The sequence below is a fragment of the Pantherophis guttatus genome, chromosome 7 (assembly GCF_059756535.1).
Source record: "Pantherophis guttatus breed Tessera chromosome 7, ASM5975653v1, whole genome shotgun sequence".
In the NCBI taxonomy this organism is placed as follows: domain Eukaryota; kingdom Metazoa; phylum Chordata; class Lepidosauria; order Squamata; family Colubridae; genus Pantherophis; species Pantherophis guttatus.
Window position 1 is genome coordinate 69,497,755 of NC_142069.1, and position 288,358 is coordinate 69,786,112.

At 38.3% G+C, this 288,358-nt stretch overlaps 6 protein-coding genes and 1 long non-coding RNA gene across 10 annotated transcripts; 3 read left to right on the plus strand and 4 right to left on the minus strand.

The window, feature by feature from the left end:
• Nucleotides 1-5,790: 5,790 nt before the first annotated feature.
• Nucleotides 5,791-50,801, minus strand: SLC13A1 (solute carrier family 13 member 1). The gene is made up of 15 exons (XM_060687134.2): nt 50,683-50,801; nt 46,124-46,252; nt 44,668-44,804; nt 32,186-32,373; nt 32,037-32,088; nt 31,897-31,945; nt 29,840-30,000; nt 22,225-22,344; nt 21,390-21,488; nt 21,168-21,269; nt 14,932-15,035; nt 13,359-13,468; nt 11,150-11,311; nt 9,763-9,900; nt 5,791-7,380 (listed from the first exon to the last, which is right to left on the minus strand). Exons 1-15 carry the CDS (start codon nt 50,779-50,781, stop codon nt 7,237-7,239), a joined length of 1,794 nt encoding a protein of 597 aa, XP_060543117.1. The 5' UTR covers nt 50,782-50,801; the 3' UTR covers nt 5,791-7,236.
• Nucleotides 50,802-101,094: 50,293 nt separating this feature from the next.
• On the minus strand, nt 101,095-165,155 carry LOC117673621 (V-type proton ATPase subunit S1-like). 2 transcript variants are annotated; one of them, XM_034431097.3, is made up of 10 exons: nt 164,962-165,155; nt 145,908-146,037; nt 145,748-145,813; nt 135,629-135,822; nt 130,029-130,069; nt 127,842-127,927; nt 113,738-113,982; nt 110,692-110,754; nt 106,871-107,120; nt 101,095-101,582 (listed from the first exon to the last, which is right to left on the minus strand). In XM_034431097.3, the coding sequence occupies exons 1-10, from the start codon at nt 165,072-165,074 to the stop codon at nt 101,373-101,375; spliced, it is 1,398 nt and encodes a 465-aa protein (XP_034286988.2). In that variant the 5' UTR covers nt 165,075-165,155; the 3' UTR covers nt 101,095-101,372. The 2 variants fall into 2 exon arrangements, with proteins under 2 accessions (XP_034286988.2, XP_034286989.2); XM_034431098.3 differs by lacking the exon at nt 164,962-165,155 and adding an exon at nt 146,137-146,373.
• LOC132710557 (uncharacterized) lies at nt 160,822-181,276 on the plus strand. Its single transcript, XR_009621266.2, has 3 exons — nt 160,822-160,906; nt 177,719-177,853; nt 177,972-181,276. It is a non-coding gene; the product is annotated as an uncharacterized LOC132710557 (long non-coding RNA).
• Nucleotides 172,108-228,468, minus strand: IQUB (IQ motif and ubiquitin domain containing). 2 transcript variants are annotated; one of them, XM_034431101.3, is made up of 13 exons: nt 228,376-228,468; nt 224,397-225,076; nt 222,942-223,076; nt 221,508-221,675; nt 221,250-221,425; nt 220,678-220,833; nt 208,938-209,148; nt 190,809-190,984; nt 184,197-184,367; nt 182,468-182,644; nt 177,672-177,920; nt 175,170-175,355; nt 172,108-172,676 (listed from the first exon to the last, which is right to left on the minus strand). In XM_034431101.3, the coding sequence occupies exons 2-13, from the start codon at nt 225,070-225,072 to the stop codon at nt 172,509-172,511; spliced, it is 2,649 nt and encodes an 882-aa protein (XP_034286992.2). In that variant the 5' UTR covers nt 225,073-225,076; nt 228,376-228,468; the 3' UTR covers nt 172,108-172,508. The 2 variants fall into 2 exon arrangements, with proteins under 2 accessions (XP_034286992.2, XP_087730326.1); XM_087874200.1 differs by lacking the exon at nt 228,376-228,468 and adding an exon at nt 228,019-228,149.
• A 2,095-nt stretch (nt 228,469-230,563) lies between these two features.
• Nucleotides 230,564-237,295, minus strand: NDUFA5 (NADH:ubiquinone oxidoreductase subunit A5). The gene is made up of 5 exons (XM_034431102.3): nt 236,995-237,295; nt 233,904-233,948; nt 232,766-232,882; nt 231,149-231,214; nt 230,564-230,727 (listed from the first exon to the last, which is right to left on the minus strand). Exons 1-5 carry the CDS (start codon nt 237,013-237,015, stop codon nt 230,626-230,628), a joined length of 351 nt encoding a protein of 116 aa, XP_034286993.1. The 5' UTR covers nt 237,016-237,295; the 3' UTR covers nt 230,564-230,625.
• A 4,502-nt stretch (nt 237,296-241,797) lies between these two features.
• ASB15 (ankyrin repeat and SOCS box containing 15) lies at nt 241,798-264,661 on the plus strand. 2 transcript variants are annotated; one of them, XM_087874202.1, is made up of 10 exons: nt 241,798-242,290; nt 246,559-246,699; nt 247,563-247,615; nt 247,943-248,074; nt 248,455-248,613; nt 249,978-250,223; nt 251,357-251,528; nt 260,497-261,067; nt 261,993-262,146; nt 263,345-264,661. In XM_087874202.1, the coding sequence occupies exons 2-10, from the start codon at nt 246,581-246,583 to the stop codon at nt 263,515-263,517; spliced, it is 1,779 nt and encodes a 592-aa protein (XP_087730328.1). In that variant the 5' UTR covers nt 241,798-242,290; nt 246,559-246,580; the 3' UTR covers nt 263,518-264,661. The 2 variants fall into 2 exon arrangements, with proteins under 2 accessions (XP_087730328.1, XP_087730327.1); XM_087874201.1 differs by having other exon boundaries at nt 242,203-242,290; nt 246,532-246,699.
• A 10,561-nt stretch (nt 264,662-275,222) lies between these two features.
• On the plus strand, nt 275,223-285,404 carry LMOD2 (leiomodin 2). Its single transcript, XM_034431105.3, has 3 exons — nt 275,223-275,652; nt 280,693-282,231; nt 285,003-285,404. Exons 1-3 carry the CDS (start codon nt 275,380-275,382, stop codon nt 285,027-285,029), a joined length of 1,839 nt encoding a protein of 612 aa, XP_034286996.2. The 5' UTR covers nt 275,223-275,379; the 3' UTR covers nt 285,030-285,404.
• The last annotated feature ends 2,954 nt before the right edge of the window (nt 285,405-288,358 follow it).

Sequence of the window (288,358 nt, forward strand, 5' to 3'; positions counted from 1 at the left end):
GCCAAATTTGACTGTTTCAGAAATTATTCAATGCATGTTTAATTTGTTTCACAGTGACAGTGTAGCCACCACCACAAGGATATCTAAAGACTTCTTTTCATCTAGGATAAAACCAGGGGTTTCCATAAGTGAACATTTAATATCTTTGAACAAAATAAGAGCTGAACTGCATTTAAGGGGGGAAGTGATTTCAGACCAAACAATGAAAAGTGTCATTATCAACTCACTTGACCCATCATGGGACAATTTCATGTCACATTTAGACACAATCAATCTAGGGTATTTATCCATAGAAAGTCTATCTAACAAATTGATAACAGAAGATAATTCTAGAAGGAATCGTTCTAACTATCACACAGAACATAAACCATATAGGAAAGTAGCTTTTCAAGAAAAATATAGTGGAACATTTAAATGTCATAATTGTGGATCCAGGGAACACAATAGAAGAGATTGCCCAAAAGTCTTAAAAGAAAGATATAGATCAGAATACAGAAACAAACACGATTATAGACAGCCTTCCATAGAAAGGCATAGATATAGGAGCCCACCAAATCACAGAGAGAATAGAGGGGGCAGAGACAATTCAAAGGATAGAAAGTCTGGTTCACTGAATGGATTAAATAAACAAGACAACACTAACACACAACAAAGTGAGAACAATAATTGGCTTATTGATTCTGGAGCAACTAATCACACCACTAATAACAAAAGTATATTGTCTTCATTTGCAGAAGATAAATTTGTAATTAAGGTTGCTAACCAAGAAAAGGTTCAAGTATTAGGTAGAGGAAATGTAACCTTGCCTGGTTTAGGAAAAATAGAGGGGGTATTACTAATACCTGAAATACCTCATAACATATTAAGTGCCATAAAACTAAGCAGAGATTCTGACATTAACATTGTTTTTTCAAAAGGAAAGGCAACTTTGGAAAAGAATAAAATAAATGTAGGCACTGTGGTGACTAAAGGAGGACTACCTTACCTAATAACAAAAGAAAAATGGTTACATAACATTGATTCAAATATGGAAGATTGTATTGAAATAGATGATGAGAATGTTAGCAACAGTGACAATGATGAATGTAAAATATCTCATGATCACACAGATGCACACAACGATAAGAAACCAAAGATAGGTAAACCAATTCATGATGAGTGTGCTCACATATTGCATAGAAAGTTAGGACATGCCAGTTTTCCTGTAGTGCAAAAAATGACTGAACACGCAGAAGGTGTTAAAATAAAGAATTGTGAAAATTATCTGGAATGCTCAGTATGTAAATCTACAAAACTAAAAACTAGTCCCAGGCCAAGAAAATCTACCAGATCAACTAACAAAATTTTTGATTTAGTACACATGGACTTAGTTGGTCCATTAACTCCATCAATCACTTATAGGAAACGTTACTTCCTGACAATAGTGGACGATTATAGCCGCTATGGATTTGTTTACACACTAAAACACAAAGATGAAACATTTCAAAAATTTAAAGAATTTTACAAACGCATAGAAACACAACACAACATCAAAATAAAACAAATTATGACAGACAGAGGATGTGAATTCATGTCTAAAGAATTCTCACAATGGTTAAAAGACAAAGGAATGTTACATTACACATCTAGTCCATTTTCTCCGTTCCAAAACGGGATTGCAGAGAGAAAAAATTCCACATTACAAACCATGATTAGATGCACATTGGAAGATGCTGGCTTAAGCAAACAGTTCTGGTCAGAAGCCTTACATTATTCAAATTACACACAAAATAGAACATGGTCCAGCATTATAAATAAGACACCATATGAAGTGATGTATAATAGAAAACCAAAACTAGCGCACATGCATATATTTGGAGTCACAGCAGACGTACACATACCTAAACAATTAAGAAGAAAGGGAGAAAATGTGTCCAGGAGACTCAGATTTATGGGATATGAGACTGGCACTAAAGGATACAGATTCATTGATAGTAACAACAAATTTATAGTCTCCAGAACAGCTGTGTTCCATGAACAAGCTAACTGGTCTAAATTACATCTTAATGAGATATTCCCAAATAAACATGAAGATACAAAATCTTATGAGAAAGGGACTATAGAAAAACAAAATACCAACAAATATAAAAACAAAACCAAAACTTGGACAAATAGCCAACTCAAAATAAAGACAGATACACTAACAAAAAAGGAAGCAAGATATTTGCATGATAACGATAGTAAACCAGAGAAAATCATTAGAAACACCAGAAATCAAATGCCAAATAAATACAAGGATTATGTAATGCACATGAATGGTGAACCAACAACACCCAATACATACGAGGAAGTGTTAAAACTTCCTCACGAAGAAAAAGAAAAATGGGAATTAGCAATGAAGAAAGAGATGGAAAGTTTACAAGGACTAAATGTATTTACACCTGCATCTGCACCTAAAGATAAGACAATTATTGGTACCAGATGGATATACAAAATTAAGAATTTAGAGGGAGGAAATACTCTATACAAAGCTAGATTGGTTGCACAGGGTTATGCACAGAAATATCCAGAGGACTATACTGACACGTATTCCCCCACTGTAAGAACAGAGAGTGTCAAAACAGCTCTAGTGGTAGCTTCAGCACTCAATCTAGATGTATTCCAATATGACATACAGACTGCGTACCTACACGCAAAATTAGATAAAGAAATATACGTGAGAGCACCTCATAGTCCATACACAAACAAAAATGAGACTTGGTTGTTAAACAAGAGTTTATACGGGCTAAAACAATCTGGTAAACGATGGTATGATTGTTTAGTAAAAGTACTTAAGACCATGGACTTCAACGCTACCACTGCTGATAATTGTTTCTTTGTCAAGAGGGGTGATGATTACGTTGAATTTGTATTGATTTATGTGGATGACATTTTATACATAGGAAAACATAAGGAAAGAAGAGAAACTTTTGTAACTAAACTAAATGAACATTTCTCATTGAAATCTTTAGGCAAGGTAAACAAATACCTTGGTGTCCAAATTAATAAGACAAAAGGGGGATTCAAACTTACCCAGAGAGATAAGATCATAGATCTTTTAAATAAATGCAACTTAAACAATGCCAAACCTTGTGATACCCCTATGCAAACTGACTTTCTAAGGAATTCTGATGAATCTTCTCCCGAGTTCAAGGATAATACATTCTATAGATCAATCATAGGTTCACTCCTTTACATATCTAATTGGACTAGACCGGACATCACTTTACCACTCAATTTATTATCTAGGCATGTCAGCAAACCAACAATGTACCACTGGGAAGCTGTTAAAAGAATTTTAAGATATTTAAAAGGTACACTAGACTTTTGTTTAATGTTAGAACCTAATGATATTAAAGAACCAAAGCTTACGTGTTATGCAGATGCAGATTGGGCTGGAGACACCTCATGCAGAAAAAGCACATCTGGTTATGTATTTTTCTTAAATGACTGTCCAGTCTACTGGTACACTGGTAAACAAGAACTAGTGGCTACTTCAACAACAGAAGCGGAATATGTTTGTTTATCCAAGGCCGCAAATAATCTTGTATGGTTTAATGATTTAATTTCAGATGTTTGGAAAAAACCTGCTCTGCCTTTTGTTATGCATGAAGACAATAAAGCAGCCATTGAAATATCTAGATCTGATGCCATTGGACAAAGGTCCAGACATATAGATATAAAATTTAAACATGTGAGACAATTATCTCAGGATGGATTTATTAAAGCGGTGCATTGTGACACTTCAGAACAATTAGCTGATATATTAACGAAGCCTTTACCTTCTAAACAACATAGATACTTAACCTCTAAGTTGTATGTTTTGTATTGTCCTGAATCTGAATGTAACTGGTGTTGTATAACGAATCGGCATTTAGAGGGGGATTTGTCAGATATAAATGCCTTATTCTCCAATGTGTAAATAGTGTACAGACAGGGTATCAGGGGTTAATTTATTCTTCACTTCTTAATGTATTCATAATTCACCACTCCCACATATAGCTCCACCCATTGTATATATAAGGAGCTACCTACACCATTTCCCTTGCTTCTATCTGTGAATATTCAGTGAATATAGAATGCCTAATGTAAATAAAAGAATATACAGTTAAATCTTTAACTCTCGTTGATCTTATTGAGTCTGATCCTGAAAATATTGCAACATGTTTTATAATAATGTTTTTTAACTCCTACATTTCATTTGTTTACATGCCTTACATTTGCCTTGAGGTCACTAGTAAGCATAGCTTATGTAGCAGTAACTATAGTATTCAAATTCCTGCTTCTGAAGTAATGTTAATGTGTACATAATGATGGACATTTTTCCTTGGTGTAGAAATTCTGTGGTTTTTATTTTTTAAAAAAGTTTTGAGCCTCCAAGACATACATTGAGTACGATGATAAATAATAAAAATCACTGAAGAAAGCTTGGTCAAAAATATCCTTCAGCCTTTGCTCCTTTTATTAAAGAAAATGTGTATTAACTCCTCTGGCATGTCACAGTGTTTTTGAATTATGTATAAAAAGTGAAATATACTCATCTAACTAATGAATGTGGATTATGCAATAACAAAACAGAATAACAGAGATGGAAGGGACCTTGGAGATCTTCTAGTCCAACACCCTGCTCAGGCAGGAATCCCTATATGATTTCAGAGAAATGTTTGTCTAATTTCTTCTTTCTTTCTTTCTTTCTTTATTAATTGAATTTCTTAAAATTTCTTAAAAACTTCCAGTGTTGGGAGCATTCATAACTTCTGGAGGCAAGTTATTTCACTGATTAATTCATCTGACAGGAAATTTCTCCTTAGTTCTAGGTTGCTTCTCTCCTTGATTAGTTTCTATCCATTGCTTCTCGTCCTGCCTCAGTGCTTTGGAGAATAGCTTGATTCCCTCTTCTTTGTGGTAACCCCTGAGATATTGAAACATTGCTATCATGTCACCCCTAGTCCTTCTTTTCATAAGACTAGACATATCCAGTTCCAGCACTGTTCTTTATATTTTTAGCCTCCAGTCCCCTAATCATCTTTGATACTCTTTTCTGTACTCTATCTAGAGTCTCCACATCTTTTTTACATTGTGGTGACCAAAACTGGATGCAGTATTTCAAGTGTGGCCTTACCAAGGCATTATAAAGTGGCATTAACACTTCATGTGATCATGGTTCTATCCGTCTTGATGCAGCCTAGAACTGTGTTGGCTTTTTTGGCAGCTGCAGCACACTGCCGGCTCATATTTAAGTGATTGTCCACTAGGACTCCAAGATCCCTCTCCCAGTTACTACTATTGAGATAGGTATCACTTATACTATACCTGTGCATTTTGTTTTTCTTGCCTAAAGGTAGAGCCTTATTTTTTTCACCATTGAATTTCATTTTGTTAGATAGTCTGATAAAATTTGGAGTTATGGCTGGGCTACACGGGAGGTATTTGGCTGAACAGGGAAAACAGGAAAATGAGAAAAACATTCACAAAATAGCCGGGAATGTTTTCATTGAAGAAATTTCCTGAAGTTAACTGGTAAGCTCATGAGTTGGTACAGCCACCTGAATCCTAAACTGGTCAGAACTAGTTCCCTATCTGCAAATAATTTCAGGCTGGAACATTTCAACGTTGAAACCTTTGCATATTCCTAATCATGTTTCTTTTGGCAACGAGTGGTGACAAGCTGCCAAGGTTGAGAACTGTTGTTCTACACTAATAAGTTTATATTTTAAAAGTAGTGACACTATTTATGTTTGCAGCACAAATTTGTATTATATGATGCTCTTGTGAAGTAATTGCACAGAATATTTTATTTACAGCGTTTAACGTTGGTGATACATAAATATTCAACAACATATTTAGTTTAAAAGAAAGATATATTTTAGTACAAAAGCACAAAATAAATATATTAAAAAATGTTATTCCATTTTCTTTTAACAGAATATTTAGCAGGCACTCAGACTAAGAAATGTTATAAAGATACTATTTGACATTATCATGTTTCTATAAAGTTTTTAAAAAACTACCATAAATTTTAGTAGCAGTCATACATAACCAGATTTTTAACCAAAATTTCAATCAGAGGGCAAGAAATTATTATAATTCTTCCAAGATTATTTGCTTTCATTAAAATGGACCTACACAGTACAGTTGGAATATAAGGCAATAAGAATAATTGGGACTGGCTACTAATTGGGTGGAAAATTCACCAGAGACTCCAGAGCTCTAGGCTGATAAAAACAACAACCCAAAAACCCGTTTCTGGAAGAAACACTTATAATGGCAAACACTTTTTGTGCTATTGCCAAGACAACTGCATGGACATGTCCATGTAATCATGAGAATTCATGATTGACTGAGGATGAGTTTTATTAATGAAAAAGGTGCTTAAATTTTTAGTTCAAAAAATAAAGCACTAAGAATTGGCTGAGATGTATTTTTCATAAGCAATTGGTTATATCAAATCCATATGATCAAGTAAACTTTTCTAATCTTAATTAAAGGATGGAGTTTCATCCTCAGAATAAAGGGTTTTTTGATATCAAATAATGAAAATAATGTGGAATAGTATGAATCTCTTAATATAAATTATCCTACTGTATCTGTCATGTTACATCCATAGCATGATAGGTTGAATTTCTAAAGCTTTCATTACTTGTTTGGAATTTTTTCCCTTTAGCCAATAAATGTCATCATTGGGAAAGTGGGAGTGTTAGTTGATAGTATCAAATGTATCATATGAATACATTAAGGGTCAGCATCTTGGAAGAAGATGGGACTAGGGGATTTATTGACTAATAAATTAAAAACATTGGGTTCCTAGTATCTAAAGTCTCTGTTTCTCATACATTAATTAATCTGTCTATCTGTCTGTCCATATATAGTTCTTCCATCATTATTCTAACAATCATACTATTTTATTTTGTGACCCAAAAACAGGGACAAATTATCATTCATAATGAATGTGCATAATGTACAAATGCCATTTTCTAACTCTGGCGAATACAGTCTTAACAGGAAGAACTGACTGATCCTTTGTACAGACTTACTTTCTGTTGCATTATTCAGGTTGTAACATTCTTGTTTTGTGGATTTCCAGCCAGCTGTACCAGTACTTAGGACAAGGAACAATGAAGCACAACTTATCGTAGATCATAGCTGTACTGTGCCATACAGATCTATCAACTAGCACCATCGTTGGGAGAAAGAAGGAAAGCACCTGCTCTTCTTCCTTTAATGTACACTGATATTAGAAGCAGAAGGAAAGGGTGCCCAAGCTGGATATGTATGGAGGTTGAACATTGGCTGTGCCCATGTCATAATGGCGAGCATCACAACAGCAACTCCAATGATGTTTATACCCAGTCCAGCTTTTACCTAAAGAAGGAATATATGTATATATATTTATATTAAGCAAATGGAAAGTTAACAGAAAGACCAACTTTTCTAGAACAAATTTGCGAAAATTAAGAGAAGTGAAATAATAATGATTAAAAACTATTATGCATGAATGGATAGCACTAAATTTTGAATCAGAATAGTCAATTGAACAGTGCTCATTATTTCCTCAGTCTAATTTCTAAACACTTGTTTTCTCATTTTTAGATTTCATTGCTGGAAGGTATGATGTGGATCACCAGATGAAACTGATGTGGTATATTTTAATACTAAAGTAGATAGACTCTTCTGCCCAGGTACCTTGTTGGTACCTTGATAATACTGCATTTCAGAGCTTTGAATGAGTACCACTGGGCTTCCTGTAGAGGCAGGATATGGGGAGAAAGAATGGAGCACTATGGATTTCACAATGTATACTGTGTATAGAAATAAAATGATTGTAACAAACAGTCACAAGGTTCCAACCCACTGAACCTCTCCAGAAAAAAATCCCTTGGTTTGTCTTTTCAAATATTGTTGAAAAATTCCTTTTTAATCCACATAGTCTGATTGAAAGTATCAGTTTAAACCAGGGGTCAGCAACCCATAGCTCAGGAGCTGCATGCAGCTCTTTCATCCCTCTGCTGCAGCTCCTTGTTGCTGGTCGGCTCCACAATTGATAGGGCTTTCAGTTAGGACAAGTAGAGGAAAAAGGACGCCGCACTAGGAGGAGACTATGATGGGAAAACCTGACTTCCGGTCAGCTCCAGAATTGAATGGGGGCTTCCGGTTAGAACCTTTGTGGCTCTTTGAATGTTTAAGGTTGCCGACCCCTGGTCTAAACAACCAAAATTATTTCAGTTTTTTCTCTAAACCACACTAAATAGTTCTAGAAGATTAGATTTCCCCCAAATAACATCTATAGATGGTTGTCCATCCTTAGAAAGGAATATTTCTAACTGGGTAGAAATTATCTAAAAGCTCTGGCTTAAGGGAGAGTCTTTTCAAGAAAGGTCACAGCACAATCTCTTTCAAAGTCTGTTTCTAAACATCATACATGAAGACTTTTCTTCATGTAAGTCCCACCTGCTAGATACAGCTTACCAGACATCATGAGTAGTGGTTTAGAGAAGAAGTGAATTACCTGACTCCTATAAATGTTTTGTCTACTTCTTCAGATTTTCAAAGCTAAATCACAGACTATGACAAGTTCTGCACAGCCTATGGCATCTAATTTAGAGCAGACGGAAAGAACTTCATATTCAAACTTTGTCATAAACTGTTATAATGTGCTACTAAAGAGAAGCTGAGTCTGTTCCCTGAACTAAGTTTAAGCAATCTGCCTGTCATTATAAAAGTCCTGTTACATGCTTCATGGCACCTATCACCATCTAAGGATGGTGATAATGATGATTTGTTGCACTCCCAAAAAACTGGGCAGATTGCAACATCAAATATAAAATTTAAAATAAATAAAAACATATCACACAGCATAACAGCCTGGGGAAAAAAAGAACCACGGCAATAAACACAGTTGACAGAGTCTCCACTAGCACATTAAGCTCAGGTCTAGGACCAAAACCAGGTCTAAAGAGCCCTTGGACCCCTAAGACAATGGATGCCATATGTACCTCTGGAGATTGGTGTTCCAGAAGGTAGTGGCAACAAAACAGAAGACACACTTCTTTGGTCCCTTAAGATGACAGCATTTAATTGAGGGGACTGGAGAATAACCACTCTTGCCTGAATGTACTGGGCAGGCAGAAATTATCAGAGTAGGTGGTCCCACAGATAATATATGAATGGCTTTCTAGGTGACAACTTGAATTGCAGCTGGAAGCCAACTGATAACTAGTTCAGTTCACTTACTAGTGATATCACACAGGAGTAATAAGAACTGTCTGTTATGGCACAGACCACTTCATTTTGGTCCAGCTATAGCTTCTGGATGGTCTTCAAGAGCAGCTCACCTAGCAGTACACTACAGTAATTCACCACAGTCAACTGCATCAAAAGCTGCTAACAGATGACACAGTACAAGGATGATGCACCATTACATCCAATTTCTGTCAAATCATTGATAAATGAAAATTTGACCGAAACTGTCCAGATAATCTATGTCTTCCAAGATCTTCTGTAGCTGCCATCTAGCCACCTTCTCCACAACTTTCCCCACAATATTGGAATATTGGAAACTGGATTATAATTGTGAAGGATGGTGGGGTGGACAGCGATAGCCTCTTGAGAATTTAAGCTTCTTTGATACCACCACCATCAACACATATAATAGATGTCATTATACTTTCTCATATATTCTCAATATTATTAACAACAACATTTGAATAAAGTTCGCAAATTATTCTTTTCTTACTGTTAACTTACCATATCGATAACTTTCAGGTGACCATAAGAAAATACAATGGCATTGGGTGGGTTTGCTACTGGTAGCAAAAATGCAAATGATGTACAGAGGGTTGATGGTATCAAGATATAAAGCGGGTTAACATGGATGGCTTCAGCCTATTAGACAGGAGAAATTCAGGATTATTATTTTACATTAAGTGAACAAATTAATATTTGCTCACTTGAAGGACAAATTTAATTTGAAATTAGGATCTTTAACTGAATTGAACTACAATTCCTATCATCTCCAAAATGAGCCTGCTAACGAGGATGATGGAAATTATAATCCAGCACATCTGGGAAGCACAAATTTGCATGAAGCTGCAAGAAAGATTAAAATCCAAGGAATAATATTACTACCGGTACTGTAATTGTTAAATGAAAATTTAAATGATACATACCACTTAAAATAGAACATTTACCAAACCTTTATAATCATTATTGCTTATATTGTTCATATTAATCTTCCATATGGAGGATTGTGACTTGGAATGTAAAATCTATAAATGCTCTCATAACTTCTTACTTTTTTCTGTACTTTGTAGAATATTGCTCAACCTAAAAGGGAGTCTTATGGGTTTCTAGCTATGAAGATTGGTAATTCTTTACTGTTCCAGCTGAAGACTCCTTAATCAAAACATCGATGATAGGCCTATAATTTTGTGATATGTATCAGCTATTTGCATAATATAGAATGCTTACTTATTCTTATATAAGTTCATTCTTTATTACAAATGTGAAGTAATTTAACCATAACTATAAGGAGAATGCATTTACAGTAAACTCTTAGTTGACCTGAAAAGCTAAGCACAGTCAGAGCTACTTAATAATTGGATGGATAACAACACGAAAATGTCAAGGCTATTGACTGTCACAGGAATTAGAGAACTTTATATATTATGACAAAACTATATAACAATACTAAGGACAGAAGTATCTCTATATGTAGAATATTGTATACCACTCAGAGTCACTGTGAGTGAGTTGAGCAGCCATATAAATTTGTTTAATAAATATAATGAATAATGCAAAAACTCTTTCAAGATGTGATCTTAATGAATCTCGGTAAATACCATAGAAGCAAAAACTTTAAGCTTCAGTTATGCCTTTGCTTAAGAGTCAAATAAACATTGATTACTTTTCTTTTGAACTTGTTATAGCTCACAAAACTAACAAAAAAAAATCCTATTATGAATTATTCACAATATTTTACTCTTGTAGTCTTGAATTAAATAATCTTATATAACTAACCATTCTCTGCCATTAATTCATATTGTAAAACTCCTGTTTTAAATCCAACCTTTTAGTGATCCTTAACTGTTATGAGTGTAGATCAGCTGTTTCAAACCTAAATCAGATTACTTACCAAAGGGGCTAAGATAGGCAAAAATATAGTGATTGTAGCAGGATTGCTGGCCACTTCAGTTATTGTGGTCACAATCAAAGATGAAATGAGAATTATTAGCCATATGGGTAGTGATCCTAACGGAGTTAATTTGCTTCCAATCCAGGCTGAGAGTTTTGAGTCCTGGGAAAAACAGTAATTGCTTAGTTATCCATAAATTTAATTAAACAATTCGTGTAAATGTAATATTAACCAAATGGCTTCTTAATCCAAAAGATCAATACGGAAATGGAAAGAGACAAGAGACCCATCCCTATGATATGATTTACTTTTCCTTCTAGCAAAATATATTCATAGCACATAGAATGCTCAGCCTGAGTGAGTGGATATATTTTAGCCACATAAGTAGTGTGTAACATTTTGTATAAATAACCACAGCTGCTTAGATGCCAGATCTGATAAATTGCATCCATATCTGCTTTCTTTCAGAGATTCTTGATGTGTGTGGATGACCCTTAAATATGTTGATGAGTGTGATTGCTAAGTGAATATTTGCCTGAGTCCCATTTTACAAATAGTAAAATAATAATTGGAGGATTATAGAATATATCCTAATAATATGTATATCAATGGGAAAATGTTCAATATAAGTATGTTTTGGATCATTTCTTAGATTTAAGCAGCTTTGGTTTAAGTCCTCTATTTTTTAACCTCAGTCATGTATAGTGCTAATGAGTCCACATGAAGAACAAAATTATCTCTATGTTCCAGCATTAATACATACTTAGAATAGATCTAGTTTAACAAATAGTTCTCCAACAATTGCATATAGCTTAAACCTCTATCTAAATGTTAAGGCATTTCTTTTTTGTTGCGTTAGTGTGAGCCAACATTTCCCTTGAGATTTGAATGGGCCCTATTTTGATTTTTAAATGAAGAAATAATGTAAATAGAACATAATCAGGCATTGTATTGATAAGGAATTATTTTAATTTATCAATAGTATCAGAACCTACTTATCATTGGATTTGGATATAGTTCCAACACAGCCTGCTGAGATCACAGTTTTGGTGTATCAGAATAGATGTTAACTTCCAATGATAACAGCATCATGATGAAACTATACCATGAGCTGTGGTGTGTTTTATTTTTGTATTTATGTTGGCACCTAAACCATGGTCTACGAATTCAAGATACCACACCACAATCAAATTTGTCTTAATGTGATTTCTATTCAAAACTATTATCATGTAACTTTCCATTAGAAAGCTAATGCATAACAGACACCGACACCATTTCTAAAATGGTGAAGCTGAGCAAATGAAGAAGCTTTTCTGCCCATATAAATGCAGTATTTAATAAAAACAATGGTTTGGTGTATTTTTCAAATGTTGTCAGTATATTATATAGACATATTTTTGACTCTTTCACAGCAGCAGAAAAACTTGGGATAGATCTGTTACATTAAAGAACAGTGACTTTCGGGCTATATTAGAATATAGGTATATAATATACAGTTAGTATACTATATTAGTGACTGTCTGATTTAGTGGCCATTTGCAGTTATAATAGTGATGAAAGTGTAAGTTTGTGACCAATCCTCGCAATTACAAACTTTGCATGACTGCAGAGCAAAGGAAAGCTGAAGTAAGATGGTAAGTACAGTTACAGTTTTATTTAGCAACTCCTTTGCTTAATGATCAAGTTGCCTATCACAGTTGTGGTCACTAAATGAGGTCTAGCCTCTATATGAGGAAAATTATGCTCACTTGAAGTACCTCACTGAAGGTTTTACCTACACTGATTGCAAAAACACATCAAGCAACGAAATAAATCCCAGCTTTGTATTTTATGAATCTGAGTGGCTGCACAACATATCCAGACTTTCAATGACTGGAATTGGAAAATTCTGCAATATATGGCCAATAGGATATTCTTATGGGAAACTGGGGGTCAAAGCAGAGGTCACAAGATATATATTAAGTATGAGGAACAGGTAGCCTTTTTGAGGAAACAGTTTGTGCATATTTTTCTTTAGACAACAGGTGCTTCTTGCTGATTTCAATAAATTTAGTGTGCCTAAATGCAAATAATTTCAGGGACACCATTTTGCCATTAGATAAGTGACATCAATAAACAAAATCATCAAAAGATCACTACCATTCTTTGCACTTCTCTTGTAATTACCTTATACCTTATAAACTGATGAAATGGTGAAAACCTGCATTACCTCACAGCCATCAGCCAGTGCAAACCCACCGCCAACAAGTATGGCAATTTCCCAGGGCATGCATGCTTGAAATTCCTTCCAAGATATCAGTGGACTGTAGTCAAAAACAACTGAAAAGACAGAAAGGTTTTTTTATATATATTAAAAACTCACTACAGATATCCTTTTATTAATCTTCCATTTGATTTTAAATCAAATTTTCACCCAGATACATCTTGAAGGGGTTGGTAGGGAGGTGATATATTTTTAAATATATTTTCACCCAGATACATCTTGAAGGGGTTGGTAGGGAGGTGATGAAAAAAAAGTCAAGGTGATGGCTCCAGTGGAGTGTTTTCAACCACCATTTTGATTTTTTTAAACATACCCTCATGTCCTTCTCCCATCGGTGATTATAGTAACACATCCAGTGGTGTGTTGCTACCATGGATCGGGCGAACCGGTAGCAGTAGGGAAGGCTCTGCCCACCTGCTCAGACGTCTCTGCTCATGCACAGAAGCGTTGCACATGCACGCAAGCGCACGCACACCCATGAGCAAACTGGTAGTGGCTGAAATTGAAACCCACTACTGAACACATCATGTTCATTTGATAATTATATTGCCCATGGCAAACTTCTACAATTTACATCTCCACGCAGGCTCTTGGCTCAGTTAGAACAAGAAAATCTGTTGAGTAAACTTCAAATCCTGCATTTGCACCCCAAAATGATACACAATTGTCTACAAAGCCCAATTAGTGGATACATACATTTTACTAAGTATAAATTTAAAAAGTCACTTTAGGGTAGAGGTTAATGTATAAATGACACACAAGGATCCTACTACAATAGATAGATGATTTATGTCATAGAAACTTGGGTAGTGAGTTTTTTTATTTGAGAGATGGGTTTTCTTCTGATCCGCTGAATTTTCACTCTCTTGGAAGGGGAGATCTTGTTAGAAATAAATCTCACAATTGATTTGCCGTATGCATATTCAAACAGCTGTATTAAACATTGTAGGTCAGATGAATTTCAGAAGAATCCAATATGTATCTATGTATGTATGTATGTATGTATGTATGTATGTATGTATGTATAGAATTCTTTATTGGCCAAGTGTGATTGGACACCCAAGGAATTTGTCTTAGGTATATATGCTCTCAGTGTACATAAGGAGAATAAAATACATTCATCAAGAATATAAAGATATATCACTTGGTGATAGTCAAGATTACTAATAAGCTATCAAATCGTACTAGGAAACAAATAAAAACAATATAAATTGAAAGATACAAGTGACATGGTTATAGTAATAAGTGGGAAGAGACAGATACTAGTAAGGAAGAGAAGAATAATAGTAATACAGTCTTAGTAAATTATTTGACAGTGTTGTGGGAATTAATTGTTAAGCAGAGTGATGGCATTCGGGAAAAAACTGTCCTTGTGTCTAGTTGTTCTGGTGTGCAGTGCTCTATAGCGTCTATGCATCCATCCATCCATCCATCATCCATCCGTCTATGCATGCATAGGGTTGCATAATTTTCTAAATTAAGCAATTGCAGCAAAAATGGGCAAGGAAATATACTCAACTGTTTTCTCCATTTGAAGTTCTAGACAATCTTTTCGCAGGAATAATGAAGAAGAGGAGCCCAATTAGTAAAGCCACTGTTGAATCTGTAGCAAAGCCTGGATATCTAAGGAAAGAGATATTTACTTAGAAAATAAATATTAGAAGTTTAGGAAAAGAATTTGGTGAATTTCTTTCAGCAATAATATGCATCAACCCAATTAGGCTTATTTATACTTCATTATACTTTCCGAAAGTATTTATTTGAAAGTATTGGGAATTATATTGAGTTAGTAATCAGATTTACTATCTGGATTATTTTATCTCCCAAGCAACACTGCAGCAGCCTAAAGAAAATCAGATGTAATTTTATATATTTCAATCTTTTAAATAAAACATTTGTACAGTTCATCTTTTGACCCGCCTGAAAATATATATGCCATTTCCACCTACTAGAAATGCCAACAAATTCTGTTAATATTTGTTAAGAGAAATTACAGATCTGAATATATGTCGAAAGATATTGTGCTAGGAAGAAAAACAGATTTTTTTCACAAAATATCTTGTTAAATATCTGAAGTGTGCACAAATATCTCTGCCACTTTTTAAAAATGGGCAAATTTTCTTGTAGCTGCTTACTTTAACTCAGAAGTTTAGTTTACCTTATTCTAACTTTTCCCCCAAGAAAGTTTTTGCTAAAATGTGATAAATATTTCAGCATATGTATCAAAATTCATTCTTAGTTCTTTCAAATGTTTCTAGCACTCAGTGTTTGCAAACAAAGTTTTCTTAAATACCATATCTTCCCAAATATGATTTTAAATTTATCTTTTTTTCTTTAAACCTCAGATGAAAAACATTGTAAACAGATGGTTAAAAATTATGTTTAGTTTATAGTGAAAAGTAAAAAGTGGTAATTTTACTTAAAGTTGACATATTTGCTAAAAGTAACCCAAAGTAAAAAATGTCTTTATTTACAGCATATTTCTTTTGTGGGAAGGACAGACTCCTGGATTTTCTTGAACTATAGTTATCATATGATGCTAAGGGCTTAAATCAACTTTATCACTGGGCATGTATTTTGACTTCAATTTGTTTATCAAATGCTGTGAATCTGTGACAGACTCCTGGGCCCAGAAAATGATGTTACTTAAATAGTGAGACCTGTAGCATCCTCACTCAGCCCGGCCAAACCAGATGGGTTTGTACCAGAGGTGAAATCTAATTTTTTTTGCTACCGGTTCTGTGGGCGTGGCTTAATTAGTGGGCGTGGCTTGGTGATAAGGTGACTGGGGGTGTGTGGCCAAGTCAATGTCACTTCTTTGCCCTTTTTTAACCTACAAACACAACACAACACAACTGACTCACCCACAATGTAAACGCAGCTGTACTAGATCCAAAATGGCCCCTGCAACAAGCAGGAACCTCACGCAGCCACAAAAAGCCCCAAAAAACAACTTTCACACTTTACACACACACAACACAACACAACACAACTGGCCCACCCACAATGTAAAAGCAGCTGTGCTAGACCCAAAATGGCCCCTTCAACAAGCAGGAACCTCACACAGCCACAAAAAGCCCAAAAAACAACTTTCACACTTTACACACACACAACACAACACAACACAACTGGCCCACCCACAATGTAAAAGCAGCTGTGCTAGACCCCAAATGGCCCCTTCAACAAGCAGGAACCTCACACAGCCACAAAAAGCCCAAAAAACCAACTTTCACACTTTACACACACAAAATTCCACATACAGCTTTGTGAGATTTTGTGTGTTTGTGTAGGTAGAGTGAAACACTACAGAAACACACTAAATCTCAGAAAGCTGCACAAATATTATTTTAATTTATTTTTATTTTTATATAAAAGCAGCTAAATTTAAAACTTCCTAAACTTTAAATAGCTAGGTCTAAAAAAAGAACAACAAACCCCCCCCCCTTAACTATTTTTTTTAAAGCTCCCAAAGGGGGAAAAAACTTACCCAATAGAATAGGGGTCTCCAACCTTGGCAACTTTAAGACTTGTGGACTTCAACTCCCAGAATTCCTCAGCCAGCTTTGCTGGGAGTTGAAGTCCACAAGTCTTAAAGTTGCCAAGATTGGAGATTCCTGCAAGGCAGGCAGGAAGGCAGATAGAGCTGCTCACCGATGAGCTTGATTGCAGGCAGGGAGATTCAGTTGCTTGCTGATGCAATGGATTGCAAGTATTACAGCAAGCGAAGCAAGGCAGGCGTTGCGACCAGCAGCTAAGGTAAGCAAGCTGGAGGCTGGTGGGGGGGGGGAGGGATTTTTGCTACCGGTTAGCAGGCAACTCAGCTGGGATTGTCAGAGCTTGAATCGTCAGAGCCATTTAAAAGAAAAAAAAGGCTCTGATGATCGCGCGGCTCAGTTGGGTTTGGGGGGCAGGGGCAGGGACTTTTGCTACCAGTTCTCTGAACTGTCTGCCACCATCGCTACCTACTCGCCCGAGCTGGTCCGAACCGGGAGCATTTCACCCCTGGTTTGTACAGTAGAATCCTTCAAATTTCTAGGTTCTACCATATCTCAAGACCTAAAATGGAGACCTAACATCAAAAACATCATCAAAAAAGCACAATAAAGAATGTTCTTTCTGCGCCAACTCAGAAAGCTCAAACTGCCCAAGGAGCTGCTGATACAGTTCTACAGAGGAATTTTTGAGTCTGTCATCTGCACCTCTATAACTGTCTGGTTTGGTTCTGCAACCCAACAAGACAGACACAGACTTTAGAGGATAATTAGAACTGCAGAAAAAACAATTACTACCAACCTGCCTTCCATTGAGGACCTGTATACTGCTCAAGTCAAAAAGAGGGCTGTGAAAATATTTACAGACCCTTGGCATCCTGGACATAAACTGTTTCAATTCCTACCCTCAAAACGACTCTATAGAGCACTGCACACCAGAACAACCATCACTCTGCTAAACAAATAATTCCCTCAACACTGTCAAACTAGTTACTAAGTCTGCATTATTATTAATCTTCTCATCGTTCCTATCACCCATTTCCTCCCACTTATGACTGTATGACTGTAACCTTGTTGCTGGTATCCTTACGATTTATATTGCCTGTTTCCTAATATGATTTGATTGCTTATTTGTTCCCTATGACTATCATTAAATGTAGCACCTTATGATTCTTGACGAATGTATCTTTTCTTTTATGTACACTGAGAGCATATGCACCAAAGACAAATTCCTTGTGTGTCCAATCGCACTTGGCCAATAAAGAATTCTATTCTATTCTATGGGTAGAAACAAATGGAGACAGGCAGTCCCTCAAATAAACAGGCCCTATGCCAGGAAGACTTTTACAAGTGATAAATTTTATTCTATTTTTTAAATTTTGTATTGTATGTGTTTTTATTGTTTGGCTGTGCACCGCCCTGAGTCCTTCGGGAGTAGGGCGGTATAGAAATCTAATAAATAATAATAATAATAATAATAATAATAAATAACATTTGTATTGCAGAAGAGAACTGGTAACCAAACTACTTAATGGAAAAGTGGGGCTACATATCTAATCCATAGCAGATAAAGCTGTTGTTGCTGCAGTCTTGGACAATTAATAGCAATAGCAATAGGACTTAGACTTATATACTGCTTTACAGTGCTTTACAGCCTTCTCTAAGCGGTTTATAGCATCAGCATATTGCCCCCCAAAATTTGGGTCCTCATTTTATCCATTTTGGAACTATGAAAGGCTGAGTCAACCTTGAGCCTGGTGAGCCTGCAACGGCCAAATTGCAGGAAGCAGGCATGCAGCAGAAGTAGCCTGCAGTACTGCATTCTAACTACTGCGACACCTCGGCTCTTACTTTAGGTCCATGATGGCGAACCTATGGCACGTGTGCCACAGGTGGCACACAGTGCCTTCTCTGTGGGCACGTGAGCCATTGCCCCAGTTCAGCTCTGCCGCGCATGCGTGCACGCCTCCCACCGGCCAGCTGGTTGTCGGGTCTCTGCCACACATGCGTGGGGGCAAGGCGCATATGGGGGTGGGGCACATGCAGGGGGCCGCACGTGCATGCATGGGAGCCGTGCACGCATTGCATTTTGGGGGTTCGAGTGTGCGTGCACGCATTCGGGCACACACGTGCACTTTGGGGTCACAGTCTGGAAAAGGTTAGCCATCATTGCTTTAGATCAACTTATTACTAATCAAGCTTTCAAGCTACAGTACTTGTATCACTGCAGGTTGAATTTTGATTGTCTAAAATAAAAAAGGGTTCTAAAATATTTCTTGATAGACCTGGATATGTTAGCAACATCTAAAACTACTGTATTATTGCTATATTATATAGATAATTTAGATAATTTCAAACTCACCACATTTTTAAATGTTTTATATTAATTTCTGCAAATAATTATTTTATAGAGAGAGTTGAGGCACCTTATATTTGTGAATCAATGTCAAAGGTACTTAAAATTGTAAGCATATTTCCTATGATCTTAAAGTAAAATTAATTCAACAAAATCTTCTTGTTCTTTGTTACTGGACTCCCCTGAGAACACTAAAAAGGCTAGCCTAATTTCATTAATTTAGAAGTACAAGGACACGCTCAAATGATATGTGTTTGTTTTATTAATGCTCTGTTTGGGGTTGTAATCCATATGATTGTTAATATGGGGACACCAGAGAATTTTGAGGAAGTGAATCTATTTTTTAATTGTAAATAAAAAATATAGGTCTATCAATATATGAAATATAGATTTCTTAAGGTTAGAGAGTAGTGAAGAATCTTTCTGCTCAATAGAAAAAGATAAAGCTAGCAAAGATGTATAATTTGTTTTCTTTAAGTGGGTGTTTTTCATAATAAAAAAATGGAGAAATATTTCATGTGATTTATTTACAAAATTATCTGAATGTTATGTAATAGATTATGGTTTGCTTTATTCCTTCCTTCTATATTTGTTTTTTTTTTCCCAATTATCTTTCTGTCATATTTTTTAATTAGAAAAGCAGTGGTTTTTTTTTTAAAAAAAAACTTCCAGCATTATATCTTCATCTGTCATAAACTGTTAAAACTCATGTAAAAGAAGCATTGTTATTTAGTAAAGCTTTTTAAAAAGGTATTGTAAAAAAAAGGTATTGTCAGTAACTATAAAAAGGCTTGATAGCTTCTGGCACTCATCCCAGAAAAATCATCCCTGGCAAAAGAAAATCTGTAGGATTATATGGGTCTGGTTTGAGCTGACTCTAAATGCATCATCTGGATTGAAAAACTCTGCAGTTTTTTTTCTGTTTTCTTTTCCCAAGATCTAGCTACAAAGGGATTCTTCACAACTAAACAATCAGAGGCAGGGGAAGAAAATGCAAATTCTTGTCAACAAGAAACTAAACGACCAAACTCATATCAGGCACTGAAGATTAAGAAAGTAACTAAATAGTTTGAGATGTAGCAGCAACAGATTACAGATTAACAGAGTTGGAAGAGACTTTGAAGGTCATCTAGTCCAACCCCCCACCCAAGCAGGAGACCCTACATCATTTCTGATAAATGGCAGTCGAATCTCTTCTTGAAAGCCTCCAGAGATGAAGCTCCCACAACAATGCCTCTACTTCACTGAATTCTTCTGAATTCTCTGTCATATTTGACAAGGATAAAAAAAATCTCAGGGAACATGTAGAAGCTTTTAAAATGATAGCTGTAACATTCTCCAGACCTTGACAACTCTCTTAGTAGCCCTATTTTAACCTCACCAGAGCTCTTTAGGAGTAAAAGCTGCCCAGCTTTCCTTTAGGTATTATTGCATAAAATATGTAAAACATATTCATGGATAATGAGGTATTCAGCAGTGTCTATAAAGAAAAACTAATGGTAAACCTTACATGAACTATTCTGTATGGGGTTCTTATAATTGTACGTGTTGCCATGGAAATTTCCTGGAACTAAATGTAAATAATATTTGAAAATAAAATCTGCAAAGAAGATTTTATATACACACACAGATACACAACTTCATGTTTAGTAGCATATATAAACCAGCCAAACACCTGAATGGATTCCAAGTATTCACATGACATTCCATGCCAGAAGCAGAATATAATGGATATTCAAAACAGTTAAAAAGAAATCATAATTGTGGTGAAAATTTAACAGAGAAAAATAAAACCATAAGAAGGCATGATTATATTCCAGGTAAAGAAATGACTCTTACATAATGTTTATTTAACACCTCCAGCTTTAAAAAAAAAACAAAATTGTGCCAGACAGTTTATTGACTTACTTTGGAAATAAAGACGACCAGCCAGGGATGAATCCAGGATCTCTAGTAAACCATAAAAGGGCCATCAGAATGAACAGGACAAGGGTGACAATTTCAGGGTAGCTGCAACAAAAACACCATGTGTTGACCATTACCCTTTGAACTGATTTGCTTTGATAGTATGGTAATATTTCTTTGAGAGCATTTGTAATATTTATTCTGTAGATTAGTCAAATGCATTACCTTATTGGTCCAAGTTTCCTGTATTCTTCTTTGATCACTTGTGCTGAAGCTTGTTCTCTAGATGTCTTTTCCTTGCCGCACCGGAACATTTCTTTCAAGCTGAAATGAAAAATGAATTGATATAACTTGTTATAGTGCCTGTTCAGCAGAAGATAGGTTCCACTTCTAATGACTAATCCAAAGAACTTCTTGAAGACTCGGTTGGCTTTCTTCCTTTGAAAGATCTCATGGGCAATCCAACATACTGTATTGTGTGAGATCCAGAGCAAGAGAATGCCACAATTTCATGTACAAAAACTGACCTCCCTGGGAGAGCAATCTTACTTTAACATGAATAATGGACTGATGCCCTCTATCCTAGCTAAGCAACAAGGCAGCTATTAGATCCCTGGCAGGATGGTTTCCATTTATAATACTTAGCTCCAACACTTTACAATACAAAATTCCTTGTTTGATGTAGCATACTGCCTGAATCAACTGTCACACTCTTTCTAATGGTAGGGCTAGTGCTGATTTCTCCACTCTGTTTTGTATTATAATTTTCCATTTGCATATCAAGATCCACATTATTATTTTTTCTTGAACCCTCAAGCTATTTGCCTTCACTGAAGCATACTATATCCACTACATTCAGAATTGTGGCTGAGCAAATAAGAAACATACATATTTTCCCTAACTTTTCTATGCCTTCATTTTTCTTCTTCCTCTATTGTTTTTTTTATATTTATTTTGTACACATGCTCCTTGGGGGTAAGGATTTATTATTTTTACTTATTGTAAACACATCCTTACACAAGATGATTATACTTTGGACTTCTCCCATAAGAGTACTTACTTGAAACCCAGAAAAAGCCACAGAAGCCAGATCCAGGAGAGTATCAAAATAATAACCGTGATTGGGATGCAAAGAATAAACCAGGATCCAAAATTAATGCATTGGCAACCAGGATATCGTCTGAAAAAGTAAAAATGAAATTTGAGTTGGCTTTGAATATGAATAGAAAGATGTTTCTTAAATCAAGATCCACAATGGCTACACAGATGATAAACCTTAAGAGAAAATCTATCCAGTTTTTATCTTAATAGATAAAACTCCAGGAAGTAAAAATGGAATATTCATTATCAGCAATTTAGAGTCTTGCACCAATTGGCCCATCCATGGTAGAAGTATTTTAGAATGCCCCAGTCACTGAAGAAGAGATGACTTCTTTATAAATGGTCTTCTATCAGTTAATTAAAATTCTTCTAGATAACATTTTATATGAAGATGGTATTTTATCTATTATCAACATGCTTTTAGTGGATATGGTACTCTATTAAATTTCTTTTTACAGTGATCATTGTTAGTTGTGTTGATTAATGTATATGAGAGGAAAAATAGAAGAAAAGACCTTTCAATAGAAATCCATCATCTTCAGGCCTGGTAGTTACAAATCAGTGGTGGGTTGCCCCCGGTTCGCACCGGTTCTATAGAGCCAGTAGTAAAACCGGCGGGATGCTCCGCCCACTAACCCTGATGTCATCAAAATACACAGAAGCGCATGTGGCACCATTACAAACCGGTAGTAAAGGTAAAGGTAAGTAGAACCCACCCCTGTTCCAAATATTTGGATCTTTGGTGAATAAGAATCGGGCCTGGTGGCTCAGCAGACTGATAGCATTGTGAGTTACACCAGCTGTCTGCAATTACTGTAAGTTCGAATCTCACCAGGCTCAAGGTTGACTCAGCCTTCCATCCTTTCTAAGGTAGGTAAATTGAGGACCCAGTTTGTGGGGGCAATAAGCTGACTTTGTATAAATATACAAAAGTATGAAGGCTATTGCTTAATGCATTGTAAGCCGCCCTGAGTCTCCGGAGAAGGGCAGCATATAAATCAATTTTTTTTTTAAAAAAGCATAATTGTAGCCAGAGCTTTAATATCTTATTCATGGTTAAGTATCATATGATCTTCTCAACACAGTAATTAATATCTCCTGAACTCCAACAACCAGTAGCTTAACAAATGCAGATATATATTTGTTTCATCATCAGAAAAGTTTTGGATGATTTTTATTCTGGGAACAAAAGATTCAGCCCAGATTTGACAGCTATAAATTAAGAAAGTTAATACCTTTTTATTGTATTAGCTGTTCTATTGAAATTTTACAGGTAGGCTTTGACTTACAACAGTTCATTTAATGACTATTCCAAGTTACAATGACACTGAAAATATTGACTTATGACAGTTTTCACACAACTGTAGCAGCACTCCCATGGTCACATGATCAACATTCAGATGCTTGGTTGCTGACTCATATTTATGATAGTTGCAGTGTCCCAGAGTCATATAATCATCTTTTGTGACCTTCTGACAAGCAAAGCCAATGGGAAAGACAGATCCACTTAACTATATTTCTAACTTAGTAAGTGCCGTTATTCACTTAATAATTGTGACAAGAAAACTCATAAAATGGGGCAAAATTCACTTAATAAATGTTTAACTTAGAAACAGAAATATTGGGCTCAATTGTGGTCATAGGTTGAGGACTAGTTGTATGTTGTTTCTTTGAAACTGTTAAACCAATTAATTTTATCTGTTATGGCAAAACACTCTGGCCAGCCAAGGTGAACTCAATGGAGTATCCTCTCAGGAAATGAGGTGATAAATTCAGTTGAAATAGAAAAGATCAAGTGCATACTGGATGAGAACCAGAGTGATAGAGTGATTAAAGGTGCTAGATTTGAAGTGGGGAGCCTGAGTTTATCTTCCCTTGGGCTTAAAGCCAGCTTGATGACATTGACCCAATAAATCTCCCTCAACCTTAAATTAGAAAGTTGAAAAATCTTCCAGAAGGAGATTGATTTTCTTGAAGTATTTTGTCAAAAATCTTCCTGAAGATTTTGACAAAATACTTCAAGAAAATTGCATGGTCCTATCCATTTTGTCACACTGGCCATATCAACTAATATATATATATATATATATATACGTCAACTTTTGATTCTAATTACGGGGGAGGAGGGGACTCTGAACATCTCTCATTAACTTAGACTGATCTGATGACATCACACTTTATCAGGACATTTTCATGCCTTCAGAAGCCTTGGATGCTTTGTGGGAATTGGAGTATGGCTTTTGTACAATGGGTCTCAACAAATATCTATCACTAGACTGGGACAGAACTGAATAATGTTTAGTGATTCTGATAGGAGGGATTTCAGGAAGGATTGTATGGCAGCAGGCTTAAAGCCAAAAAATTAAAAACAAAACAAAATAATTTGGCTGCCTTTCCTAGAGTTCTAGAAGCAATTTCTGAAAAAAAAAATAAGCATAGTTTACACATTATGCAGTAAAACATTAGTGTTTTAGAGTTTAAAAATGCTTTTTTTTACTGCTATACTTTAAACCACTGTGTCTGAGGTATTATGTAATAACCATATAATCATCCTGATTGGAAGTTAAAAGTTTTCAGCATAGAACAATGCTTTCTTTTTTCTGCCTGATATTTTTTAATCTATGGAGAAACGGAGAAAAATTTTATAACAATGCATCAAACAAAATTGTTCCAAAGTTCCAGAAGCAAACTATTTATCTATTCATTGCTTCAGACCAAGCCACCTTCATTTTCCAAGTTTATCTGATGAAAATCCAGTTCTTACTAGAAATAAATAGTTTTACTTTTCTTTCCTCAGTTGATAACAACCAATCATTTATGGTCTTCAAGAAGGATCATCTGGATAGGTTTTTAGTATATACTATCTATGGTTAGACAAAAAGTGAAGCTTATTTTCTGAAATGGTAAAGGTACTCTGAAAGACTTCCAGATAGCATTTGACATATGTTCTGAAATGTGTCTTCATGTCACAGTCATAATTTACAGAAACTTCTAAAGTCCTGCAAGCTGCAACCATTGCTGTGTCAATTTAACAATATTGCAGACAGGATTTCTATTCCCTCAAAGGTGGCCGAATGGTGCTAGAAGATGCTAAAATGACTAATGAGAAAATAGCTCAGAGACTAGAGAAATTTCATGTCCACAAATTGTTGCAAAAGCATAAAGTTCTCAAGACATTGTTTAAAAAACCCCACTCTTCTGTGAGTGAATAATTGAGAAAAAATGACATTATTAGATTAGCTAAAGTTATGTATCACTGTGAGCAAGGAATTATGGTCTGTTCAACTGGACTATGAATAATCAGCATGGAAGCAGTCCATTCATTCTTATTTGATTCCTGGCTTCACAAGAATTAGTAAATAAAGAAGATTTTCTTTGGAAACATGGCATTGTGATTAAATCCACCCACACAAAATAATATTTGTGAAGGCAATAACGTACTCTAGTTTAAGCCTGGCTTGTTATTCTGGATCAGGGGTCTGCAACACCTATTGGGGTTTGAAAAGCTCAATAAATTGCGTGCCAGTGGGTGTCGCACATTGGCGGTTGTGATGCATATTTTGAGTAACAGGGAGCCTCAGCAGAGGTGTGAAAGCCACATGCGGCTCCAGAGCCACAGGTTGCTGACCCCTGTCCTGGATTATGGGGAGCATTTCGCAATGATGATGATTTAACAAGTAATTTAACAACCGGTTCTTTGCCCTAACGATTTCTTCCAACAACCGGTTTGCCAAACTGCTCAGAAAGTTAACAACCGGTTCTCCCGAAGTGGTGCAAACTGGCTGAATCCCACCACTGAATATAACCACTAAGAGTCATCTGATTGTGGTAGGATAAAAAATTAATTAAACCAACAAAACAATAAATACATACTTAACAGAATACTTAACAGAATAACATAGTTGGAACAAGCTTGGAGGTCTTCTTAGCCCAACTCCCTATTGAAGCAGGAGACCCTATACCATTCCAGAGAACTGGTTGTCCAGTTTCTTCTTAAAAGCCTCTAGTGATGGAGCACCCACAATTTCTGAAGGCAAGCCATTCCAAACTTCCTCTTTTGTCTCACCTGATGGAAAGGGCTATATGCACATATAGTTTATTATGCCAGGATTGTAGCATGGAATTATATGGAAATTTGGCTAGTTTGAAGTGAATATGCATCTCAAAATATATATTCTTAAAATATAAAAGACAGGCCTAAATAGAAAAGGACTAAGCTCAGCTGCCCAACCAAAGCAAAGCCTTCCAATGGATTACATAACCATTATTACCTTGAACAAACTACTTGCTCAGCCAATTTTCACTAATAAATTCCCAGGCTAAAAAGAGCCTATCTTTGCCCTTAGGGACTTGGACTATTACAGACAGTGATATGAAAGAGAGTTGGAGTCTTGTCTTTGAACAACTCCCTCCCTTCTTGATTTTCTTTCATGGCTATTGTCATGCACTGTCATTTTCATTAAGGAATAGCTACTGATGTATAACTGCAATGACAAAATTGCTCTATCAGGACTAGCCTAGATATAAGACGATCTCTCTGCAACTGGGCTTTTATTATCTTAACAATGTTCTTAGGAGTTTAGGTTATTTAAGTTTCAAGAGAAGGACATCCTTCTCCCTCCCTCTCCGCAACCCCCCTCCAATAAGAACAGCAAAACTATATCATACCTAAGTAGAACTCAGAAGACCAGCTGTATCATGGAGAGCTATAAAGCCTGAGGATATTAATGCAGTTTAGTAATGATATTTCTTTATCCTGGGCATTCATTTTCCCTCTGCTGTGCAGCTGCTCAATTCATTACCTTTCTACATGCCTTCTTTGCTCACCTACTTCCAATTCCACAGCTCTCCATCTCCTGCCTTTGCCCTGAATTAATTTTCCTTAGAACTACCTGTTTACTCAAGCTATTTATTAGAGCCTGCTCTATAAGTTGTGTGCTTGGTCGCAACCCCAAGAATGTGCAGGCATCTTAAATTATGAGTTGAGAAAGCAGTAGCTGTTTCCATTCATTTTTCTGCCCTTCCCTGCCTCCAATAAGGCAAATCTGGATTCTTAATTATTACAGACTCAAAGAGAAAAGAACGGGCAAAAGGAAGGGATGAAAAGGAAGGGATTTATTCATTAGTTCCTTGTATCCCTCCCCGTTTTTTTGAACTTTCTTTTTAAAGCAAGAGTTAGAACCAAGACATATGGGAAAACCAGGCCAAAAAAAGAACCCAGTTATTTAATAGCTTTTATGAACCAATTAATATGATCAAGCATATGTTTCCAATTGGAAACATCTAATGGAACTTTGCTTTTATATATGATAATGGCAGTGAGAACTTTATATGCACTAAGGGGGAAGACTTACAAAAGCCTACAAGAAAGGATGGATGGTGATGTTGGTGATTGATGGAGATGGTGAAATTGACAGCCTTGATGAAAGAAAAATGTAATGCCAAATGTAATCTCTGTTTGGAAACCATTACTGGACTTTTTGTAAGAAGCTGAAAGAAGTGGAAAGCTGATTTTGAAATTTGATGATGGTTATTATATGGGCTTATCAAAATAATGTAGACAAATGTTAACAGAGTAAATTTGATGTATTCTTATATCTATACCAAAGAAAGTCAGAAGTCCTTCTTTTTCTTATCCCACCCCCACCCTTTTCTGTACTTTTATTCTTTTCTGAGATGAATGTCTATGGAGATTCTCAATCATCCAGGTCGTGGTTGTCCGAAAGGTGCTTTTTCAAAAGGCAACTGGACTGTTTTTCAATGAGGAAGACATTTCACTTCTCATCCAAGAAGCTTCATCAGTTCTAGCAGGATGGTGGGGACAATGGATGGATTAGCACCCTTTCTAATTATCAGACAACTGCAGGGAATATAAATCCTTCCATTCCCCAGCATTCAGTCAGAGCTGAAGATGCTTCTTGGATGAGAAACGAAACATCTTCAAGAAGAAAAAATGAAGAAAGTCCCATTGCCTTTTGAAAAAGCACCTTTGGGACAATCTTTTCTATTTTTGTTTATCTTTTAACATTGCATTTTTTGAAAATTTGTCTGTCTATCTGTCTGTCTCCAATGAAAACAGTAGCATTGTAAATTGCTATAACAATTATCCTAGAACCCCCACAAAACCAATGTCATAATGCTATATCATATATTAATAAATTTTTGCAGCCATTCCTGGTTAGCATATGCAACCCAAATTCTATTTTTGTTGGAAATTAATATGAATGGAATATGTACATTCCATTCGCAGTGATCAAGACAAACTCACACAAGGAATTAGAGGGGATATGGATTTTGCTATGGTCCCTTGCTTTGTATTCAACAAGATTTTAAAATGTTTGTGTCTTGGCTTATTTGATCATATGTAAGCTTTTCTTTTATTGCTTTGAAGTTCATATATTCTTCTGTGTAAAATTCAGTTTGCAGTGATGCAACTTTGAATGAATTACAAGTGGCAGATGGACAATATTCCTGGCAATTGGAAATTATTTTAGCAGATTAGAAATCCTTGGGATTTAGAGTGAAAGTGACAGAATGTTCGTGATTGTTATCCATATCAAGGAAAAATATTGCAGTTTATGTACTGTGTCTGTATTCAAATTATTCACCACAAAGCTTCACCTATAAATAACATTTCTTGAGGCCAAAGTCATTTAGGAAATATTTTTGAAACAGCTCCAGCATTTTCAAATGTATTAATAAAAAATAGGGAGGAGGAGGAGGGAAGGAATAGTAGCCAATTTGACAAACAATTATTTCAACCAAGATTACAGATTTATTTTTCTGTCATTCTGAACTGTGTCTTTATATCTATTACACTGTGTTTTTATGAATGTCATAAAATCTTCTATGGGTGCTAGTCCTGCCGGTAATATTTCATCTCCTATTTATATAAAGTGTAATCTAAGCAGTTAAATATTTAAAGAACTGGGAGAAAATTATAAAGGTGTGCTCTTAATATGAAATGAAGTTGAGCATTCCTTCCCACAGATATCATAAGGAGTACAGAAATTATGCCTTGAGTTCTTAGAAACACATAAATAATTACTGTGGTTCATACAACAGTAATTAATTTTACAATAATTGGATTAAAAAAAAAGGTGATGTGATACAGACATGTAATCTACAAGAGCAGGGTGAAGCAAATTAGTTAAATGGATAATTATTCTACTGGGGATGTATATGATCTGACATGCAGATCTTTTAAGTTAGCTAACTATACTGTGGTAAGCGCTTGGTATAACCAGGGATGCAAAGAACGAGAAGGGTTAAGAAAGGGCATTTTCCAATAAAAACAGCTTTGGACAAGTGAAGAGATCCAAATTTGAATATAGGGCTCAAGCCTTCTGTCTGGTTAGTAGGGATACATCAGTGAAGAAAACACTTCTGCTGACTTCTTCCCTATAAAACAGGAGTTTTATGATGTAGGATTTCTCATTAGCATTGATATCCAAATGGAGAAATGTTAAATTATTGGAAAGCACTGCACTGACACAAATTAACTTAAATGGATAGAAGAACAGAATTTAAATTATTTAGTTTTAGGAACAAAACATTTTAATTAATTTTCTTACGTATTGAATTGTTCTGCGAATATTAAATTGGTGGATGTCCCAGTGATAGTAGTCAGTCCTCCAATAGTGGATGAATAGGCAACACACAAACACATGATTTTACATATCATATGGTCTTTTTTGTTCCGGTACCGTCTTTCAGGTTGGCTCAATTCTGAATTCTGATTAAGTAGAAATCAAACAAATACAATCAACAATTTTCATATTAGCCTATTAAAACCAGCCTTCCCTAGGTAAATGATTAATCTTTTAAAATTGTTAAGAACAGTAGTTCAATGTGTTGTTTGTGGAGGGCAACATGTTGCACTGGCTGCTAGTCTGTCTCTGGCTCCAATACAAGATGTTGGTCGTTACCTTTAAAGCCCTCTATGACATGGGTCCAGAGTAGCTGAGGAGCTCTCTTTCTCCAATGGGATTGGCCCACCCCACTCATGTTGGCACAAGAGGCCCAATACAGACTCCATCAGCCAAGGAATTGCATCTGGAGGAGTTCAGAAGAGGAGCCTTTTGTGCCATGGCCCCTGCCCTTTGGAACATCATGCTACAGCAGGTCAGAGCTGCCCCCACTCTTCTGGCCTTCAGGATATGTCTTAAAACGTTGGCTATGCCAATAGGCATTTGGTCCTGGAAGAGAAGCTGTTGGCTGGAGTGGCTGGTGCAGTAACAGAGAAGGCACTACCACTTTTCTGCTCCAAACCCATAGTTTTTTTTAGCTTGCCATAATCTTTTGTAATTTTAATCTTTTTATATTTGTAATTGTTTTAATATTTATAGGTTTTATGTTGTAAGACACCCAGAATCATCTGAAACTGTGAGATGAGCAACCTATACATTATGAGCAGTATACATTATAAACAGTAATAATGTTGGGAATACTGATATATAGAATGGCAATAATTTAATTTGGAATAAATAAAACATCTCAACTGTCTGAGGAAGCTGAAATTTTAAACATGACTTTGAGATGTTCTCCTTTGATTATTTTTTTTTTTTAAAATCAGGATAGGTTCCTTCAATTTTATTTTATTTTTCAATTTTTATTTATAAGTACAAACTAAACAGAACAATGAAACGTACAAAACATAAAAACATATAAACATCCATTTCAATACATGTCCAGTTTGTCGCAACTGTAACATACATTTCTCTTTGTATTTTGACTCTTCCTTATTTGGTCATTCCCTTTTGTCTATCTACTATTGATCTTTGTTGACCTATGTCTGTTCTTTGTTTCCATCATATTATATTTGGTCATTTTGTTTACTTCCTATTGCTTCATCTCTTTCCTATCTTTCAACCAACTATATCACTTTTCCCATACTAAGTAAAAGTCATGTTCTTCCCTATTTTGTAATTCCTTTGTGAGTCTATCTAATTCCGCATATTCCATAATTTTATTGATTACTTTATCTGGTGTTGGTATATCACTACTCTTCCAGTGTTGCGCATATAGTATTCATGCTGCTGTTATCATATGTATAATTAAATATGTTGTTTCTTTTTCGTAGTATCCATTCACTATGCCTAGTAAGAAGCTTTCTGGTCTTAGTTCTATCTTTTGGTGTGTTATTTCCTCTATTTGTATTTTGATCCTTTGCCAATATTGTTTTGCCATTGGGCAGGTCCACCACATATGGTAATAGGTGCCTTTGTGGTGGTTGCATTTCCAATATGTTGATGGCGTGCTGGGGAACATTCTTGCCAATCTGGCTGGTGGCAAGTGCCACCTATAAAACATTTTATAGAGATTTTCTTTATAGGGTACAGACATTGTCAATTTATAATTTATTTTCCATAGTTTTTCCCATTTGTCTAATTGAATACTATAACCGAAATTTGTCTTAATATGCAAATTACTTTGGGATTGGAACACCAAGCCACCTGCATGTTTTAACTTACCTGGAAAATCAGGGAAATATTGTAGATGTCATATTGCTTCATATTAATAATTATATAATATTATTCAATTGACTTAATAACTGAAACCATAACATGTTAATCTGACTGTAATAGCTATGCTAATCTTTAAAACAAGTGGGACAAATTATTTTAAGTACCTTTTCATTTTCAATGTCACACACAGCTTGAGCAGCTCCATTGCTGTATCTGGAAAGAAATATTTGCAGTAGTAATTATTTTAGTGCTAATAAAAAAGGTAAATCATATAAATATCTTGCTCTTTCTTGTTATATATTACCCTTCAACTTTAGTGGATTTCCAGTCAGGTGTTTCACACTCACTAATATTTTCTATGAAAACAAAAACAAAAAGTTCAAATGAAGGGGTTGTTTTTTGCTCAGGTGATTTTTATCCAAGTGAGGTTAAAAATGGGTTGAAATTACTTACCTTCAAGTTCCAGGGCAGGATTAGCGGTTCCATTTGCATATGTCATATCCATTGCATCTACTTCAGCTTCTGCACTAATGATTTGCTGAGCCACCGCCTCTACAATTGGCATCACCATAGCAGCAGTAGAAGTGTTGCTAAGCCACATCGATAGAAATGCACAGCTGATCATAAAACCAAGGGTGAGCCTGAAATAATAGTGAAAAGTCCATCTATGTCTGCTATTAACACTCAACAATATAAAGTAATTATAATAAGACCTTCTACTAAAGTTTCTAATTCCTTTCTTTATGTAGCTGTAGTATAAACCAATTAACTTAGCACTTTGGCCATTCAAGCAGAATTGGACTCTAAGAAGATAAAGTAGAATGTCATCTCTAACTCATCTATCTCACTTTTGTTTACACTGACTGCCAGTGGTTCTCTAATGGTTGAAGCAAGGATTTTCCCAAGTATGGCTGGATTTTCAGCAGACCAAACCATGGACTTGCATGCAATGTGTTGACACAAGCTGCAGCTCTTCCTTTATCCATACAGCAGTGGTGAAATCCAATTTTTTTTACTACCGTTCTGTGGGCATGGCTTGGTGGGTATGGTGTGGCTTGGTGGGCGTGGCTTGGTGGGCGTGGCAGGGGAAGGATACTGCAAAATCTCCATTCCCACTCCACTCCAGGGGAAGGATACTGCAAAATTCCCATTCCCTCCTCACTCCTGGGAGAAGGATATTGCAAAATTTCCATTCCCACCCCACTCTGGGCCCAACCAGAGGTGGTATTTGCCAGTTCTCCGAACTACTTAAAATTTCCACTACCGGTTCTCCAGAACCTGTCAGAACCTGCTGGATTTCACCCCTGCCATACAGTTTAGCATATGGACCTCCAGATGATGTACAGAAGTGTCCATAAGACTGTGGGTATGTCTCAGAGCAGCCCTGTTACAATGCAATCATCCCATCTCCTTTTATATATGCATCATTGAAAGGGGCAGAATATTGCCATGATGTAACAATGCTCCTTTCTTCATTTTGATGAAAATATCAGATCCTATGTATCCCTTTAACAATGAATAAGAGAACATGTACAAATTGAATTGTCAACGTATTTAGTTTTCAAACTTTGAAGTTTTTTTCTCAAGTCTTCTACACACAAATTTTTCACATAATAATGGAATTATTATTCTTTTTATATCATGCATATATAATATGTGTATTTCAATCTACTATACTTTCAAAGATATCAACATTAAAATAACCTAGAATCAATTTGTATCTGTAACAGAACTTGTTGATCTCAGTGAAATCATTTAACCAAGGGAGAAAAGGCAAGCAACCATCACTTTCTGGGGAAAAAGAAGAGAAGATGAAAAAAGTACTACAAAAATACTGCCCAATAAATTCAAGTCATGTGACTTTTTCAAGTTATGTGAGTTTTCTCAGAGAAAGATAACCAAAGCAACTTTGAATAATATTTGCCAAATTTGAATGAACATTCAATGCATTTAATGCATTGAACTGAATCAAGTTGAATCTGAATCCATTTGAAGAGTCACTTGGTTTTTCCACACTGAATAGCTGAATAGATTTGATTCAGCTGACAGTTCAGGATGTACAATGTTCTAAATTTATACTATAATGTAAAAGCTACCACTAGTCTACATTCTGGTAAAGCCAAGATTTACAAATAATAGATTCACTAAGTGGGATTCTAACTTTAAATATTTTTATTATAAAAATGTATTTGAAACCTGAAAGGTACACAACTGACTTCAGTAATGATTTTTAACACACTAGAGTTGCATCACCATGCATTTATGGTGTTTGAAATGCACAAATGGGTGAAGAAGTGTTAATGAAATACCCTAAATTACTGCAATTTTCCATATTAATTCATATTGACTTTCAAGGTCCCTACATTTTCCATATTAGGCCATTTCTTAATTTTTTTTTTTCCTGATGCATCAAAACAGATAGACTTGTATAAAGGTCTCACTTTTCTATTTGGAAACAAGGCAGGAGTAAAAATCAAATCTTGGTCTTGGCAACAGAAGGAAACAACAGCCAATCACCAGCCATCAACATACCAATCAACCAATAGGAAGGCACCACATGAATGTGATGCATAGAATAGCACAAAGCACACATTCTAAGTAGAGAGAGATTCCCTGATGATGGGCTCCAGAATGAGTCCGAAAACTCTGAAGACTAAATCTCTGGTCCCGGTGACTGACCAAGATTGGATCCTGCAACATTATCCTGGGACATGTATATTTGCCTTCATTTGTGAAAAATCAAATCATTCCACATGTACAATTGGGAATTGCTTCATCATAATGTGATGATTGTGCTGTATGTTTCAACTAATTTTTTTTTTGTTTTTGGAATCTTGCTTTGTATTTTATCTGATTTCAAGAATGTGTATGAGGGATGTGTATGAGGGACAAAAACGTTGAATGATCGCTTCAACCACATGATCAAAGCCCTGTGTATGTAAAAAGGGAGTAGGACTTTGATAGTGCGTTTATAACATGAATCCTTGACTTTTTTAAAAAACACACACGGAGAGACATGCAGGAGATGACCCCATTCATTTTTGTGGAGTTTCCTTGGTACCTAATGGCTATGGTTTCTGCCTTAGTTTCTTGCATCCCAGTCCAACTAATTCTTTTCTGTAAAGATTCTCCAAGAATGATATGTAATCTTCTAGTTAGATTGCCACGGTCTTCCAATAAGCTTTTACTGCCAAGTCCTGAAGTTTCTTTTCCAACTGAGAAATTACATCCTTGGAACACCTGCTCAGTTACTCACACAGCACAGTTGCTGACAGTACTGTATTTTCGTTTGATATAGGAAACAGTCTAGCATAAGAATTTTCAGCAATGTGCCAAAATGGAAATGCATCAAACCACACTCTACATAGAACAGCAGCCACTGACTTGCCTTTTCATTGGGATAACCTTGAACAATTTTGTACAATTGCTCCCATGATACAATGCAAATGAAAGGCAATTATGGGACAAATTCAGTTTGTGATATTGCCCCATTTTTAACACAATTAATGATTACCATGTATGAATACACCATGTTTTAATTTACACCAAGCAGCACTAGCCTAAGTAATTGTTAAAGACTATAAAGATCTTTGAAATCTGTGAGTCTGAAAATTACTTCAATCATTGTAATAAGTAGACTTATTTAAACTTATGAAAAATTGTTTTAACAGTTTTTCCTAATGTATTTGTAACATGTTAGGAAAATGCTTGCACGACTCCATGTTATTAAAAAAAAAAAAAGAAATCCTAATACTGTTATCAGTCAGGATGTAATCTAAGGCTTCCTATAGTAAGATAAAACAAATTTCTCCTCAAATCTTATTCTAACAATGCAACAACTTTTTTTTTTGTTTCTGTTGTTTTCTTTTCTTTTTGCACAGCTATCTGAAATGATCTCAAATCATGCAGTAAGAACAGCCAGATCATCCTAGACAATTAATTTCACAAAGTTGAATCGGCTCAAGCTGTAAGTATTGTGAAGTCAACTGAACCAGTGCCATTTTACCAAAATACTTCTGACATCTATTGATCCTCTTCCCCAACCTCTCTACAACTGGTGGTTACACTGGGGTATTCTCTTAATAAGGGAAACCTAATGAAAGCCTTTGTACCATAGGTTTTGCAACCCCATGACAGGGGTTGGTTATATACTCCTTGGAGTATATAACTTTTTGAACCTGTCATGGGGTGTAAGAGGATAAAGATCACTATCACCATGTGTTATTAAAAGTAACTAAAGCTAATAGGCTTATTTTCTTCCCTTTATTCCAGCCCACTGGGTAAAAGACTTGGGTAGTGTACATCGTCAATAACCCACAATAATTCTAACTACAGAATAAAACACATTGTATCAGCATAAATAAAAAGAGATTGGATTACTATATTAAATTAATAATAACGTTTAAAGCAAGGAGAAAAGCAACCAAAAATGACCTAGTGGTGAGAACAATTAAATAGTGGAATGGCTTGCCTTCAGAAGTTGTGGGTGCCCCATCTCTGGAGGCTTTTAAGGAAAGACTGGACAGCCACTTGTCTGAAATGGTAAAGGGTCTCCTGCTCAAGCCTCTAAGGTCCCTTCCAACTCTGTTATTCTATTTATTATTATTAAAATATTTTGTCCCAGTCCCTTTTACATCACAGCCCCTGGAATACTGTTCAAAGGTGTGTTTGGATCTCATACCTACAAAGATTGGGCACTCCTTACTGTGTGAGTTTGGCACACAGAAGGTTTTACAGTTTGAGATTAACATATACACTTCTGTAATATGTTAATATATTAACATAAACCTGGCCAATTTTTATTTTAAGCATGCAAAACAAAAATAATCCCAAACAAGTAGGGTAAAATAATTCTTGGGTTATCTCATAAATAATTATTTATAAATTATAAAACATATAAATTATATTAAAAACAGCCTTCAGGGTTCCCCCCCCTATTTTTGACCACATATCTATATTTTATATTTTAAACTACTAATCACTAGTTAAGGAGCTTTCAATTAAAACAAATCGCTGTTGATATACTGTTTTTTTTTAAAGGATAAAGTATAAAATATGTCAATTATATTATAATATATGTTTTAAACAACTTTAAATAGTGGTGTGTGGGTTTTTTTGCTGTATGAAACAACATAGCTATGTCACACATTTTAAACCACCAATTGGTTGAGTAGAGGTTCTCAGTTACTGTTAAATTACTGTTAACACTTTGTTAGGTGATTAAGTGTCTTTTCAGCATCTCTGTGACAACCACCAAATATTTCCTAGAGACTTTGCAGGAAGCCTATAACTAGTATCAACTGCTATTCACTGACTTCATGCCAAAGCTCAGCATTTTATGATTTTGTGAAAATTCCAATAGTAAAAGCGTATTTGCTTCCTGAGAGCTGCAGCTGGCTTTCTGATTGATACAGGTGCCATTCCTCTGCTGGCTGATAAAATAATAGATCTTTTTGTTCTTCCACTGTGTGGGCACCAACAGTTATTAGGCCATGCTTAAATTCTAGATAATATCAGCTTATTATGCTTGCTATTTAAAAAATTGGGTTATAACTACTTTTGAAAAAGATTGTGGATGAGGATGAATTATGCATGTAATTATAAAAATGCAAATGAATGATTCTGTCTTCTCCCAATCCTTGCTTTTGATCTCTCCTTGATCTAGATCCAGTTAAATCAATATAATTAATCTTATTTTAATTATTCTATTCAATTTTGATGCTGCCCAACTCCAACTGTCGCTGAGTGGCTCACTATAATAAAATAACAACAAAGCCAGAAAATGAACCATAAGGGAGTATAAAAATCGCTACAAGATAATCAGAAGATGGCAATCCAACAATGAAGCAAACAACTCAAAGGAATCTAATCCACTCTAATCCAAGGGCAGGGTAAATATTACATCAAAAGTGGAAATGTACGGATCTCCTGGGGGATCTCATTCCAGAAGGTGGGTGCCACTACTGAGATAGTGTGCTTCCTAAATTGCAAAAATTAATCCCACTCTGCTGGATTGTACTGGATGGGCAGAAACCATAGAAGGTTTGATATACAGATACTGTATATAAATATATTAAATACATCATTACTCTGTATTATATGTACCTGGTGGCGCAGCAGACTAAAGATAAGAGCCCTGGTGCAGCAGCAGACTAAAGCACTGTTATTAACATCAGCTGCCTGCAATTACTGCAAATTCAAATCTCACCAGGCTCAAGGTTGACTCAGCCTTCCATCCTTTCTAAGGTAGGTAAAATGAGGACCCGGATTGTGGGGGCAATAAGCTGACTTTGTATAAAATATACAAAAGTATGAAGGCTATTGCTTAATGCATTGTAAGCCGCCCTGAGTCTCCGGAGAAGGGCAGCATATAAATCAAATTTAAAAAAAAACAACCCTGCAAATTGTTTTGTTAGACAAAAGGCCAATAACTTTTTTTGGAGGGTGGGAATGGACAATGTGGCATCTTCCTTCTATCACAAATGTGAAATGCAGTTTCCTGATACAATTTTGACATATTCTTTTTCTCCTTCTGTCCTCCAGAGTTCTCCTGTCCATTTTTATTTATTGCCTATTTCAGACAGGCAGGAAAAGTGAATCAAGAATTTGCTTTACCAGTAGTGCTATAACCAAACAAAGGTATATACCAGTAGTGCTATAACCAAACAAAGGTATATAACAAAGGTTATATACTGTAGTTTACCTTATAAATACTGGTAGTAGCTTGTTAGGGGACATGATAGCTCACTGGTTAAAGACACTGAGCTTGTCACCTGGAACACTGACAGCCTGGGTTCAAGACCCGAATGCCACACAAAGGGATAAGCTTCCATTACTTGCCCCAGCTCTGCCCAGTTTGAAAGCATGCAAATACAAGTAGATAAATAAGAAAGCACTTCAGTGGGAAGGTAAAAGCATACTGTGCCATGACTTGGCATATAGTCATGCTGGCCACATGTCCACGGAACTGTCTTCTGACAATGCTGGCTCCCTTGGCTAAGAAACAGAGTTGACTGGACAGGGGAAACCTTTACTTTTATCTTTAGTAAGTTGTTCGATTGAAATCTGGTAAAAATGTATAATATGTGTGTGTTTTTTAATTAGTATTTCTTTTTCCTGGCAGATCCTACTTTTCACCTGGGCTTTTCCACTGGAAAAGAGAGAAGAAAAGTTGTGGAAGGACAGTCAGCATAGATAACTACTGTATGGATTAGAACAACAAGTAGTCCTTGATTTACAACAGTTTGTTTAGTGACCGTTCAAAGTTACAATAGCACTGAAAAAAGTGACTTATGACCATTTTCCACACTTATGACTGTTGCAGTATCCACATGGTCAGGTGATCAAAATTCAGACACTTGGCAACTGATTCATATTTGTGACGGATGCAGTGTCCCCAGTGGTGGGTTTCAAAATTTTTTACTATAGGTTCTGTGGGAGTGGCTTGGTGGACGTGGCATGGCTTGGTGGGTGTGGCTTGGTGGGTACGGCAGGGGAAGGATACTGTAAAATCTCCATTCCCACCCCACTCCAGGGGAAGGATACTGCAAAATCCCCATTTCTTCCCGATCAGTTGGGACTTGGGAGGCAGAGAATAGATGGGGGCGGGGCCAGTCAGAATTTTTACTACCAGTTCTCCGAACTACTCAAAATTTCCACTACCAGTTCTTCAGAACTGGTCAGAACCTGCTGAAACCCACCTCTGCAGTGTTCCTTGTTCATGTGATCACCTTTTGCAACCTCCCGACAAGCAAAGTCAATGGGGAAGCCAGATTTCACTTAACAACCATGTTACCAATTTAAGAACTACAGTGATTCACTTAACAAATGTGGCAAGAAACGACATAAAATGAGGAAAAATTCACTTAACAACTGTCTCACTTAGCAACAGACATTTGGGGTTCAATTGTGGTTGGAAGTCAAGGACTACCTGTATTTCACTGAGCTTTTTAATGAGCCCGTATAGCAAGGATGAAGAAACCAACCCCTAACGCCTTCAAGAGCCCCTCCAAGACGACTGAAAAGTGACGGTATATAGTTTTTCTTTTGATTTTGAAATAGGAAATAAATGAGATTTTCAATTTTGCTCATGACAAGCAAGTCACAATTTTAAAATAGAAGCACCCCCGATGTCCTCCAAACCCACATGCTTCTATATCCTCACCGACTCTGTGACTCTCTCATTAGTCTGTTAACTCCAAAGTGTGCAAATTCCTTGACACACCCGCCCCCCAAAGGTCACTGGTTTCTGCTATACAACAAGTAATTCTCTAATCATAAATCCTAACAAGCTGCTGGCTTTCTTTGCTAACATCTCAGTTCACCAAGTATCTAAATCATTTTTTGTTATCAATCTATGCACAGATACACATGAGCACATACATCAGTTCACAAACACACTTCACTGAATATCTGACTGATTACTGGCACAACAAAGAGCAATAGAACACAATTTCTTGAAAACAGTACATGTTGCTAGTTTTTTCCTCTAAATCATAAAGTCTGCGTAAGAAGGCCGGCCACCAGGGAACAAACCACACGCATGATCTCCCTTTACAAATCTGTAGAGGCACTGAATTGGAGAGAATCTGGGGTAGCTGGATAGTTTTGACAATTAGATGGGCCAGGAGCTGAGAGAGGGAAAAAGTGTTAGAAACATAATTTCAAATGTTTTAGTATTCCTTATGAAATGAAAAGATTTGTAGGCAGCAATATTTTTGTATTTGTGAAACTGTATCTCCAGGTAAATATATATTTTATTTATTTATTTATTTGTTTGTTTGTTTGTTTATTTATTTATTTTATTATTCATATTTCTATGCCGCCCACTCTCCAAGGACTCAGGCCGGCTTACACCAAAGACAGTATACTAAATAGCACATTGCCCCCAACAATCTAGGTCCTCATTTTACCCACCTCGGAAGGATGGAAGGCTGAGTCAACCTTGAGCCGGTGAGATTTGATCCGCTGAACTAGCAGTCAGTTGAAGTAGCTGCAGTACTGCACCCTAACCACTGCGCCACCTCAGCTCTGTAGGCATACTGAGGCATATGTATACTGTAGGCATATGTATACTGCAATTGCTTTTGACAGTTTCAACATCGTTCAAGATGAATGCGTCTGACACTCCTACATACTATTTAGAATACCTGGCTCTTCCAAATATGAAAAACTGACATTTTTGCTATTAAAATCACATTTAAACAATTCAGGTTTCTACTTATACATATTTGGGTCCCTAGTAGTGTACAACATTGGTGGTATCCATAGGTTTTATGTTATGAATGTTTCTACAAATACTCTTTGCTTATAACAAGTGCTATCCAGCAGCTTTAAATAAACTGTTTAAATGCTTTATTGCATGTTCAAATTACCCTAATCAGTGATGTCCATTACATTTTAAAATCCAATTCTTCCATAAATACTTTCTGCCACTTTCTTCATTTCTACTATATACGAACATTGATTCTGTCATTCACAAACTATATTGAACAGAGTATGTTTCTAGTGTCTAAGCTATATGCATTTATTAATAAATTTCTAAAGTAAAAATTTCTTTTAAAACTTTTGTTAAAGTTGATAATAGCTTATTCAGTAATATTAAAGAATACTACTAAACACAAATATACTCCATTAAAAAACCCACTGTGAAAATGCAACAGCAATTTGCTGCCAAAAGTTTTGAGTTCATTGACAAATTTACAACTGATGACAATACTACTGTGTAATAAAAAAACTCTGCCCAACCTAGCAAACTAATTTGATTTAATTCAGTTAAATTAAATACTATCTGAAGGCAAATCTATATTCTATTTCTCTTACAGAAAAGTGTATAAAATATTATTTGATCAAAATGCTGACTTGATAAAATATAATGCATGCAAGCATGAAGATATCAAGACTGATGGTTGCAGGACTGAACAATTCAAAGGCATAAGTCAATTATGATGAATATGTCATCTCCAGTGGAAGGAATTTCAAATATGTTTAATTCCAAAAACCATATTATAAGCATAAGAAAGATCAATTTATTTAGCTTCCCTCTGGGAAAAGTCATTATAGATGATAAGGAAAGATGCATGGGGCAGCTGTAGCTTATTAACTTTGTAATGTTTCCTTGGTATAACTTCCCAGACCAAACTAAATCAAAAAGTATAATAAATTAAAACTTTGTGACCTGTTCACTCACTTGTATGATTGGAGAAGAAGTGTGAAGCTTTACATGCAACATTAAATCATCATTACTTTTGGGTTTTATTCTGTATATATATTTAATAGTATGAAGACAACCAGGTTATAAAGGAAATTCTAGATAAATGTATTGTTTATTTTTCTATTGTCTATCTGAACTTTTTACTAATTTGAAATCACAAAATCATGAGGTTTAGGCTGTAATTCTAGACATTGGAGCAACCAAGCAAGTCTATATGTGTGTAATAAAAAATATTAGGTAAAGGTAAAGGTTCCCCTCGCACATATGTGCTAGTCGTTCCCGACTCTAGGGGCGGTGCTCATCTCCGTTTCAAAGCCGAAGAGCCAGTGCTGTCCGAAGACATCTCCATGGTCATGTGGCTGGCATGACTAAACGCCAAAGGCGCACGGAACGCTGTTACCTTCCCACCAAAGGTGGTCCCTATTTTTCTACATGTATTTTTTATGTGCTTTCGAACTGCTAGGTTGGTAGAAGGTGGAACAAGTAACGGGAGCTCACCCCATTACTCAGGACTAGGGATTCGAACCGCTGAACTGCCAACCTTTCGATTGACAAACTCAGCGTCTTAGCCACTGAACCACTATGTCTCACAATAAAAAAATATTGCTTACTGTCAATTATTCTTGTTTGAAATATACTTTGCATATTTCATGTTATATACTCGCATTACTGCAAAGAGAAATAAAGGGTCATTGTACATGTGACATGACACTTAAAATACTTGGGTCTAGGGAAACTGATTACAGTATTATAGTCTAAATGTGTAATTTACATAACTAAGTACTGAGACATATATCCATAGAACTGTAGCTTAGTATAAGCTTAGCTTATACTTCTCTGAGAAGATAAGTATAAAAAATGTACTTTTAGTCTATTTCAATGTTTCTCAACCTTAGCCACTTTAAGATGGATGGACATAAACTCCAGCTTTACCACCATCTGTATCAAGTACTTGGGAGATGAAGGCTTGGCAGCATAAGGAAACTTAATAGGTAGCCATCATCAAGCTAATCAACTACTAAAAATCCACACACCAGGCACCATATAACTACAACAAACAGAATAGTCCCATGATGACAAACCTATGGCATGTGTGCCACAGGTGGCACACAGCGCCCTCTCTGTGGGTATGTGAGCCGTCGTCCCAGTTCAGCTCTCTGTGCATGTGTGCACCTCCACACCAACCACCTGTTATCAGGTCTCTGTCGCGCATGCACAGGGGGTGGAGTGCATGTGGGAAGCATGTGCATGCATGGGGGCGGGCGCATGCGGGGCCATGTGCACGTGCAGGGCCAGGACACATGCATGGGTCTGCATGTGCATTGCATTTGGGGGGTTTGGGCGTGCATGCATGCATTCGCGCACACACATGTGCGCTTTGGGTACTCGGTCCAGAAAAGGTTAGCCATCACTGGAATAGTCCAAAGCACACACACTGCTAGGGAGAAATTCCCTGAGAATGGGCTCCAACACAAGTCTGAAAGCTCAGGGGATTAAACCTCTGGTCCTTGTGACTGACCCAGATTGTATCTTGCAACATTATCCTGGGATATGTATATCCGCCTTTATTCCCGAATTTCCCCGCCACCCAATTTAACATGACTAAGGTTGAGAAACACTAGTCTATTCTATATTGGCATAAAGTTTCCTAGTGACCTCTCATACAAATATTTTCAAGGCTAACCCTACTTAGCTTTCTAGATCACCCCAAATGGCTAGATATGGTTACTTTTGGATCCATCCCATGGTATCCAGCAGAATGTCTACAGGTGCAAAGTATCAATATGGCTGCTGTGCAATTGAAGGACCACCTCTTTTTTTGCTAGTATTGTATGTTTGCTGGTAGGAATGCATCAGCACATCTACCAGCTCTTACCGTGGCTTCCTGTTCACCCACATCGAACATCAGGAGGGGAAACGCTCCTGCTTTAGCTAACATTGCTAATTTGCAATCAAAGAGGTAAGTGACAGCTTATTGCTTCCCCATCACAGCAGCCACTGGCAATTCAGACTCAGGGAGCCTGCTGTGCTTACAAACTCCTTTTTGACTTGCTGATGGGATTGACAAGAGACAGTAGGGGCCATCTGACTCCCTGAGAGCAATAAAAAAGAGCACAGCATGGGTTTAATTTCTTCTTTGTAAGAACAGTCGGCAAATTGGGAAAAAGGCAGAATATTCCTCCGAGTCTGAAATTGCTGCTGGAACTACCTAAACTATAAATTGAATAATAGTGATGCAGTGTATGAAAGATCTCGTGGGTTGCCTAATCTCAGCCATTAAGGAGGATGAGTCAGAGTTGTTCACTAGTTCGTCTGCTATTTCGTTCCAAGCCATCCACCATTATCGTCAATAACAGAAGCTTTTCATGTGCAACTTGTCTTCTCGCCCCAATGATACATATAATTAAATTTCAGCAAAAGGCTGATCGTAGCAAATCTCTTTAGCAGCCAAATAGAGCAGTAATCCTGGTATGTAAACAGGCAATGCCTTACAGCTCAACTTGCCCCGTTGTTTCTTATCCTCTTTGTAACAGTGAAACTGTACTAAAGCAGCACTTGTTGAATTTCTTTCCAGTGTGTGGTTGCTAATGGACAACAAAATATCAAGAAAAGAGGAAGCAACTGTGCTGCAAAGCAGAGTCATTTCTGAGCCAAATGGAATTTCAATGGCATCTTCATACATTCAGACAAACAAACACACACACACGTGTGTGCTACATACCATGCAGGGTTAACACCCACCAGCATCACCATTTTCAGGGCAATTCTCTTGTGCAAATTCCATTTTTCAATTGACGTTGCCAGACAAATTATGCCAGTCAAGAGCAGATGAAAATCTTTAAAATAAGCAGATGCTACCTAAAAATCAAAATGTGTCTTATTAGCTAAGTGCATGCTTTTAAACTTTTGCATTCAAAACACAAAAATCATCTGGAACTAAAAAAGAGTTTTTAAAACAAAAAATATATATGAAGCAGTTTTGGAGAAAGATGCAGGTTAGTGGCTGCAGTGCCCATCATCTGAGAGAAATACGAGATAAATAAAATAAATGGAGCTAATAAGAATTAGGGAACTGTAGGATAAATTTAGATTGTGAATGTAGGAAGTCATTTTCATTCACTTCTTAGTATTTTAGTTGTCTAAGTGATATCAGTGTCATTCTATGGCTCAGTTCATGAAAAGTGATTTTGTTTTTAGTATCATAAGCAAGCGTCATCATAATGTAGCCTGCTCAGTCATCCTTCTGTGTTCCTGCAGTTTTCTGGGCAATTTTTTTGGAATTGGTTTATCACTACCTTGAGAGAGAGTAAGTGGCTCACGGTCACCCAGCAGCTTCATGCCTAAACTGGAATTAGAACTCACAGTTTCCTGGGTTTTAGCCTTGTTTTATTAACCTTGTACCAGACTAGCTCTGTTTTTAAATTTCTGCCTCACAATCATCTCTAATGTAAAAATAAATGCAAGCCAGGATAGTTTCAAGATGTGTTCTAACTGAACTCAGGGCTTTTTAGTAGGATTATTTAATTGGTTCCACAAATAGAAGAGCCTGTAGTACAGTGGACTAAAGCACTGTTATTAACATCTGCTGCTTGCAATTACTGCAAGTTCAAATCTCACCAGGCTCAAGGTTGACTCAGCCTTCCATCCTTTCTAAGGTAAGTGAAATGAGGACCCAGATTGTGGGGGCAATAAACTGACTTTGTATAAATATACAAAAGTATGAAGGCTATTGCTTAACACATTGTAAGCCGCCCTGAGTCTCCGGAGAAGGGCGGCATATATATTAAAGGAAAAAAAAAATAGCAGCTAGATGGAAGCAAAGAATCGGAATTGTGTTATCTTTTTTAGCCTAGTGGTGCTCTGGATTTTTGCAGTTTAGATCTCATAGCCCTCCTTTTAGCATTTGGCACCTTATAAACCAGGGGTGGGCAACTGTGGCTCTTTTACAACCTGTAGTCTTCAACTCCCAGAATTCCTGAGACAGCTCAGGAATTGGCTGTCTCAGGAATTCTGGGAGTTGAAATCCACAGGCTGGAAAAGGGCCACAGTTGCCCACCCCTGTTATAAACCAACATCTGATCAAAGAGAGTACGTGCACTTTAATCTTTGAAATATAAATTGACTGACTGGTGGAGTAACAGTAGAGAAAAAGAAACAAACAAATAGAAGAGATATACCTTTTTTGAAGGCAATATTCCAAACAGTGGAAACATTAAAGCAGGAATTAATGCAGAAACAGCCAGAGGCAAAGCTTCTGTAAGCCAGAAGACACCAACCACAAACAACGTGTATGCACATTCCGCTTCCTAGAAAAAATAATTTAAAACAAATTAGTTTTACCTTAGACCAGTGTTTCTCAACCTTGGAAGCTTGAAGATGGGTGGACTTCAACTCCCAGAATCCCCCAGCCAGCGCTGCTGGCTGGGGGATTCTGGGAGTTGAAGTCCACCCATCTTCAAGCTACCAAGGTTGAGAAACACTGCCTTAGACAATAATTGTAGTCAAATGGCAATATCCAAAGAACGGAAGAGAAAATACAATTCCAAATATATAGTTGTACACCAAAGTTTAGACATTTCGTCAAACTGCAGGTTTCAATGAATCCTTCAGTAAACAGAAGCTAACCCAACCTCTACTTACAAAAGTTAACCACCACAATCTTCTGCCAATTTGAATCTATACTAAAGTTTCGCATTATCTTACTGTAAGGGAATGACATTTATTTGGACTAAAATAAAGTGATTTCATGGCGACACTCTATTCTGCTAACTGAAATGCACTTATCTGGGCAATTAGTTTGATAATTATATAGAAGCGATTTTAAAAAAAATATTGTGCTAATGGCAGTTTTCGGTCTGTAGGCCAACTATCCTCATTTTGGTTTCAGTTACAGTATATAAAATAACTGAGGATGTGCCTCTATGGAGTTCTTTCGCTTTGTCCTCAAAACAAACAAACAAAAATGAATGCCCTAGGACACAAGCCTATTTGAATTCATTTTCCTATACTTCCCATCTGCTAAAGCCTGCATGTTTGGGCTGAGATCTACTGTATAAGATTGGTGATCTGGATATGAATAAAACAGTCTCCTAAATGGGATTGAGAATATGTTTCTTCGTGTTTGTTCAATTTGCCCTTCTAAAAGCTTCGGGGGGGGGGGATGGGATACGTAGGATAGTCTCCATGGAGCTATGTGATATATGTGTCACGGGGAGCCTAAGATCCATTCTTAATGATGGAACATTTTTGTCTGCCTTTCCACATCCTTAGCACTCTGTAACAGATTGTGTCCCAGAGTGGTAATTAAAAACAGGAAACCACTACTTGTTACCAGCTTTCAGTAAAATTGTAAAGAAATATTCAAGAAACCAAAGCAAAGACAAAATCTATACATATTAAAACTTCTGCGGCCAGTTTTTTTCTCTCTCCGTCACATGAAGGATCTCTTAAACTATCCTTGTGCACATACGCTAGAGAAGAAAGATTAGCCGGAAAGATTAGTCATTTAAATGACAGATTGAGCATGGTTTCTTCTCTCTGCCTGAAACTAAATTATCCATCTCTTAGGCACAGCTACATTTCAGTAAGATGGTAAACAAGAGAAATTTATTTTATTGCATGCAATTTGTTGAAAAACGCAGTAGTAAAATCTCATTTTTATAATACTTTTCCATTCTTACAGAATTATATTCTAAAAAGAAAATACAACAATAAATATAATCACTATGGACCTAGAATGTGCAGTAGGAGGTTACCTGTCTTTTGTGGCTAGTCATACATATTTAGCACATATTTCCCAAACAATGATTAATTTCTTAAGATACCATCCAAAATTTTACTGCATAAGTACTGATGATTGAGAATTACTAAGAATCAGAGTTTTGGTATCAAACATTAATATACTTAAATGATGCAAAGGATTGCTTTTTAGGAAATTATAGAAAGACCAGTATCAAACCACACTGTATATGTATATGGATAAGGAAACTCTCAACTGAGATGGGGATATATATATATAAAAATTGAACTTTTTCAAATGTAAATATAGGGCTACTAGATTTGGGATGGAAAAATCTGGATGGTCCCAAGATATTAGAAATTAAAATTTCTTTTTCCTGCCAGGAATTTTTCAGCTCACATCTGGCAAATTTATGAACATTTATTTAACTTTGAATGTTTTAATTAATACATAAACATAGCTATTTTTGAATTTTGCATGGCATAAGCATTTAGAATGTTAAACTCACTGACATTTGCTCACAAAAACATAAATTTGTAAAAATAATGTAAAAATTCTCATATTGGTCAAATGTATTTGTAAATATTATGTTAGACACACAATACATACAAAAACATGGATGCTTAACGAAATAGGCATAAAAATACATGAGTATTTTTTACTGCAAACTTTAAAAAAAATCAAGTCAAGCTGAAAAACTAAGAAAAATTAAGACTGATAGCTCCTAGGTCACAGCTCAATATGTTGTAAGATTCTTTACTGCTATCTGTACCATTCATAGTACTATATCATATTTTCCATGTTTCCTAACTTAAAATATACAAAGTGTGTCCTTCCAACTATATTATGGCTATATAAATGATACCAGTTTCCATAAATATACAATGAGACTCTGCTTCACAACATTGGTTCCATATGTCAACATAGGTTTCTCTGACAGATATGTTGCTCTATATATCCATCATATCCATCTATATGGGTATTCCTTGACTTATAACAGTTTATTTAGTGATTGTTTGAAGTTACAACAGCACTGAAGAAAGTGATTTATGACCATATTTTACACTTACAACCATTGCAGCATCCCCATAGTCATGTGGTCAAAATTTGGGTGCTTGGCAACTGATTCATATTTATGACGGTTCCTGCTATCATGTGATAACCCTTTGCAACCCACTTAACAACTGTCTCACTTAGCAACAGAAATTTTGGGCTCAGTTGTGGTTGTAAGTCAAGGACTACCTGTATATCCAAACAGACATCTATATTCCTAAACGATTGTGTATTGGATGGTATATGTTGATGCATGGCAAACTCATAATATAAAAGATACTAGAGAAGAGAAAAAATCATTGCATGAATGTGATAGATTTACCTTTCAATCTTCGGAGTCTATTTTTATTTGTTCTCAAAATAACTTCTCTGAAAATGCTGTTATGACTAATTATGATGGGGAGAAAATCTGCATTAGGGGAGATTTATATTCCTCCTTTAGAACTTAAAGGAACTGTGCAGTACTGTGAAAATATATAGACATAAAAAGTTGGGGGAAAGTGTATAGCTAATCAAACTGCCATAGTCATTGACCAGGATGACAGTCGGCAACTTCTCAAAAATCAAGTTTTGTTGTAGAATTTCATGGAGTCCAAAATTTACTCATTAACATTATTAACATCTGACAAGTGCCTTGATTATATTGCCAGATAAAAAGCCACACTTGTCCAGTTAACAAGCTGCTGATATCTACTTAGTTTAATCTTCTGTCATCAAAAGATGTTAAATAGAAAATGTTGCGTTCATATGCAATCTCTGTACTGTTACTGAAGGTATTGATCAATTAATATTGAAAGCATCTAATGCATTAAAAAAATCAATACCTGCTGAATTCCATCTTTCAGCAACCTTCATACAATGGCCCATAGATGTAGCACTTTGTTTTGAAATCAAAATAAGTGGAAGGCACTTTAAGAGGGAAAGGCTGATGAGAAAACTCTCTAGAGAACAAGTATGTAGGAGAAGCATGAAGAAAATGCAGCTGTTTCAAAGGAAAATAAAACATGGTCCAAGAAAGAACGCTTGAAGCTTGCATATATCCCAAAGGAATATGCTATATTCCTTTTTTGTGAATACAAATATTACAAATTAGAATTTATTCAGATTCATGAAAATATCTTCTTTGGGCGAAGAAGGGTTCGTATGATGTTCCTCTGTCATATTTTAAAAATTCTGCCCTATCTGAATGTGGAAACTAGGAATCAGGCTAGGGGATATCCCTTGGAATATATGATAGCAATTGTAAAAATGATTTTCATCTTTTTATCTATTTTGTTCTATTAAGACAGGATTACTGACATTCCTACTGAATTTTATACTTTCAAAATGAAGGATCTCCTCTGTAAGGTTTTTTTTTTCAGTCTTGTTGCCTTAGTTGTAATTTGAAACTTCCATAGTTTTTAGTAATTTTCTATCCACAACTAAACATACTTTAGGTTTGTGATAAGGCTCACACAGTATGTCAAGGTTTACTTTAACCATACTTTACTAATTAAACCATAATTGAATGGGTTTCTACAAAAACCTGTCATAAGCCATGATTTACAAATCATATTGGCTTCAAATGCCCACATACTAAAACATAAAGATACATGTAATTCATAGCCTCTAGGATTTTTGTGAGGAGCTGTGATTTCAAAAGATATGAAATATTTTGATTGATGACTTCTCAGTTTATCCATTAAAATCACATTAAGAAAAATCAGAAAAAGAGCCTTGATCATTTTCCAGTCACATACATTATAATGTTGTACGGAATTTCATTCTGAGATCAATAGGGCATAAAATACCAGAAGTCAGTGATATAGCCAGGTAAAATAATTCAACGTCAATATACAGCCCAGTTTTTCCCAATCGATGCATCTCGCTATGCTGGCCAGGTCAGGTGCAGTCAAGCATATCTAAACAGCCGCAAGCTGAAAAGGCTCTGCCGTTCTCACTTACTTTGGTTCTGATGATGAGAGGCAGTGGAAGCAGTAGAAGAGGAGTAAAAACAGTAAGAAAGAACCGGCGGTAAACCAAGAGTTCTCTGATTATCTTCATTGTCCTGGGTTGGCAATTTAGCTTTTCTGCAGAAAAATAATAAAAAAGAAAATTGATTCAGCTTTAAATAGATGTATCTGATTAATATTTCTCTAAACTGTCACCTTTAGTCATTGCAACAGAGCTTTGGCCAAGCCAAGTTAAAAATAAATCTTGTTCTTTATTGTTACCTTGTTTACATTAACATGTGAGATAAGAAGGGCATTCTCCAGTGAAGACACTGCACTTGTTCTTTCTCTTTTAAGACAAAACAGTTCCTAGCTGTACTATGCTGTTTTAACCAGGATTTTCTCTACATTAGAAAGGCTTTGAGAAGCTTTTTCATTCAAAACTTTAACCAACTTTGAAGAGGGATCGTTCTGGAGCAGAGGTTTTACTTGCAGCCCTTTAAACCTACAGTACTTTGGTTAGCCTCATAAACTGAGATTAAAACGGTGACAAACATAACAAGAAATACTTAGAACAATTGTTTCATATTTATGGATTGGTGGTGCTGGATATCTATCCATACTACATAAACTGAGAAACAATTTAAGTATATGGTTTTTGGATGAGTTCCATAGCAATTTATGGAATTTGTAAGGGGAGGGGGGAAAGGTTTAGAAGAAGAGTGTAGCCAAATTACCTAAAGCCAACTTTCTAAATGCTTTGCAAGGCCAGTGGGCCAGAGGTCACTTGTGAATTATGTATTGTAGAGCAAATGTAGAGACGTTAGTCTCCATAGATCTCTGAGGCATATAATCAGCTGCAACGAAACAAATTATGATGATTTATAGGATCTAAGTGATTGTTCACTGAACCACATTCGTACTTAGTAAATCTCAATTGCCTGATTCACCAAAGCAATAAAGTGGGGGAGGAATGCCATTTCTGTTTCTGCAGTTGATAGCTGCACTTTAAAAATATAGCAGGATTTTTTTTGGTTAACCATGACAAAGTGACATCACTATAGTTAATTGAGCCAGAATTTTAGCCTTTACATTTTTTCTTGGGGAAGGGGGGCTTGGTGGTAAATGTGTAGTAAAATTAAACCTAATAGAGGCTTGATACACTTATTTTACAATTTTAATTTTTAAAAAGTTTTTAAAAATCCAGATGACTTTTAAACGTAGGTTATGTTTTCTGTATCTTTGCTACAATCATGTACTTATCTGAACTTTTATATGCCAGATCTAATGGTCCTATCCTTTACAAAATAGCAAAAAACCTGTCCTACAGGAAATTTATGTATTTGTTTTATTTCTAAACTACTCTTCCAGGGGAATTCAGAACAATTTACAGAAAAATATTTTTTAAAAGCTTTAAGGAAAATCATCACAATAAAAATATTTTTTTTAAAGCAATACATGCAGAAAGTATGTCAAAGTAATTTGTTAAAAAATAGGAACACAAAATACTGTAATAGGCTCCCTGAAATGTTGATGTGAATAGAATAGAACAGAACAGAACAGAACAGAACAGAACAAAACAGAAAAGAATGACAGAGTTGGAAGGGACCTTGGAGGTCTTCCAGTCCAGTCCTGCTCAAGCAAAAGACCTATATCATTTCAGATAAATGTCTGTCCAATCTCTTCTTAAAAACCTCCAGTGATGGAGGCAAGCCGTTCCACTGATGGATTGTTCTGTCAGGAAATATATCCTTATTTTTAGGTTGTTTCTCTCCTTGATTTGTTTTCATCCATTTCTTCTTGTCCTATATTCAGGTGCTTTGGAGAATAGGTTAATACCCTCTTCTTTGTGGCAGCCCCTCAAATATTGGAACACTGATATCATGAACTACAGGGTAGCATATGGACCTACCAAAGCCAAAAATAAACAGCATTATAGATCAGTCCCTGTGCGCATTTACTACAGCGCTGTCACTCACCTTTTGGATGAATCTTTCAGGTTCATGTTAGTTCATTAACCCATTGCTGTCATAAAATATTCAATAGACAATATAGAATGATGGATGGTAGATAAGTGATCCCAAAGGTGCTTTTTTCAAGAGGCAACTGGACTTCTGGTTTTTCTTTGAAGGTGTTTTGCTTCTCATCCAAGAAGTTTCTTTAGGTCTGAAGAAAAACCAGAAAGTCCAGTTGCTTCTTGAAAAAAGCACCTTTGGGACAACCATGACCTGGATGTCTGAGAATCTCCATAGACATGCAGATAAGTGATGTTACTTAATTATGAAACCTCTGTATAGGAAAGTAAGAAAATGTCTTGTAGGCTTTTGTATAATGCTTAATGAAAGAACAGATTGGGGACACTCCAGTGGTGGGTTTCTACCGGTTTGCCCCGGTTTGGATGAACCAGTAGTGGTGGTGGCGGGAGGCTCCGCCCACCCACCCAGACGTCATCACAGATGCTCTGCGCATGCGCAGACGCGCTGCGCGCAAGCAAAGTGATCACACGCGCACGCTTACAGTTCCGAACTGGTAGCGAAGGTAAGTGAAAACCACTATTGGGTCACTCCCCATTGTGCAAGGTTAATATTGATTGTTACATAGGAACGAGGAATGTAAGATGTATTGTCAGGTTTCACATACTAAGAAATATATTATTTCTTCTATCTAGAGCATATTAAATAAACCATCATGTCTGTTTCACACCTGGAGCTAAGCCTAAATTATGTTTTATGTACCCAAATCGCATGTGCTTGCTTGTTTGTTATACTTGTATTGCTCTGAAATTAAAATTACTTTCACAATCAAAACAACTCAGTGCAATATGTAAAGGAGCAGATAAGAGCATATAAAATTCTTTCTGTTCAAAGATATTCAGTAGCCACCAAGTTGAATTAAAAATGTAATACATACAGCCAATCTCTTTTTATGCCTGAAGAATGTGGCAAACTTTGAAATATTTCCATAGCTCCACTTGTAAATGATCAAGTTGTTAGTTACAGAACAAGATATATGCTAGGGCTATTAAATTCAAATTAAATCTGAATAGCAAATAGAAAGCAAGCACTATTTTGCTAGGATAGATTGGATGTGATAGCAGACAGTTGGTTTAACTTTTATGAGTACTAATTTCCAGGATTACAAAAATATGACAGCTGTAAGTATAATTATAAAAGTTATTTTATAGTTATAATTGTCCTCTTTCTATAATCTATCCTGTCTACTCATCAAAATATTAAAAAAATCTTAATGCCAAATCTTTCCTTCTTTGTGCGTATATAATAATTTTGCTAAAAAGAAACACATATTGTGTGTTTGTGTTTTGTATGTTGTGTTGTGTTGTTGTTGTAAAATTAATTTAAAAAAATTAAAAATAATTTTGCTGTAGTTATCATGTACAAAGTTCCATCATTCTTTTCCAACTTTGCCATTGAATTCCAAAACAAAAAGAATAAACCTTGTATATTAATCTTTGAAATCCCTAAATCAATACAAGTATTTGAACCCAAAATTTTCTAGCTTTTTAACACATTCAGCAAACACGATAAAAAGTCCCTTCTTGTTTTTCACATTTCAAACATAAATTTGAAGTGCCTTAATACATGCTAGACAATTTCTTTGATGACATATATAATGATACATCATTTTATAAAAAATCTCTTTAATATGATAGCATAATGTGAATTTTAATATTTTCAGCTATATATTTTCTATTTCCTGTGTATATTATAACAACAACAAAAAAAATTACCCCCCTTGTTCCTCTGTTTCAAATTTCAATAAGAGTTTATACACAGTATTGTCTGAAATGAAAATTCTAGGTAAGATATTCATTTTTACCACAAAAATGCTCCTCCCCAATGACAACTATAATCCCCCCCCATCTTAATATAGAATAGAATAGAATAGAATTATTTATTGGCCAAGTGTGATTGGACACACAAGGAATTTGACTTGGTGCATACGCTCTCAGTGTACATAAAAGAAAAGATGCATTCGTCAAGAATCATAAGGTACAACACTTCCAACACTTAATGATAGTCATAGGGAACAAATAATCAATCAAATCAAATCAAATATATCTTTTTATATTTCATTCCATGTCTCAATATTGAGCCCCCCCCAGAGCTGGCCTATTGGAGACATTGGCAGCATATAAATTTGATTAATAAAATAATAAAATAAAATAAAAAATTCTGAAATAACATGCAGTACAATTCATATGTATTATAGTGATATCCAGATATTTCACTTTTTTCAATTTTAAAACCAATTGTATCCATCAATTCTGTTTGATCTGTTATTTTCATATTTTTCTCAACATCTTCCTTTTCAGTTTACTCATCCTGAAACCTGCTAATACACCAAATTCTTTTAATTGTCTCATTAATATTTTAATTCCCTTTTAAAAAATTTCTAGACCCAATACCAAGCCATCTGCAAAAGCCCTTAACTAATAAGGTTCTTCTTTTACTCTTTACACTTACAATCATCTCATCTTGACTTATATCTCTTGTACTTCAAGAACCAAAATAAATGAGAGAAGAGTGTAGTCATCTCTGTTTTTTCCTTTTTGTATTACAAGGTTTTGTTAAATCTCCATTAACAATCTATGAAGTGTAAATCAATTTTACCGATTTTATATACAAGTAGTCCTCAGCTGACAACAGTCCATTTAGTGATGGTTCAAAGTTACAATGGCACTGAAAAAAATGACTTATGACCATTTTTCACACTTACCACCATTGCAGCGTGCTCATGTTCATGTGATAAAAATTTAGATGGTTGGCAACAGACTCATATTTATGACAATTTCCATATCCCAGTCCTTCTGACAAGCAAAGTCAACAGGGAAGCCAGATTCACTTAACAACTGTGTTACTAACTTAACAACTGTGGCAAGACAGGTCGTAAAATGGGGCAAAACTCACTTAACAACTGTTTCACTTAGCAGCGGAAATTTTGGGTTCAACTGTGATTGTAAGTCAAGTATTACCCGTAGTTCTCTCCAAAATTTGTATCTTTCAAATGAGCAAAGAAGCTCAATTCAAATTACCAAAGGCCTTTTCTGCATCTAAGAAGATCAAGAAGATCAATGTAGCTTGTTTTTCATTATGTTTTTCCAAATATTCAAAAATATTTCTAACATTGTCCTTTATCATTTAGGTAAAAACCCATGCTCATCCTCATGAATAAATTCTTGCAAAATTATATGCAGTCTATCAGCTAAATTGATTGGGAAAATATCTGGTCCCGGTGGCTGACCCAAATTCAATTTTGCATCAATATTCTGGCACATGTATGTTTGCCTTTATTCATGAATGAGAACAACTCAATGGTCACTAATCAATAATGATGTTGGCCTATAGTTTCTTCTTTAAGTGAAATCTTGTCCCTTTTTGGGTACAAATGCTATATTGGTATCTTTCCAACTCTCTGGCATTATTGTGCGTCATATCTGTGCTAATGAAATCTGAATAATGATTATTCAGATTATGCAATTTAGCGTAAGTTGTCAGCATTTCTTGGTGGAACTCTTTATCAGTTAAGTTCTAAAACACCAACAGTATGGTGTTAAACTTTGCTACCAGGTCAATAAAACCATCTGATTGTTCAAAATAACGATAATTTTCAACATATGTAATTTTCCCCAATCTGGTACCCTCCAGAGTTATTGAACTTCAGTTGGTAATCTCTAATCAGTTGAAATAGTATGAGAACAGTAATGATGTTGTGGAGGTAAGGCTTGGGGCTATGAAAATTGGGCTCTCATCCTATTTGTTTTTTTTTAACTTTTTTGAGCCCTCATGGGGATGTTCTTGCCTTCATTGCAAATTATTACTCATCCATGCCTCAAAAAGATAGTTCTATTTGGGAGGCTAAGAGAATTCTAGGTAAAATACAAAGATTTTTAAAAAATAAGAAATAATTCAGTGTTGGTCCATTCATTTAAAGTTTATTTACTTTTGGTCTTAATTCAGGCTAGTTCAGCAGTGTGCACAATTCAATGTCAGTTTATTCAGATGGTTTCCTCAGCTTTTCAGGCTACTTTCCTCTTATGAGTCATATGTACTTCACCTGGCAATCGTACCTTGCAGAATCAGCTTTGTTTCAGACATCAAACTTTGGATCATCCTGCCAGTAAATCTAATTGTTTTAATTGTGCTGTAAATGTGCAACCTCGCTGACCCTGGTGCCATTTGCTCTTTGCCAACCATGTCATCTCTCATATTGATGAATTTATCAGGTTCTCCATACTTGGGGAAGAAAAAGTACATACAAATTGGAAGGGGGGGGGAGTTAATTAATCCTATTAATTGCTATTTCAACCAGGATAACTATTTGCTTGCACTGCAGTCCTTTGTAATGTCCCAGACAGTCAAAGGTTGATAAAATTAATAGCTTAATCCAGTTAACTATTAAGGACAAATCTCAATATTGCATAATATAAATAACTATCCACTTGGACATCACTGAATCTTCATGTGAAGCTATATTTTATTTTTCTGAGTATCTTTTTGTTTGGAGGCACATTTTTATAGATCAGCAGTCTCTGAACGCTCATGAATCCTTTATAAAATCAGCTTCTTTCAGAGATGAGATTAAAAGCTTATCCTTTTGGGATCTGTCTGAATTTGGCAATTTAAGGCTCCCAATCAAAGTATTTGGCTCATTTTGTAGATTCTAATGACATTATCATATATAATACAGCCTTCTTGGCAATAGCTTCTCAACTGTGGGATTTCTATCCAGCTAATAATATCCTGGTAAAATAAATTGTTAATGGAACTCTCAGAAATAGGCAATACACCCATTGTTGGAAGGGCTGCACAGATGTACTGCTATCACAATGCAGTTGGCTGCAAGAAAGCCCAATCAGGTGTCATGACTCTTCATTTTAAGAATTGTCCAATTGTTCTGTTGGCTCATCATTCTTTTCTTGGCACTCATCCTCAAGGGTTCAGTGGGTTCCTTGTTTTGTTATGTTGTGTTGTTGTCTTCTAATTAATGCATGAGTTGCTTCAGGCTTTCAAATCAAGACCTTATTATGGCCTTTGGGCCAGAGGGCATTGTGTTACTACAGTGGAACTTTCCTATAATTTCATTCAGGATTCTGGATTCTGACGTAAAGAGAAAACTTGGTTTGTTATTATGAGTATGACTCATGCTAAGTTTTGAAAACCTGGACATTCCTTTCCTTTTCTTTCCTTCTTCCATTCAGGGATATGGGATGAAACTTATCCTCTTGGGGATCTTTCTGAATTTGGCAGTTTAGGCATCCCAAACAGTTAAGCTGTGGCTCAGAATTCAGATGTACTATAAAGGCAGTCTGGGCCAATGGTCTAAACAGAGCTGAACTTCAAAGTAGTTTGTAGAAATCATCACAATTTTTTTTGTTACTAGAAATAACAGATAAACATTTATATTAAATAAGCCCATGGCTCATAAGATTATGGGTTGGTTACTAAAATTAGATTCCTGTTACACTGATGATATGAAAAATCTAATACACTGCCTCTATCAATTTAAGTTATTGTCAAAATAAATTGGCAATGAAAGGATCTTCCATATATCTTTTGAGGCCTGAGATAAAGATGTCCAGGTTTTTCTCCTCCCTTCTCAATTGAGTTGTTTTAGTACTGTCCAAGTGAATGAACTCAACAATTTATTTCATAACAAGTCTCTCCACCTAATTTGGATTTAACAGTATTCATTTGGGCTGTCAAAATGTAAAGGAAAATGAATGGATTCCTTTTCATTATGTCTTTCTTCTCGGAGACGCAGAGAGGATTCTTCATTATAAGATTATAATTTGTGATCATAGAATATAAAAACACAGCATATGGTGGGGAAATGTTAAGCATGAACATTTTTAGCAATTGTTTCTTAAAATAAATATAGTAGAATTCTTTTATGATTAATTTCTAATCAACAATATATTGAGCATCGACTGGACAATCCTAGTAATTCCCCTGTCCACTTATAGATATTATATTTATGTACCACTTATTTTTATTCTCCTTTTGCTTGCTATTTGCTCTTTTTTTCTAGAAAAAAGAATAATAAATAATTTTTAAAAATCAAAGAAAAAAATATTCTGTCATCATGGAAAAGGTGACATGCCTTAGGGAAAACTAGAAGTAAGTACAGAAAGGAACCATTTTTCTATGCAAATAAAAGTGCCTGTTTATATATAATAAGGATATCTGGAGTTTGCTTGATGCAGTATAATAATTATATAGCTTGCATATAGACAATTCTCTGCCAACAAAGTAGATTAACACATCCTGTTCCAGAATTGTTTACAAAATGATGTAATTGAAAAACTGTCTATTAAATATTTTTTCTGCCAATTAACATCATCTATGTTTGACATCTCTCTTGATGGATTACTGTCTTGTCATGGCGAAGGGGCTTGTGTAGCTCAATGAAGCTATGAGCTATGCCGTGCAGGGCCACTCAAGACAGATAGGTCATAGCAGAGAGCTCTGACAAAACGTGATTTACTAGAGAAGGAAATGGCAACCCACTCCAGTATCTTTGCCATGAAAACCCCATGGATAGTACCAAAAGGAAAAAAAGATATGACACCGGAAGATGAGCCCCTCAGGTTGGAAGGTGTCCAATATGCTACTGGGGAAGAGCAGAGGACTAGTATTACTAGCGCCAGAAAGAGTGAAGTGACTGGGCCAAAGCCGAAAGGATGCTCAGCTGTGGATGCATCTGGTGGTGAAAGGAAAGTCCGATGCTGTAAAGATCTATTCTCCATAGAAACCTGGAATGTAAGATCCATGAATCAAGGCAAGCTGGATGTGGTCAAACAAGAGATGACAAGACTGAACATTGACATCTTAGGAGTCTTATATTTTTGGGGTTCCAAAATAAGCACCAGGGCTTATTTTTGGGGATGTCTTGTTTTTTTTCCATGTATGGGAGGTCCACTTCTTCTGCTTGCTCGCGGCTACAACAGGGCAACCGGCTGCGTGGCATACCAGTGCCGCTACCGCGAGGTGGGGGATACAACTCTTCCACATGCCCTGTACCGGCTTACCGCAGGGCCCCCTCAACCAGGCCATTCACACCCCAACACCTGCCTCACTTCACCTCATGTTGGCGGCACTACAAGCAATCAGACAGAATGGACGGGCAGCCAGCTGTGCAGGTTCTTAAGTAAGGCTTATTTTGGGGATAGGGCTTATATTAGGTGCATATGTAAAATCATGCTAGGGCTTCTTTTTGGGATAGGTCTTATTTTCGGGAAAACATGGTAGTAGCATTATTATTTCACACCTACCAAACCAGGCTTTGCTCTTCAAAAGTGCTTGATTTTGCCCACAAACTATATACTACATTTTCTCATGGTGAAATGTTACAGATTTGCTTGATAAATTCAGCACCTTCAGCATAGGAGATGCTGTTTCAACATACTTGCTCATAATGTTCACTCATATAGAGTCTTTAATCATGAAAAAAAACAGAGTTACCCTGTGATAAGATGGGTGGCCAATAAATTTAATAAACAAGCAAACAATTAATTAATTAATTAATTGAATATATTTCAACAAGTCAATACATCGCTTAATGTAGAGCCTGTGCTGCTCTCTGAGCTTGATTGTTTTCTTGTAGATGTTTTATTACCCGGCTAGGTAACATCATTAGTGCTAGAAGGGGGTGAGATTTGCTGTCTGTTTATATATGGTAGCTTGCTCTTTCAGTGTTGGTGGGAATGTTCCTGGTAGTTAATTAAGTCATTGTTAACCATTTAATTGTTTGAGTTGGTGGTCTCTTGATAGGGGTGTTAATCTTGCTGTTAATCTCTGCTCATTTGGGTGTTGGTTGCTGGCAAGGAGGTGTTGTTTTTTAGATTTTAGATTTTCTCTTTTGAATGATATGTAGATGATGTTTATCTATATGTGTCTGTTGATAGCTGATTTGTCTTGAATGCTAGGCTGTACTTGGTTAAATATGGTTAAGTCTATCCATGTGTTGTGAAATTAAAAAAAAATCATCATATATTCTGACTGCTAGTTGGTATTCATGGATGTGCTCTGCTAGTCTTCTGCTTGTTTGTCCTACATAGTGGCTGTTACAGTCCTTACATTGTATGTTTATAGTTTTTATGTTTTCTTCTGGGGTAACTGGACCACAACACCTCCTTGCCAACAATAACATCCAGATAAAATGAGAGAAATCTCCTATTTCTCTGAAGAAATTTCTCAACATTTTGATGACATCATTTTGCCAAATTCAAACACATAATTCTACCTTGCAAAGAGAAAACCATTTTTTTTACATAAATTCCAATGGGTGGCTTTTGAAATCATATCATGGCATTGTTTATAGTCCTGCCTTACGTATGAATTCCAGGTGGGTAACTTTGAGTCAATAACTCTCTCTCAGCTCAACCAGTGGTGGGATTCAGCAACTTCGCACCACTTCAGGAGAACCAGTTGTTAACTTTCTGAGCAGTTTGGTGAACTGGTTGTTGGAAGAAATCATTAGGGCAGAGAACCGGTTGTTAATTTATTTGAATCCCATCACTGAGCCCAACCTACTTCACAGGGTTGTTGTGGGGAAATCAAAAGGAAAAAAAGTATTAGATATGTTCTCTGCCCTGATTTATTTATAAAAATAAAGATGGGATTTAAAAAAAAGCAAACAAGCAAAGATTGATTTATGCTTATTTTGACAATTTTACTGTGGCCATTAATGAGATAATTTATTCAAAAATTGATACTTAGCATATTTAGAAATATGTTGAATTTTAACTACGATAGTATTGGTTTTCAGAGCTTGTTTTTGAGCTGCCTTTGTTGTTTTCTCCATTTCTTTTTAAAATGTTCCAGGTTTCAGTCCCAACCATGTGAGATTTTTATCTGCTTTTCCTTCACTATCAAGCATACAGTATGCTGACTGTGGATTGATCTGCTTTTCCACCAAACCTTGAATTTTAATTATGTCTTTCTTGAATTCTGATTAGTTTTTGCTTTCTTCAGGAGGCTTTTTTAAAATATAAATTTCCATAAGTACAGCTTGCATACATTCAGACTGTTCAGATGAGTTTTATTTTCAATAGTCCTCTATATATAATATGTGATGGATGTGATGTATGTCATTAGTTTCCTTGCTTTCTAATCAAGTTTTCCAGTTCAGCCTGGATCCATACAATACAATCATCTTGTAGTAGATCTAATTACAGCGACTGCCCAAGTATTTATTGATTTAACAATATTTCCAGCATTTAGTTTAGATTTTAATTTTTAGGACTGCTCCATATACATTTATCTAGTAGCCATTATAACTTGGTTGATTAATAATCAGAAACTTCTATTAATCTAAGCATTTGTATCATACTTCAGGTGCCAGGTGTCTCACAGCATTTCCATTCATTAGGGGCAGGCCATCTTCTTTTATAATCATGCCTCTTTTAAATGCCAAACTAGCACATTTATCCAGTCTGAATTTCATTCCTATGTCTTCACTAAGTACATGGAGAATGAATGTCCAACAGAGATTCACTGCCAGCTTTTGATTTCCTGTGTAGTTTGAGGTAATCCATATAAAGAAATGGTTCATTTTGGAACTCTCTTTTGTGCCTTGGTATCCACAATCATTGCCCATATAATGAGTTTCTTTGAGATATGCATTGTTTTAGTTTTATTAAGTCTCCCTCCTTTACCATAATGTTTATTTCCTATAAAGCCATTAAGATTTCCAGGAATCTTCTAATATTTCAATTTATTCTAAAAATTTCCAGACATTTTCAAAGCCTAGGAACTAGAGGCATATGGAGTGAGTCAACACCTTTTTATAGGCTATGCGGGCTATAAAAAGGGCTGTTTTTCTTTCTTTTTAAGGATAATTTTGTGAATCAGTAACTAGCTTTCCATGCCACACGAATCTTTGCAAATCTCTTTTTGTTCCACTAAGAAAATTGTATTGTCATTCAAAGAAGCAGACCATAGATTTGCTGTGATTCTAGTAAACAGTTTGAATGTTATAGCCAGGAAAGTTATAAACCTATAGTTTTTAGGTGTCAGTTCCTCTCCCATAGTTTTCTGTACTACAAGAGTTCTACGAAATGCCATTGACTGTTCTTTGTTGTTTGCAAGGGATCATTCAAGTACCGTATTTTTCAGAGTATAAGACGCACCTTAGTTTTTGGAGAGGAAAATAAGAAAAAGAACCCTGCCTCTGCCTACTAGCATCCATCGGTATTCATCTGGCTAGCATCCTGTCAGTGTGTAAGACAGTTGAGGGCTGTTTGGAAACTGAAACAGTATTTGCTGTGTGAGCAACAAGGAGACAGTTTGGAGCCTGGGCGTGGCTTAGCTCTGCAACTCTGAGTCTGTGCTGAGCTATAAACTAGTCTGCCGGTCAAAACTGAAACTGAAACTCCGCTCCTCTGTTTGTGTTTTGCTTGTATTCACTACCACGTTGGAAAACCTGCTTTTGGTATTGTATATTTACTTCATGTGTTATATTATATATAAAGAGAAGTTATTGAATCCTGCTGAATCAGTTGTGTGTGCTTTCTGGTTGTGATTGCTGCTGCAAACTCTGACATGTCCTTGCAGCAAATAGCGAACAGCCAGGTCAGCTTCGGCACATTATTGCAGCCTGATTCAGCATGAGCAGCTGATTGGCAGGTGAATCAGCCTCCCAGAATACCCTCAATCAACTGTTCCAGGCTGCAGAGATTGCCACAGACAGTCGCCACCGTGACTTGCGTTTTTGGCTACATTCGGTGTATAAGATGCATCCAAATTTTCACCCTCTTTTAGGGGGAAAAAAGAGTGTCTTATACGCTGAAAAATATGGGTATGTTGTTAGTCTGCAGTGTAGGGTTCTTAGATGTTTAACCCACAAGCCATGTAGATCATATTTTTTTCTGAGTTATTTCTCAGTCTTTCTGACCTGCATTTCTGTGTTTATCACATCTTCCATTTTCTTTCATTATCTCCCCTCCCCTTGATGAACGATTGTGCTTTTTTCTTGTGTTTTCTATCATTTTCCTTTGAAATGTTCTAATATTCATCTTTTTTTTCCTTTATCAGGATTTGAAGGTACTTTGAATATTTTATGATCATCTCCTAAATATTTATGGGACAAATGTTGTTTACTTCCATGGTATTTTACTTGATTTTATTTCATATCATTAACTTTTCTGTGCTATTATTAACTCACTTATTCTGAGATTTCTACAATGGACTTTGTAGCATAGATGGTATAAGTAGCAGTAGTGGGTTTCAATTTTGGCCGCTACCGGTTAACTCGTGGGCGCGTGTGTGCTCGCTTGCGCAACACTTCTGCACATGCGCAGAAGCTTCCCACCACTGCCGCTACCAACTCACCCAATCCGGGGTGAACCAGTAGCAACCGACCACTGATAGGTAGCATATCATTTTATAAGGTTAAACTCATGTTTTTCATTTTTGACAGAGGCTTGCTTTATACTCTTAGATTGCTCAAATCTGCCATTTTTTAAAACCTTCTGTTCCAAATTAATTTTCCTCTCTGACTTTCCGTTAATAAATGCCTTTGGCATCCTTATTTTCCTTATTCTGTTGTTTCATGAGCAGTGGTGTATATTGTTTTTTTTTTTTAATTTGATTTATATGCGGCCCTTCTCCGGAGACTCAGGGCGGCTTACAGTGCGTTAAGCAATAGCCTTCATACTTTTGTATATTTATACAAAGTCAGCTTATTGCCTCCACAAACTGGGTCCTCATTTCACCTACCTTAGAAAGGATGGAAGGCTGAGTCAACCTTGAGCCTTGGAGAGATTCGAACCAGCAGTAAATTGCAGGCAGCTGTGTTAATAACAGGGTGCTTAAACCACTGTACTATCAAGGCTCTTGTTCTGTTTCTTTAATAGATTCTGTTGGAGTTGCTTGGCGTGCCGTGTTGATATGCAGAAGTCAACTCAAGTCTTTTGTTTCTATGTATTTGAGTTGTAGTAATTGTATTCTTTCTGCTTCTTTCATTTTATTTTTTTTATTTTCTCAGTCAGTTCTATTTGCTGATTAATTAGCTGTAAAGCTTCTATTTCCCAGCCTGTCTGCTGTTCTTGTAAATCTGAATTACATATTTCTATATTTTTGTAATTCCATTTATTCTTAATTGCCCAAAATTAAAATTATTTATAATTTTATCTTGTTCAAAGAGCAAAAATTATTGATTGCTTTCTGCTCAATTACTTCCAACTGAGTGTCAAAGAAAATCTTCCTTTCCATAATCTATTATGAATGCTGATTCATTAACTGTTATATAGTAAAGGTTAAATCTGAGAATTTATTTCCAAATTTGTAACATTTACTTTTGAAATCCCCTGTTTTAGTGGTCAATATTGGTAACAGTTTATGATTTTTTTTCCAATTTTGTTATTTTTTTCCTTGTCTGTTTATCTTCCAGTTGCTTTGCAATTTGTTGTTCAGCATAGAAACAATGCAAGGACACAAATATTCCCTCTTGGCACTACTACACATAAACTTGCAGCATGAATTTTATTTCCCTTTTGTTTTAGTCATGGCATATTTGTTACATGTGAGATCATTTACAAAAACCTACACTGGTAATTTAAAAGAATCCATTAGTTTCTATATCAGCAGTTCTTTTATAGCCTGATCCAGGGTTCTCCAAAGTAGTGAATATTAACCTACAAGGATCAATGGGACTATCCTTTATTATTCTAAGTTGTTATTCATAGTACCGGTACTATTAGTTAAAGTGGTATTTATGATTTCTATTTTAAAAGGGAATTGATTACCAATCTGAAACATCATGAAGCGATCAGTGAGCTTAAAAGTTTGGTCTAATTTAAGTTTATATCAGGCTCCAAAAACCAAAAGGACATTATATGATTCATCCAGCATGTTTCTTTATTGTTACACACCTATATAGACAGAATCTTGCCAAACTGAAGCAGATTATTTCCTACATTAAACATATATACTGGAAACCATTAGGGAGGGGCTGCCTTCACCCTCTTTCTGTCACACAAACTATGTCAGGGGTGTCAAACTCGATTTCATTGAGGACTGCATCAGGATTGTGTCTGACCTTGGGGGTGGGGGTGGTGTTGGCATGGTGGTGGAGGGGCATGGGGGTTTGACATCACTCATGTTGGGGGCACCTGTGGTGGCCAAGTGCTAAGGCAGGATTTTTCTCAGATCCTCCCTTCCTCTCATTATAATCTCCTTCCTTCCTCCCTTCCTCCCTCCCTCCCTTCCTTCCTCCCTTCCTCCCTCCCTCCCTTCCTTCCTCCCTTCCTTTTCTTCTTCTTCCCCTCCTTCCCCCTTCCTTCTCCTTTCTTCTTCCTTCCCCTCTTTCCTTCTTTTTCCTTCCTTACTCTCTCTCCAACTCGCCTTCATTTTCTTTGCCTTTCCTCTTTCCCTTTCTCTTCCTGTCCCTTCTTACTCTTACTTACTTACCTTCTTACTTACTCTTCCAGTAAACAACTCCTTCCTGGGAATAAAGACTACATTCCATCACATATTACTTTTGCACAGTGCTTGCAGAGTGAAAGATTTCTCACCCATTTTCATCAGCATTCCACTCTTTCTCTCACCATTTGTGATCAAACAAATTTAAAAGGACAAACAGCTCACATATTGGTCGATTCAGATGTAGAATGGGGCAAAAGAGGAGACAGACAGGAAAGAATGCAGTATATCCTTAATCAGTACCAGTTCAGAAAATTGTACTTGTTTCAACATGTATGTTTGATAGAATAGTTTCCAGTCCTTCATTTAATTGGTTTCACTCAGATACCAAACAACATTCTCTTCAAGTAATAGTTAGTTGGCAAGGTAGCAGCCAACTTGGAATAAGACCAATGATCTCCAGAGCCCAGTATTTTGTCCACTGACAGTGATCAGGCAAATGTTAGTGAGAAATGAACATGCAGGTCATGATAGTGATATATAATCAGTAATTGGAATTATAAATGTATTAATCTATTATCTTCAACATTACAGATTGCATGACTGGTTGCTTTGGCTAGATGCCCATGCTGACTATTCCCTTTATGTATTTTTGTAATCTTTCTTCAAAGAAGTTAATTATTGAAGTTAATTATTATCACATTATTCACTAGCAGATAGATTAATTATATGTTTTAGAGAGCTAGAGTTTCTCCTGGGAGTAAGAGTAGCCATTCCAAAAGCAGATCTTATGGATGGAGAAACATGACTATCCATGCTTCAAATCCCCTTTATTATTTAAATAAAAGCTCGGTGCACATTCCTCTAAATCAGGCCTTCCATTTCTGGTTTGCTGAGTTGCAAAACAAAAACAAAAACAAAAACAAAACAGATGGTCAATAACAGCAACAAAGAAATAGTTTTATCTACCTCTTACTGCTATCTAATGGTTATTTGGATTTTTGCAGCCTATGCCTGTAGCCCTAATCTGAATACACAAAGGCTCTTCTCCTGGTTGCAAAATGTGTAGGAGGACTACCTTACCACTTAGTGGAAGACACATTCATTCAGCATATACACACTCAGGATTGTGCTAAACTAACAGGGAATATTTCTAAACAACTATAGTGATTTGAATAGAAGACTGGTTTTAATCCCCTTAATTTACCTTTATAGTGGAAAGGTTTGATTTTCACTGGAAGTTTTCAAGAAGAAACTGGACAGCTATTCGTCTGATATGGTATAGGGCAGCGCTGTCAAAAATGCGGCCCGTGGGCCAGATGCGTCACACGCTGGCCACGCCACCCTTGGTTTAGCAAAGGGGGAAAAAGTTGCAATGCGTCACATGACAACGTGATGCCACAAGTTCAACACCCCTGGTATAGGGTCTCCTACCACAGGCAAGGGGTTGGAGCAGAAGACCTTCAAGGTCCCTTTTACTGTCTTTGTTCTTTTGGGGAGTTGTATTAAATTCAAACTTAAAGCCAATGGTATTTTTTTTGGGGGGGGGTTGTATTTTAGGATGAAGCAACAACATTGGTGCTTCACAGATGTGTTGCAAGTCAAGTCCATTTTTGGAAGATCAGTGGATGTAAATGGTTTGCTTGCTTCAGCGCTCTTTCAAGTTCAGATCTATAGCCTAATGCCAGTCCCTAAATATAAACTTCTTAGATTTTTTCCCAGGGTTAGATAACAATTAAATCATATCAAAGCTGAGAGGGAGCTGCATAATCTCACTGTACAAATCATCTTCATGAAAAAGAAAGATATATAGTTTATAAAACATTAGATTTGCACCCTTTTTTAAAATATTGGTGCAACATTAAATATCTTACTACCTATGATATGAAAAAGTGGTTACAACCTCACTTTATTTACTGATCCAAAAAGTAGGAACTTAATATCTTTATAAATAAATTTATATCTTTAAGGGCAAACTAACTTTATATTTTAACAAACCCAACAGTATAAGTAGGATAGATAACACCTTTGATACTCAATTTGCCACGGGCATTTTGAGAACATGATATAACTTTGTTTGCTAAAAAGAAACTGGAAACCGGATTGGCATAAATCAGATACCTAGTTTAGAAGAACAAATCTATATTTACAGAACTACTTAAAATAAACATTTCTGTGTTAAGCATAGGGCTTGTTCTCATATAAGTGAATAAACAACTGTAAAAGTTTTTCCTTAGATTCATTTCCACATTAGTGGATTGGATCTCCGGACTTTTCGTCAGGCCCTTAAAACTCACTTATTTCATCTAGCCGGGCTGGCTTGATCCCATCTTTCGGTTTTAATTTGTAATTGATTTTATTGGGTGTTTTTAAATTGTGGGCCGAAACTATTTAATATCTTTTTAAATTGTTTTAAATTTTGTATGCTATGTTTTTACCTTGGCTGTTCCCCGCCCTGAGTCCTGCTGGAGAAGGGCGGTATAAAAATCAAATCTAATCAAATAAATAAATAAATAAATTAGTGAATACTGAGGCTTGAAATGCCTGGTTAAACCTAGATAAAAGTGGCAGAAGCTGGATAAAATTCCATTCTCCTGCTTTTATAGATGTTATGTCATGAGTTTGCCTAATAAATTGCAACCTACCTGTCTTTAGGCCTGACAATTTGGTCATCATGCTTTTTTCCCCAAAAATTGGAGACATCAGATTATTAACAGATGACAAATATTACTGAAGCAAAATCAATAAGTAATTTGAAAGAAAGAATGACAAAGTGACTAAATAGTTGAAAGCAACTGTGATATAGAAGTTTCTATCAAGCCTCAAGCAAAAAATCATTGACTAAATCTAGGAAGGTTAACAGGTAGTCCTTACTTTGTTTAGTGACCATTTGAAGTTACGATGACACTGAGAAAGTAACGTTACAATCTATCCTTGCACTTACAACTGTCTCAGCATCCCCCCCACCTTAGATTCCAGCACTTTGTAACCAGCAGAAATTTACGACTGTCACAGTGTCCTGCAGTCATGCATTCACCATTTCTGTGTTTCACAGCCAGATTATAACAAGCAGAGTCAATGGAGAAGCCAGCAATAAAATTTCAAGTCGCTGTCACATGATGTCTCACTTAACAACCATGGCAGAAGCTGTAAGCTTGTCGAAGTCATTTGATGTCTTGCTTAATTATCACGTTGCTTAGCAATGGATTTGCCCATCCTAATTGTAGCTGTTAGGTGAGGACTAACTACATTATGTGTTTTTCAGTCAAGGGACCAGATTTAATATTAAATGTTCTGTTCTGGAGATCCTTTTCCAAATCAGGTGCCTTCTGCTTGAGATAGGTTTCACCTATCCTAATTCCCAGCCCAATTGCAAATTGCCAATGGCCATGCTAGCCTGTCAGGTACCCTATGTCAATAGAACAAGCCTGCTTCATCTCCAAATTCCGCCATTCTTTGTCAATCAAATTGGAGGAAAAAATAATTATTGCAGTTAGAAAAGCTTAGTATTTCTTCTGAGACTTTTTTATAGGAAAGATATTATTCCAGAAAGCTGTTTGATTTAAAACAGACATGAACAGTGACAAAGAAATAAATTATATAAATCACTCGGGATTTATAAAAGCAGATACTTTTAGCAAGTAAATGTAAAATGTAATAAGACAGAAGGAAAGACTTAGGAGAATAATACAATTTAAAGAAATCATAATTAAGCAGTTAACAATCCTGTATGAAATCTCTTCAACAACCATTCATTTTAGATTCAAAACAAAAAGATCAGCCCAAGTTTAAATGGATGCAACTATTTATTTTATTTATTTATTTGCTACCCATGTTACCTCAAAGTAACTTTTTACCTTGAGCAGTATTTTTTTTAATAATCTTACTGTTATTGCTGTAGTATTTTTAACCAATATTTCACTTTACTTATCTGCATCTACCAGGGGTGGGTTCTATTTACCTTTACTACCGGTTTGCAATAGGGCCGCATGCGCAGAAACATTTTGATGATATCAGGTCAATGGGCGGAGCCTCCCGCCGGTTTTACTACCAGTTCTATAGAACTGGTGTGAATCGGGGGTAACCCACCACTGGAATCTACTCAACAAAGCTAGTTTCAGCTTCTCATAAATTAAAAAAAGAAGCTGTTTCTATTAGCAATTAGTTTCCTTAAGGCTTAAAGAAAAGGGCAAGTCAGATCATGTTTAAACATGTATTGGACCACTTAACAGCAAGTATGTCATTATGGTAATCATTTTTTAGATTTTTGCTAAGATTACAGTCTGCCAAACTATTCCCCAATAGATATAGAAACTAGGGTGGAGATTTTTACTTATCTGGATCTCATATGAAGCTTAACTCATGGTTTGTTTAATTGAATAGATCAGAATTGAGCAGCCAACCTTTCAAAAGTCAAAACCTGAACATATTAGGTTGAAGAGTAAGGGTTGAAAGCTGGATTAGATAACTGTGCAGTGTGAATGTATAGGGCCATTTTAGACATGTGGATGGGGTTAGGATTTTCTGTGGATTCCTTTTCTTGGGTTTAAGGGGATATTTTTGGTGTTTTTGTCTGACTTTACAAACTACTTTGTAAATTTTATAGGTTTATAAAATACACCTATTAAAATAAAACCACACAAAACCCCAGGAAAACCCCACAAAACCCCACACCTATTAAAATGAAATCACACAAAACCCTAGGAACAATTTGTACAAACTATTAGGTCATTCTATGAAGATTTGGGAATTGTGAAGCTGTTATTGTAAATGTTGTAAGCATAAAACCATTCAGGCAAATGATTGTCCTGTTCACTCCATCCCAGTTAACTGAACATTTCAAATAGGGAAACAAAAATCTGACTCTGCAGTGTGGCAACTGCACAACTATTCTAAATAATAGTATTCAGAAAACGAAGATCTGCACATAAGAATAAATTAGTTTAAACTAATAACAGTTAAATACCATAAAGAAATATTAATGAAAGACATCTGGAATAAATATATCCAGATTCATAGGAAAGTATGCAGAACTTTCAAGGGAGAGGATCACTACACTAAGACTTCATCATAGGTGTTTATCATCATTCTTTTTTTGTTTGTTGTTTTAAAAAACATATCATTGTGTGAACAGTGTGGTACTGGAGTGTCTTACATTTTAGTACAAATAGAACAATATTCTTCATATTTAAATTTAATACAATTGACAATCTTATAAAATTTTAGTAATAGTACATATATTTGTTGAATTGTAATTTTTCATTCTTCGATTTTTCAATATATCAATATATCAATCTACAAATTCTAACTGTCACTCCTTTTACTATTAAATATTGATAATTATATTTGTTGTGTTTAACAAACTCGTATAGTTCTGAAAGTATACACAGATTTATATTAAATTATAATCTTCCATTGTTTATCCCCTTTCTAATTTTTAATTATGCCACTGTTATGTTTAAAAAATATTCCCTTTCTAATCACATTTTAATACAAATAAAATAATATTCATCATATTTACGTTTGACAAGTTATATAAGTCTAATGATAATACACATGTTTTTGTTAAATTATAATCATTCATTGTTATCTTGTTCAATATTTCAATATATTGTTTTTATATCAGTCAAATTCCATGTATCATTCCTTTTACTACAAATAGAATGTTGGTAATCATCTTTGTTATATTTAACAAACTTACATAGTTCTACTAATAATACACATATTTATGTTAAGTTCTAATCAAAGATCAAAGATCTTTGACTGTTTAATTATTCAATATTTCAATATATTATTTTTATAACCATAACTATATTGTTCAAATATATTCAAAATTACCATCATTAACATTCTAGGTATCATTATTCTTATAAATCTTGGGTATATTTCACAAGTACTTTGGAAGGCTAAGTGAGGTTGTGTAGAAACAGGGCTGGGTGGTTTTTTTTTTACATAAATTATTTTTTGATCAAAATTATATTTTGATCTAAATCATTGAAACTCTCCTAATTTGGGTGTTTTCAAGATGTAGGAACTAAAAATCTCAAAATTCTCAGCATTGTTTGTTCTGACTGGTGAATTCTAGGAAATGCAATGTAAGTAGCTTTTAATTTACAACCACAATTAGGACTAGAATCTCAGTCTTTGAGTGAAGCGGTTGTTAAGTGAGGAATCCACATGACTGGTTTGTTCAACAATCATAATCCCAGCATTTTGGGCTGCAGCATTTCCCAGGTCATTAAGCAGCTAGACTGAAAGAATTGCCTGCTGAATTCAGCTCCCTTCTAAGGGATTTCCTACAAAGGACTTCAGGAATTGACCTCAGATCTTCAGGAGTCAACCTCCATTTCTGCAGCCTGCCAGAGGCGGTCCCCTCCCTTTGGCAGGCAGTCTGTTTGCTCTCAAAGAACTGCCTCGGAGTGGGGTAATTCAAGAGCTGAGATTGCCTCCCAGCACCATCCTCCAGGAGGGTATCATAGCTCTGTGGCAATGGGGGCAGTTTGCAACTTTCCCTGACAGCTTCTCCACTGACTATCTGGAAAAGCCAGCAAAGATTACAAATGGCAATCACATGATTGCAGGGAGCTTGAAAATCAGTCATAAGTGTGAACAGGTTGTACCTAGATCATTATCACATAACATGAAGGTGGTAGTGCAACATTTTCCAACAACTGGAAGTTCTTTAGAGGCCATAAAGCACCCATTCCGTGGCCATCAAATTCCAGACCATCATTAAACATATGCTAGTAAATCAAGGACTACCTACAGGACTACTACAAGGATTACCTACCATGAGTGGGATCCTACTGGTTGAACAACCAGTTCGCTGAGTGCGCACTTTGTTGCATGTGTGTGCGCAGTTTCCATAAAATTGAACTTCCATGTTGCAAACAAGAAAAGGAGCAAGGAAAACAGCTGAGGAGGGCTAATTCAATCTGCCGCCCCTGATCAGCTGGGCTTCAGAAGCAGAAATAAAGGTCAGTATAACCTGGGGATCGGCAGCTGGGCCCACTTTCACAGCAACAGAGAACCGTTTCACTCTCGGCAAAAAGTGGGAACTACCGATTCAACTGAACCGGTCCGAACTGGTAGAATCCCACCACTGCTACCTACTATACCTCTGAAGGAGCTTCACGTTTGGGAAATGTGGGTTAAATTTATTAGGAATGAAAGTGAATTGGCAATCAACAATAATGACACAAAATCCTATGTTCTTATTGACACAGAACAGATGTCAAACATTCCTAATAGATATGGTGAAGTAAATAAATATTGGTCTGATCTTCCTCAGGCAACCAAGTGGGTGCATTTTATACTAGAGAAACTTTTTGAACCATCTTTAGAGGATCTCAAGCATAGCTTATTACAATAATGTTGCCTGGATGTAAGAAAGACATTTAAAACTCCTTATTAAAAGGAAGCCATCTATCACTAGCAATTTATAGCATCTTCTAGAATTATCCAACCATCATTTGCTCAATTAACTAATGAGGACAGGTTGCAGCAATAGCTGTGTAATACTATGCTATGAAGACAAGTCCCTTCATGGGGAAATGATGTATATATAAACTTGGTAGGCTTTTTGCTAAGAAATTAAGATTATGACTGGGTTAATCTTTTAAAAAAAATAGCTTGGTGTATTTGTAACCCTGTTCTAAATTTTTCAGATTTTTAAGTAATATTTAATTTTTTAAAAAAATCAGAAATCTTTTGTTGAAACTTGATTCCTCGATTTTGTCCAGAAAATAGAATTCTATTCAGGGCCTTTTCTTTTGACAGTTTTCACAGATTTGCTGTTCAATTGCAGTCCTATTCAGTGGAGTTATTACTTTGTGTGTTTAGTCAGCACTTTACACAATCTCTTACATATTTACCACTTTTTCACTCCACTTGGAAAGTATAACTGGATTTATTTGTATAACTTAGAACACTTTAAACTACAGGTGATGAAATAATGTTCTCCAGGTATATTCATTTCATATTTACAGAAACCACGGTTAGTATGGTCACTGGTGTGGGAACCTGTGAGTTAGGAAGTATGGGACTTGTCCTTCTACAGTCCTTTGGAAGATCCCAGTTTTAATGCAAAAGAAATTTTGAGATGAAAATACAAGGAACCATTAACTATCCTCCATGCTTTTACAGAATGAAATAATTCAAAGAGATTAAGTATGTAGTATCTAGAGATATCAAATGTTAAGGATATTGCTACTTTCTGCTGGGAACTTTAGGAGAAAGATTTCTTCTAAAGAGTTTCCTTTATAAATTATATGTTGATTCCTGAGTCTTGCATTTCATCAATTGTCCTCAGGCTATCTGTCATTAAGTTCTCACAGTAATAGATTCAAGTTATTGATGATGACAAAGGAGCAAGCAAATGTATCAGAAGAATTATTATCTATCTTGGAGGCATTTTTAAGGGATAAGGTTTTAAGATTTAAACAAACTTTGTTTTCATTGTTTAAAAAAACATCTAAAATCAACAAAATCAGACTGCATAAGACTGCCATTAAATACATAATTAGTACAGACAAATGGAGTTTGAATCCACATAATTTCTTGGATGTCAAGCAGCAAAAAAAGACTAGATGGCTTTCATTTTCTTGATCTAATTATTAGTCCTGGCATTTCTTTATAGTCTAAACTCTAGCCATCACTGATCCTAATCTACCTTTTTTGAGGTCAGCTTCCCTGCACTGGGTGCTACAAGCCGATTGTGCTCTATTTAATTATCTAGAAATGGCTAGTGAACTCAATTATAATTCACTTTTGAATAAACTACACAGGATCAAATGTCTTTTGTAGATTTTACCCATTTCATAGTTCTGAATTTCTATTCCAAATTTCATCATTTAAAAAGTAGTGCATTTTATATGTAATAAACTTTTTGTTATAATATTTGCCATTTTTTGACTCCTGGCAACTGCCTGAACAAGTCTCTATACTTTTCTTGGCAAGATTCCAGAAATAGTTTACCATTGCTTGCTTCCTTGGGCTGTGGGAAAATGACTGTCTCAAAGTCAGCCAACTGACTTCATGCCTAAGGTATATCTGGAACTCAGCATCTTCCGTTTCTAGCCAGATGTCTTACGCACTACATCAAACTACATTATACAGATTAACCCATATAAAATGCTAAATCCTAAAGTAATTTTTAGCTTCACATTGTATGAATCTGATATCTCGTTATATACATCATGGTTCATGGTTTAGCGCTAATTTATGAACAAACTACAGCTTGTTCAATAAAAGCAGGATTAAAGCATAATTTAACCATTGGCACAATGTATTAATCCAACCAAAGGCATATCCATATTTCATCTTTAAGCTGATTCTGCCCTTGCTTGATTCTGTAACAGGTTCCATATTGGATAGTTCCCTTAGCACCTGCCGATCATTTTCCTTCCTGTGGTAGGTCTTCCTGCACACCTAAAGTTGTGTATACACATTTACAAGTGCACAAACATACATATTCTAAATTGAATTTATATATAGCAAGTTTAAGCATCAAAATGCAGATAAGGTACATGAAGGCACAACATACGAACTTTAAAATAAAAATTCCTTCCTTACTAACCTGTTGATCGCTACTCTTTTTTTCAGAGCTATTTTATTTTACCATGAATACACTAATATAATAATAGCTATGGAATTTGCTTTATAAATAAAAGATTAGTGATTCAAAACCTGGCAGAGACTTTTTCAAATACGTTATTCTTTCTCTTTTTTAAAAAGGCCAGCAATATAACATTTCATCTTTTTCTCAGTCACTTGAGGAAGAAGTGACTCAGCTCCTAGATAGCTAGCATATTATCTTGCTTCAGCATAAGCACTGTTCCAGAGACTTCCTGAGAGTAATTCTATCCATACGTTCACTGCTGATAAAGTTAAATTTTAATTTTCCCTACCCTTCACCTCATTATGATATGTCTTCCATTGTGATTGGGGACATGAAGAGTTTAACTAACTATAGATGGATAGTCTTTGGCTGATTAGTTTATGTCCCCTCTCATTTGATAAGAAAATATTGGGAGGCAGTAAAACAAGGGTGTCCAACCTTAGCAACTTTAAGACTCGTGGACTTCAATTCCCAGAATTCCCCAGCCAGCCATGATTGTGAATAGGCCAGGATTGTGATCTTTTCTTTTCTAATGCTTTGTCTACCCATGAATAGGAGGGGCTTTGTTTGCTTGTTTTTAGAAGTTAGGTCTTCTAAAAATCTTAACATTGTTTTTTCCCAATATTGGCCAGATTTGGATGACAGATTGCTTCAGTCATTGATAGAATCCTTTACAAAATAAGAGAGCTGGAAGAGACCTTGGAGGTCTTTTAGTCCAACTCTCTGCTCAGGCAGGAGACCCTATACCATTTCAGACAAATGACTGTCCAGTCTTTGTTTTTAAAGCTTCCAGTGATTGAGCACCCACAACTTTTGAAGACAAGCCATTGCACTGTTTTATTGTTCTCACTAAATCCTTATTTTGGTTATCTGAAAAATACAAATTTATTTCAGATGAGGTTTCCTGTATAGTCTCCTACAGTACATTCTAGACTCTGCTAGGGGCTTCCTTGTTTCCTGTTTTGTTTTGCAATTGGCGGCTTTTCACTAAACTTTTAAACAAAAAGTGATCATTTGTCCTTCATACTCAGCCTGTTTATCTGATTGTTGCTGTCTCCTAACCCTCAGAATCTTCCTATTTATAGATATAATAAAGTACAGCAGTCTGAAGCTATGCAGACCAAACATATTGTTTGTTTCTCCCCAGATTCTAATTCTCAAAGCAGCAGCAAAAGAAGCTAACAATATTAGATCTGCTTTACGTGGATATGCCAATGCATATTTCATAGCTGTATTGCAGGATGCTTGGAATGCAGATGGAAGAATTTACTTAAAAAAACAAATCTTCTCAAACCTGGCTTGATTAAAGACTCCACTAGGCCAAAAGTAGTACAGACTGGTTTATAATCACTGCAGGCATAATCTAGCCTAGCTCACCAGTATTGATATCAAAATAAAATATTTAAATCTGTAATGGTTAGAGGTGGAAGGAAGAGGGTTGTCTTGCAGGACCAACAGAGATATTTGATTTCCTCCTCTTTGAGCAGTGTTATCAAGTCATCTGAGGTTCAATGGATTTCCCTCTATTCTCTAATACAGCACTTCTCAACCTTGGCAAATTTTAAATGTGTGGAATTCAGTTCCTAGAATTCCCCAGATAGCATATTGGTTGGGAAAATCTGGGAATTGAAGTCCACATATCTTAAAGTGGTCAAGAAACATTGCTCTAATGGAAAATCTGTTTCACTGAAAAATTGAACAGGCTATTGCTATCTACAGGGCTCTTGATTTTAAACATATATAACTTTACAGCCTGAGCTCCAATATCTCATTCTGAGATAAGAATTTAGTCCATTTTGCTGAATCCTAAGAAAGCTCTTGGGCCCTGATTATATAATTCTGCAGAAACTAAAAGCATATGGGTTGCTATATATAAATGTTTATTCTGGCAGCCTCAAATTAATATACAAATTAATAGAACAACCTATTTACCTAAGACTAAGTTTCAAACTGTACCTATACCTATAACTAAGGTGAGGAAATCAGCTCCGCCAATTATAGGTCTATTAGCTTGCTTTCAATAATTGCCAGCTATTTGAGTAGGAAACTATAATTTGGAAAAGTGTTTACCAGGTGCTAGATTATAGGTAACCTTCAGGAAGGATAGAGCCACATTAGAATACTGTACTGAGTCACCAGTTGAGCAATATGCTAGCATCTGGTAAAGGCCTATATGTAGCCTTTCTGGATTTGAAATCTGCCTTTGATTCTGTTCCCAGAAAAAGTTTGTGGGAGAAGTTGAACAATGTTCTATGGATAAGATTATTACTGATTATATTTATTACAGAGGTAATTTGACCAATCCTTTATTTCCAAATCCATCCTTGCTCCAAGTTTATTTCAACTTTATCTTAATGACTATAGCGTGGAAGTTTTGATTTTTGAACTATCTGGTATTGCTTAAATGAATCCTTGAACATTTTAAAAAAAGTTTGGTAGTTTAGAAACTAAGCAATGTCTTCTACTCTTCCTTTTCTTGGCGACCAGAGGATTTGTGTAGGGTAGATTTCATTTAAAAGGAAAAGAATAATCCCCTTTTGTATAAATAGAACGGACAGTTTAACATTAATATATGCAATCTTTTGGGTATTCAAAGTTGAAGTTTGTGGTAACTTCTCAGTTTTGTAGGGCTTCAGAGTTTTAGATCTCCATTGGAAAGACTTATTTTTTCCCAACACTCCATATTTAGAATACAAAATTGTGTATCATCAATTGTTTTACATTTCAGTTTATTTTGCAATTTTGTAGAATGCAGAGCAATACCTTTTCCTTTTAATTACTAGGTAAAGTAGTCTACAACAGTTTGGTTTCTAGCTTTATATACTGTATTTGTCAGGATTATTGTTGACTCAGCCTTCCATCCTTCCGAGGTAGGTAAAATGAGGACCCGGATTATGGGGGCAATAAATTGACTTTGTATAAAAAAAAAGAACACTGCTTGTGGGGGGGGGGAAGCCCTATTAAGCAGGTATATATAAAAGTATGAAGGCTATTGCTTAACGCATTGTAAGCCGCCCTGAGTCTCCGGAGAAGGGCGGCATATAAATAGAACTAATAAATGAATAAATAAATAAATTATTTCATTAGCTCTTGATATAGTTTTAGTGAACAAACAACAACAATTAGTTAAAAACTCGTGCCTTTTGGGCAGACAGGAAAATAGTCAAATAAAAAGCACTGAATATTCACATTGAGTATAGTGATACTCAATGTTCAGTTACCCTAGCATTCCAGGATCTCTTAGACTGTCATTAACTACAGGTAAGGGTATTCTAAAAACACAGGTTTTATTATTCTCAAACTTTTGTAAAGCTAGAATCAGTGCCTTTGTATTGATCTAACTAGGTAGACGCTTCATTTAAATATTCCTTAAAATAAGTATTTTCACATATGCAGAGAAGATGCTGCTGAATATTTGATTTGTGAATGCCATTTTGGGATTATGTTTGATTTTTACCTTGGGCCTTGGTTATTTGTTCTATCTTGTTCAATTTTCCTGTCTTGATTAACTTGGGTCTGTGAACTCAAGTCACAGATCCTCTTATGTTAGAATCATTCAGTCAGAATGCAAAAATATCAGTTATACAGATATTCTCAGACCCTCGTTTACATGCCTATCAGCATGGCAGCATCAGAGGGAATGTCTTACTCCATTTCATCATTTTGTTTGCTTGCATATTTATTTTTGCCTCACTCCAGTACACGTTCTATCTCAAGCCCAACAAAGAGAAATCCAATCGAACATGACAATATAACTAAACCCAAAGTAAGTGTAGGAGAAGTCTTTTCCTATCTGGACAATCTTGCCAAATAGGTTCCTCTCAAATATTACATCATTGTGTCTAAGCTTAATGGGTGTTACAAGGAAATTGTCAAAGGTGTTTTAAAGGAAATTTTACAAGGAAATTGTCAAAGGTGTACATGTGTTTTCTTTTCCAGTTTGTTATTTGTTATTTGCTAAGTACTCAAAAATATTTTATGTATGTTTGAATGAAGCTGAACAGTTTCTACTCACGTTTAAGAGGGTTTTTTTTGAAGAAGACTGTCAAACTTTGTGGAAGACATATGTCTCTGTAGGTTCTTAAATGAACACTATTTCTTTAAAAAACCATTCACTACAGCAAACACTCTCTTAATAAATTGCACAATTTAAAACTGATTGTTGCAAAAGGTCTTCATATTTAGCATGGTGAAGTATTCACTTCATCAAGTAAAGTATTTAAGCACTTGTCCATTAAGTCTTATCAAATATTTGCTTTACAGGTATATCAAATCTTTTTATGTCTTCCCAGGCAGCTGAAGAGTATTCAGAGTGAACACCGCTCTTATTTCCTTCTCAATTTATATTTAGTTCATGTCTCATATTTAAGAGATAGTTATAAACATACAACCAGAATATCAAAGAAATGAAGATTTTACAACCCTAGCACCGCTCACTGTATGATCCAGCCTGGCTTTGGGTTCCAGATACCTGAGTCTGAGATAAAATAAGAAATGTCACTTGCTTTTCTTCTAATTAGATACTCAGTTCCCCTTCTCTAGTTTATTTTTTTTTTCACTCCGTTGGCCTTTGTGATCATTTTTTTTCCTGGACATTTTCTACATTTGATGCGCTAATATTCCAATCTAAATTAAATTGTGAAGTTGGTGATTCCTTTGTCACATGATAGCTATATAAATTCTCTGTCCTTTGTAGAAAATAAGGCATTGTTTTAGTTTGCAAGTATGTTTTGACTAGTATAAGAGTTTGAAAATAGATTTTTAATAGAACATAGAATAATGGAGTTGGAAGGGACCTTGGTGGTTTGCTAAGTCAAACCCCTGCTCAAACAGGAGACTTTATACTATTTCAGATAAGTGTCCAGGTCTTTTTGAAAGTCTTCAGTGATGGACCACCCACAACCTCTGAAGGCAAGCTGTTCCATTGATTAATTGTTCTCACTGTTAGGAAATTTGTTCTTAATTCTAGATTTCTTCTCTCCTTGGTTAGTTTTCATCCATTATTTCTCATCTTGCTTTTTGGTGCTTTGGAAAATAATTTGATTCTCTAAGAAAATTTGTGGAACCACAAGTAAGTTTGAAAAATAGAATCATTCTTCTACAATCATCTCCTATAGACTAGTCTACTTGTGTCTTGTGGACATTGCTTCTGTGCATTCTCAATAGCAATAGCACACATAGACTTTTATACAGCTTTACAGTGCTTTACAGCCCTCTCTAAGCAGTTTACAGAGTCAGCATATTGCCCCCAACAATCTGGGTCCTCATTTTACCCACCTCAGAAGGATGGAAGGCGGAGTCAACCCTGAGCCTCGTGAGATTCCAACTGCCAATTGCAGGCAGCCTGCAGTACTGCACCACTGCGGCTCATAAACTGATCATACTCCTATCCCTGTCTTTTCTCTTCTCTGAGGAATCCATCTAACTTGTTTCTGGTACCAGCATGAGAAAAAAAATAGTGATGTCATAATTTGGGAGATCTGAATCAAGATTGGGCCTTTGTTAATTAAATGATAGGGAAAAAAACTATTGGAGAAGTCTTGTGTTTCTATCAAAGGAAGATATGATGGTGGCAATAAAGAATCATCTCTCCCCATTATCTTGTCACCAGATATTCTGCTGTGAAGAGACTTTTGGATTCAAATTTCCATAATTTGCATTTATCATGACTGCTGTACTGGATGGGGCTAATAAAAGCTATAATCTATACATAGATTATAAATATTGCTAAAGGCTGAGAAAATCATCTTACCTTTTGAAATAATTTGCTTTGCATTGTACCTCTCTTTAGTCTTCTGGGATAGAAATTCTCATTTAAGAAAAGTTTATGCCATTAGATAGATATTATGATTTGATGTGTCCCTTAATACAATATTTTCTGACATGTTCTTTAAGGAAAATAATTATATTCAATTTAGAGCAAGATTCCTCTGCCTGAAATAATAATACAGCTTTAACTGATATGACTTTTCACATTATAGATTTGCTCTGATGGATTATTTCAAACTCCTTTGATGATATTTGTTGCTGAATATGACAGATCAACATCATCTCCAGTTCTGCAATCTACTTATAGTAATAGTCTTCATGTAGCTGAAAACCAAATTATTTTTCTGAATCATCTATCATCGTAGGATGTTGCCAGACATCACCTTTTGATTATAACTCACTTGGATTTTGACAGATAACCTGAACTTCAAGAAAATAGAACTAAGCACTCTTGTGGCCTTTTGATATTTTCTGATTGAGATTTTAATGAATACTTTCCATAATTTGACCCTTTCCTCACTTTTTAAAGGAGCATGGCAATTATTTACAAAGTATCTCTGAAATCCTAAGAGGAGAATAAAGAAAATGCATAATACTTTTTAACAACAGACAGCTTGATCATTTTTTATTTCATAGCAATGTAAATTAAAAGGTTAATTTTTGTAGGGGTTAGTTAGAAGAACAGCATTAATTTTAATGCGTTCAAGTGGCAGCATCTTTTCAGGCTTGCATTGAAGCCTAAAAAAATTAAGCTGCTTTAATTAACAGAGGATCCACATTCATGTAAGATCTGAAGCACATCATACAGGTCATTTCCACAACATACACTAGATGAGGAGGAAATACTCTGCTCATTCTCTTTAGCAGAAAAAACACACCTTCCTATGCCGAAGTCAAGTGGGCTTGTTTATCAGTGATTATTGATATTAACGAAGAGCTGACTTTTCTGTAATCTGGTTTAAAGGATCACAGTAGCTTTTGAACCTCCTTGCCATTTGCTGTCTTGAGTTATCCAAAAGAAAAATATAGTGTAATTTAAGAAAAAAATAAGTAAATGAACAAGTGTCTATGCTATACCATGAGCGATCTTCTACAAATATGCCTTTTCTGATTTAGAGCAATAAAAACTAGCCCGAGTATGTCCTAGTTCAATAAGAAAACTGTAAGAAACTTAGTGGGAGAGAAGTGGTGCCATTTCATATTTCACCTTGGAGAATAATTTTGGTGGGCTCGCTAGCAATCTTCTCCCAATTATTGTTTTATATGCCGCATGCTAGATGTCAGATAGGGACAGTTTTACAAAGTTAACTGTCTGGCATAGAGCAAAGGAACAATACTATTATGGTGAAGATGGCTTAGACAGGGATAGAACAGCCACAACATGAGAAACTTTGGATACTTATTTATTTATTTATTTTATTATTTAAATTTCTATACCGCCCTTCTCCTTTCGGACTCAGGGCGGTGAACAGCCAAAATAAAAACATCTATACATAACATTACAGTTAAAAATAGAGTTAAAATAATTTATAAATTTGGCCCATAATTTAAAACTTGTCAATTTAAAACCAATATTAAAATTTTAAAACTAACCCTAAAATCAAGACAGACCGGCTAACTGAAAAAAATAAGTTTTTAGGGCCCGACGAAAAGTCCGGAGGTCGGAGATCACTCGTATCTCTGGGGGTAGATTGTTCCATAGGGTAGGTGCCACCACAGAGAAGGCTCTTCTCCTGGGGGTCGCCAGCCGGCATTGTCTGGCCGATGGCACCCTGAGGAGGCCCTCTCTGTGGGAGCAAACCGACCGGTGGGAGGCTATTGGTGGCAGAAGGCGGTCCCGTAAGTACCCTGGCCCTAAGCCATGGAGCGCTTTAAAGGTGATCACCAACACCTTTATAGATACTCCTCTATATAGTAAATGTTGATGTCATATAATATCAACAAAACTTTAACCAACAGGCCAACAGAAAAGTACTGTTGACTTCATTGACTCCTATATCTGTATATACTGTATCTTCCTTTATATCATATCTCATATGTATCTTTTAAAGGAAAGGTGTTCCTGTATCTGCTGTTTCCATTAGATCCCAGATCAACACATCCTCCTGAAACATTGTTTAGCACCAGTGTCTTTTTCTCTTAAAAAAAGAAGTGGTTGTTAAAAAACAGATTTATTGAGGAATGGCTGTGCTCCCTTGAGCAGTTCAGTCTTCTAAAGTAAGTTGGAGTATAACTGGAGGTCATCAGAATGTTGCAGCAGAGAATGTAATTTTATGGTTTGCCAACACAACTGTTCCCCAGAAATTAGATTATTCCAAAGTAAACTGTGCCATGATAATTTCATCAAATAGAGTTTTAGAATCGCATGAGGTAAAATATAAATTGGGACGCCTCCATTTGAACTAACTTTGAATTTAGCTTAAAGAGACTGTAGGTTGGTCTCTTCACTTGTCTATCACATGCCATGGTACTTCTTTGATTCACGATTGAGAATATTCTGTGGGATTTCATAAGCAATGCCAATGAAGAAAATGCCCTTTATAAATAGTATCCACCCAGCTTTCTAAATTAGAAATACCAAACATGAAATGCAGCTATTTCCACTTTAGGAGGCATTAAGGGTATAAGACAAAATTTCACAATCACTCAAAAACCTACTTTGCTCTTACTCCACCCAGGTTACTTTTGTCCAGAACTAGATGGCAAGTTTTTAAAGAAATCAAGAGGAATGTAATCTTTTCTCTAGGATAAGCATATTCTTCATGCTCAGGCTGAAAGGGCACTGATAAAAGTTTATATTTCCCAGAGAGATCTCATAGAAGATATTGAATACATTTGTATTAAACAGCTGCACTGTCCTTATATTAGCTAAAGCTGGCACTTTTCTTGGGTCCCATGTTGCCAATTACAATTATTTTGCTGAAAGTATATAAAGAAAACCCAACTATTTTATAAAACTAATAAAAGACTAGGACCAAGAAAGTTATTGAAAATCAGATTGTTAAAGTTACTTGGGAGGGGGAAAAAATGTTCAAGAACATACCAGCAACTGGAAAAGAGTAGATCCGGTTTACAATAGGTCCGAAAAGTGTGTTCAATCAGATCTCCTGGCAAATGAGCAGGAAAACCCAGATGGGAGTTGAATTTATTATGGGAACAGGTTCAGCTAATAGTAGATCAAAGGATAGATATTCCAGTTTCATCAGTCTTTAAGGTAATGATCCATCACGTAGGAAGAGAAATTAAAGGAAGAGATACTCCTAGATGTGTGTATATTGAGAGGCGTGGCAATGACAAAAGAGGTAAGAGGAAACCACCCCTCATTAAGGTCTCTCTTCTTTCCTGCTTCAAAATACCCAGTTCTCCAAACAAGGAACTCTTCAACCCTTGCTTCAAATTTCATAACATACTTTCCAATGTATGTTTGCTCTAGGTTTGAAAATAAATTTGAATCCTTTGTTAAGCTCCTCATGAGTAATTTGATGATAAAAGTCCCTCAGTGATAAAGTTACTTAGAAATAGTTGGTCTTTCTGAACAGAGACAAAGCTCCAATAATCCCAACATGTCAGTGCAGGGCAGCATTACCCTGCTGTTGTCTAAAATGGAGTCTTTCTTTTCCTCAGCTGGAGCCAACGCTTTCCATTGCATTGTTCAGTAACCAATTGCTGCCTTTATCTAGCTCTCTCACTTACTGAAACATCTGAAATAGATTAAATATTAGTGAGAACTACGGAACTCTCCAACTCTATAATGGCCAGACTGACTTAAGTTCATTTCATTGAGTTCTATGATGGTTCCTGTTATGTCCTTATAAGGACATCTGCCCGGATTGGCTGCCAGCCATCGGGCGGGAAAGTTTGAATCCCTGTCAGGGGCGGTGCGACTGCCAGAGCGAATATAAAGAGAGCCCCGGCAGCGCGCAGCCAGTCTTGTCTTGTTTTATTTTGTAGCTAATAAAGTTACTTAATGTATTGAGCTGGTCACGTCTTCATTTCCTGCGCCTGATCTAACACTGGCGACGAAGGACTAGAGAAGAGAACCTGAGTAAGACTCGTGGCACGATCGCCAACCGAGCTGAAGTCACTCAACCGCAGCGACCTTCAGAATGGCAAACCCGCAAGCCCCGATTGCCTCGCTGAACCCATTCGACCCGGCACGAGAGAAATGGAGGTCGTACATGGTCAGATTCCGACAATTCCTGCGAGGGAATGGATACCAGAACCTCGACGACAAGCGGAAAAGAGCCCTCTTCCTGGCTCACTGCGGGTCCGATGTCCTAGAAATGGCAATTGACCTCGTGGCGCCCAGGGACATTGAGGAGATGTCCTGGAATGACCTGCAGGAAGTCGTACAGGAGCACTACGCACCCACAGGCACCCCGATCGCCAACAGGTTCACCTTCCAACAGAGAAACCAACGGGAAGGTGAATCCATCAAAGAATTCATGGCAGCGCTCCGCCAAATCGCTACCAATTGCGAATTCGACAACGTGGATAATGCCATCTGGGACCGCGTTGTTTTCGGAATGCGGGATGTGGGTCTTCAGAAGAAGTTCCTGAGCCGAAAGAGGATCCCACTCAAGGAAGTCCTCGACGAAGCCACAGCTGCCGAAACGTCCGAAAAAGCAGCCGCCATGATGGTGAAGGCAAGAGGGATCCACAAGATCCACAAGTCCGGCCTGAACTCATCAGATGACTCGACCACACCATCAGAGTCTGATGAGGAAATGGCCGTCCACAAGGTTTCCCGCCCCCCCAGGCGGGAAAACCCTCAGCATGGTGACCGGGGGAAACGTTGCGGCAGTTGCAAAGGCGACCACCCCAGGGCAACTTGCAGATGGAGAGACGCAACCTGCCGCCGATGTCTGAAGAGGGGACACATCGCCGTGGCCTGCAGAGCAGCAGATCCAGCCCCGGAACCGCCCAGGCCAAGATTCCGCGAGAACCGCAGAGAAACCCAGAGGACATCCAAACGGTCCTCGAACCAGTCCCGGCACGGAGAGGAGGAATATCCCCACAACAGAGCAGTGCACCAGACCACCATCGCCCACACGAACGACGAGGGTGCCACCAAGTTCCACGTGACACTGTTGGCAGAGGGGTCACCATGCAAGATGGAAGTAGACTCTGGGTCTGCCTACTCCATCATGGACTGGCAGCATCTGAAGCATCTTAAGCCATCCTGCAAAAAGACCCAGCTGAAACCCCCGAAGTCGAGGCTCGTGGACTTCAGCGGAAACCCCATCGGAGTCCTGGGCAGAACCACCATCCACATCAAATTCAAGGACTTCCAAGGCGAGCTTCCCATCACAGTCATGGAGAACAGCCGACCGAACCTGTTAGGAGTGGAGTGGTTTAAGCTGCTGGGGCTATCCATCGAAGGCATCCACCAAATTCACAGGGATGAACTCGACAACTTCATCGAAGAGTTCAAAGAAGTCTTCGATGGTAAACTGGGGAAATTTGTGGGAAGGCCAATCTCCTTTAATCTGGACAAGGGAATCACCCCAATTAGGCTTAAGCCCCGCCGGGTTCCGTTTGCTCTGCGGCCGAAAGTAGACAAGCAGCTGGATAAGCTGATCGCCCAGGGCATCCTGGAACCGATCGATCATGCTTCATGGGAGACCCCCATTGTGACCCCACTGAAGCATGATGGGTCTGTGCGCATCTGCGCCGACTACTGTTGTACCATCAACAAGGCGTTGGCACAGAGCGCATACCCAGTCCCAGTAGTGCAACATCTGCTGCATTCCCTGGGATCTGGCTCAATTTTTGCGAAACTGGACCTGGCCCAGGCTTACCAGCAACTGCCAGTGGACGAAAAAACGGCGGAGGCACAAACAATTGTCACGCACAGGGGGGCATTCAAATGCAACCGCCTCCAATTTGGAGTCAGCGCTGCCCCCGGCATCTTCCAATCTATGATGGAACGCCTTCTCCAAGGCGTTCCAGGGGTGGTGCCTTACTTTGACGATGTGCTAATCTCCGGAGACTCACAAGCACAACTCCTTGAAAGGCTCAGGCTTGTCCTGCAGCGATTCAAGGCCAAGGGCTTGAGGGTCAGGCGTGATAAGTGCATCTTAGGAGTACAGGAAGTCAAGTTCCTGGGCTATCTCATAGATAGTACTGGCATCCACCCCACCAAATCAAAAGTGAAAGCAATCCATGAAGCTCCAAGCCCAAAAAACAAAACGGAACTTCAGGCATTCCTTGGGTTGCTTAACTTCTATGCCATCTTTCTCAAACAGAAAGCCACAGTTGCTGAGCCACTCCACCGCCTGTTGGGGAAAGCGGCTTCCTGGAAGTGGGGCCAAGAAGAGGAAGCAGCATTCCGAGCCATAAAAGGACTTTTAACTTCCAAAAGCGTCCTCATCCAGTACAACGAGACGCTCCCCATCAAACTGACTTGCGATGCGTCGCCATACGGGGTGGGGGCAGTCCTCAGCCACGAACTGCCCAACGGCGCTGAAGCCCCAATCGCATATTTCTCAAAAACCATGTCCGGCGCGGAACGCAACTACAGTTAGCTGGACAAAGAGGCCCTGGCCATCGTTGCAGGAGTGAAACGATTCCACGAGTATCTCTACGGGAGGAGTTTCATCATAGTCACAGATCACAAGCCACTCCTAGGGCTCCTCGCAGGCGACCAACCCACCCCGACCTTCATGTCCCCGCGGATGACGAGATGGGCCATCTTCCTAGCCGGCTACTCCTACAGGCTCGTGCACCAGCCAGGCACAATCATAGGAAACACCGACGCGCTGAGCAGATGCCCATTGAAGGATCCTGTAGAAGACCCAGCCCCCACGCTCCACCTATTCCACATAGATGATGACGCCAGCTGTCCAGTCTCATCCGCAGATGTGGCCGTCCACACCCAAAAGGACCCCACGCTCTGCCAAGTGAAGTCCTGGATCCTCAGAGGGTGGCCATCTGAGAAGACGGAGGAGAGGTTCAGCCCATTCACCAGGAAGCAGAAGGAGCTGTCCACCATGAAGGGCTGTTTGCTATGGGGAGACAGGGTGCTGATCCCAAGCACTCTGCAACGGCAGACGCTAGAGACTCTACATAAAGGGCATCCGGTCATCATCCGCATGAAGTCCCTGGCACGGAGTTACGTCTGGTGGCCCTCACTGGACAGAGACATCGAAGAGTGGGTCTCCAGATGTGACCCGTGCCAAGAAGTACTCCCAGCGCCGCCACAAACCGAGACAGCAAAGTGGGAGACCCCCAGCAACCCCTGGTCACAGATCCACATCGACTTCGCGGGTCCGATGCAAGAGCAACACCTCCTCATCGTGGTAGATGCCTTCTCCAAGTGGCTCGAGGTGGTACCCATGGCATCTACCACAACGGAAGCAATGATCCGGGCCCTGCGCCGCCTTTTCGCCACCCATGGCCTACAGGATGTGCTGGTCTCCGACAACGTCCCCCAACTCACATCCCTGGCCATGGAATCATTCCTGGCAGGACTGGGCATCCGCCATGCCCTGTCTGCCCCGTACAGGCCAGCTAGGAACGGACAAGCGGAACGGATGGTGAGACTCACCAAGGAGGCACTCACCAAGATGGCACGGGAGACTGGCAGGAACGGATAGACAACTTCCTCCTCACCCAGCACATCACGCTGCATGCCACCACCCACAAGAGCCCGGCCGAACTGCTGATGGGCAGAAGGTTGAGGTCACCCTTGGACCGGCTGCACCCCCAATACAGCCCAGAAGTGACCGCAACAGCCAGCCGCCCGCTTCGCGCCTTCAGCAAGGGAGATTCAGTTTTCGCGCTGAATTTCAACAGCTCTCCTAAGTGGCTGAAGGGGAAGATAGACAGCACAACCGGCCTGAAGTCCTACACCGTGGAGCTGGAAGATGGACAGGTCTGTAGACGTCACATCGACCAGCTCCGGAAAAGGTGGGGGGGGGAGCGAACGAAAACCAGCCTGATGAGGGAGGCCTACAACACCCCGACGAGGTAGGCCTACAACACCCCAGCGAGGTAGGCCTACAACACCCAGCTGAGGTAGGCCTATAACACCCCGGCGAGGTAGGCCTATAACACCCCAACAAGGTAGGCCTACCACACCCCTGCGAGGCAGACCACCGCCATCCCGACGAGGCCGGCCAAGCACACTACCAGGCGCTGTCACGTCGACAGTCCAGCAAGGTAGACCGGGGCCAGCCGCATGGGGGATGGCAACACCAACCCAGTGAGGTGGGCACCCGGCATGACAGGGCAAGGGACTACCAACCCAGCCCCCGAGTAGACCGGGACCTGCCCAGAGGGGAGGCATCGCACCCCGCCAGTGAAGACAGCCGACGCCAGCCCGGCCAGGGAGACCTCCGCTACAGGCGAGTAGACCGGGACCCAGCCAAGATGGGCACCCCACTACCCATGGGTGAGGGTGGCACACGACTCCCCAGCGAGAGGGATCCCCGCCCAACACAGAAGACAGCCCGGCAACAACAACAATCCGACCCAGATGACCCCAGTCACCAACCGGCGGTAGACCAGGGACTAGGGCGAAGGGAAAGCCGACAACAACCCAGCCAGGGAGACCTGCACCACCCCGGCAGGGGAGACCTCCGCCGATCCGCAGAGGAAGCCCCTCAACAACATCCCGACCAGGCCGACCACCGCCAACCCGACGGGGTAGGCCAACGCCAGCCCGACCAAGGGGACCTGCGCCACCCCTGCGAGGTCGGACAGCACGACACGAGCCAACACCACCCACAGCTGGCAGACCGGACCCGAGGGCACCGATCCGAACCACCCCCCAGACTTCAACAAGCCGAACCGCAGCCGAACCGCAGCGCCCGGGAGACCGGGGAGGAGCAAGTGACAGCCTGGGACTTACCGAGACTCAGACGGATCGGAACCGAGCAACCGCGACGAGACGATAGATCCACAGGCCAGGAGGAAGACCACCAGAACCAGCCATCCAAGGCCTGCGGTCCGGCCGGAGGCGCTGAGGGTGACCCTGCACACTTGCCAGCCGAACCGAGCCCGGTTCCAGGGAGGGAACCAGGAGACACAGGAGCCCCGTCCGTCCAGGTCGGGGACGAGGAAGAAGTGAGACCGCGCAGGTCAACTAGGGTGCCGAGGCGTCCTACGTACCTGCGTGATTACGTGACTTTCATTGATGAGAATTGACAGTTCCCGGACTAAGAGGGGAGGAGTGTTATGTCCTTATAAGGACATCCGCCCGGATTGGCTGCCAGCCATCGGGCGGGAAAGTTTGAATCCCTGTCAGGGGCGGTGCGACTGCCGGAGCGAATATAAGGAGAGCCCCGGCAACGCGCAGCCAGTCTTGTCTTGTTTTATTTTGTAGCTAATAAAGTTACTTAATGTATCGAGCTGGTCACGTCTTCATTTCCTGCGCCTGATCTAACAGTTCCCGTGTGGTTAAGTTATCTATGTAAAATAATGGCCATTTTTAGATGAACCTAAGTGGATGTTTTTCTGAAATAAATCCCAATAAATCATTTCCTTTCACCTACATATGTCATCATATGTAGACATGATCACTGTTTATCTAGTCACAGATAAATGTCATATATTCAGGAAATCAGGTTAAAGAAAGCTACTGTAGTACTTCACAATTACAATGAAAAATATTTGAAGCCTTTTCCTCCATTTCATCTTCTGTCAATAATTCCTACTTTTTTCTCATATCCAATTGGACACTCATGTTCTTTGGTTACTGTTACTCATGGTATTACATCTAGTACATTTTAGTATTTAAACAGTGACCCTTTTTTTAAATTTCTCCCTAGTTACACTGCTATCTTTGTTTAATTTAATAGAACTTATCTCTTAAGTTACTTCAGCTGTTTTGAAACTTTCACAATTGTCTTGATGTCTAATGCTTTCAACTCCTTCACCTACCTTCCTTCCTTCCTTCCTTCCTTCCTTCCTTCCTTCCTTCCTTCCTTCCTTCCTTCCTTCCTTCCTTCCTTCCCTCCCTCCTTCCTTCCTTTATTTTTTAAACTCCTTTCTGTGTTTATTTTTTATTGTGTAAATTTATTAGATTTAAAACAATAATTGTTCAGACATTGGCTCTAGAAGTAAGGATCAATTATGTAATATATACGTATGCAAATGTATTGCAAAACATGTTAGCATTTTGTAAGTTGAGAAGAATCAGGAAATGCTAGTGGCATTCTACACAGAATAGATAATATATTATCTGGGAAAATCTAGTGTTCAGTGACAGAATTGCCTGGTTGTATCATCACAGACTGTGCATTTTCCTTTCTTCCCATTCCCTATGACCTTATCATACCCAAGAAACACTGGACATAGCTGTGTCTTGGCAAAAGGTGAATAGTGATAATAAGGGCTGAAGTACAAAAAATTTTTCTTTACTTTTGGTACCATAAATTTATTACCTTTTCCATTTCTGAGTTCAGTCTTAGTACAACATGTCCTAATCAAGATGACACCACCAAAGTCGAAAAAGGAAATATGTGGCAACCATAGTCAATGGTTTCCTGAACTTGGTAGGATGTTAGACTTGATGACTCCAAAGCATTAGCCAGTCCTATATATAGTCCTATATATACGTATGTGTATGTATCTATGTGTACATGTGTGTGTGGTGTATGTATGTGTGTGTAAATGTATATATGTTTTGTAATAAACATCTGGGAGGCATAGCTGCAATCCCCTGCATCATATAAAGTCGGTTGCCTTTATACCAAACTTTGTAAGATTTAGAAACTAAACAATTTGGTTTTTTTTTTAAATTAAGTAAACCCCACCTTCACCTTAAAGAATACTGAGACAGAAATGGCACACGTTCACACAGTAATAATTCTTCCTCCTCCTCGATTATGTTACATTATGTTAAACATAATATAAAAAGTAATCCAATTTTATTTAAGTGTTTGAGATAATAAACTATTTTTTCTTTCTTGTTGTTGCTAGTGTTGAATGTATGCTTTTGTTTTGTTTCATTATGTTTGTTTGCTTTTCTTTTTTCTGTTTTATTTTTTATGATAAAACAATAAGTAATATTTTTAAAAAAGAAAAACATCAGGTTCTAGAAGTTAAAGATTGAAGTCCACTGAATCTATATTTCTCTGACTTTGTTTCCCGCTGTGTTAAAAAACATAGAGATTCAATTACATTTTAGGGTTTGTGTTTGTTTGTCTTAAGCACTACAATGATTTTTCATAGAGTGATGCTTTCAGTTTTCAACAATTTTAAAGTTTTTTATGGTTGTAATTTTTCCGCTTGTTTTCTGACATTTATTTATCTCCTGGCATTCTTGAGTTCCTAAGATTTCCTTTTATTGTTCACAGTAGCTTTTCTGTTTTATTTATACAGCTTCTGTGTCCCTGGTTTTGTTGATCAAAAACATTTTTCTGTATTTATATTATACAACAGGTGATCACAAAATAAACTGATTGTCTTCTTTCATTCTTCTATAACATTAAACATTTACAATTTAGGAATAATGTTAGAAGAGGCATTGAGAGACATTTCCAAACTCTGTGCAGAATACATGAACCCACAGTGTATTTTTTGATGTTGTATATTATTAATTGTGAGGTCACAATTAATAATAAACATAAAATTAGAAATCCAACATAAAATTAGAAGTCACATTGAAAAATTCTAACTTTATATGTGCTTATTTGGGAATTAGCTCATTGAATGCAGTAAAAATAATGCTAAGTAAACTTTTTTATATATCATTGATTGTAATGGAAGATTTAATGTGTCCCATGGCATTTATTTTAGAGGGGTTAGATATCATTTATCTAATTAATTAGATTAATGATTATCAGGTTCTGGAAATGTCCGTCTCCTCCTAAAATCCAAGGATCAAAGAGTTTTATCCAATTATGAGTGATTGCTCAGATTAGCTCAAATTATGCATGGGGCCTACTACCATATTTTGGGGTATCCAAATGCAAGTTGAGTTCTGAATATTTAATCCTGTGGATAAGTAAAGACGGCTAACTCCATCTCTTGCAGATGGCTACATCCTTTCAACAATGGTTTTACTGCCTCCCTATTCAGATTGGAAAGGACTGGTCTCCTTCATTGAGACCAGTCCTTAAAACAGATGGAGAGGTCAATACTTGTTCTTTAATTTTCCAGGTGCCTGTTTTTATTGCACCTTTTTATTTGCTCAAAAAGGTCAGGGGAAGGAGAGTCTGATGAATCCATTAGACGAAAAATGTCATCTGACTGCCACCTGCTGATGGAAAGGTGGAGGGTGACTTTAAAAATCCCCATCCCCAGAGGGGTGTTTTCCTTCTCGATTACTGCTTGTTTTTCAAAAAAGTGTAAGTGGGGGGATGATGCTATTTACAGTTGGCAAAGTCTTTTTGGGATAATCTGATAGAATAGGTCAACTCGGAAATAAAATGGAGGACAAAGACAGGATGAACAATGTTATGAAGAGAATAGTTTATGGTACATATTAACTAATAACGGGAAATGCAATTAACATTGTAATTCTATCTATTCCTTAATGGGCTGCCCAACTTTCAAATGTCATCTCACAATATGGATTCTCCATCCAATTCCCAGTCCAAACAGATCTAAAAGTCAAACAAAACAAAACAAAACCTTCAAAGAGTCTGCCCAGGATGATATTGCAGGAGTTAAAATATGTTAAGTCTTTGAAGTGATTGGCTCAACTTGACTCAACACAGATTGGGCTCCCAGTCAGAAAAAAACCCAAAACATTTTAACAGTTTATATGGCTCAAAATCTCAAGAATTCTTTCTAGAGCTCATTTCAAACAACTGAACTCTATAGTAAGATATGGAAAGTTTCATGAAGTTTCCTTTGAAAGGAGATGGTGTAATTTGTGGTGCACCAGCCATTGAAGACTTTGAAGTATTCTTTTTGACTGCAAACTGTACTCTGCAGAAAGAGCTGATTATTTAGATTCTTATTTAAAAACTAAAAAAGGGCCACTGAAGAGAAACTTACTTTTTTCATGAAATGAATCTGCATATCACTAGGAGGACTACTTGTCAAAGGACATTTCCAAAAGGATGGAATGTTTAGATCAGTGGAGGAGTAATGACTTACTGTGAATATGCCCTGTTGTTTCCTTTGTATCTGCTTGTATATTTGTATTAGTTTCATAGTTTAGATATAGTCAAATGACTAATTCAATAACAATTTTATTTTATTATTCTTTAATGATGCTACGGACGCATATTATAACAAAAAAATATGAAAAATAATTTGTCCACAACTCTTAAACTCTAGCAAGGTTGACTGGTATTCTAGATAGTCAAATCCTTTAATTGTCCATTTCTCATGGACTTCCTTCCATGCTACCAGAACCCCTATTGATTTTTCTGAGCTTGTGTCTGGGGAAGAGAAAATCTTGTGGGATGCTGGAATACCTGCTTTGTCTTCAGGCAGCTTCTTGTATTAAAAAAAAAAATCTGTGTAAGTCTTAAGGTTCATTTGCTTCCCACTTTGAAATTTACCCAGAAAAGAACTAGATCTTTAATGAGTAGGCCAGATTTTCCCATCTTCTTTTTATTTTGCTCTGTCCAAGTTGGTTTGGCAGGAAAGACTTGTGTGGGAGAGAAGTAATTAACAGGCCGGGTGAAATATGTAGAGGAGGTAAACCTGCCCATCCCTGCTTAAACATAGTTTCACCCAGTCTATTTCTGGGACTGTGAGCCAGATATTTAGGGAAAGATAACCTATAGCATCTTCACATTACCGACTCCAACAGCTACAATTGTTCAAGCTGTGATACTATAAGCATTGTGCTTCAGCTATGTATGATCTCTGTATACAATGGCATAATCAGAAATAAAACAAGATATACTTTATTAAATGAGCATGCTAAACTATTATATTACATGTACAAGTCAATGATGTGTATAAGTTTTCTCCAAGCTAAAACATAATGACATGCCGTTCAGTCCAGGATCCAATAACAAGATAAGACTGTCAATAATGCTTGGCTACTCCCTCAAACTCTCCAAAGATTCTTAGCGAATAGAAGATCAAAAACAGAGCAAGACAACATTGATTATATTACTCAAGACAGAATTTTCTAATAAACTGGTAATTGGTCCTAAATACCCAGGTCTCTTATTATTAAGCATTACTAGATTATGCTATTGTATAATAATCATGCTAGTATTCAGTAACCTCAGCTTACCTATGTTGGTCTCAGCACTTCCAAAATTCCAGTAAAATGCAACAATGCTTTACCCTTTGTCTCATTTACATTCAACTGTTAGTTATTCTGGATATCTTTTGTTATATATTACCTCCTGTAATAGGAAGCATGCAATGTATGCCAGACCAAAGGCTATTTTGACCCTGGTTGCTGAGTAAGCATTTTCTTTTTCTCAATATTGCTGCAGATGTCTGTGAATTCTGCTTTTGCGAACCTGCATTGTTTGATCCATATAATCCAGTACTCTTACCTATCCCTGCTGCCCCTTGGAGTCCTCTCCAAAACTGTGTCAATAATCCTGTGGAAAGGAAACTAGGGATAACAGACAAATTACAAGAAAGTATTTATTTTACTTCATGGCAGAAGAAGTGAACTGAGTTCAATTTTCAGGAAGAGGAAGCCAAGGGTGGACTTCGTTTACTTAATTCTGATATTGAAATTGTTTGTTTGCTTGCTTGCTTTCTTATGGGTTGAGAGAGCTCTTGGTTGTGTGTGTTTCCATTGAAATACCTGAGCCCTGCTTGCAGCCATCTTGCCATTTCTTCTTCTCTTTGCTTCTTCTCTATTTTTAAAGGTTTTTAAAATTGATTTTATCTATATTTTAAAGATTTTTTAATATTATTTTTATAAATAACTCAGGGTGGAGAACATAGCTCCTTCCTCCTCCTATTTTCTCCACAAGAAAAAGTAGGGCTGAGAGTTAGTGACTGGTCAGACAGCTGGTTTTCACGCCTAAGGCAGACTAGAACTCACGATTTCCTGGTTTCTAGCCTGGTGCCTTAAGCACAGCACCAAACTGGCTATTTGCCCTACTTCTAGATCAGGGGTTTCCAAGCTTGGCAACTTTAAGACTTGTGGACTTCAACTCTGAGAGAGTTGAAGTTCACAAGTCTTAAAGTTGCCAAGGCTGGAGACCCCTGTTCTAGATCATTCTCTAATACAGTGTTTCTCAACCTTGGTAGCTTGAAGATGAGTGGACTACAACTCCCAGAATCCCCCAGCCAGCAGCGCTGGCTGGGGGATTCTGGGAGTTGAAGTCCATCCATCTTCAAGCTTCCAAGGTTGAGAAACACTGCTCTAATACAATTACCTTAGAGAAAGGTTAACCTGGAATTCTTTTTTTTCGGAAACCCACAAATGACAAAAAAGGTCTTATCATAAATAAATGGGATAATGACACCTGGGATCCTCTTTGAAAACCTGACACCCCAACATGTCCCAGTGCTCATTATGCATAACCCAGTGTGATTATTTCTGTTCATAACTATTGGAGGTTAAGCATTCTACGTGGGTGGTATGTGGGAGTTCCCAAAAGTTGGAATCAGTCTGAACAACTATTTGTAAAGTAGGTTTTATAATAATAAGAAGTTAAGGACATTTATTTACAATGAATGCGTGATAGGTATATGCAAAGCTAGTGTCTAGTAACCATATCTTGCTAGGAAGACTAAGGGCATGTGCTCATGGTATGTGGGAAGAATAGCAAAATAAAGTGACCACAGATATGCAAACTCTAAGACTGTAATGGAATGTGGGAATGATCTTGGGGGTCAGAAAGAAGAGCCGCAGACTAGTCAACAATCAAATAAAAGGTGTCTCAGCCCACAGAAGGAAAAGGGGTATGGAGTGTCTCAGAAGGGACCCTCTCTAGTTGTTTGGAAAGTAAAAGTAAGGGAATGCAGAAATTCTTTCAGACTTGCAAGATTCTGTTGCTGTAATCTTACAATAGTGTTAGTACTCATGGTTTCTTCCTTCTTGTCTGGACTAACTTGAAGGGCTGACAAAGACCAAAAGCAGGCAGAGTGATAGACAACTATTTATGCTTACTTTATTTCCCTCTTGTGGTCAGAAGTTCACAATAAGTATGTATTCGGTATGTCATTGATTTGTACCACCAACACTATGAGAAAATGGTCTCCTTATGACAACTTTCAATTTTGTTCTCTTGTTGGGAAGAAATTGCAAGTGTCTTATTAGCAGAGCCAGAGGCTGGCACATTAATTTCTGAGATATGCTATCTCCTGTGTCCCCTTCAGTTTACCCTGTAAGAATTACGAATATATTGCTCTGCTTCAAAATATTGCTTGAAGGGCTTCTACCCAGGAAATGAATAGATACCACAGTGTCAAAATAGATTATATTTTTTCTGTAAAATAAAATAAGATGCTGGCTGTGTAAATGTGTCAGTATGCCTAACTAATAAAGTAATCCAATGCACCTTTAATTGTAAATTGGCATGGAATATTAATTGACAGCAGATAAGTAAAGAACACAAGGCTATTCAGACTAAGTAAAATTAAAACCATCCAGCATTCCCTCACCCACCCTCAAGTCTCATTAAACAGAAGCATGAAAATAAATCTTCCTCAGATGTGTATGCAGAGGAAACAGATACAACACAGAGGTTTTATATAGTTTATGGGTAAAATTTTGTCTTCAGTCTGAGAAGGGCTTTTCTGACTAAAAGAAGGACGAAAAAAGACATTTTATAGAGGCAGCACAAAGTTAGACCCTGGCTAGTCAAGATATGTATGTGAAGAAATTGTGTGAGTTGTTCAGTGAAACTAGGACATGGCTTGGTATGTCTAGGCATCTTTCAAGCTGAACTGTTTATTAGTAAGAGATCCATAGAACAGGTGTTGGGAAGGACTTTACATGTCATCTTGGTCAACTCATTGCTCACTGCTAAAGCATTCTGGATAGATGGTCATCTAACCTCCAGTGAAGAGGAATGTATCATTTGTATGAAGCAATCTACTCCATTGGTTGACTGCTCTTACTGCAGCTTTCATTCATTAAACATATTTTTTTAAAAAAAAATAAATCTCACCATTATTACTTTTTATAAATAACTCAAGGTGGCAAACATATCTAACACTTGTCTTCTATTTCCTCCCATAACAACAACCCTGTGAGATGGGTTAGGCTGAGACAAAGTAACTGACCAAAGTCATCTAATCAGTTTTCATGCCTAAAGTGGGGCTTGAATTCACTGTCCTAAATTAATGTATTTATGCTGACCCTTCATTATTAAAGGATCACTGGAATCCTGAACAAAATTCTGAAACAGTAATGTTTCTATTTTTTGGCTTCCCACTTCAAATATCCCTGTTTTGAAATACAAATGTGTCGAATCCTACTCCTTTGAGTTTATCTTAACATTTTAACATTGTTTTAAATTATTGTGCCATTCTCTTTTACTACTTCTTGAAGGAATAAGAAAGAGAATGGATGAAAAATTAAAGTAAAATTGAGGTGCAAGCTTGAGGATGTTGGTACTGTAAATATGATCCTGTGCCTTTCTGAAAAAGGCTGGGCTAAAAAAAATCTGGTCAATCGCTAGAGGGATGTTTTCTTTCAACTGGACCCGGCTGTGTTAGCAAATTATCGTCCAGTCTCCAACCTTTGCTTTGTTGCGAAGGTTGTTGAGAGTGTAGTTGCAAGACAGCTGCCTCAGTACCTGGATGAATCGACTTATCTAGATCCGTTCCAGTCAGGCTTCAGGCCCAGGTACAGCACGGAGACGGCATTGGTCACATTGGTTGATGATCTCTGGAGGGCTCGGGATAGGGGCTGCTCCTCTGTCCTGGTCCTATTAGACCTCTCAGCGGCTTTTGATACCATCGACCATGGTATCATGCTGCACCGGTTGGAAGGGTTGGGGGTGGGGGGCACTGTTTTACAGTGGTTCTCCTCCTTTCTCTCCAACCGGTCACAGTCTGTGTTGACGGGGGCAAAGGTCGACCACGAGGCCCCTTGTATGTGGGGTGCCGCAAGGATCGGTCCTCTCGCCCCTTCTGTTCAACATTTATGTGAAGCCGCTGGGTGAGATCATCCGTGGTTTTGGGGTGAAGTACCATCAGTACGCTGATGACACCCAGCTGTACATCTCCACCCCAGACCACCCCAATGATGCCCTCGAGGTGATGTCCCGGTGCCTGGAGGCCGTACGGATCTGGATGGGGAGGAACAGACTCAGGCTCAACCCATCCAAGACCGAGTGGCTGTGGTTTCCGACGTCCCGATATAGTCAGTTGGCGCCATCACTGACTATTGGGGGCGAGTCGCTGGCCCCCACAGATGGGATTCACAACTTGGACGTCCTCCTGGACTCATGGCTGTCTTTAGAAGAGCATATGGTGGCCGTGGCCAGGAGGACTTTTTATCAGGTTCGCCTGATTCGCCAGTTGCGTCCCTTTCTGGATCGGGACTCGTTACGCACGGTCACTCACACCCTTGTCACCTCATGCCTGGACTATTGCAATGCTCTCTACATGGGGCTCCCCTTGAGGAGCACCCGGAGGCTCCAACTGGTCCAGAATGCGGCCGCGCGGGTGGTGACGGGAGCGACATGGCGCTCCCATGTGACCCCCCTCCTGCGCGAGCTGCACTGGCTCCCAGTGGTCTTCCGGGTGCGCTTCAAGGTTTTGGTTACCACCTTTAGAGCGCTCCATGGCTCAGGACCAGGGTACTTACGAGACCGCCTTCTGCCACCAGTAGCCTCTCACCGACCAGTTCGCTCCCATAGAGAGGGGTTCCTCAGGGTGCCGTCGGCCAAACAATGTCGACTGGCGGCCCCCAGGGGGAGAGCCTTCTCTGTGGGGGTACCTGCCATCTGGAATGAGCTCCCCCCAGAGGTACGGAGGATCCAAGACTTACGCATCTTCCGCCGCGCCCTAAAAACGTTTTTATTCCAACAGGCTGGTCTGGCCTAACTCTCCCTTTTAAATTGGGTTTTAAATGTTTTACATAAATTGGATGTCTTAAACTTGTTTTTTGAGCCCAAATTATTTAATCTATTTTTAATAGTTTTTAACTTTTGCATGTTATTTGTATTTTTATCTTGGCTGTTCACCGCCCTGAGTCCTCCGGGAGTAGGGCGGTATACAAATATGATAAAATAAATAAATAAATAAATAAATAACTAGTAGTCATCATTTTAAAACCCATTCATAGTAGCCTCACATCTGAATAAAAAGTGGCAAATGAAAAAAATAATTGTTAAGTGATAGTTACACAATTATCTTCATTTCTTTTTCAGCAGTACAAAATGTGCAGTTTGGATATGACTGCCTCAAATTCATATCATTATTTGGGCTGCAAAACACTCCAATAAAATGATTAGAAAAAGCAACCTTGGAATCTGCAGTTAGGAATATATTTGCATAACAGGAGCTTTAATACCCAGTATTTTTTTAAAAAAGGAAATTGGCAGTATTTCCTCTATTTCATCTGATCGCAACATTAGACATGAATGTTATATTTAAAAAGATATAAGAAAGTGTTTGTTTTTTAAAAAAATATAGATCTTACTTTTCTGTTAAAATGTGTTTAGGATGAATTTTTAATCTCAATGTACATTTTCTTAATAAGACCTTGCTTAAATCATTTCTTAAATACCTGCATAACAGGTTTTAAAAATTCCATTTATAAAGCTGACACTAGAGACTGATCTCTTTAATAATTGGCAACAACTATGAATAATCTCAGATTTGCCTCAAAATTTTAATTTTGATAATTATTAAGAGGAGAATGAAGGGTGGCAGAAGTATTACTGTATTGTGTCCTATATAAAAAAACCCACATTTTTCAAAGCAACTCATATTTTTAATTCTTTGCATATGATTCCTCCCATAGCAAGTATAAATTAACTGATACCCTCAGAAGCCCTGGACTTATTAAACTCAGCTAACTCAACAGCTTTAGATAGCCCAGCCAATGGCAGAGAAACTACACTCTTCCAAACTACAATTTTGTAGTTACTCTGTTTGAGGGACTGAAAGAGCTGGACCTTTGGGGTCATCAAATCTACTGTTGGTGGTAAGATTCATAATCATGTGGATTCCATAGGTAAGGATCAATAATAAAATTAGGGAGGTGACCAGACCCATCCAAATTCCAGGTGTAAAAAATGATGTGCAGTCGCTTGCGTAGGAAAACACATTGTTTTCAATATTGAAAGCTTGGATCTGCAAAAGAAGAAGAAAAATGAGTCATCCAAATATCTGGTTCAACATGTTGCATTTCTATTTTGGAGATCCCAAAGCAACTGAAAAAAAGAATTGAAATACAGAACTGGAAATTTTTAAAAGTGAAAAATTAAAATGAATTCGTACTTAGAAGATGTCCTTCCAAATGCAACCTTAACAGCTTTCTTTCACATGTAAGATAAGTGACTCTTTGATAGTAGGAAATTATCAAAAGGGCCATTTCTACAGATCTTCATTTACAATCAGACTCATAGAAGGGGAGAGAATCCCTCTCTTGGACTCTAAGTTCTTTAGGCTTTTCAGGGATGACACCAACATGTTTAATTGTATTTAGTAAAATACTTAACCAGCACAGCTCTTTCCTTCCTTGTATCTTGCACTGGTTAACAGCCGAAGATAAGCCCAAAATGATGGCATGCTGCCATTAAATGGCTGGATCTCTGATGCAAGAACATAAGTCATAGCAATTCCCAACATAAAACACTTTTCATTAGTCAAGATGTGATATAACTAATTGAAACATGCCCAGATAATTGTTAGCATGCAGATGCACCTGAAGTCAATCATGTTTCCCAGAAATGGAATTTTTGAGATTGGATTATAAAGGCACATAGTTTCTGGCTCAAGGGAAGGTTGCTTTAGTACAGGTCATTTAGGCAGTGACTGTGTATGGGTGTGTACAGTATATGTGAAGCATACATCCCAGCACTAATCACTTTTTTTAAAATCATGAAGCCAGTCTGATCTGACATTTTAATGAGAACGGAGTAAATGAATGATGGTCTTAATTTTGTACATCATGATATACAAGTTGAAAAGCATAATAATAATGCTTATTGGATAGAAATGGAATCAGTCATTGAATTCCAACTCTGGAACAGAAGATGAAGCAAAGAAGGCTTACTTCGTTATTTCTGTTGTATTTGCACAGCATAAGCCATTAATATTTTTCTAGATCATATGTATGCTCTCCTTGAAAGTGCTAGGGCAGAGAAAATGGGATATTCAAATGAATACTTGGAGCAGTTTTCATTATTATTTGCAGATTTATTTTTTATTTTTATTTATTTATTTTATTTTTTTCGAGCACATATTAGATAGTATATATATATGTATGTATGTATGTATGTATAAGCATGAATTGAATGCATAAAATTAATACAATTAAAGGGAACATTAGGATAGGGACAGTAGGCACGCTGGTGCTCTTATGCATATTCTTATGCATATTCAATTCTGATAGAGCGATCAGAATTGCCACAATGTGGATTCCAGATAGCCAAGAAGATGATCATGGCAATTGCTCATTCCATGCATGTGGATTGTTTTTATCTTGTAGATCTTAAGGATGTGGACAGTTACTGTACGCAGAGACATGAGAATTCCTTTGCTTATTCCTTACCATTCTTGCCTGATGAAATCAGCAGGTGGGATTGTCTCCTTGATAATAATTGATTTTTCTTTTAGTGATTGTCCTACACTGGAACTAGATGGGGAGAGTAACCCTAATAATTCTCTGGGTCTCTTGGAGCTTTTGATACCACTGATATATTTCTAGGTTATCTGCTAGAGTTGGGCTTTGGTGGCACAGTTTTGTAATAGCTTCAGCTCTTTCTACTGGGATGTGTCCAGAAACAAGTGCTAGAGAGGCTATTATTCAACGTGTAGGTCATTATTTTGTTGTGTCCCAGAGAATTTTATCTTATTACCTGTGCTGCTTATGTGTATTTTGGGAAGGCAGTTTGGACCTATGATGAAATGCCATTAAACATTCCCATTATAATTCTTGATTCTGATTTCATTCAAACAGAAATAAGATAGGATCCTTATTTTGGCTCAACAATCTCATTGCCATCATATGGCTTGTTTTGTTCTTGCTGCTGCATTGGAACCAAGTAGGATGGCAGTTTTGGAGAAGGAGTCTATGTATAGTATGTATTTTAGGCATGGAGAGAATGTAAACTGGAAATCATTGGTTAGTTTAGTTTAGTTTAGTTTAGTTTATTGTCATTGCACCTCGTACAATGAAATTAAATGCCATCTTCAGTGTACATTATAATTATAAAAATAAAACACAAACACACATCCTTCACATTCTATACAATTGAATTGAAAACCGATATTGCATTAATATTGCTCTATTCAATAGAGTTACTGCCCTGGGATAGAAGCTGTTTTTCAGCCTATTTGTCCTTGTTTTTATTATCCTGTACCGACTGCCAGATGGTAATAGTTCAAAAAAAAAGGGTGCCCAGGATGAGATGGATCTTTAAGAATGTTTTGAACTTTCTTAAGGCAGCAGGAGCTATAAAGCTCTTCCAAAGAGCTTGCAAAGAAAATTTCTGTCTCTGTCTCAAGCACATTCGCATACATCACAAAGAAAGAAAAAGAGGAAGACAATCTTTCATTAAAGAAAGAATATAATTTGAATGGGGAAAAAAAAGAAAGGTTATCTGTATTAATTATTATTATTATTATTAAAAGTTATCTGTTATCTGTATTTTAGTTCACACAGACCAGTGAATGGGAATTAAATAAAACATACTAGATGCTGCGTTTCGAGTTAAAAGTGCATGAAACATATTAAAGGCTTTGATGTTAGTAAGCACTTTATCTAAAGAAGACTGAATGGGCTACATTTACAGGTATTGCTGCACTATTAATCTTGCCAACAACTGCAACAACAACAAAAACTATTTGGCTTCTTTTTGACTCCTACTCAGTATGGAAGCTTCATTATCTTAACATCTCTGGTTTGGCTTTAACAATACCTGCTTTGATGTCTGCCCTCAGCTACCTTTTTTCCCAAGCTTTGGCATCACTTTGAGATGTAAATATGGTAGTTATATTCTAACAAGAAGGTAAAGATGAAACTCCCTGCAGTTTATTGATGGGCAAACTTGGAAAAAACATAAACCCACTTTCTTCTCTTATATCTTTCGATCAAAATCTTTAGACAAGGTTTCCAAGTCTAATATTCATCATAGTCTGTCTCTATTATTCTGAAGCTAAATTGTGATTTTTAAAATGCTTTCATGTAATTTGTTTGCTGAGACCTTATGAGATAGCTGAAATCTTTTGATGCATATGAGTTTAACAATCTCTACTTTGTTTGGACTACTCATATTTCTTTTTTTTCCAAAATGGCTACTTTAAGACAATCCTAGCAGGTCTAAGGATCCCAATGGGCTTTTAATGCATTGCAATTTTTAATTGATAAAGATACTTGAAATTTGTCTGACATGTAACCTCTATGACATAAGCATATTCTCTTCATTTGAATTCCTCTCCCCACCTCATCTTAATTTAATTCCTACATTAGTCACCTCAAGTTTCTGAAGAAGTGAATTGTAGCTTATGAAAGCTTATGCTCTTCAATGAAATTTATTCTGAAAACATCCTATCAACTTTGATTATTGGCTATCATAGAGTAACACAGCTCTCCTTCTACAATGTCTACGGCTGGAAAAGAAAAAAATGTCCTCAAGTCAAACTCAATCTTATCAAGATTTAATGGACAATGCCTTGCCTTCTTTTAACATTTTTCCCATGATTTTACCTAGCCTAATTATCTCCCATCCACTAGGATCTTTGACATTACCAAAAAGTAACAAAAATGGATGCAACATGGCCTTTTAGTATGCAGGATGGGCCCTAGCCATTTTTGTGTGTGTGTGTGTGTGTGTGTGTGTGTGTGTGTGTGTGTGTGCACGTGCGCGCACACGTGCACATGCGTGCATCTGTGTGCAATTTTGACCAAGTATGCTGGGAAGGAGTGAGATATGTTTCAGTAAAACTTAATGTTCCCTTCTGTCATTTGCAATTAAATGGGGAAAATATGTAGTTGCATGCTATGTAGCACACAAATAACTAGTCTGGCATTAACAGAAACTTGAAGATAGACATTCTAGTTAGAGTTACAGTTGTATATTATGATGGGAAGGGAAGTACACTTTTATTGTATGTATTTCATATACTGTTTTTACAATTGCTAGTCATCATAATATTTCAATTATTGCAGGCTGGAGTATATGGGAGTTCCCTTCTTTTGACCTTTGAAGTCCTATACAGAATAACCATGATGGTTGAAAACAGATGTTACAGTTTCCATCTGACTTGAGATGGTGGACAGACCAAATTTTCACATTGTGCTGGCACTGCAGGCTGCCAGCCAACATAGCAAGCTGGATGCCTGACACAGTCCAGGGATATGCAAGCTGAAGCAGAACATTTAGAAGCAAAGAGTCCTTTTCATTATATCTCAAGATGGCAACTGAAACATGTTCAAAGACTTGGCAAGGTCAAGACCAGGAATCCAATAAACAAGGGACAAATCCAAAGGAAATGATTAGAGGCACAGGGAAGTGGTATTCAGAGTTCATGGTAAGGTAAATACCACAGAGATGATGCTTGGAATGTTGCTTTCAGCATTTTCTCTCAGGAAGTCAGGACAATCAATAAGCCAATTTGAACTTCCACACAATACATAGTTGTGGAATGTCTATGGAGATTCTCAGTCATCCAGGCCATGGTTATCCCAAAAGTGCTTTTTAAAGAGGCAACTGGACTTTCTGGGTTTTTTTTGAAGATGTTTCGCATCTCATCCAAGAAGTTTCAGTTTGGATGAAAAGTGAAACATCTTCACAGAAAAACCAGAAAATTGCCAGAGCTGAAGAAGCTTTTGAGACATAGTTGTTTAAGTTTATTCTACAGCATTGGCTCTTCTATTGGCTTGCTTCTTGGAAGTTTCTCCACTCTATGGAGTTCTGCTCTCTGGTTTGGCTGGATAAAATCTGAGATGCTGTCATTAGGTGCAGGCAAGGGGCCCTGGGAATTTGCTGGGCCCTGGGAATTTGCTGGGATTAGTAGTGGACTAATTACTTCCACTACTACTGGAAAAATCCTCACCAAGATGATTGTCTCTAGGTGCTCTTGCCTCTCCATCCTCCTCATCAGCCAGGCCATAACAATATATCTCCAAATATAACCGCTTAAAAATGAAAGTTTTCCAAATTCCACCTCTCCAAAATACTCAGCCCTGCACTCCTTGTGTCCCTTACTTCTTCAATTCCCTTGGATATGAAATACATTTTTATCCTTGTCTTACTGGATAAGACAAAACATGAGCAAGGCATTTAAATTGTTTAGTTTTTTTAAAACTTTCACATATGATTGGAGAAAAAGCATAGATGGTATTAAGTTTCAGTTCCTTGGAACCCCAAGTTAGAGCTCTTGGTATTGTTTCTTAAATAATGATAGGTACTCACTTGGAAATCAGAAATATCAATTTTCCAGTTTTTAGCTTTCTCGTTAGCTGGAATTAGTATTACATCATAGTGGTTCTCTGTGCCCACCAAAGGGCAATGAAATGAGTACTCCGCAGGGCCGTAGATAGTTGAGACATTAAATATAGCAGGTTCATCTTCAGCATCCCTGTTATCTTGCAGAATATGAATAAAATCTAAAGTGAACCAATTCTTTGAAGAGCCAGTGTAGAACATGTTGGTCATCAAGAATCTAGAGAGGAACAAAACATGACAAAGAGTCATTCTGAGATCATCACAGAAGAAGAGTCAAAAGCATCAGAAAATAAGATTAGATACAGATACACTTGAAACATTTGGAGGTAAAAACACAAGATGAAAGTCACACCTCAGGGACGAAAGGTAGGGCCATGTATTCAAAGAAAGTATCACGCATACACAGAGAGAAAGTGGTATGTGATGAGAGAAATAACCAGATCAACTTTTAGTCTTATTATTTAAACTGTGTGTCCAACAGCCCGCTGATGTTTCATTGTTTTGTTTTGTTTTACTTTTTAATGTTTGTCTATGAAAAAGTGCTAACTTCCTAATAAACCATGTGGATGAGAAAAGGAAGTGCTATCTGGGGGCTTCACAGGGGCTCTACCTGACTCTCGCCGGCTCTATTCGCGATTCCTGAAGGATTCGGAATTTTCCGAGCCGCTTCTCCTTGTTCGAAGCGGCTCTAACAGGCAACGGGGCTGGCGGTCCAAAGAAAGACCGTCTTTCGGCGACGGGAACCAAACTGGAAGTCCCCAAAAGAAAAGGAAGACGTAGAAGGTCTCAAAGTGTCTATTAACACCACTGATTTTATTTGACAAATAGATTCCAAGGATTTCTTGTTCTTTTAAATATATACTCACATAAAAATTGTAAACAATTGGATTTGGCTACTTTTCTGAATGAGAGCAATCCCCAAAAGAGGTATGTTTATTTTCTTTGGGTGTGTGTGTGAGAAGAAGAGACTTTTATTACCTAGAAAAAGGGACTTTTAGAAGAACATTGCTACATTCATTGAAAGATAAAAATATGTATACCTGAGTGTGGCAGCAGGATATCTCTGAATATGTTCCCACACATCAAAAATTGGATCACAAAAACCTTGGAGATTAATTAATAAATGACTTTGCTAGGCTATTGTAATCTGTCCAGGAATACCAATATACCAATATTTCATTTTCTCTCCCTCTCCCTCTCCCTCTCCCTCTCCCTCTCCCTCTCCCTCTCTCTCTCTCTCTCTCTCTCTCTCTCTTTGTCTTCCTACCTTATGTTTAATATACAGTAATAGCCAGTTCAACTTCAGCTTCGACCTTTGTCTTCATTAGTGATTGGGATAACAGAAACAGACAAGATTCAAGAATTACTCCCTAGCATTTCCAGTTCAAAAATCAAGAAGACAGTTGAGAAAAAAGTCTCCAGTTGAATCTAAGGCTACCAAATCTGAGCTGCAGAAGTTTAGTTGATTACTAGATCTGAACTAGCTATTCAGAGCATTCCTTTTTCCTGATTAGATACAGTAAACCTATTTCCTAAATTGATATCCTGAAATTTCTTGTTATTTAGGGAAATAGCAGTAGAGTGAACATCTAAAGTAATATGTTTAGGAGAGCATCTTATACTCCTATAAGTATGAATTTCCTTTCACAGTTCAACTGTTGCAATATTTCCCCTCTTTGGGAATATTTGTCTGTTGGAGTTGGAAGTCTGTTAATAATCATTTAAGAAATAATTTAAATAAGGAAGAGATTGTATAAGTGTGTCTAATCAGGAGGATTTCTGCAATAGCTGCAAGATAAACATGGAGTTCCCATCAATATTAATGTTGTAGTTTGGCCTGCTTGCAGCTCACAATTTTTATTATAACTTAACATTTTCTTATGAAGTTTTTTTTTTATCAGAATTCTTGAATTCTATATTACTTGCAAGTGTTTCATTAGCTGGTCTGCCAGAGGCTGTTCTGGTGGAAAATATCTCTGTTGCATTTTAACATTGCTAAGTGTTGTGGTCCCTTGGCTGTCTTGTTAATAATAGTACCCTGAACCATGTGGCAAAAGATTTAAGTTTTTTTAATTTAAATTCATTGTCTGTGTTATTCTATTTATTCATTCCCAAGATAGTCTTTATTATTTGTAATAAATTGCTTTCCAGTAATTCCAGTTTGACCTCAATAGCAAACTGTATTTTCCCTACAGTGCTGTACAATTGATTTGTTAAGCCATTAGTTTAGGCAGGATTGAAGATCCAGAATGTGTGCAGCCAACTTCAGGTAAAGTAATCCCTTCCTCAGAAGGATCATTTTAAAAAATGAATAAATATAATCTGGTCCTAGCTGTGCTACTACATATTCACATTTAGCAGTTAAACTTTGTGTGTTCATATCACTTTTATTCTAAAGTGGTATTCACTGAACTTGTTTGTTCTTCCTGCAACCACTACTTTACTAAACCAGTAACTTCACCAGTTGTTTGATACAAGGGAGAAGGATTTGCTGGGTTTTGTCTTGATTGGGGTTGCTGTGATTTATACACTTGTTTCTGTTTTGACTATCTGAGTTGGTTGACCAGCAAACAACAGGTAAATAAATGGGAACCTAGACGATAGATAGGAACAATCTAAGATGACATAATCTAGCCATACAACAATACAGATTTGTCAGTAAAGACACATCTAATAATACATCACTACATAATGGGAAATAATATGAAAAAGTGTAAATGAGGCATGCAGAGCTGTAGGATGGAGAAGCAAGTCAGTAGATTTAAATGGCAAAATCTGAAAATGTTGGCTAGACTTGAAGCATCTCCATAATATTCCCCTTTATTTCAAGAGAAAATGGAGCAATATTATTTTTAGGCAGCCAAAAGAGATGGAAAGAAGCCTAGCAAAACATGAAGACACATTTTGGAAGTTGAAATCCAGACATCTTAAGATGCTGGATTTCTTAAATTGCTAAGATTGAGCAATGCTACTCTAAATTATCCCTAGCTGATATTTAATTATTTTTTTGAGGGGGGAAGATCAGTTCACTTTGTAATTGCTTCCAAAATAAATGGGAGAGACAGTAATAAGGTGGTGCATATGCCCATCTGGATTTTGTTGCTTTCCTGTTCTAATAATATACATTCATTCATAATGCATCTATTGAGATGTGAAATCGTCTCAGTGATGCATAATATATTATTCAAAGAAAGCAGATAGAAGCTAATTGCCTGGACTGAGAAACAAAATTGATCCTCTAACAGGCGAAAGATGCCTACTGCTGACCTAGCAAAACTTCAGGACTTTTTTTTTTCTTTTTGAACTAGTAACCTATCATCCCATGTCCCCTAAATGTTCCAGAAAATCATTTTGCTTTCAAAAGTAGTCTACTGTTTCCCTCAGCATGGGGGGGGGGGATTTCCATATTAAAAAAACCTGAATCCTGTAGGCTTAAGGAATACATTTTACAGTACTTTGGATCCTACCTCTCATATATGTGTGTTGTCAGGTTTCGATATCGTCCTCTTGCCAGCTGCCCCCCCTTCTCCTTCTTATGTCAGCACTAGAGTAAATGCAGGTTGAAGTGCTGACATGTGTGTGTGTGTGTATGTATGCATACATGTATGTATACACATACTGTATTCGAACTTGGACTGCCTGCATATTAGTCAGTTGTATTAACCTCTGAGCCACAAGTATATACATACATGTGTGTATACACACACACACACACACTATATATATTCTATATATAAAGAAAAAATAATAAACCTTATCTGCAGTTTTACAACATTCTTCCGAACTACCTTATTTCCAGGGTCTTGATGTCAATCTTCTCATTCTCCAGGTTGGTGTATTTTAATGACAACCTGATAGAGAAAAAGAAAAAGAAAAGAAATGTTAACAGTTTATTTTCAAATAAAATCTAGATAATGAACCAGTAAATATAAGGAAATAACACATAGGGAAGTATTTTAGCAATAATATATATAGTGAATATATACTATATATTGATAGTAAATATAGAGAAATAATAATAGAAGTCTCCAGATAGGAGAATCTTTTCTTTTCTTGGCAAACAAAAGTGGATAAGCTATAAATTGAACTGGACTCTACAACAACTCTTAAGAATTCACTTGAATGTAAATCTGCCAAAGGCTTCCTGGAATAAGATTACAATTAAAGAATTGTCTCATAGAATGAGAGTAAAGAATAAAAATTAGGGCATGGCAGAGTGGAGTGTACATGGAGAAGTATCATACATAAGTGTTTTGGAAATGAAAGAAAGGAATACTGTATATAAGAAGACCTAGTCTTTGTATTTTAACTTGTATAGACATTTTTTTAAAAAAGCATTTCCCCACAATTAGGCATTTTCTAGTCATCAGGCCTTTACTACCTGACTTTGTATTTCTACAAATCTGAGAATGGCAGGCTGGGGAAGATTGATATAAATTAAAAGAGTAGCTATGTTCTTCAATCATGGGCATCAAGAAATAAAATGCATTTTTGAGTTAATATGAGAAATAGGAAAATGGGCTATTCATTTTAACTTGTATAGAAGTTTTTTTTTAAAAGCATTTTTTAAAAGAGAGTTGTTTTGAAAAGTGATTTTCCAGATATATAATTCTTTCAACTCTCCTCCCTAGTCCTAACACCCTCAGAACAGTGGTGAAATCTAAAATTTGTTACTACCGGTTCTGTGGGCATGGCTTGGGGGGTAATGTGGCCGTGGCCATTTTTTAAAAAAACTTTTAAAACCATTTTTTCTACAACCTCTTCGGCGAAGAGGTTGTAAAAAAATGCTTTCAAAAGACTCTGACGATCCCAGCTGAGTTGCCTGTTCGGCAGAGGCTCTTTTTCTTTTAAAAGCCTCTGCCGATCAGGCAACTCAGCTGGGATCATCAGAGGCTTTTAAAAGTATTTTTTCTACAACCTCTGAAGAGGTTGTAGAAAAAATGTTTTTAAAAGCTGTTGACGATCCCAGCTGAGCCGCGCGATCATCAGAGGCTTTTTTTTTTTAACTTTTAAAAGCATTTTTTCAGCCGAAGAGGTTGTAGAAAAAATGCTTTTAAAAATAAAATAAAAAAGCCTCTGTTGATCGCGCGGCTCAGCTGGGCATGGGGGGGGGGGGCAGGGATTTTTGCTACCAGTTCTCTGAACCACCCGCCTCCATCACTACCTGATAGGGCGATCCGGTCCGAACTGGGAGCATTTCACCCCTGCCTCAGAATATTTTGAACATAATGGCATTAGAAAGTCTGCTGTATTATAGTGTGAATGTTTTTCTTTGTTACTTTTCTAATAAGATACTCATAATTTCTTATGATATGTCCATGTTTATGTGGGCTGGAATTGGTAAAGGACCACACATTCATTGTCAGTGGCTGCTTTGCTTTCCCAGTTTGCCATGCCCCAGATATGTTGGAACTAGAATTCTTTCCTAACTGTCTAGTTAGGAATTCTGGGACATTCTGTAGGGACTCTGTAGGGACAGGATGCCAGTGCATGATGTTCTTCAATACAACTCTCTCATGATTATGCAAACGTTCTTTACTTTTCCTCATAGCTGCTGGTCACAACTTAAATCGAGCCTGAAGAATTTTGCTCATTTTCAATTTGGGGGATGCACTGTGAGAGAATTTTTCAGAAGATGTGGTCCCACAAAAATCAGCTAATTATCTTGGTTGCGTCATTTTGGATTAAAAGGTCACCTAAAATGGCTGCTTCTGTGGTTTTGGCAGCAAACACTAGCACAATCAAATATGGCCATCACAAAAATATATATACATTACATGGGTACATAGTGATTGTAAGCAAGAATCGTATTTTGGGGTCATGGACACTTATAATGATTCCACCTATAAAATTATACCTAAAATATGTCAGGCTTTGGAATTAATCCAAGAACTCCATTCTTGAGCCTGGCCACAAATTGATGGGTAAGATATCAGCAAAAATATTTTTTGCTTTTCATTTAAGGGGCAGTGTAATAATGGGATTTCCTAAACTATGTAGGAAAATGCTCATGCAGACCATGAATTCTAGACACACTCCTCTTGAAGTGCACAGCACAGAACAAGAGAGTTATTTAGGCACATACTATACAATTAACACTTTTGTCTCTTGAGGGCAACTTTAAGATCTGTGGACTTTAACCTCCAGAATTCCCCAACCAGCAAGTTCATAGGTCTTAAAGTTGCGAAGATTGCACACCCCTGGCTTAGTGGCTTTGTTCTCCTGGCTTAATATAGAAAAATTGCCATTTTAGGGGCCTTAGTCCAATTTCCCAACTATAAAAGAAGTGTTGGTCCATAAGTCTGCCTACGCAAAGCTGTTTTCCAGATGCAATAGTTCAGTAGAAAACATGCATAGATGCAGAAGCTTTCATGTTTCTCCAAAATGTTGAAAGCAATATTGCCCAGCTGCTACTCCATTTCAAGCATGCATGTGACATCATAATGCACATGTAAAAAGAATTGTAGCTTGTGTCGTACAACTTTTGTCAAGCTGTTTCCTCTTGACTGCAACTGTAGATGCTGCTGTAGAAAATGCCTCCAGGTAAATGTATATAGGACTATATCCATACTCATTTACAAAATAAAGTGAATGTAAAAATGTACAAAGCCTGGGATTTTTCTAAGACAAATTTGTTTTAAAATGCAAAAAGCACAAAAAGAACTGCACAATTTCATAATTATCTTGTTAATACAGTCAATCTTAATCTGAACTATTATGGATTTCTAGTATTTTAGCTCTGTTATCTGTGATTTAAAAAGTGATAACCTGCCTCATTGCCTAATTTACTATTAAAGAGGATCAGTGCTGAAATAATATTTTAATCCTGCTCACGTTGCATTGGTGTCTGAACAAACAGATGAATTCGTGTCCACACCATCAGACAGAAATGTCGAATTTGTTAGATTCATGTGAATGGTGGTGTTGACGGTAAGTGTGAAATTAGTTGCATAGAAAAGGATGCATGTTGTGTTGGTCCCATTGGTTACATTCAGGGGAGGATATAAGTCAATTACTTCACTTTCAACAGACATTAACTGTCGCTTCCTATGCCACATTATATCATATCTCACAGGTACCTGGAAGAGAAAACATGAAAAATGTGATTTATTTCAGCAGAAAACAAAACTTGGAGATCAAATGCCATTCTTAGCCTCATTATCTACAACAGCAATCCAGAAATTTTAACAATGGACAACCGTGTTAGTGTTAGTGTTGCTTGCTGAGGCTCCCTATTAATCAAAATGACATTATCATGGAAATAACACAAATTATGATGCATCTGAAGTCATTCATTCTCCTGGATGCTCAGATGCCAGCAGGGTCTCCCTGCCCATCAGGCTAGAGGCACTCCTGAGAAATCCTTCTCCTGTAATCACAGACAGCAAAATGTGCCTGCATTTTGATTCTGAACGTTGGCTTCTTCGGTAGACTTATATCTTTGGCTTTTACAGAAAACAAAAGTTTGGGTTAATGGGCTGTCACAGATGTTGGGAAAAATCACCATAATTGACATACCTTCCTTTACCCAAGCTAAAAACAGAAGAAGGGGGTTTAGGTGAATAGGCATCCTGCATCAAGCCGGATTAGCTTTTCTATTTCACAGTATTATTGAATGATCAGACTGTTGCAGAGCAACACAAGGAAAGGGCAATAGAGAGAAAGGAAACAAAATGTAAAATTGTTCGGGATCTCTGTATGAGAAACAAAAACTACACTGGATAATAGTAACAGAGACCTGAAGAGAGCCAAAAACAGAGCTCAGCAGCCAGTTTTCGCTAGTGGAGCACTCAGGCCACCACAGGCGCCCCTGACACGAGTGACATCATGCTGGCCACGCCCACCCCAGCCCCCCAAACACAACCCTGATGCAGCCCTCAGTGAAATTGAGTTTGACACCCCTGGTTTAGAATGATAAGTAAGACCAGTGATTAACAGCGAATTATGAACCAGACCTTCGTGGCTCATTTAAAACCTCTGGACACATCACTATACGTGAACACAGTCTATATACTATTGAATATTTAAGGTACTCCTTGAACCACTCAACCCACACTAGTAGGTAATTCTGAAGCAAAGTTCCCATCTTTATTTTTGGGGGTTGGGTGGGATGTTGTTGCCTGATTAAAATTGCATGAGAACAAGAACATATTTCAATCCCTGTTCTACCCCCAACCCCCAGTATTACTTCTGATCCTTTGTTTGAAGATCTCCAGAAATTGCAACTCTTTTACCTCTAGTGGCAGTGACTACAGGTAGTCCTTGAACTACAACAGTTTGTTTAGTGACCATTCAAAGTTACAATGGCACTGAAAAAAGTGATTTATGACTGTTTTTTCACACTTATGACTGTTGCAGCATCCTCATGGTCACATGATCAAAATTCAGGAGCTTGGCAACTATCTCATATTTATGATAGTTGCAGTGTTCTGGAATACTGTGATTACCTTTTGTAATCATCTGACTAGCAAAATCAATAGGGAAACCAGATCCTCTTAACAACCATGTCACTAATTAACAACTGCAGTGATTCACTTAACAACTGTGGCAAACAAGGTCGTAATGTGGGGCAAAATTAACTTAAATGTCTCACTTAGCAACTGAAATTTTGGGCTCAGTTGTAGTCGTAAATTGAGAAATACCTGTACTTTAGCTGAAAACAAAGAGAAGAGGGAGGAAGAGGAGAGGCAAGGAGAGGAGAGGGGAGGGGAGAGGAGAGGAGAGGAGCAGTGGTGGGATTCAGCTGGTTATGTCCGGTTCGGGCAAACTGGTAATGGCGACTGTGGGAGGCTCTGCCCACCCGCCCAGACGTAATGCACGAGCAAAGAGCATGCATGGAAGGCTGTGCACATGCCCAGAGGAGGACACATGCATGCTCACATTTGCAAACCAGTAGGGAAGGTAAGTGAATCCCAGTTCTGGAGAGGAGAAGAGGTTGGACTGGATTTATCAATGCATGAGGAAATCCTAGAGCTGCAGGCTAGATGAGGAACTGAAAAACCTTCCAGGAATAAGGTTGTGGCACATACCATTTCCAGGTTGCCAAGAAAGCCAAATGATGCACTCCTCTGTCATAACCAGGAACTGAATTGTCCTGTACTTGGGTTGGCTCTCTGTTTCAGTTTAGTTGGGAATTATTATTCAATATTTGACTTTCAACTACTTCAAACAGCAACCAGTAATTGTCTCCAATAGGAACCTACTTCAAAATTACTGGAAGTTAGGAAACAAAACCTTCTACATTTCTCCTACAGTGTCATTATCAGCTCTTTCCCAAGACTCGTACAATAAGATGTTTTGAGCACAATGATGTGGGTTCTTCAGACTTGGAGGCTTCCTATATGGAGAATATTATTTCACAAAGTTAGACATTCCTAAATCAACACTTAAGTAGTATTGATTATTTCTCATCTTCTTTAATGCTGTGTTTATGAACAGCAATTTTAAGTTTACAAAAATGAAGCAAACAGTGAAGATTGAAGTTATTTTCAAAGCATGGTGTAAAGTAATCAAACCTTAATCTTCTTTCCTGTGCTATTTGATTTCTCCAGGATAAACACAGCCTCTCAAGCAAACCTTTGATTAATGAGAAATGTTGGTAGAAATCCTGAACAGAAAAGGCTCAAGCCCCATTGAAGTGAATTGGAATATGTGCATAATGATGGTCTTCATTCTACAACTTTCATGCTTTCTCCAAGGAAAAGAAAAGCCAGATTTGCATTAATTGGGTCATTGTTATGCTGGCTTTTTATGACAGCAGGATTATCAATAAATTGGGAGCCTCTATAAATATATGGAATTAATGGAATCAAATAGTACTGTGAGCAAATGCAGGAAGAAATATTGTAGAAGTAAGATAAAGCAACTATGGGAATAATTTAAATTATATGTGGAAGAAAGATTAATTCATAATCTATGGTCTTAATCTGGGTAAATCATAGAAATCTTGAGGGAAGGCATGAAGACACCTTTAAAAGCTATGATTTATTTGCAAATCTGGCCAATAAATGTTCTCTCTGTGTGCCTCTCTCTGTCTCTGCAGCACAGTATTCCTTCTATTTTCATGAGCCTATATAAAACCAATATAGTCATATACACAAACCCCACTTGAGAATTATTATACTGCATGGGCATGAAAAAGATATTATAGGCTGCAATCTTATGAAGGGATGGAAAATTTGTTTATGATTTATTTTTTTCTGAATTAAAGAATGTAGCTGTAATACAGCGAATTCTTTCCCCACTTATATAATGTTGATTATCAACAGCACAAAGGAAATTTTTTTAGCTTTTTCAATGCATGCAAGACACTTACATTTATTCATTTCTGATGCTTTACCCAACTTGGTGCATTCTAGAACTAAAATCATGGGACAATTACTATGGTAACTGAGGAAGATAGGAGTTGTATAATTGCACACCTGGAGTGCACTTACTTGGGGAAGGTTGGTGTAAAGAGTGTGAGATGATCAAATTGGAAAATGCAGTTATTGCTACATCATAAATGGCAAGAAGCAAATGGAATAATGGCCAAAGTTACAACTTCTTTAATCCATCAAAGGATCTATCTGTTCAGGCTCAGGGACTATTTGGCCCAGAAGCATTTAATAAATTCAGCCTCAGCACATAAAGAAAAGTTTATCTTACTTGGATCCATAAAAAAATAATAATCCCAATATACCCTGCATATAATTTCTGGCTACAGTTTAAAATTTCACAGGAGAATAAATACATGTACAGCAATGTAATATCTGCAGCATAGAACGAAAATGTGGAATTGTTTTGAACTTTCAGAAAAGAATTCTTATTTTTCTGGACTAAAAAAATTAAATGTTAAATGTTAAAATATTAAATGTTTTTACATTGATAAAGAAGTATTTCTTTCAGGTCTGTTGGAAGAGTATTTCCATCAAGCAATTCATTAAAAAGGAGTTAAGCATTCGTTCTTCATAGTTATTTAATACAAATTGAGAGGAAATAACTTTCAAACATTGATGTGGAAATTAAGATGTCTGTGTTGGAAGGTAACAAGTCAAATGCCATTGATTCTTCCATACCTTGATTCTTCATTACCTACTGACCAGGAGGAAACAGGACTGATTAAATAAAAAGTTAAGGACTTCATCTATATCCGTTCTTTGTTTATTGCTCTGCCAGCTCTTCGTTTAAGAGATGATAATCTGAGGTCAAGTCTTTCTGCATTTCTTACAGAATAGAATACAGAATAACAGACTTGGAAGGGATCTTGGAGGTCTTCTAGTCCCTTCTCAAATGGGAGACCTACAGGCACAGAGCACATACTCTTGGATTTTTTTTAGGTATTAGATTTTGTTTATTCTTATATTTCTTGTAAACACACACACACACATACACACACACACACACACACACACACACACACACCGGTATATACTGTATATTCTGTTATAATTATAAAATCTTCATTAATTATTGCTCAGGACTACATTCTTACCCTCTAGAATGCTTGCAGCACATCCGAATGCTTTAAATTCCAATTGCTTGGAAATATAAATCAGTAAAATCATAGGTATTCTTCAGCTGCATTCCTACATATTCCGACTAGGATAAAGTCCAGCTGAATTCTCAAGGACTTGGTCAAGTTAGGCATAGAATAGCACTGAATGAATGAAACATGAAATATGTCTTTTGACAGTTATTTATGTCTTGGACAAAGCATTGAAATGTTAATGTTTACCTATGTTTCCAGCAAAGTAATCTTTTGTCCTCTTAAAATCAATACATCACACATTTATATCAAGAAGTGAACATATAAAAAAGAAATAATTGAAGATCAATATCTAGCTTCAAAAACCTATCTGCGGTTTAAAATTCATTCTACCAGCAGATTCTATAGAAGATTCAGTTGGAAGTATTTTTACAAAAAGGAATATTGAACAGTGTCGCAGTGTGTAGAGCCTGGCATTTAGGCAGGAGAGAATAAAGGAGAGAAACTTTAGTCCAAGGAAATGAAATCTCAGCAGTATACGCAGATCAGGGAACCAGGTGGATGCTGCAGAGTGTGATTAGATACTATTCACAAGAAGAAGAGTAGAGTAAATGGAGGTAGCAGAGGCTGCATTTGCAGGTGCGCAGCAGGTGCTGTATTTTCAAAACAGGATTTACCTCAACTTGTTGAAATTGGAATGGATGCTTTGGCTTTTCACAGAGATGAAATGAAACTTTTAAGAAATGTAGCACTTCTTGAAAATGCACTCGCTCACATTCATGAGTGCCTTTGAGCACAGCAGGCTATAAGCCATTAGAAGGCTTCTCAGGCTGGAACTGTGACTTACACATACACTATGTGGGCACTATCTAAAGCTGCAAAACAAAAGCAGCCACTGAAAGACATGAATGCAAATTTGTTTTGGAAGATGATCACAGGAAGGTGTTGCCTCTCCATTACGATGCATAAACTGCTCCTTGCATTATTAAAAGTTGCATTAGATGCTGATCCTGAAAAATGGCATGTTTGACTCTCTGCTTTTCAATGGCATGATGAAACACCATGGTTGTTAGGAAGTTCCAAACTGGGATTACAGAGGAATGGGCCATTTCAAAGTCTCTTAAAAGTCCTTATTTTTCTTTAACTTGAATTTCATTCATCCCATTTCTGCCTTAGCTTGAAACTTTTTGCTAAAAAAAAAAAAAGAGTCACCTTTCTTTTTGTGCAGCTGACTTGAACAATCATTTAGTCATTTATTCCAAATGTCCAAATAAAAATTCTGGGAGAACTGTCACAATATGAATGGCATCAACTCTGGAAAGTTGGTGGGAGAAATGATACATTCCAGATAATGAGAACAAACTAGGGTTTTCAAAGTCGGTGGAGATGCACACATTCAAATTATTTATAGCTGTTGAATCAGTCTGGATTCCTGGCAACAGTCTGGAGAATTCTATCCAGTTTTTTGGCAACATTTTGGGGGTGGTTTGTCTCTCACTTTGGTTGAGAGAGAGTGATTGGCCAAGTCTTAAAGATAGCTTCAAGCCTAAGGTAGGACTAGAACTCACAGTCTCCTGCTTTCTAACCTGGTGCTTTTAACTATTACATTGTTGGCTCTTATATGATTACTAGATGAAAACCGGAATTTTTCTATTTCTTCCTGCTGCCATCTAAAGTCATCCAGAATTTTTCAACCTAGCCTTCTATGAACTATCTGTTTAGGCTCATTTATAAAGATACAGGACAAATGTCACTTTAAAAAATGAATTTATTCTAAAGTTAAAGAAATGACAACTTCTGTGATAGAAAAAAGTTTTAAGGCAGAAATATGAGTAATTGTTTTAGATATCATATTCTAACTGAATTAACCTATAATTAATAATAACTTTCACTCTCTCCTTTCATCTTGTGTCTTGCCAAGACATTGTTAACCTTAACAGTGACATATATTTAGCTTCAAGTAGCTTGAAGCAGTTCAGCTGTAATGATTCTAAAGTGTTCTTTGCATTATATGAAGGAATCTAGCTGATCTAGCTAGCAAATAATTAAGTACATTTTTACAGCTACATGCTACCATTTAGTGATTTTTTTAATGCAAATCAGAAAAGGAAACAAGGAAAAAAGGAAAGGTGTGGGAGAACCAAGACAGATATTACGTGAGTATACAAGGTTGCATAGACCTAATGATTAACCACGGAAATTTTGCTTGCCACACCAGTGTGTACTAAAATGTGTAGAGGAAATATGGAATGGTCTTGAACGGGTAAGGAAGAGCTTGTAATAAGACAAAGGTCAGGCAAAGGGGACCTGAGCCCAGGCCAAGGAAGTAACATGACAAAACATCTCAGACAAGCCCCTCCTTACTTCACATGAAAATGGACAGAGAGGGGAAGCACATTGAGACTTGCAAGAGTCTATTATTGTAGCTGATACAATATAAGTAGTCCTGACCAGTGGTGGGATTCAAAAAATTTTACTATCGATTCTGTGGGAGTGGCTTGGTGGGCATGGCATGGCTTGGTGGGTGTGGCTTGGTGGGCATGGCAGGGGAAGGATACTGTAAAATGTCCATTCCCTCCCCACTCCAGGGGAAGCTTACTGCAAAATCTCCATTTCCTCCCGATCATCTGGGACTCGGGAGGCAGAAAATAGATGGGGGCGGGGCCAGTCAGAGATAGTATTTACAGGTTCCCCAAACTACTCAAAATTTCCGCTACCAGTTCTCCAGAACTGGTCAGAACCTGCTGAAACCCACCTCTGATCCTGACCTATATATCTTTGGTCTTAGTCTGGTCTATCTTGTAGGGCTGACAAAATACAACTGCCCTCAAATGTACAGACAACCACACCTGGCTTTGTAGATTTCAATACTTGGTTTTGCTCCAACTAAGATCCTGGCCCCCTCCCTTGAAAAAGATTGGATAACTAATTGTCCCTTCATTGTGTTGTATTTTCTAACCCTTTCCTAACTCTTTGTTTAAAAAAACAGATCAGTTCTTATCAATGACGTCCACAGGAAAGGCAGGTACCAAAAATGGAATCATGCCATGTGATCATCATGAATCATATGATGAAACCTCTCCCCTTTCAGAATATGCCCCATGACACTGCATGCACTTGGAAAAGGCCTTGCATCATTTTGACAAATGTGATGAACTGAGAAGATGCCATTGATTATTTCAATTTATGAAAACCTGTATTTCCCAATTAATTAGGGTGTAGTTTCAGAGTAGAGTAAAATGCTTCTTCCTTTCCTTGGTTTCTTGTGAAATCCAGTGGTTCTTTTGGACATTCAGGCACTGCTACAAGTTCACACTTTGCAGAAGGCTGCATCCTATTTAATTTGTTTTAGTCAACTAATTTAAAAATAATCTACTGAGACTGGAAGGTTTATATTTTGAAAAATACTTCTACCGCATAAAGACATTCTCCAGTCACTGGTGATCTTAGAGGGTGGGAGGCACAGATGACTACACTTAGGTCTTAACATAATTGTATCAATGATGCAACTTACATTCTTGCATCAGATATCAGAAATCAATTACATAATCATATCATTTAAGTAATGACATCATGATGCATTTGTCATCACTTTATAACAGGGGTGTCAAACTTGATTTCATTGAGGGCCACATCAGGGTTGTGTTTGACCTCCAGGGGCTGGGGTGGGTGTGGCCAGGTTGGGCATGGCCAACTCAACGTCACTCGTGTTAGGGGAACCTTTGGTGGCCTGAGCGTTCTGCCATCTACGACGGCCTCCTGCAAACCCTCTACCAGTGAAAATGGAGCTTGGGTGTTCTGCCCCAGCTACGGACCCCAAAGAACGCAGCACACACAAAGTCCATTCAAACCTTAGTTTACTAGTTAAGGACTACTAATGAGCTTTTTTAGTAGTTGTTCGAACACAAGTACAGTTTAAATCAGTCTTTTCTGAACAAGGGCTGTTAATTTAATTTCATTAACAGCCGACAAGAATCCAGAGAATAATAACTCAATTCTGAGGCACAGTATTTCAGATAACCGTAATCTTACTGTGGTTGGCAGAATGCCCAGAAGCAATTTGCAGGAAAACTGACAAGACATAAAAAAGAGCCGAATCAAACGTTTCTGGAATCAAGATACGAAAGAATATGAACGAAGTTGTTTCCTGAAAATTGCATCAGTCGTCGTCCTTCCTTAAATAAGCTAGGGGAGTGGCCAATTAGCCCCAAGCCTTACTCTCGAGGAGACCTCCTCCTGAGGAGCCATTCCTGCCTTTTAACAGCTCAGCACACTTGTGCATCGAGAAGAGACTCCTCCTCTTCTTCCTCTTTATTTATGGGAGCTTCTGGAGGTTCTGAAGGCCCTGGCTGAATCCCTGTCTCTGGCACCACATCTTCTCCAGCCTCCTCATTGTCTGACTTGAGTGCCAGCTGCACAGGCTGCTGGCGCAGCACCACACCAGCCTCCTCACTGTCAGAATCAGCTACTAACTGCACAGGCCGCTGATGGGCCACAACATCGGGAGGACCACCTGCTGCCCTTCCATGCTCTGTTTTCACTGGCAGAGGCACCATGAGCTAGTCCTTCACTTTTCCAGGTCAGTCCTGAGGGCCAGATCTAAGCACCCCATGGGTCAGATCCAGCCCGCAGGCCTTAAGTTTGACACCCGTCGTTTATAACATCATGAATGTCACAGATATCTATGCCTCCAGCCATTTAATGTTAGTTATACAATAACTTCAGGGAAATGAAGCTTCTCAAGGGCACCAAAATAATTATTAAAACCTCTCAAGCACCTATAAATATGTATCATATTCCAAATTATATAAGCAATACTGTACTTACAGGAAGATTTAAGACAGAGAGAACGATTAAGGGAACGACCAGCCTGCTTTGAAAGGTCTACACTAATTGTGAAATGACATAGCTCAAATTTCAATAACTATACCAAGGGGCTATTGATAATCACATTGATCACAGCAGCTTGAATCACACAACAGAATCCATAAAGCAAAATAATCTTCCCTGCCTTTTCTTTAATATATCTGTTTAAAATCCTTCCTCTCTATAGCAATCAGGCTGTCCGCATCAGGCCAGGCTTTTTAATCACCCGGATCAATTGCAACAATTACTTTACAGGCCAGATCAATCTCAGCTATTTTGACTCCACACCACTGAATGCAGGTCCCAAATGAACTTCAGTCCTTTTGAAATGTACACATGTATTACCCACCAATGCAAAAGATATAATTCAGTGACTTTGAAGATTTCAGTATTCATTGTGATTTTCTTATACTTCCTACCTTCCAGATGCATTGTGAGTGCATCTTATGAAAGCACAAGATTGGGGAAGGTTTGCCTAGTTAATTACTGTCAGCATTTGGAAAGGGCCATATAATACTGTGAAATAAATTAACAATCCTCTTCCCAGTATTTAAACAAATTAGATGCAGTCTATCTCCCATACAGCTATTGGAGGACATTATAAGCTATCTATCTTGATTTAAAAGCAGCCAGATAACCTTGTCAGTAAAAAGATCCCCTAGCTCATCTTATTACTTTCCTTCTGTCAGTTTCCATATCTTGCTAAAGCAAAATGTGAAGATTAGCCCATTTTTCAAAACTCCATTAAAAACCTTAATTCTTTTTTTTCTTCTACCATAAACCATTTCACTATCTCAGGATTGAACTAACAATATTCAGTAATGATTCTTAAAAATCAACAATAAATTATCTACTAATCTAAGTCAATGTTATGTTGGTTCAAGTTTCACAAAGACAGAAGATTGAAAGCTCAAACTAACGTTTCAATAGATATAACCCATTTCTTGTCATCCTGTCAGTTGTGTTGACTGGCAGTTTTACATCTGTCCATCTCCATTTGTTCTTGATCTCTCCAACCATAATACAGATGAGAAACATGGAGTACCTTTAGTCAAAAAAGATATTTAAATTCTATTTCTCCACTGTCTTTTGGAACTCCTAAAATTAGCTACACTGTTAGAAGGAATCTTCTTGTTGAGTTGGTTACTAAGTCATTGGTAGGCTGGATTAAACAAGATAGTGAAGGGTACCAAAAATGCCTATTTTGGTATCCTTTACTATTTTTTTGTTGATCAACAGATCAGCATTTTGAAGAGCATTACAATTTTAAAAGTGCAAGTTTTTTTTTAATCAGCCACATTAACATCAAACCAGCTATGGTTGAAAATGTCAAATGGTGGCTACAATAGTGTGATTGAAAGTGTTTATTATGCGTAAGATGCACATAAAAATCAGGCAGAGCTTCATCCACATCATTATGGCTACCATTTTTACTTTTTTAAAACCTGTGGACAACTCCTATAGAACACAGTTAGCCAGTTTGTTGGCATATTCAACATGAACCTGGAAACATGGTTGGCATATCCAACATGAACCTGGAACCTTGGAAGAAATGCTGTTTTCCGATGCCTTATGAAACTTAGTTATTGGGAGTGGTGGCCCCCTCAATGCTATCTTCTGCTCTTGGAAAATATGGTTAACCTGAAGTCCTTTCTTCCAGACTTGGAGCTAGAGCTACTACAGAAATGAGATTAGGCCAACTGTTAGGCCATCTCTGTTTTTTCCTGCTGTGGCCTTGTGCGATATGTGTGTGAAGCAGAAAAATCACTGATGAAAGCACAAAAATTAAGTGTAATAATAGGGAATGTTGGTCTGTCAGCTTCCACAAAGATTTGGGGTGTTCTCCATTGGCTGTTCCTCTATTTCTTCGGTGAACTGGCAGTAGTTCTTTTACCCATAATTCATTGCCTGATCAGACATGCTGATTTTCAGCACACTGAACAGGATAAAAGTATTCCATTAGCAATATATTGAGAAAGCAAGAGGATTGCCCTTTCAAAAGGTTCCAGACCTAGTTGAGCTTTGCAAGGGGAAAATGCAAATGTTAATGTTTAAAGGAAGGGATGAATAGCAATTAAAGTGAGGAATTGAATTGTTGAGCAAAGACAACAGTGAACTTTCTGGCACTGCTTCAAAATGAAGAGGTACAAATTTGCTTCTCTCAGCCTTCAGGTGAATACAATGAGGGACTAGGAAGTTGTTTCTTGAGCAAGCGTGGTTCATTTTAGGCAAACACATAGACTTATTTAAAAAATATCAGACAATCCTAAAAGAGAGGTTGGTGTGATAGGAAGTGAGAAACATCACAGTCCCATTGACCCTGTGAATAAAGGCAATGTGGTACCTGCTTCAATTTCTGCAAGACTGAAATACTGTATACGATAGTTTCTTCCCCCTTCTTTACAGTTTGATGACTTTCCAATAGAAGGTAGCCTGAATATAAGTGAGTCAGAGACACTGCTATATAACTATATGGGCATTTAATAAAATGCCACTTCCATTTAAATTATATGATTCAAACTAATCAATAGGAATAAATGGCAACCAATAGGTGACATTAAAGAAATACAGTTGTTTATCTCTGTATCCGACATATAATGCTCATCTAACTTTTTGCAGGGCCCTATATGGTATATCTAAGGAATAATTCCACAACAGGAATCAAAATGAACTGCATATATTAAACAACAAGCATTAATTTGAGCAACTGACCCATAAATGAAGAGAGCTAATTTGGTATAGTGGTTAAGCTAGAAACTGGGAGACCAGAAGTTCTAGTCTTGCCTTAGAAACAAAACCAGTTGGGTGACCTTGGACTTAGTACTCTTTTTCTGTCCTAGGAAGAGACAATCTTCTGAACAATCTTTCCAAGAAAACTGCAAGGATTTGTCCAGGCAATTTCCAGGAGTCAAAAATTGACTTGAGATCCCTCCCCCCCTCCCTCCCTCTCTCCCTCTCCCTCCCTCTCTCTCTCTCTCTCTCTCTCTCTCTCTCTCTCTCTCTCTCACACACACACACACACACGAAAAAGTGCTTCTATCTTTTCTTTCTATCATTTGTTTTGTTTTTTAATCTCTACAACTGGGGAATAACTAACAGAAATGAAATTGACAGAAAGGAAAGATGTAAATTCTGGGTCCCAGGTCTGACCATTTAGCTCAGGGCTGTGAAACCCGCGGCCCGCGGCCCGGATGCGTCATGTGATGGCCACGCCCACGCCTTGTTTAGCGAAGGGGGGAAAAGTCCCGATACATCACGTGATGTATCGCCATGACGATACGAGTTTGACACCCCTGATTTAGCTCAAAACCAATCCTTTCATCCCAACATTAATAATCAATTAGAGAGACAAAATAGACAGTATTCTTGTGTTTGAAAGAGCGGACATGTTCTGGTAGGTAAAGCTTTGTCTGCACAAGTTATTTTTAGGCAGGAAGGCAGAATTATCATCATCCACTAACATCACTTTCTTGGGGTTCTGTGGTCCACAAGGCAATCACCATCCCCTTGGCATCTCTTCCTACACATGTTGATGCCAAAATGTGCATTATTGCATTGCAATGAAATCATTGTCTTTTTCTACTTGTATAAGTTGCATGTAAACATATAAATGATATGTTTGTATCACAATGTCACAATAGGTATTTCATCACTCATCTTTGCCTCACCCCCTCTGTACACGGACCCTGCCTTGACTACTTTTGATTCATTGCCAATATTGTTCAGCTCCTCACTATAAATGGTGGTGAATTAAAAAGAAGAGACACAACTGCACATTTTATCACAAACATAACATTCATTTATGCTATCATTAACATAATATTCATTAGGAGACATTCCTAAACCATATCAGAAGATATTACACATAAAGGCCTCTAGATAGCACCTTCAGAGAACAATATTTTACTCCTAGAATGAAACTGCTGCAAGCTTTAATCAGGGAGAAATAATAACTTCAGAAGCAGAATTTAGGATTTCATCAACAGTAACCTCTAATAAAACACTTTAATAGTTTTTATTGGACAGAAGTATATTATGTGCTCTAATCGGAACTTGCTGTACCTGTTGCCATTTTAATCAGATTGATTTGAAATCTGGCACATTTATAGAGTTCATCAAGTTTCAGATTGTTAACAAGAGGGGCAATATTTTTAAGCAATAAAATGCTGAAGCTTTAAACCTTTGTTTTAAATCAATACCATTTTAATCACAGTTCTCTTGTGGAATGTGAAAAACAAATACATTACAGCAAAAAGTAATTCACTAAACCATGTCCCCATTAGTGATGTATAGTGATTTTGTTGTGTCAACTAGTCTTCATTTAAAGTAATCAGAAACTTCTTCAGGATTTGAGGTCTCTGTCCCTTTACATTTGTCACATGATTAACAATATATAAAAGGGGAGGGGTTTTGATTATATGATCATTGATCATTGATACATTGGTTTTTAAAATTCTCCTTCCACAGGAATCACTGGGATTAACTGCAGTTATTTTCGCACAATCATGATTGGATATCAACAGATCATTTTGTACATCACTAATGGCCAAATGAATTAAATTGCAGCACGGCATTTTATATTTCAGGTTTTTGAGAAATACTGACCTGTGATGGTTGCTTTGCTGTATAAATGGCTAAAAATGGAATTCCTTGTTGCTGCAAAGATCTGAGAAACCTTCCAATTATTTCATCTGTAAAACAGAACAATGTAATAATAGTTTATATTATTATTAATGCTATTAAATTCATATTTGGGAATATAGTTAAATTTATTACCCTATATATATATTATATGTACCCTTACATATATTACATAAAAATATATTATATGTATCCTTATTATTAATCTCTAAAAGTTCATTTTTACATAATTAAATGGAAATTTAGCAATACAGGGGAGAAACATTGGCTTGCCCTAAAACTTTTTGCATATCATCAGATGCAAGAAATCATTCCAAAGATTAAGCATTGTGGAAATGATTCAAGAGAAGTCTAACAGGGCTATCAAAGAACTTCAAAGAAAATTATTGGAAATTACAGGTAGTCCTCAAGTTATGGCCGTAATAGAGCCTGCCCATCATGGCCATAAATCATGATGGTTACAACTCTAGTGACCCCCAAGACTGACCCAATTTTACAACCTTTTTATGTGATGGTCATAAAGCAATCACCACAGTTATTAAGCAAACACTGCAGTAGTTAAGTCAGCCAAAGGATCGCTATGGGCAAGTTTTGCCAAAAAAAAAGGAAGCACTGACTTTTGGCAAAACCACTACAAAACACAGTCAAATGGCCATGGAACACTGCAAACAGCCATCAATGCAAGTCACTGAGCAGCCGAAATGCAGTCACATGTCCATGAAGTAGTGGCAGTGGTGTCCATTGGAACTTCAGGGAGGTCCATCATAATTTCAAATCATTGAGGAGTGACCACTCTTAGTCTCAGGCCCACATATGAGACAGTGAGATCCAATCAAGTCCAATATTTTATTCAGCTCAGGGTTGTGCAGACTCTTGACCGGGTCTTCTTCTGGGAAAGTTCTAAGTTAGCAAAATTCTCCCCCTTTGCTGCTGCAGATGCCCATTCCATCACAATACCACAGATGTATGCAGTATACACATAAAACTGTATTGTACACAAGACTACGCATCCTACTGTTACATCTTTCTAGTTCCAGAGTTCACTGTGACCAAAACAGCTGAAAATTAGCACAGTCATTTTCTGCCATTTTGAATTAGGAAATAGATGAGCATTGCTGAATATGGCCCAAATAGGCTTAAAATATATTCCAAAAGACAATGGATATTTCTAAAATCCAGGAAAACAGAAACAAAAACTTCTCCCTGCTTGTTAAAGCCTTCAGGATCTTCTTAAATGTTAACTGTAGTCGTTGATTTATGACCACTATTGGGATCAGGATTTGTGTTGCTAAGCAGAGCAGTTGTTACATGCCCTATTTTACAGCCTTTTTTTGCAATGGTTGTTAAGCAAATCACTGCAGTTAAGGGAACTATGCAATTGTTAAGCAAATCTGGCTTTTCCTGTTGATTTTGCTAGTTGGAAGCCAGCTGAGAAGTCTGCAAATGGCAATCACATGACCCTGGGATGGTGCGAGTGTCATAAATACCAAACAAGGACAAATTGTAGGTCACTTTTTTCAATGCCACTATAACTTCAAACTATCTGTGGTCACTATACGATTGCCCACACCAATAAAGCTGTTATTCTTCACACTTGTTCTTGGAAAGAAGGGCTATCAACTTTGGTAAATGTGCTGATTTACCAAAAGATTGGGCAAAGCTCTCAAATAAAGCAGTGTAACTTGAACCAAAAGAAGGGATATTCATTTATATGCAAGCTGAAATCCCATAATGCAGTGTTTCTCAACCTTGGTAGCTTGAAGATGAGTGGACTTCAACTCCCAGAATCCCCCAGCCAGCAGCGCTGGCTGGGGGATTCTGGGAGTTGAAGTCCACCCATCTTCAAGCTACCAAGGTTGAGAAACACTGCCATAATGGATACCTTTGGCATATGCATTGTTGGTTTTGATTTGTAGCTTTACTTTTTATATTCTGCTGTTGTTGTTACATTTTATTAGTTTTCTTGAGTCTTCCAGAGAGCAGTTAGGCAGGTATAACACAAATATGTAAATTAAAATTTTAAAAAAATAAAAATATTCTTATCCAGCACAACAAACAGCTATTTTTCCTTTTACATTTACTGATCATCTCATCCCTTGCCAAAGTTCTTTCTCATTTATTCTTTGCAGGTATGTTTATTTAATCACCTACCATTTTCCATGAGCTTGTTTTGAGTGGGAAGTTCATCTTTTCTGCATGAAATAATATTGAAAGGAAAATGAAAATATTGCACAAGTAACTAATACTTGTAAACGTTTTGCATTTAAAAAACATTTCACTTAAAAAAATATTTAATATACTTTCAAGAGGAAACATAAAACATATGGTTTCATATTGAAATATTGTAGCAAAGATATCATGTTGTATTTATCATTATCAGTGAATGTTTTGACAAATGATTTAGTCCTGAAATAAATAGGGGATCCATTAAAGGAACATTATTTTGGGTAGAAAGTGCTGACAGTTATGAATATAAAAACTAAACACAATTTTTAATATGTCTCAGAAGCTAGGCCTGCTTTGTGCAATATTAAAACAACTTTAGTATCATTTAAAATGTCATATGATGGCTTATGTATTCCAGTGACTTGCATTGCGTCTGCAAAATGGAGAATAATTAGCCCCGCATAATAGCATAAAGATAAGAGTGAGTTAAACCTTCACCTGATGGACAATATTTCAAAATGATATGATGATGATGATGATGACGATGGCTACAATAACAGCAACAGCAACAATATGATAGAAATGCACCCAGGTAAACATGCCATGTCTAGTTTGCGTTTTTTATTTACGATTATTTCCTCCCTAAGGGATCAAATGTTTGGGCAGTAATTTGCTCTTTCAGAAAGAAAAGGAAAACTGGTTAAAAATAAACTGACAGCAGAACAGTTTTTATTGAATAAGACAGATAATCAGGTTTTTGCCAGTCTTAATAACTTAGGCTTCAGTTGAAAGATTTTTACCTAATAAGATTGCTGACAACACCTATAGAACAGCCTAAAATGAGAGATCATGGCAAAAAAGAAACCAAATGAGAGAGAAATTTCTATTTGAGATAAATAGATCCATTCAATGCGTCCAATGTATCCTACATAAACCATTTCAGGATTTTTTAGTGTAAGCATAAAATCTGGAGCTGTTTCTTCAAGTTGGTTCTTTCCAGATGTGTTAGGATTTCATGTACAAGTACTCCTCAACTTACAACCACAATTGAGCCCAAAATTTATGTTGCCAAGTGAGAAATTTGTTAAATTTGTAAAGTCCCTCAGATGTACTCTAGGACTGAACTTCTTGGTCTGCGAGATTCCCCCCTCTCGCAGATTTGACCCTCTACGCTATCGAGGGCCTACCTCGATGAAGGGTTTTGGAACCCAGAAAGGTGGCATGCAGTGAGGAGTGGGTTGTGGGTTTTTTTAGCTAAATTTTTATCTCGTATTTTAAGAGGGTCTGGGAGGGGGGAGGTTGTTTGTCGGGTTTGGGGGTAAACCCACGGGGGGGAGTCTGGTCGGGCTGGGTGGGCACGGCTTAGAGGGTGCAGGATTGGGGGTCGAAGAGGGGGCTAGAGTTTGTACCAATGAGGGTTTTTTCATCAGAACTGTGGGTGGGAGGGGCAGATATGGTGGGAGCAGGGGGCCATATCCTGTCGTGGGGGCACGCCCCCGCTGTTTGTGAGCGGTAGCATGCCCCAGCCCTCAATGCTCTTCTCGTTCCCCGGGTTGTGCAGGCCCTCAGGCCCCGGGCCTTCGGTTGATGTTGTGCAACACCAGGTCCCTGGTAAATAAAGCCCCCCTCATTTGTGATCTGGTTCAGGAGGCGGGGGGTCAGACCTGGTGGGTATTATGGAGACCTGGTTGGGCCAGGAGGGGGGTTCCCCTTGTTGAGATGTGCCCACCAGGTTTCTATGCATTCCATCAGCTGAGGTCCCAGGGGAGGGGCGGGGGAGTGACGGTTCTTGTAAAGGAAGGACTTGTTCCAAGAGAGGCCACTGTACCTCAGATAGCTGGATGTGACCCCACTCCTTGTGAAGTGGGGACATGGGAGGCAGATGGGCTTGCTGATCACGTACCTGGCTACCTACCACGTGTCGGCAGCCTGCCCGAGCTGCTCAACGTGATTGCTGAAGTGGTGGTGGAGACCCCCAGGCTTATGGTCATGGGGGACTTCAACTTGCCATTTGTCAGCAAAGCATCTGAGGCGGCCCGGGAGTTCATGGCTTCCATGACGGCCATGGAACTGACCCAATTAATTCATGGACCCATTCACATGGGAGGACACACTCTGGACTTGATTTTTGTCTCTGGTCAGTGGATGAATGATCTTGAGATAGGGGAGATAGTGACTGAGCCCTTGTCATGGTCAGATCATTCCCTTCTTAGGCTTGACTTTCTAACCACCACACCCCACCGCAAGGAGGCGGAACAGACTAGGTGGTTCTGCCCCAGGCGCCTGATGGATCCTGATAGGTTCCAGACAGAGCTTGGGCCATTTCCTGAGGCTCTGACTCATGGCTCGGCTGAAGAGCTGGTGGCTGCCTGGGACAGGGCAGCCGCTGGCGCTTTGGACCGAGTCTTGCCTTTGCGGCCTCTGACCCATTGCCGAGTTTACCTGGCTCCTTGGTTCTCTGAGGAGCTGAGAGAGATGAAGCACCGGAAAAGACACCTGGAGAGTGGTTGGAGGACCAGCCGTTCCGAATCTGACCGAACACTGGTGAGGTCTCATATTAAGACCTACCTAGTGGCGATAAAACGGGCAAAATGTAACTATTTTTCCGCTCTTGTCACATCTGCAGATAACTGCCCAGTCACCCTGTTTAGAGTGACCCACTCCCTTCTCCATCTGGGAGCGCGGGAGGATCCCTTGCAGGGTCAGGCTGAGGATTGTGTGCAATATCTGCATGATAAAATCACTCAGATTCGGGAAGGCTTGGTCTCTGACTGGGTAGGTACAGGCGGGATGATGGAGGCAGGTCTTCAGAATGTCATTTGGGAGGAGTTTGACCCTGTGGCTCCCGAGGACATGGACAGGATTCTGGGATGTCTGAATGCGACCACATGCTTATTGGACCCGTGTCCCTCCTGGTTGGTGCTGGCCTCCCGGGAGGTTACACGAGGCTGGCTCCAGGGGATTATTAACGCTTCTCTGAGTGAGGGTGTCTTGCCTTCTGCCTTGAAAGAGGCAGTGGTGAGGCCCCTCCTTAAGAAGCCCTCCCTGGATCCGGCTGTTTTGGCTAACTACCGTCCAGTCTCCAACCTTCGCTTTGTGGTGAAGGTTGTTGAGAGTGTGGTGGCGTGACAGCTTCCGCGGTGCCTGGATGAAGCTGTCTATCTAGATCCGCTCCAGTCTGGCTTCAGGCCTGGGCACAGCACAGAAATGGCATTGGTTGCATTGGTGGATGATCTCTGGAGGGCTTGGGATAGGGGTTTATCCTAGACCTGTTACATCTCTCAGCGGCTTTTGATACCATCGACCATAGTATCACGCTGCACTAGTTGGAGGGGCTGGGGGTGGGGGGCACCGTTTTACAGTGGTTCTCCTCCTATCTCTCGGACCGATCACAGTCGGTGTTGGCAGGAGGGCAGAGGTTGACCCCGAGGCACCTTGTCTGTGGGGTGCCACAGGAGTTGGTCCTCTCACCCCTCCTGTTCAACATTTATGTGAAGCCGCTGGGTCAGATCATCTGTGGTTTTGGGCTGGAGTTCCATCAGTACGCTGATGATACCCAGCTGTACATCTCGACCCCAGGCCATCCCAATGATGCCCTTGAAGTGATGTCCCAGTGCCTGGAGGCCGTGCGGGTCTGGATGGGGAGAAATAGGCTCTGACTCAACCCTTCCAAGACCGAATGGCTGTGGCTTCCGGCGTCCCGAAATAGCCAGAAGGTGTCATTGCTGGCTATTGGGGGCGAGTTACTGGCCCCCATGGAGAGGGCTCGCAACTTGGGCGTCCTCCTGGATGCACGGCTGTCTTTAGAAGAGCATATGATGGCTGTGGCCAGGGGGGCTTTTTATCAGGTTTGCCTGATTACCAGTTGCGTCCCTTTCTGGATCGGGACTCCTTACGCACAGTCACTCAGGCTCTCATCACTTCCCGCCTGGACTACTGCAATGCTCTCTACATGGGGCTCCCCTTGAGGAGCATCCGGAGGCTCCAACTGGTGCAGAATGCGGCCGCACGGGGGATTATGGGAGCGATGGGGTGCTCCCATGTGACACCTCTCCTGAGCAAGCTGCATTGGCTCCCGGTGGTCTTCCGGGTGCGCTTCAAGTTACCACCTTTAAAGCGCTCCATGGCTTAGGGCCTGGGTACTTACGGGACCGCCTTCTGCCACCGATAGCCTCCCACCAGCCAGTACGCTCCCACAGAGAGGGACTCCTCAGGGTGCTGTCAGCCAGGCAATGTCAGCTGGCGACCCCCAGGGGGAGGGCCTTCTCTGTGGCAGCACCTTTCCTTTGGAACAACCTGTCCCTGGAGATACGTAGGATCCCAGATCTCTGTTCTTTTCGCCATGCCCTTAAAACTTTTTTATTTCATCAAGCTGGGCTGGCTTGACCCCCCACCCCTTAGACATTTTTAATTATTAATTGATTTTAGTTGGGTGTTTTAAATTTTATATTGAGCCAAAACTTGTTTAATTCTTTTAAAATTAATCTTAAATTTTGTATGTGATGCTTTTAGTCTTGGCTGTTCACTGCCCTGAGTCCAGTAGGAGAAGGGCGGTATAAAAATCTAATAAAATAAATAAATAAATAAATAAATAAATAAATAAATAAATAAATAAATAAATAAAAAGTTTTGCCCCATTTTACGACGTTTCTTGCCACATTTGTTAAGTGAATCACAGCAGTTGTTAAATTAGTTGTTAAGTGAATCTGGTTTCCCTATTGACTTTGCTTGTCAGAAGATTGCAAAAGGTGTTTACATGACCATGGGATACTATAACTATCATAAATGTAAGTCAGTTGTCAAGCAACCGAATGTAAATCACATGACCATGGAGATGTTACAATGGTCATAAGTGTGAAAAATGGTCATGTCACTTTTTCAGTGCCATTGTACCTTCAAATGGTCACTAAGTGAATTGTTTTAAGTCAAGGACTACCTGTACCAAGGAAACCCACTTTCACTATGATTATATTCCTCACTATTGGGAAGCAGAATGCTCCCTTCTGATACTTTACAAGTTTGCTCCCATCATTCCATCTATGTATTCTTTTAAAATTTGGAAGGACTTGTGTGCATCTCAAAATAATATAGGAGAATCTTTGGCTGTTGGATCTTCCTGTATCTACGGAAAATACATTACTGATTATAACTCCTTTTCAATTGACATTATTCTTACATAAGACCTACTATTTAAGAAACTTCACAGATGCTTTATGGAACCTTTGCACCTTTCGCCGCACCCTCAAAACGCTATTGTTTCACCAAGCAGGGCTGGCCTAAATGCTATTTTAACGGGTGGTTTCTATTTTAACTCTTTCGGCCAAATTATTTAATATTTTTAAATTGTCTTTTAACTTTCATATAGTTCTGGGTTTTATTCTTGGCTGTACACCGCCCTGAGTCCTTCGGGAGAAGGGCGGTATAAAAATTGAATAAAATAAATAAAATAAATAAAATAAATAAAATAAATAAAATAAATAAAATAAATAAAATAAATAAAATAAATAAAATAAATAAAATAAATAAAATAAATAAAATAAATAAAATAAATAAAATAAATGTCTAGTCCTTATGAGAGTTCATACCTTCTGATTGGTGGTAGGTTTATCTCAAATAAATTGGGTCTGGAGATATTCACTCTTAGCTTTGATATGTCAGGGCTGTCTACATTTACCAAGTTCCAGTTCAGAGTCTTCTGGAGGTGGCCTGAAAAATGACTGACAGCATGACAGTCAACTGCTGGCAAAACCAATGAAGATGATGAAGTCTCAAGAAGCTCCTGCAGTAAATACAAATAGAAGTTAATTATGAGGTAGATAATTAAAGACCTTAAGGGGGTGATTGCTTTTTATACTCTGATCAGCTTTGATTACAGTCTTTTATAGTTTCCATTATGCAAAATAAATTCTATTACCTTCAATAAGCATTTGACAAGCAATTTCATTACGCAAACAACCCAGTAATGAAAATCACCTTGTGGAAAACAACAAGGAAAAAGTTCAATATTGATAATGTCTTACATGTTTTGGAAATAAGTAGGTATGAAACCGGCTGTTTTGCAACCAACCTACCAAGAAGTAAGAAGCATTGATATGTAATATGGTAACAGATGGGATCTTTTGAGAGCTGCTAATGCCCTGCCAGTAAATTCATGGCTATACTCATACTTGATGACCAAACTGTAACACTGAGTGAACGGCTCACATGTGTAAATGATAATTTTTTTTTCACTTATCCCTTAAATGAAATGTTCGAACCAAGTCAACCTTGAGCCAAAATGTTTGGCTCAAGGTTGACTCGGCCTTCCATCCTTCCTAGGTCGGTAAAATGACCCAGACTTTTGGGAACAATATGCTGACACTGTAAAAGAGAGAGGGCTGTAAAGCACTATGAAATGGTATATACCATATTTTTCAGAGTATAAGAAGTGTCTTTTTCGAAGCTTTTTTTCAGCCCTAATGAGGCACTAGCGATCTTCCGTGCTTTGCCTGCTCCCTCCGACTCTCAGCTGTTCTTTAGAAGCTTTTTTTCCCAGAGAAGCGACCCTTCAGGCTTTGCCTGCTCCCTCCGACTCAGCTGTGCTTTAGAAGCTTTTTTTCAGCCCTAACAAGGTGCTAGCAAATGAAGCAATCTCTGTGCTTGCCTGCTTTTCTCATTGCTTCTCTTTCCAAAGATCAGTTGTGCTTTAGCAGGGGATAAAAAAGCGTGCACTCAAAACCAGCAAACTAATGTGCTGAAGCTGACCAGACTAAGGACACTAGCCAGATGAATACCTGGTAGGCAGATTTCCCCCCCCCCTATTTTCCTCCCTAAAAACTAAGCTGCGTTTTATACTCAGGTGCATCTTATACTCCAAAAAATATGGTAAGTCTGAAAGCTATTGCTATTGCTACTCTTCTTAAGGAGACAGGAATGAAAATGAAAATAGCCAAGAAATATGAACGCCAGATTGATGACTTGGGATCAGTCACTCTCAGTCCAACCCTCCTCACAGGATTATTATTGTGGGGAAAATAGGAGAAGGAAGGAGTATTAGATATGTTTGCCACCTAGAATTCCTTACAAAAATAATATAGGCAGGATAAATAAATGAAACAAAATTTAAAAATTATACAGTACTTTCTGTTCCCAGGGCTGTCTCGAGGTTGTGGTGAAAAATGTCAAGATGCCAATGCACATCAAACACAGAATTTTAACTATATTATTGCAGTTGCCATCTTGAGGTTTTTCACTATACTCTGTGAATATTCCCATCTGCAGAACTTTTTGCAAAACATGAGTTTATCCTGTCATAGCCAACTCTCTATGAAAGTACATAGTTATGAACAATCAGTTATTAACATATATCATTTTCACATCTATACTGCTTAAGGTGAAAAGAATATACAGCATGTAAAACACTACAACAGGAATAGATAAAATTTACATTGACTTCTGAAAAGCCTTTGATTCAGTGGTACATGACAAACTACTTCTAAAACTAAAATCCTATAGCATCTCCAGATTCCTACACAACTGGGTAGCTGTGTTCTTGTCAAACAGATAACAAGTGGTCAAAATAGGGAGCGCCCTATCAAATCCTGCACCTGTTAATAGTGGTGTCCCCCAAGACAGCGTTCTAAGACCAACACTCTTCATACTATACATAAATGACCTTTGTGATCATATTATAAGCAACTGCGTTCTCTTCGCCGATGATATAAAACTATTTAACACCACCGACAATGCTGCTACCCTTCAAAAAGACCTTGACTTTGTGTCGGAATGGTCAAACAATTGGCAACTCCAAATCTCAACCAACAAATGCTCTGTCTTACACATTGGCAGAAAGAATCAGAACACAAAATACAAGCTGAGTGGACACGACCTTGTAGATCACCCTGACTCTGTCAAGGACCTTGGAGTACTCATATCTAATGATCTAAGTGCCAAAGCCCACTGTATCAACATCGCCAAAAAGGCATTAAGAGTTGTAAACCTTATCTTGCGTAGCTTTTTCTCCAGTAATATTACACTACTAACCAGAGCATACAAAACATTTGCTAGACCAATTCTTGAATACAGCTCATCTGCCTGGAACCCGCACTGCATATCGGTCATTAATACAACTGAGAGTGTCCAGAAATATTTCACAAGAAGAGTCCTCCACTCCTCTGCTTGCAACAAAATACATTATGTCACCAGACTTGAAATTCTGGGCTTAGAAAATTTAGAACTACGCTGCCTTCGGTATGACCTAAGTGTAGCTCGTACAATTATCTGCTAAAATGTCCTACCTGTCAATGACTACTTCAGCTTCAACCACAACAATACATGAGTACACAACAGATACAAACTTAAAGTAAACCACACCAAACTCGATTGCAGAAAATATGACTTCAGCAACAGAGTGGTCAATGCCTGGAATGCACTACCTGACTCTGTGGTTTCATCCCCAAACCCCCCAAATTTTAACCTTAGAATGGCTACTGTTGACCTCACCCCATTCTTAAGAGGTCTGTAAGGAGCGTGCATAAAAGCACCAGCGTGCCTACCATCCCTGTCCTAATGTTCCCTTTATTTGTATTCATTTTATGTATTCAATTCATGCTTATACTTATATATATTATCTAATACATACTTGACAAATAAAATTAATAATAATAATAATAATAATAATAATAATAATAATAATTTTCACAGCAAAATTTCACAAACTGACTACCTACAACGCCATGACCGTGTTGCTAAAATCATTCACTGGAAATTGTGCCAGAAGTTTGGATTTGAGTACAGCAAAAACCACTGGGAACATCAGGTTGAGAAAGTTTTAGAGAATGAGAAACTCAAGATCTTGTGGGACTTTAGGATTCAGACTGACAGGCACTTGGTCCACAACACACCTGACATAACAATAGTTGAAAAGAAAAAAGTATGGTTCATTGACATTGCAATACCTGGTGATGCACGAATTGAAGATAAGCAGCAAGAAAAAATCACAAAGTACCGGGACTTACAAATTGAAGTTGAGCGACTGTGGAAAAAGAAATCGTGTGTTGTCCCGATTGTAATTGGAGCCCTCGGAGCAATACCCAAAGGGCTACCCCGCTATTTAGAAATTCTAAATTTGCCGGACTTGAACATTTTGACTCTACAAAAAACCACCTTACTCGGAACAGCTTACATCCTCCGACGATAACTTAACAGTTCCTAGGTCCTTGGTTAGGACTTGAGCTGCTGAGCTATTAACCAGCCTCAAAGGCTGTGAATCTCACTAAAGATTAACCAATAAATAATAATAATAATAATAATAATAATAATAATAATAATAATAATAATAATAGAAATTGATAAATTTTGGCTGGAATGCAAAGTGGTATTAGAAAATGTTCATTTTTACTTATGATTTTGCCAAACATTGGCCTCAAAAAGGCATCTCTGCTGAATTTCTTCTTTCCAATATGAAATCAGTTCTGTGCAAGTCAAAATTTGGATTAATTTCATTATGGAAAAATGAGAGTTTATTTTATTTAAATCAACAGAAATGTTCCCTTCAAGATAGCATGCTGAGCAGTAGGAGGGATTTGCTTCTCCTGCCAATGAACAGCTGGTTTTGTTGCCAAAGTGGGTTCCTTGGCACCCAGCTCCCTAAATTAAATGGGAGCATCTAGGAATGACCCAAGATGACTCTTTGACAACTGTGGGCACTCCTGAGAAGAGGAATCCTTGAGGTTGTAATTCCTGGTGTGGCAATCAGAGAGTCCCAGTCTCCATCTTTCCTCTCAGCTGTTTCTATTTTTAAACAAACCTTGGCTTTCAACTGCACTTTTCAAAGTATTTTTTTCTTTTAATTTGATTCTTATTTTTAAAAGTGAACTGACTCGTTGAATGCTGATTTATTCTAACCCCCTGCTAGATTTTAATGGTAATTTTCTCTTGTTGCTTTACTGTATTTTTTTTTTTCAGCTCTGACAAGCCACTCCAGGTTTTTTGGTTTTCCCCTACCATTTGGAAAACAAGAGCTGTGTTATCTCTCCTGTTAAAATTCAGCAGAGAAAATATGAATCAATCTGCCTATCTACATCATAATAACAGAACAGAACAGAATAACAGAGTTGAAGGGACCTTGGAGGTCTTCTAGTCCAACCCCCTTCTTAGGCAGGAAATCCTACACCACTTCAGACAAATTGTTATCTAATCTCTTCTTTAAAACTTCCAGTGTTGAAACATTTACAACTTCAGAAGGCAAGTTGTTCCACTGATTAATTGTTCTAACTGTCAGGAAATTTCTCCTTAATTCTAGGTTGCTTCTCTCCTTGATTAGTTTCCACCCATTGCTTCTTGTTCTACCCTCAAGTGCTTTGGAGAATAATTTGACTCCCTCTTCTTTGTGGTAACCCCTGAGATATCGGAACACTGCTATCATGTCACTCCTAGTCCTTCTTTTCATAAGGCTAGACATATCCAGTTCCAGCAACCATTCTTTATATGTTTTATCCTCGAGTCCCCTAATCATCTTTGTTGCTCTTCTCTGCACTCTTTGTAGAGTCTCCACATCTTTTTTACATCATGGTGACCAAAATTGAATGCAGTATTCCAAATGTGGCCTTACCAAGGCATTATAAAGTGGTATTAACACTTCATGTGATCATGGTTCTATCCGTCTTGATGCAGCCTAGAAATATATTGGCTTTTTTGACAGCTGCAGCACACTGCTGGCTCATATTTAAGTGATTGTCCACTAGGACTCCAAGATCCCTCTCACAGTCACCACTATTGAGCAAGGTACAGTGGCATATACTGTACCTGTGCATTTTGTTTTTCTTGCCTAAATGTAGAACCTTACTTTTTTCTCCATTGAATTTCATTTTGTTAGATTGCGCCCAATCTTCAAGTCTGTCAAGATCCTTCTGTATTTTAAGCCTATCTTCCATATGATAATGATCATCATATGGGTTTAATCAAATTTAGCAAGCAAATGTTTAGATGCTAATAAGAACATTTATCAATTCTTGAGCCAATTTATACATCCAGTGCTACATTAGTGACTCTTATTTCTACCCAAAGGGAAGCCAATTAAATCATTTGAGATACATTTTCTAGAACACACAGTCATTAACATCATTTGCTAAAAGTAAATCTAAAAACCATCTGTTCCCTCTTAGGCAATAGCTGTTGGGAGCATCCTCATGATAAACTAGCTGATAATTAGCATTGCTACTGTTCTCAAATATTTTATTTATATATTTTTTAACATCATCTATGTACTATCTGATTCTTAAACTGTAACATATTTTTGTACAAATCTCTTTATTCAACTTCAGGGAAAATTATGTAACTGAATGGATTAAAAATATTACCCAAATATATATTTTCTTTTGAACAAGATCAATTACTATATAAGGCACAGAGCCAGGACATTATACCTTTGGCATTGGCAAAATGCAAGAACTGACCTATACAGACAGATACATGCTTCAGTGGCTTACCACTTGTCACTTATTTTTAATAATTTATTTCATCCATTTGTTTGCCATCTATAAACCACCAAGTGGTGTGCAGGCAAGAGCAATGATCACCATGTAACTGGACATGGGCAAGAGAAAAACTAGCAATATCTACTCCTTTTCATAATTATTGCTTCCAGGTAAAAATAGTGAACAAATGAGTAATGCACATTTGTCCTCTCCTTTCATAAAGTGAATAGGAAAACATATATGAATCTTTCTTCAATATTGTCATTGGGACAGGGCCTTCACCTACTTTATGACCAATTTTTTTTCCTCCAAAATCCAGCTGTCACTTCTCAGGATCAGCTGTATAAGACAACTGCCAAATGGTTGGGTCAATCATGGGATTTACTAGTGTCCCTGAATCCATCTATAATTCTGAAGTATTTAGCATACAGTGATTGTAATTTAGTAAATTGCTTTGATACTGTAATCAGTATCAGGAGCTGAGGGAGATGAAGCACCGGAGAAGATGCCTGGAAAGCAGCTGGAGGTCTAGCCGTTCCGAATCTGACCGAACACTGGTAAGATCTCATATTAAGACTTACCTAGTGGCAATAAAAGCGGCAAAATGTAACTATTTTTCCGCTCTTATCGCATCGGCAGATAACCGCCCAGCCGCCCTGTTTAGGGTGACCCGCTCCCTCCTCCATCTGGGAGCGCGGGAGGAGCCCTTATAGGTCAGGCTGAGGATTTTGTCCAGTATCTGCACGACAAAATCACTCAGATTCGGGAAGGCTTGGTCTCTGACTGGGTAGGTACAGACGGGATGATAGAGGCCAGTCTTGAGAATGTCATTTGGGAAGAGTTCGATCCTGTTGCTCCCGAGGACGTGGACAGGATACTGGGACGGCTGAACGCAACCACATGTTTATTGGGCCCGTGTCCCTCCTGGTTGGTGCTGGCCTCCCGGGAGGTTACACGAGGCTGGCTCCAGGGGATTATTAACGCTTCTTTGAGTGAGGGTGTCTTGCTGTCTGCCTTGAAAGAGGTGGTGGTGAGGCCCCTCCTCAAGAAGCCCTCTCTGGATCTGGCTGTTTTGGCTAACTATCGTCCGGTCTCCAACCTTCGCTTTGTGGCGAAGGTTGTTGAGAGTGTGGTGGCGCGACAGCTTCCTCAGTACCTGGATGAAGCTGTCTATCTAGATCCATTCCAGTCCGGCTTCAGGCCTGGGCACAGCACGGAAACGGTATTGGTCGCGTTGGTGGATGATCTCTGGAGGGCTCGGGATAGGGGTTTATCCTAGTCCTGTTAGATCTCTCAGTGGCTTTTGATACCATTGACCATGGTATCATGCTGCGCCGGTTAGAGAGGTTAGGGGTGGGGGGCACCATCCTATGGTGGTTCTCCTCCTATCTCTCGGACCGGTCGCAGTCGGTGTTGGCGGTCGACCCCAAGGCACCTTGTTTGTGGGGTACTGCAGGGGTCAGTCCTCTCACCCCTTCTGTTCAATATTTATGTGAAGCTGCTGGGTGAGATCATCTGTGGTTTTCGGATGGAGTTCCATCAGTACACTGATGATACTCAGCTGTACAACTCCACCCCAGGCCATCCCAATGATGCCCTTGAAGTGATGTCCTGGTGCCTGGAGGCTGTGCGGGTCTGGATGGGGAGAAACAGGCTTCGACTCAACCCTTCCAAGACCGAGTGGCTGTGGCTTCCGGCGTCCTGATATAGCCAGATGGTGCCATTGCTGGTTATTGGGGGCGAGTTACTGGCCCCCTCAGAGAGGGCTTGCAACTTGGGCGTCCTCCTGGATGCCCGGCTGTCTTTAGAAGAGCATATGACGGCCGTGGCCAGGGGGGCTTTTCATCAGGTTTGCCTGATTCACCAGTTGCGTCCTTTTCTGGATCGGGACTCCTTACGCACAGTCACTCAGGCTCTCATCACTTCCCGCCTGGACTACTGGGGTCCCTTTGAGGAGCACCCAGAGGCTCCAACTGGTGCAGAATGCGGCCGCGCGGGGGATTATGGGAGCGATGGGCCGCTCCCATGTGACACCCTTCCTGCACGAGCTGCATTGGCTCCCAGTGGTCTTCTGGGTACGCTTCAAGGTGTTGGTTACCACCTTTAAAGCACTCCATGGCACAGGGCCTGGGTACTTATGGGACCGCCTTCTGCCACCGATACCCTCCCACCGGCCAGTTCGCTCCCACAGAGAGGGACTCCTCAGGATGCCATCAGCCAGGCAATGTTGGCTGACGACCCCCAGGGGGAGGGCCTTCTCTGTGGCAGCACCTGCCCTCTGGAACAACCTGCCCCTGGAGATACTTAGGATACCAGATCTCCGTGCTTTTCACCGTGACCTTAAAACTTTTCTATTTCACCAAGCTGGGCTGGCGTAAACCCCCCCCCTTAGATATTTTAATTGTAACAGATTTTAGTTGGGATGTTTTAAATCTGGGCCAAATTTATTTAATTTTTTTTAATAATTTTAAATTTTGTATTGGATGTTTTTTATTCTTGGCTGTTCACCGCCCTGAGTCCAGCAGGAGAAGGGCGGAATAAAAATTTAAATAAATAAATAAATAAATAAATAAATAAATAAATAAATAAATAAATAAATATCTTCTTATTAAAAAAAAGAATATTCAAAAGGGCAAAGTATTGTTGACTGATTAATGGAGCACAATACAGAGAGATGCTATTCAATTTTAATATCCAATTTTTTTGGAAAAAGAAATCAAATCAGTGCAAGAATAGCTGCATAAACAGCTACTGATCCTCAGCTACAACATCTGACAACATTAGTGATGTTTTTAAAGCCAGTGTTTACTTATTGCAAAAAAAAAAAATGCATTCTTTTCTTTGTATTATGTAGGCTGCCCCATACTCCTGACATAAGAACTGTGAAACCTCAGTTTACAGGATTTCAATAGAATGGAATTGGCATTGAATTGATCCTTTTTCTGTTTTGATTAACTTCATTTGCACAATGAAAGTATTATGTAAATAATTATGCTTACCTCATTGGTACAAGCATGTAATTATGTAAGTGACATCAATCATTGTGGGCAGGAACTCTCCAGCTTAATGGACATAAATAATGCATAGCTCCTTCCCTCAATTAGCCATTAAAATAAGCTATCACTAAATATGGCTAATGTCAATGAATACTGTAAATAGGGTGGAAAATGTATACCAGAGGGCTTAATATACCCCTACTTAATTGGACAAGACATTGCTAACTTCCATGAGTATCCATATCACAACATATGTAACTGCATGCTTATGGTACCAAGCACTCAAACATTTTGCAGGAACAGTATTCTTATTATTCATTATTATTCTTTATTTGGTCCACCATGTTATAATAGGAGATTCATTAAGTAATTAATATTAATCAAGAGTACTCAACTATAGATTTCATTTTAAAGAATCAAAATGGGAAATGTTTTCTGAAATTTTAATATATATGTATAAAAAAGAACTTTACCAGGAAAAAGAACTTCTTAGATTTAAAAGAACCTCCTTCAGAAAACAACTTCTGAAAGCATTGTAGGGTTTATATTTTGACTTGTATTCATAATTGGACTTTGAGAAAATCACTAAAGGAACTGAGAATGGGTTGACCCTAGGGGTGGGCTTCAAAAATTTTAGCAAGGGGTTCTCTGCCCAGTTGCTTGGTGGGTGTGGCCTTGGTGGGTATGGCTAGTTAGCCTCCTGTACCACGGTGGGGGGGGGGTGTTGCCCTCCCCGGGTTCCGGAGGCTTTCCTTGAGCCTCTGGGAAGGCGAAAACAGCCTCCCCAGGCTCCGGAGGCCCTCCCTGAACTTCTGGTAAACCCGTTTTTCACCCTCCCTGAGCCTCTGCACATGCCCTGAACTTACCTGCCACGTGGGGACTCCTGGGAGGGGTGGGGTGGGGTGGGGTGGGAGGGGCCAGCCAGGAGTGGGATTTGGGGGTTCTCTGAACCATACAGAATCTTAGCTAGAGGTTCTCCCGAACCCCTGTAAACCCCCAGCAGTCCACCCTTGATTGACCCCTAATTTCCATTCCTGGGACCAACAGGCAGAATGAACTATAAATTCTGAATAACTTCAAATGTTCTTCCATATACTATGGAATTACAGAAATTTTTCCTTATCAAGTTTGAAAGAGCTTTCAACCTGTTTCTGGAATTAAAAAGATCCTTCTGCCATTTCTTTTAAGCATGCCTATTTGGTTTTATTTCTTAAAACTGCTGGGAAATGCCAGATGGAATAATTATGCTTGCCTGAACATTGTGAAATGGTGACTCATTTCCGAAGTTGTTGTATCGTGTGAAGTATTCCATGCTAAGCTGAAAAACAGAGAGGTGGTAGAGATTATTAGAGAGATGCCGTGTTGTTGTATCCTATACAAGCTCTAATATACATAAGCAGAGTCATACTTACTGTATCTTGAAGAAACAAGACAATATTTGTGGGCTCTGGACCCAGAACTGTATCTTTCAGTAATAAATATAACTTGTCCCTCGACATAATATGTCCTTCGTGTAAAGTCTTTGCCAAGCCATGGAGAGATCTAAAAAAGAAATTGAATTATGAAAAAAAATTATAGGAACAAATGATTGCATGGCAGCTACTTTCTAGAGAAAAGCAGGCTACCTATAGTTCAAGCTACCTTGAGATGTTATGTTAAAATCCATCATCTGTCCATCAGACATAAATCTTTGATTGTTACTTTTCATATTTTAGGGCTGAGTTAATTAATTGATAATTCTTATATTGTGCTGCCTTTATTCCAAGGATTCAAGATGGCATATATGAAGCCCCTATTCATTTTTATACTCAGAGCAATGTCACTGTAAAATAACCAAGACTGAGTAAGGTGCTTCCACGGTCATCATTTACAAACTGTGACATCAAAATGACAAACTGGGAATAATGATGCCAACACAATAGTCAACTTGCTTCAGTGACATCATGATATCAGGTTAGGTATACCCAATTTGTGTCATTTGCAGGAAGATGTTGCAACATCCATGTCAACATTTGCCCCTCTTGTCTATCCCCCACCTGTTCCTAACTCTATATGTATATTTCAGGTGAGAGACTTAGCACAGCCAACATAAAAACACATCTAATTTTTGTTTCTTAGCCATTTTCTGTGCTGGAAAAATTGAAGAGGATTGGAGAATTAGCACTATCTGGGTACTCTATAAAATTCAATTAAATAAGCAAGTATGCAATTAAAAGTTGATATGGAAGAATCTCTTTTTCAAAATTAAAGTGCTGTTTTGTTCCATGGTTCCTGTTCATACACCTACCTAGTTTATCCATTTTTGCTGCTCTAAGGAGAAAGGAGTATATGAATGAGTAATTTCCTCTATGCATATCTTAGATTTCAGAACCACAAATGCAGGGCTGTCGGCCCTCTGGAATGGACTGGATCAGGAAACAGACTCCATAGGAACATTCATAGGAAGATCGAAACTATCTTTCTTTTAGATTGTCTACAGCAGGGTGGGGCATTATGGCCCGTTTTTGACTTATGTATTTCAACTCCCAGAATTCCTGGTCCATGGCTGCCTCTAGAATTCTGGGAGTTGAAGTCCACAAGTCATAAAGAGGCCATAGTTCCCCACCTCTGGTGTACAATAATAGAATCTTGCAGGTTTTTCTGTGTTTCTCTCCTTCTCTCTTTCTTATACTATGGGGCAGTGGTGTCAAACTCATGGCCTGCGGGCCGGATGCGTCACATGTTGACCCCGCCCCCGCCCAGTTTAGTGAAGGGGGAAAAGGTCCCGATACATCACATGACGCCGCTGTGACGCTGTGAGTTTGACACCCCTGCTCTAGGGAATTGGAGAGGAACCAGTTTGAGTCTGTTTTTAATACTTTCCTGCCTTCTTCAGCTTAATGCATGCTTTGGCAACTATGTTTGTCCTAAAAGCTTCTGAAAGAGAGACACATCACTTCATTTTTAGACTACCATGTATGAGATATGAACAAGTAGACAATCCTACTCACAAAAATTGGAAAAGAAACTCATATCTATATATTGGACTTAATGCCTTATTCTTATGTGGCCCCGTGATTCAGAATGTTGCCATTCCACCCTTCCAGAATGAAAGAAATGTGAAGAGCCGTAGTGGCGCAGTGGTTAGAATGCAGTACTGCAGGCTACTTTTGCTGACTGCCAGCTGCCTGCAATTTGGCAGATCGAATCTCACCAGCCTTCCAGCCTTCCGAGGTGGGTAAAATGAGGACCCAGATTGTTGGGGGCAATATGCTGACTCTGTAAACCACTTAGAGAGGGCTGTAAAAGCACTGTGAAGCAGTATATAAATCTAAGAGCTATTGCTATTGCTATTGCTATGAAGGAGCTTCAAAGAGCTGAGAAAACAACAAGATTAGAAGTATAAAATGATTGTTTGTTGGGTAGTCAGTTCTACATCACATATGCTTTTTGTTCTGACCAGTTTGAACTTCCATGGACACCATCATTTCCTTGGTTTTTCTCTGCAACTTCTGACAACTTAAGAAAATTGCACTGTTTTGAAAAGTTGCTCCCACATAGCTTGCAGCCTCCAAAACAAGACTAGCAAAATTGCTGTCCTCAGATAAGAATGGAGTGGTAGCTATTAGAGGTTGCTATGTGGGAAAGCATTAAGATAAGGACAAGTGCAGGGAGAATTAGAGAGGGTGATGGATCTCCCAAGATCCTTCTCCTGTTCAGGAAAGCTCAACATCTGATGAAACAGAAAGAAAATCCAAGAACTGGAGGTATGATCGCATATGGGAATGATCTTGGGAGACAGGAGGAATATTTGTAGCCTAGGTAACAATTCTGTATGTGGGGATAAAGTATAGGAAGCATTTCAGAAAAAACACAGCCTAGTTTTCTGGAGAATGGAAAGAAAGAAGGGGAGAAATACTTCACTTGCAAGATTCTGTTTAATGTAACCCTATAATATAGATAGGGACGTGGTGGTTCAGTGGCTAAGACGCTGAGCTTGTCAATCGAAAGATCAGCAGTTCAGCGGTTTGAATCCCTAGTGTTGCATAATGGGGTGAACTCCCATTACTTGTCCCAACTTCTGCCAACGTAGCAGTTCAAAAGCACATAAAAAATGGAAGTAGAAAAAATAGGGACCACCTTTGGTGGGAAGGTAGCAGTGTACTGTGAGCCTTTGGCATTTAGTCATGCCAGCCACATGACCACATGAAGGCGTCTCCGACCACGGAGACGTCTTCATACAGCACTGGCTCTTCGGCTTTGAAACGGAGATGAGCACTGCCCCCTAGAGTCGGGAACGACTAGCACATATGTGCGAGGGGAACCTTTACCTATAATAAAGATAGTTCCAATGCTCCTGTTTGTGCTTCTTGTTGGACTTCCTTGAACTGGAGGCTACTGTTGTAGGAACAATAAACTTTTGGAATATTTTCTTGAAGATTGCTATTCCTACCTAAGCCTAAAAGAAACAAAGCAAACTTTGGTTGCCAAGGAGCTTCTGATCTCTCTGGCAGCGAAAGCAGAAATGGTCCCAGAGGTACAAATCCTCATGGCTGAATGGGAGGGGACAGTCCTACACTGGCTCAGCTGGAACCATGAAGGTTTTGATCTTCCTTTGACACTGCTGTGCAAATCAGAATGTTTGCATAGGAGATTGTGCTGTGTTTTCTGATAATAAAAAAAAATCCTTTCTTGCCAGATCACTTTGATCTAGTTTCAGCAGCAGGTTGGCAGGAGCTGAGGATTCTGTTGTGGGGATCTATCTTCAACACACAATTAAGTCTCTTGGTGCTGGGGTAAGGAGGGTGTCTAGATTGCACTCCTTAGAACAGGGGTGTCAAACTTGATTTCATTGAGGGCTGCATCAGGGTTGTGTTTGACCTTGGGAGGCTGGGGTGGGCTTGGCCAGGGTGGCATGTTGTGGCCAGCTTAACGTCACTACTGTCAGGGGGGACTGTGCTGGCCCGCAGTGCTTCTGCCAGCGAAAATAGGGTCTCAAGCTCCATTTTCGGCTGCCACAGTCTCCTGCAACCCTCTGTCAGTGAAAATGGAGCTCGGGAGGGCTGAGTTTCACTGGCAGAGGAGGCTGTGGCAGCCGAAAATGGAACTCGGGAGCCTATTTTCGCTGGCAGAAGCACTGCAGGCCGGTCCTTTGCTCTTTCCAAGGCAGCCCCGGAGGCCAGATCTAAGTACCCCATGGGCTGGATGCAGCCTCCAGGCCTTAGTTTGATACCCCTGTCTTAGAAACTCTGCATAGATGAAACATCTCATTCTTCAGGAAAGTGTCCATCTATGAAATGGGCTCCTGGCATCCAGTCTCTCTTGAAATATGTTATTCCTTACTTCATTCAATCAAAGTTCAAATGACTCTTGAAAAATGAATTTTTCAAGAAATCTGGGACTGAAACAACCTGAAGTGTAGATAGTATACATGAGAAATTATTTAATTATATAATGCAAGCTAAATTTCAATTTAGTTTCAATGGAGTCATCCCTTCAAATGCAGACAGCTGCTTGGGAATGGATTTAAATTTTTGTTGAGCTATTTGGCAGATGTGGAAGGACTCATCTCTCCCTTTCCATATGTCTAGGGACATCCAACTCGCCTATATTATATTTTTTTAAAAAAGAATATTAATTGCATCCTTCCACTTAACTTCATGTCTAATTTGGTCCATTCCATTCTGTGTGCCAGGCTGGTGAAATCCCAGATTCCTTTCCCAAGTAATCATTAACATGTTATTTCTAAAGAACCCTTGGACTCCTCAGTCATTTAACTTTTACAGCTGGGCTTACTAATTTGGTGCTTATTGCATTTTGGTTTTAATAGGTTACAAAACCTGCCAGGCTAAACTACAGAGCTGAAATGAATATCCAACATCAACGGAGCAACAGCAGAAGGAGGAAAGAGTTCAATAGTTTGCTCAAAATCAGAAATATGATATTCACCCTTGGTTATATTGCAAGTTGCCCTTTGAGTATTTAAGCTGTCAGATATGCTTAGTGTAGGATATGAGAAAATTCAAAAATAAAATAGTATGTAGGTATATAGGTTAGAAATGCATATAAGTGAAGATTCAGTTTTGCTCAGGGGGTTGGACTGGATGACCTGCAGGATCCCTTCCAGCTCTCCTACTCTGGTAAATTTGTTAGACATTATTCTGCTTTAAGATAATTGGAGAACATTCTGAAAGCATACCAATGTGTAACAATGTTGTGTTAGAATAGATCTTCTTTTGTTTGAGGCCCGTTAGAAAGAGACCCACTCTTTAATGCCAAGGCAATAGAGATAAGAAAGAGCCATGTTTGCAAAATATTTTATGGGTAGTTATAGGGAGGTGTTGATGAACATGTACTTAGAGAAAGAGATGATGTTCTTTCTAAAAGGCGCTTTGGATTAGCTGTGATCGGTCACTGGCTGCGATGTAGGAGGGGCATGGAGGGGCGTCGGGATAGGGAACTATAAAATATAATGCTTTTAAAACTTTAGGTGTGGCTTCCTTGCTCAAACTCCTTGTTGAGATCTGCTGGGATACCACCTTATTTTGCAAAATTGTTTTTATTATTTTCTTTTAATAAAGTCTCTTTGTTTTCATTGACCCATGCTTTTTGGTTGAATTCATTTCCAACATCAGGAAATGGAGCGGGTAATGGTTTGAAATACCCCTTGCTCTCCAACTTGTGAAATAAAAAGGGATATAAGGATGAGGTGGAAGATATATGCAAAGAAATCATTTCTGCGGTTCTGTTCAAATGGAATAAATGAAGTGAGGCTCCTTTGTTATCTGGATTTTTCTTTTCTTTTAATAACCTTGCAAACCCTTACATTGGGGTAGAGTTGAGGCAACTGAATGGAGCTCAGGTGTTTACTGGCTGGATGCCCTTCCAGATGTCTATGTAGAGTTTGCAGCAGACAGTTACCCATTGCACGCAAAGAGACAAATATCTACTGCTATCTAGGATCAAGCTCACAGCCTCCTAATTGTGAGGCAACTTTGTTATCTGAGATAAGCTCCACTAAATTTAAAATCTTCAGAAAAGCCATGTGTGCCCATGATTATCCAGTCCTTCTATAACAACTTACTTTGGGGGAATTAAGTTGAAGATTGCAGTTTAATTGCGCTACCTATAATTACAGCATTTCAGTATGCATGTAATTGATTATTTATTTGGCAGAATTATACTAGATAATTAGAAATGCTCACATTATAAAATTACATAATGAGAAAGAGCTTATATTAACTTATTTTGGTTTTGTTTAAAGAAATAAATGGCATATAACAGAACAGGGTAATAAATAAATGCACAACAATCTAAAATGACTCTACAGTAAAATAAGTAACCATCTAAAATAACTTTAAATATGTTGTGTGAAAAGCTGACATTTTTGTGAAATAAACACTCCCTGATACAGGATGTTTAAAGAATGTTTAAAATATTCTGCTGTTACTTTAAAATAATACGTGAAACATGAATCAGAATTAATTAGGCACCCGGAAAAGAAAATAACAACATTACACTTAAAGATTACAGTAATACCAAACATTTGGGAAGCAGATCATATTTTAAAATATATCCCTTTTTATTTTTTATGTTCTACTTTTTTGATAGGTTCAGAACTTGATTTAAAACATGTTTCCAAGAGCATCTGGTGCAAGCATTCACTTTCACTTCCTGCTTTGCCTTTTTTCTTTTTAGAGTTCCCATATGCAAAATCTAAGTTTGCTTTCAATGAAGTGAGAGAAGGCATTCCATTCTATTATGGTATTTAGACCAAGGTTTCTAAAAAGTGGTCAATATCAACCACCAAGGATCAATGAGATTATCCATTGCTATACTGTTATTATGGTTTGTTACACAATCAGACAGATGTTCAAACTGGATTTGTCATTTGTATCCACCTATTGAGTTCTTCTAAGGACCTGGGGTAGGCAGATGTTAATGTTTGATATTGTTAGAGGTATTGTTGCAGGATGTGAGCTCTTCTGAATAAAGCTGCCTTTTGCAAGTGACTAATGGAGATTTTGTCAGTGCTGATGGTGTTCAAGCAGGGATGAAATCCAGCAGGTTCTGACAGGTTCTGGAGAACCGTAAGCGGAAATTTTGAGTAATTCAGAGAACCTGCAAATACCACCTCTGGCTGGCTCCAAAGTGGAGTGGGAATGGAGATTTTGCAATATCCTTCCCCGAGGAGTGGAGAGGAAATGGGGATTTTGCAGTATCCATTCCCTGGAGTGGGATGGAAATGGGAATTTTGCAGTATCCTTCTCCTGCCATGCCCACCAAGCCACGCCCACCAAGCCACGTCCACAGAACCGGTAGTAAAAATATTTAGATTTCACCACTGTGTTCAAGTGGTGCTCCAATTGTTTTGGGATTGCACCCAAAGCACCTATCAGTGTTAGTTCTATCTTTGCTTTCTTTTGTCACAGTCATTCTATTTCCATTTGCCGATATTTGTATTTTGTTACCCACTCCTTTCTCTTCTATTCTGCTGTCTCCAGGTACCGCCATGTCCACTATCCAGACTTTTTTGTCTTTCTTATCAAAAATTGTTAAGCCTGTCTTAATAATTTTTGATAAGAAAGACAAAAACGTCTGGATAGTGGACATGGCGGTACCTGGGGACAGCAGAATAGAAGAGAAAGGAGAGGGTAACAATGGGTGTTATGTGGCAAGGGCTTGTCTATTTGAATTCTAAAGTTGAATTCTAAATAACCACCTTGGTAAAATGTCAAAACATTGCTGAAGCACCTTTTGTGGTGTGATAGCCCAATTCACTACTATAGCATGGAATTTGGGGGGTAGTGGAGAGCGGAATGGCAACCTAAGATTGATATGAAATATCATCTTATGATTTCACTCTTTTTTTCATCCCCCAAAAATTCTGTAAATGAAGCAATTCCTCAATTAGTTTGTGTTCATTGGATTGCTTTGCTTTGTCTTTAAATACCTCATATGCATCAGACACATATTGAGTCGAAGTGGAGAATAAATTGTTTTTGAAAATAATTTATTTTTTCACTTTCAGTCTTGATCCAAAAGTAGCCATCACTATAAACTGGCACATGAGCAGCACTGAATATTCTAACCATTTTTTTTCTTAAAATTGTTCCCATATCATGTAGAGGCTATATTTTATTATTATTGTATAATTGTTAAGGATATTCTTGGCTCATAACCGATGTTATGGGTTATTGAGCAGAGTACCCCTTGAGTATGCACATGAAAGCAGCTGAGAGTGAATAACCACAGTTAATATACTGACACACTGAGTTGTGGTAGTCTTTTACTTTTTAGAAAAAAGTAAAGCAAAGTCCAATAACAATCCAAGTCATACACAGATAAGGTGATAGTTAAAATATCAATTCAGGGATATTCCAAGTACAAAGTCTTCTTACCAGTTGTTGTCATTACACAATAAAACAGTTCTTGAGTTTCAAACAGGAAAAAGTTCAGTATTAAAACATTAATAAATAGTAGAAAGCAACAAGTAGCAATGATCAAACAGTGATCATACAGAGAGAACAGGTAGAGAGTAACAGCAAATAAGCAGATAAAATGGTGTAGTGTTCACAAGCCATGATTCAGGCTTCCCCTTAAGTACATTGGCTACAGAGCTTAGCCAATCAGGATACAGGATGATGCAATACAGTCTTAAAGCACTATAATACTTTTTGACAAACATGTATTGATAGTTTATATATTGCCTGACCAACTAGTTAGACAATAGTCATTATGACAATAATGACATAATGTTATTGTACAACAATGTGAAATCACAGCTGCTGGTTCTTTTAAATAGTATTGGCCTTCATACACACCATGTTTCAGCTTAGTATATGTGCAGATCCAAGCAATGTGGTCTTATGTAATTGATAGATGAAAAATTTGTCAATACACAGATTTTCTAAGTGCTGTCCAGGATTCTTTGGTATGACACCCATGGCCAGTTTATGCCATTATCTTTCCTCTTTGATTTTCCGATATTACTACTTTGTAATCTTCTCCAATTCTTTGTCTTCTATTCTAGTATTCCCTAGTATCCTCACATCAATTACCACGGCTTTCTTTTTAACCATAGTTAAATCTAATGTATTATGAGTTAAGGCTTTATCTGTCTGTATTCAGAAACCCCACAATATTTTAACCTTATTCATTCTCAACTATTTTTTCAATTATTTGTTCCCACCAGTTTTTTCATTACTGGCATATGATAATTTTTACAAATGTTCCAGTGAATCATTTTGGTGACAGTGTTATGTCACTGCTTATAATCAGTTTGTGCAATCTTGCATGTGCTGAGTGTATGATCCATTCTTTCTTTTGCTTCTTTGAGCAATCTGCACTTTGAATCATTGATGATTTTTCAATTTTGGCCTTGAATGCATTGGTTCAAATAGCTTGCTCTTGTACAGACCAAATCAAACCTTCAGGTTTTTTTAAATGTTCCAGTTGAATGCCATTGCCAGATTTTATCTTTTTTCTACTTTTCCCTTGATCTTTTGTAGAAACTGACCATGTAATGCTTTTTTTTTTTGCCAGCATTCTATCTGTGTTATTATTACAGTATTACAGTATTTCAATATTCATTTCTTTTTGTTTCCTGTACACTTAGCAAGTTCCGATTTTTACTTACGTCAAGCTTCTTCTTGGCTGCCTTTTATATAATTAGCCAAGTCATGCTTTTCTTCTTTGACTGTTTGACCTGAAGTCAACCTCTGCCTCCATTTCTGCAGGGTAGGTATAGACTATCAATATCACCAAGGGGATGTAATGCAGAGTGAATAGTCATCAGTTTTCTTGTTTTTCAGTCCAAAATGTCCAGTTCAGCTTTTGTGCAGTTAATAATTGCAGCAATGTATCGTGTAACAGGCATGGCTCATGTACTGATGACTTTGATAGTATTTCCACCATTCCATTTTATCTTTAGGAAATCTGTCATGTTTCTTTATTAATCACATTGTCCAGAATTGATGTTTTCCAACTGTAAAATCTCAAATCTCCATAGTTCCTGATGGTTTGGCTATTTGGTATTTCAATTCAGTTACTGTTGGCTATTTTACTCTGCTTTTTGCTACTGTAGCAAATTTCTCTAGGCCAAATTCCATTGTTATATTTGTGCTAAAAAGTTCCTACAGTGATTTTGCCACCTTATCATCAGTGGGAACAAGAAGATGGCGAAGGTCAGCTGGATAATGGAGTGCAGGGTGGCAGGGGACTCAGAGTGCAAGGCAGCAAAGGCAGAGGCAGCTGGGGCTTCCTGGGGTGGCGATGGCTTTCCACTGGGCTGCCAGGCTGTAGCTTCATACCACACTATTGGGCTTCTTAAGATAGCTGTGGTTTCCCCCCCATACAACTTAACTGGGCTAGGAAGCTGAGGCTTTTAGGGGTGACTGCAGTTTTATGCTGCATTGCAGCTCCGAGCTTCCTGCCTCAGAAGCATGGTGCATTAACAAGCCCCTGAACCACAGTGTGGCAAGTAGTTCCACAGCCACACAGTTTGGGGGCTGCTTGTCGCCATGCAAGGCAGGGTGCAGAATGAACAGTGGACCTGTAGTACAGTGGACTAAAGCACTGTTATTAACATCTGCTGCCTGCAATTACTGGAAGTTCAAATCTCACCAGGCTCAAGGTTGACTCAGCCTTCCATCCTTTCTAAGGTAGGTGAAATGAGGACCCAGATTATGGGGGCAATAAACTGACTTTGTATAAATATACAAAAGTATGAAGGCTATTGCTTAACGCACTGTAAGCCGCCCTGAATCTCCAAAGAAGGGCGGCATAAAAATTAAAGGAAAAAAAAAAGAAAAAAGAACAAAAAGAACAAAAGAGCAAAGAGGGTAGGTGGGGAAGTTGGACGTAGTCACTTAACTTACTAAGGTTCAGGGTTGGTCCAACCCAGAATGGCTTGGATTAGGATGGCCTTCAGCTAAAGACCAATGGATTGGCTTAACAGTGGGGTTGTTGGGAATGCATTGCTATGTGATGTGGTCATGTGATGGAAATTACAGTCCCAATCAGTGGTGAAATGTAAAATTTGTTACTACCAGCTCTGTGCGCGTAGCTTGGTGGGAGGGATAATGTGACTGGGTGGGCGTGGCCAACTTTTTTTTTTTTAACTTTTAAAAGCATTTTTTCTACAACCTCTTCGGCCAAAGAGGTTGTTTAAAAAAATGCTTTTAAAAGGCTTTGAGGATCCCAGCTGAGTTGCCTGATCGTTAGAGCCTTTTAAAGAGGTTGTAAACCTCTTCAGCCGAAGAGATTGTAGAAAAATGTTTTTAAAGGGCTCTGACGATCCTAGCTGACTGGGCGATCATCAGAGGCTTTATTTTTTTACTTTTAAAAGCATTTTTTCGGCTGAAGAAAAAGTGCTTTTAAAAGTTAAAAAAAAAAGCCTCTGATGATTACGTGGCTCAGCTGGGCATGGGGGGGGGCATGGATTTTTGCTACCAGTTCTCCAGACCACTAGCTGCTATCACTACCGGATCAGATGATCTAGTCCGAACCGGAAGCATTTCACTCCTGGTCCCAATTCATATGGCAGGACTACCTGTCTGATAGATATACTTTTAGAGGGCACACACATGTCTTAAACATCAGATCTAGTCCTGACAGTTAATCACAGGTTTCCTTATGTTTGCTCTTGGCTGCACTTGGCAGAAGTATTAGTAAGAGCTTAGCAAGTTAGTTTTTATTGGAAACAGGAAGAAAGTCTTAAATACAGTTGTTGATTGCCCACTGCAGTGCAAAGAAATCAGAATCTTTATCTGTAGTGTAACTATGCTCCTGAGTTTAAGCTTTTGCATCCGGCTCTTTCAATTAATTGGTATCTTAATGGCCTTGGGAGGCAACTAAATATGTTCTTTCTAGTCTGGGAACTGCTGGTTCTACATCAATAGTGTCATCTTTACATTGTGTGCCATAGCATGCATTGTAATTTTTTATTACACAGAGAGGAAAAGAAGGGCCATTAGAGCTGCTGAATTGTTAATAGAGATAAAACTTTCATAGTGCAGAGTTGCATAGCCTGTGATATTCCAATTATTATTGGACTATAATTCCCCATGTACTTCCTCAGGGAAAGTTCTGGAAGAAGCAAATTGTACCTTGTGGTTTATTTAGTATGATTATTAGTGAAAGAGAAATTCTTCTTCCCTAGTTTTTTCCTTTTCTCCTTTGTAACAAAATACAAAGATCTGCATAAGCTTTTGGGAAGCCTCACAAATACCCATTCATTCTGTGCTTCTCAGATGGACAGCAAAGAAAAATTTTGATGACAAGAGAGGGGTTCTGGTACTGGTGTGGCAGGTGTGGACAAGTGCTGAGACCTGGGTTTTTATCAGAAGGAATGAAAAAAGAAAGAAAATCTTAAGCGAAGTAAGGAGAAGTTGGGCCATCATGAAACCAAGAAGGAAGGAAGAAGGGGTAGCTTTGCACAACATGATTAAGAGAAAATGAATAAGCAGTTTCTTGACAGAGCTGAAGTTTGTCACCAAGTGAGTCCTTCAGCAGACACAGCCACAAAAGAAATCTGTAATGCACAAATGGATTAATGGTGCATGTTGATAGGCGAAAAGGCTGTTGGAGAAAAGAAGAGGCTGAGAGCTCTATAAGAGCAGCTACTGTGAATCCAGCAGCATTTAAGAGTCCATCACCATTTTGATTTCAATAACTTGCTCAGTTGGCCTTTTTTTGGGTTCTCAGCCTGAAAGGTGGGGGAAAGAGGAGATAATAGCAATAGCAATAGCACTCGGACTTATATATTGCTTCATAATACTTTACAGACATCTCTAAGTGGTTTATAGAGTTTTACATATTGCCCTCAACAATCTGGGTCCTCATTTTATCAACCTTGAAGGACAACTAAGTGCAAACATTGCAGTTCAAGAAAAAGATTGGGCAGCCATTTATTGAGTATGGTGTAAGGCAGTGGTCCCCAACCCCCGGTCCGCGGACCGGTGCCGGGCCGTGGAGTACCTGGCACCGGGCCGCGCAGCGGCCGGGGGACATGAACGCTGCAGCGCAAAGGCTCCTGGGCCATGCGCAAAAGCTCCTGGGCCGTGCGCAAAAGCTCCTGGGCCGTGTGCAAAGGCTCCAGGGAAGAGAGCCCTGCGCAGGTACGCACGTGTGGCCCAAAGCCCCCACCCCTGCGCGCGCTCAGCGGGCCACGGTAAAATTATCAAAGGCTGATTGGTCCACGGCGATAAAAAGGTTGGGGACCACTGGTGTAAGGTCTCTTGCCTTGGGCATGAGGTTGGATCAGAAGACCTCCAATGTTCCTTCTGACCCTATGATGCTGTAATTCTAAGATCTGAAACAAATGTAATTAAGCAGCATGCTGCAAAGGTGAATAGGATATTAGAAATAATCAGGGGATTAAAAAGAGAAAGTTGTGGGTTAGAGTTAGGCGAAATACTTATTTTCCTAACATCCAAACTTTAATATTGTAGTAATAGTATATTATAATATTGTAATAATAACCAGATTCCTGGAGGCTGTGAGGATCTGGATGGGCAAAACAGGTTTCAGCTGGCAAGCCTGGCAAGACTCAATAGCTTTGGGTTTGGGGGCCTACTGGTTATAGGACATTAACATCTTTTGTGCTGGGTGGCACTGCCCCAGACAGACCTAGGACACAATCTGGGCATCCTGGCTTCAACAACTCCTATTTGAAGAGCAGATGGCAGTTGTGGCTAGGAGGCCGTTTGTACAGCTTCAGATAGTGTCTCAGCTATACCTATTCCTAGATTAGGGTGGGGCTCTGCTCATAGTCACACATGCCCTAGTCACTTTCTGATTGGACTACTGTATCACATTGTACATAGGGCTGCCTTTGGAGAGTATCCGGGAGCTTCAGCTGGCACAAAATGAGATGGCATAGACAGTTTACCATGCATCTAGAATAGAGGTGTCAAACTCAAAGCTCGTGGGCCGGATCTGGCCCACGGGGTGCTTAAATCTGGCCCACGGGGCCGGCCTGGAAATAGCAAAGGACTAGCCTACGGTGCCTCTGGCAGCCAAAACAGGGCACAGGGGGCCATGCACAGCCCTGCCATGCCCTGTTTTTGGCTTGGACGGCCTTGTTTTTAGTCTGGACGGCACCTCCGTTTTGGCCAGCAAAGTGCTGCAGGAGGCATCCATCCCATCTCCTCCCACTCCCCACCCCCAGCTGGCCTGTGGAGAACTACAATGCTGATCCCACCCTCAACGAAATCCAGCTTGACATCCCTGCTCTAAAACAATGCATGATACATCCAGTGGTGGAATTCAAATTTTTTTACTACTGGTTCTGTAGGCGTGGCTTGGTGGGCGTGGCTTGGTGAGTGTGGCTTGGTGGGCATGGCTTGGTGGGTGTGGCAGGGGAAGGATACTGGAGGGGATACTTGGAGGCCCAAGGGGCCAACAAGATACTGAAGCAGCTCCATTGTTATTAACATCTGCTATTCTCTCTTAGCTTTTGTAATTTTTAAAGTTGTTTTTAATTTTTTAATAATCATTGATTAACTGCTATTAACAGTTATTAACTGTTTTAATAGTTCTGTTGTACACCACTCAGAGTCACTTTTATGTGAGAAGGATGACTATATAAATATTAATACATTCAGTAAATAAATAATTGTTCTTCTGTAATAAAGTGATGAGTAAAATGCAATTCTGCTTTTTTTCCTGAATACCATCCAGAAATGAACCTGTGTCCTCCCATCACCTTTGATAATCCATTATGCTTAAGGGGAATGGGGGATAGATTTTCAAAAGTGAGATCATACATGCTAATTCATAAGTATGTTGTATAATGTTAAAACCTGAGACAAAGAGCAGCTTTTGTATTTACAGTCTTTTGTCCTTTTGGTATCCTCCCTGTATGCTTTGTTCTTGTTCTAAAAAATTAAAAAGATGCTATTTTCCAACATAGATTAATTTAAAGATTGGTAGCATTTGGCTAGATCACTAGAGAACAATGAGTTTCCTGCTCCAGTTTTAAATGATCAGAACATTCTGCAATGATTAACTAATGAGCTGACTAAACAATGTTTATACTGTAAATACTAGCAGCATTTTACAGCAAGGCAAAGAAATGGCTGAAACTCTTCATTCTGTTTCCTCCGAGTTTCCAATCAGCAGTTTGATCCCTTGCTATCCCTTGATCCCTTATAAAACATTTATTACTCTCCTTTGGCTTCTTGTCTATTGCAGACAACTTTTAAAAAGCCTTCATTCCAGGGGTAGGATTCTACCAGTTCAGACAGGTTCGGGCGAACCGGTAGCTCTGACGATCAGCTGGGAGTGAACCGATTCGCTCCGACGATCAGCTGGGCTTGCCCCTGCACTTTACTTACCTTTATTTCCTTTGTTTGAAGCCCAGCTGATCGGCATGGCAGAGCGGATTGCCTCGCCTCAGCTGTTTTACTCACTGGGGCTGCAGTAGAAGGTAAGTTTTATCGCTTAATTCAAACATACTGAATGTGCATGCGAAACAGTTGTTTCATGGGTTGAATCCCACCACTGCTTCATTCGCCCCATAGTCAATCCATTTCCCCTACTGCCTTCATTCACCAAAGCCAGAAAAAAACTATAAGAACAGTGGCTCGTCTGTGATGCTGGTTGTATGGAGTGAAATCATACGTGCCAATTCATAAGTATGTTGTAAAATGTTAAAATCTGAGAGCAGGTTTTCTGTTCATATCTTATCCACCTGTAAGTTTTTTTTGAAAAAAATTCAAGAGATGCCATTTTCTCACTTAGAATAATTCAAAGTTTGGTAGCATTTGACTTCACAATTATTTTTTTAATAAGAGTGAATCATATCATATGACAGAACCCTACTTTAAAAAATTCTTGCAATTCTATATATTGCTACCGTATGTATGAATGATATGCCATATGCTAAATAAATAAATACATTTCTATATGACGGTAAAAAAAAAATGTAGATTAGTGTTTTCCAACTGGTAACACTAAGTAATTAGAAGTCTGAATTTCAACTCCCAGAAATCTCTAGCCAGCATGATGACAGTGGAATTCTGGGTATTGAAGTCCATACAACTTCTAGCTGCCAAGGCTGAGAAGTAGTGATGTAGATAATCAAAATACTAAAACTGAATCTAGCGAGATAAGAGTTTTGTAGAGTCTTCTCAGTTTAGAAAGAAAATAGAAGGAATAAATCCAGGAGTTTCTGATTCATAGATGAACTAGCATATTGCCTAGAGTGCAGGCTTCTTCATTGAAGATAAAAAAATCCAGTTTGGTAGCTGTAACCATGTGATTGAAGCCCTACATCATTTAAAGTGTGGCCTGCACATGGTATACATTTTAAAAGGGCAGGGCCATGATCATGCAATCACAGGTGCCAACATACTAACAATCACAGATGCTAACATACTTTTTTCCCCATGGTCAATTCTATTGGAATAATATTTTTTTATTATTAATGGAATTTGGTTCACCTACGATATCAATTCCTAGTGGTTTGTTTACAGTTGTTAATGTATTAGTCTAAAGCTACAAAATGTTTTTTTTTTAAATCTTCACAACAGATGGTATTTAATTCCAACAAATAATATATAAACTAGACAAAGCACACATAAATGTTGGAAATGTCATGAAACAGAACCTTCTATTACATGTTGTGGGCATGTAAAAAAAACAACCCATACATTAAGCAAGCAGTTGTATTCAGGGTATTGTGGGAAGCTTGATCCTTTTCAAGATTCTGGTTGCCATCCATAAAAACCTTTCATGGCACAGGCCTGGTTATTTGAGGAACTACCTATCTTCAATTGTTTCTCCTCACCTGATACATTCAGGTACCTTCTGGGTGTGCTTCAGATCCCTTTGATTAAATTCTGCCATCTTGTGGGGCTGAAGAAACTTGCCTTCTTTCTGGTGGTCCCTGACCTCTGGATCAACTATACTCCAGAGATACAGACAGCACTCTCTGTCCTTGAGTTCCAGTTCCAGGCAAGGGGTTAATATGACTGTGATTTACTTATTTCTTCATTTTTATCCCATAATTATTACTTTTTTAAATGATTCAGCAAAAATATCTAACACTCTTTCCTCCTTCAATTTTTCCCATAACAATATCCTGTGAGGTAGATTGGGCTGAAAGAGAGTGACTGGCCCAAAGTCATCCAGCCAGGTCACAGTTTCTTTAATCTTAGTTTTAACCACCACACCAAACTGACTTTTTTTTTTTAATTTTATTGGTTGGATCCCTTTTGTATTTTTGTATTATTTGTTGCTCAAGGATTAGTCCTGCTAGTTTAGGTTTTTACTATTTACTATTCTTTTTTAAACTAGCCAAAGCCATAACAAATCTAAATTAAATTCTTCTGGCTCATCTCATTTTTCCCTGTGTTAACTTCCAAGTGGATTTTATTCCATTACTGCAGGAATTTGCATTTTTAAAAATAAATCCATACATTTTTGTGTTTACATACTTAGTTTAGACCAGTGGTGGGTTGCTACCAGTTCGCCCTGGTTCGGGCGAATCGGTAGCAGCAGCAGCGGTAGGCTCTGCCCGCCCATTCGGACATCATCAAATACACTCTGCACATGCGCAGAAGCTTCTACGCATGTGCAGAAGTGGCACATGTGCAAGCAAACCAGTAGCAAAGGTAAGTGAAACCTACCACTGGTTTAGACACATTTGTTTGAATGGAAGCTCTCACAATATGGATTTTTAATATTCTTTCTGATCATACAGTACTACATCCTTCTTCTAAGCATCTCTCATTCTATCCTAAAATATTCATCTCAACATATTTTGGCAGAACTTCTCTTTTTTTCGCTGAAAGCTGCACTGTAAAATGTGAAGTCTGAAATCCTAAAGAGAATTGATAGATCAACATTAAATCCCATTAAATCTAACTTCTACTTAATAGCCTAGTAGTCCCAAATGGGGAGCCAGTCTCCGGTCTGTTGGACCCAATATTTGATGAGTTTCGTTTGGTTTTTAAAAACATGTGCTATAGAAACTTGTGTTATGGGCAGCTAGTAATCTTGCCTGACACAATTGCACTCGGGAAGAAAATAGCATGAACCTTATCATATTTTACTGAGTAGTTCTCAACAAAGCTAAATTCAGAAGATATTTAATGGGTACCTATTTCTTTCTCCATATTCAATCTATCTATTTCACTTGTTTTTCAAAAGCCTACCTACTAATATTAGCTGTTGGATTTTCAAAATTTCCAGCTGTTAGGTTATAAACAAGTATCTCCAAATTTAAACTGGTTTGAAGATGGAATGTCCCTGGTTAGTTGAAGAAAAACAGCACAGAGCAAATTTCTGGCCTGCTTTAACGACCTATGTAATTTGTATTTTATACTCAAGGTCACTCTGTATGACAAAAAGTATTGTACCAATTGTTTATGTTGATATCCAGGTTAACAGTTGTCATATAAGAACAGAGGAGATTTGAAATAATTCCTACTTTAAAGTATTTAATAATGGTTTCTTTTGGAGTAGATTTTAATTGCAGACTTTATTTATAATGGGGGAAATGCATTATAAATAAAACGTATTGATTTCCTACTCTTACTCTGCAATAAAAATAATTTCAGGACTGAGTTTACAGAACAGCACATCAGGACTTGCTAAGAGTTATAGTTGAATATAGTATAATAGCTGAGCCTTCGGGGGATGATGGTTCAGCGGTTAAAGATGCTGAGCTTGTCACCTTGAGGGCTGACAGCATAGGTTTGAGACCCAGACTCCATGCAACAGAGTGAGCTCCTGTTACTTGCCCCAATTCCTGCCCACCTAGCAGATTGAAAGAATGCAAATGCAAGTAGATTAATAGGCACCACTTTGGTGGGAAGGTAATGGTATTCCATGCACGTATGACATATAGCCATGCTGGCCATATTACCACGAAAATTGTCTTTGGACAGTGCTGGCTCCCTTGGCCAAGAAACGGAGATGAGCTCCTTGCCTTAGAATGAGACATGACTGATAGGGAAACTTTTAGCTTTATAGTCGAGATAGTCCACTAAACTAACAGTGCAAAGATTTCCATTATGTTCTGAACATCAAGTAGAACAACTTTAAGAGAATACCTAATTTCTATGTCTTCCAGATGACACCCCCCACATACACTGTCACTGCCATCACTGGTGTCAGTAGATAAAACACTGAACAAGGATATTTAGAATGAAACCTTGCAAAGACTATTAAATACAATTGTCTCAGCTGGATGCTAAATAGGAACAAATGGATCCCTCAGACCAAGGAATGTGAATCTGTTAAGACTTGAGAATCACTCATCACTCAGACCTCTGAAACTAGTGGGCTACAAAGCAGAGTCTGTCTGCAGGTGGACAAGTCTCATACCAAATACATTCTTGCAAGTATATCATCTCTACACTGCTTAGGTTTGTCTTCCAGATGACAGGTAAGGAGTAAAAATGAACTTGGAAGGCTGGCTGCACAAAACACATCTCTGAAAATAGCTGTATCTTATAAAAGTAGAGAATTTCTTACCTATCTGTTGACCACAGCAGCATAGGAACATGAGCCAAGGATAGGGTCTCTTTGCATAGGACAAGAAATACATAGAGTAGCTGTCCCCATGAAACAGCACTGCACCTTGCCATAGTCTTTTCACGGTTTGTGGTAAGGAAACCAAACGAGATTCAGAAGGAAAATAAATGATAGGAACTGGTTATATTGGTATTTGTTATGAAGCTTCTGGCTTTGGCCAGTTTTTATTTATGATAGCTGGAGTAGGTCTATTTTATGACAACAGGAAAAAGAATCCATACCCAAACAGAGTGCAAACTTTGACATAGCTTTGAAGATGAGACTCTCTCTACTAGCAGTTCTAGTTTAGGACCAGATAAATTGTGTTCACCTAGCAATAGAATTATCTGACGCACATATACTACAAGATGTCCTTCTTTTGTTCTTATGGTGCAACTATATCCATATATATTACAATACAATTGCTGCTCCTGGAGATACCCATCAATGAATGGAGCCTGGTATCTACTGTGTTTATATGCAATTTGTATATTATTACACCACATTATAATAACTGAAGAGATGGAGTGTCAGATATATACCCTGTTTCAGGGGTGGGTTATACTTACCTTTACTACCGGTTCTCATCGCGGCCGTATGCGCGCTCTTCTACGTGCTCTTCTGCGCATGTGCAGAAGCTTCACCTATGATGACATCTGGGTCAGTGGGAAGAGCCTCTTGCCAGTTTTACTACTGGTTCTTGTGAACCGGTCGGAAACGGTGGGAACTCACCACTACCCTGTTTCCCCCCAAATAAGACATCTCCTGATAATAAGCCCAATCAGGCTTTTGAGCGCATGGCAATAAGGCCAAGTGCTTATTTCAGGGTTCAAAAAAATATAAGAAAGGGTCTTATTTTCGGGAAAACATGGTAGTTGTTAGAATAGCAATGGTGGTAGTGGTAGTAGTATCAAGTCATGGTGCCAAATTAGGTTATTTCTTTTAAAAAATCCAATAATTATGCACCCAAATAAGTAAGAATTCAATTTTAAGAAGAAAGTAGGAGATTCACAGCATCATAGATATATCTGTAGAAGATAGCTGTTAAAATATCAAACATGTTCTTGCATTTTCCTGCATAAAATCCATTTTCCATTTAATTTGTAAGAAAAATCTTTCTTTAGAAATGAATGTTTAGTTAGTTCCAGCCTTTCCGGGCAAAAGAATTTTATGTCTAGACTTTCCCTTCTACTTTGTTTCCAAACTAGGTGGCTCAGTGGATAAGATACTGAGCTTGTTGATCAGAAAGGTCGGCAGCTCGGCGGTTCGAATCCCTAGTACAGGTCTACTGCGTGAGTAGGGGGTTGGACTAGATGACCTCCAAGATCCCTTCCAACTCTATTACTGTTAAATAGCATCAATATGTTCTGACCCAGCTCCGGGTTCCCGAGGATATAGACACACACCAACGGTCCTTATCAAATTTATTAAGTAGCAAGAATAAACCAAAGTCTGGCAAAGGTTGGCAACCAGTCCAGAAAACAAGATACGATAAGACTTTTCCAAAAATGCTCTGTTGATAATTACAAGTTGTTTCTAGCAAGAAACTTACTAACGGCGTGTGACTTAAATAGGCTAAGGGAGTGGCCAATTATCCTCAAACCTTACTCTCGAGGAGACCTCCTCCTCCTGCCTTTTGGCAGCCCTGCGTGCTCGAGCATTGAGAGTCTCCTCCACTTCGCTCTCTCCACTTGAAGGACCCTCTGGAGGTTCTGAAGGCCCTGGCTGAGTCTCTGCCTCTGGCACCACATCCTCTTCAGCTTCCTCGCTGTCCATGCTATGCACTTACAAGCCATAGGTTAGATAAGACAGACTTAGTGCTATATAATATCTCCAGGTTGATTAAAAAAAACTATTATCCCAATAAAATCTGTCCTCGTACTTCTTTTATTCCACTTTATATGATAGATGATCCGAGCAGGCTCCCTCTTCTATTATAATTGTCTCTTGCTAAATCACCCAAAGTACTATTTACTGGCCATAAAGAGAGTATAGTTCAGAAATGTTCCTGATAAAACTCTATGTGTTCTTCCCAACTCAGAAAAGCTTGTCAAGCATATGAGGTTATGCTCTGTAAACTAAAATCATCACAAGGTTGATCCACCTTTATTGCTGTAAAGGTGATTGGATATTCTCTATCCAACCAAAATCAATTAATTTTTTAAAAAATTAATTGTCTTATTTCTACTGTTTTTGAATTACTTCTGAATCCTTCACTTTGGTTCTCCTCCACACATTTCCCATATATGATTAAACATTTCTTGCGGTTGAAGAGTTGCAACTGTAGAGCTTCTATGCAAATGGAAGAGGAAAAAGAAATCAAACAAACTTTATAGATGCCTCTCCAAATCTGTGGTCCTATGAATCAAAGTCCTCTAGGTCACTGCCCCATGCAGAGTTATTCTGTGTGAATGTGGCATCTACTTCTATTCAGATGATGTTTTGATCTATAAAAAGGAGAAGGACAGGATCTATGCATGGAAGAATATTTTTTATTTCAACATAGGAGTGGTTGGTTCAGAGCAGAGTTGTGGCCTAGAGGTGGAGGCACTCACCTCACATTCGGAAGGTTGAGAGTTCAATCCTAGGCAGTGACAGATGTTTCTCTATCAGGGCGCAAAGAGAAAATATCTGCTGCAAACTCCATGTAGGTATCAGGAAGGGCATCTGGCCAGTAAATGGTCAGCTTCATTCAGTCACCCTGACTCCACTCTAATAAAAGGGAGCACTGGGTGGAAAAAAAGAAAAAAAAGGAACAGTGGGTGATTGGCTCAATTCTTTGAGGGATTTCTTTTGTTTTCTACATTTTCTGTCGGGTTTAACTTCAGTATTTCCCAATTATTTCCTTTTAACTGCAGAATTCCTTCACTGCATATGTACTTATCATTATTGGTGCCTAGGCTCAGCTCAGCTGCTTGACTCAGGAAGCTTGAATTTGATTTCTATCTTGAATTGGATGCTGTGAATTGCAGTGATGCACATATGATTACTGTGAGAATATAATCTGTTGAGATTATGTAGGGAACATATTGGTAAAATAATATTTGGAATGACTGTACTGTTTAGTGGGAAATGAATTACAAGCACAAGCAATCCATCTTTAAGTGGGTCATCCCATTTTCAGTTGGGCTTTCACTTGGGAATGATACTAAAAAATAAAGAGTTTAGCTCACTTCCTGGTATCTACAAGAATGTAACAGAATATTTGTAGCTCAGGGTTGAAATGAGGGGTACTTGGTGCTTTTCTAGTTGTTTTTATGCAGACATTTCATTATCCAAACTAAGTTAACATCATTAATGCTAGTAAGGACTAGCAAATCCTACTCCTTACTGGCACTGATGTTACCTAGTTTGGATAATGAAATGTCTGCATAAAAAACAACTAGGAGAGTAAAAGTAACACTAACAGAGTTAGAAGGGATCTTGGAGGCTGCACTGGCTCCCGGTGGTCTTCCAGGTGCTATTCAAGGTGTTGGTCACCACCTTTAAAGCGCTCCATGGCTTAGGACCGGGATATATATGAGACCGCTTTCTGCCAGCAACAGCCTCCCACCGGCCAATATGCTCCCACAGAGAGGGGCTCTTCAGGGTGCCGTCGGCCAAACAATTCTGACTGGCGACACCCAGGGAGAGAGCCTTCTCTGTGGGTGCACCAGCCCTCTGGAATGAGCTGCCCCTTGAGATTCGCCTCATCCCCGACCTGCGTACCTTTTGCCGCGCCTTGAAGACCCTTTGTTCCAACAAGCCAGCCTGGCCTAATACAAATTTTAGAATGGGTGTATGTGTGGTTTAATCTATGGGCCAAATTTTTATATATTCAATTTTAAATTGTTTTAAATTTTGTATATTTATATGTGTTTTAATATGGCTGTACACCGCCCTGAGTCCTTCGGGAGAACGGCGGTATAGAAATCTAATAAACATAAATATAAACATAAATAGGTCATCTAGGCCAAGCCCCTGCTCGTGTAAAAGCACCAAGTCCAACCATGTACCTAATATAAAATTGGTTTACCATTCTTCTCACACTTCCCCCTCCCCCTCCTCAGCTCCTCAGTCTGCAAATTACTGATATTATCTTCTGCAAATAGTAATCAGGTCTGACTCTGTTTAGCTTTTTGAGGTGTTAGTTAGGTGGGGCAGCCTGCTGTGACAAGAGTCTCAGAATTAATTGCCAGAATTTTGTTTTTCCAGAGTTGGCAACTTTAATCACAACTTTCAGAATTGAAGTGCATTACATGAAAAAGGAAATTATTTTGCAGATCCTTTTTTGGATACTGTATATTCTCCAGCTGTGTTTACATTCCTAATGTAAATTATTTTGACTGCAAATGCTTGTTGACATAAAATTCATGTGATACAATGTCAAAATTATTTTAAATTTGGATAATAAAGGTGTTGCTGTAAAAATATGGATATTTTTGCTTTTGAAAAGAAGATGTATAATATAAAATATAGCTGGCATATTAAGAGACCAGATTTTATGGCAACATTAAATAGATTTTGAAATATACTTTTAAGTGATTATATCCACATTTAGATTTCAATTTTCATAGTTCTAAAATGAAAGTCTAAATAATGCAGAACATTTGTACTTAACCAATTATTTCTTTTATACCCATATTTGATAAATGAAAGTCCTCATTAAGCAGATGCTACGCTGTATTTTATGCTAAGAAGTGAATGCAAAAACAGAGTAAGCACTTGTTTTGAGGTTTTTGTGCTAAAGCATCCAGGTCTGTACTGAATATTTGGCAATTAAAATGCTGCCAAATTGTTTCTCAGCTAAATGCATTTTTTCCAGTCAGAGTCATAAACACCCATGCTAAGACCAATACATTGGATAAAAACGATGCATTCAAATGGTGATATTAGAACAGGGTCACGTCTCCATTTATATAGTACACCTGGGAAGTTCAATAGAAGTCCCATAAAAGCAGTTATTAGCTTTTGAGAAAGGTGTATATGTATTATGAAAAACACACACATTCCTATTGAAAACATTGCTGATTTGACATTGCAAATATATAGCAGCTCTTCCAAGTCCCTTCTCATTCTGAATAAGGCAGGGAGAACCTGCTATAGTGTGTGACTGTTCATTTAACTGTAAATGGATTATAATGCTCATTTTAACTTACATTGAAAGAAATAAAAAATAATAAAACTGGTAACATCCAAAGAGAATCCAGTAAATCATCTAAAGAATATTTTGGCAATATATACTTTATATATTGCCAAAATATAGTTCTCTCTTCATTCCAGTCAATATGTAAGTTGTATTTCAAAACCTTACATTGTTGACATATAAATACTTCACTTCAAGTACTCATTACAGTGATTTTTCTGTTAAATCTTACAAAAAGCAAAAGGCTATTTCTTAAATAGTCCAGGCTAAACACAATCATTCCTTTTCCTAGGAAAATCTTTAAAAGTTTAGTTAATTTAAGATGTACTTAGAAAAAGATAAATGCAACATGCAACCATAGCAAATTTATTAATCCAATGAATATCATGAATACTTTGTGCTATTTTTATTAATTTTCCATGGAAACCATTTTTGTTTTGCTTTCTTTCACAAAAGGTCTTTATTATTTATTATAAAATGGTTAGTGGACTTATAGTAACAGCAAACTTTTAGATCTGTTGGATGAAGATGTCAGTATAAAGTAATCCAGTCTTTTGTATGTAACCCAAACACCAGCAGAAGACTACATACATAAAAAGACTCTTTCTAAGTCAAGAATTTTATTCCTCTGAATTTATCACACAAGAATTGTTCTCAAGAGAACAACAGAGAAATGTAGTGTGCAAAGGCAGCCAACCAACATTTGTTAAAGTTCTTGTTCTACAATTTAAAATTTTGATACATATTAAGTAGATATCAGAGAAACAGGAAAAGATAATTAAGTTGCCCTCATGTTTGGTTGTGGTTGTAACTTGCCTCATGTATATTTCCCAAATGGTCCTAAAAGAGAGGAAGGCAAGATAATGCTTATGACACCAATGTGTTTGGACGCATCACTTAGCAGCCACCAGGGTACCTAACTCCTCTGATTATAATTGTTTACAGGTTCTTTTAATTAAATAGAAAGCTGGCACACTGCAAAACAAAGTAATTGCCTCTACCTTAATATGATTTACAAGAATGACTCTGGATTCACATAGACCAGAGACATATTTAGGGGGCGGGGCGAGAGGAGGGGAGAGAATGGATTATTTGAGCCTGTGCTTTGTTTGCAACTCTGCCTGACAGTCCAGGAAAAAAAAGAGAGAGAAGGTAAAAAGAATTTTGAGGGAAGAGTGTGGGAAGGAATTTTACCATATTGCCGTCTGATGACAGAGGATTTTATTGCTGATCCATCAAGAAGTCACTTTGTGAGAACATTGATCAACATGCTCTCATTATTTGAAATGATGTTCTATCCCTGCCTAAATTGTTGATACTGATGAATCCTTATTGGTATCATTAATATAAACACCTCTGAGGGAAACTTTAAAGGCAGGTTGTACTTGGCAAAACCTTAGCTTTCAAGGAAAAACACCATCAGCTAGTTTTGCTGGATATAGGCAGTGTCTGTGCGCTTTTCTAAAATAGCAGTGATCTTTTCCTGCATTGAATTTGAAAAACATTTTCCAAATAAATCATGATGTCTGATATCTAAACACAATGTTATAATACTTTGTGTAATTGCTGGTAATATTTATGGTGCTTATACAACAGAATAAATTTAATACCTCCTTGCAATTGTCCACATTCTACTCGAATGCTTCCAGCAATTAAAAATTGATCTATTATGTAATATGTATAAATTGGGTTACCGAAGAACCAAGGTATTAGTCTATGTTCATAGTAGTACAGAAATATTATGAAAGCCACACAAAATAGTTATAAATCTTTAAGATGTCTTTAACCATGGCTGTTTGACTTCTATTTGAATTTACTCTCTAAGATGTTGATGACTAACATATAGAGAGTAAAGGTCAGAAAAAATGAATAACCTCTGACATCCTTTTTCATTGTTGCCTCAATAAATTGTATTATACCTAACCTGCTGTGATACAATAAAAAAAGAGATAGTGCTGGCAGTAAGAATATATATATATATATTAAATTTAAGAAATCAAGGTCTTTAATATATACCAAGTCTCATATGCAGGCATTCTTGAAAACAAAACAGCTGCTCTCTATTTCAAAATTGTCTTTTAAAGTTGTTACTTAAGACTTGGCTAGGCTGCCAAAATATTATTTCTTTAACAAGGAAAAATGACAAAGCAGACAATATATCCTTCCAAAAGCATATTGTATACCAGAGGTATATGTGAAGGAAGCAAGTGCAGTGTTAACAATAATGGATTGGAAATGAAGTTCTAAGATGACGTTTGGGCAATGCAATTTAAAGAAAAATCCAGGGCATGCAAATAAACATTCTTTAAGCTCATGATCAGGCCAATTTTCCAAGCAATGTTCTCTTATTTTAAGAGAACTGTTCTAAACTTCTCTTTAAGTGTTACTTTGATGAAGCAGTTGTTACAGACTTCGTTACTAAAATATCTTCTGTGTTAGTTTGCTTGTCACTTTTATGAAGAGCAGCTGCCAGCTCTGGGAACTGAGAGAAATAGTTCCTTGCAAGCATTTGTTTGTGCCTTACTCTGTGAATGAACACCTTTTCATAAGCCTGAAAGAAAGAAAAAATAGAAAATGTTTTGATTGGTTATATATTGCCATAACAGGTCCTTAAACTATGAGTGGCATTAATTTTTAAATTTAAAAAACTAATAATTATTTTGTGTTTTAAAAAAGACAACTCTTAGGTTAATTAGCTCAGAGATGCAATGCCATTTACAGTGAACTACTATAAATGTCAACAAATAGGTATAAATTATTAGGGTGTGATTAATTCCTGCTCAGCTTTTTCAAATGATTGATTTGGAATCCCAAAGTTGCTGTTCAAAAAGCAACTGGACTTGGGTTTTTTTTTCCTTGAAAACATCTCACTTCTCATCCAAGAAGCTTCTTTCGTTCTCCAGAACTGAAGCAGCTTTTGGGATGAGAAATGAAACATTTTTTAAATGTTTTCAGTTCAGTTCTCCAGAACTGAACAAGCTTCTTGCATGAGAATTATATAAGATGATAACAAGCTCTATCTGGGCCAACCTAATCATGCTTTCAGTGTCTGAGGCTGCATGGGCTACACTGGGAGGAACAGACTAAGCCTCAATCTTGACAAGATCAAGTGGCTGCAGATATTTGGGTCTCTGGGTGTAGGGATTATCCATTTTTGGCCCTAGATAGAGTTGCCCTTCCCTGTTAAAAACTGTTATACAATCTGAGGGCTGTCTTGGATTCACAGCTCCTGCTTGAAGAATAGGTAACAGGTATGGTCATAGGAGCCTTTGTACAAATACATCTAGTGTGCCACTGTTTCCTGGACCCGGAAAATTACAGACAGTTTCTCCTTAGTCATTTCATTAATGGATTACTATATAGTACCTTACATGGGGCCACATTGAAGACAACTCAGGACATACAGTTAGTCCTGGATGCAGCAGGCAGGCAATGATGGGCATTTCTTTTATGCCCTTGTGACCCCACAGTTTTGGGAACTGTTCTGGTTACTAGTTGGCTTTAGGATATGATTCAAGATGTTGTTTTTCCTCTACAAAACCCTTCATAATATAAAGGTAAAGGTTCCCCTCGCACATATGTGCTAGTTGTTCCCAACTCTGGGGGTGGTGCTCATCTCCGTTTCAAAACCGAAGAGCCAGAACTGTCCGAAGATGTCTCCGTGGTCATGTGGCCAGCATGACTAAATGCCAAAGGTGCACGGAACACTGTTACCTTCCCACCAAAGATGGTCCCTATTTTTCTACTTGCATTTTTTACGTGCTTTCGAACTGCTAGGTTGGCAGAAGCTGGGACAAGTAACGGGAGCTCACTCTGTTATGCAGCACTCGGGATTCGAACCGCTGAACTGCCGACCTTTCGATCGACAAGCTCAGCATCTTAGCCACTGAACCACCGCGTCCCCTATATTCATAATATAGAGCCTTGTTATTTGTGAGGTTTATCTGCCTTGGGTTCTTCCTGTTCAGTGAGACTAGGCAGAGTAGCTGCCAGTTGGGTCCCATCAATTAAGCATGTCATTTAGTAGGACTCTGGAGGTATGACTTCTCTATCGCAAAGTCTGTCCTCTGAAATAACATTCCCAGAAATTCAGATGGTTTCCATCTTGAGGAGGCTATTAAAGACCTGACTATTCTCCCAGGCCTGGGGGATGGAGGTGATAGTTTAGTCCCTGGTGGATAGGTTGTTTTTCCTTTGTTTATAAATCTGTCTTCAGACTAGTCATAGTTTCTTCTCTGATTCTTTTTTTGTATTATTCTCATTTTTAAATTGCAAGCCACCCAGAGTTGTTGCAAGTCTGGGAGCTATTAAACTGTATTAATAAGTAAACCAACCAATTTATTTATTTTCCAATTTTTGCTCCTAAATGCAAAGCGATAAGCATGCAAGACACTCAAAAGCAATCATAAACAACATGATATAAATGTATATACATGCAGAGGCTTCTACAAGTAGTCCTTAATTTATAACCATTTGTTTACTGACTATTCAAAGTTAGCATGGGACTGAAAAAGGAGACTTACAACTGCTCCTTGCACTTAGGACCATTGCAGCATACCCACCATGGTCACATGATCAAAATTCAGGCCCTTGGCAACCAGCATGTATTTACAATGACTAACGCATCCTGGGGTCATGTGATCGCCACCTGCGACCTTTCCAGCTAGCTTTTCACAAGCCAAGTCAATGGGGAAGCCAGATTTACTTAATGACCACATGATTCACTGCATGGTAATATTCGCTTAACAAGCATGGCAAAAAAGGTTGTAAAATGGGGCACAATTTACCCCAACAATGGAAATTCTGGTCCCAATTGGGGTCTTAAGGCAAGAACTATTCCAGATTGGAACTGTATACATTCCAATCTGGAATACTTATCAAACAATCTGCATAACAAAACACAAATTCTATGCTATCTCTGTGCACCTTTTTAAAATTCAATCTGAAAGATTTAAATAGTACCATACCTGATGGGATTTCCCCCGCTTTACTGTATTGAATTTATTTATTTAATGTGTGTGGAGTGGCACATTTAAATCAATACCTTCTCAAGATCACTTAGTTTAAGATGAGCTTCGGCTTCATCATCTTTGAGAAGAATAGTGTTCCAGGGAGACCATTCTTGCCACTTATTCCACCTGACCATGACCAAATCATACAGATCATCCCAAGCACTAAGAGCTGACTGAGAACCCCAGAAATGTTCAACCATGTAGTGTAAATCTTGCAGCTGCAATATAAAAACAAGAGGAAAAATTAATAAGAATTAATTTAAAAACTTACCACATTTACCACAATTTATAAAATTGTTGCTCTGAATGACTATTATTGCATGCCACACACATAGTCACCACATTTTAATTACAGATTGAAATGCTCTCAAGGAAACTATTTCTCCCCTCTCTTTCTTTCTGCAATGACTGTGATAACACACAGTCAGTTTATTTATTCCAAAAGACACATTGCCTCAAATACAGGTTTTTAGAAGTTTATGGTAAGGTTTTTACACAGATGGCTATTTCTGCTTCCTCTCTTGACAGCTTGGGTGATTATCAACTTGCTGTTAGAACATTTTCTTGCTGCAAGCCACTTCCCAAATCCATGCTGTTAGTAAAGAATTAATGATCCGGAAATCACAAATAGAAATCGTACTTAATTAAATACAAAGTTTATAATATTCTACTACTACTGAATTCCTATCTTTTTTGCAAATATATTAAAAGTTTGAATTTCCAGGTTGGAACTCAGCAATTTTATATCTAAAATGACATAATCCATATAAGCAATATTAGTATAGCTTAAATAATGTGGCATTATACTACAGTGTATTTAAAGTATATAAATAGCTGGCAAGTCACACTGGATTTTAAATTATAAGTAAATAAATATGATGATTCATGATGTATATTTTAATTATAGGATTTTATTAATCATCATGAGAAAATGTATTGCAAATGAGATAATGATATTACATAGTTATATAGTTTGGCAACTATGAAATATCCTAACATACAGCATAAGGTTGCCTTGAACTTCAATTATATTCATGAATGTTGTGATAAGGTATCTAGAGAATAAATATAGCCACATGATTTGAGCAAAATTGTATCTTAATTGATCTGCATAGGTTCAATCCAGGGACATAAATCATTGCTCCAGCAATGTACTTATAAAGACAAGTATTATTACTGGCAGATTTCCATTAATGTATAAGAGAAATTTGTTATTAAGAATATTCTTTGGATGAAAATATATTTTGAATTGAATTTTATATAGACAAATTTTAGAGACATCTCAATACATTGAAACAAGACTCATCAATGCAAAACAGAATCTAAATTTTCCTGAAGCTTTCATAGTGATTCAATTTTCAAATGAAAACAAACCAAAAACAGATCAATTTTAGTCATAAGTCATAAGTTTATTTGTCAAGCATATATAAGATAACAGGTAAAAGTATAAACATAATTTGAATATATGAAAAGAGTAAGTAAAAAGGAATATTAGGACAGGGATGATAGGCACGCTGGTGCACTTATGCACACCCTATTTTCTCCCCAAGTGTGAAGGAAAAGGTAAAGAGAGAAAAGATGTCATGTAAAAAGATGTGATTTATATCAAGATTCTCCAATCATAATACTTTGATTAAGGGACATTGAATAATGTAAGACTATGCAAATATGCAGTGCATTTTGCTAGATGAGTTTTAAGTGGAAAATTCACTTGGGACCAATTCATTTTTGTTTTTAAAGTGAAATAAATAGGGCTCATTCATACACATTATAGTGCCTTCTAAAACAATGCATCTTTTAATAAGCAAACCTGGGAACATATTGCTATTTCTGGATATTAATAATTATTTTATATTTTTTGCACTCAGATACAGATATCTTTTCCATGAAAATGAGATTCCCAAATAATACAATTTCCTTTTTGAATTCTACATCATTATTTTCAGAACAGGACATTATTTTCAACTAAAATGCAGCAACTTGCAATTCTGTTTATAACGGTGGATTAAATGTGTAATTACTGTTTAGTAATACAGTTTAATTCTGGAACTTCATCATCTAATCCAATTTGATGTTAAATTGTACTTAATATGTTTCAATTATTAAAGCTGTGTAGCAAATTTAAATTTGGTGAACATAGCTTATTATTTACTTTTTCATCCTAAAAATAAACAAAACCAAATATGCTTTAAATTCACTATGACTCAAAATATTCACAAATATTTATCTAGCATAAAGTTCATATTGCCTTGAGATTTAAATTAGGTAAAAAGCCATTTATGAAGAAGTTAAGATAATCTCTATAGAAAGTAGTGACATCAGCTCTCATGTAAACCAAGTGCAAGAGATTTTGGAACTACAAATGCTCCATCACCTTGAATTTCTTTATGTCCAGTAAAATTATAAGAGGCAAGATCCAGATAATTGTATTCAAACTATTTATTTAGTACTATATTGACACAATAAAAATCCTATCAGTCTTCTAAACCTTTTTCTTTCATATATACAGTACTTTCTTTCTATATACTGCATACCTGAAGTATAAAGGCAATCTTAGCACCGTCGTTGTATTTCATTTCAGAGTCTCTGAGATTTCGAAGCATCCGTTTGTACTTCAAAAAGGCTTCCCTCTTACGAGCCTCATTATCCAGCTTGCAGCACTGACGACACCGGCCGATGGTGCAAGAACTAACAGATATGGCAAAGCTAGTAGAAGGTAGGTATTTTTTGCAACCCAGGCAAAAATAGATGTTGTGATAAAGCTTCATTGGATCAGCTGGCACCTGCAAGAATGCTATTATAAGTTTGTTTTTCTTTTCATAATGAATCATAAGCCTGGCCCAGAGGTTTCTAACATCATTGCTTTCAGTGGATGAAACTGAACTAAAAGAGAAGATGAGCTGAAGGGTTTTCAGAAGAGGAATTGATCTGGATGTGAAATGTGAAATGTTGTGAAGATAACATTGAACTGCACTGATAAAATCTGTAAAAACTACCCTTATACAAGAATTTGTGGTTATATTTGAGCACACACTAGGCTTCTGGATTGCAATGACTGAGACAAGCGTGTTATTATCAGTTAGATAGCTAATCCTTAGTATGTAATACTTCACATCTTCAAAATTCATCTTCATTAACCATAATTGCAATTTCAATTAGAAGTAACAAAAATAAATTGTAGAAGTATTACCAACCAAGTTGTAATGATCTACATTAACTGCTATCTAACTGTCAACCTTACAAATTAGTTGCTCTATGGATTCATTTACCCACCTTTCTTAAATTATGAAGTGTACCTCATCTCTCAAACAATTACTGTGATGTAGCACAACATAGTAAACCTAGTGATTAAGAACATACTTGAAAACTTTGGTATCTGTAGCTAAGTTTAAAAAATATATTCTTTATATCAAACACTTTGAAAGGAATGTAATTATCCATACAAGCCATAATAGTTTTGTTATACAGGTACTGAAAGTATTTAAATAGTCTATCTCTTTGCATATCAAATAGTCTAATTGCCATACTGATGCCCCATCAACTTTCTACTTCAGGTTTTACAGGTAGTCCTAGACTTACAGCCATTCATTTAGCAGCTGTTCAAAGTTACAATGGCACTGAAACAAAAAAAAATGACTTACTACTGATCTTCACACTTGTAACTGTTACAGCTTTCCGGTGGTCACATGATCAAAATTTGGACACTTAACCACTGACATATATTTACAATGATTGCAGAAACCCAGGTCATGTGATTGCCATTTGTGACCTTCCCAGCTGGCTTCCAATAAGCAAAGTCAATGGGGGAAGCCAGATTTGCTTAACAATTGCATGATTCATTTAACAGCTAGAGTGATTTGCTTAACTACCACGGGGAAAAAAGTCATAAAATTGGGCAAAACTCACTTAACAACCACCTTGCTTAGTAACATAAATTCTGGTTCCAAATTGTGATCATCAGTCGAGGACTACTGTACTTCTATGATAGCATTCATAGCCAATTCATGAATAAAATCAAAATGGACGTATTTCTCCATGTGTAAACTTCTTTAGTGTAGTGACATTTCCCCCACTCCCCCATCACTCTGCTCAACACCTAATTCCCACAACACTGTTTTAGGCTTAAATATATTTACCCTTGTAGTAGGTTGTACAGAAGACAACAGTATTGCTATTATCCTTCTTATCTTCTCATCTTTCCTACTATCTTCTTCTATTGGTATCTTATGATTTATCATTTTTTGTTTGTATCTTATGATTAATTATTGTAACTATGATTTATGATCTATGACCTATCACTTTGTTATATGGATGTACACTGAGAGTTTATGCACCAGAGACAAATTCCTTGTGTGTCACACTTAGCCAATAAAGAATTCCATTCCATTCATTCCATTCTTCGGAAACTGCTTAAGAGATATGTGCTAGTATAGGATATTGGTGTGTGTATGTGTCAATTAAATAAGCAATTGTCTTTAAAACCATGAAGGAGGGAGATACCTGTATAGTTAAAATGCTCTGTTCAATTTTTCTCTACTGCATTTTCCAATGGCAGCAACTACCCAGCCCTCCAAGGCATTTTGAAGATACAACCAATGGTAGTACAATTGTCTTCACTGCTCTTGACTTTGGAATGGACACAAATGCCTCAAATCAATCAGTGCTCCCTTCAGGCAGCAATACAAATGCAAAAATTCTAATGAGTCTGTGCTCTGCTTCCAGATGAAGGACACTAATGCTGCGATGAATGGATAGCCATTCAAGGCTGGTTTTCCTCATCATGTTTGCAGATTTCAGTGTCCAGTCCTTAGGAAGCTAAGGTGAAAGGTAGTGTCCTACTTGAACCCAGAAAAAATAAGATAAAATTTCAATGTATGCTGCTTTCATAAGCAAGGAAAATCAGGCCACCTATTTTTAAAGGTGTTCTGATATTGAGAAGAAACTGACTGAAGAGTTAAGGTTGCCACTGAAACCTACTAGCAAATTCAGGCAGAGATAAGGCAAATCTACTAGCAAGTTTCAGAGCCTGAGATGAAGCAAGTGTGGAATCTGAATGGAAAAGGGCTTGCCTCCAGGCTCATTTCAAATTGGAACTTTTGCTGCAATTTGACCTATGCTGCACCTAAATGAGGAGGAGATAAATTTCAGTACCTGGGGATAGCACTGTGGGAACAAAATGATAGTGTTCAGGCCAGATCAGCACAAATGTCATATGTGCAAGGGCTCTGGGTGTCATATTTACAATGTTTCCTGAAGAATCTACCTGTTTGCCATAGTGCAAATAAAACTACTCTCTAAAAACGAACACTGAGGAAATTATTTCAAAATTCATTTAGTTACAGGACAAATAGTGATTCCGTGTAGAGGGCTTTCTTCTTAAAGAAAGGAGGAAGAGCCATTCCCAGGGCAATAGTCTCACAGAAGGCTCCTAAACCTGGCCAAGAACGTAATGTGAGTAAATATCTTAGACAAGCCCCACCCCAATTTACATAAAGATAGAGAGAGGGAGGGGAAAAGCACATTCTGACATAAGATTTTGCTACTATAGCTTTACAGTAAAAGTAGTACTGACCTACATGCATTGGTTTTCTAATCTGATCTACCTCAAAGTACTGACATTCTGTATAAAGGCAACCATCATCAGGATCAAACTCAATCCAAAAATTAGATGGGCTCCTATTATGAAGTTCAAACTTCCTGTTTTCCCAAGTATTTAAAAAAATGTTTCTACCCTTTCATTAGCTGATTTATAATTGCTTATTATGCTATTATTTTATTGTGAAATTTGTGTATGTTATTTATTTATTCACTTTATTGTTCTTTACTATAATGACATGTTAAATGTGTTTAATAACTACGCTGGGGTTAAGATGAATCTTTACTTTCATTAGCCTTCTTATAAGGCACTGCAATATTATAATCACAAGAACACATCAGGGAGAGAACTTAAAGAAATTGGGGAGGTGGGGAGTGTTTTGACTAACACAGAGAATAATGAGATCGGACTTTGATTTCACTGTTCACAATTCTAAAGCAAAGACGGGAAAGTTGTGGCCCAGTAGTGGTTACTGATTTACAACTCTCTTGCTATTGTCTGTGCTGGTTGGGGAGTCTGAAAGCAAAATTTGGAGCACTCTAATTCTTTAGCTTTGCTGTGCGTATTTATTTGCAAGTCCATTTTCTTCAAACATACTTATATGAGGCAAATGCCATGTTATATTAGCATTATTTAAATTGTATTCAACTATTCTTCTTTCCTGTCTACTAGGTTGCAGACAGCATCCTCTACCTGGCTGTCACAACTCATATCTGGCTTTCATGTCATTTTTTCATACAGAATATCCTCATCTATTGTCTTGTGTTTTGTATATGTATTTCTTAGTTAATCAATTGTACTCTACAACAATAATAATGAATAATTTGAGATACTTATTTAACTAGCATCATATTCTTGGCAATTTATAATATAATGAGCATGGTGACACAGTGGTTAGAATGCAGTATTACAGGCTAACTTTCCCGACTGCCAGAAGTTTGATTTTGACCAGCTCAAGGTTGATTCAGACTTCCATCCTTCCAAGGTTAGATTGTTAGGGGCAGTATGCTGACTCTGTAAACCATTTAGAGAGGACTATAAAACACTATGAAATGGTATATAAGTCTAAGTGCTATTACTATATAATAACATACAATAATACTGCATTATATATTAAAACATCTATAACAATATAACAATGCAATTAAATTGCATCTGGCATCAATGGATCCACAATATTTTCCCAAAGGCTTCAGAAATGCTAAGTCTTTGCCATTTTTTGGAAGACCATAAATGCAAGGCCATCCTTATCTTGGGGAGGTAAGCTGTTTCATAAAAGGGGAGCCGCTACAAAGAATCCTGAGATCCTTTCCCATCACATCTCCTAGTAGGAGAGGTACCATGAATATCTGCTTTCTGGCTCTCCAGACCAGATACATTATGCCCCAGGTAGGCATAATGTATCTGGGAAAGGAGATTTCTCCAAGCCCCGAGCCATATAGGGCTTTAAAGTTAGTGACCATTATGATGAATTGCACTCACAAACACACTGGTAACCAATGCAGTTCCTACAACATCCATGTAATTGTAACATGTAAGTATCAAGAATAGCCAGGAAAACTATGAGCCACTATACTGTGGACCAGCTGAAGCTTTAGGATAGTCTTCAAGGTCACTCTACAAGGAATATAGATGAGAGTTATCCATCAATTGGACAGCTAATGGACTATTTAAACAGAAAAGGAATTTCACTTAACTCCACATTGCGTTACATATAACAGAGGCGGAAAATACCTTGAGAAGTCGTGCAACCTCTGGATTGAAAAGTGGTGTTTTAATATACTGAAGAAATAATGTACAGATTCTTTGCCGAAGTCCTTGTAAATTACATTCTTTCACTGCCCTCATCATGAGGTCTGCTTCTCTATCAATTAATTCCACTATTTCTTGTGTGAGTATACATTCATGTTCCTGAAAAAATAAACAAAGTGATTAGCAAACCATAAGCAGACAGTTCCTTATACTGACTGTAATTCTTAATATGGGTTGCCAGTTATAATAGTTTACAGGCTGCAGGGCATCTAAAGTATTCAGAGAATGGCTCTGAAAACAACAACTGAGAATGGGTCAACAAACAGTCAAAATGTCAGATACTGTTCAACATTTCAGAAACCCTTTGCTTTTAGGTAAAGGTAAAGGTTCCCCTCGCACATATGTGCTAGTCATTCCCGACTCTAGGGGGCAGTGCTCATCTCTGTTTCAAAGCCGAACAGCCAGTGCTGTCCGAAGACGTCTCCGTGGTCATGTGGCCAGCATGGCTAAACGCCAAAGGCACACGGGACACTGTTACCTTCCCACCAAAGGTGGTCCCTATTTTTCTACTTGCATTTTTTACGTGCTTTCGAACTGCTAGGTTGGCAGAAGCTGGGACAAGTAATGGGAGCTCACCCCGTTACGCGGCACTAGGGATTCGAACAACTGAACTGCCGACTTTTCAATCGACAAGCTCAGCATCTTAGCCACTGAGCCACTGCATCCCTTACACCGCATCCCTTGCTTTTAGAAATGTGAATACAGTACTTTCCTCAGCCATTAGTTGTGATCCTTAAGCACTTGATTATCCAGACAGATAGGTTTTATAGTAAGCTACATGTAAAACATTTTCCTTGAAATGAATAAAAATGTTTTGGAGTTGTTTTTTTTTATTCAGTGAAAATAGCGATGGAGGGAACCCAATCCAGATTAGAGACACGTCAAGGGGAATGTGATTCCTGGTGGCATACAGCCATAAACAAATCATAGCATCTCAAGTATCAATAACAAAAACACCAATAAAGAAAACAAAATCACATAATTGGGGCATAACAACAATATACTCAGCCTCCCAGAATATTCTAGCCTCAATGCTGAAAAAACATCCACAACTTCAAAGCCTTCCTGAAGGCCAACCAGATTGGAGACAGGTGAATCTTAGGGGAGAGACCATTCCAGAGGGCAAGGATCACCACTGAAAAGGCATGCCTCCTAAGTCCTGTCAGATGGCATGTTTCAGGGAAGGGGCCAGGAATGTGCCCACTCTATTGTAATGTGTGGGATGGCCAGAAATAACCAGACACAGATGATCCTGCAAATATTGAAGTTCTGGGAAATGAAGGTGGTAACCAGCATCTTGAATTGCACCTGGGAGCTTATTGGGAACCATGGCAGTTAGCAAAGTAGAGGTGTTACCTCCACAACAATAAGGAATAAAGCTTTTAAATACAAATGGAGAACATCAAATATTTATTTCTAAGGGCTCAATGCAACATTACACAGTACCTCCTCTCCAATTTTCTCTACTACAACAGTCCTATGTGGTAGAGGAGAATCGCTTGCTTGATATACACAATAAGCTTCAAAGCTGATGAGATAGCTGAACCTCAATCTCCCTGGTCTCCCTGGTCTTAGTCTGATATATGAATCACTACATACAGTTGATGTGTGACATCAGTGTGTGTGTTTTTAAAGCCTTGGAGAAACATACCTTCACTGTATGTTTCAGAGTTAACAGCACATCTAACCGCTCATCTTGGGGAAGATCTTTCATACTAATGCTGCGATAGATTCCAAGTAATTCCCTGGCCCGCAGTGTGAATTGTGTATCCATTTCTGTGGTTCTGCCATCAAATGCTTTCCATCTCTTTGGTTCTGCACACTGGAGAAACAATTTGAACCAATGATTATAAAACAAGGGGCAGCACATGAATAAAGTATAGTGATAGAAGTTTAATGGAGGCTTAGTTGTTGCTTTTACATATTTAGCATTTCATTTTAATTAATTAAAGAATAATAATTATTCTAAGAAATCAACAATTACTAAAAAAAATTTTTGATAAATTCTTATAAATAATTGTGAAATCCACTGGGTTTATTGTAAATTTGTCATTTCCTAATAAACATAACAAATTCAAAGGACAATACAAAAAAAAATAAGAAAAAGATTTATTCATACATTAATAGATTTAACAGAATGCAGCTAGAATCAGTATCATCATATAATAAAATGAGGACCCGGATTGTGGAGGCAATAAGCTGACTTTGTATAAAAAGAACACCGCTTAGGAGGGGCCAAAAGCCCTACTAAGCAGGTATATACAAAAGTATGAAGGCTATTGCTTAACGCATTGTAAGCCACCCTGAGTCTCCGGAGAAGGGCGGCATATAAATCGAACCAATAAATAATAAATAAATAATAATAAGTTAATAATGCTAATTTATTGTTAGAGGTGAATAAAACATTTTCCAAAATGTATCAAGTTTGTCCAAATTCTTGAAATATGGAAGCCTTAAACACTTCTCTGAAATGATCAATCTACTCTTATAGATTCCGTATTCTAGCACTGAAGTTTTTGCAGATTTTCTGGCAATCATGCTTTTTTAAAACATGGATGAGCAACAAATAAATGAAAATAATATAAATAAATAGAGCTTTAGGTTTGCAGTCAGATAGGGGAAATGGGAAAGACTGGGAAAATAAAATAGTGAGAGGTCATTAATTTCATGTAGTTGAGTTAAACCTGATGTTCGCTTTGCCTTGTCTTCGAAAAAGATTTTTGGAATCTGACTGTTTAGCACCTGTTAGAACCTCAGTGGCATGATCTTCATTCACGTAAACCAATTTTCATGATTCTTTTCATAACAGGAGATTGCACAGCTGTGCACAAAAATTAGGTACAAACCTAGCATAATAATGACTATCCAGGACCTGGAGCTTGGGTTGCTTAATGAAGCTAGGTAATTTTAGACTTTGGATTTAATAGTTTTAGATTTAATAGATTGGATTTAATAAATTTAAGGCTTTTTTCACACTACAATAGATATTGCTTGAGAATAAATTCTACTTTGATGCAGACAGGAATAATAAATTATTTGTAATTAATAAGTAAAATAAAAATCAGCATTGATTAATAACATTTATAGCATTTAGTCAAACAACCAGAAGGAAAATAACTTATTGCATTGAGTAACTGGGTTGCAATAAACCTGTTTCAAACCAGGAACTGACAAAGGACTTGTTGTAGTTATGGGGCCCAAGCTTTGATTGTGCAGTTATGGCTACCATATTGACTTTTTTGATCTCCTTCCATGAATGCCTCCGCATAGTTAGTAAATTGAAGAGCCTTAACATCACTTGACCCCTGCACTTGAGTTATAAACTCCTATACTTTAGATCCGTGGTCCATCCACACTATGAATTCTACATAGTGGAGAAGAGAGACATGCATATTAATTCTCTCTGACAGAACTGGAGATAGAAGAACCATAATAATCTGTGAAAAAGTAACTCTCTCCTGATTTATTTTTTTTAAGAAAAGCAACCATGGCAATACTCCTATCTTTTAAAAGCTCCTTTTCAGTATGACTAAATCTTCAGCCTTGGGTTACTCCTTACTTCCTATGTAAATGCAAGAGATGGAATGAACATGGGTGGGTGGATATTAGGAGATTTCTAGTCCTGTCTTACAGCAATATTCTCTCTAACCTGTCTTGGCCTGTTTAATAAACATCAGCCAGGGTAGATTAATACCTTGGAGCTCTCTTCTAACTGCCTTGGCCCCCTCCTGCTGTAAACTATGTGCTTGGGGAAAGCAAGGAACAAAACTGACTGCTGTGTTCTTTTTTGAACTTTAGCAATTCTATTCCCACAGCTCTATACATCTCTAGGAAGCTTGAATGCCCAGGAACTGTTTGCTACTGGAAACAGAAGTCTGTACACTATTAAGAAACTTCTATTTTTCAAATTATATAAGCATTAAAAAATTAAAATAGAATTTCATAAATATGAATTTGGCAGATTCTTAGTGGGTTTAGTTCTATAATTAAATGAAGTGCAGATAATTGGAACTGATGGACTGAAGCCAAAACCAATTTTGAAAATTGATGCAATAGATTTTTGCCTAAGTAAATAAAATTCTACATCTTTCAATTAGCGCTAGCAAGTACTTGACAGAACCAGAAACAAAATATTGTTGCTCCAGCATAATTAAAGTTCTATTAATTTGTTTTCTTGTGCATGCATGATAACCCAAACCTTTTATAAGTATCATGAGACACTGTAAGCCAGTATTATGACACCCAGAGTAGCTAAACAGATTTAAAGTCACTGATCACACATTAATTTACCCTGTATACAAAACAGTTTAAAGAATGTTTCCCAATCTGGTTTGCTCCACCCTAGGATCAGTGCCTGCCCTTTATTCCCAAATATCACAGGACTCCAGAAACTCTCCTGCATCAAAGCCAGGTGTTGTTTTTTTTTTTTTTTGTTGTTGTTGTTGGTTTGTTTTAGCAACAAAAAAAAAGAATAGAAAAGAGCATCTATAAAGTCAGCTTTGCCGGATTAATATTGCACCTGAGGGATGTGTAGTTTTCTGTGGGAATTCTTGCCTTCTCCCAGAACCTCCTGTCCCCTTCAACCCTACTAAAATCAAGGTTTTGTGGTGGCTTGATATCATTCTACCTATGATTAATAAACTGAACTTGAGGCAGCTATATTATGAAGAATTTTAGCAGGTATTATTAAACCAAGTTGAAAAATAATGGGTTTGCATATTAAGAAATCCATGATGTGATATGTTCCAGAATCTCCCAATCTCAATTCTGTAAATCATACAACCAGGCATTCTGAAATGTTTCCTAATCCAACTTTTCAATATGCAGAATAAATTGAAATCCGGAGAAATTGCTTGAACATCCTAAATGTCAAAATTGCTCTACTTATGCAGTAACTATCCATCTTTTATTACATAAAAGATCTTACTGATTGCTCTTTCACACCAGCTTTTGGGCAGAGAGCCCATTTTTAGGATGCAGGTGTGAACTTGATATACATTTGTCTGACTCCAAGCAAGGTGTTAGCAATATAATAGCAGGTAATACAATACATGCCAGATATATCATCTTTATTGTTATTAATTAAGAACTAAAACTTAGGTTACATAATGAACAAGAATGTATTTGCTGTATCTTGTCTCAGATAAGATACCTACAAATGTGAAGCATGTTGGAAATAACATATCTTGAACCTAAAGTTTATACCTTTTTGAACAGTATTATAACTTCATCTTATAAACTTACAATGTCTAAATATATGTATATAGAAAGTGTTAAACAAAAGAAGAACCTGTAGAAAGCTCAAACAGCAAACAATATTTTCATTTCTCCTAAAATATTCAGGGGGCATCTTAAAAAAGCAAGAACGGTTTTAAAATGTATTCATTTTATGACTATTTTTACATATGACACTTAGTATCGTAGATCAATCACAACAAGGAAAACTAAAAAGGACTTTAGTAATTTATAGCAAAACAGGCTGGCTTCTGGCAAAAGAGTGAGAAAAAGGTACATACTCTCCTCTTATTTATTCAAACTATACAATGAATATAATGTGTGTGTGTGTGTGAGAGAGAGAGAGAGGGGGGGAGGGAGGGAGGGAGGGAGGGAGAGATCAATTAACTAATGGCTTAATTAAGTGCATGTATTTTAATGTGGCTCAGCAGCCTGGTGGCTCAGTAGACTGATAGCATTGTGATTAACACCAGCTGTCTGCAATTACTGTAAGTTCGAATCTCACCAGGCTCAAGGCTGACTCAGCTTTCCATCCTTTCTAAAGTAGGTAAATTGAGGACCCAGTTTGTGGGGGCAATAAGCTGACTTTGTATAAATATACAAAAGTATGAAGGCTATTGCTTAACGCATTGTAAGCCGCCCTGAGTCTCCGGAGAAGGGCGGCATATAAATCAAATTTAAAAAAAAAATGTGGAGTGGTACATGTATAAAAGACAGGCCCCAGCTGGAAAAAGCCTAGGGAAGTGAAAATAAGGTACATCAACCTAGGCAGTTGAAACCTTGAACCAAAGAGAGAAAGAAAATTGAACAAGATTCTCAAAATACAGTTTGTGATTAAACCACAGTCTTATGTAGAGTCAGTAAAATCAGAATGAGCTACTAAGTCATAATAGAGTTCTTATTCATCTTGTGGGACTTTTGTAACAATTTAGAAGATGTCAGCTTTCTCTAAACAGTATGTTTATATCTAGTTTTGTGTCAACTGCATATGTCATGAGCATGCTTTTCACTGTTTTATTTTAAGCATTTATAACTTTTTAAGATAATATTAGACTGACCCAGAAGGAGCTCTGCGACACATTACTCAACACACTATTCTCTCTCCTGCTTGAAAAGAATCTCTCTATCCATTCCATTAGTCAGTGGTAATTCCACTGAATCTTTCTCTTTTCTTGCCCACATTTTAGCAGACACACCCTCTGGTTCTTCCTAAATACACCATTGCTTAGTTTCTGCTGTCATTCAAAACAATCCTGAGTGTCAATTGTCAGCAAATTATTGTTAGATAGCTGTCTCTTGCAGTGGGATGAGAAAGAGAGATTTTTATTAAACTAAAATAGGATTTTTGCTGATTAAACTGAAGTTAACCACTAACTGCTTTTTCCATCTAATTTTCTCTTTTCAGCAGGGAATTGGATTTAGAGCATAAACTTGGTAAGGTTTCCTATACATTTTCTCCTGATACAAACAGTCTCTAGCAGGGGAGAAGTCTTATGAGGGAGACTGAAGAATAGAAATGAAGCAATTTTAAAATTAGGGAAAGCAATATTTATGGATATTGTACATTATTGTATGCTGTGTATTTGGAAGCGTCAAAGTTTCTAAGTTTATTTCAAGTATAGTGCTGGCTGCTAGTGACATCTAGAGGAGGATAAGCAATTTAAGACATTTACCCTAAAAATAATATCTTATTCTTATCTTTTTCTTATCTACTGTTATTATTTGAATTTGAATTATTTGCTAATATTCCAAAGTAATGGTGAATTTATTTACTCTCTCTACATTCCTATTTTTAATTTCAGTCTGAAGTTTCTTTTAATGAAGAATTCATCTTAATGTTAGAACTCTAAATTCATAAGATATCATTATAAGAAAACACTAATATACAAATGAAATACTTGGGTATTTAGTTCAAATCATAAATGTGAGTAGATTCAACTGGCCTCTGAAACAAAAATCACACAGAGTACAATGCAGAACAACAATTTAAATTTACAGTTTACTTTCTTTACTTGTTTTGGCTTAAAGTATACCTGGTAATTAGAATAAAAGTATCATAGGGCTGGAGCTAGAGTTCACTGCGGGCTCATATTTAAGTGGTAGCCCACCAGGACACCTAGATTCCTCTCATGATTACTACTGTGGAGATAGGTACTGCCTATTCTGAACCTGTGCATTTGGTTTTTCCTGCCTAAATGCAGGACCGTATTCTTCTCACCACTGAACTGCATCTTGTTGAACAAGGCCCGGTGCTCATGTTTGTCAAAATCCTTGCTAGAGATTTGAAAAGGAATAGGCCACTGGAAGCTTAAAAACGAGATAAGAAAAGGATTTCCATTAATTATCTGACACGTTACAACTTCAAACTATCCAGCAGCAACAGGATCCACACCGGAAAGTCAGACCAAAACCAAATTCTTCTTGAGATGCAACTCTACCAGATTCTTCATTTGAAGAGAAAACAGGATGATGGCTATAGTTAACTTACTTGATGCTGCAGTCTTCCCCTAAATACTTCCCCCAATAGAAAATTTATTTTACATGTGAAATAACTAGTGTTCCTGAAAAGCCTTACACAAAACTTCAAATATATTTTCCTGCAATAGAGCCAAAGGGTGTAACAGTGACAGAAATAAGATATTGTAGAATATAAATCCTGGTAATGTGAATGAAATTACTATAATAAATTTACCCCACGTGCCTATAATACAGTATTAATTAAAGGTTATAAAGGGCATAGTTAGCATTATTTTCAATAAGATGTAATTAAGTAAATTAAGATGTAAGTGGTGGCTTCTCTGTACATAGGTGAAAATAAATTCTCATCAAATTTATAAGTATACATAAAGACTTTTAATAACCATATCTAATGAGCCAATTTTACTGCCAGACATGCATAAAGCTCACAAATCATAATTCCAACTGGTAAGTTAATTACTGTGCTTTTCTTCAGTATGCTGTTAGTTTGCAAATGTTAATTTGGGTTTTTGAACTCTGGGTACACTAAGACAGAAATTAACTCACTGACCTTTTCCAGAAAGGACAGGATTGCTTTTTCGTGGTTGTCTTCTACTGCATTTAGTTTGTGTCTCCCAATGCAAGCAATCAGCTGGGTCTCTTTTTCCAGAAGTCCACAGAGAGCTGCTTTCCTTTCAGCTCCAGTGAAAGTGCTGTTGATTCCCTCAAGTTCCTCTTTTCTCCATACTGTATCAACACAAAAAAACTATATTGGTTTTTTTAGCTTTTTTTTTTTGATAAGCCTTCACCAAGCATTAATACAAAATGAATCTTTAAATAGTCAGGTCTTAATAAACAGAAGTCATGTGAGTTGCTATTTGCTTATTCTAAATTATTATTTACTAGTTTAAGTGTTCTTGATATACACCAGTAGAAGTAGAAGCCATCTTCAGGTTATTCAAATCAACTTCATAATATGAGAAAGTTCTTCTGTAATATATACATCTCTCATATTAGCAATATGTAATAATGCAGCTAAACCTAAGACATATAGGTTTCCTTCTGTGGATAAGTAAATTCTATCTCAACAGCCAGTTTATGCTTCAAGTAAGACCAATCTATTTGCTTTCAGGCAATGATATTGATGATATTTCTATATGAGATTATTTGGGCAGGAGTGCAGAGTTAGGCTAGGACACTTTTTTTGGTATTTGCTTCTTCATTATGGAATAATTTTACCTCAGACTACAATGGCATAGGGACTAATGATTTTTAGAAGTGCAGTCAAAATGGAAGTGTTCTATAGAACATCTGATCTACAATATTCCCAGGAGTGGCAATTAAACAGGCACGCTAGTTTTAATGGGAGGTATTTTTTGTAATTATTATTTTTATGGACATATGCTGTATTAATATGTGAAAACAGCTAACAGTCTCTATAGAATTGGTATCATAGAAATGTTCTAGTATATTAATAGAGCCAGTCTGGTTTAGTGATTAGTGATTAAAGCACTGGTCTAGTGATTAAAGCACCAGTTTAGAAACTGGGAAACCGCAAGTTTTAATTCTGCCTTAGCCATAAAAGCCAGCTGGGCGACCTTGGACCAGTCACTCTCTTTTAACCCAATTCACCCGATAGGATTGTTGTGGAGAAATTAGGAGGAGGAAGGAGTGTTGAATATGTTCGCTGCCTTGAGTTATTTGTAAAAATAATAAAGACAGGATACAAATTAATGAATTTTTAGGTCTTATCAAACCACTATCTTATATTTGACTGAGCATGTCACAAGTTTACAAGGTCTCCTGGGTCAGCATAATTTGAAACAGTGCAGTAATTATAACCAAATATTAAGGGCTAAGTAGAATAAGTAATTCTACTTTACCATTTGAGACCTTTGCTAAAGAGCTTTTCAAAACTTCCAGTTTGCTATAAAAGTGCAAAACAGCATTTTATATGCCCTATTTCCCTGAAAATAAGTCCTATCCCCAAATAAGCCCTAGCATGTTTTTATGTGTGCGCCTAATATAAGACCTACTCCCAAAATAAGCCTTACTTAAGAGCCTGTGCAGCCAGCCAGTCACCCATTTTGTCTGGTTGCTCGTAGTGCCACGGCCACGAGATGAGTTGAGGTGGTGGAGGAGCTGCCCCACGTGCCCTGACTGGCTTACCTCAGAGCTCCCACAGCCAGGCCATCCACACCCCAATACCTGCCTTGTGGCAGCAACACCAACAGCCATGTGCAGCAGGAATCCACATGGCCACCAATCCACTTCTTCTGCTTGCTTGCAGTCACAATGGTGCAGGAGGCTGAGTGGTGTGTTTGAGTCATGGCCACAAGGTGAGGAAGGTGTTAGGACATGGATGCCCTGTCTGTGAGGGCTCTGAGGTAAGCTGGTGCCGGGCACGTGTGGCAGCTCCACCACCCTGCATCTTGTGGCCACGGCACTGGTCCATCACTCGGCCTCCTGCTCCATTGTGGCTGTGAGCAAGCAGAAGTGGGCCAGCGGCCACACAGGGTCCTGCTGGGTGGGGTTGCTGGAGCTGCCACCGCAAGGCAAGGCAGGTGCCAGGGTGTGGGTGGCCTGGCTGCAGAGGCCCTGAGGTAACCCAGTGCGGGGCACATGGGGCAGTTTCAGCCTCCCTGCCTCACAGCGGTGGCATTAGCATGCCACATGGCCTCCTGCCCCGATGCAAGCAAGCAAAAGAAATGTGCTTAATGGGGGAAAAAAGGACACCCCCTGAAAATAAGCCCTGGTGCTTATTTTGAGGCCCAAAAGAAAATAAGACCTAGTCTTATTTTCGGGGGAACATGGATATTTATTTTTAGATTTATATTCTGTGTTTCAGGAATTTAAGGTGACCTACATAACATTTCTTCCTCCCATTTTTGCCCAACACAGCTATCTTGTGTGATAGGATGGCCTGAATATAAATGACTGGCTCAAAGTCATTTGAGTTTTTATGGGTGATCTCCTCTTTCCTGTTGCCAGTCCAGCATCATACTACAAAGCCTGTTAAAAAATGACACATTTTTTCAAAAGTTTACAAATGTGAATTCTATGATCATGTGCCTCCAAATTGTTATTCTTTCCCTTTCTAAAAGGAAGTCTGGACATAGTTACACAGGACATTTTATGATTCAACGACCAATGCACCTATCCTGAACTTGTTATGATGAATTAAAAATGTTGTCCATGAAATGGCCATAGTTGTTGTCTGTATTTGTGATAATCTCATTAGTGTTCTACTTTACAAACTAAGGTTGAAACAACTTCTGACATTAAATACTTCTCTCTTTTTAGAATTATTTTATCCTTTATTACAATATTTTTTAAAATATTGTGCTACTAATGCATTGCTCATTTAAATAAAAACATAATTCTAAAAAAAATATTTAAAGATCCACAACTTGTGTTAAAATAAAACACATCATTAAAAATGAAGTTCACATTTTGGGAATTTGCATATAAAAAGCCTGCACAAAAGTCATTTACATGCTGAAGGACAAAAGCATAGGGATTTCTGTAATTTTCCTGGCCAATTTTAAGAGCTTTATATTTTAGCAATGTGAATTTAAAAATGATTATAAAAGTGTTATATAATTTGTCTTTATTATTGAGGGGTGGGGACAAAACAGTAACAAAACAGAATTTTATTTTCTATTCCCTATTATTTTCTATCAGCCTTTTAGGATATATTAAATTGTTAAAAAGTTAAGTATTCCTACTTCCCCAAAGTGCACCAAAGTCCAAAAATATAAATATATTACAATTCAATGGTAACAAATTTGCACTTCTAATTATAGCCCTTTTAGTTAGCATTCCTAAAGAAATACTTACAGTATTTAAATAGGGTAAATAAGTATATACAATATTACATTGATTTTTTTTAGTTTCAGCAGATTCTTCATTTACTATAGTCATCTATCATCAAGTAACTGAAATGTTAGTGATGTTACAAGATATATTATCCTTTTAATATGTTTATTGATGTGCTGCATTTCTACTTTTTAAATGCTAAAACAGAATGTTAGCTCTTCATATGTATCACAAGCTTTGTGATTCTTATTTTTAGCAATTTTCTTCCTTGCTATAACCACACAAATACTTCTAAAGTAGCCATGTTCCTAAACTGTTGTAAACTTCATATGTCAGAACCTATTAGGCTACATTTCCCTAACTGTTGATGGCCAAATTATATATTACATTTTATATTATAACTATATATTAGACATATATAGTGTTCTTTTCAAGAAGCACTATGAAAATGAAACAGTGTAATCAATTTCAGGTTGATTTTGGTTGTCCTGAATGTATGCCTTATTGGGATAACTAGTTTTTCTATAGTTTTGTAGCATAATTTTCATAGTTGCAAGGGTGAGAAGGACATGGACTGCTCGGCCGGAGACAGCAAAATATCTCAGGCTATATGTCTGCATGTCTCTCTCATTAATAGTAGTTCTTAGAGGTTATTTGGAATAAGAGAAAGCAAAAAATCTCTTTTCCTTTTTTATTGTCTGATCTAAACCACATTCCTAATCCTTTTGTGGTGCTTTTTATTTTTTGAGCAAACGTGAAGACTCTCAATAATGGCTTATATACCAATAGCACTTAAGACTTATATACCACTTCATAGTGCTTTTACAGCCCTCTCTAAGTAGGTTACAAAGTCAGCATATTGCCCCCAACAATCTGAGTCCTCATTTACCCACCTCAGAAGGATGGAAGGCTGAGTAAACCTTGAGCCGGTGAGATTTGAACTGCTGAACTGCAGCTACCAGTCAGCTGAAGTAGCCTGCAATACTGCACTCTAACCACTGCGCCACCTTGGCATATAGCCAATAACTTAAGACAAAGGTTTGTTGTCTCCTCTGTATGGTCCCATTTTGGTAACACTACAAGTGTGTGCCAGACTAATCATCTAGATCTTCTGCAATTCACCAAATACCCCAACCACAATATTTTAAAACAAATAAGCTGAAAAAGAAATAGAACCTAGATCTGCTGATTTGTCTTATATTTACACTTATATTCTGGATATGCTTCTCATCCTCGGATCTTCTATACAACTATGATAAACACAGTTCAGCGCTGATTCTATCCTCCTTATCAATGGATTCGTTTCTGATGCTCTGGGCAAGGTTTTACAGCCATTATATATGTGGAAATAAGGGGGAGTAGCTCTGACTGATTTAACCATGCATCCTTTTGCTTGAAACAAATAACAGAAAACAAGCCAAAGTTATAACCAACTATTCATCCACTGACAAGACAGCTGAAATAATGACTGTAAAGGATGGGGACTTGCAAACTCATAGTTTACACTAAGCAATGCTACATTGTAATGTAGAGTGCTAGATTTTAATAACCAAGTTGGCATTCAGTTGAAAGTGTCTGACAGCCTATTATGAATTTGTTTTTTCTGCTTTATCAACAAACAATAAAGGTGATGTATCAGTGAAGTCAGGCAGATTATGTCACAAAGCAATATGTGCAAAGTCTCTCACAAATCACTTTTTCTTTCTCTTCCCAGAACCATGTGGATTACTAAACCCCATTTAATACCCAAAGAGTTGAAATCCAGTACTGGAAGTTTTTCAAAGATATCCAAGCAGAGCTGAACTGTAAAAACTGGACTGAATGCACTGTCCTTTTGCCAGTTCTACAGAATGAGCCAAGTCAAGAAACAAGAAGAAAGACAATATAATTAATATTTGCTACAGTAACCGGATCTTGAAGTCTGACAGCTTTTGTCCTTCTTTCACTCTTATATGAACCTTAAGACACAAGGGGGTAATCCTGACTTTCTCACTCCTTTCCAAGCAAAGTTTCCCACTGTTATGACATATTTTCTTCAAGGCCCTCTCCATGCTGCTCTACCTATTATCAAAAGCATCAAAACCATAATACTTACATGATTTTGAGCAGCTTTTAAAAATATTAGTTTCAAAAATCTGCTTATTGAAATTCCATTTTCATTGAAAGACTGAACTATTCTTTTTCTTCAACCAAGTGACAAGCAGATCTCTTACTCTTCTTTAAACGGCAATGAATTGCTCCATGCTTTAAGCATCATTGGTATAAATTATCAGGGTCCATGTGAGGATAGCAGGCACAAATGAAAATAATCAATCACTATTTATGAAGAAACAAGTTTCAAAAAACTGACCTTCAAGTTACAGGGAATCAGATTCACCTGCAAGCTATTTATATCTTTGTATTTCAATGAGTTACTCTAGCCCAGGGTGTCAAACTCAATTTCATTGAGGGCCGCATCAGGGCTATGGTTGACTTGGGGAGGGGGTTGGGACTGGGCAGGCGTGGCCAGCTTGATGCCACTCACTGGGCATGGCTGACTGGGTGGGCGTGGCCAGATGGGTGGGCATGGCCAGCTTGACACCACTCCCCAAACCTATGGGGAATGATCCATTGATAGATCACTGTCCCAGCTGTTTAGCTTGATGGCTCTATAAGAACTTGAAAGTACTTCTATTAAGATAACAAGTGCTTCCTTTAATTTAATCCTTTCTTATTTGAAGATAAAACAATTAAGTCACTTATTGAGGAAGCATCCAGAAAATAATGAATAAAAACAGTAGCAAACAATCTGAAGCAGCACAATTCAAAAACAGCTTATTTAAAGACTGGTGTACTGGACTCTCAATAGCTACTATTATGTATTCAACAGTTTACACAAAGCAATTGGAGAAAGGTTGGGTGTTCGAATCCCTAGTATAGGCCTCTGGCACGAGCAGGGGGTTGGACTAAATGACATCCAAGTTCCCTTCACATCTTGCCTAAGCAGCAAATACATGTTGTATCTATTTCTGGTAAGCAGACCACTGAATCTCTACAGAAGTAAAATATGGCACCTTGAAGAAATGGGATAGAAAAAGTATTGACACTTTTGAACTTTGGGATTACCAAAGACTCTTGAGAATACCATGCACAATCAAGAAAACTAACAAATAGAGCATAGAATAAAACAAGCCAGAGTTCTCTCTTGAAAAACATGTGACCAGGTTCAAATTATTATATTTTAGACACATGATGCAAAGATCCAGATGTTTAAGGACCATAATGCTTCAAAAGAGGGAAGGGAAGAGAAAAAAGAAGACGATCAGTACCAAGGAGAATGGATCTGACTAGACCACTAATGGTGCACTTTTGGAAGACCTAAAGGATCAGATTGGGGACAGATCAGGGGTGCGTTCTACTTATCTTTACCACTGGTTCACAGCGGGGCCACACGTGTGCGTTTGCTTTGCTCTCTCTCTTGCGCGCTCTTCTGCGCATGCATTTTGATGACGCCGGGGTCAGTGGGCGGAGCCTCCCACCGGTTTTACTACCAGTTCTATAGAACCGGTGCAAACCGGGGGCAACACACCACTGGGACAGATTACTATGAAGAGGGTCTATCTATATGGACACTAGGACCCATCACTTAGTTTATGGCATTCACACACTCAATCAAAGCAGTCTATATTTTACTGATATTCAGTCTGATATCTACAAATAGTGCTAAGAAAGACTGATAGAAATTCGCAATGGCAACTTTTTTCAGACTAAGTTTCATAAACCTACTTCAGTATACTTTTGGATAACTCCTAAAAATAGAGCAATTGTTTTCATAACCAGATCAATATTTTTCTAATTTGAAAAGATGAACAGTAGGTAACTGGTGCAGTAGGTAACTGTTAATTAAATTATCACTTCAAGGGAATGGTCTTCTAATTCCAGGCAATGCACAGGTGGATGTTTTCCATTTTTCTTAGATTAGTTTTTAAACTTACCTCTGAAACACTAGCAAAGGCATGTCAGACAATGAATACGTTAAAAAGAAAATCGTAAACTTTTAATTCCCTAAAAGATGGGTTCTTTAAAAGAGAACAGAAAAGTTATGGCTCAATACAATATGCAAGGAAACAGAACCTCAGTGTAGAAGAATCACCAAAAATGTTGCAGTCATTTAAGCCAATGGTAAACTAATTTAGAAGAATTGTATTCCTTAAGGAAACAGAAAAACTATTTAAAAAACCAGCTTCCCTATCTCTATACAGTAACCCAACACATCAAGCAGAGGTTCCTGCTAAAGTTAGTTTTATGTTGTACTGGTTTTATATTGGAAACACTAAAAATATGATTCTCCTTCAATTATTTTGTTTTCATTCAAAACTTTCTCACCATGTGGGAAATGCTCCCCACCCCCAGAAGAATGAAATATTTTGAGCAATATTAAAAAGACAGAATATTATATTTCCCCAAAGGGAGAAATGGAGAAACATTTTTAAGAGGCAAAAAACAGCCCCCACTTTTTCTTAATAGCCCACAGCAGATATCAACACTTAAGAGATAAAGAGCTTATTGAAAGAGAAAGGTAAGTATCTAGATAGCCCTATTCATAAGCAAAGCAAATTCTGCAGGCAGAAATCCATTCAAGACAGGATATTTTGAAACTTCCTGCAGCAAAGTCTGAACAAAGGCAGAATGGTAGAATTAGAAGGAGCCCCTCACCCAAGATCCAACACAGGGCAAAAGACATTAAGCCACAATAGGAATTGCCCAACACCCTTTCAGAACATAAGCCCCTTCATTGCACCGTCCTAGAGCAGTCCAAGCATTTTCTCTTTTGCCTATAGAGCCAGCTATGACCCTTACATGACCCTATAGGAATCTGATAACAACCAATAGAATACATGTTCTTGCACAAGGAACAGCAAGCTCAAATACAAAGCCCAAAGAAGGTATAACCCCCCCTCCCACTCTCGACTCCATTTTGTCAGATGCACCAGAACCATAAATGCTGGTGGTTCTATTTACCATTAAAACATCTTTTAACAGGACTTCCTGTTTGCTGCTGGCCGCCGCCAGACGTTCCTTTGGGATCGTCAGCTTCCACTGCCTGTCAGAGCCGCCTTCACAACGGAACGGCGGCTCGAAAAAACTCCGTTCCCATGAGGAAACGGAGATAGAGCCGGCAGGGGTGGGTAGAACTCTCTGCAGAGTCCCAAAAGTTTTTCTTTTACTTTTGGGATGGAGCGGATGAGATGCCCCATATCCCCAGCCGCTGCTCCGGGCTTTGGGAGACCTCTGCTAATGCAGAGCCAGGCGTCAAAAGCAAGCTTGCGAATTTGACAGATTACTCAAAGAAAATGTGAGCTGGACCTGTAATACTGAAGCGCAAGTATTTTACTTATCTTTTAAAAATTACTTAAGAGAATAGAGGAAGAGAAAGAGGAAAAAAGTTTCTTTTTAAAATGGCGTCTGCCGCGGCTGGAGAAGAGTTTGAGAGGGAAAGTTCTTCCGTTTTTTATTATTACAATGTAGCGGAATAAATACCACTGGCTACATTTGTAGACAAAACTCCGCTCCTGTTTTTGTTTTTCTCTTTTTTCCCTGGAGGCTTGAGTGTTGCTGGCTGGAAGTCTTTTGTCTTGTTTTTTTTTTTTTCTTCTTCTAACAAAGCCTGTTTAGGCGGAAACATGGCACTGAGGCTTGTGAAGTCAGACAAACAAATAGGTGGGGGGGATTCCCCCACTAAGAATTTAAAGCAACAAGTTTTAACTCTTCAGTCCCAGAAACCTGATTTTAATATAATAGAATTTCTCTTAGAGGAGATTGAAAGAAGGGATGAGATTGTGAATCAGCAACTTGAAAAATTTAAGCAGGAAACTAAGGAATTGGTGAAATCCAAGTTTGACTTTTTGCAGCAAAAAATTTTAAAATTGTCAGAATTCATGATTCGGTTGGATACAAATACTAATTTACTAGAGTCAAAAATGGATGAAATTCAAGATAAATTGGACAATAGAATTCAAAAAATTGAAAATGATTTGTTAAATATTCAGGATTATAGTTCAGAAGAAAAATTTAAAATGGATGCTGACCAAAAGTCTGGTAATGTAGAATATCTGGAACAGAGGATTCAAAAAGAGGTTCTAAAGATACAATATAATTTCACAGAATATGCAATAAGACTTAGAGGTTTGCAGGAAAATAACAGAGATGACTTAAGGAAAATATCTTCTGAATTTCTAGCTGGGATTTTAAAGATTCAACCTGAGGAAGTGTTTTGTAGGATTGACAGAGCTTATCGAATAAACTCTTGGACTGCCAAGCAAAGGCAATTGCCTAGAGATGTGGTAATCTATTTTTCAGATAAAGAAATTAGGAATAAAATTGTGCAAAATTCCTTCAATTCTAATTTGCAATTGTATGGAAGAAAGATTTGGATTTACAAGGAACTCCCACCTAAGATACTAATGGAAAGGAAGAAATTTGGCTTTCTGGTGTCTGAGTTAAAAAGGAGAAATATTCAATTCCGGTGGGACGTCCCAGTTGGTATTATATTGAGATATCAAGGAGAAAGATACCAGTTAAATACTGTTGAAAGGGCGGAAGAATTTTATCAAAATAGGTTGAAAATGAATTTAACGTCTTCAGATATAATACAGGATAAGCAGAAGGAGCTGGAACTAAAGACAGAGACTGTACCAGATAAATTGCCTTTGGATTTATCGGATACCCCAGCTGGATTATCTACAAATTTGAGAGAAGTGCCATCTGATTTTAATGTGATGACTTATCAAGGCAAGGACAAGCATGGAAACCAATTAGAGGATATACAAGGGATAAAAAAGAAATGCGAGACACAAAAAATTAGGATGGAGGTCAAACCCACAAAAAGAAAACAAAAAAAGAAATAGGTTGTACAAAAATAGAAATTTCTAACCCAAGCAACAGTGAAGCCAGTGATTTTAAAATATGAATGATTATGTGAAAACATAGAGGAGGCGACATATTGGTCAATATCATCCTGAGGATAGTGGCAGATCTCTGCATTGCCGTAATTTTGGGACATGGAAAGAGCCTCAAATTGATGGTTTTGAATTATCTATTTTGAAACTTCTTTTTGTGTTGATAAATATATTATAATTATCTTGAATTATAAGGCAAGAGAATCACATTGGGACATGCAGAAGATCGGGTTGTTACCCAATACGATGATGGAAATTAATAATCCTGATGAAACCCACAATTATTATTATATGGAATACAATTATAATGTCACTCGGGTGGTTGTTTTTACTTTTATATATATAAGAAGATGTTTACTACTGATGGGGGCAGATATGATTGGAGATCTTGAATAAACTGTTGCATCCGCAAGCTATGTCACCCTATTATGGATGTTGGTTTTAACAATCCAGTGGAAAGACTTCAAGAAGATATTATATGGACTATAAATTTAAAGTTATTGTCTTTTCTTTTTTTATTTAGATATAATGGAATATATATATATATATATTTTTAAGTAGTGTGGGCAGTGAATTAAAGATATCAAGAATTGTTGTGTATGGTAAATTTGTAAGACAGTGGGTGAATAAGCTAGCTACAGACTGATTAGTTTAAGAAAAGGGATTTTTAAGTGATACATTTAGGGGAGTGGAGGAAATGGATAGAGTGGAATAAATGTTAAATTAGATTTTATGGGGAGCCCGCTTTGAAATGTTATTAAAGTAGGACTTATTGTATAGTTTTAAAGTGGAAGGTGGTTTTGAATTGTTGCAATAATGCATAGATATAAAACACTATTATGCTAAATTAGAGTTATTTTATAATAGTTATAGTATAATGTGTTTGTTTTTTTTTGTTTTTTTTTTTTCTCTTCTTCTTTTCTGAAATGTATGGATAAAGGGGGATTTATAATACTTTTAGTAAGTAAAGGTCAGTATTTTAAGGAGGGAGTAAGTAATCTGTTATGAATTAGGGTTTTTTTTTGTTACGAAGAAGTCACAGGGGGGGAAGGGTGGGGAGGGGGGGTTAGGGAGGGGGGGGAGGGGGGGGAAAAAGGGGGAAAAATTTGTATTTGAAAACCTTTTCAATAAAAAAAAAAAAAAAAAAAAAAAAACATCTTTCCAATCAGCCTCCATGTTTCCAGTGTCTTTCTCCCAGCTTGGAACTGAACCAGATGGATATTTCTTCCAACAGCCTAAAACTGCCACCCTACTTTGCATATCTACCTAGAGCAGCGGTTCTCAACCTGGGGGTCGCGACCCCTTTGGGGGTCGAACGGCCATTTCACAGGGGTCGCCAAAGCCCTCTCTCGCCCCCCCATGCCTTCACACACCCTCACTCTCTGCTCTGTTGGATCGCCGGCCGTTCGCTTACCCCGCCCACTCCCAATCTATTGCTGCCTCCTGAGTCCCAGCTGATAGCTAGAGGAAAAAAAACTGTTTAAATTCTTGCCGCGGGGCTTCAAAAGGCCGCCCTATAGCCCGGTTTCCTTGTCTTCGGCGACGGCGGCGCTCTTTGAAGCTCCGCCAGCCCCGCCGCCTGTAGAGCCGCTTCGAGACGAAGAAGCGGCTCGAAAACTTCTAAATCCATAGGATTGAAGAAGGAGAGATCGCAGGGCACAGGTCGAGCCCCTGTAACCCCCCAGGGAAGTTTCTGGGGAGAGAACAGGCGCGGCTCCCTTCCAACCTGCTGGAACTCCGGGCGACGTGGGACGATTCTGCTTTTGCAGAACAAGCCGGCTGCAGGAAACTTAAAGCGAAAGAACCAGCTTTAATAAATAGCGAAACTACCTGAATCCGAAATTTGGAAGCGCAAGTATTAGCACTTTGTTGACTTTTCAATCTGAGACAATGCGAATGAGTGAAAGTGCTTTGAAAAAACATGGCGCCTAGCTTCAGAGTTAACGAGCCAGCGAGTGTGGATTGGTGAAGTTATTTTGTTTTGCTACAAAGTTTCCAAGTTGCTACTAAGCTGCCTTGCTTGTTATAAGAGAAATAACTGGGAAATTTTTTCCCTTTTCAATATTGGACTTTGCTTTATTTTAACCCTTGTTTGATCAAATCTGGGGGACTTTTTTAGAAGTCTTTGTGCAGGAGGGAAAGGAAAAGGAACTTCCCTCTTTAGAAAAACTAGATCACGAGCCAGGATGGCTTCAAAGAAGCAGGAAGGGAAGGCATTAGGGGGGGGATCCCCCACACACAAACAGCAAACGCAACTTCCCCCTGCTCAACAGCTACAAACTCAGAAAAAAGAATTTGATGTGGGAGATTTAAAAGAATTTATTTCTAAAACTCTGGATGACAAATTTCAAAAATGTCAACAGGAGATAGATGATAAATTTCAAAAATCACATCAGGAACTTATGCAGGAAATTAATGAAGTTAAAGACATGGTGAAACAGAATCAAAATAAGGTGACCAAAAAAATATCAGAAGTGGCGTCTGGCCTGGCAGAATTTATTGGGAAAGTTGATTATAAAGTTGAAGAATTCAAATCAGAAGTTAATGTCAAGATGAAAGACAATGATTATAAAATTGATGAAGTTGATAATAAAATGCAGAGAATTGATGATGAGATTGTTATGATACAATTCCGGGCGATGGAATTCGCCATACGGCTTCGGGGAATTCGAGAGGAGGAGAGACAGGATTTGAGACAAGTTTGTTCTGAAGCCTTGGCCAAGATTCTACAAGTTAATCCTGATGTGGTATTTCACAAAATAGATAAAATCTATAGAGTGAACTCTTGGGTGGCCAGACAAAGACAACTGCCTAGAGATGTGGTCATATACTTTACAGAAAGAGGAATTAGAAATGATATCCTGCAAAAATCTTTTTATACTTCTGTACAAGTGGGGGGTTCACGACTTCAAATCTTTAAAGAATTACCTCCTAAAATGCTGAAAGCCAGAAAAGAATTTGGTTTTCTTGTTAAGGAACTGAGAAATTTACAGATACCCTTCCGGTGGGACGCACCAGCTGGGTTAATTTTTAGATACAAGGGAGAAGGGTATCGGTTGAATACCGTGGAGAAGGCACAACACTTTTACACTACTATTCTTAAGGAAAGAACACCATCTCCACGTACATCCACAGTTTTGGAGATTAAAGAGAGTGAAGAGAGGCAATTGCAAGAACAGTCCAAGCAGGAATTAGAAGTAGTGCAAGGTGCAGAAGGAGGTTTTCTGAGTGAGCCCTTGTTGGATTCTTCTCCAATTTTGGATTTGATTCAGTTGACAGAAGTTAAAGATCAACGTATAACTAGAGCCCAATCCAAGCTACTTAAACAAAAGCAACAACAACAACAGGAAAGACAAGACAAGAAGGCAGTTAAGAGTACCGTACAAGAGAGTGGAGCTATGGGAGGAGCGAGATCGAAGCTCTCGGATGAACTTCAAATATTTTGCTCTGTGCTCCAGAAAGAGGCTGATGACCTTTAAGTGTCTATCTTGGAATGTCAATGGGTTGAATTCAGCACAGAAAAGGAAGAAATTATTTACATATTTGAAACAATTTAATAATGATATAATATGTTTACAAGAAACGCATATCACAACTCAAGATCAAAAATATTTGATAAATTCAAAACTAGGAGCACATTATATATCTTCAACTTCGCAGAAAAAGAATGGTGTGGTTATTTATGTAAATAAAAAATTAACAGCGAAAGTTATAGAAGCAGATCAAGATGGTAGGTTTGTAGCAATTGAATTGCTCACAGCAAATGGTCAAATTCTTTTGATTGGAATTTATGCTCCCAACCAACAACAGGATTATTTTTACAAGATGTTACATACTAAAATATTGCAATGGGATTATAGATCTATTTTAATTATGGGAGACTGGAATGGAGTAATTGATTCTAAACTAGATAAAAAGAGCTTGGCAAAGTCTAGAATTAGACTACCACAGACTTTTTTTGATATGAAAGAAGATATGGAATTAAAAGATGTTTGGAGAATACATAATCCAAATGAATTGGACTACACTTTTTTTTCGGATAGACATAGATCTTTTTCTAGGATTGATTTTATCCTGTTGTCAAATGATCTACTTGTTAAGACAAAAAGAACAAAGATTTTTCCAAGAACTCTGACTGACCATAGCCCTGTATGGATAGAAATTGAGATGGATAAGGTTGAGAGACGTTCTTGGAGATTAAATGAGAACTTGTTTAGACATGAAAAAAATACAATAGAACTTAAAAAGCACTTGAAAGAATTTTTTGAAATAAATTTGAATAAAGGTACCCCAATTGAAATTGTTTGGGATGCAAGTAAAGCTTATATGAGAGGGGTACTCATCTACATGAATTCTAAACATAGACTGTTCCAACAAAAGAAAAGATCTGAGTTGGAAATGGAAATAAAGAATAAAGAACAGTTACTTATTAAAAACCCAACAGATGAAAGAATACGAAGTGCTATAAAACTTTTGAAAGACCAATTTCAAATGCTTATGGCGGAACAAGTTGCAACAAGTTTACAATATGCGAAGCATAATACATTTTGCAACGCTAACAAACCGGGCAGATGGTTGGCTTACACATTGAGGAAAAAACAAAGTATACGGACTATTGATAGTATTGATATTGGAGGGAAAGAAATCTTTCAACAAAAACTAATTAAAGAAGCTTTTGTGGATTATTATACTAAACTATATGCCAAAGAAGAGGTGCAGAATGGACTTATAGAAAAATATTTAAAGGATAAGAGAGTTACAAAAATTACTGATCAACAAAAGGAAAGAATGAATTATCCTATAACAGAGGAGGAGATAACAGCAGCAATTAAACAGCTAAAAACAGCCAAAGCTCCTGGCACGGATGGTTTGACTGCAGTGTATTACAAAACTTTACAAGCTGAAATGGTGGGACAACTTAGAGATTTATTTTGCAATATTCAACAAGGGGGTAAAATACCCCCATCCTGGACAACTGCTTATATATCTTTGATACCAAAAGAACAAGTTGGTCCTAAAAAACCAGAGAACTACAGACCAATATCTCTTTTGAACACAGACTATAAAATTTATGCGAAGGTATTAGCCAACAGGTTGATGCCAGTAATCCAAAAGGTGATTCATGTGGACCAAGCGGGATTTATTGAGGGCAGATATATGAAGGACAATGTAAGGCAAGTAATAGACTTATTGGAATATCTTGATAAGAATAAACAGATTTCTGCAGTGCTGGTTTTTTTGGATGCGGAGAAGGCCTTTGATAGAGTGGATTGGAATTTTCTACTAAAGACTTTAAGAAAGATGGGCTTTGGGGACCAATTTATACAGGCGATCTCAGCAATTTATCAAGAGCAAAAAGCACAGATTATTATTAATGGAAGTTTGACGACAGAGTTTAAAATTGAAAAAGGAACAAGACAGGGATGTCCGTTGTCCCCACTTTTATTTATTTTAACATTGGAAGTCTTGCTAAATATAATACGGGACTCAAAAATTTTGAAAGGCATAATGATAAGGCAAGAGGATTATAGAATAAAGGCATTTGCAGATGATCTGGTGGTTACCCTATCACAACCAATGGAATCAATAATCTTGATGAACGACATTATACAAGACTATGGTAGAGTTTCAGGTTTTAGAGTGAACTCAAAAAAGACTAAAATGATAGTCAAAAATATGACACAAGATCGTAAACATGAGTTTGAAAGGAGGGCAGGTTTTGAAATTGTACCTAAGGTAAAATATCTTGGAGTTCAGGTTGCAGAATCAAACATGAAATTGTTTCAAAATAACTATGAGGTGTTGTGGCGAGAGGTTCAGAAAGACATGGAGACTTGGAAAAAGCTGCAACTGTCTTTACTTGGAAGAATAGCAGCAGTTAAGATGAACATTTTGCCAAGATTTCTGTTTTTGTTTCAAATGATTCCGGTGCTTAAAAGTGATAAACAACTGAAAGTTTGGCAAACTGGACTTAATAAGTTTGTCTGGAACGAGAAAAAGCCGAGAGTGAAATTGAAAATTATGCAAGATGTTCCAGAAAGAGGAGGCCTTAAACTTCCAAACCTACAGTTATATTATGATGCAGCAGCTTTAACTTTAACAAGTGATTGGTTTGGAAGTAAAAAGGCTGGAATATTGAATGCAGAAAGTTTTGATCTTGAATTTGGATGGCATGCTTACCTATTTTATGATGACAAAGTTGATAAAGTATTTAAAAGTCATATACTTAGAGACTCTTTGATGAGAGTTTGGAAGAAGCACCGACTCAAATGGGATTATAAAATACCGCTATGGCTGGATCTTGGTCATACCTTGTGGAATACAAATATAATGTCACTCGGGGGGTTTTTATACAAAGAGGTTCTTTTTACAGATGCGGGCAGATGGCAGTTGAAGACATTGCAGACACTGTTGGACGAAGGGATTAATTTAACCTGGTTACAATATAATCAATTACAATTGAGATGGAAAGAGGACCAAAAAACTGGTATTATGTTGCATGAGGAAGAATTGGTTAGACATATAAGAGAGAAAGGTCCAATGCATATTAAAAGGCTTTACAATGTTTTGCTAGAAAGGGATTCAGAAACGGAATTAGTTAAAGATTGTATGATTAAGTGGGCACAAAATTTTGAAGAACCAGTGATGTTGGAAACATGGGAAAAAATTTGGGTTCAGAATGTTAAATTTACACAGTCGCAGAATTTGAGGGAAAATTTTTTATAAAATGTTTTATAGATGGCATTTAGATCCTAAAAAGTTGTCATGTATGTACCCTAATGTTCAGCCAAAATGTTGGAGATGCGAATGTTTGGATGCTACGTATTATCATGTTTGGTGGATCTGTAGGAAAGTTAAGGCTTTTTGGATAAAAATATGGTGGGTCATGCAGAATGTTTTGAAGAAAAAAATTCAATTTTCTCCACAATTGTTTTTATTGGGTATAGTTAAGGGTTTTACACGGGGTGAAATAAAATTAATATTGTATATGATAACAGCAGCAAGATTGTTGATAGGTAAATATTGGAAGAATGAAGCTTTGCCTACTATCGAGGAATGGACTTTGAAGATGGCCAGTTTTGCAGAGATGGCGAAGATTTCAGCATATTTAAAAGATTGTTCACAAGAGACTTATGAATGGGAATGGAAAAGGTGGATAGAATATGTTCAGAACAAATACCAAACTAGAAAGTACCAAATAGCTTTTATTTGAAAACAATGTATTAGAAATATTTTAATGTAAAGAGATAAAGAGGGAAAATTATATAGGGGGAGGGATGGGTTCAGGTATATATATCAGTATTATTAGTTATGAGTACATAATAGGGAAGTCTGGGGGGGAGGGTTAGGGAGGGCTAGGGAGGACGGGAAGTTTGGGGAGGGAGGTGGGGGGGTGAAAAAAAGGGGTGAAAATGTAATTGTAAAACTTTTGCAATAAAAAAAAAAAAAAGGCCGCCCTATAGCCAGTGGTGGGATTCTGCCGGTTCCGCCCCGCCCCTTGCCTCGCCCCTCCGCACCACTATTTATTGCCAATAAATAGTGGTGGGCGAGGGGCAGACGAACCAGCAATTTAACAAATGGTTTGGTGTTTTTTTGTAATTTTATTGGCCTGCGGCGCTTCAGCATAGGCTAATTAGCCCTTGATTAGATCGGCTACCAATCCTACCAGTTATCCCTTCTTCTTCTTCTTCTTGATATAAGTTACTTAATTAATATGTCTTTTAAAACAGATACTTTGTGAGCAACAATGTAGACATAAAGAAGAGAAGCTCATTCAGTAAGGCTTGGATAATAGCTACAATATTGAAAAGGTCTGAAATTTTGCTGATCTGCATGAGATATCCCAGTTTAGCTACAGTTTTGCATCTAATCTACCATAAATGTTGGGGAAAAATGAATAAGTTTGTGTTTACTTATTGGCAATGAAGAAATTGGATACTTACATTCTAAGGCATGATAAAGTAATTCAAAATCATCCTTTGATTTCGGATGCATTCTTCGATTATATTCCCTTAGCAATTTTTCTGCCCTCTCTCTCTGTTTTCTTAGTTCCTCTTGCCTTTCCCATTCCAGTCTCAGTCTTAATTGTTCTTTTAGTTTCTTTACCCACTGAATAGCTAGCCATCGTCGATAATAGGTTTGGATTACAATGGTCTATACATAGGGAGAAGAAACAAAGGGCAATTAGTGTTTGTAGAAAGCATAAATATTGTAATATTTCTGCAAAAACAGTGATTCTGTCAATCAAGCAGTTCATGTCACACTAGCAAATTTTAAATATTTTCTCTAGGAAGAGTCTTAACCACCAGCAGTATCTGAATGGCCCACCAGGCAAAGGGTTGGGTTGTCATGCAATATGCTTCAGGAGTTAAATTCATTACTTTAGAAAATCTTCAACTAATTCTTTGATGCAAACTATGATTCAAAAATATCAAAACTGTTCTCCCACTATCTAGCACTGGAAAAATGGATATTTAATGGTTCTTAAATTTTTCTTCATTTTTTAAAGAAGGGGATAGTCATTCATAAAAGTTAAAACAATAAGAGGAAATGCAGCATCCCAAAGTTCATAAAAATCTGTTCAAAATATTTAAAATTGTTGGGATCTTGGTGTTCATAAGCTTCCTTGTTCTGTGAGGTTTTCTTGCCAAATTAGGTAATACTGCTCTAATTCGTCCTTAATATACTGTTTAAAATTTTTACAACTTTCTAACATTCAACAACAAAAAAAGAAACTTACAATGAAGCTATATGCCAGTGATGGTGAACCTTTTCAGCACTGAGTGCCCAAACTGGAATGTGTGCATGCATGTGCATGCACGAGCCAGAGTGCCGGAAACCCGAAGATCAACTGGCCAGAGCTCCGGCGCACGTGAAGACCAGCTGGCAGGTGCGCATGCGCATGCTGGAAACTAGAAAACCAGCTGGTGACAGCACGTGTGCCCAGAGAGAGGCCTCGGTGTGCCATCTCTGGCACGGATGCCATAGGATCACCATCATGGCTATATGCTATGATCAATTAACAACAGATCCCACCTTTCTCCCCATCCTGCTCCCACCCTTCCCAACTTTTAATTGGGCTACAATGTTTGGCTTTTTGTATTAACTTATTTATATTTTTAGTTTAAATAGTTGTTACCTTTAATGACTGTAAAGCCGCCCAGAGTTACTATGAGGTAAGATGGGAGGCCTATAAATTTTACAAATAAATATTTTCAAAATAGGGTAAAAATTAGGCTTTGCGTTTTCAGACTACATTCTTTTACACTCTGCAGAGCTCATTCTGATTTGAGAATGGATTAATTGTATTAAGCAACTAAGAGTTAAAAAAACAACAACATTGTCCTTTCCTTTTCTGGCATAGCTGCAGTGGTGGTTCCTGCCGCTTCGGTCCGGTTCGGCCGAGCCGGTAGTAGTGACGATATGATGTCACCGAATCGGTTCTCCCCCCCCACCCACATTATTCTTACCTTTTATTTGGTCCCACCCTCAATCTATTGCTGCCTCCTGAGTCCCAGCTGATGGCTAGAGGACAAAAAACTGTTTAAATTCTTGCCGCGGGGCTTCAAAGGGCCGCCCTATAGCCAGTGGTGGGATTCTGCCGGTTCTAGGAGCCAAACCATTTGTTAAATTGTTGGCTTGCCCCGCCCCTCCGCACCACTATTTATTGCCAATAAATAGTGGTGGGTGAGGGGCGGGCGAGCCAGCAATTTAACAAATGGTTCGGTGTTTTTTTGTAATTTTATTGGCCCGCGGAGCTTCAGCATAGGCTAATTAGCCCTTGATTAGATCGGCTCCCGACTCTCAGCTGATTTGCTCTCAGCTGTTTTGCGGAGGGCTCTGCTGCTTGTTTGCAAAGAGTGCTGGAGCAATTCCCCCCCCCTAGTTATGCTGAAAAACAAAACTGAAAGTAAAGCAGGCTGTTGGCTTTGCTGTTGCTACAACACTGGAAAATTAGGCAGGCAGATTTCTTTTCTTTTTCCTCACCAAAAAAGGTAGGTGCAAACAATGGGAAATTTAGGGAAAAAGAGGAGAGTTCAAGATTTTAAAACACAAAAGAAAAAAAGCTCTATTTAACTAGGGAATTGTAATAATTGAGATACTATTAATTGTATATTGTGTTGAAAGCAGAAATGGTTAAATTGTGGTTTGGAGGAATATATGGGGGAAATTATTTGGTTTATTATTATTGGTAAATATAATTAACTGATTTGTAAGAAATTGGATTGCATGGAAATAATTGGAATATTCATGTTCATATTGATTAATATACAAAAAAGGTAGTTATATAACTAATTGATTTATATTAAAATGTTGAATTTATATTAAACAACTGTAATATTACATAATTAACCAATTTGAGGATGGATATAAAAATAGATGACAATGAGAAGGGGTATAATATAGAATAGAAGGGAAAAATTGAATTTGATTAAGATTAGAGATGAGGATGAAGGGTAATATTGGTTTTTTACAAAAATAGATAAGGAATAAATATGGCAAAAAGGAAATATAGAAATTGTAAATTTAATTGAAATGACTAAACACTGTTTAAATTTGTGAACCGGCCAAATACTCTGTTCAAAGAAAATACATTGTATGTTTGTATGTGTGTTTCTAATTATTGTTATTTATTCATATTTATTCTCTTTTATTCTTTAAAGTTTAACAATTCATTCTTTATCTTAATATCTTTATATCTTTGTTTGGGGTTGGCTTTCTTCCCTTTCATCTTTTTTATTGTACAGCAATCTTTCTCCTCAAACCTACCACCTCTCTCTTTTCTTTCCTTCTTACTTTCTCTTCCTCACCTCTTCTTCTCCTCCCTACTTCCTCTTCCTTTCTCCTTCTCCTCCTCTCTTCCTCCCTCTCTTACCCTCACTCCTACTCTAATTTCCCTTCCCTTCCTTCATCCCACTCTATTGCTGTATCCTTTTATGCATATGGACTACTCAGAGGGCTGAAAAAGTTATTTCTAACTGGTCCTCGCACTTTTGACCAGTCCTCGAACTTACGACTGTCCTCACATTTTACATTTTTGTCCTATCTTGTCACCATGGTGAAGAGAAGCAGTTGTGAAATGAGTGACACGGTTGTTAAGAATGCTACAATGGGCATAAATGATGACCAGTCATAAGTGCGAAGACCGGTCAAAAGTCCGAGGACCTGTCAGAAATCACTTTTTTCAGCCCTCTGGGTAGTCCTTTTGTGCACATGGACTACTCAGAGGGCTGAAAAAGTTATTTTTGACTGGTCCTCGCACTTTTGACCAGATCTCGAATTTACGACTGTCCTCACATTGTCGAGATCCCCTCGACATCAGGATCCGTAGAGGCAAGACATGACTCCCTGGCTGACGTCTAACAACACCAAAGGACTTGATAGGGGCTGGATGGGGGGGTGATTGGCAATGTATATGCACCTTGGTGGTGGGGGTGTTCTTCTTTAGGCGGTCGGTCACGTAGCGGCCGGCAGAGGGAGGGTTCTTGTCACCTATCCTCCGTGGTTGTGGCTGCGGCGGAGACGCTGTGCGCATGCGCCCTTTATCACCACAACCGGAAGGGCGTTACAGCGGCTGGCGCGCGTATTTAAAAGGAGGGGAGAGACGCTTGATCTTAACGCCGACTTTATGCTGATCGCATCTTGTACCACTTGTTACCGCTTGCTGTTGCCGTTAACAGATTAAACGACTGAAGCATCTAACTGCTGTCCCCAGCGTTTTCTTCTCGTTCGCTCCAAACGCAGGAGCAAGTGGACAGAAAGTCGGCGTTAAGAAACCCGGTTTGACTGGCGCCAGGATTAGTATGGCGGAAGGTACTATGGCCGGTACGCCGGGGTTGGAGGACGCGGCGGCGGAGGAAGGCGTGGTGGAGCCGGTCCAGACAACAGGGGAGGCGGAGCTGCAGGTGGTGCGTCCCAAGGAGCGGTTACCACCGTTGCAGGAGACCCTCTCCACAGAAACTGAACCGGTCAGCGAGAGGAAGCCTGATGCGGGGGAGTGGTGGCAGAGTCCAGCAATTGATGGGACTAAACAGGTGACCCCCCCAGTCTAGCGGTTCTTCGTTTCGGGGCTGGAGGGAGCGGCGGTGGAATGAAGAGGACGAGTATGACTGGAGTTATTCCACGGGGGTGGGAGCCTCCACCCTGGACGTGCTACGGCAGAAATTCGGCGAGGCAAGCTTTAAAGACGCTCCCTCATGGCAACCGTGGGCGCCAGGGCAGGATGCCTGGCAGGGGCTGGGGGAGACGCGGAGCAGTACAGAGACCCGGTTCCAACTCGCCAGCCCGAAGCTCCGTGTCGAGAGGGGAGTAAGTCGCCCCGGAAGGCGGGATAATCCCCCTGTTGGATCAGCCCCCTTATCAGGGGGGGCACCTTTACGTGGAACGACCGAGCACCGGCAGGGGCCCCACCTTATGGGTCCCTCAATTGTCCGTACCCGTTTTGGTCCGCCGGCTGGCGGGGTGGGCGCTGTCCCAAATGCTCGGGGGGCGGGGCCACCGGAGTGGGGGTTGACCGGGGTGGGCCAACAGCACCTGGCCTGGGGCCCTCCCCCTATACAAGCGACGTTTGACGGCAGCGCGGATAGAGTATCCTTGTTTCTCAGTCAGATTTTGAGTTATATGGACGTTTATGGCCATTTATACCCATCCCAGTGGGCGGTCGTGGTTGCCATCACTACTGTCCTCACAGGTGAAGCAGCGGATTGGGTCGCTGATCTGCACAGCGATCATGCAAAAGAGTTGGCAAATGTAGGGCTGTTCCTGGAAGCACTACGAGCTCGGTTCGAGGACCAGTCGAGAACACAACTTCTGGAAGGGGAGTTGGTAGCATTGAGACAAGGAGGACGTCCTGCTAGACAATATGTGAAAGATTTCCGTACTGTGGCTGGCCGCTTACGTTCTTGGCCTGAACGCCTCTTAGTTCACCAATTCCGGATGGGGCTGGATAGAGAGCTGAGACAGGCCTGCGTATACAGAGGCTTGCCACCGAAGCTGTCAGAGTGGTTTAGTGCCGCAGTAGACCTGGACATTGGTTTAAAAGAGTTCCGTGCCCGCGGAGTGGTTAGCTATCCGGCCCCTCCGCGACGTAACATAGAGAGGCCAGCGCCTCAGCGCGGGGTGAGCTCATCTCCACCTCGCTCGTTGGTACTTGTAGGGAGAGGGGCAATTCGTTGCTTTCGCTGTAATCAGCTAGGCCATCGAGCAGCTGACTGTCCCGCACCAGCTGTCGCGTCTACCACCACATCCCGAGGTCCTTCATCGGTGGGCAGAGGACGGGAGAGGGCCCGGTCTTCGTCGGATTGGTCCAGAGCATCGACGCCAACGATGGCCCGTGGTCCACGGACGGAGCCATAGATGCCTGCTGGGCATAACGTGGTACAGGAGGCTTCCGACAGCAGTGGAGAGGACGCTTCAGTAGACCCTATGGTGAGCGATCCGATACGCCCTTTTGTTATCCCCATCGTACTCCGACATACCTAAACAGGGAGGGTAGTCCAACAACATGCATTGATAGATTCGGGCTGTACCCGCTGTCTCATCAGGGAAGCAGTAGCAAGAGAATTGGGTTTGCGAACACTGAAGTTGCAGACCTCTATTAGGTTTGAACAGATGGATGGGTCCCTCTTGGGGGGTAAACCGGCGACCCGGGTAACTGAGCTGGTGCGGTTAGAGATAGGCGAACATTGGGAAAGTATTCGTTTTGTGGTGGTGACTGATATGATTGAGCCTGTGATATTAGGATTAGCGTGGCTTGATAAATGGAGACCTAGGATATGGTGGGAGGGGGGTTTTAGGCGGCTCCGCCTAAGCATTGGCCCGGAACCAGAGCCAGAGGCCCATGTAGACCAAGCAGCCGTACAATGTGAGGTTCCCAATAGCCCTTCCCAACTAGGGTATCCTGATGTATATGAGGATTTAGCGGACGTGTTTAAAGAGGAAGAATGTGAAGTATTGCCTCCTCATAGAGCCACCGACTGTGCTATAGAGCTAAAACCAGGTGTCACATTGCCCAAGCCCCGTATGTATGCCATGACCAAAGCAGAGTTGGAGGAACTCAGACGGTATATAGATAAGAACCTAGCTAGAGGCTTTATCCAACCGAGTCGTTCACACCTGGCTGCTCCTGTGTTGTTTCGGAAAAAGAAGGATGGGGGTCTACGTTTGTGTGTGGACTTCCGGGACTTGAACGCTGTGTGCGTCGAGCATTTATACCCTCTGCCTCTGATGAAAGACCTGTTGTCTACCTTGTCAACTGGGAAAGTATTCACCAAACTGGACCTACGAGAGGCATATTACAGGGTGCGGATAAAGCCCGGTGATGAGTGGAAAACCACTTTCAACTGTCCTCTAGGAAGCTATAAGTTTCGTGTGATGCCCTTTGGCTTACAGGGTGCCCCGGCCGTGTTCATGCAAGTAATAAACGAAGTGTTACACGAGCACCTCTACCGAGGTGTGCTCGTTTATCTAGATGATATTCTGATTTACACCAAAACAATGGAAGAACATATAAGTTTAGTAAGACAGGTGTTACTCAAACTACTCCGTGCAAAATTGTTCGTGAAACTCTCGAAGTGTGAGTTTCATCGTACCGAACTAGATTACTTAGGTTATCGTATATCCAAGACTGGTATAGGAATGGACCCGAGGAAGGTGGATACGGTATTAAATTGGCAGGCGCCGGAAACACGAAAACAACTACAGAGTTTTCTCGGTTTCGCCAATTTTTACCGTCAATTTATCCCCGCATTCGCCCATATAGCCCTCCCGTTGACCGAATTATTACGTACAAAGGCAACGGGCTTAAGGGCACGACCAGGCCAGGTACTGCTCTGGACTCCAGATTGTCAAAAGGCTTTCGACGGTTTGAAAACTATGTTTTCACAAGCTCCTATATTACGACATCCCGATTCCACGTTACCATTCATTGTGCAGGCAGATGCTAGCGACGTGGCGGTAGGTGCAGTTTTGTTGCAAAAAGATCCGGAAGGTACGTTATACCCATGTGCTTATACATCCCGTAAGTTCACAGTAACTGAGAGACGCTGGGCCATCTGGGAAAAGGAGGCTTTTGCGGTACGATGGGCGTTACTTACCTGGAGGCATCTGTTGGAAGGCAGCGGTATCTGATTTGAGGTGTGGACAGACCACAAGAATTTAGAAGCTCTCCAAAATCCTAGGCGACTATCACCTAAACAAGTACGATGGGCCCAGTATTTTCAGCGTTTCGATTTCGATTTAAAATATGTGCCGGGAGGGAAGAACTTTCTGGCCGATGCACTGTCACGGCTACCGCAATATGCTAGTAAACGGGAAGAGGTAGTGCAGGCAATGGTACCAGGAAAGCAACAGGTGGGCCGGACATCGCAGACCGGTCCGTCCTTTACGTGGAAAGAAGAGTTACAAAGGGCCTTGGCTGCAGATGAGTGGCTATTAAAACATCAAACTATGGTCACACACCGTAACGGGTTTGCTTGGGTTGGAGATAAATTATACGTTCCCGCATCATTGCGACAGGCCGTCTTGACTAGATGTCATGATGAAAAAACAGCCGGCCACTTCGGCTTCCTCAAAACGTTGCATCTCGTACGACGACAGTTTTGGTGGCCGTGCATGCGGAAGGAAATTGAAAGATACGTGAACAGTTGCAAGATATGTGCCACGTCAAAACCACGGCCAGGAAAACCTCTCGGACTCTTACAGCCTGTTGCAGACCCAACAAGGCCTTGGGATGAGATTGGTATGGATTTTATTGTGGACCTTCCAGAAAGCAACGGGAATACTGTAATATGGACCATAGTTGACCTGTTTTCTAAACAGGCCCATTTCATTCCCTGTCACGGCCTACCCTCGGCTCGACGGCTGGCAAAGCTGTTCATTTGGCATATCTATCGCCTACATGGAGTGCCCCGACGTATCATCTCTGACAGGGGGGTTCAATTTACTGCTAAGTTTTGGAGAGAGTTTATTCGGATGATAGGGTCGTCACAGGGGTTGAGTTCAGGCTTTCACCCAAGCACGAATGGAGCAGCTGAAAGGGCTAATGCCATGATAGAACGCTACTTACGCAGTTATGTATCGTATCAACAATCCGATTGGTCGGAATTACTCCCGTTCGCTGAAGTAGCATATAATAATATGGTCCATGGTAGTACTGGAGCCACTCCTTTTCAGGTCGTGTCAGGAAAGGAGTTTCCTGCTATTCCCGAATTAGATATACAAAATCAAGAGCCGGTGTCTCCTGATACATGGGGTCTTCGTATTGGCAACCAGTGGCCCCGGATAAAGGAAGCGTTAGAAAAAGCAGCCGAGGCGTATAAAACGCAAGCCGATAGGAAGAGAGCAGAACACAAACCGTTTGCTGTAGGAGATCGTGTCTATCTGTCTACAAAATACTTAAAAATGAAAACGCCTAGTCGTAAACTGGGACCCAAATATATAGGACCCTTTCCTGTGATAAGAGTCATTAACCCGGTAACTGTGGAGTTGACATTACCACCACTATTAGGCAAGACGCACCCTGTATTCCATAGTAGCCTATTAAAACCAGTGAAGAATGTACGTGAACAGTTGGAAAGACCTGGCCCGCTACACGGAGACCAGTATGAAATAGAGGAGGTGTTAGATTCTAGGATTAGCAGGGGTAAGTTACGCTATTTAATCAAATGGAAAGGGTACCCATTGGAGGACGCGTCCTGGGTGGGAGCTAAGGATGTACATGCTAACCGACTTCTTAAACAGTTCCACAGACGCTATCCACAGAAACCTGGTCCCTGGGGTGGGAGTCAAAACTCTTAACCAGATGTTCACATGTTCCTTTGTATCTTCCAGGAGCAGCCTTGGTAGGGGGAGCCGCCTGTCGAGATCCCCTCGACATCAGGATCCGTAGAGGCAAGACATGACTCCCTGGCTGACATCTAACAAAACCAAAGGACTTGATAGGGGCTGGATGGGGGGGTGATTGGCAATGTATATGCACCTTGGTGGTGGGGGTGTTCTTCTTTAGGCGGTTGGTCACGTAGCGGCCGGCAGAGGGAGGGTTCTTGTCACCTATCCTCCGTGGTTGTGGCTGCGGCGGAGACGCTGTGCGCATGCGCCCTTTATCACCACAACCGGAAGGGCGTTACAGCGGCTGGCGCGCGTATTTAAAAGGAGGGGAGAGACGCTTGATCTTAACGCCGACTTTATGCTGATCGCATCTTGTACCACTTGTTACCGCTTGCTGTTGCCGTTAACAGATTAAACGACTGAAGCATCTAACTGCTGTCCCCAGCGTTTTCTTCTCGTTCGCTCCAAACACAGGAGCAAGTGGACACACATTTTACGTTTTTTGCCCTATCTTATCACCATGGTGAAGAGAAGCAGTTGTGAAATGAGTGACATGGTTGTTAAGAATGCTGCACGGGCATAAATGTGAGGATGGTCATAAGTGTGAGGACCAGTCAAAAGTGCGAGGACCTGTCAGAAATGACTTTTTTCAGCCCTCTGAGTAGTCCCTATACACATAACCATGGCCACCCAGTCACATGACCAGCTAGCCACGCCTACCCAGTCACATGACTTCCAAGCCATGCCCACAAAATAAGCCACGCCCACAGAACCGGTAGTAAAAAAAATTTAGAACCCACCTCTGCATAGCTGGTATGATTTCACCCAATTATTAACTTGGAGCCAGAACCCTGAAGGTTTTTGAATCAAAACAGGAAGATATTTTTTTGTCTGAAATGGTATAGGGCCATGATGGCAAACCTATGGCATGCGTGCTACCTGTGGCACACGGAGCCATATCGGTGGGCACACAAGTGTTGCCCTAGTTCACAGCTCCACCTGATTTTTGGGCTTTCCGGGCCCACCGGAAGTCGGGAAACAGGCTGGTCCCATCCTCCGGAAGGCCCCTGGGGTGTGTGGGGAAGACCCATTTTTTGCTCTCCCCAGGCTCCAGAGCCTTTCTAGGAGCCCAGGGAGGGCAAAAACGACCTTCCCCACCCCTCACCCCCGAGGCCCTGCAGAGGCCGGAAACAGCCTGTTTGCCGACAAGTCATCAAACGGGCCGTTTCCGGCCTCCGGAGGGCCTCCGGGGGGGGGTGAGGAAGGCTGTTTTTGCCCTCCCCAGGCTCCCAGAAAGGTTCCGGTCCCACCGGAAGTTGGCAAATGGGCTGTTTCCGGCCTTCAGAGGGCCTCGGGGGGAGGCTTTTTTTATCCTCTCCAGGCTCCGAGAAAGCCTCTGGAGCCTGGGGAGGGCGAAAAATGGGCCTACCAGGCCCACCGGGCCATCGCATGCCAAAAGTGGGGGGAAAGCAGGGGGGTCGCACTTGCAGATGCGCGGGGGGATGGCGAATTGAATTATGGGTGTGGGCACGCATGTGCACGACCCCCAGCATTCCCCCCGTTTTTGGCACGCAACAGCAAAAAGGTTCACCATCACTGGTATAGGGTTTCCTGCCTGAGCCAGGGGGTTGGATTATAAGACCTCCAAGGTCCCTTCCAACTCTGTTATTCTAAATATGGATCCAGTCCCACCTTGGGTAAGTTAAAATCTATCCCAACTTGCCTCTGATTTGGGTGTCACCCTGAGCCAGAACATGATAGTCACTAGATTTGTGAAGTGGTAGGGGAAAAAAACCACTACCATTTATTAAATAAATTCTCAACTCTGTGAAAACTTTGTTACAATCTGATCTTTAGTACAACCTCTGCTATGTTCAGTGACACTTAATTTGTGGAAGAATTGCAGGTTTAAGGAGGAGACACTGGAAATGCTTGTATATTTGAACTACTTTTTTATATATTCCAATGAAATTATATATTGTGCTCAGTTCCCCACTGCAGGGTGAAAGGAATTTTATTTGTTATATATGTGAATGCCTCTTGTGCCAAAGTATAAGAGATCCTGAATGGCAGCATCTTAAATGATGTATCTCACTAACATAAAGGAAATGAAAATAAATATTTCAGAGGTAGAAAATGTGAAATAAATATATCATAATGTTGTAGAAAAGTTTTTGACCATTTTCTGATTACTTTAATCTTATGGAATACTGAAAATAAATCCTAAAGTACCAGTAATTCATAGACTGGTTTAAGAATCAGTGAAAGGTTGAAATAGTCTGCAAGGAAAACAAACAAAACTATAAATTGCTTTAATTGGGCTTTGCACGTTCTTTGACAAATAAATAAAATTGTCCATAACTTTAGTACTATATACAAATACTCTCAAATGTACCTCTCTACTTCTCATTTTTAAAATATTTAGACAAAAATGTATATTGAAAGGAATTTGGAACTTATTTTGAAATGCCAGATTCAAATTTCACACGTTAAGTTTCACATGTCTGAAACACAATCTCAAAGACACAGCTGTACAAAAATACTCAGGGGAAGGTATGAAACATCAAACTGGGGGAAGGTAGGAGATATGCTGTTCCTTTAACCAACCCACATAACTTGTTTAACTAATTAATTTAGTTTGAGCTTATTTGGAGCTGAGCTATTTGCAAGAATATTTCAAGTGACAATAAAAATGGAATCCTTGTAGAGTCAGTGATATATGAATGTGATTAAAATAAATTGGATATATATATATATATACATAAACCCGAATTAGATTAAGGGCTTTAATCACAGGAAAGTATGCAAAACTGCAATATTTTTTAATGATAATAATTTAGTTGATTGTATACTTACCGCCTTAAGTCGTCGTGCATGATATTCTTCAGCTGTCACATATGGCTTTGGTTCTATAAGTTTATCAGTGATATTTGACACATAAACACCAATTTTTGTCATTTGTGTACAAGTTGTATTTGTGGTCTCTTGTAATTTTTTTCTTTCTACCACTGTCTAGAATTAAATAAAATATTAATTTTAAGAAGGTTGAGCATTCTCTATATAAACTAAGATGAATTAAAAACTAATTTGTGAATGCATTAAATTAACAAATATATAGAATTATAGAATAGAATTATTTAATTATCATCTTCTAATAGACTGGAACATATTTAACTTCCATATCAATTTTTCTGGCATGTATCTCAGGGTCTTCATTCTTTATGAACACATCTGGGCTGACCTACTGCTTCGTATTATCTGTATAAATTAATTAAAATGATCAAAAACTAATTTATGAATGCAATAAATATATAAAATTAAAGAATTAAATTATTTAAATATTAGTTTCTAATATACAGAAATAGATTTAATTTCCAAATCAATTTTTCTTGCATATATCTCAGGGTCTTCATTCTTTCTGAACATACCTGTGTTGATCTACAGAACTCTTCATATTCTTTGTCTGGACGTTTTTTGGGATCTGTCTGTGATCCTGCATTATGATATTCCGTGCCCGTTTCTTTATGTCTAAATCCACCCAAGAATGGTTTTTCAAATGATGGTCTTTTAATTTCTATACATACATCCTGAAAAGTGTCTGGCTCTGTTCAGACAAAACAGCATTATTAAATTAGACCCAACATTGGGCAACGTTTAACCAGACTATATACCTGATTGTTCTTTACCTATTTGAACTCGAACCGATATAACATCAGGCATATAGTATTCTTGCAGAAGTTTGTATGCTTTGAGTGGAAAGTTTTCACTGTCTAATGAGTACATATCAAACTGTATTGTCCCTTTAGGTTGCACACCAAGATTCCAGAGAGTTTCAAAATTTTCTATTATTCTCCCTAAAAAGAAAAAAAAATAGTTTTCACAATGAATTAAGAGGTCACTTAGCTTTGTTTTCTTTGATCATTTGAGGAATGTGACAAATCCCAAGAAAAGACTAAGGAGAACCATTTTGTGTAAGGCAACTTTCAACCTTCTCAAGTAGATAGGCAGGAATCACAATCAGGTGAGCTAATTTTATTTTATTGTAAAGCTGCATAAAAAGAATCTTGCAAGTCAGATGGTACAAACTTCCCAACATTTTTTTTACAATCTGAAAAGTTAGGCAAGGCCCATTCTGACTTTCTTTGCCCATTATGCAACTGCAGGGATGTCTCCCCCCCCCGTCCCGTTCCCCCCGGTGATTTGAACATACTATTACAGCAACTAAATTTCTTTTAAAATTACAAAGATTTGCTTTTCCACCTCTTCCAGAAATACCTGCTATAAAATAGCCTGGGGATTCTCAAACGATTATGCTTCGGTAAGAAGGAATGGGCTGTGAATGACAACATAATGTTATACAGTGGTGGTAAATCTCAATATGAGAATAGTACCTGAAGGCCAAAATCAGTATTCACTACTCATTTAATGGCTACCTTGGTTAGCAACTGTTTGTAAATACAAAAACAATAATTTTTTAAATACCGTTTTCTGACCAATGCACATATTTAGGACCAAATTTTGTGTGACTGACAAAAAAAGCCTTCAGTGTGAATAGGATTAAGGTCTGATAAATTTCAGACAGCAGCACCAGCAGGTCAGAGGGTTCTGATCAACTAATTAAGGCCACAGAGCTGTGGCTGTTAACTTGCAGTCTGCGCTTAGGTGAATGCTATGGAGAAAAGCAGCAGAAAGCAGGAAAAAATTGTTTAAGCAATTTCTCTGCTCTGTAAAGGGACAAAAAAAAAAGGAGGAAAATGGGTCAGATATTGGATACTCTGGAAGAGATCTTTATCTAAATGAGACAACAGCAACCAGTGATCTTCACAGAGTCTCTCTCTCTCTCTCTCATTTTCTATTTACGGAATGTATTGTGATTACTAAATGAAAACAGGGTAGATATTCATAACAATTGGGTGGGTTTCAGTACATTATATTCAGTTTGAACAAGGCCCAATTGAGGCATTTTTGTAAACTAATTTAAGGATATTCTTTATGTACACATGGATTTCTGTTGTTATTTAACAAAGTAATAATTGCTTCTTTAAATGTTACAACCATATTTGGAGCCCTGTCTATATTTATATACATGAAAAAACCAAACCCCTTGTATTGATACAAACCTAGCAACCGAATTTGTAAAACATCCAGCGGTATTTTTAATCGCTTTACAAAGTACTGCTTGATTTGCTCCACATTTTGATTAATGTTAAAAGACTTCGTGAAAATCTGGATATCAGGATGCAGCATGAATTTAACTGAAAAACAAATACATCAATTCTTATTATGGTCCTTCATTAATTTCATTATTAGTTTCTAGTCAATTAGTAAGAATTAAATTTTGCTTGTGCATATTTTTGCCTCTTCAAAAGAATTAGAATCATTTTGTTAAAGCAAAAAATTAAGTAAAATTTATTTAATATGCAGTTATATGATGCAAATCAGCTCTGGATGGTAAGCATAAAACCAAATTAAATAGAAAAAGACAAATATAGTGAAAACAAAAAATAAACATTTCTTAATCAAGCAAACCAAACACAGACTAAGCCCGCATAACATCCAGGCCCTAAGGCTGTGATGACGAATTTATGGCACCCGTGCCAGAGGTGGCACACAGTGCCCTCTCTGTGGCCACGCGAGCCATCACCCGAATTCAGCTTTGCTACGCATTCGCACACTTCTCCTGCTGGCCAGCTGGTATTCAGGTCTCTGCTGCGCATGCACAGGGGTGGGGCATGTGCTGGGGGCCATGTGCGCATGCAGAGGGCGTGCGGGGGGTGCATGCATGCACTGAGGGGGGTACATGCTGGGGGCATGCACATGCAGGCGGAGGGGCACATGTGGGGGCCCATGTGCGTGTGCACAGGGCGCATGCTTGGGGCTGCATGAGCATTGCATTTTGGGGGTGCATGTGTGCGCTTTGGCCACTCAGTTCGGAAATGGTTAGCCATCATTGCCCTAAGGTCTGAGAAAAGAATTAAGTTTTCAAAGACTTCTGAAAAACCAACAAGATCAGGGCAGTCCTAATCTTGGGGAAAGGCTGTTCAGTATGGCAGGAGCCATAACAGATAATGTACATTGCTTTCTCAGTTCCATAAAATGAGATTGTGTCATAGAAGCAGTGAAGCAAGAACAGGCCTGTTTTGTTGGATTACAAAGGATGGACAGAAACTGCCCCTCCGATGCTCCATTCGGGCCTCCAGAGACCTCGCCCAGCACATTGCAGGCCAAAATGGAGCTTCCGAGGGGCGGATCCACCCCTTGGAAGCTCCATTTTGGCTGGCCATGTTCAGGACGAATGTTGTAGAGCCTCTGCGGTTGTTTGTAAGGGCAAACAACTGCCATGGTGCTGGAAGATTTGTAGCTTCTGGACTTGTTCGTAAATGCTACGGGGCGTTTATCACGTAACTTTGAACGTTCGCTAATGCTCATAACCTGGGGATTACCTGTAAAGGAAGAATTATTTATAAACACTTTTCCCAAAGTAGTGTTCTCTAATTTGTTCAGCCTGTAATTGCCTGAATTTCCAGTGAGATGAATTGGGGAAGACTGACTGCTATATCAAACATAATATATACCTGTTACGATAGCACTTTTTATCATTTCTGAAAGCTGAGCTGCCAAATTTTCCATGTTTATGCCTTCTGGAACAACAGCTGCTAAATCAGGATGCTGTTCAGAAACACCCTCACTGGCACCTGTACTTTCAGATGCTGTTGCATCCGTCTCAATTCCGGTTGGTTTAATTTCGTGATCAAAATCTTGGAAATGTGAAACATCTTCCTGAAAATCTGGGAGTTTCGCATCAAATTCTGTTTGTGCTGTGTCCAACTCCAATGCCAATTCTTCAGCAACAGCCACACCCGCAACTACCTCTTCCTCTCTGCCTGGTTCCTTGGCTGTGGTTTGATCTTTTGCAGAATCTATCCTCTGTAACTGCTCCTCAGCAATACCTGCATCCTGTACTGGTTCCTGACTAATGTTCAGGTTCTCAAATGCATCTGGCCTTTGTACTTGTTCTACAGCAGCATCCTGTTCTTGCATTGGTTCCTCAGCAATACCCAATTCTTGTGTTGTTGAATCTATGTTGTATTCCTGCTTTAAAGGTAGACCTGTTTCATTCAAGGGGACGCTATCTGTCTGCTCCTTGTTAGAATCTGCAACATCTGTAATTTCTTCTGTTTGCTTTTCTGTAGAAGTGACTTCCACATCTCCTTCAGCCAGATCAATCACCTCTTTTTCTGAATCAGCCATTTGCCTGAAAGGAATGACATAAAAAGCAAAATGTACAGGAAACGAGATTTTAAATTTAAGCAAATTGTCAGTATGCAGTCTCAATTGACTAATTGTCTTCATACTCTTAGACAGACTATGAAACTAGCTGTAACTCAACACCCCCTTCCCACCCACCCCAAAAAAACCCTTCAGACCAAACACATCTGAACGTTGTCATTTTAACTATAGACTTGTGCATTTAAAATTCAGTATCACAATTTAACCATTTGAAATGAAACTGATAATGCTTGTAACATATTGCCTTCAAAATATAATGGCCTGCAAATGATATCCTGCTAACATTCCCCAAAGCTCAACTTTTCTGGAGATTATCAGTTTGAAAACATTGATTTATAATTTTATCTATGCATAGTTTTGTTTCTTGTTCATTTCTTGTTTTACTCTTTATTGTTTTATAAAGAATCAGTTCTTTTTAAGCCCATTTTTCATAAATAGTATCTGAGAAGTAACTATCCTTATATTAACATTAGTACATTTTAGAAAGGCATTAGCAGACCATTTTTTCCACTTAATTTTTAATTAAGGGTGAATAATTAAAGAAGGGAAATATTTTTTTTAAAAAAAACCTCTGAAAGTATTATGGTTTTAGGCAAATACCTTAGAAGAACATTTTTATTTATTTATTTATTTATTTATTTTATTTTATTTATTTATTGAATTTATATTGCCGCCTATTCACCTTATTCCTTGGGAGATAATAGGGCATTATGAATTTCTAATGATAAAAGAAATAATCAAAAACCATTCAAATTTTACAAAATGCTAAAGGTAGACACTATTGTATCAAAATATCTGTATTAATTCAAATTTTACAGTAATATCTCCTTTGAATCCTAGTGTCATATGGAAATGGCTTAAATTGGTTACAGTAATACATTCTCCCACAAACCCTGATAGCATTTTTACTAAATGCTATCTTGTTTCATTCTTCTTTGTTTCTTTGCTGAATTTATATAGCTACCCATCTCACATACGTGACTCAGTTTACCTTTTTAACAATTCAGGTAAAAATAATAAACAAGAAACAAACAGAAATAAGTAAGCAAAACAAGAAATCAATTAAAACCAATAAAACAATAAGAAATAAAATAATAAAACTCTGTCTGCCAGAGTGTGCAATCCATACCTGACAGACAACACAACTAATTCACAGGCCCTACATCTCCACCAGTGTCAGGTTTCAACGTTTCGAAGCTGACAACCAGTTTCCCAGGCCCATGGCAGAGCCATATTTAAAAAGCTTCCAAAAGATTAATAGGATCAGGGCCAGTTGGGAGGGGGATGTTGTTCCAAACAGCAGGTGCCTTGTTTTTTATTTTTAAAAAAAAACGAGTGCTAAATATTATGATCTTTGTTACAAATTGAAAATGTGTATGATATATTTGTCTGAAAATCCTAAACAAAATTCAAGATAAATTAGCTATTTACAGGAAAGTGATGACAGAAATAACAATGAAGCTTTAAATACTATTTATCAATCCTGCATTGTAGAGAGTGCAATTCAGAATGGAAGCTGTAAACTTGATCATGGACAATATCATTGAGAAGTAAAAAAAAAAAAAAACCTATGGTGATGATCCTGTTGGAATCTCCCCTACAGTGCCAGTTCAGTGCCCAAATCAATTTCTTCAATCTTGTGATGTAAAAATGGGTGACGTGTCCTATTAGTCTCAACATATATTCTGCATGATCCTTTAACTCAAAGGTAAGCCTATTTTGATCTTTTAAAATGTTATGCTCATTTAAGGAACAACATGCATAACTAAAAGGATACACTAATCCAAGTATGCTTCTCATCTTAAATATATAGAATTCTTTATAGAATAGAATTCTTTATTGGCCAAGTGTGATTGGACACACAAGGAATTTGTTTTAGGTGTATATGCTCTCAGTGTACATAAGGAGAATAAAATACATTCATAAAGAATAAAAAGATACAACACTTAGTGATAGACAAGGTTACTAATAAGCTATCAAATCCTACTAGGAAACAAATAAAAACAATATAATTGAAAGATATAAGCAACATGGTTATAGTAATAAGTGGGAAGAGATAGATACTAGTAAGGAAGAGAAGAATAATAGTAATATAATCTTAGTAAATTATTTGACAAGTGTTGTGGGAATTAGTTGTTAAGCAGATTGATGGCATTCAGCAAAAAACTGTCTTTATGTCCAGTTGTTTTGTTTTGGTGTGCAGTGTCCTATAGCATCTTTTTGAGAATAGAAGTTGAAACAATTTATGTCCAGGATGTGAGGGGTCTGTAGATATTTTCACAGCCCTCTTTTTGACTCGTATACAGATTGGTATACAGATCCTCAATGGAAGAAAGGTTGGTGGCAATTGTTTTTTCTGCAGTTCTAATTATCCGTTGAAGTCTGTGTCGGTCTTGTTGGATTGCAGGATATTCTGACTGTTTTGAGAGGCTACTAAAGGAATGGATTCCAATGGACACCCCTCTGCTCCTGATTACTGCAAGGATTTCCAATACATCATTCATGCTCACAAAACTACCAGATCTGGATTACTAACAGATAGTGGATACAGAAGGCTTTTCTTCCTTTTTGGCTCATCAAAAAGTTTTTCCCAAATTAGGGGGGGGGGGGAAGGAAGGGAAAGAGTATTGCGATTTTTTCTTTTAATATTATCTTTATTGAAGTTTTAAACAAATGCAATCTAGTAAGAACAAGAATAGCAAATCAAATTCAATTCTTATTGAGTTCAACTCTTAAAGAGTTATAAGAAACTAATCGCAGAATTATAAATCAAAAACGGAAAAAAGAACAGGCAGACTACAGAAGAAATCAAAAATAAAACAGGAAATTATAAACGAGAGGGAAAAAGCCAAGTGTACGATAACACAATACAGTTCAAACGTTGAGATCTCAAAGCACTAATATTACATTCATGATTGTCCTTGCAAGAATGAAAGTATCGCTTCCAGCTCCTCTCCTGGTGCCACTACGGTACTCAGACTACAATTCCCAGAATGCCACACTAACCCATATCGTTTTCGAGGGAGGCCCTCACCTCATCGGCTGACTACCCTCCCAAAAGTCTTTGCGCTGCTGTCGCCATTGTCGAACGCTTTAAACCGCGTCCCTACGAAAAGCATGCTGGGAATTATAGTCCCGGGCTCGAAGAATCATACCCTATTTTGTCGCTATTTCTTTTAAGCATAATTTCGTCTCAATGCCTACTCCTCTCTCAAAGTCTCTATTTATCAAATAAAATAAAAATAAAGTCGGCCCGGATTTTACCTCAACGCAAGTTTCCCCGGAGTGATCCGTAGCCTATCTTAACTCTAGAGACAACAGCATTATGTATCCATAGCAACCACATTGTAGATTCTCGCGAGAACTCGGGTTCCTGAAGACTTTGTAAAAAAAACCCATGCCTTTGAAGTCCGATGAGGCCACGTGACCTCTTACAGGCTGGCTTGGAGCCTCATTCCGTTGTTAAAAGAGGGCGGAACTTCATTGTCAAGAATTGATCTTGTATTTAAATCGCAATTTATTGAGGCTGCATTTGAGCAAAGTAGTGTTAAAATGTCGGCTAGTAACACGATCTCGCCAACTGGATTCAATATCAGACTAGGATTAGTGCTTGGATGGACGGGGAGATTGCATTATACTTGTTTAGAATGGGAAAATTAAAACATTCTGAAAGAAACTGGTGAATCATTTCCAAGGATACTATAATTATGTAATCACAGGAGATTTAGCTAAACTTGAGGGCGTTTTTAATTTTGATAGGTTTAAATGTTTGTCATAAATCACAATACATGTTTTTAAAATGTACAAATACTGCAGGTAATACCATTTCGTCTGGTATACTTTGCAGTTTATTTAAGTTTCAGAAAACACACTAAAACTCAACTCCAAAAGTTGAATATAGTGATAGAAAATACATTCACAATATCAACTGTTTTCAAGTGAAGCAGTAGAAACAAGTACGCCAGCTATACGTAAATGAAAGCCAGTTCTATTTAACAGTAAAATTCTATGCAGTTGTAAATTTACAGCTAGCAAATAGTGGTTTTAAATGCTCAAGAGCTTAATTCTCACCTTTAACCAATCCACATCCTGAAAATACAGCATTCACCATATATACAGGGCCCTCTTGTGGCTTGCTAAAAGACATGCTTTAAAAACCCCACACAACTGAGTGAACTTGATTTAGCAATTAATCCCACCAAACCCAATCTATAGTTATTACAATGACAATACTTTACAGAATATACTAATATTTCTAGAGATCACTGCTTACATGCCATAAAGTTGTTGACTCTTAGTGACCACATAGATTTTAAACCTTATAAATGTGTAAAAACTAATTCCAATTGCAGAAAAATACCAGCACATTATCTCTATGGAGATTCTCAGTCATCCAGGTCATTGTTGTCCCAAAGGTGCTTTTTCATGAGGCAACTGAACTTTGTTTTTTCTTTGAAGATGTTTCGCTTCTCATCCAAGAAGCTTCTTCAGCTCTGAACTGAGGAGTAGGAGTTCCTACTCCATCAATCTGCAATTGTGCTCTATTCGCCTGCCTGCAATCATGGCTGACTCAGAGTTTGTTTAACAGATTGAGAACTATAGATTATTGAAACCATAATCCGAGATAACGGAGTTGGGTCTGAAACATCCTTTCTCCAAGATGAAAAAATAGAGGCCAGTTTACAAAAAATAAAAAGTTCCGTTCCCTTTTAGAAACATATTAAATGTTTCAGCACACTTAAATTTTATAAATAATATAAGCATACATTCAAATATACTCCTCGTCTTTTCAGAGAAACAGACTGAAACAGATCTAGTAATTGCTATCCTCTAAAAATGTTGAGATCTTAATCTTTAAAGTATGTGTATCTGTAAGCTGGGGAAGTTGTAATAAAAGTGCAAGAGAGTATACATATGGATGTAATATACAAAATACATAGTTCATTCAAGAATTCATTCTCAAGAACGTTACCAGAACAAATTCATGCACAGCATAACAATAAAGTGTAACACACATTTATCTGTTTTCCCCTTTGAATATAGTTAGTTTTATTATTAGATTTATATACCGCCCTACTCCCGAAGGACTAGTCCCGAAGGATTAGTTAGGACTAATGCAGATAGTATATTTTTGGTACTGTACTCTTAATATAAACTGTTTACTGTCCTTTATTCTGAATAGATGTGTATATTTTCACAGTACTTTGACGGAGGAGTTCAGCAAAACAGAATCCTTTGTACTTTTTAAACTTTGTTCTACCACTTAATTAAGAATATGAATGCAACAGCAAAAAAGAAAGTTATGTTATTCTACAGGGATATTTATATATGTAGCTATTCAAAGAATGTAACATTACCCTGAAAAACATTTCTTATTCTGTGATGAACGTAAAGACCCTCCATTTTATTGAGACAGATAATGTTTGCATAAATAGCATTAAGACAATTTCAGTCATGTCCAGCATTCATTTAATGAAATAATTCTGTTTACACTGAAGGTTGAAATAGTGTTAATTACACTGGCCATTTCCACTGGTTTTCTGGAGGTTCTTCAATTAAAGGTTCCCAAGGACGGTATTTCAACATTTTCTTGGCTAAGGAAAGTTCATTTTCAGCCTGTTGACAAAATATAGACTTTATTTTAAAACTCTCTGAAAGATGGCACTCCAAAACTAATTTGCATACATAAGAGTTACTTTCCCAAATCAAAGAGAACTTAAAATACCAGATCTCATTATGATGGTTAGCATAGATTGGTACCACATTTTTCTTTTATGTTTTAACTAGTTGCATTTTATAGTTTTAAAATAATTTTAAAATGATTTTATATGTTTTTTAAATCTTTGTTTGGAAGCCGCCCAGAATTGGCTGAAAGATGGGTGGCTATAACTTTTGAATAAATAAATAAAATTAAATTAAATTGCAGTTTGTATAGGAAAAAAGAATTGCCAGGCCACACTGCTAAGTTTACAAATTCAGTTTAGTGGACATTCTCCCAAAGCTTCTATACCTGATATACTAAATCATTGCTAAATACCTGCAGAATCACTTCTTCTATCTGTCCAGAGTTTAGTTTGTTTTCCAGCCTTTGTACATTAGGTTCCTGCAAATAAATTCAAAAATAAATGAGAAACTCTGGTGCAGCATATTCCACTATCTCAGTGTTTCTCAACCTCAGCAACTTTTAAGACATGAGGGCTTCAACTGTCTGGGAAATTCTGGGAGTTGAAATCCATATATCATAAAGTTGCCAAGATTCAGAAAAACGGCTTTGTTACTGAATGAAGAATATTCAGAATACTGGCTAACACTGTAATTCTGCCTTCTCAGAATAAGAAAAAGAAAAGCTACAGATTCTGGCCTTATTCATACATCTTTTCAATTAGCAACAGATCATCATCTTAGATATGTCACTTTTAAAAAATTAAAATATTGTTATTGCTATTTAACTTAATACGAAAAATAAAAGTTATAGAACGGTAACTCAACAGAAATGGAGGTTTTTGATCCTGTTATTTTGATCAGGAGTTGTTAAATTATGACTGCTATATTTTATCATAGTTCCATATTTTGATTTTTGATATATTTGTGGGAATACTCAGCTATTTCTAAACAACTCAAGTTATGCAGCCAAATGTAATTGAAGCAACACAAGATCGATATAGAATTTAAGTTGCTATCCAATACCTACTGGACTAAAATTTATAAACAATAATCAAATAGTTAATATTTAGGATTGACTGTGCTTGTTGGAAATAAAGTATTTATTAATACATATCTCTTTCCAAACACACACACACACACATCCTGTATTTGCTGAAATAAAGTTGACTCTGAATTTAAGGTCACCTTTTGAGCCTGGAAGCTATGTTGGGTGAGGCTAGTATTTGAAGGGGAAACAATCAATATCAGAATAATAGACTATTCTAGGGATTACATTTGCACATCTATCAAGTCAGCAAGAGTCAAGTTGCTCACACAACTAAATAACATTTCTGCAAAATATTAAATATTCCCTTCATGTCAATCCCGGTTTGCCTGCTCCAACTGAAATAAATCCTGGAAATTTTCCCCTCATAAAAAAATATGGACTCATGCCACATATCCATGTATACAAGAAGTTATATAAAAGGAAAAAAATCTCAAAAAGGAGATAGAGTTATTTAAATAAGATGTAATTATTTTCTCTCCTATACACTAGACATTTATCTCACATAATCCATTCTTGCACAAAAACATACAAATATGTGCATGTATGTTCCTCATTTTTTTTCATGCAGAAACAGCAAAAGTAGGGGAAAACATGATGGAGAAGGGATAAGGGATTAATAGCAGCCAATTTTCAGGCTCAACTTTAAAGTACCAATGTTTTTCAGACTATCTGCAATCATATGGGCTCCCTGCCCATACTTTTGTTTTCAATCATTTATTCTGTTTTCATCAGAAATTTCACATGTGATTATCTGGGGAAAAAAGCTTGTTTCCTTACAGAAATTGAGAACTTAAATCTTATCTGATCTTTAAGAAACCTAGTTAACTGAAATAGTAATATAAACCATAATTAAGAAACACATCTAAATAGCAGTATCAAAAACTATCATTTGATAAGTGCAATTTGACAAAAGAAAAGTCAATGAATTCAATTTATACTTACTGCTTTCACTATATCAAACCGTTCATTTGTAAGTTTCTCTGTATATTTCCTATATGCTGCATCCTGAGGCATACTCTCTAAAATACCCAGAATTTTTGTGTATAGTATCTTGAGGCGCTGAAAAGATCACATGGCACAGAGCAAAGAGTAATTTTAAGTCAGGCAAAGTGAATATATTGAATGTAAGCTACTGCAAGATTTTAAAATCTAATGAAATTTGGTAAATTAATGTACTGCAAATTAAAACAAGAAAAATGATTCAGTGATTGTACTTAGAAAAGGAGTTCTACCACAAAACTTTCCAGTGAAGTTATAGCAAGTACATTCAAGGCACATTAGATTTGAGGAACTGCTTCACACAAACGTTTTCTTTTCATAAATCCAAAAATGTTAATTCAGCCATGTATTTGCTTTTTTTAATGTTCGATTATAAGAACTTTCCAAATCAAATGTGTCTATTTTTCTTACCCACTGAATATTTTCGTACGATTATACCGTATCTTTCCTTGTGCACTCTTTGCATTTTATCCAATCATCCCTCATCCTTCAGATACAATTTATATTTAAATTAACAATTCTAAGATACCCTAAACCTCTAATTCAGGGGTCAAACTCGATTTCATTGAGGGCCGCATCAAGCTTGTGTTTGACCTCAGGGGTCCGGGATGGGCATGGCCAGCATGACATCACTCATGTCGGGGGCATCTGTGGTGGTCTGAGCGCTCTGCCAGCGAAAATGGGCTCCAGAATTCCATTTTTGGCTGGGACAGCCTCCTGCAACTCTCTGACAGTGAAAACGGAGCTCAGGAGGGCTGCATGCAGCCCTTACAAGGTCCATTTTTGCTGGCAGAGGCACTGCAGGCCAGTCCTTCACTGTTTCTAGAGTGGCCCCGCAGGCCAAATCTGGCCCCTGGGTCTTGAGTTTGATACCCCTGTTCTAATGTGATTGGATGAGACAAGACCATTATGAATAAAATCAATCAACTTTACAGAAAAGGAATTCCAATATACATCCAGACCCAGTTAATGACCCAACAAAATAACTTTATCACTTCACTGAAACATGGAAAAGTGGGCTTCAACTCTGAGCTACAAATATTCTCCTTTATTGGTACATGGCAAAGTATATTATACTTACTTCATGTGGATTGTTACATACAGCTAATCCTACAAGCCCAGTAGTCTGTAGGTATGAAGAAACATATATTAAGTTGAGCAGCAGTCTAAATCAAGATATCAGATTTATTGATCAATTCATTTGCATATGGTTAAATCTGCTTTTGTAAAGCATGTTATTTATGGATATTATATACTTATGAAGTTAAGGTACATTTAAAAAAATACAAGAAGCAAAACAGAACACAGATAAAAGAAAAAGAAAACATAATAAAAGTCAAAAACTTATGCCAGGCGTTTGAGCCTGAGAATGTACCATTATAGAGAAAAGCTGAGATTTTTAGCGTACTAAGCAAAAAAACATTTAAATCAAAAGTGTAAAAATTCCTCTATAATTTTAGCTTAGAGAGTCATGTGGATTAACTACTTTCTACGTCCATAAGAAATAGTTATCCGGAGGTATTAATGCAATTACAGGGAGTAGCTGCAGACAGCATAAAGGTCTGGATTCCAAGTGGGCTAGGATGCCCCATCTAGGCCCATCTCTGTGCCTAAAGGAATGGATGTAAAGTGATGCAGCTACTGGGCATCTTTATAGGCCACATATTTCCCTTTCTTTGAGCAAAAGGTAAAGGATGCACCTGTGAACCAATAAAATAATTGACAATAGAAAAATGACACTGGCTGCAAATAGCAGATTGAAAAACAAGTCATCTCTATGTTTGCACCTCTGTGTGCACACAAAGAACATTTCTCTTCAAAACATGCAAAAACATGCAATTATTTATTTATTTATTTATTTATTTATTTATTATTTGAATTTATATGCCGCCCTATATCCGAAAGGACTCAGGGCGGCTCACAACAATAAAACAAGTTCAATTTTAAAAAAATACCCAATAAAACTATAAAAACCATTAAAATCCCCTCTAAAATCTCCTCAGCCAAATTATTTAATTCATTTTAATCTATTTTAAATTTTGTATTTATATGTTTTATTCTATGGCTGTTCACCGCCCTGAGTCCTTCGGGAGTAGGGCGGTATACAAATTCAATAAAATAAATAAAATAAATAAAACCCCTTCAGTCCAAGCCGGCCAGGCGGAATAGCCATGTTTTAAGGCCACGGCGGAAAGAGAGAAGGTCAGGGGCCACGCGGAGCCCCAGGGGGAGCTGATTCCACAGGGTAGGTGCACCCACAGAGAAGGCCTGCTCCCTAGGGGTCGCCAGCCGACATTGTCTGGCCGACGGCACCCCAAGGAGGCCCTCCCTGTGGGAACACACCGGGTGATGGGGAGCAGTCACTTGCCGCAGATGGTCCGCCAAATACCCCGGGCCTAAGCCATGTAAGGCTTTATAGGTGATTAATTAGAACATGTCTCAGCACAGTTGTGAAATTGTGAAAACTACACCATTTACAGAAGTATCCGGTCAAAATAAGATGCAATGATAAACTTAACATAAGATATTCTGCATTCCTTTAAGGCAGTGGTTCCCAACCTTCCCGTGGAGAAAGGTTTTTCCGTGGACTGGAGGAGGCGTGGTTTTGCATACTGGCTGCATACCACAGATGGGACTTTGCTTGTTTGCGTGGCCCAGTTGCTGGCATGCTGCAGACCAGTGCTGATCCACAGACTGGGAGTAAAGGCTAAAAGTTTGATAAAGGATGGGGAGGATGCCTGTCAGAGCAGCCATTTATGAAACTGGCATATATTTTTCCTGGTAGCACACATTCCCACCACCACAATCCTGTAAAATAGATTGAGCGGAGAAAACAACTGGCTCAAAGTCCCCCAGAGAATTCCCACGCTTAAGAAAGGAGCCAAAACCTAGTCACCATCACTGCAGCTCCCTTAAGAGAAAATGCCTCAGGCACCTATTACCACATGTGGTAGACATGCGATAAAGCATGAAAGTATTGGGAGAACATACAAAACTGGCTGGAAATGATAACTGAATAAAATATTGAGTTTAAACCAGAAACATGCCTCTTAGGTATATTATTAGAGGATTATGATAAAGTGACTATATCTTTAGTGTTACACATACTGACGGCAGCAAGGATTACATATGCTAAATACTGGAAAAATATAACATCCCACTGGATAAGGTTGTAATTAGAAAAATTTGAGACTGTGCTGAAATGGACAGACCAACTTTAAAAATTAAAGATAAAGAAGATTCAGAATACTATTGGACATGGAATAAATTTTATGATTGGATAGAGAAAAGAGGTAGAAACTAGAGAAAGTAAGATTATGAATGTTAATATTGTAAGTATTGAAAGTAAAGAGGTGTATAACTATAAACATAGTATTTTTTTTTATTTGATTTATATGCCGCCCTTCTCCGAAAACTCAGGGCGGCTTACAATGCGTTAAGCAATAGCTTTCATACTTTTGTATATTTATACAAAGTCAGCTTATTGCCCCCACAATCTGGGTCCTCATTTTACCTACCTTTGAAAGGATGGAAGGCTGAATCAACCTTGAGCCTGGTGAGATTTGAACTTGCAGTAATTGCAGGCAGCTGATGTTAATAACAGTGCTTTAGTCTGCTGCGCTACCAGGGCTCTTCCTATCAAATTTATCAATTTTAATTGATAAAAATGTAAATAAGCTAATGTAAGAAGAAACTTAGTTTAAATTTTTTGGTTATATTATTACTATTATATTATTACTATTGCTATTAGTTAGTGTGCTAAGATTTACTACCAACTCTTGTTGGTTTTGTTCTATTTGTAAATGATACTCTGACAATGCACTGTTTTTCAAAAATGTTTATGAATGAAAATTTACACAAATAAAAAAAAGAGAGAGAGAAGATGCCTCTTCCATGTTGTTCAGTAGGACCATGCTTAGCTGGCAATTAGGAAGACGTCAAGTTAGCAAAATCTAATTGAGGACAGAACTCCAAAGCCTGGATACGGAAGGTTGGGGGGTGGGTGGAGAAATCTGAGCTAGGATGTTTCTGGGGAGACCAGCGATTTCTTCTAGGACACTGATGCATGAAGATGCGCATCCCCTAATTTTAGCCAGGAAGGCTGAGAACTATAAATGTTGGCTAACGTATCTGTGAGTCCTTCCCCCTCCCCCCGCCCTCTAGACTCTCACCTTCTTCAGGACTCCCGCCATTGCCACTCTATTAAGGAATAGGAGCAAAAAAAAAAAAACAGTTTCACTCAATCGCCAGCATCGAGGAACGGGAGCTGAAAGGTCTTCTTGCTCGCGTAGTGACAGAGGGCAACTTCTAGGACAGCGCAAAGCGCATGCGCCCCGACCACATTGGAAACAGGAAGCGAACGCAACTTAACATGGATTGGTTCCCGATTTATGCTCGCCGCACATGCTGAGGGAACGTCACTCAGAGCTGAGGCCGGGATGCACCGCCCACCGGCAGTGCGTGGGGGAATGTGTTTTGGGGCGGGGCTGACAGAGGGATTGTGTTTGCTTTTGTTGGGGAACCTGCTGATTGGTCCGGGGTTTCAGAGTGGGCGCGGAGTAGGAAGTGATAGTGGAGTACAACTTGAGGAATTCCGGGAGTTGAAGTCCGCACTACTTAAAATCGAGAAGATTGGTCTGGGTCTGGGAGATTGGTTAATGTGCTTTTATTAGGAACCTCATTATCATCATTGTCAATAATATTGAGTAGTAGTCCTTTTAAAAAAACTGGGCAATTGATGCTGTATCACGAGTTTTTTTAAAAATGATTTTTATCTACATGGATTGCGTTAGCGATTTTGCAACAACAAATGTATGATAACTTGATAAAGGCTGACAATTTTATTATAAGCTTTTGCAAATAATAACTGATTTTAATAGAAGATTAGGACTTTCGGTCTGCGTTACAACAATTTGAACAGTCATGAGAAAATAGCAAAATTATCTCTTCACTGTAGAAAAAAATAAAAGTCTTACACTTGGCCAAGAAAAACCAAAAGTAGACATATAGAAACCAGGCTTAATAGTAACTGTGAGAGGGATTGTGGAGTCTTAGTGGACAACCAATTAAATATGGGGCAACAGTGCAGCGGCAGCCAAAAAAGTCAACGCAATCCTAAATTGCATTAAGAGACGGATTCTATCAAGATCATGTTAGGTACTAATACCATTTTATAAAGCCTTAGACCATGCCTAGAATACTGCATCCATTTTTGGTTACCACACTAAAAAAAGATGTTGAGATTCTAGAAAAAGTGCAGAAAAGAGCAACCAAAATGATTAGAGGACTGGAGGCTAAAACATGAAGAACTGTTACAGGAACTGGGCATGGCTACTCTAGTGAAGAGAAGGATCAAGGGACACATTATTATTATTATTATTATTATTATTATTATTATTATTATTATTATTATTATTATTATTATTTATTGAATTTCTATACCGCCCTTCTCCCGAAGGCCTCAGGGCGGTGAACAGAATAAGATTTCATATACATATAATAATAAATATTTTTTTAAACAGTAAATAATAAATTGAGTCAATTTAGTGTATCTGCTAAGACCTTGGCATAGAATTTAGATGTTTATGCTAGCCCTGCTTGTTGAAACAGAAGGGTCTTCAGGGCACGTCGGAAAGTGCGAAGATCTGAGATTATTTATATTCCAGGGGGTATTTTGTTCCAAAGAGTAGGTGCCCCCACAGAGAAGGCTCTCTCCCTTGGAACTACTAGATGACATTGTTTTAATGATGGTACTATGAGTAGGCCTACTCTGTGAGTGTGTATTGGTTGGTGGGAGGTTATCGGTTGTAGCAGATGGTCTCGTAAGTACTCAGGTCCTAAACCATGGAGCACTTTAAAGGTAAGAACCAACACCTTGAAGCGCACTCGGAAGGCCACCGGAAACCAGTGCAGCTCGCGTAGAAGAGGTGTTACATGTGAGCGCCATGTTGCTCCCATAATTACTCACGCGGCCGCATTCTGGACCAGTTGGAGCTTCCGGGTGCACTTCAAGGGGAGCCCCATGTAGAGAGCATTGCAGCAGTCAAGTCGAGAAATGACGAGGGCTTGAGTGACTGTGCGTAATAAGTCCCGGTCTAGAAAGGGACGCAATTGGCGAATCAGGCAAACCTGATAGAAAGCTCCTCTGGTCACGGCTGTTATATGATCTTCTAAAGACAGTCGTGCATCCAGGAGGATGCCTAAATTGTGAGCTTTCTCTGCGGGGGTCAATGACTCATCCCCAATAGTTAGTGATGGGACTAACTGGCTGTACCGGGACGTACATGATAGCAGTGTTCCAATATTTGAGGGGCTGTCACAGAGAGGAGAGGGTTAACCTATTTTCCAAAGCAACTGAAAGCTAGACAAGAAGAATAGATGGAAACTGATGAAGGAGAGATTCAACCTAGAAATAAGGAGAAATATTCTGATAGAGTAATCAACCAACGGAACAGTTTGCCTTCAAAAGTTGTGGGTGCTTCATCACTGGAAGCTTTCAAGAAGAGACTAGACTGCCATCTGTCGGAAATAGTGTAGGGTCTCCGGCTTGGGCAGGTGTGGGGTTGGACTAGATGACTACAAGGTCCTTCCAACTCTGTTATTCTGTTCATTCCCGTCTAGTGCAATGGGGGAGCAAAATCAGTCTTGACTCCTAGCGCTTACCTAGACAAATCCCTGTGGTTTTCTTTGCAGGATTTCAGAAGTGGTTTTATCTTTGCCTGCTTGCTAGAACTGAAAGAGAGAAAGAGAGACTGGCCGAAGATCACCCAACTGCCTTTGTTAAGGCAGGACTAGAAATCACAGTCTTCTGGTGTAAGGTCCTGCTATACGCTTAAGCTCTCAGTGAACCAAAAAGAAAGACTTAAACGGAGGCTTGAATAAGAATCAACATTTAATCTTTGATCAAAGACAAAAGGCTGGGTAAAACCATTCCAAACACATACAAAGAGATATGTATATGCGAGGGTTCACATCTTCAGAGAAGATGTAACCACATTTTATACCTTTAAAGCATCAGTTAGATCCCCAATTCTGGCCCCTTAATTTATGTTTGTGTATTCTTTGTTGCCCTGCAAAGGAATCTAAACTTCCAATTAGTCTTATCTTTGTTTACTTAATTGGCCACTTAGCCCCTGGCTCCTGAAGACCAGATCTTATCCAGATCAGGCATAAATTAGGATTGAGATGTAAATTACCCCTTTGTTGATGGCTGGAGTTCCAACAGATACATACCATGTTTTTAGGTGGCACAGAAAGAGATTGATACGAGCAGGTCAAATGGCAGGGACATATGTTTGACAAATACCAGATACATTTCAGAGGCCTAATGACAATATGTTTGTAACAGGAGATACAAATAGAAAGGAATAATATATGTGATACAAAAGCACAATATATATGTTACAGGAACCTAATGATTACAGAATAACAAGCTTTTACTAAATCTAGTATATCAGTATTTTATATTCTATATTATTGTTTCCCTACACTGGTTTGTAGCCTGAAAATAAAACATGGAGACTTTTCTGGACATTGGACACTTGGAAAATAGCTGAATTCCCCAAGTAAGGTGTAGTCAACCATAACTCAATAGCATAGGATAGCACACCACAGCATGAGGATTGTTCTATATGTGTGGTCCAAACACCAAAATTTGGGTAGGTGAAGTCTAGAGATCTCTTGTTGAGGAATGCTGAACATGCTAATTTAATAGTGTTTGTCAATACAGTCTTGTGCATGTGCTTAAAATTTGCATATGCTATCTGGCAAATCAGATTAACACATTTTTCAACAGCAACTGGAATGCAATCCAAAAGCATATATATGTGTGTGTGTGTGTGTGTGTGTGTGTGTGTGTGTGTGTGTGTGTATGTGTATGTGTATGTGTATGTGTATATGTATATGTATATGTATATGTATATGTATATGTTTATGTAAAGTCATACATTAATACAGGCATATATCATTAAGGATAAAATATGGTTTTTCAGGTAATGTTTCTCCTTTAATGATGGGCATGTAATATTTTAAGTTGAATATATAGGCCAAAAATGACACAATCTGGGGCTCTACAGAAGTACCAGTAATTGGGCTACAATTTGGATTATTTGTAGTCAATATAGGATGAGCCAATTACATCGTAAATGGACTCCTTATCTTTAATATAGCTGGCACTATTATCTCTGTGCCCTGCTTCTTCACAAGTACCATAACTTTTTCTTTTACAAAAAGAATCTTCTTCCTGAAGAATCTCAGCAAATGGCACCATCTACTTAGCCATGTTTGTCTGGAAGGGTCTGGCATATTTAGTATACATATGAGAGTCTTCTAAGGAACTCCAGAGCTGTAAATTAGACCGGGAAATAAAATGTGGAAATATAGAAAAATAGTGTGATCTCCCTTCCATGTTGCTGGAAAATCCAAAGAGTTGTGCTTAACCTAAAGAAGATTTTATATGTTTTTTTTCTCCAAAAGTTGACATAATGGTGCTTTTGTCAACCTCCTAACTGTACTCCTGTAGTTGGTTCCACTGATAGGGAGTCATTGGTTTAAAATTTGTAAATGTGCTGCTACTGTGCTTCTATCATGTCTGTAACTTCTTATAAACACCAGGTGGCCCACTGTGGGATAAAATGCTGGTTGAGTTAGCTGCTTAAAATTGTAAACAACGTTTTAACTGTTCTTATGATCGCGTTTATATCATACATTATAGAGCAACTTCCATTGTGGAAGATAAATTGTTATTCTACATATATCCAACTCCTTCCATTTTTCTCCAGCAGCATTCATTTTTTATTAATATTATTCATTTAATTTGCAGCTCTTTCCAACTTCCGTTTACCTAAAGAAAGGGATGCTATTTTTCACTGTAGGATTGTATCGAGGCAGAACTCATGGTTAACTTTTTGACTGACTCCAGGTCTGAGTTCCCACAATACTGAACACAAATTTACCATACCAGCTGATATATATAACATATAACATACTAAGTCATAACCTGGTAGCCTGTATTTATTCTATATTGTGCAAACACTAAGTTTACATGTTGAAGTCTGCCATTATTTATTTAGCCATGTTTTTTTTTTTACTAAGCTACAACTGACAGTATAGTAAATTCCAAAGTGGTTAGATTTGCAAAAAATGCTAAGCTACTACATGCTGCAGCAGAATAATAACATTAAACATTGATTGTTCTGGTTAATGACCATCGAGACCTTGCCTATCGTGAGGCAAATAGTTGTATTTTATCTGTTAAACTTCAGATAACCTTTGATGAGACTTTGAAATAATTGTGTGTCATATTTTCCTGTAGGCTGCTTGTATTTCACTTGTCTGAGGTCAAACCTTAATTTAACTATCAAGTACGTATTTAATTTTAGAAATACCACATGATCCAGCCGTTCCCAAGGCCTATGTCTACATGTTTGAAATTCAGCGGCCAATGAAACAATGACAAACTTTTGAAAGGTAAGTTTTTTTACCTTTACTTACAGATTGTTAACTTAAAACTAGAAATATTATGCTATGAATAAATTCAGACAGAGATTGGAAATAATGACAGATGGTTTTGCTGTGAATAATTTATGTCTGTGTAGTTACTCCCTTCCTTTGTTATTGTGGGGAACTTGATGTGCGTACATTGTTAGTGTGTTAAATCATCAACAATTATTTATAAAAAATAATAAAGGTAGAGTAAAAATAAATAAATATTTGATCCATGCCTAACTACCATAAGATGTATGTAATTTGATTTTAAGCAAGCTTTGGTACAAATAATATCCTTTTTCTAGTTTTTTTTAAATACCAAGCAATCACCATTCCTGGATATGAAAAATTGCTCAACATATCCACTTTTAGTAAAATCTGTGTACTTTGAAATGTTTCATTTTAGTTTTAGAGCTCAGGAATATAAATCAGTGGCAGTAATTTCAGTTTTATTTTCATGTGAAAATTAAATAGTAATATAATGAATTTGCTGTCAATTTTTTTGGGAACAGGGTTATAAATGTGGATCATTCTGAGATAGTAACACCTAAGTGTTGATAGGTTTTTTTTTTTCTGGTGATGTGTATCAATAGGAGCAGAGAAAGCTAGGTGACAGTCGAAAGAGATGACTCCAAATCTTTATTACCCCCTGATAGTTTTAATCAGGATCAGGGGTGGTATTCACTTACCTTCGCTACCGGTTCGCAAACGTGAGCGCTCGCATGCACCACCTCTGCACATGCACAGGGCCTTCCACACATGCGCAGAGTGTCAAAACTGGGACGTGATGACGTCCGGGCCGGTGGACAGAGCCTCCCGCAGCCGCCCCTACCGGTTCACCCAAACCGAATAGAACCGGCTGAATACCACCACTGATCAGGAGGTCACTGAAAGAACACACTACGGTTCAGGCGAGATAGAAATCTGAGATTGGGTTTTATGAACATGCTGTCTCCCTAGACTTGTGATTTTCAAACTGTAGTTCACAGATCATTGGTCATCTATGGAGGTCCACCATGTTCTTCATTAGTCACTAGTCAGAACCTGCTTTCTGCCCCAATTCCTGCCTTCCTCAGCTTAGTGCTGATCAGCAAGTTCACAGCTGACCCAGGCTGACAAATGGGGGCTGACAACTGGTTTGCTGAAGCATTTCAGTAATAAGTCAAGTAGCAATGGAATTCGTAAAACTCAGAAAACTGATGTGGGGTTGCTGACTAGGAATCCATACGCACCACATATTTTGAATAGTGATTTTGCATAAACAATCCAGAAAGAAAGGAAAATATCAATAAGAAATGTGACAAAATGAGATGTAAATGAAAAACTGAGATAGAAGAACCACTTATTTTTAGCCCTTCACCCTTTGAGATTTCTATCAGGTTTCTGTTAACAGTGGTTACTACAACGCAAGGTAAAACAAAAACTAATCCAGCGGGTAAATAAAAAGATTAGTTTGGATTTCAAAATGTTAGAACAAAATTTAGCTTTAAAATGCTTTTTAAAAATGGAAGGGATGTGGAAGCCTACAGGTAGTCCTCACTTAGAGCCATTTGTTCAACAACAATGAAGATACTGCAGTGTGTGTTTCAACTCCCCCCCCCCACACACACACACAGGGGTGAAATGCTACCGGTTCGCTCCGGCTCAGGCAAACCGGTAGTGATAAAAATTACCAGTTTTGGCGAACCGGTAATAAAAAAATGCTTTAAAAAATAAAAAAAAAAAGTTCTGATGATCACAGCTGTGTCGCACGATCATTGGAACTTTTTTTTTAACTTTTTTAAAGCATTTTTTACTATCTATTCGCCCAAACCGGTAGTAAAAAAATGCTTTCAAAAAGTAAAAAAAAGGTTCCGACAATCGCGCGGCACAGCTGTGATCGTCGGAACCTTTTTTACTTTTTAAAAGCATTTTTTTGCTACCTATTCACCCGAGCCGGTAGTAAAATAGGTAGTAGCGAATAGGTAGTAAAAAAATGTTTTAAAAAAGTAAAAAACAAAGTTGGCCACGCCCACCCAGTAACAATGATCCCCCCACCAAGCGACGCCCACCAAGTGACGCCCACAGAACCAGTAGCAACCAATTTTACATTTCACCACTGCCCGCACCTACCTCTCTACTGCCTTTCAGCACTCCTCTTTCCTTGCCACTCTGCACTACACCCCTACACCCCTGCCATCCTGCATTCCACTGTCCCTACTATCTCTTTGTTACCCCAGCTGAACTTCTCCATCTTCTTCCCACTGCTGACAAGATGTGCCTGGCCAGGGCAGCTACTGACCCTTCCCAATACAGATACTCACAATACTCTCCTCGTGAAGAGCCAGTAACTGCCTTGGCCAGGTGTTGTTCTGTCCCAGTTCCGGATTCCCAAGGATATTGACACACACCAATGGTCCTTATCAAATTCATTAAGTAGCAAGAATAAACCAAAGTCCGCCAAAGGTTGGCAACCAGCCCAGAAAACAAGATAAGACTTTTCCAAAAATGCTCTGATGATAATTACAAGTTGTTTCTAGCAAGAAACATACTAATGGCGTGTGACTTAAATAGGCTAAGGGAGTGGCCAATTATCCTCAAGCCTTACTCTCGAGGAGACTTCCTCCTCCTGAGTAGCCACTCCTGCCTTTTGGCAGCCCTGCGTGCTCAAGCATTGAGGAGAGGCTCCTCCACTTCGCTATCTCCATTTGAAGGAGCCTCTGGAGATTCTGAAGGCCCTGGCTGAGTCTCTGCCTCTGGCACTACATCCTCTTCAGTCTCCTCGTTGTCCGACACGAGCGCCGGCTGCGCAGGCTGCTGGCGCGACACCACACCAGCCTCCTCGTCGTTGGGATCAGCCACGATCTGCGCAGGCCACTGACGGGCCACAACAGGTGTACTTTGTCAGCAGTAGGAGGAAGAAGATTGTGAAGGTCAGCTGGAAGCAGAGCACCAGAGTGTAGGGGATCCAAAAGGGCAGAGATAGCTGAGATAGGCAGGGGGAGGACTTGGAAGTGCAGGTGGGCATGGCAGGGTGGTGAAACCTGGTCTGGCAAACGGAGTTCGTCAGGCCCAGCTGGAAAGGAGGCAGCTGGATAGAATAGGCAGCTTGCATAGAAGTGTGAGATCCTTGCCTACCAACCACAGCTAGAAGTACTGAAACTACCATTGCTAAACAGTTCGGTTACATAGTGACTGCTTCACTTAGCAATGGAAATTCCAGTCCCAATTAGGACTGTTAAACAAGGACTACCTGTACAGATGAAACCCTAATTGTTATTTACCAAAAAACATTTAACACTCATATCGTTAAAAACAAAAGTGTATAAAAAAGACCCAGTTTAGTAAAGCGGTTACAGCACAGGATAGAAACCAGGAAACTGTGAATTTTAGTTCCACTTAAGCGACTTTGGACCAGTCACTCTGTCACAGCCCAATTCACTTCACAGGGTGGTTGTTGTGGGGAAAATAGCAAGAGGACAGAGTATTAGGATACATTCGCCCAGTGCTGGAATTCAAAAATTTTTACTACTCTGTGGGCGTGGCTTGGTGGATATGGTGTGGCTTGGTGAGCGTGGCTTGGTGGGCGTGGCAGGAGAAAGATACTGCAAAATCTCCATTCCCACCCCACTCCAGGGGAAGGATACTGCAAAATCCCCATTCCTTCCCCACTCCTGGGGGAAAGATATTGCAAAATCTCCATTCTCACCCCACTCTGGGGCCAGCCAGAGGTGGTATTGCTGGTTCTCCGAACTATTCAAAATTTCTGCTACCGGTTCTCCAGAACCTGTTAGAACCTGCTATATAGCACCCCTGCATTCGCCTCTTTGAGTTCATAAAAATAATTACGATAGAATAATTTTAAAAAAAACCATGGAAGTACTCACATTTTCCAAACAGCTGCAATTAATTACAGAAATTTAGAGAAGCATTGCTTTAAACCTTTGGCATAGGAAGAGTGGACTTCAATGAATTTAAATTTTGCTTCTGCTGATGCTTAGTCTTTACATTGCTGAATAATAAACTTTCACTCACTTCTTTTCAAAGGAAACCAATTCTGAGTAAATTCTGTGCTTTGCAACTTTCTGACTGCTTAACAAAATGGAATGTATATAATGAATGCTAAAGTATAATGTGTTTTGCTTTATTTTTTTATACTTCAGTTCTCGCGCTTAATCTGAAGAATGAAATTAAACTTTACTGAATGTGTGCTTGTCTCATGTCTTGGCATATTTTTCACTTAGCATCATCTTTTTTATGGCTTGGAACAGCTCCTAAACACCATAAAAAAGAATGGAAGGAGATGAGGAGTCTGATGAAGATCTCACTGAATATGCTGTTCAGTTTAGTATCCAGGAGTCCCTCAATACTGGACAGAATCAGCAAAGGACTTCTCCCAGTAATGAGACAAGGTAACTACGTGATGTGGTAGGCCAAACCCTGTTTTGAATTTCTCTGATTTAATCTCTGAGTATCTCAGCCTTTTCATATGTGGTGCTTCACTTATTGCTTTAAAGGCCAATGTTGGGAACATAATGAGGATATTCACTCATTTTTCAGGAGTTTAAGTTGTGGTAACTTGTAGATGTGTTTATTACTTATACTACTTTGATGACTTACAATGATGCTAATCTATTTAAAACAGATATTTTAAGAAATAATGAAGGAGCGTAGTGTTAATTAACATTCTTATTGAGCTATTTTTGTTTCCTGATTCAACATTGGTTTTTTTAAAAAAAACCAGGTTTCTGAAAGCAGTGAGCATTCCTGAAGAACTTATATTTGCACTTCATTGTCTTCAAGTTGGACAAATCACTTACCTTAGGTGGGCAATAAAGACATGAGACGTAAGAAAAAGACTGGAGAAACAATGAATCTGACTGTAAAAAAATATAGTAATCATTCCAATTAAATTCACTTCTAACTAAAGTACTTATGCAGTTTTTCCAATTCACTTATGAAAACAACAACACACAACTAACTAATAGCATCTGGTTTTGCTGGTTTTGAAAAGCTAAGCAAGGCTGATTAGCATTTTGTTGGGAGGACCACCTTAATATTCCAGGGTGGTAGGATAGACTGGAAGAAAATGCTGGATTGTTGCTGAAGAAACTATGTGGATGTGTCCATGAAGTCACCAGAATTTGAGGTTGACTTGAAGGAAACAAGTATTGCAGAAGCAAGAAAATATCGGTAGGTATGTTTGATAAGGTTACAGCAATAGCACCCAAAATGTGAGATTCTATATATGCTTTGTTTGTTTGTTTTTCTATAGGTTTGTACCTGTTAGTGATCAGAACAAGAAACTTGTAGCTGCCATAAGAGAAGGTATATACGCCAAAAGGCATTGTTAAATTAATTGTATTATTGTGGGCCTGTTTTGTTTACAGTTGTTTTCATTGGGAGTTGTCACATATTGTGTTTTTTTCATTTCTTTGCTATCTAGCCCACCGGATCAACTGTTTGCCCATATATTCATGGGTGTGTATATCTCCTACCTGAGCAAAGCAAAACCTCACATATATATTTATCAATAAAAGCTTGTGGTTTTACAAAATGTGTTAATCTTTAGTACAAGCCTTTCTTGCCTTTTTAAAGGTAACAGTAGCCTGTCCTGAATGTTTGCTTCATTTCACCTTAGATTATTTATTTTAGGAGTAGTCTTTGATCTTCAAAACTATGTAAAATACAAATACTCTCTGGATGAGGCTGATGAGAGAGGCTGGTTTCCTTTACATGAAGCTGCTGTTCAGCCAATTCAGCAAATACTTGAAGTAATCTTGGATGGTAAGTTGGCCCAGACTTTGAAGCTACAATCAATACGTTTGAAGAATACAGAGTTGTGTCCAGTCAGCGTTCACCTAGGATGCTGAATGAATTCAAGGTTGTTTCCAAAAAGTGCACCAATAAGCTTATTTAAGTTTGAGCTCCGCTTCAGGTGTGTTCACTGGTACATCTACCGGTATGTACTTTCAGTGATGAGGGTTCATTAGGTGTTACAAACTAATTTATATTTAGCCAGTTTAGATTGTGGCAAAAGCATCTATTCAGTGCAAGTGTTATGAGATTTTGATTGAACATGATCTAGTATTAAAAATTCTTAAAGCAAGTATATGTATAGAACAATTGCAGCACTGAAAACCTAATTTATGTTTAACTCAACCTAGCATCTTATAAAAGTATGTGGGAATATAAGACGTGTGATGGAGAGACACCATTAACATTGGCAGCCAAATCTGGCCACGTGGAACATGTCAGGACCTTGTTGGCAAAGGGAGTTTGGCCAAATACCATGAACAGAAAAGGAGAAACGCCTCTTCTGATTGGTAATTATGTTGTAAATCGTTTTGGGGATTTTAGCCTGTTGCTAGAGCTTGTAGGATCAGAGGTTGAACACTGTAGAACCTGGAAATTGGTTATGCAAACCTTTAATCATACGAGTTACTGGTGTTTAGCTCATTAAGCTCTACTACACATAGCCTGCCTTTATAACTTTGCTTACACATGCAAGTTGATCTCATGACAGATGATAATTTCTTTAATGTACTGTTTCCTTAGGTCTCTTTGTAAATAAGCCCCCCTCCCTCCATTGATCACCAGAAGGGGTACACCAAAGTTCATGTCATTCTTGTGCTTCTGGCGTATTCTCTTGAGCAGCGGCCTAATTTCCCCTTTGTGTTGATAGCATAGCTCCAGGGGAAGCCTTCAGCACCTGAGGAAGAGGTGCTAAGCGAAGTCAGAGAAGGGGAAAGTACATTTGAGATGATTTCCACTTGGATAGATAGAAATGTAGCAGACTGTATTATCAGTTGCTCAATTATGTTTCATTTTCTTTCACTTTCAGATTATTCTTGGTCCCTGTATTTTTTACAGAATTTATGCACTAAAACCACTGTAAATTTTTTTTTAAAAAAACATTTGGAGCATCTGTTGGGTTTCCTTTAGTTTCCGGGATTGAAGAATGATGACAATAGGAAATAATATATTTCCTTTATTTGCATGCCACCAATTCCTGAATGCTTTTAATCCCTCTTTTTTATTTGTAATTACAATGAAATTTTGATTTAGCAGATGTTGATAATATTATGACATCAGCATAGATGCCATCCTTTTCGGATGAATAGCCAGTAGAGAATAGCTGAACCCCTGCCTTCAACGGTCTGTTAAGTTGAATATTTGTTGTACATTCTTCAGCAAATAAAGCAGAGGAAATATCCTTAATTCTAAAATATTTTTAATTATTATCAAAATCAAATGCAAATATAAATGTGAATAACAGCTTGAATTAGAACTACATTACAAACTAAGCTAAAGTCATCATCTATTTTTATTCCATGAAAATACAGTATTTTTCTACAGAGATTGCAGTGGGTTATTTTGAAATATATGACATCTAAACCAGTGGTGGGTTTAATTTTACTACCGGTTCTGTGGGCGTGGCTTGGTGGGCGTGGCATGATGTGGTAGGCGTGGCAGGGGAAGGTTACTACAAAATCCCCATTTTCTCCCGATGAGCTGGAACTTGGGAGGCAGATAATAGATGGGGGCGGGGCCAGTCAGAATTTTTACTACCGGTTCTCCAAACTACTCAAAATTTCCGTTACCGGTTCTCCAGAACTGGTCAGAACCTGCTGAAACCCACCTGTGATCTAAACATTTCCCCTCTCTTTTCTTTGTCTTAACTCTTAAGCTGTAAGACAGAAATCACATGAAATGGTTTCCATTCTGATTGATTACAATTGTGTCATCAACCAACCATGTGTTAAACGATGGTCAGCAATGCATGAAGCTGCAAAACGGGGCTGCAGTGATATTGTTGCCCTTCTTGTGAAGAATGGTGGAAATGTACAACAGAAAGATGGATACGGAGTAACACCTTTAGGTGTGGCTGCTGAATATGGACACTGTGATGTATTGGAGTATTTAATTCATAAAGGTGTGTTAACAACAATATTTGTACTGCAAGGAATATGACCTTTGGCTGTAACAAGAATTGAATAGTTCTTCACTGCCTTCAAAGTGTTTATGAACATCTTCCTTAATTTCAATTTACAATTGAAAATACATGCTTAGCTGCCCAACTCAGATTTACTTAAATCCACTTATTTTCTACTTTTCGGAAAGCTGCAATGGGTATTAAAGAAGTCAGTAACTGATTATATGGCTTTTATGATGACATAGGCAAGGGCTACTAAAGATTGATTCTTTTTTACATCTATCAAGGTCACAATAAGAGAAGTGTAGTTAGAAACATCAAACGGGATAGATTGAAAAGAAGGGGATTATTTCTTGAAATGTAATTCCCATCTTTCTTCCCCACTGGCTGGGTGGGAGTTATAATTCAATAACATTTTGAAAGGTATATATTTGGAAATGTGTACAGTTCCCACATCTACATTAACTATCACAAAGCCACTGAATTTAATACATAGGGTTGTGGCGTAGATTTACTAGTAACTAGAAGTTACTGTTCATACTACTTTGTTAATGTGAGCAGATTCAATGAATAAACACTTCCCTTCCTCTGTAAGGCTGCTGCTGCTGTTATTGTTAGTTGCGAAGTCATGTCCGACCCATCGGGACCCCATGGACAACGTTCTTCCAGGCCTTCCTGTCCTCTACCATCCCCCGGAAACCATTTAAGCTCATGCCTACTGCTTCAGTTACTCCATCCAGCCACCTCATTCTCTGCCGTCACTTTCTTCTTTTGCCCTCAATCTTTCCCAGCATTAGGCTCTTCTCCAGTGAGTCCTTTCTTCTCATTAGGTGGCCAAAGTATTTGCGTTTCATCTTCAGGATCTGGCCTTCTAAAGAGCAGTCAGAGTTGATCTTCTCTAGGACTGACTGGTTTGATCGCCTTGCAGTCCAAGGGACTCGCAGGAGGCTGTAAGGCTGTAGCAATTCATAAAATATTTCAGAATAGGAAAACCAAAGGAAAAATGCTTGGATTGTCTGCAACTTGGATAATAAGCAATTGATTAGAGCATGATGATACTGTACATATATTTCCAAAGTTGTGATGAATAAGTAAATATTGAGACATAAGTCTACTTTTTCTTGTACCACTAGGTGGTGATATTAACATAACAGCTGATGATGGATCATCAATACTCTTTGAAGCAGCTGGTGGTGGCAATCCTGATTGTATAACTTTGCTGTTGGAATACGGGGGAAGTGGCAATTTGCCTAATAAGGCAGGGCATCTTCCAATACACAGAGCAGCATATGAAGGACACTATCTGTGAGTGTGTTCTTTTTATATCTCTTCGTCCAACAACTTTACATAATGAATGATGACTGTTTTGTTATTTATCTATATATATAAAAGTGAAAACCACTCATGCCATAATCACGTAATCTCCAGAACCGTAAAGCCTACAAACTTGAAATTTGCCACATATGTTCCTCTTGGCCTCTAGGTGCTCACTAAGAAAGGATTTTTCGAAATGACCATCAGATCATTAGTATTTCTTATATTATTACTAGCTGGATACCTGTGCTTCGCTATGAAACTATGGAGCTTGATAAATTGACACTTAAAGCTTGAAACTTAATGAGTAGTTATGATTGGCCTCTCCTCTCCCCTTCTCTCCCTCAGCCTTGCCCCACAGAATCCTCCCCTAACTTATCCCCTTCTCACCACAGGATTCTGTGGGGCAAGGCTGAGGGAGAGAAGGGGATAGGATAGGGGAGGATTCTGTGGGGGCAAGGCTGAGGGAGGGAAGGGGATAGGATGGGGGAGGATTCTGGGGCAAGGCTGAGGGGGAGAAGGGGATAGGATGGGGAGGCTTCTGTGGTGCAAGCGTGAGGGAGAGAAGAGAATAGGATAGGAGATGTTTCTGTGGGCAAGGCTGAGGGAGAGAAGGGGGATAGAATAGGATAGGCTTCTGTGGGGCAAGGCTGAGGGAGAGAAGGGGAGAGGAAAGGCTGATCGTAACTACTCATTAATTTTCAAGCTATAAGTGTCAATTTGTCAAGACCCATCATAATAATTTCGTAGCGAAGCACAGGTATCCAGCTATCTTACATTATAAATGGACATAATTTATTTTATTTATTTATTTATTTATTTATTTATTTATTCGCATTTCTATACCGCCCTTCTCCTTTCGGACTCAGGGCGGTGAACAGCCAGATAAAAAACATCTATACAAACATCACAATTAAAATAAAATTAAGATAATTTATAAATTTGGCTCATAATTTAAAACTTGTCAATTAAAATAAATATTAAAATTTTAAAAATTTTAAAACTAACCCTAAAATCAGGACAGACCAGCTAGTTGAAAAAAATGAGTTTTTAGGGCCCGACGAAAAATCCGGAGGTCGGAGATCACTCGTATCTCTGGGGGTAGATTGTTCCATAGGGTAGGTGCCACCACAGAGAAGGCTCTCCTCCTGGGGGTCGTCAGCCGGCATTGTCTGGCCGACGGCACCCTGAGGAGACCCTCTCTGTGGGAGCGAACCGGCCGGTGGGAGGCTATTGGTGGCAGAAGGCGGTCCCGTAAGTACCCTGGCCCTAGGCCATGGAGCGCTTTAAAGGTAATCACCAACACCTTGAAGCGCACCCGGAAGTCCACCGGAAGCCAATGCAGCTCGCGCAGGAGAGGAGTCACATGGGAGCGCCCCGTCGCTCCCATAATCCCCCGCGCAGCCGCATTCTGCACCAGTTGGAGCCTCCGGGTGCACCCCAAGGGGAGCCCCATGTAGAGAGCGTTACAATAGTCCAGACGAGAAGTGACGAGTGCTTGAGTGACCGTGCGTAGGGAGTCCCGGTCCAGAAAGGGACGCAACTGGCGTATCAGGCGAACCTGACAAAAAGCCCTCCTGGCCACGGCTGTCATATGCCCTTCTAAGGACAGCCGCGCATCCAGGAGGACACCCAAGTTGCGGGCCCTCTCTGTGGGGGCCAATGATTCGCCCCCAATAACCAGCGATGGCGTCAGCTGGCTATACCGGGACGCCGGCAGCCACAGCCACTCGGTCTTGGAAGGGTTGAGTCGAAGCCTGTTTCTCCCCATCCAGACCCGCACGGCCTCCAGGCACTGGGACATCACTTCCAAGGCATCATTGGGATGGTCTGGGGTGGAAATGTACAGCTGAGTGTCATCAGCGTACTGATGGAACTCCACCCCAAAACCACGGATGATCTCACCCAGCGGCTTCACATAAATGTTGAACAGGAGGGGCGAGAGGACCGACCCTTGCGGCACCCCACAAACAAGGCGCCTTGGGGTCGACCGCTGCCCCCCTGTCAACACAGATTGCGACCGGTCGGAGAGATAGGAGGAGAACCACCGCAAAACAGTGCCCCCCACTCCCAGTCCCTCCAGCCGGCGCAACATGATACCATGGTCGATGGTATCAAAAGCCGCTGAGAGGTCTAATAGGACCAGGATAGAGGAATAACCCCTATCCCGGGCCCTCCAGAGATCATCCACCAACGCGACCAATGCCGTTTCCGTGCTGTACCCAGGTCTGAAGCCGGACTGGAGCGGATCCAGATAGACAGCTTCATCCAGGTACTGGGGAAGCTGTCGCGCCACCACACTCTCAACAACCTTCGCAATAAAGCGAAGGTTGGAGACTGGACGATAGTTAGCCAAAATAGCCGGATCCAGGGATGGCTTCTTGAGGAGAGGCCTCACCACCGCCTCTTTCAAGGCGGCCGGCAGGACACCCTCGCTCAAAGAAGCGTTAATAATCCCCTGGAGCCAGCCTCGTGTAACCTCCCGGGAAGCCAGCACCAACCAGGAGGGACACGGGTCCAATAAACATGTGGTTGCGTTCAGCCGTCCCAAGATCCTGTCCATGTCCTCGGGAGCCACAGGATCGAACTCCTCCCAGATAACACTCTCAAGGCCTGCCTCAGTCATCTCGTCTGAACTAACCCAGTCGGCGGCCAAGTCTTCCCGAATCTGAGTTATTTTATCATCCAGATACTGTACAAAATCCTCAGCTCGGCCCTGCAAGGGGTCCTCCCGCGCTCCCAGATGGAGGAGGGAGCGGGTCACCCTAAACAGGGTGGCTGGGCGGTTATCTGATGACGCGATAAGAGCGGCAAAATAGCTAGATTTCGCCGCTTTTATCGCCACTAGGTAGGTCTTAATATGAGACCTTACCAGTGTCAAGTCAGACTCGGAACGACTGGCCCTCCAACTGCTCTCTAGGCGTCTTTTCCGGCGCTTCATCTCCCTCAGCTCCTCGGAAAACCAAGGAGCTAAGTGAGTTCGGTGCCGGGTCAGAGGCCGCAAAGGCACGACCCGGTCCAAAGCCCCGGCAGCCGCCCTATCCCAGGCGGCCACCAGGTCATCAGCCGAGTCATGAGCTAGAGTCTCAGGAAATGGCCCAAGCTCCATCTGGAACCTATCAGGGTCCATCAGGCGCCTGGGGCGGAACCACCTGGTCGGTTCCGCCTCCCTGCGACGGGGTACGGCGGTCAGAAAGTCAAGTCGAAGGAGCGAGTGGTCAGACCATGACAAGGGTTCGATATCTACATCCCCTATATCGAGGCCACTCAACCACTGACCAGAGATAAAAACTAGGTCCAGAGTGTGTCCCCCCATATGAGTAGGGCCGTGAATTACTTGGGTCAGGTCCATGGCCGTCATGGAAGCCATGAACTCCCGAGCTACCTCAGATGTTTCACCGATGGATGGCAGGTTGAAATCCCCCATGACCACAAGTCTGGGGGTATCAGCCGCCACCTCGGCTATAACATTGAGGAGCTCGGGCAGGGTCGTTGCCACGTGGCAGGGAGCCAGGTACGTGATCAACAGACCCATCTGCACCCCGCGACCCCACTTCACAAAAAGGGACTCACATCCGGCTATCTGAGGTACAGTGGTCTCCCTCGGATCAAGACCTTCTTTTAGAATGACCGCCACCCCCCCGCCCCTGCCCTGAGCTCTCGGCTGATGAAATGCCCGGAAGCCTGATGGGCACATCTCCACGAGGGGAACTCCCCCCTCATGGCCCAACCAGGTCTCCGTGATACCTGCCAGGTCCGCTCCCCCCTCCTGAATAAGATCACAAATGAGGGGGGCTTTATTTACCACGGACCTGGCATTACATAACATCAGCCGGAGACTCGGGCGCTGAGACTCTAAGCAGCCTGGGGAACGGGAAGAGCTAAGGGGGCCGGGGCACGCAATCGCTCGAAGATAGCGAGTACGAGCCCCCACCACATGATATGGCCCCCTGCTCCCGCCATACCTGCCCCTCCCACTCAGTGTGTTAATAGAGAAGCCCTCACTAGAGGGCATTCTAACAGTCCCCTTTCCCCCAGAGTCCGCACCCCCTACGGCACCATTAATAACAACCGGACTGGTCTGCAACCCCCGTGGGTTTTCCCCCAAACCCACATAACCTCCCCCACCCCCAGAACCCCTTAAAACCCTTAAAATAAGGGTTATAAAACAGCATATGCAAAAAAATAAAAAAGAGGGAGTTTTCCTGGAGGTGCCTTCAAACTGAGACTGCATTTGTATACAAACTTTCCTAAGAATACATTCCACTGAATCCTGCTATTTTTTTTTTTTTAAGAAATAAATAGGATTGTGCATTTCAGGGCTGAACAGTAAAGTGCGCTGCCTTTAGATGGTCAGGAATATCATACATGCTTGCATCTTTCTGTAACTGATGGTCATTCTTAAATGCCCTCCCCCCCAAATTACAGTAAAGTTTTTCCTGATTTGTGGTTGATACAGAATGTTGGGACAGAGAATGGCTAAGTCTTGGAATCTACTGGGTCCACAAATCCTTCCCCATCCCCAGCTTTTTTCTCAGTGTGCCTCAACATTAGACTTTGTGATCAAAAACTGGCTTATGATAAAAGAGGATTCTGATATAGGGGTTACCATTCTAAATTTAGAGCCTTCTTTTTTTAAAGGTAGAAATCTGATTAACCTAACCCCACCTACAATTGCAGCCTTTTTAATTTGTTTTAGTATTTATTTATCCGATTGTTCTACTTAGGTTATATATCGCTCTATAATCTCATTGCATTACTGCAAGAGTAACTGACTTTTCCAAGTTTCATTGCCGAGTCTACCTACTTGTAACAGTACAGTTGGTCAGACAATCAAATTAAATAAAACTGATACAAGTATTCCAGTTTATTAGTTGGGATCTCTGTGCGTGTTAAGGTAGGGTTAAATTCAGGGGTGAAATCTAAATTTTTTTGCTACTGGTTCTGCGGGCGTGGCTTAATTAGTGGGCGTGGCTTAATGGTAAGGTAACTGGGAGGGTGTGGCTTGTTGGTCAGGTGGGCGTGGCCAAGTCAATGTCACTTCTTTGCCCTTTTTTAACCTACAAAACACAACACAACACAACTGGCTCACCCACAATGTAAAAGCAGCTGTGCTAGACACACAAAATTCCATATACAGCTTTGTGAGATTTTGTGTGTTTGTGTAGTTAGAGTGAAACACTACAAAAACACACAAAATCTCAGAAAGCTGCACAAATATTATTTTATTTTATTTTATTTTTATTTTTATATAAAAGCAGCTAAATTTAAAACTTCCTAAACTTTAAATGGCTAGGTCTAAAAAAAAAGAACAACTAAAAAAAAAACCCAATTAACTATTTTTTTTAAAGCTCCCAAAGGGGAAAAAAACTTACCCAATAGAACAGGGGTCTCCAACCTTGGCAACTTTAAGACTTGTGGACTTCAACTCCCAGAATTCCTCAGCCAGCTTTGCTTTGCTGGCTGAGGAATTCTGGGAGTTGAAGTCCACAACTCTCTGCCGGCTTGATTGCAGGCAGGAAGATACAGTTGCTTGCTGATGCAATCGATTACAGGGATTACAGCAAGGTGTTGCGACCAGCAGCTAAGGTAAGCAAGCTGAGGGGGAAGGGGGAGGGATTTTTGCTACCGATTAGCAGGCAACAGCTGGGATCATCAGAGCTTGGCTGGTCAGAGCCATTTAAAAGAAAAAAAAGGCTCTGATGATCGCACAGCTCAGCTGGGCATGGGGGGCGGGGGCAGGGATTTTTGCTACCGGTTCTCCAAACTGCCCGCCACCATCGCTACCTACTCGCCCAAGCCGGTCCGAACCACCTCTGTTTAAATTACATGCTACTCTCTTTTGTTCCGAATTGAAAGTGATTTCAAGATGCTGTAAGCACAAGCTAAGTAATATTTGGATTCAAAGAATAAGTTTTTAAAGCTCTCCTGTTGGAAGAAATATCCATCTGGTTCAGTTCCAAGCTGGGGAAAAGACACTGGAAACATGGAGACTGATTGGAAAGATGGTTTAATGATGAAGCAGGACCACATGGGTGGTTTTGGTGCAGCTGACCACATGGAGTTGAGAGTGGAGGGTATTTATACCTTCTCTTGGGTTTTGCACTTGAGCTTCCTGTTCCTGTGCAAGAACATATATTCTATTGGCGGTTGTCAGACTTCCATGGGGCCTTGTAGGGGTTATGTAGGGGTCATAGCTGAGGTTGTCTGAGCTCCCGGCTTGGTTGAAGTTTGAACTGCTGAGATGATGCAATGAAGAGGCTTTGGGCAATTCCTACTGTGACTGAGGGCTAATCCTACCTTTGTTGGATCTTGGGTGAGGGTATTTGTTTATGAATAGAGCTATCTATCTCCTTATCTCTTAAGCGCTGACATCTGCTGAGGGCTATTAAGAAAGGTGGGGTCTGCTTTTTGTCTCCAAGAGCATATTTAGGGAAATATAATATTCTGCCTTTTTAATGTTTCCTAAAATATTTCATTTTTCTTGGAGAGGGATAGGTGCTAACTTTCTACACTCCCTAAGTACCTTGCTACCGATAACTTAGCTCCAAAAGGAAAAAACTATACATCTCTGCAATTTTTTCTCCTAAAGAATGTGAAATAGTAGGGGGCACAATTTTGAATGGACAAATGCTGAAAGGAAAGGTTTAAGCAATTTCTTCCTCTCCTTTCTCTTGGAAAGCTATCTTATAAATATAAACAAGAGGGAGAAATCTGTAGGAATCTCAATATCTGCTGGGTCCAAAGGTCTCTTCAGAATGATGAAACTTGCATTGTGATATTGAAATGTAAGCTCTGCTCCTTATGTAAATATGTGGGCTTTGTCATTTCGTCCCCTTGCTCCCCCCCAAGATGTCCATGAATTTGGGTAAATCTAAATGCGGTGGCTTAGTGGCTAAGATATTGAGCTTGTCGATCAGAAAGGTCAGCAGTTCAGCGGTTCGAATCCCTAGTGCTGCGTAACGGAGTGAGCTCCTGTTACTTGTCCCAGCTTCTGCCAACCTAGCAGTTTGAAAGCATGTAAAAATGCAAGTAGAAAAATAGGGACCACCTTTGGTGGGAAGGTAACAGCGTTCTGTGCGCTTTTGGCGTTTAGGCATGCCAGCCACATGGCCATGGAGACGTCTTCGGACAGCGCTGCCTCTTCAGCTTTGAAATGGAGATGAGCACTGCCCCCTGGAGTCGGGAACGACTAGCACATATGTGCACGGGGAACCTTTACCTTTACGTAAACAAACATGCATATTCTTGTATACCAAAAAAAAAAAAAATGAACCAAGACAAATTTCACCGATTCTGCTTCCCTCCAGCATCTTAGATGAGTTTGCATCTAAATGCTGACTAATTGTTTTCTACAATACTTATAGGCCATCTGCAGTGGTTCTTCTAGTGTTAGAAGCATATTAACTTTATGGAAACTATCTTAAAAATACAAGGATCTATTTTGTTTTGTATCATTCATTCTTCTTCTTCAATTTTAGGTTTGGGTCAGTGTTAGTTTAATTATCAGGCAGAATTATGTACCCCAGGCATGGTAGCTTATGGTCTTTATTATTTATGACAAATGATTTAATGGAGAAGAAAATTTAATGCTGAAAAAATTGACTGCTTTCCCTATCAGTTATTGTTTATTTGGTTCTTTCTGACATTAAGAACAGTGAAGATGGGAATACTAAGAAACAGTTAGGAGGAAATGCATGTTAGAAACAGATAACAAGGTACATACTTTTTTCCACTAGGTTTTCAATCTAGAAATACTGGTTTAAATTAATTCCTTCTTTAAAACATGGAGCAGTTTTGCTGTCTCCTGAGATGAACTTGATGATGAATTGGATATTTCTCTAGTTTTGATATCAGAAATCTCCAAAGTTAGGTTTCATCATCATTCAAGGAGGGGTAACAAATGGTTCAGACTTGCTTCCTAAATTGCTAATCAAACATTTCCCCGGATTTATTTACAAGGGGGGAAAATCATGTTCAAAAGTTAGGTGACAAAATTTAGTTCCTACTTTTGAGCTCTTTCATGACAATGAACATTTTGAAATGAAAAGAGTTTTAGTGAGCAAAACTTTATTCCTAGATCTCTTTCTTACAAGTCATTCCATTATCTTGGATGCATGAGTACCAAGGGCAAATTCTTAACACTTAGCATTAGTGATAATGCTATAAATCTGTAAAAGTTTGAGGCAGCTAAATTGCATGGCCCCTGACCATTGTACTTAGTAGTCATTGAAAGTGCAGGTACTTGCTTTCAAGTTATAGGCTAAGAGTGAAATTGTTTTGACTCACAGATGATTGTCACTAAATTGGTACTGTCATCAATACATCTTTCAAGTGCAATAGGTTGTTATGGGGAAATTGGTTCTTTACAGAATAGAGCTATTTTTCATCATAGAAACATCACATCAACGCAAGGTGAAGGAAGTAGATTTATTTACAGTCACAGACCAATAAAACACAATCACAGAATTAAAAACACAGAAAGCACTAATAAAACACATTAAATTGTAATTTATTGATTAGAAAGAGAGCTAACCTTTTTGATAATCAGATTTATGAATGCCAGTCTCCATGAGTGGTATAATGGGCAAGGCAGCAATAAGTGGATTACTGTATCTGAGCAGGAACATGTAAAACTGTTGCACGGGAGACAGGTAGAGTTGCCTATAGTCTCCATAGTAGGTAGTGCACCAATTCAAGCCAAGACACAAAGATGAATGTAGGCTAAATACTGCCATTTAATAGTGTCCAATTTCATTGGGGATCTAGCTATCTATATAATGTCCTAGTCCTCACGTTTTCTGATAATCTATAGGTATCAGCAACTGAACCTGACTCTTCTGAACACAAAAGTACACATAGCCTGCCTTTATAACTTAGAGCTAAGCTTTAACTTTGTAACTTGTGTATTATCTGTATTTTAGCCACCATATTAAATTCATCTTCCCTATTTTTGCAGGGCCTTGAAATTCCTGATTCCAGTTACATCCAGAAGTGCAATCCGGAAAAGTGGGCAGAGTCCCATCCATTCAGCAGCAGATGGCCAGAATCCACAGTGCCTGGAACTCCTAATTGAAAATGGGTTCGATGTCAATGTTCTTCTGGCAGAACACATTTCACAAAGTTATGATGATAAAAGGAAAACGGCACTTTATTTTGCAGTTTCCAACAATGACATTCTCTCCACTGAAATATTATTGCAAGCTGGCGCAGACCCCAATAAAGATCCTCTCAATTGCCTTCTTGTGGCCGTGAGAGCAAACAACCATGAAATTGTACGGTTGCTTCTTTCTTATGGAGCAAATGTCAACTGTTATTTTAACCTTGTGAATGACACTCATTTTCCCAGTGCCATTCAATATGCCTTGAATGATGAAGTCATGCTAAGGTTGCTGCTTAACCATGGGTACAATGTGGACCTCTGTTTTGACTGCATGCATGGTGATATCTTTGGAAATTCTTTTTTGTGGCCAACAACAGAGGAAGAGATATTACCAGGCTGGACATCTTGTGTAATTGAAGATAACCCCGTAAGGATATTTTTTTAAAAATCCTATTCAATATTATTATTAATCAGCATTTGTTAAGGAGAATGTGTTGGGTTGACTATTGTTGGGTTTAAAATCTCAGATATTTCACTTTGATTGTACCTCTTCCCCTAAAGAAAATCGTGACTAAGAGCTGTATGAATAATGCTCATTCCTCCTTCTATTTTTAGGTATAATGACAAAGGCCAAGTGTAGAGTGAGGATAGAAGCTGTTGTAAAAAGAAAACACTGGCACATGTTCATGTCCTTGTCTCTCCTACTGATAAGCATGCTTAGAGATGCAAGCATTACATTGCTCTGTTCGATGTACCCTTCTACCCTTCTTCAAAAGAGTGGAGCCAAGGGAAGAACTATTGATAGAGCAGTGCCAGCAATATTCCCAGTGCTATGTGGGAAGAAAGGAAGAACAAGTTAATCCAATGGAAAACTTATATTAGCTGGTATAAGAGGTCACTTAGATTCCCTGCAAAACTGTTGCAAGTCTACATCGGTTATCAAATTTATTTATTTCATTATTTAGGCTTTATTAGGCTACCTATTTAAACAAAAGGTGTCATATGAACTTCAGCTGTATTATACAGATAAAGAAGAGGTCTATGATTTATTCTGTTAACAAGCTTAATATTTAATGTTTTATAAGTCATTATATATGCCAGTAAAGTTCAAGTATTTCAGCTCAGAATATAGCTTTTCAATTTCTTCTCAAAGAGATATAGAGAACTACAGAAACTATGAAATGGCACTGTAATATTTTAAGAATTCTAACAAGCTTCTCCTGCCTTTTAAATAAATGTTTGGATTTATGTATCTTGTTTTAAGGTGTGATCTATTCATGAATTCTGCACCATATTATAATAATACATTTTAGAAAATAATTTCGTATAACACTGATTGTATTTCCTTTCAGTTCTGTGACTTTATTACACTTCCTTGGATGAAACATTTAGTTGGACCCATTGTCCGCATTTTGATAGATTATATGGATTATGTTCCTCTCTGCACTAAACTTAAATTTGTCTTGGAGACTCAGGAAGAATGGCCAGAAATCCAGCAAATATTAGGTAAATGAATACTGTTGGCTTAGAATTAGGCTAGCTGTTTAATCTATGAAAACAAAAGTAAAACGTATTTGTGTTTGAAAATATCAAATAATTTGTTATTATTATAACAGTGTGCCCTGTTTTTTACCATCTTCAGATGAACAGGATTTATAGCCTTGTGAATAAATGAGGATTAAATTATTGGTTTAGATGGCGTCATAAATAAATGGCTATCCTTCCAAACTGATATATTTGAAATACTGAATAGGATTTCTAGCATCTGAAAGCCAGTCTAGATATAATCAATACTTATTTAAGTGATATCATTTCTCTAATACCAGCACAGAAATAATAAAATTTGAAATGTATGGTAAAGTGAAATACTACTCATTTGTGTTACAGAACCTTTTTTTAAAAACAGTGTTGACAGCTGGCAACAGTGTGTCTCATTTTGGTCAACATATCACATCATGTTGATTTTACCTCTGGATTTTACCATGTCTGTTAGGGAGAAATGTAGCATTCTGCATTTCAGTAGAAAACAAGAAAGGCACTAGGATAGAAAAGCAAAAGTACATGTGAAAGGGATTTGGATACTGCCATTGATCACAAATTAAATATGAGCCAGGAGTACAATGCAACTGTAAAAAGATGAACTCTGTCTTAGGGATGCATTAATAGGACCAAAGAGTTCAGATCATGGGAACTTATATTCCATTCTATATTGCACTTTTCATATTTCATTTGGAGTGTTGTTTCTAGTTCTGGGCATTACAGTTAAAAAAGAACACTGAAAATTGGGCAAAGGGAAGCTACAAAGTTCTGGAAATCAGGTGTAATTACAAGATAACTAAAGGGGGATATAATAGCAGCAACTATATGAAGTCACATGGAAAGAGAAATAAAAATATTCTCTCTTGCTCCAATGATCAAGACTTGAACCAGTGAATTCAAAAAGTAGAAACAAATAGACATCAGGGGAACCTTCCTGGTTGTATGAGCTGTTAGCCAGGGAAACAGGCTGCCATATGACATGGTCAGTTGGGTTTCAGTGGAGGTCTTCAAATGGGCTGGATGGATGGTCATGCTCTAATGTATCCTGCACTGAGTAAGGCATTGGACCAAATTATCTCTAAGGTTCCCGCCCACTGTATGATACTTCAGTGCTAAATTAATCAGACATATTTTCCATTCCATTTCTTTCCTTTGTATCTTTCAGAGAATCCTCGTCCACTAAAACATTTGTGCCGCCTGAAAATACGTAAATATATAGGATTAGTGAGAAGAGAGACGACTCCATCTGTGAAGAATCTTCCTCTCCCCCCAATTTTAACGGAATTTATCCTCTTCAAAGAATACGATCTTTATGGAAGAGAATTACATTTGGAATGATCAAAATCCTAGACACATTCCCTTGCTTATTGAAGTTAACTAAGCTTTGGATCAGAATATCTAAATTGCCAAATATGAGATGACTTCTAAAGATTTCCTTAGGCCCACGGAAGAGATTTTTTTTATACCTGACGCTTGCATTTTTTTGGGGGGGGAGGGGGGAATGACACCAGCTCCATTGCTTCATTTCCATTTGTGTCATAGAGACTTTACATGTGGGAACTCTTATATCAACTTTATACCTACATACAGTATTTGCAGAACTGTGCTAGTTTTCCCTCCTGCCTATGTATCTTGGTTTTAGTGTGTTTCCCCATCATCTTTTCCATTTCCGTTTGAAATAGAGATTGTTCAATTGTCAAAAAATAGTTTTGTTTTCTTAACACAAATCATAATTAAATTCTGGATATATTCTAATAGAAAATATTTCTTATTATGCAATATAACCTGTAACATTAAATCTGGAAGAGTTAAAAGATGTGTTAAATATTATGTGGATTTTATTTAAACAAGAATTTTCTTTTGCATTTTCCTCTATTTTTCACGGCTTGCAGATTAGAAACATAGCATTCATATAATTCATTTTGTTTTAGGATTATTTTGCAGGGCAATTCACTATATTTTATCACCTGTCAAATAAGACAAACATAGATTTCTATTGATTTGATCTGCACATCTCAGTTTTCTTCTGTATACATATATAAATATGTGTAGGTGCACACAAACATGTACATATGTACAAACTGTTCTTATATAAAGCCTGTTTGTTTACAGGTAGATTATCACTGAACATACAAAACGCTTGTTCTAAAAAGAGAATGCTAATTTCAACATGCATACTGAATTTTTTGAAATTCTGGCATTCATGGATGCCTGCTGGATTTTCATGGGTATCACAATCCGGAGGCTTAGCTGTGTATTAAAAGCTTCAGGCACACCCTGAACAATTTCCTAAAGTGACCAAACAGTTATTTTTAATGAGGCAGAAAAAAATTCAATAACGAGAGTAGTACTATTAATTACATAATAACTATAATGAATTCTTATTGAATGTAAATGAACTTAACTTTATTTATTTTTCTGAATTTTGAGGAGTGTACTTCTACCATTCAAAGGTTAATAAATGCAGTTTCTGTTTTTTAAATGGTTAAATTGTCAGTGGCAGTCCTACCCTATATAAGGAGCAGATCTAATTGCTTATGATTATTATGTGACAAGTTCCTGCAGAACCAGCTTTGGATCCGTTCATGTGAAACGGGACAATGTAAAAACTGGTCCATCCAATAATTTGGATTTTCCATGCAGTATTTCATAGATACGTTTAGGAATTTTACTGAAGACGTGTTTAGTTCTTCTGTCTTTTCATGGTATTTACATGTTCCAATTGAAGGGAACTTATATAAGAATTAAAGACTACAACTTAGGTACTAACACATTCTTGGATTTGCCATGTTGATATTATTAGAAGATACAATTTAACATATTTAACCTCACAAAATATGTTCAAGTTTGAGGTGATTACTTTTTTTCCCCCTTGGAAGTCTTCCAATTTGTTGTTACCTGACTGCAAACTGTTTGCTCTGTGTAAGTGTGTGTACATGTGCGGACGTGTGGCCCACACAATCAAATAGTGCAATCAAAACTCCATTTGTTTGTTCTGTGCAACACCTAAAAAAACAACAAAAGTTTTGATTACATGGTTGCAGCAGTATCCTGACTTTTTTAACCAGCGCCTGCAGACATTCTAGCTCAGTGAAAGAAACGCAATTATTGAAATACATTTCAAAGGAAAAAAGAACTCATACTGATTTTATGGTTAATCCCACTAAAAGGGATTAGACGTCAGCAAGGCATTCGACAAAGTAGACCACAACCTATTTCTTAGTAAACTTAGAAGAAAGTGGGATAGATAGCATCACCACCAGATGGATTCGCAGCTGGCTGACAAACCGTACTCAACGAGTAGTCCTTAATGGGTCTAAGTCTACATAGAGGAAAGTAGGCAGTGTGGTACACTTAGGCCCAGTACTCTTCAATATCTTCATAAATGACTTAGATGGGGAAATAGAAGGTGAATTTACCAAATTTGCAAATGACGCTAAACTGACAGGAATAGCTAACACCCTAGAGGATACTCTCAAGAGCCAGACGGTTCTTGACAGACTTGAACACTGGGCCCTATCTAACAAAATAAAATTCAATGTAAAGAAAAGTAAAGTCCTACACTTAGGCAAGAAAAACCAAAAGTACACGTACAGACTGGGTGAAACCAGGCTTAATAGCAGTAACTGTGAGAGGGAGCTTGGCGTCTTAGTGGACAACCAGCTAAATATGAGCCAGCAATGTGCAGTGGCAGCCAAAAAAGCCAATGCAATCCTAAATTGCATTAACAGAGGAATACAATCCAGGGGTGAAATTCACTTACCTTCCCTACCGGTTCACAAATGTGCATGCACAGAGGCTTAAAATCATCACAAAAAAGTGATATCATGACGTCCGCATGGATGGGCAGAGCCTCCCACAGCCGCTGCTACCGATTCACCTGAGTCGGATAGAACCAGCTGAATTTCACCCCTGATACAATCAAGATCAAGTGAGGTAGTAATACCATTCTATAAAACCTTAGTAAGACCACACTAGAATACTACATCCAGTTTTGGTCACCACACTATAAAAAAGATGTTGAGACTCTAGAAAAAGTGCAGAGAAGAGCAACCAGGATGATTAGGGGACTGGAGACTAAAACGTGAAGAACGGTTACAGGAACTGGACATGGCTAGTCTAGTGAAAAGAAGGACCGGGGAGCCATGATAGCAGTCTTCCAATATTTGAGGGGCTGTCAGAGAGGAGAGGGTTAACCTATTTTCCAAAGCACCTGTAGGCCAGACAAGGAATAATGGATGGAAACTGAACAAGGAGAGATTTAACCTGGAAATAAGGAGAAATTTTCTGGCAGTGAGAACAATCAACCAATGGAACAGCTTGCCTTCGGAAGTTCTGGGAGCTTCATCACTTGAGACTTTCAAGAAGAGATTGGACTGCCATTTGTCAGAAATCGTGTAAGGTCTCCTGCTTGGATTGGAGGGGGAGAGATTGGACTAGATGATTACAAAGTCCCTTCCAACTCTGTTAATCTGTAATCTGTAATTAGATGTTCAACTAACCATAATAACCCCACTGTTCTATAAATGTGCCTGGAAAGAAAGGAAAGCAGTTTGTATTATATGTTTCTCAGTAAGGTATTTCTGGGGCGTCCAAAGTAAAAAAATTAGAATACACAATATATCTTGTAGGTTTTATATTGGCCCTTTCTTGTTGACATATGCTTAAATTATCCTTACTGACAGCCGCAGAAGCCATCTAGCTGGATGATCCACAGACGAAGCATGTGGACATAATCTCTTGTTGACTTGTTGCCTGTTTTGGAGTGAATTTGGCTGGTGGAGAAGGCCAAAGTATCCAGCTCCAAGGTTGTTTGGGACAAACATAACATTGTTCAAAAGGAGGCGGGATAAACCCAAAACTAGTTGAAATTGGCACTTGATTCTCTTCCAGGAATAGAGAGAGATGAAGGATGGTAATATGATTTCTGATATGATATTTCTGAATTTTGGCTGACATACAGGAAAGGCTGTTTGTTTATATTTCCTGCCAAAGACACTTTGTAGTGAAGTATCAGCCAGGTTGCTATTGAAACCTTCGTCCCCAAACATAACATTGCAGTCAGGAATCCCCCACAAGTATCAGCCTCTCTGTACAGGCCTGGGTTTCCTATAGGCAAGAGAAAGAGCTCATTTAACAGTTCTAGGATGACAAAAGATGCAATTTATCACAATATCCTTATTCCCATATTCCACAAAGATGAATTTCCACCATAATATGGCTATGTGGGTGGATTTTAACATGAAATTTGAGTGTACTGTATTTGGTATTTTTTATATTCTTTATGCTCAATTGAACACAATGAAATAATCTCACTGTAAAATTATTGCTGATCATTTACATAATGGCTTTATGAACTTCCAGCAGCATAAGATTTTTTTTTTAATGCACATTAAGAGTGAATACAGTGATTAATACTTTGCTTCCCTTTCATGATATTCCAGAACCTGCTGTGTGAATTGAGTCCAGTTGTCCTACTTAGAGTTCATTTGGCCATGCTCTTCATTTTGCATCTGAAATGCTAGAATTTCTACGGGGAAAACTAGGCATTACACAAGGAGTACTTTGTACCTAACAGCTGCTTCTGTCTATTCATAAGGGAACCAGCTGAACTCAATGCGATTTTCTCCAAAGTAAGCAAGTATAGAATTACTGGCTAATTTCCATTTGTTTTTATCTCAGAAGAGAAAAGGCCAGTATTCTCACCTGACTTTGAATTTACAAAGTCACTGCTGTAGCTGACCCAAACAATCGAATTACTTGGCAAAGTAACCTGACTGAAAAGTTATTCCACAACATACTTTCAATGTGTGTTTTTATCCAGTTGGTTTACTGGTGTGAGCATTAAATGTAGGTGGTGACATGTTGGTTTCAAAGACAATCCAGTATGCACAATGTTTGACGTTCATGTTGACTCAAAAAAAAAAAAGTCTATATAATTTGTTCCATCTGCCTCAATATGGTTTATATGTCAGAAATTATTGTCTCCAGGAACTCAAGATGGATTACATGGGATTTCTCTTCATTTTATTCTTGTAACACTACTTTGTACAGTATGAGAGAGTATGACTAGCCAAAAATAACCCAATTATTTACCAATGGTGAGAAGGGACCTGAATATGGGTGTCCCAATCCCAGTCAAATGTTTTATGCATGATTCCAGAAAGGTATGTCTAACTCTTGAGAGTTAGTGCTCTGAAACAAGGACTGTCACAGCATTATGTAAGTGTTAGTCCATGAAGTGAAGAAACATAATAATTACATTATTCTAAATTCTAAAATATGATTAATAATAAATCCAAGTTTCTTGGAAGCTTTAAGACTTGTGGACTTAAACTTCCAAATGTCTGGATCTTGAGACTTCTCAGGACTGAAAAAATACATGTAAAACCCATGTCACATGTAGGTCAGCAATCAACAAAACACTAACCTGCTTTTGACGTTAAAAATATGCGAACATAAGAAAAGCTTTCCTGGATTAGACAATGGACCTATTTGGTCCAGTCTGGTCCAAGTAGTCCATTCATTTAGTGATTGTTCAGAGTTACAACAGCCCTGAAAAAAGTGACCCATAGCTATTTTCCACACTTAAAGCTGTTGTAGCAACTTGATGGTCAGTGGCTAAAATTTGGATGCTTGGCAGCTGATTCATATTTATGACAGTTGCAGCATCCTGGAGTTATGTGATCACTTTTTGCAACCTTCTGACAAGCAAAATCAGTGGGAAAACCACTGGCTTAGGCCCGGGGTATCTGCAGGATCATCTCCTGCCATCCTCCCATCGTCCGGTGCGTTCACACAGAGCAGGCCTCCTCAGGATGCCGTCAGCCAGACAATGTCGACTGGTGGCCCCCAGGTGGAGAGCATTCTCTGTGGGAGCGCCAACCCTCTGGAATGGGCTGCCCACCGGCCTCAGGACAGCCCCTGACCTCCTCTCCTTCCGCTGCGAATTGAAGACATGGCTTTTCCACCAAATGATCTGAATCCGTAGGGGTGATTTTTAATAATTTTAATTAAATTTTTAATTTTTAATTAATTTTAACTAATTTTAAATTGACTTTGATGTTTATGTAATTTTTTTGTTCCTTCTTGTAAGCCGCCCTAAGTCCTTTGGGAGAAGGGCGGCATATAAATTACATAAATAAATAAATAAATAAATAAATAAATAAATAAATAAATAAATAAATAAATTCACTTTACAACTGCAACTTAACAAGTGCAGAGATTTGCTTAATAACTGTGCCTAGAAAGGTTGTAAAATGGGGCAAAACCCACTTAACGACTGTCTCACTTAGCAACAGAAATGTTGGGCTCAATTGTGGTTGTATTACACAATGGTCAAGCTTGGGAAGCTCATAAGCCTGAACTGAAGGGCGATCGTTTCTTTTCACTGTTGGATCCCAGCAAACAGCATTTGAGGCATAGTGAGCGTGCTTAAGAGGCAGTAAACAGCTATCAATATTAGTAGCCATGGAAGCGTGATCCTCCCATAAACCTCTCTAGTCCCCATTTAAGATCAGTTACAACTGCTGGCAGCAAATTCCTCAATTTAACTATGATACAGTATGTGTAAAAAAGTATTGAGATAGAGAGAAACCAACTTGCTTATGCTATAAAGTATTTTATTTACCTTAGTCACATTTCTTGGTAGTCTCCTACTTCAGGCTAGAATGCCCTCACTGCTGTTATCTATCTTTATGGAAGGCATGCTTCAGTCCCAAATCTCCTGCTGTGCCTTTTCCCATTATAATAATATCTTTTTAAAATTGTCATGGCCAGAACTGAACTTAGTCCTCCAAGTGTGGTCGAATCATGATCTTATATAAGGATTGTTCTAAAGAGGATTGTTGCATAACTGCACCAATAGCTATTTTCAATTCTCTTCCTAAAGAACTTCAAGCATAGAAATTACTTCTTAACAGTAACTGCACACTATCTTTTACCTTTTTATGGGAGTGCTGATGATGACTCCAAGATCAACATTCTGGTTAGATTCTTTGATGGATTTAGTTTATTTATTTATATATACATACAGTGCAGTGGACCCATTCATACACATACTAATGATTCTGTAATCCCTTAATTCAGGGTAGAGTCAGGACAACTGGATGGAGCTGAGCATTTACCTGCTGGATGCCCTTCTTGATGCCATGCAAAGTTCACAGTAGATATTTTTTCTTTGTGCCCTAGCAGAGAAACATCTGCTGCTACTAGGATCAAATTCTCAATCTTCTGAATGGAAGGTGAGCATCTTCACCACTAGGCCACCATACCGCTCCTACATATGTATACATATTAGTTCACAATAAACTAGATTTGCCATAATAAAGTTGACTTTACCAGTTTGGAGAGGTATTTTGGAGTTCTTCACAATATCTTGTTGATTTTACTACTTTGAAAATTTGGTACCCTCAACAAACAGGGGATCTTCACTAGTTAACCATAGCAGATTAAAAAAACACCAGCACCGGCCCTGAAATTTGGTGAACTCCACTTTGACATCATGCCAGAAAGTCCATTTATTTCAACTCTGTTTCATCTTTTCTTTTATCCAGTTACCAGTTCATGACAACAGCTTTCCATCTTATCACCTGCTAGTTGAATGTATTCAAGGGTGTATAGTCACAAACATCACCATCCATAAATATCTATGTAGTGGCGAGAGATCTAGAGCCCTGGATCTTCAGCTGAGGGAGGAAGAGGTGGGAAAAAGAGAAGAAGGGGTTCAGGTTTCCCATCAGGTTTTGGTGGGAAGATTTTGGGAGGAGAGAGGTGGCTAGAATCTGGAAAGGGGAGAGGAGACAATGAAGGAAGCTGACCCAGATGATTGGGTGAGTGGGTAACCAGAGGGGGTGACAAATGCAATGGAGGTGAACTGACTGAGGCAAGTGAACAAGCGAATGACCAGAGGGGCACCAGCCCCCCCCCCAAGAACAATGGAAATGACATGAGCTGGGTGAGTGGGGGTACCTGGGTGAGAGATCAGAGCAGACTGACGTCCAGAATGATGGACATTGAGACACCCGGTGAATGACTGTGCAGCAAGGAAGAGCCTGGGTACCTATAGAAAGGGGGTAGAGGAATCCGGACTCTAATGGCCCTTTCAGGAGAGACACTACATTTACATACATGCCCTTGCTATCTGTTTTTCTCTCTTTCCTTCAAGCTGTTCCTTGGTTGATTTCCTATTCTGGTTACATTTGAATATTGTTTAGTTGATTGTCATGTGTTAATCATTTTTTTTCCTTTTGCATTTTTGATCAACTGATACATTTTTTGTCAGAACTAATTTTATTTTTTGTTCTTCTTCTTTCTATGATTAGTTAAGGCCCTGTGGGCCTACAGTATAAATAACAGGCATTTGCCTGCAGTTTCTCAGTTCCCTTTTTGAGTCAATAAGTTCTGTTGCAGCTATGCTGGTCTGGTTCTTGCCCACTATACAATAATTCCACTATATAATAATATAGTGGGTTAAAACCCACTATACAATAATTCTCCTCACCAAAAATCCAGAACTGTCCCAATTAAGTCCAGCCAAAAGTAGACTAATGCTAGTCCGTAGAGCCAATGGCCAATGAATATACGAGGCACTTGAAAGTTTTCCAAACAAGATAAATCCACCAGGTAAAATTAAATCCACGATACATGAATGTTCACAGAGCACGATCCAAGTCAAGGCACAGTGTCAATCCAAAGCAAAGCAGGAATCACAACGATCAGGAAACATATAGCCAGCTTCTGGTGCAGCCCATCAAGAGGGCTGAGGCTGCCTCCTCGTGAGTAATCAAGCTGACCTTTGCTGCTCCTGCCTTTTTTTCTGCCTTATGTGTTCTCAGTTCAAGTGCAGAAGGCAGTTCCTCTTCCTCATCACTGACCAGCTGCACCTGTGCACTTTCCCCACCTGAAGTCTCAGGGCTGTCCTGCTGCACCTATGTTTCAGCCAATTCCCTCTCAGACGGCTGCTTGGAGCCATTGACCAACTCCCCTCCTGACGTGCCCAGGACTAGTTCATCCTCCTCTGAACTGACATCTGGAGAGGTGTCTGGGGAGGTGTCTGGGGGAGTCATCACAGGACATTATTTCTGATCAATCTGGTGTTGGCTTCAGAGTAGATGTTTCACAGAATAATCATTAAGTATATCTAGAAATCAGGTTTCCATATCAAGTTAAGGACATGCATTTTCCTAGTCTATGTGAAGATAATTGAATGCCTTCATTACTATTAGTATTTCTTTTTCAGATGCCTATCTAATTCTGTTTTTCATCTGAAGGTCAACTTTAGCTTCTTGATCAAGAGAGCGTGTTCCTACTTGATTGGGGAAATTGATCTGTCCACAATGACCAGGTGAAACATTTCACCTTTCTTTCTTCTAATATTTAAGTGAAAATTGCCCTCAGAGAATATATGTCCATTAGATCTACTTTTCACTCATTGTCGGCAACAAGCAAAATCAGTGTTGGACAGTTTTATCAGAGCCTCATTCATCTTTCTCTTTTACATGTTGACTATAACCTCTTCCTCCAACCTTTCTCCATATGTTCGCTGTAGTGTCACTCTTTCTCCAAAGATGTGCCTATTTGTGTTTAGTTTTATGAAAGTTGTAATATAGAAGGTTGTGTTAAAACTCCAGATGAGGTCTGTGTGAAGCAGAGGAAAGCATGGTTATGTGATTATTGCTTCTTTTGAAGTTTTTGCAAAGGAATTTTGAATGTATCTTAAAACTGCATTCATCTTTTTGAAACCAGATCACTCTGCCAACTTAAGGGAAGTCTGTTCCAGGAAGGCACGAAGAAGCCATACTCATTGTTCCAACACATAAATAGCTATCTCCAGAACACCATCTGTCAACATAGAAATAGCTTCTTCTTTTTTTACAATTTTGGACTAGACTTATGTTTAGTACTTTAAAAAGACATCACCACCTTAGGTAACTGTTATACTTAACAACTCCAGTTTGAATGATGCCAACAAGCCTGTACGTTTCAAGAATTTACCCATAAACAGAGGAACATTTACTACTATTAGCATTCTTCTAGCTGGAGCACATTAACATATTTATTGTCATTTAAAAGTTATTGTATTGTTTTAATCATTTTATTATATCTCATCGTCTTTTCTTTTACACACTGCCAATACCTTGTTTCTCTAGAATTTTGCTCTCCAATTCTAGGCCTCCAGATACCTGCACAAAATAACAGAATAAAAATTAAACCTGTCTGTGAACTATATGGACCAAAAAATATGCCCATTTAAAATCTGGTTTTAATCAAACTTCACAGAAAATGATTGAATTAATACAAATATCGGATTGTGAGAGTCAGCTGTCAGAAAAATGACTCAGTAATGTATATGAGCCCTGGGTTACCTCATGTTTAAAGATAGATTGTTGTATGTATGTTTTAAAGAAGAAAGATGAAAGTCATTATAAACAAATCAAGTGTAGACTGAACCATCATTTAATACTGCTGCTACAGATGATTGCTTAATCTAATTAAATGTATGCAACCCTTTCAGTGTTATTTAGAGCAGGGGTCTCCAACCTTGTCGACTTTAAGCCTGGTGGACTTCAACTCCCAGAATTCTGGGAGTTGAAGTCCACCAGGCTTAAAGTCGACAAGGTTGGAGACCCTTGATTTAAAGATCATTTAGCCTATTACCAATGCCTTATATTTATATTTGTATGAAAAAGATTGACAAGCAGACTTAGAACACAGTGCAGCTGAGAGTCAAACATGCTTGAAACTAATTGAAATAATTAAACTATAGGTATTTTTCTCAAAACTTGTATTTAATTATTTCACTGATTATGCTTACAATCTAAGAACAACAAAATATCCACAGAAATGTAGGCATTTCCAACCCTCCCCCTTATTTTTAATCTTCAGATTAATGCAGGAAAATGCACATTATGTCCTTTCATATAAGAGTTTACAAAGATCAAAGTCCATCCCCACAAGATAATTTCTATCATAGCGATATTGTTGTCCAAGGGTGGGTTCTAATTTTTTTTACTACCGGTTCTGTGGGCATGGCTTATTTTGTGGGTGTGGCTTGGAGGTCATGTGACTAGGTGGGCGTGGCTAGCTGGTCAGAGTCATTTCTGGAAGGTCCTCACACTTATGACCAGTCCTCGCACTTACAACCCGACTCATTTGTTTGCTTTTAACACTGATCAGCTGTAGGACGGCCCTTTGAAGCCCCGCGGCAAGAGTTTAAACAGTTTTTTTCCCTCTAGTCATCAGCTGGGACTCAGGAGGCAGCAATAGATTGGGGGTGGGACCAAATAAAAGGTAAGAATAAGGTGGGGGGTGGGAGGGCGGGGGGGGGAGAACCGGTTCGGTGATGTCATATCGTCACCGCTAGCCGAACCGGACCAAACCGGGAGGAACCCACCACTGTTGTTGTCCCAGTATGCATCTTTAACATTTTTTTTAAAAAAGGCTTTTGTTGTCAAATTCAGATTCATTTCCATATCTTGATATTTTTAAAAGAAAAGAAAATATTATAGCTGAGTTACTATATTTTTATGTTTAAATCCTTGCCTAATTTAGTGGCATATTCCATAATTTGGGGAACCTGGATTTTCCTATTTTCAAGATGTACCTATTTCCATCTTAAAATGATCAAAATTAGTAAATCTCAAGTTGAACAGTTATTATCCATTCTCTCACTATGGGGCCATGAAAAGAAGGGATGTCCCAGCTAAGAAAATATTTTGTCCCACATTGGAATGGTCCTAATCATGCTGAACGAAGCACCCCTTTTGTTACCTGGTCTTTGTTGCTTGGGTAGACCACAAACTCTTGTGTGTCAAAGTAAGTGTGCTTGTTGCTTTATGAACAACTATCTTCCTGGGCTTCTAAATCTACAGATGAGCATTCATTTTCCTTTTATCAAGCCACTCTAAATATGGTTCTTGTCAATGTGTCAGTAATCCCTGTGTTTAAGAGACATAAGACACTGGTGCACTGGGACATTCTTTCTGCTCAACTCTTGCTGACGTCTGATGCTTAAAACAGACTATGCTTTCATCCTTCCGTGCATTGTCGCAACCCCCTAGGAATATTTTTAAAAGGTACTGCAGTTACTGGGGGGGTGAACATTTGCCAACCAAAGCATATGTGGGTGCCTTGGATTCAGTCTCTGTGAATGCTGCATTGTAGTTTCAGCTTTACATCAGCCTGATAACAGAAGGGACCATGTCTGGCTTTGGCTACAGGCGAGAGCTTAGTAAATATGAAGAGCTGGATGAAGATGAACTCCTTGCTTCTCTTACCGATGAGGAGCTGAAGGAGCTGGAGAAAGAGTTGGAGGATATTGAGCCTGACCGGAGCCTTCCTGTGGGGCATAGGCAAAAGAGTCTAACAGAAAAAACTCCCACAGGAACTTTTAGCCGGGAAGCACTGATGGCCTACTGGGAAAGGGAGACTAAGAAACTTCTGGAAAAAGAGAGAATGGGGGCATGTGAACAGGTAGGAGAATAACTGCATTAATTTGGCCCAGAAATGACTCATATTCAGTAGAATGGTTTCCTTGCTCTGTATTTTCCATCAAACTAAAAGCAAATTGATCAAAAATGGGTTACCCACCAAGCTCCGGATGGCTCCTGATCTCCGCACTTTCCGCGCTGGCCTGAAGACATGGCTTTTCCAGCAAATTCCCTGACCGACTATGAGGCTTTTAATTTTGGGGGTTTTAAATTCGTATTGGTTTTTAGTATTTTATTGTTGTGGTTTTTATTGTGTGAGCCACTTCGAGTCCTACGGGAGAAGGGCGGCATATAAATTTTAATAATAAATAATAAATAAATAAATAAGAGCAGAAGCTTTAGTAACGTATAGAAATTGTAGAGTAATATACATTTTCTTCCTCTGTGCTATTAAATTATCATCCCAATGAGTTCATTGCTTCAGAACTCTGCTTCCCCCTGTGAAGAGCTTTTTTTATATACAAATATTCTTTTTACTTGAAGGAACATCCAAAAACGTCATCAAAGCACAAGCTGAGAAGTACTGACATAGCCACAGTTGGAATGATTATGTATTTTTGCTAAATGTCTCACTCATATCTCAGGTTCAGTTACACATATAATATCAAATTCTGTTTAGCATTGTGCTACAACAGATGTGTCCTGCCACATTTCAGACTCATAGCATTTAATCTGCTTTAAGGAAAACTGAATTCCAGCAACAGAAGCTAGTACAAAATAACTCAAGGGAAGATACTAATTATTGGTTGCCTTTCATGTATTATTATATACATGGAGAGGACCGAATATTTAAGAGTCTTATTTAGATTTTCAAATAATTTATGTGATGAGGGCCTGTGGCAATATGCATGCTAACTTCAATCTACTTCTTTCTATTATTTTGTACATCACATTTTCCAAGATTTCAAATTGTAGAAAAGTGGTAGAAGTTAAGAAAGTAGCATGCATAAGTCTGCACTTCAAATATTTGCTTCTGGCATATTGAACGTATAGCAAAGTGAGGACAATGCAAGTATACTTCCTTCTTTTTTTATCATCAGAATAAATTTATTGTCTGAATAAGGCCAGGCATAAATCTCATCACAAGTATTACACATGGTGGTAATTGAAGTTCTTTACTGATTTGTTGAAAATTGTTTCTTGATGTATCAACAAGTCTCTATCAACTTTCTGTCCATCCCTTCTCCTTCCCCTTATCCCTTCCATTCTGTCTCCAACTCCCCAAATTTAAAGTTTTTAAAGAAAGTTCATAATACAAGCTTTATAAACTCAAAAAAAGGTTGGGATGGGAAGGAGCACTGCAGCTTCTAACACGTACAAAAAGTATTGTAATCAAAACATGTGTGCCACCCAGAGTCACTTGTTGAGATGGGCAACTATAGTAATCAAATAAATAATAAATAAAAATCGTACAAATGACTGCTTGACATTTATGGTAGATGATTGATGAGACAGGTAGATAGGTAGGTAGATACAGTAGATAGAAGATAGAGAGAATGATAGAGAGATACATAGAGGTAGTCTTCAACTAATGACCATAAGTGAGCCCAGAATAACAGCTATAAATTGTTAAGTGGATCACTCTGTCTCTATGCTCAATTTTGTGGTGGTCATTAAGCAAATGCCACAGTTGTTAAACAAATCCATTTTATCTAAAATCATTTTTTGCCATAAACCTGAAGTAAATACCAGCAAAAATCATGGTGACATGACTGTAGAACACTGCAAATGGCCATAAATAAATAAATGCAAGCCAGTTGCCAACTGCCCAAAATGTGATCACATGATCACAGTGTGTGTGCGGCCATCGGAGTTCTGGAACTGTGAAGTCTGTTGTAATTTTGAACTGTCACTAAGTAACCAGTCGATAAGTGAGGACTACAGGTAGAAAGCAGATAATGAGCAAGCAATAGAGGAGGGGTGTCAAACTTAATGCTGGCGGGCCGGATCTGGCCCATGGGGTGCTTAAATCCAGCCCATGGGGCCTGTCTGGAAATATCGAAGGACCAGTCCGCAGTGCCTCTGCTGGCCAAAACAGGCTGCATGCGCCCCCTCCCCCATGGCCCGTTTTTTGCCTCCCGGTGGCCTGTTTTTCCTCGGCAGAGTGCTGCAGGAGGCTGGGGATGCCAAAAACAGGCCACACAGGGGCCTTGGGAGACCTCCATATGGCCCATTTTTGGCCAGCAGAGTGCTGGCCTGCAGCACCCTGCCGTTCCTGTTTTGGCCGCCAGGGTGCAGCAGGAGGTGTCCGTCCCATCTCCCCCTCCCCGCTCCCTGCCCCCCCGGCCCATGGAGGAGAACTACAATGCTGATCTGACCCTCGAAGAAATCCAGTTTGACATCCCTGCAATAGAGAGAAAGAGCGAGAAAGCTTAAATGACTCTAATTAGAAAATCTATCTTTCAACAGATTTTTTAAACTGTGCCTTAAAGAAGAAAAATGGACATAAATTCACCTCTTCCTATTTTAACCTCCTAAACAAAGGCCATACATTTCAAATTTCAGCCCAGTCTCTATCAGTGATATCATCATAACAACACAGTGCTGACCCTAACAGCCATAATAAGAAAAGAAAGAAATTGACCTATGTCTATCAAAAGATTGGGATGAAGCAAAATCTAAGGAAAATTACAAATACTTGGTTGGACAATAATAAATTAAACTAGAAGAAAAAGATGTCTAAATAACTACAGGTAAGACGGTCTCTCTAGCTAGCCAAATATTACCATTTTCCCCCATATATATATTTGTTTCTTTTATAACAAAACATTGTTTTTCTAGAGCAGAAAGTTGGAATGAAACATGACAACCAGTAAAGAGAGAATAACATTCCTAGCAGCATCCAGATTACAGGTCTTTATTTAACTCTGAAGTGACAGAGTCGTGTTTCATTCTTATCAGAACCCGTCTGAAGGAATTTATCCTGGTGCTTGAGCCAGGGTGTTGGTATGCAGTCCAATACTAATAGCTACTGGTCATCCCGATTTTCCAAGGGCAGAATGAAATAACAGTAACAAGCAATAATAAACAATTATAATCCAAATAAAAGTAATGACGAAAAGAGTAGGATTTAGAGTTATGTAATTCAACGGTATACCTAAATAGCAACAACAGTCATTATGTCTGGAACTGGGAATGTACAAGCACAGTTAATTCTAGACTTAATTTCAACCTACACTTGACACTGTTTGGCACTTCTCTGAAATTGTTCTGTGTTTCAAGCCCAATGGTTGTAATTCAAGCTTCAAACTTTAAAGACAAAGCACTAACACTGCAGGCATGGAGGCTGCCTGGATAATATTCTTTTACAGTTCAACAGTATTCTAGCTCCCTATCCCAACACACACACATGCACACGCGCACGCACGCACAAATACACAAACTCTGCGGGTGTCTGCCTGTGTAACAGCAAAAGGAGAACAATAACAGGTTAGGCATAATTAATGGCCTTGAGTATACTGCTGATACTCCATTTTTCATCGGGGACCTTCACATGGTTGGAAGAAAACTAATTGTAGCAGCTTGAAAGAGGAATATGCAATAATGGGAGGTCTAAATCCTCTGTGCTTAATTGCTGGATCCAGAATTTGAATATCAGAGTTTTTTTATGACCTTGGTTATTAATATAGATATTTGTATTCTTCCAGGATTTTTTATGCTTATACAATTATACAATTTTTCTGCTTATACAATTAAGAGGGCTGGATTAGAATCCTGATGCTTTTTTTGTAGAGAGGAGGGAACAATGAGTATTTCGGTGAAATTCAAGCAAAAAAAAAAAAAGGTGTTGTGGTCAATGCAAGTTTAGCAAAGAAGGGATCCAAATAACTTAATTAGGAAGCACTCACTGAAGAAACAAAACTGATAGCATCAACTGTTTTTTTTTTCTTCATTGACATATCTCTATGTGAGATGTCAATACTGAAATTGTGTGTACTGATTTTGTCCTGTTCTAATAGTGTAGAAGACAGCCAGACAGATTAGAAAGGGATGAGCAACTTTTTCTTGTCCCAAAATCTGACCTGGACTTCGAGTGGCATGCTAAAAATCCATAAATAGGGCATATACACAAATAAAAACAAATGTATTTACATTCATACTTATTTACAATTAATTGTGTTCTATAAATTCATTCTTGTTAAAAATTATAGTCTGGTAACAAAATCAACCAACACCAATATAATGGGTTAAAGGCCTAGACTAGAAAGTGGGAGACCGTGAGTTCTAGTCTTGTTTTAGGCACAAAACCAGTAGGGTTGCCTTGGGCCAGTCACTCTTTCTTAGCCATAGTAAGGAAGCAATGGCAAACCATTTCTACAAAAGTTGCCAGGAAAACTACAAAGACTTCTCCATGTAGTCATCAGCTATCAAGACTGATTCGAAAGGACCAAATAATAATAAAAAACACCCCACTGAGTTAGCTCTCTGGGGATTTTCTACAGTGCTTACAGGGATCTTCTGCAGGATAAAATTTCAGGCTATCCCCTTTTGGAATAGAAGAATAACTGAATTACACATTATGCTAAGTAAAACATTCTAGAAATTACTCAATTACCAGTCATTTCTTATTTCCCTCATTCAAGATCAGAAACATGGTGGACATGGTGGAAGCTAACTTTCTCTCTTTGAAGGATTTTAAAATGCACCTGTCACTTCCCAGGGTGCTGTTCGCTGAAAATATCCAATATCCAAGTAAGGCAAATGGAGGTTAGAGTAGTACTCGTTATGCTATTAACCCTCAGTAATATTGTGAACACTTTCTAATAGATGTTATGATACATAATCACAACATTCTTAAATTCAAACATCTTCAATAAATTGTGATCAGATGCTTACATACATGGAGTATTTTTATGCAAAACTGAATTTGAGAGTACTGCTTCTCAAAACTCATCACGGTGCATAATTTTTCTATAATAATTATCTGGGAAAGATCATCATGAAAGCTCACTGAAATGAAATTTGAGGACCTTTATAAATAAAATGTATTTTTATCATTTACTTTTGATTAATTCCCTTGTAGGATTATAAGCAAGAAGAAGAAGAAGAAGATGATGATGATGGTGATGAGTCAGAAGAAATTAAAGAAGAATATTTTACAGGAACCAACAGTGAAATTTCTGAAGAGGCACACAATGAAGAAGATGATGAAGAGGACAAAGAGGATGAGAATGAAGAGGATGAGAAGAACAATGAGGAATATGAGGAAGAGGAAGAGGATGAAGAAGATGACAGAGAAGAAGAAGCAAGTAGTACAGATGATGAAGAGGAATCTGCTGAAGAGTGTGAAAAACTTCCAAATACTACAAAGCAAACTTCACTTAACATTAAACTTAAAAACTACAATGAAAATGAAATTGTTACCAATGGTCACAATGAAAAGGAAGCAGAATATTTGAACTACAGGATGGGAGCCATGCATCCATGTGGAAATCCAACAGTGATTGAAGATGCATTAGAAAAAGTTAGGAACAATGATACTGAAACTACTGAGGTCAATTTAAACAATATTGAAAATATCACACCACAGATGCTAACACATTTTGCTCAGGCCCTACGGAATAACACTGTAGTGAAGACTTTTAATCTGGCTAACACTCATGCTGATGACAATGTTGCAATGGCTATTGCAGGTATGCTAAAGGAGAATGAACATATTGTGAGTCTGAATCTAGATTCTAATTTTGTCACAGGCAAAGGGATTATTGCGATCATGAGGGCTTTACAGAACAACAAAGTTTTAACAGAATTACGATTCCATAACCAAAGGCACATAATGGGCAGTCAGGCTGAAATGGACATGGTTAAACTTTTAAGGGACAATACTGCTATTGTGAAACTAGGCTATCACTTTGAGCTTGCTGGACCAAGAATGAGTATGACAGGCATTCTGACAAGAAATATGGATAAACAAAGGCAGAAACGAATGCAAGAACAGAAAGAACAACAGTCCAGTTGGGATGGAGTACTAAATCCAAAGGCCAAAGCATTGCAGAAAGGAACTCCTGGTTCTTCACCGTATTCATCTCCTAGAAGTTCACCTTGGTCTTCTCCAAAGATTCCTAAGAAAATTTCAGCTCCTCAAAACCAACTTTCACCTCCCAAAAGTTCACCTATGCCTTCTCCAAAGATTTTAAAGAAAGCCACTGCTATTAAAAACCAATCTCCATTGCCATCACAATCGCCGCCTCCATCACCAACTGCCCCACCTCCTCCTCCTCCACCACCACCTCCTCCTCCTCCTCTTCTTCCGCCACCACCTCCTCCTCCTCAAATAGTTGTAGAGAAAAAAGCACCCACCAGGAATATTGCTGAGGTTATAAAACAGCAGGAAAGTGCCAAGAGGGATCTACAAAATAAGCAGAAGAAGAAAAAAAGCAAGAAAAACAAACAACATGAGAATGCAATATTAAAAGAAATTAAAAATTCATTAAAGTCCATCCCAGACAATATATCAGAAGAAGGGTCACGTCCTTCAAGTCGACCTTCTACCCCAGTAAGATCACTCCACAGTGATCTTATGGAGGCAATTCGTGGAAGTAATATGAAGCAGCTAAGGCGGGTAAGTAATTGTAATTTCAGGAGTTGATTTAGAACTGGAAGCAAGTTGGTAAATAATCACACTTTAATCAAAGGATAATTATAAGGTAATAATTTTTTTATCGCTTTGTTGAAAAAGAGAAAGTACTTCCTTAACTTGCCTCTGGGAATTTGTAGGAATTGAGCACTGACAGTGAGGTCACCTTGATAGATAAGAACCCTCAAGAAGGAACTCCATAGAAAGAGATTCTTACTGAACAGCCTCTCGAACCCTCTCAGCTGGCATTTTTTGATATGGAACAAAATTACACTGCTCCTACAAATCATTGATTTCTCATTGCTGTTCTTTCACATTTCTCCTTTGGGCTAAAAAATATTTTTTCTGCAAAATAAGAGGTCTACTCATCTTTAGATTCGTTCTTGATTCCCACTTCCATCCTACTTTATTATTTGATCCGATTTTTTGTCTTAAAGTGAACTAGCATTTAAAGATAGGACAGCTACTTTGGTTCACAAGAGAGAAATCTTAATTACAGCCAGATATTCAAGACTCGTGTAATCTTGTCATATCAAGTGGGAGGCACCCTCATTGGATTTAAAGATAGGAGGGAACCTCAGTGTTCAAGATGAATTGGAAGCAAACCATTTCCGGTCCCTCAGTGGTGAAGGTTACGTGATTTTTCTGACAACCGCTCAGTGAAAAGAAAATGGAGTCTTTTCCCCCCCTGAATCATACAAAGGGAGGAATTTTGCAACTTAAAGTCTGTTTTGGTGTCTTAAACTGCTATGGAGTTGATCATTCCATCTATTTCACACAGTTCTAATGACATTCATATTGTACAGTTACAAGAAAATATCTAATAGATGGGCTTCAAAATGACCTTATGGCACATAATCAATCAATCTTTACTGAAGGACCTGAATTTCTAATATAATTAGTAATCTGTAATCTTTATTGTGGTTCAAAAGCTATTTGCATTTTTGAAATTGTACAGGGGAAATCATTTTTGTTAAGTCATATTTCTCTTATATTAGTAAATCACCCCACATTAGGGATGATAGAATTTGGTATTTGTAAGACCACTCACACAATTGATTTGGGAAAATGCCTCACAGATCATGTATGCCAGCTTCTCTAATTGGAAAGGTAATGTTAGGGCAACAGGATGTGAAAGCAAAACGAAAACAAAAAACCCCCATCTTCCTATGGGTAATCAGTTCTATAAAGAGAACACTTTATATGTCAGTGAGAGTTCTACAAGTATAGGTATTCAGTTCTAATGTGCTAAAGTAATTGATAGATATCCAGAAAAGTAATACAAAAGGAAGATCTGATTTTTATTGGGTGTCTACTTACCCTTTTAAGGGAAATGTAATCATTAAAAGAATCAGCTCAGAAATCAGGTCTATTTTAACATTTGATTGATCTACATTATAATATTCTACCAAAATTGTCCAACATTTACTTAGCTTTGTTGTTTGCATTTGTACAGATAAGAACAATGTGTACTTGAAAAAGTAAGGAATCCAAATAGTCATTGGAATTAAGTATACTTGCTCCAAGAACAACTTAATTTAGGGGAAAGAGCGAACAAATTCTTTTGTAACCTGGAGTAACTTTTTTTTTCAGTACAACAGTAATAAATATTTATTTATAAAAAATTACTTATTTATAAAAAATTACTTATTTATAAAATTTATTGGCTGCCAAATATTTACCTTCTTTACTATAAGTTAATATTATATATTTACTATAGGGTAAATATTATTTATTTATCAAAAATACTTAGAGAGGGGAAAATGGAAGGAAAGAAAAAGAGGTATAAGAAAAGAAAAGGCTACAAACAATGGGCGAGTATATTTTAAAAACCATATAACAGTGATTCAATTTTACCTATTAGAATATTTTGTATTAACTTAAAAATGTAAATCATTTTTTAAAAAGTTATCTTGGCTATTGAGCACTGGGGGAGTGTAGTTGATGATCTGGTGTGAGGGCAGATATGTATGTATGTATGTTTCGGGAGGGATTCTAAGTGCAAAAGTCCTTTCAACTTCAAGCACTTATGGTATTTTGACTTTAACTTTCCATGGGAAAAATCAACCTCAATCTGAAGAGGGGAATTGAGATGTATAAAATGCCCAATTTATCTGTTCAATGCTTCAATGCCCTCCTCAGATTAGCCAAGCCAAACTCACTGTAGAAGCTGTGGCCCAAAATTTGGGGCCTACTTTTGAAAAGCATAAAGAAAAATAAAATTATGTTATTCAAAGTGACATAGCTACCATGATTTTTGCAGACGTAAAGGCCATTCTGTTCCAATAGTGCAGGGGCCTCAAAACTTGGCAACTTTAAGACTTGTGGAGTTCAAGTCCGAAAATTCCTCAACCAGCCTTGCTGGCTGAGAAATTCAGGGAGTTGAAGCCCACAAGTTTTAAAAATGCCAAGTCTGGAGACCTCTGCAATAATGGATGGAAAAGTCCTCAGTTTAAGAGAGGACTTGATGAGTTTCAAGGAGTGAATCTATGTAACTTAAGATATACATTTTGCTGCTTTGCCTCACCTCTCAGTAGAGATTCTAATTTTTGATCACATATGCTCACACTGAGATCACACAGTTTTACATCCTTGCCATCAAGCCGAATATGTTTCTAAAACATCTATATGTTTTTACTATTACAATACAAAGTACAATAGGACATTGAAACCTGTGGGGTTTTCTCTACTTAGATGATTTATTCTTTTAATTCTAGTTCATGTTCCTAATGTAAGCAAAACACCTTTCTTTTTAGGTGGAGATCCCGGAAGCTCTGCGGTAAAAGTCAGCCATGAAATGAAGATTTGTACAAATTCTCAAAGAGGTACTCAATCATTCTACAGTGATAAAACGGGCTGATGTAAACAGCTTCAAAAGTACACTCTTAGATTTGAGATATAAATAAAAAGTGCCTTTGAAACTTCAAGCAATACTTTGAAGAATTCAACAGTCTTTTTGTAAATATGGAGAATACTTTTTTTAATTTAATAAGATTTCTCAGAAGAAATAGTTTATGTAGTTATTTATGTTGATATCAAATAGCACTTCATGGAACATGTCCTTTCTATTAAAAAAGCACCTGTTCAATTCACTGTGTTTCTTTGCTTGCATCATACACTTGCAATAAATATGTTTTGAGTTTCCAAGTGGAAAAAAACAGTATCTGTCTTGGTTTGTTGTGAAAAGTATTATATGGGTTAAGAACAGTGGTGAGTTTCTACTGGTTTGCCCTGGTTCGGGCAAACTGGTAGTGGCAGTGGTGGGAGGCTCCTCCCACTCACCGGATGTTATCATGGATGCTTTGCACATGTGCAAAAACGCCGCATGTGAGCAAAGAATGCACGCACGCATGCTCACAGGTCTGAACCAGTAGCAAAGGTAGGTGGAACCCACCACTGGTTAAGGAGTACTAAGTGATAGTCTGAGAAGAATCTTTCTACGCTGAAGATTTGGTGAGGATTTGTGTGGTGTTATGATCATTACACGAAAAAAGCTAGAGATGCTTGGTGCCATGCTCTGTGTGCATGGTAGCAGTTGTAAACAGCAGCTATAAAATTCAAAAGTTGATTTCCACAGTCAAGTGGAGCCTTATTATAGTATGTCATATTAGCACACATTTCATCAGAAGAATTTTGTTTCACAAGAGTGATTAACAAGATCGATGATTGGATATTGTGGCTATTTAGTGACTTATGGCACATGGACGAAACATCTCTGTTATTTTCTTGTAGACTGTGCTAGATAAAATTGCACTAGCAAGTTAATTTTACCAGTTTTCTATTCCTCTTTGACCTAGAGAGAATTATGAGATTTAGTGGCCTGTCATATCATTGTCCCTTCTGGGCTGTCTATGAGGATTGCATATGAGATATACTGCTTCCAATGGTTCTCCTTGTTCTGCTCATTATGACATGTTTGACAGGGCTTGGCAGCTTCCTCTCTCCAGGTTAATATTTACATGAAGTCACTGACAAAGATCATCCATCAAGATGAGGTGAGTATCCACACTGGATATATGCCAGTAATATCAGGTGCATGTCCACTCCAGGAGACTATAAGAACCTTGATGGGTGAGGCTTACAATCAGTTCCAGCAAGACCTTGATTCTAGGAGTCATTGGAACACAGTAGTATCCCATCTTTGATAGATGGGCCCCCATGCAGAGCAGGTTACCTTGGACTCACAGCTTAGAAGATCAAGTGGAGTCATGGCCAGAAAGGAGTTTTATCTGCTCAGAGTCATTTTTGGTTGGAGTCACATATAAGCCTTGGTGAGAAACCAAGTATATAATAAACAAATCAATCAAACTGTGGTTATACTGCAATACTCCAGTACTGCATTATTAAGACCTTGAAGAAGAAATAACATTACGCCCAACAAATAAACCATGTTTACTAAATGCCAGTTTCTTTTAACCACTTTGGAAGGCTGCAAAAGACGACGACGACGACGACGACGATGATGATGATGATATTAAATTTCTAAGATGCCCAACTCTCAATTATTATAATCCATGTAAGGCAGATGGAGAAATAGATATTTAAAATGAATTTGCTATCCATAAAATAATACATACATGGTGGAAGACCATAGTTAATTAGGCATCACTAAAAACATGTAAAAAACATTGTTGCCATTCAAAGCATGCTTGCTATTGAAAACATTGCTGTTTAATGGCAAAGCTATATGTCCAAAATGCAGAAGCTAGCAAATGATTCCCTCCTTGAACTTTGTGAAACTTTCCTTAATTTCAATTCTTCAAGACTATGGGTCCTTGGGTTACAACTGTTCATTCAGTAGCCATTCAAAGTTACAATGCTGCTGAACGAGACAATTTACAACCAGTTCTCGGACTACCCAGTGTACCTGTAGTCATGTGATCATAATCTGGATGCTCTGGAGCCCGGCTTGTGATTATGACTTTACAGCAAGTCATGTGACCACCATTTGTGATCTTCCCTGCTGGTTTCCCACAAGCAAAATCAATGAGGAAGCCAGAAGGAAAAGTTGTAAGTTGTTTCTCTAAGTTGTTCCTACTGCTCCCCCCGCCCACAGGAGCCTCCCTATGAAGTACAAGAACCCAGGGATCTGATACTCCATAGAAGCTCTCTGTTCACTTGCAGTGAGAACCACCAGCATGCAACACTCCCCCACTTGTTCAAAACTCTTCCCACCAGCTGCTTGACTCCAATCACAGGAGATTCGCTCTTAATGACAAGCACAATCTTTGAGTTATGATGGGAACCAGGATTGCTGGGATTGCCATTGTTAAACAATGCAGTCATATGCCATCATGCTTTAAGTGTATTGCTTAATGACAGAAATTGCAGTCCCAATTGCTGTCATAACATGAGGACTATCTAGATTGAATTATTTTGTTTGCTTTAATCTCCAGGGAAAAAAGCATGCAACTAAGTGTGTAACAGGCAATTATAAAAAAACTAATTTGGGAATGCATAGAGGCTGCAAAATTACGTGCTTTCACTGTACTTTTTCTCTGATCAATAGTTTGGAAACAAATGAGGTTGGAGGAAATATTTCAGAGGTGCTCCTGCTGACCTCTTATTATTCTCTGAGTCATTCCTGTGATTAGGAGAAAATTACAGGAAGAGTATTTGCAAATTCAATAAAAGCATCTAAATCTCCTTTTCTTTCCATATTTGTAGCCTATAAAGCTACAACAAAAAGTTGCCCTCCTTTGCCCTTAAGCACACAGAAAATTTATACAAATTCAGCATGATTTGTTGAAAGAACATAAAATGTGTGTCAGTAGCATACAATTAGAAGGTTTAGCACACTGAAAGCATTTCGGTTTTTAAAGATAAGAATTTCTAAAGAATACACTATTGCAATACACTTTTATGTTTCCTTTCATTCTTCTATTTGTCCAGTGCAGATACTTATCTAGATTGCATTATTTATACAGAATTAAGCAAAAAGAGTAGCTGCATCAGCTTGTTCCTACATTATTTATACATTTAAGTCCAAGTGTATTCAGGGGAATTTACTGCTCACCATAGTGGATCAATGCAATACAGGTAGTACTCACTTACTGATGATTACTTGTTCAGTGACTGTTTATACTTAGATAGCACTGAAAATAGAGATTTA

What these genes read in the sequence shown, in the direction of transcription:
- ASB15 (XM_087874202.1), top strand. Translation starts at nt 246,581, where the DNA reads ATGGAAGGAGATGAGGAGTCTGATGAAGATCTCACTGAATATGCTGTT. An exon ending in ACTTGAAGTAATCTTGGATG is followed by an intron (nt 248,075 to 248,454) that starts GTAAGTTGGCCC and finishes AACTCAACCTAG; the next exon opens with CATCTTATAAAAGTATGTGG. An exon ending in GTGTAATTGAAGATAACCCC is followed by an intron (nt 261,068 to 261,992) that starts GTAAGGATATTT and finishes ATTTCCTTTCAG; the next exon opens with TTCTGTGACTTTATTACACT.
- IQUB (XM_087874200.1), bottom strand. An exon ending in TTTACAAATTCGGTTGCTAG is followed by an intron (nt 221,676 to 222,941) that starts GTTTGTATCAAT and finishes TTTTCTTTTTAG; the next exon opens with GGAGAATAATAGAAAATTTT. An exon ending in AGGTTGCACGACTTCTCAAG is followed by an intron (nt 177,921 to 182,467) that starts GTATTTTCCGCC and finishes GCATTCTTGCAG; the next exon opens with GTGCCAGCTGATCCAATGAA.
- NDUFA5 (XM_034431102.3), bottom strand. Translation starts at nt 237,015, where the DNA reads ATGGCGGGAGTCCTGAAGAAG. An exon ending in TATGTAACAATCCACATGAA is followed by an intron (nt 232,883 to 233,903) that starts GTAAGTATAATA and finishes TGATCTTTTCAG; the next exon opens with CGCCTCAAGATACTATACAC. An exon ending in TAGAAGAAGTGATTCTGCAG is followed by an intron (nt 230,728 to 231,148) that starts GTATTTAGCAAT and finishes TTTTGTCAACAG; the next exon opens with GCTGAAAATGAACTTTCCTT.
- SLC13A1 (XM_060687134.2), bottom strand. Translation starts at nt 50,781, where the DNA reads ATGAAGATAATCAGAGAACTCTTGGTTTACCGCCGGTTCTTTCTTACT. An exon ending in GTGACATTGAAAATGAAAAG is followed by an intron (nt 30,001 to 31,896) that starts GTACTTAAAATA and finishes CTACTTAATCAG; the next exon opens with AATTCAGAATTGAGCCAACC. An exon ending in ACCTGAAAGTTATCGATATG is followed by an intron (nt 7,381 to 9,762) that starts GTAAGTTAACAG and finishes TTCCTTCTTTAG; the next exon opens with GTAAAAGCTGGACTGGGTAT.
- LOC117673621 (XM_034431097.3), bottom strand. Translation starts at nt 165,074, where the DNA reads ATGGCAAGGTGCAGTGCTGTTTCATGGGGACAGCTACTCTATGTATTT. An exon ending in CAGCAAAGCAACCATCACAG is followed by an intron (nt 113,983 to 127,841) that starts GTCAGTATTTCT and finishes TTTCTCTTCCAG; the next exon opens with GTACCTGTGAGATATGATAT. An exon ending in TGTTCAGACACCAATGCAAC is followed by an intron (nt 110,755 to 113,737) that starts GTGAGCAGGATT and finishes TTTCTCTATCAG; the next exon opens with GTTGTCATTAAAATACACCA.
- LMOD2 (XM_034431105.3), top strand. Translation starts at nt 275,380, where the DNA reads ATGTCTGGCTTTGGCTACAGGCGAGAGCTTAGTAAATATGAAGAGCTG. An exon ending in GAATGGGGGCATGTGAACAG is followed by an intron (nt 275,653 to 280,692) that starts GTAGGAGAATAA and finishes ATTCCCTTGTAG; the next exon opens with GATTATAAGCAAGAAGAAGA. An exon ending in ATATGAAGCAGCTAAGGCGG is followed by an intron (nt 282,232 to 285,002) that starts GTAAGTAATTGT and finishes CTTTCTTTTTAG; the next exon opens with GTGGAGATCCCGGAAGCTCT.